Source organism: Heterodontus francisci, chromosome 39, assembly GCF_036365525.1.
Source record: "Heterodontus francisci isolate sHetFra1 chromosome 39, sHetFra1.hap1, whole genome shotgun sequence".
Classification (NCBI taxonomy): Eukaryota; Metazoa; Chordata; class Chondrichthyes; order Heterodontiformes; family Heterodontidae; genus Heterodontus; species Heterodontus francisci.
In genome coordinates this window covers 9,251,559-9,539,916 of record NC_090409.1, presented here as the reverse complement: position 1 = coordinate 9,539,916, position 288,358 = coordinate 9,251,559, and the positions used below count along the sequence as shown (strand labels likewise).

Below are 288,358 nucleotides of genomic sequence, written 5' to 3'. Positions count from 1 at the left end.
TGAGCACTTGAAATGCCATAGCAGACAAGGCTGCCGTCGAAGTACTAGAAAAGGGGATTAAAATAGGTAGGTGCTTGATGGCCAGTACAGACACGAAGGGCTGAAAGGCCTCTTTCTGTGATGTATATCTGTATGACTAAAACTGCTCTGTTCTGACCACCTCTTCTGCGTATTGGGGAAGCAACGACTGGATCTCTTTTGTTCCAACACTGCTCGTACTATGCAAATAGCCTTCCTGTCAGGGACTTGTAATTTTAAGTATTAATGCTCATGTGACGAAATCATGTGAGCCTCAGTCTTGGCAGGTAGGTGTTTGCCTGACAGGGAGGAACAGGGAGTGAGAGAAGGGGACTCGGTAGATGTACAGAGAGAAAGTGATAGAGAGAAAGAGGGGAGGAGACAGAGAAGGAGGTGGAAAAGTGATAAAAGAGCGAGTGGAGCAGACAGAGAAAGTGAGAGAGAGAGGGTGACAGAGAGAGAGAGAGAGAGTGGCGGATGGGTAGGGAGAGAGAGGTAAGGGGGAGAGAGGTGAGGAGGAGGGATGGGGAGAGAGAGTGTAACAGAGAGAGTGAAAAGGGAGGAGGGAGAGAAGGGGAGAGCGAACGGGGAGAAAAGAGGGAACAGAAAAAAGAGAGAGAGAGAGAGAGAGCACAGCACAGAGAGAGGGGGCAGAGAGAGAGGAAGGCAGAGAGAGAAAGAGGGGGACAGAGAGAGGGGACAGAGTGAAATACAGAGAGGCGGGAGAGAGAGGGTGAGAGAGGGGGAAGAGAGAGAGAGTGTGTGTGGCGACAGAGAAAAGAGAGGTACACAGAGAGCTAGGACGACACAAAGGGGAGGAGAACAACACAGAGAGGGGGAACAAGATAGAGAAGGGATACACAGAGATAGAGAGAGAGGGAAAGAGTGATCAAGATCATTCCTGACCTACCCTCCACCGTAGGTTCAGAAGTGGGGATGTTCACTAATGATTGCCAAATGCTCAGCACCATTTACTACTCCTCAGATACTGAAGCAGTCCGTGTCCAGATGCATCAGGGCATGGAGAACATTTATGCTTGGGCTGATATGTGGCAAGTGACATTTGCACCACACAAGTGCCAGACAATGACCATCCCCAAAAAGAGAGAATTCAAGCATCTCCCCTTGAAATTCATTGGCATTACCATTTCTGAAACCCCACGATCAGCATCCTGGGGGATACCATTGACCAGAAACTGAACTAGACCAGCCACATAAATGTCGTGGCTACAAAAGCAGCTCAGAGGCAAGGGATTCTGCAGCATGTAACTCATCGCATGTCTCCCCAATGCCTGTCCGCCATCTACAAGGAAAAATTCAGGGTTGTGATGAAATATTCTCCTCTTGCCCTGATGGGTTCAGGTCTCAAACACTCAAGAAGCTCGCCACCATCCAGGACAATGCACTTCTCTTGATCGGCAGCACATCCACAAACATTCACGCCCTCTACCACCAATGCCCAGTGGCAACAGTGTGTACCATATGCAAGATGCACTGCTGCAACGCACGAAGGCTCCTAAAACAGCACTTTCTAAACTCACGACCAGAAGACCATACAAGTTCGGAGCAGAAGGAGGCTATTCGTCCCATCAAGCCTGCTCCGCCATTCAATAAGATCATATGTGATCGATTTCTATCTCGAATTCCATGCTCCCATCTAGAGCCGATAATGGTTCATTCCCTTGTCTAACAAGAATCTATCTATGTCCGCTTTAAACATTTTTCATGACCACGCCTCCAACACTTTCTGAGGCATCGAATTGCAAATTCGCAAAACTCTGTGAGAGAAAAAAAAATCTCTTTGCCTCTGTCTTATAAGGGTGACCCCTAATTTTAAAACAGTGCACCCTTGTTCTGAGCTCACCCATAAGAGGAAATATCCGTTCCACATCTATCTTGTCACGACCGTTCAGGATCTTCCATACTTCAGTCAAGTCTCCCCTCACTCTTCTAATCTCCAGTGAAAGCAAGCTGAGTCTTTCCAACATTTCCTCATAAGAAAACCCGCTCATTCCCAGTATCAATCTCGTAAACCTCCTCTGAACCGACTCCAACACATTCACATCCTTCCTTAAATATGGAGACCAAAAGTGCACACAGTATTCGAGATGTGATCGCACCAATGCCCTGTATAACTGAATCATAGCATCCTTACCTTTATTTCAATTCCTCTCGTAATAAAGGACATCACTTCACTGGATTTCTTTATTACTTGCTGTACCCACAAGCTATCTTTCTGTGACTCATGCACTAAAAACCTGGACCCCTTTGCACCTCGGAATTCTGCAGTACTTCCCCGTTTAAGACACACTTTGTGTTTTGACCTTCCTGCCAAAGTGAACAACTTCACATTTTCCCACGTGTTACTCCATCTGCCAGAATTTTTGCCTACTCACTGAACATATCCATAATGTTCTGCAAGCTCTATATGCCCTCTTCACAACTTACTTTCCACCTATATTTATGTCATCTGCAAATTTAGTTACTATGCCATCGCTCCCCTCATCGAAGTGATTGATATAAATTGAAAAATGTTGAGGCCCAACGCAGACCCCTGCAGGACTCCACTCGTCACATCCAGCCAATCAGAAAATGACCCATTTATGCATGCTCTAGTATTTTTTGCCAGCCAGCCAATCTTCTATCCATGCTAATATATTACCCCCCTACACCGTGAGCTCCCACTTTGCGCAATAGCCTTTTATGTGGCACTTTTTCAAATGCCTTCTGCTAATCCAAGTGCAGTGCATCAGCGGGCTCCCCTTCATCCACATCGCATGTCATTCAGTCAAAGAACTGCAACAAATTGTTTAAACATGATTTCCCTTACACAAAACCATGCTGACTATTCACAAATACCTTGAGTTTTTCTAAGTGCCCAGCTAGAACCTCCTTAATAATCTATTCTAACAGCTTCCCCACGACAGACGTCAACCTAACGGGCCTATAGTTACCTGTTTTCTGCCTCCCCACCCTCTTGAATAGAGGGGTTATATTTGCTACTTGCCAATCTGATGCAACCTTTCCATCAACTGAATTTTGCAAAATTAACACCAAAACATCTACTACCTCTTTCACACCTCTTTTAAGACCCTCAGATGAAGTCCATCAGGACCTGGGCAGTTGCCAGCCCGCAGCTCCATCACTTTGCTCAGTACTGCTTTCCTGGTGATTGTAATTTTTGCAGTTCCTCTCTTCCTTCCACCTCCTGATTTTCAGCTATTACTGGAATGTTTTTGGTATCCTCTATAGTGAACGTAAAAGTAATATATTTGTTCATTTCATTCGCTATTTCCTCATTGTCTACTATTAACTTTTTTTTTAGCGAGGAGCAGCCTTGACAGAACGAGGTGCGGAGCGGACTTTCAGCTGAGCGGTCAATTTCAGTAAGTTGCAAGTTAATCCCCTTTTGTTTCGGAGGACCAGGGGACTGCTGGGTAGGGGAAAACTATTTATTCGGGCAGTTTTAAAATCTTTGTCTTTTGCGAGCAGCAGCCTTGACAGAACGAGGTGCGGAGCGGACTTTCAGCTGAGCGGTCAATTTCAGTAAGTTGCAAGTTAATCCCCTTTTGTTTCGGAGGACCAGGGGACTGCTGGGTAGGGGAAAACTATTTATTTGGGCAGTTTTAAAATCTTTGTCTTTTGCGAGGAGCAGCCTTGACAGAACGAGGTGCGGAGCGGACTTTCAGCTGAGCGGTCAATTTCAGTAAGTTGTAAGTTAATCCCCTTTTGTTTCGGAGGACCAGGGGACTGCTGGGTAGGGGAAAACTATTTATTTGGGCAGTGGCAGTACCCGATACACTACACGTGTAGTGTCTCCCACCCACCCTCCTCCTCTAACCAAAAAAAAAGGACTCTGGTGTGTTGATAAGGTAAGCTTTTTATTTAAAAAGTTCAGTCCGTCGGATTGCTAAGCGAACAAGTTTTGACTTTTTCTTTCGTTTGGTTTTCAGTAGATTTATTGGGAATCTAGAATAGTGGGAATGGAGGTAAAGGCAGTTGTATGTTCCTCCTGCAGAATGTGGGAGGTAGGGGTCGCCAAGAGTGTCCCTGCTGACTGCATCTGCGGGAAGTGCACCCAACTCCAGCTCCTCGCAGACCGCGTTAGGGAACTGGAGCTGGAGCTGGATGAACTTCGGATCATTCGGGAGGCGGAGGGGATTATTGACAGGAGTTATAGGGAGGCAGTCACACCTCAGGTAAAAGAAGTAGGTAGATGGGTTACCGTCAGGGGAAGGAAAGGGAACCAGCAGGCAGTGCAGGGATCCCCTGTGGCCATTTCCCTCAACAACAGGTATACCGTTTTGGATACTGTTGGGGGGGACGACTTACCAGTGGTAAGCAATGGGGTGCAGGTCTCTGGCACAGAGTCTGTCCCTGTTGCTCAGAAGGGAAAAGGGAAGAGGAGCAGAGCATTAGTCATTGGGGACTCCATAGTTAGGGGAACAGATAGGAGGTTCTGTGGGAACGAGAGAGACTCACGGTTGGTGTGTTGCCTCCCAGGTGCCAGGGTACGTGATGTCTCCGATCGTGTTTTTGGGATCCTTAAGGGGGAGGGGGAGCACCCCCAAGTCGTGGTCCACATAGGCACCAACGACATAGGTAGGAAGAGAGATGGGAATTTAAGGCAGAAATTCAGGGAGCGAGGGTGGAAGCTTAGAGCGAGAACAACCAGAGTTGTTATCTCTGGGTTGTTGCCCATGCCACGTGCTAGCGAAGAGAGGAATAGGGAGAGAGAGGAGTTGAACACGTGGCTGCAGGGATGGTGTAGGAGGGAGGGTTTTGGTTTCCTGGATAATTGGGGCTCTTTCTGGGGTAGGTGGGACCTCTACAAACAGGATGGTCTTCACCTGAACCAGAGGGGTACCAATATCCTGGGGGGGGAGATTTGTTAGTGCTCTTCGGGGGAGTTTAAACTAAATCAGCAGGGGAATGGGAACCTAAATTGTAGTTCCAGTGTACAGGCTGTTGAGAGTAGTGAGGTAGGGGATAAGGTTACAGGGACGCAAGAGGGCACTGGCAAGCAAGAACTTGGTTTAAAGTGTGTCTACTTCAACGCCAGGAGCATCCGGAATAAGGTGGGTGAGCTTGCAGCATGGGTTGGTACCTGGGATCCTGATGTTGTGGCTATTTCAGAGACATGGGTAGAGCAGGGGCAGGAATGGATGTTGCAGGTTCCGGGATTTAGATGTTTCAGTAAGAACAGAGAAGAGGGTAAAAGAGGGGGGGGGGGGTGTGGCATTGTTAATCAAGGAAAGTATTACAGCGGCAGAAAGGACGTTTGAGGACTCGTCTACTGAGGTAGTATGGGCCGAGGTTAGAAACAGGAGAGGAGAGGTCACCCTGTTGGGAGTTTTCTATAGACCTCCGAATAGTTCCAGAGATGGAGAGGAAAGGATAGCGAAGATGATTCTCGACAGGAGCGAGAGTAACAGGGTAGTGGTTATGGGGGACTTTAACTTTCCAAATATTGACTGGAAATACTATAGTTCGAGTACTTTAGATGGGTCTGTTTTTGTCCAGTGTGTGCAGGAGGGTTTTCTGACACAGTATGTGGACAGGCCAACCAGGGGCGATGCCACATTGGATTTGGTACTGGGTAATGAACCCGGCCAGGTGTTCGATTTAGATGTAGGTGAGCACTTTGGCGATAGTGATCACAATTCGGTTATGTTTACCTTAGCGATGGGCAGGGACAGGTATATACCGCAGGGCAAGAATTATAGCTGGGGGAAAGGAAATTATGACGCGATTAGGCAAGATTTTGGATGTGTAGGATGGGGAAGGAAACTGCAGGGGATGGGCACAAACGAAATGTGGAGCTTATTCAAGGAGCAGCTAATGCGTGTCCTTGATAAGTATGTACCTGTCAGGCAGGGAGGAAGTTGTCGAGCGAGGGAGCCGTGGTTTACTCAAGAAGTTGAAGCGCTTGTCAAGAGGAAGAGGGCGGCTTATGTTAGGATGAGACGTGAAGGCTCAGTTAGGGCGCTTGAGAGTTACAAGCTAGCCAGGAAGGATCTAAAGGGAGGGCTAAGAAGAGCAAGGAGAGGACACGAGAAGTCATTGGCGGATAGGATCAAAGAAAACCCTAAGGCTTTCTATAGGTATATCAGGAATAAACGAATGATAAGAGTTAGAACAGGGCCAATCAAGGATAGTAGTGGGAAGTTGTGTGCGGAATCAGAGGAGATAGGGGAAGCGTTAAACGAATATTTTTCGTCAGTATTTACAGTAGAAAAAGAAAATGTTGCCGAGGAGATTACTGAGATACAGCCTACTAGGCTAGATGGGATTGAGATTCACAAGGAGGGGGTATTAGCAATTTTGGAAAGAGTGAAAATAGATAAGTCCCCTGGGCCAGATGGGATTTATCCTAGGATTCTCTGGGAAGCCAGGGAGGAGATTGCAGAGCCGTTGTTGTTGATCTTTATGTCGTCATTGTCGACAGGAGTAGTGCCGCAAGACTGGAGGATAGCAAATGTTGTCCCCTTGTTCAAGAAGGGGAGTAGAGACAGCCCTGGTAATTATAGACCTGTGAGCCTTACTTCGGTTGTGGGTAAAATGTTGGAAAAGGTTATAAGAGACAGGATTTATAATCATCTTGAAAAGAATAAGTTCATTTGCGATAGTCAGCACGGTTTTATGAAAGGTAGGTCGTGCCTCACAAACCTTATTGAGTTTTTCGAGAAGGTGACCAAACAGGTGGATGAGGGTAAAGCCGTGGATGTGGTGTATATGGATTTCAGTAAGGCGTTTGATAAGGTTCCCCACGGTAGGCTATTGCAGAAAATACGGAAGTATGGGGTTGAAGGTGATTTAGAGCTTTGGATCAGAAATTGGCTAGCTGAAAGAAGACAGAGGGTGGTGGTTGATGGCAAATGTTCATCCTGGAGTTTAGTTACTAGTGGTGTACCGCAAGGTTCTGTTTTGGGGCCACTGCTGTTTGTCATTTTTATAAACGACATGGATGAGGGTGTAGAAGGGTGGGTTAGTAAATTTGCGGATGACACGAAGGTCGGTGGAGTTGTGGATAGTGTCGAAGGGTGTTGTAGGGTACAGAGGGACATAGATAGGCTGCAGAGCTGGGCTGAGAGATGGCAAATGGAGTTTAATGCGGAGAAGTCTGAGGTGATTCACTTTGGAAGGAGTAACAGCAATGCAGAGTACTGGGCTAATGGGAAGATTCTTGGTCGTGTAGATGAGCAGAGAGATCTTGGTATCCAGGTACATAAATCCCTGAAAGTTGCTACCCATGTTAATAGGGCTGTTAAGAAGGCATATGGTGTGTTAGCCTTTATTAGTAGGGGGATCGAGTTTCGGAGCCACGAGGTCATGATGCAGCTGTACAAAACTCTGGTGAGGCCGCACCTTGAGTATTGCGTGCAGTTCTGGTCACCGCATTATAGGAAGGATGTGGAAGCTTTGGAAAGGGTGCAGAGGAGATTTACTAGGATGTTGCCTGGTATGGAAGGAAGGTCTTACGAGGAAAGGCTGAGGGACTTGGGGTTGTTTTCGTTAGAGAGAAGGAGGAGGAGAGGTGACTTAATAGAGACATACAAGATAATCAGAGGGTTAGATAGGGTGGATAGTGAGAGTCTTTTTCCTCGGACGAGGATGGCAAACACGAGGGTACATAGCTTTAAGTTGAGGGGTGAAAGATATAGGACAGATGTCAGAGGTAGTTTCTTTACGCAGAGAGTAGTAGGGGCGTGGAACGCCCTGCCTGCAACAGTAGTAGACTCGCCAACTTTAAGGGCATTTAAGTGGTCATTGGATAGACATATGGATGTAAATGGAATAGTGTAGGTCAGATGATCGGCGCAACATCGAGGGCCGAAGGGCCTGTACTGCGCTGTAATATTCTAATTCTAATTCTAATTCTAAATCTAACTCTCAATTCTCACTCCCTAGAGCAACAACACTCACTTTACTTACTCTTTTCCTTTAAAAATACCTGTAGAAACTCTTGGTATTCGTTTCTACATTTCCAGCTAGCTATTCTCTGCCATTCTAGATATTTTGAACAGCCACTCATCTTTGCACACTTATAAGCTTTTACATTAAGTTTGATGGTTTCCTTAACTTACTCAGTTAAACACGGATCGTGGGTCCTCCCCTTAGAATCTTTCTTGACAGTAGGCATACACATTTTCTGAGTATTCTGAAATATCGCCTTAAATGTCTGCCACTGCTTCTCTATTGATCTGTCAGCTAGCCTCGTAGCCTAGTTCATTCAGCCAGTTCAGATTTCATGCAAACATATTTGTCCTTCATTAAGTTTAAAATACTGGTCTTAGACCAACCGCTGTCGCTTTCAAACTGGATGCAAAATTGAATCATATTGTAGTCACTGCTAGCTCGATGTGCCTTTACTCTGGGTCATTAATTAATCATGTCACATTGCACAATGTCAAGTCCAATATAACCGGCTCTCTGGTTGGTTCCAGAAAGGTAGATAGATAGACAGATAGGCAGAAAGATAGTCAGACAGGTAGATAGATAGAGAGATAGATAGATAGATAGATAGATAGATAGATAGATCGATAGATAGATAGATAGATAGATAGATAGATAGATAGATAGATAGATAGATAGATAGATTGATAGACAGACAGATACAGACAGATAGCAAGATAGATAGATAGATTGATAGATAGATGGATAATAAAAACAAAACACTGAAGTGTCTCTGCCAGTCATGGATGAGCTGGACGTACAGCCAACAAAATCGGAACTCAGTGATGCCATTCATTCTCTAGCCAGCAGAAAAGCACCTGGGAAGCACAGCATTACCCTGAAATAATCAAGAGTACCAAGCCTGCTATACTTCCAACACTCTACGAACTGCTTTGCCTGTGCTGGGACGAGGGAGCAGCACCACAGGACATGCGCGATGGCAATATCATCACCCTCTATAAGAACAAGGGTGACCGCGGTGACTGCAAAAATTACCGTGGAATCTGCCTGTTCAGGATAGTGGGGAAAGTCTTCACTCGAGTCGCTTTAAACAGGCTCCAGAAGCTGGCTGAACTTGTCTACCCTGAGGCACAGTGTAGCTTTCGAGCAGAGAGATCCAACATTGACATGCTGTTCTCCCTTTACCAGCTACAGGAGAAATGCCGTGAACAACGTTGCTTTCATAGATCTCACCAAAGCCTTTGACCTCGTCAGCAGACATGGTCTCTTCAGACTACTAGAAAAGATTGGATGTCCACCAAAGCTACTAAGTATCATCACCTCATTCCATGGCAATATGAAAGGCACAATTTAGCATAACAGCACCTCATCAGACCCCTTTCCTACCCTGAGTGGCATGAAACAGGGCTGTGTTCTCGCACCTACATTGTTTGGGATCTTCTTCACGCTGCTGCTCTCACATACATTCAACCCTTCAGAAGAAGGAATTTTCCTCTACACAAGATCAGGTGGCAGGTTGCCCGTCTAAGAGCGATGACCAAAGTACGGAAAGTCCTCATCAGGGAACTCCTCTTTGCTGACGATGCTGTTTTAACATCTCACACTGAAGAGTGGCTGCAGAGTCTCATCGACAGGACTGCGGCTGCCTGCAACGAATATGGCTTAACCATAAGCCTCAAGAAAAAGAACATCATGGGACAGGACGTCAGAAATGCTCCATCCATCAATATCGGCGACCACGCTCTGGAAGTGGTTCAAGAGTTCACCTACCTAGGCTCAACTATTACCAGTAACCTGTCTCTCGATGCAGAAATCAACAAGTGCATGTGAAAGGCTGCCACTGCTATGTGCAGACTGGCCAAGACAGTGTGGGAAAATGGCGCACTGACACGGAACACAAAAGTCCAAATGTATCAAGCCTGTGAACTCAATAACTTGCTCTCCGGCAGCGAGGCCTGGACAACGTATGTCAGCCAAGAGCGACGTCTCAATCCATTCCCTCTTCGCAGCCTCCGGAGAATCCTTGGCATCAGGTGGCAGGACCGTATCTTCAACACATCCCCAGCATATACACCCTACTGAGCCAGTGGCACTTGAGATAGCTTGGCCATGTGAGCCACATGGAAGATGGCAGGATCCCCAAAGACACATTGTACAGCGAGCTCATCACTTGTATCAGACCCACCGGCCGTCCATGTCTCCGCTGAAAAGACGTCTGCAAACGCGATATGAAGTCCTGTGACATTGATCACAAGTCGTCGGAGTCAGTTGCCAGTGATCGCCAGAGCTGGCGGGCAGCCATAAAGGTGGCGCTAAAGTGTGGCGAGTCGAAGAGACTTCGCAGTTGGCAGGAAAAAAGACAGAAGCGCAAGGGGAGAGCCAACTGTGTAACAGCCCTGACAACCAATTTTATCTGCAGCACCTGTGGAAGAGTCTATCACTCTAGAATTGGCCTTTATAGCCACTCCAGGCGCTGCTTCACAAACCACTGACCACCTCCAGGTGCTTACCCATTGTCTCTCGAGACAAGGAGGCCAAAGAAGAAGAAGATTCTTACACCTCTCTGAGATTTGCCTACATATTTTCTTCCTGTCTGTTTAGAGGCCTGTACTACACTCCCAGCCAAGTGATTGTCCCCTTTTTGTTTTTAAGTTCTACCCATATGGCCTCATTTGAGGAATTTCTAAGATATCATCCTTCCTTACTGCAGTAATTGACTCCTTGATCAACAGTGCAATGCCACCTCCTCTTTTACCCCCTCACCTGTCTTGCCTGTAGATTCTGTACCCTGGAATACTGAGCTGCCCGTCCAGCCCATCCCTCAACCATGTCTGTGATAGGAATAAGATCATAATCCCATGTGCTAATCATCGCCCTCAATTCATCTGCCTTATTAGTAAGACTCCTTGCATTAAAATAGATGCAATCCAGCCTTGCATTTTTCACTTGTGCCGTAACAGGTCTATATTTGCTCTGCCTTCCAGACTGACTCAGTTTCTCTTTTAAATTTGACTGTGTTTAACCCCCTACTGTACCTCCACTCTGTATCCGACCCCCCTGCCAAATTAGATTAAACCCCCCCTACCCACCAAAATACCACCAGCAAACCTCTCAGCAAGTATGTTGGTCCCGTTCCAGTTCAGGTGCAACCCGTCCAACTTGTACAGGTAGGTCCCACCTTTGCCAGAAACAGACCCAGTGTTCGAGGAAACTAAGGCCCTCCCTCATGCACAATATCCTCAGCCATGCATTCATCTGCTCTACCCTCTTATTGCTATAGTTATTAGCATGTGGCATTGGGAGTAATCCAGAGATTACAACCTTTGAGGTCCTGCTTTTTAATCTGCTATCTAGCTCCCTAAATTCTGGTTGCAGGACCTCATCCCTCTTTCTACCTATGTCATTGGTGCCAATGTGTACCATGACCTCTGACTGTTCACCCTCCCCCTTGCCCTGCAGCCACTCTGTGACATCCTTGACCCTCGCACCAGGTAGGCAACACATCATCCTGGAGTCACGTTTGCAGCCACAGAAATGCCTATCTGTACCTCTTACGATAGAATCCCCTATCACTATAGCTCTTCTACTCCTTTTCCTCCCCTCCTGTGCAGCTGATCCACCTGTGGTGCCACAGACTTGGTTCTTGCTGCATTCCCCTGAGAAGCTATTTCCCCCAACTGTATTCAAAGTAGAAAATCTGTTAGAAAGCGAGATGGATCCAGGGGACTCCTTCAGTACCTGCCTAGTTCTTCTACTCTGCCTGGTGGTCACCCATTCCCTTTCTACCTGAGCAGTCTTTACCTGCGGTGTGACCACCTCCCTATATGTGCTATCCACGATGATCTCAGCCTCGCGGATGCTCCACAGTATCTCCAGCCGCCGCTCCAGATCCGAAATGTGGATTTCGAGTAGCTGCAGCTGGAGACACTTCCTGCACACGTGTTCGCCCTGGACACTGTAAGTGTCCCTGACTTCCCACATTGCACAGGAGGATCACTCCACATTGCTGAGCTGCCCTGCCATGACTTACCCTTAATTTATCCCCTTAAATTACCCAAAAATTAAATTATTTACACTAGGGACCTTGATTCTCCCCCAAAAAACAATACCTCCTTTATTGAAAAAACTGTAGACCTTTCCCTTTACTTTTAGTTACTGACCCAGCTATTTAGAGTAACTCCCTAACAGCAGATACTCACCAACCAATCACCTTGCTGCCTTCCTATGACATCACTGCTCGCTTTGTTTTCAAACTCCGGCGTGCCTGGACTGCTCTCCACTCCTCTCCCGGAAGGTGAGTGACTGGGCCGCAATCCTCGGGCTCAATTTATTGGCTCCACTCTTGGTGTTCTCCCCACAGGTCTGCTCCTCTCCCGGAAGGTGAGTGACTGGGCCACGATCCTCGGGCTCAATTTATCGGCTCCGCTCTCGGTGTTCTCCCCTCAGGTCCAGTCCTCTCCCGGAAGGTGAGTGACTGGGCCGCGATCCTTGTGCTCAATTTATGGGCTCCACTCTCGGTGTTCTCCCCACAGGTCTGCTCCTCTCCCGGAAGGTGAGTGACTGGGCCACGATCCTCGGGCTCAATTTATCGGCTCCGCTCTCGGTGTTCTCCCCACAGGCCCAGTCCTCTCCCGGAAGGTGAGCGACTGGGCCGCGATCCTTGTGCTCAATTTATTGATTCTGCTCTCGGCGTTCTCCCCACAGGTCCACTCCTCTCTGCTCCACTCCCAGAAGGAAAGTAAGTCTGGTATCTGTGACGGACAATGAGGAGAAACACAATATCAGGAGAGAGTGAAATACATTTTACCCTTTAGACGATATTATTTATTATATTTCAGCTGTTTCTTGCTTCACAAATATTTTGGCGGGCTTTTCAAATTTGAGAATGGGTTTCAGCTCTGACAATTTGCCACTGTCAATCTCCGTCCCATTTTCTCATTGCCCTTTGATGATCGGCGAATTAGCAGCTACCTGATTGGTGACATGAACCAGCCAATGAGATTCAGCAGCCAGTAACCAATCAGAAGTAGCCGGACTGTATTCCTCCAGAAGTTAAAGCAGGGAAGTGCAGGAGGAATTCCTCACTCTTTGTGAAAGTATTTGTGAGATTGTGGAAATGTCTTTAAGAGGAGCAGGAGAGAGACCATGAACCTGTCTCAGGTAAGTTTTTGAGTAAAATGGATATAACCAATTCTGTAACTTCAGGCCAGGGAGTGTGTAACACCGTTCGGGTGGTGGTGAAGGATAATGATGGAGATATACCGGTTGATCGTACCTTCTTCATTAAGAAAATCCTTATTGATTGCTGTGGATTCCAAGCTGCGAACATCTTCTGCCTGCAGGACTTCCCCAACTGTGGATAATTTGACGTGACGTTCAAGTACGTGGCTGATGCATCAAGTTCCCGAAGGTGTTCAAATAGAAGGGAAACCAGACGCCGCTGTCGATCCTCACAATGGAGCCGCTCTTCACACTGCCATCGCAACGTGACCGGGTGGTGAGAATCCACCTCTACAACCCCCATGTTCCAGTCGTGGATGAACTCACCTTACTCACCAGGTATGTTGAGGTGGCCGGCGGCAGCACTGATGTCAAGGACCCATTTGGGAATTGGACCAGTTAGCGGCAGGTCAAGGTGACCTTGAAGGTCGATGCCAACGGAGCCATCATCCATCCTCCCTCCAGCTTCACTTTCGGGGGAAGTCGAGGCTTCATGTTCGATGCGGAGCAGCCCAGAGTTTGTCGGACCTGCGGCAAATCTGGTCACGTGGCAGCGAACTGCAGCACAGTCGTCTGCAAGAACTGCAAGAAGGAAGGCCATCAGACCAAGGACTGTAAACATTGTAAGTACTGCAACCTGTGAGGTGGGGCAGGCCACCTCTACAAAAGCTGTCCCAAACACTGCCTCAGTTATGCTCAGGCAGCAAGGACCAAGGAAAGGAGAAGGAACGGTGAACATGTCTGGTGCTGGGAGGGAAGCAAGCAATCCTCCCCACAGCGATGAAAGTCTATCTGAGAAAGAGAAGAAAGAGGAGGCAGCTGCAACCAGCGACCCAACACCTACTCCGTGCCTGGAAACTCCTCCTCCACAGACATAATTAATGGAGGAGGATGCAGCAGATGGACAAAAAGGTCAGTGGCAGGTGATACAAAGGAAGCCCACAAAGAAAAAACCTCCAAAAATAGAACAGGTCACCACCCAAACCAGTGGCAAGAGGAGGCTACCGTCTGAGACAGACCACAGCAGTTCCTCCTCACTGGACGATGAAGGGCCAGAACGATGGCACCTCCAAAAGAAGCAGCAGAACTCAAAGGAGCTGGAAGATAAAGCCCCCCAGCTCCGGGGCACTGGAAGCTGTGACGAGCCTAGTGCACCCCAAACCCAAAGCGCGGAACCCAGTGAGATGCTCAGTACACCCCAGCTCCGGGAGACCGAGAGCAGCGAAGTGTCCAGCGCACTCCAGCTCCAGCTCCGGGAAGTCAGGAACAGTGATGTCTTCGAGGAGGGACCGAGGGGAAAGACACCAACAGCAGAGGACAACCCAAGCCTTGCTGCCTGCAAGACCCGCCCCCCTCCCGCCGATGTCACCCCAGTGGAACAAAACCCTCATGAATAACCATGAGGGGTTTCTGGGCTCAACGAATGTGAAACAGCTTGCGTACACTATGGGTATGCAGGAACATACTCAAGGACTGGGACTAGCAAGGACACCTGGTAAGCAACACCCAACTTTATAGTGGATATAAAGATTGCTTCGATTGACATGCATTGTGTGAAATCCACCACGTGATGCGTTTCCACCTTGGATGACTTCGAAAAGGTCAAAGCCGGCATACTGTTTCATCAGGAGTGTGGAATCCTGCACCGCAGCACTTACAGGCAATGGTCACGATGGTGATCCCATGGGACATCGATCTGGTCCAGGGGAAATGATTCCTGTTGCTCCGGCCTGGGGATTCTGCTGCGGGATGGCAACTTAACCATCTCTGAAGTTAAGATGCTGGTGGGCGATCGCCCTCTCGTAGCAGATGTAATGTACAACAATGCTCCGCTCCATTTAAGCAACGTATATACCCCGGTCCAATACAGTGAGCGGCTGACCATCCTCCAGCAACTCCCACTGCTGCTGGCGACATCCAGGCCGGTCATTCTTGGAGGTGACTTCAACTGCATCATTGATGCAGCTGGGCGATCTGGCAGTGACGACAGAAAACTGGACGCTACGCCCAGATTCTTAAAGGAAACAGTATAAAATGCCAAACTGCACAATGTCTTCAGCAATCCTGCAGACAGAGAGCAGCGTAGATATACCTGTTCAAGATCGGACGGGTCTGCCCGTTCCAGGATTGACTTCCTGTATGAGTCCCCTGCTTTCACGGTCAGATCCACCGACATCAAGCCGGTGTTCTTCTCCGACCACTGCCTCTTACTGGTTGACTGTCACTTACAGGATGACCAGCGGGTTGGCAGGGGGACATGGAAGCTCAATGCTACACTGCTAACCACAGAGAACATTGTGGAACTCAAAAGAGATTGATAAAGTTGGAGAACAGTGAGACCCTCTTTGAGTATCCGGTGAACAGGTGGGAAGTGATCAAGGAGAACATCAAGAGGTTCTTTATCTCCAAAGGTGTTCAGAGGGTGAGAGAGACAGAGGGAAATGTCCCAACTCCAGAAAAGAATGCAAAATCTGCTCTGGCTGCAGTCGATGGGGGTCGAGGTCAAGGAGGATCGCCAAGAGGTGAAGAGCCAGCAGGCCTCGCTCTTTGCCACGGAGGCCTCCAAGATCATCTTCCGGTCCAGAGTCCGCTCCATTGAGCAGGATGAGACGTGCTCGCGTTTCTTCTTCCAAAATGTACAGAGAGAGCTCTGTGATCAGCAGCCTGAAGGAAGAGGATGGCTTTTGAGACGAAGAAAACTTCCGGAAGCGACGGCTTACCAGTTGAGTTGCATTCGGCCCTGTGGTACTGGGTCAGCCCAGACCTGTTGGAAGTATACGAGAGTATGCTCCTGGACGGCAGCATGTCAGAATCCATGAGGAACGGCATCATCACCCTCATCTACAAGCAGAAGGGGGAGAGGGCAGAAATCAGAAATTGGCGGCCCATCTCACTGCTTAATGTAGACTACAAGGTTCTGTCCAAAGTCATCGCCAGTCGAGTCAATCTGCTCTGGAGTTGGTGATTCACCCTGACCAGACCTGTACTGTACCCAGCAGGAAGATCTCTGATCGTGTCGTGCTACTCAGGGATACGATCGCCTATGTATGGGTCAGGAGGGTGGACACATGCCTCATCAGCCTGGACCAGGAGAAGGCTTTTGACAGGATATCGCACACATGCATGATGGACGTGTTTTCCAAAATGGGGTTTGGGGAGGGAATCTGCAATTGGATCAAACTGTTCTACACAAACATTAGTAGTGCAGTCCAAACAATTGGGTGTGAATCAGAAAGTTTCCAATCAAATCTGGAGTCAGACAGGGCTGTCATCTTTCCCCTGCCTTGTGTGTTTGCTGTATCGAACCCTTTGCTGAGTCTATTAGGAAGGATGCGGGCATAAGAGGGGTGACAATCCCAGGCAGTGGAGTCACTCAGGTCAAAGCCTCCCTGTACATGGATGATGTTGCTGTATTCTGATCGGATCCGCTGTCCTTTCCAGACTGATGAGCATCTGCGACCAGTTCAAACTGGATTCGGGAGCCAATGTTAACCATGGCAAGAGCGAGGCCATTCTCCTTGGAAACTGGGCTGACCGATCCTTTGTCCCCTTCACCGTCAGGTCAGACTACCTGAAGGTGCTGGGGATATGGTTTGTAAGGGCCGGGACGTGCACCAAAACCTGGGAGGAGCGAGTCGCCAGGGTACAACATAAACTGAGCAAGTGGGAGCAGCGATCTCTCTCTATTATGGGTAAGAACCTGGTCATCAGGTGCAAGGTGCTCATCAAACCTCTGGATAAAGGCGAAAAAATGTACTCAACGTCGCCCTCAACCTGATGGCCACCTTAGTATGTGGCTGCATCAAGCTGTGCGGGGAGCCCCAGTATGCAAACACCAAGTGTCACTACGTGCTGAGGTTCTATCTGACCCCGGTGTTGCGAAGGATGGATCTGGTCACATTGCCACGGCACGCTCCATCCAGTTGCACTGTGCGTTCGTGGAAATATTTGTGTGGAAAAACACCTTTTACCACCAATCCATCAGGCAGTTGTCTGCACGGAATGTCCTCAAGTACATTTTTGGAAAAGAAAAGTCTGGAAGAGGAAAGACCGGCGGGAAAGCTCGGTCCAAGGCCAAGTCTCACTCCTCCCGGGCTGGACTGCAGTTCCCGGTGGGCCGTGTTCACAGGCTCCTGAGAAAGGGTAACTATGCTGAGCGTGTGGTTGCCGCAGCCCGGTCTATCTGGCTGCTGTGCTCGAGTATCTGACCGCTGAAATCCTCGAGCTGTCTGGCAACGTGGCCCAGGACAACAAGAAGACCCGCAACATCCTCAGACACCTTCAGCTGGCCGTCCAGAATGACGAGGAGCTCACCAAGCTGCTGGCAGGGGTGACCATCACTCAGGGCTGGGTGCTGCCTAATATCTAGGCCATGCTGCTGCCCAAGAAAACCAGCGCTCCGGGCAACAAAAACAAGGCAATCTGCCAGGATTTTATCAAATACCCAAAGGTTCTTTTCAGAGCCACCCACAGTTTCATTCTTGAAAATCTTCTCTGTACTCTCTCCACAGCAATTATGTCCTTTCTGTAATGTGATGACCAGAAAAAACACACGCAGACACAGGGAGAACTTGCATACTCCACACAGGCAGTACCCAGAATTGAACCCGAGTCGCTGGAGCTGTGAGGCTGCGGTGCTAACCGCTGCACCAGTGTGCCGCCCGTGTGGTAATGTACACCGCAAACAGCAAGAGACCCAACACTGAGCCCTGTGGAATGCCACTGAAAACTGCTTTCCATTCGCTAAAACATCCGTTGACTACTATCCTTTGTTTCCTGCCACTGAGTCAATTTTGGATCCAACCTGCCACATTCCCCTGTATGCCATGGGCTTTCATTTTACTGACCAGTCTGCCATGTGGGATCTTATCAAATGCCTTACTAAAATCTATGTCAACCACATCCACCGAACTATCCTCATCAATGTTCCTTGTTACTTCCTCAAAAAACTCAATCAAGTTAGTCAGACATGACCTTCCCTTAACAAATCCATGCTGACTAACCCTGATTAATCCATGCCTTTCTAAGTGGCAGTTTATCCTGTCCCTCAGAATTGATTCTAATAATTTACCCACCACCGAGGTCAGACTGACCGGTCTATAATTATTTGGCCTATCCCTCACATCCTTTTAAAATAATAGTACAACGTTCGCAGACCTCCAATCCTCTGGCACCTCCCCCAAATCCAGTGAGGATTTGAAGATGATCCTCAGCTACTTCCTCCCTGGCTTCCTTTAACAACCTCAGATGCAAACCATCCGGCCCTGGTGATTTATTCATTTTCAAGGATGTCAGACTCTCTAGTACTTCCACTCTCATTATGCTTATCGGATCTAATATTTCACACTCCTCTTCTTTTACTACAATGTCTGCATCATCCCTCTCCTTTGTGAAGGCAGAGACAAAAAACTCATGAAGAACCCAGCTCACATCTTCTGGATCCACACAGAAGTTCCCTTGTACATCTCTGATAGGCCGTACCCTGTCCTTAGTTATCCTCTTGCTCTTAATGGACTGATAAAACATCTTTGGATTTCCTTCAAGTAGTTGTATCCAGTCCACATCCACCAAATCACCTCTCAGTTTTGTAAAATTTGACTTCCCCCAATTTCGAACTTTTACTTTTAGAGCTGCCCTGCCATTACTTAGCTTTACAAACTCATTATTGATCGTGTAATAAGTAGAATAATTTACCAGTCACTCACCGATCAGCTTCTTCCCCTGTATCGTGGAGGCTGAAAAGGCAGAAAAGAAGAGAGACCAAAGAGCACCTCCTTCCCCTAGTCAGTGAAGTCCCTCACACATCAACTCACAGCTTTACACTCTGTCCAAACAGCACTTTCTAATTAGTAATTATTCATAAATTACACAAACTAAAACATTAGTAACCTGACCGATTACAAGGTAGCTATTTGAGGTTTTTTTTAACAAAGAGCTTTTTCCCTATCCCAAAGGCTCTTTTCAGATCCACCCACAGTATCTGAAAGGGCTGATTACTGTCTGAAGTCTGCTGTACCCACACCTCTGTCTATCCCTCTTCATCGAGAACAACAAGCGTCATCTTCCATTCCTTTCACCATCATGTGTTTAACTCGCTTCTCCTTATAGACAGTCAGATATCAATGTATTAATGAAATGATCTGTGTCAGTGCTGGCCATTTCCCTGTCCTGATTTCAGACCCCACTCTGGACAATTGTTTCCCATTCCAGGACCTTCTTGTATTAATATTCAGCACCACCTGTCAGTCAGAAACTTGTCTCAATGAACCGATCCTTTTACTGAACTTCCAACTGCTGCTGTCTATTTCTCGAGGGAAAGAGCAGCTCACTGTGTAAGGATGTGAGGCGAATGTAACCCGGCTGCTGGTGAGAAGGTCCCGTCTTCTCAATCAAAAGCCTTTTATTTTACTACAGTGATTCCCAGATTCCCAGCTGGTCTGTTGAGGATTTTGTTTTCACAGAAATAACTTGTTAAAAAGAAATCTGATTCCAACATGTCAGTAACAGGACAGAATGGGAACCTTTTGAAAGGATGAAGCAACTATTTCAGTGGCTTCTCACTGTCCCCCTGAAGCCTGTGTGAAGGGGAATTACCAATAGTCTGTAATTTATTACTTCCACACCGAGTTTGAGTTATTTGTCGTGTGAAAGATTGCTGAACGGAGTCTTTTACTGTCAGTTACGGATGAGAAGTTGACCAAAATTGGCAAAATAAAGCTGTTCATAAAATAGCACCAGCAATTTGAGTCGGTAAAAGCAAAACTGTGTTTCAAAAGTTTATTTAAACCGCTACGGGAAAATAGATTTTTATGTACTTTTCCAGTCGATCACTTCTTTTCCACAGTGAAATTGGCGGCTTTCACAAATTCAAATATTGTGCCTGGTTGACAGGTTCAACCAATGATTTTTTGGATTTTGTGCTTCGAGGTTCTCTGATTGAATTGTTCATGTGAGCTAATGGCTGTGTGGCCTAATAGATAAGGCATTTAACTTCAGTATATTCTATGATGCTTATCAGAAAATTGCAGATTCGAGTCCTGTCACGGTCATTTTGACCCGCAGGGATTTGGGGATCGAGTCGGGGACTGAACAGATTGGAAACCCTACATGGATTTAATGGGGCGGATGGCCTCCTCATGTGCTGTCACGGACTTTATGAGAAGAGGGTGACCAATCAGAAGTGGGCTGGGGTGACAGCGGGCTCAAACTGCAGGAATTCCAGGTCCCTGAATGGCTGAGCTGAAACTGATCTGTTTCACTGTAGGAAACACCCTCTCGGGGGAAATAACATCACAAATAATTCCATTTGACTAATTATTCAATTGTAAAACAATGGGCAGGTGTGAAGGTGCGATGTTACTTTTCACTGTGAGGGGAGAATCCGCCATTTGGGAAAATCAGCAACTTTATAACATCGTCTGCACGTTTGGAAAAGAAACGATGAAAACTCTCCCCATAACCCTGGTGGAAAGGCTCAATTCAGAGATTGGAATGTAACGAGAGCACAACATAAATCATTAACTGATATTTCCGGCATAAAATAAACACCACAGCTCCCGTTCCCATGTCACTGCTGTCCCTGTGAGGCGGTGGGTGACTCTGAAAAGAGACTTTGTTTTGTGTTTCTGCAGGAAAACCACAAAGATCCTCCCAGGCAGTGAAACTCATCTTCCCAGAATCTCCATACCAGATTGAAACAGAAAACACAAAGACAGTGGGAAAGTTCCAGAGAGTTACTGAGCAGTAAAACCAATTAAATAAACCAATTCTAGAGAGATGTTGGTGCAGCTTTTTCAGAGAGATTGTGGGTGGCTCTTCAAAGAGCCGTTGTGTTGCGAGTGTTTTCACAACATGGTGGAGTTTTACTTGGAGTTGATGTACTTGGTCACTCACTTTGTCCCTTCTCACATTCCGAGCGCTTTGTTGGGTGGAAATATTTATTCAGGCAGTTTCAACAGCTCAGAGCCGACATTGAGTCAGAAACCAGAAATGGGAGTACGGGACACAGACAAGGAATTGAGGCTGAACCTTTATAAATCTCACTGGTAATAGGCCTCAGCTAGAGCATTGTTTCTAATTCCATGCTCCACACTTTAGCAAGAATGTCAAGGCCTTAGAGAGGGTGCAGAGGAGATTTACTGGAATGGTATCAGAGATGCAGGAATTCAGCTAATGTGGAAAGAATAGGGGTCGGGTGTGTGTGAAGCTGGGGTCCTTCTTCTTAGAGCAGAGGTGTTAATGGGGCAGTTAATAGTTGTGTTCAACATTGTGAAGAGTTTTTATAAGAATAAAGAAGTTTGACTGCAATTAGACAGAACCTTGGTGAGATCACACCTGGAGCACTGTGTACAGTTTTGGTCCCCTTATCTAAGGAAGCATATACTTGCCTTAAAGGAAGTGTATCAAAGTGTCACTCGATTGCTTCCTGGGATGAGGGGATTGTCCTATGAGAAGAGATTGAGTAGACGAGGCCGATATTCCTCAGAATTTAGAAGAGTGAGAGGTAATCTTACTGGCACCTAAAAATCTTAAGGGATTTAACAGGGTAAATGCTGGGAGGATGTTTCCTCTGGCTGGGGAATCTAGAACTAGGGATCACAGTCTCAGTATAAATGGCTCAATCATTTCGGACTGAGAAGAGGAGAATTTTTTTTCACTCGAAGTATTGTGAATCTTTGGAATTCTCTACGCACAGTGGTTAGCACCGCAGCCTCACAGCTCCTGTGACCTCGGTTCCGTTCAGGGTATTGCCTGTGCGGAGTTTGCAAGTTCTCTCTGTGACCACGTGGGTTTCCGCCGGGTGCTCCAGTTTCCTCCCACAGCCAAAGACATGCAGGTTGATAGGTAAATTGACCATTGTAAATTGCCCCTAGTGTAGATAGGTGGTAGGAGAATGGTGGGAACGTGGTAGGGAATATGGGATGAATGTGGGATTAGTATAAATAGGTGGTTGTTGGGTGGCACAGACTCGGTGGGCCGAAGGGCCTTTTTCAGTGCTGTATCTCTCTGTGACTGTAGAGATGTGGATGCTCAATCATTGGATATATCCAAGAGAGAGATCGATAGGTTTTTGGATACTAAGGGAATCAAGGGATCTGTGCTTGTGTGGTAAGATGGAGTTGATGTAGGAGATCAGCTGTGATCTTATTGAATGGCAGAGCTATTTCGATGGGCCGAAAGGCCTACTCCTATTTTTATGTAAAGTTCCATTCCTCCCTGGGAATATTTTATTTTCAAAAAGAGAAATACTGCACACACTGGAAATCTGAATAATAACAGAAGATTCTGGAAACACTCAGCAGTTCCAGCAGTATCTGTGGAGAGGGGAAGGTGGGAGCAATGTTTCAGGTCTATAGAAGGGTCACAGAACTGGACCATTAACCCGAGCTTCTCTTCTCCACGGTTGTTTCCGGACTTTCTGAGTGTTTTCAGTATTTTAGGCTTTTTCTTTCTGTATTTCATCCTTTTCCCATTTGACTATTTGCTGTGAAACTTTCAGCGTTGTGCTCAATTCTTTGTGTCGTTGTGTTTTCTTTATTTGAAGTAATGTAATTAGTATCCTGAAATGAATTTGCCAAATGGTTGGGCAAATTGTTACAACCAGTTTTTGAGCAAGTTCTCCACGTACACAGTGAAGGATTCCTTCACATTTGTGAAGACCATACAGGACTTGCATATCGATAGCAATGCCGTGTCCATGTGTTCATTTGACATTGCTAGCCTATTCACCAATGTACCACTTCAGGAAGCCATAGATATTTGCACTGCAGCGCTATATCATGGTGATCTAGACCCGTCACCATTGTGTAAATCCGTATTCATTGAACTTATGAACTCGGCAACTTGCACAGTTGAGTTCAGTTTTATTGACACCATGTATCGCTGGTGTTGCCATGGGATCCCCTCTCGGCCCAGCTCTCACAAACATCTTTGTTGGATCCCATCACAAACCCGTTTTTAAGGGAATGACACCTAACCTCCTACCTCTTGCATATTTTCAATATGTAGATGACACGTTTGCTATATTTGAATCCGCAGCTGCATGAAATAATTTCCTTGCATGTCTTCATGGGCTCCATCCTACACTCAAATTCACCTTTGGAGTGGAGCAGTCAAATGAGCTCCCTTTCCTTGATGTACTAGTTGAGAAATCTGCTAAGGGGTTTTCTGCCACGGTCTGCCGCAAACCTACCTTTACTGGTCAATATACGCGTTGGGATTCTTACAGTTCCACGCGCTATAAGATTGGTCTTATCGAAAACCTCATAAATAGGGCTGAGCCATTTGCTCACCATGCAAGCTTGATGCTGAAATAGGGCGAATCAAAGACATCCTGCATTACAATGGCTACACTGATCAGACCATTTCTATCTGCATATCACACAAACTTATAAACGGGCTGAAGGGCGTCATTTTGAGCCCTGAAAAGTGCCCAGACTCCCTCAAATTACCCTGGAAGGGTAATATATCCCCAGTATTTGAGTAACAGGTGAAGCGAGCTGTTTCCTGCTGTTACTATGCAGGAGCAACAAGTGTGGTGTTCACCACTAACAGGATGCTGCTGTCAAGCAAAAGAGACGTCCTGCCTATCACACAAATAAGTAACGTGATATATGAATTTCAATACCAGTGTGATGCTAGGTTTCTAGACCGTACATCCCAAAACTGGTGGATTGTATCAAATAACATGTCCCTTCCGCTGTTCGCAATGGGCCCTACACAACCAACCCGTGCTTGCAAAACTCAAAACACAGTATCCAACATGAGATGTGATTCAACAATAGGACAACATTTGCTAAATAATTCTCAGTGTGCTAAGAATTACACTGACAACCAATTTAAGACTGTCAGTAGGGATCACAGTGAAATGCACTGGTGTGTACTATAAGCTACATATATTAATACACAGGGCCCTGTTCTTTGCAGACAGAAAGAACACACACACACATGTTGTGCCAGTTTCAGCTAAACAAAATAAGTGACAGCCATTCACTGGCTCATTCCACAGGGCAATGCCTTGACCAATCAGTGTCAAGCTGCCTGGTTTAAATTTCAAACAAAGCTGGGCAGTTATCTGTCAGTTACCATAAACTGATGCATTCTGAATGGCAACGCCTCGACCAATCAGAGTTCACTTGCCAACCAATCAGCACTCTCTTCTCACACAGAAGAAAGTTGTTGTTTTCCCTTAAATTGGTATTCTTGTGGATTGCCCTGCTGAGTGCAAGACGAAAACAACTGGCTACCAAAGTATGGACAACATGTCACTATTTTCACGAAATGATTACTTTTATTTTCAATATAAAAATATAAAGCAATATGAGTGTAACATTTACAGACAAATTCTATTGCCTCACATTGCCTGATTCTTTCACACTGACAGACTATGTGAACTCCTGACCCGATTTTGCAGTTCTCACTTCCAGTTAGCAAATGTCAGCAATCTGTGATACAGTGCAGTTTACAGACCAGACCGTCAATCACAACATGCAATAATTGTTCAGCTTATGTTGGACTGGTGGGATTTAGAAATACTAGGAATTGAGATGATCTGTTATTGCATTTAATTATTTGTTTCATGGGATGTGGACGTCGCCAACCCTAATTGCCCATGAGAAGGTGGTGGTGAGCTTCCTTCTTGAACCACTGCAGTCCATGTGGGGTAGGCACACCCACAGTGCTATTAGGAAGGGAGTTCCAGGATTTTTACCCAGCGACAGTGAAGGAATGGCGATATAGTTCCAAGTCAGGATGATGTGTAGCTTGGAGCAGAACTTTCAGGTGGTGGTATTCCCATGCATCTGCTGCCCTTGTCCTTCTAGGCAGTTGAGGATGCAGGTTTGGAAGGTGCTGCCTGAGTAGCCTTGGTGCATTGTTGCAGTGCATCTTGTAGATGGTACACACTGCTGCCACTGTACGTCAGTGGTGAAGGGAGTGAATGTTGTGGACGGAGTGCCAATCAAGCGTGTTGCTTTGTCCTGGATGGTGTCGAGCTTCTTGAATGTTGTTGGAGCTGCACCCATCCGGGCACGTGGATAGTATTCCATCACACTCCAGACTTGTGCCTTGTAAATGGTGGACAGGCTTGGGGAGTCAGGAGATGAGTTACTCACCGCATGCTTCCTACCCTCTGACCAGCTCATGCAGTCACACTATTTATAAGGCTACTCCAGTTCAGTTTCTGGTCAATGGGAACCCCCAGGAAGTTGATAGTGGGGGATTCAGCGATCGTACTGCCGTTGAATGTCAATGGGAGATCGTTAGATTCTCTCTTGTTCGAGATGGTCATTGCCTGGCACTTGTGTGGCGCGAATGTTACTTGCCACTTATCAGCCCAAGCCTGGATATTGTCCAGGTCTTGCTGGATTTCTACATGGACCTCTTCAGTATCTGGGGAGTCGCGAATGGTGCTAAATTTTGCAATCATCAGTGAACATCCCCACTTCTGACCTTATGATTGAAGGAAGGTCACTGATGAAGTAGTGAAGAAGGTTGGGCCGAGGATACTACCCTGAGGAACTCAAGCAGTAATGTCCTGAAGCTGAGATGATTTACCTCCAACAATCACAACCATTTTCCTTTGTGCTAGGTACGATTCCAACCAGTGGAGAGTTTTCCTCTTGATTCCCATTGACTCCAGTTTTGCTCTGGCTCCCTGATGCCATACTCAGTCAAATGCTACCTTGATATCAAGGGCAGACACTCTGACCTCACCTCTTGAGTTCAGATTTTTTTGTCCTTGTTTGAACCAAGGCAGTAATGAGGTCAGGAGCTGAATGGCACTGGCGGAACCCAACTGAGCGTCACTGAACAGGTTATTGCAAAGCAAGTGCCCCATCGGTGACATTTTCCATCACTATACTGATGATTGAGAGTAGACTGATGAGGCAGTAATTGGCTGGGTTGGAAGTGTCCTGCTATTTGTGTACAGGACATGCCTGGGCAATTTTCCACATTGCCGGATAGATGCCAGTATTGTAGCTGTACTGGTACAGCTTGGCTAGGGGCGCGGCAAGTTCTGGAGCACAGGTCTTCAGTACTATTGCCGGAATATTGTCAGGGCCTGTAGCCTTTGCTGTATCCAGAGCCTTCAGTCGTTTCTTGATATCACGTTGAGTGAATCGAATTGGCTGAAGACTGGCATCTGTGATGCTGGTGACTTCAGGAGGAGGCCGAGATGGATCATCAGCCCGGCACTGCTGGCTGAAGACTGTTTCAAATTGTTCATCCTTGTCTTTTGCACTGATGTGCTGGCTCCCCCATCATTGAGGTTGGGGATATTTGTGGAGCCACCTCCTCCTGTTGGTTGTTTAATTGTCCACCACCATTCATCATTGGATGTGGCAGGGTGTAGATCTGATCCGTTGGTTGTGGGATCACTTAGCCCTGTCTATTACATTGTGCTTCTGCTGTTTGGCATAAAAGTAGTCCTGGGCTGTAGCTTCATCAGGCTGACGCCTCATTTCAAGGTAAGCCTGGTGCTGCTCCTGGCATGCCCTCCTGCACTCTTCATTGAATTAGGGTTGGTCTCCAGCTTGTTGGTAATGTTAGAGTGGGGGAATATGCTGGGCCATGAGGTTATAGAATGTGGTTGACTACAATTCTGCTGCTGCTCATGGTCCACAGCACCTCATGGATGCCCAGTTATACATTGCTAGATCTGTTCAAAATCTATCCCATTTAGCACAGTGGTAGTGACACACAGCACGATAGAGGGTATCCTCAGTGTGAAGACGGGACATCATCTCCACAAGGACTGTGCAGTGGTCAATCCTACCAATACTGTCATGGACTGATGCATCTGCGGCAGGCAGATTGGTGAGGATGAGGTGAAGTATGTATTTCCCTCTTGTTAGTTCCCTCACCACCTACTGCAGACCCAATCGAGCAGCTGTGTCCATTGGGACTCGGCCAGCATGGTCAGTAGTGGTGCTACCGAGCCACTCACGGTGATGGACATTGAAATCCCCCAGCCAGACTACATTCTGTGCCGTTGCCACCCTCAGTGCTCCCTCCAAGTGGTGTTCATCAGTCTCTCGCTGTCTCTTGCTGGTTTGCTCAGTACCTTTCTCTGTCTGTTCCTTTTTGGATCCTGATAATCTCTCCCTGGTTTTCTGTGTGTCTTTCTCTGTCTGTTCCTTTTTGGATCCTGATAATCTCTTCCTGGTTTTCTGTGTGTCTTTCTCTGTCTGTTCCTTTTTGGATCCAGATAATATCTTCCTGGTTTTCTGTGTGTCTTTCTCTGTCTGTTCCTTTCTGAGTCCTGATAATATCTTCCTGGTTTTCTGTGTCTTTCTCTGTCTGTTCGTTTTTGGATCCTGATAATATCTTCCTGGTTTTCTGTGTGTCTTTCTCTGTCTGTTCCTTTCTGAGTCCTGATAATATCTTCCTGGTTTTCTGTGTGTCTTTCTCTGTCTGCCTCATTGTCAGTGCTGTTCCTCAGTGTCCTTGTGTCATTGTGGGTGAGTCCATCAGCACGTGTGTTGCTGAGTCCGAGATTCTTGAGAAATCCGACTACAATCCTATTTTTATAAAAAACAGTGGGGAAATGAACATATTCACTAACGGGCAGCTAAAATTTAAAAGAGTAGTTAGCAGAGTGGCGCAGCGGAAGTGTGCTGGGCCCTTAAACCAGAGGTCGATAGATCGAAACCATTCTCTGCTATTTATGCTTAGTAATAATGCAAACAGTTCACTTTCAAAACATGAAGTATTTATCCATAAAAGTATGATGCTTCCAAAGGCACTCTATTGCAATCAGCTTCTTCCTTCCAGTGAACACATCAATCAGCAACAAATCACTTTTACTCACACGAACACAAGCTGCAAACAAGGACCAGCTGAGTCTCTCCCACTTTGTCAACCCCTTCCTGCAGAGCCTCCTCTCCACCACCAGATGGTGATGTTGGCCACAATAAAACCAGGACAAATGGTCACAGTGAGGAGACGGTCAGTAACAGAAAATAAAACAATAACAGGGAAAACCTTTACAGAACAACAGGGTACATCTTTACACAACAGAAAACATATTTACACAACAGGAAATACCTTTAGACAACAGGGAGAATACAATCATACAAATGCCTTGTTTCTCCATCTCAGTTTCCTTGTCTGTCTCTCTCTCTCCGTCCCTCACTTTTATTTCCTCACAGTCTATTAGTTTTCTGTGTGTGTTTCTCTCTGTCCCGTTGTCGATGGTGTTACTCAGCGTCCTTGTAACATTGCGTAGCCAGGCTGAGCCTACCAACACCTGTGTTATAGAACATAGAACATAGAACAGTACAGCACAGTACAGGCCCTTCGGCCCACGATGTTGTGCCGAACCTTTAACCTACTCTATGATCAAAACGACCTACATACCCTTCATTCTGCTATCATCCATGTACCTATCCAAGAGACGCTTAAATGTCCCTAATGTATCTGCTTCTACTACCACCGCTGGCAGTGCATTCCACGCACCCACCAATCTCTGTGTAAAGAACCTACCTCTGACATCTCCCTGAAACGTTCTTCCATCAGCTTAAAATTATGCCCCCTGGTGATAGCCCTTTCCACCCTTGGAAAAAGTCTCTGGCTATCTACTCTATCTATGCCTCTCATCATCTTGTACCCCTCCATCAAGTCACCTCTCATCCATCTTCGTTCCAATGAGAAAAGCCCTAGCACCCTCAACCTTTCTTCGTAAGACATGCCCTCCAGTCCAGGCAGCATCCTGATAAATCTCCTCTGCATCCTCTCTAAAGCTTCCACATCCTTCCTATAATGAGACGACCAGAACTGAACACAATATTCCAAGTGTGGTCTAACCAGGGCTTTATAGAGCTGCAGCATAACCTCGCGGCTCTTAAACTCAATCCCCCTGTTAATGAAAGCCAACACACCATACGCCTTCTTAGCAACCCTATCAACTTGGGTGGCAACTTTGAGCGATCTATGGACATGGGCCCCAAGATCCCTCTGTTCCTCCACACTACCAAGAATCCTGTCTTTTAGCCTGTATTCTGCATTCAAATTCGACCTTCCAAAATGAATCACTTCACACTTTTCCAGGTTGAACTCCATCTGCCACTTCTCAGCCCAGCTCTGCATCCTGTCAATGTCCCGTTGCAACCTACAACAGCCTTCCACACTATCCACAACTCCAGCAACCTTCGTGTCATCGGCAAACTTGCTAACCCAGACTTCCACTTCCTCATCCAAGTCATTTATAAAAATCACAAAGAGCAGAGGTCCCAGAACAGATCCCTGTGGAACACCACTGGTCACCGAGCTCCAGGCTGAATACTTTCCATCTACTACCACACTCTGTCTTCTATGGGCCAGCCAATTCTGTATCCAGACAGCCAACTTTCCCTGTATCCCATGCCTCCTTACTTTCTGAATGAGCCTACCATGGGGAACCTTATCAAACGCCTTGCTGAAATCCATATACACCACATCCACTGCTCTTCCTTCATCAATGTGTTTTGTCACATCTTCAAAGAATTCAATAAGGCTTGTGAGGCATGACCTGCCCCTCACAAAGCCATGCTGACTGTCACTAATCAAACTATACTTTTCCAACTAATCATAAATCCTGTCTCTCAGAATCCTCTCCAATAATATGCCCACTACCTACTTAAGACTGACTGGTCTATAATTCCCAGGGTTCTCCTTATTACCTTTCTTGAACAAGGGAATAACATTTGCCACCCTCCAATCATCTGGTACTACTCCAGTGGACAGTGAGGACGCAAAGATCATCGCCAAAGGCGCGGCAATCTCTTCTCTCGCTTCCCGTAATATCCTTGGGTATATCCCGTCTGGCCCCAGGGACTTATCTGTCTCATGTCTTTCAAAATTTCCAGCACATCCTCCCTCTTAACATCAACCTGTTCGAGCATATCAGCCTGTTCCACGCTGTCCTCACAAACGACCAGGTCCCTCTCACTAGTGAATATTGAAGCAAAGTATTCATTTAGGACCTCCCCTACCTCCTCCGACTCCAGGCACAAGTTCCCTCCACTATCCCTGATCGGCCCTACACTCACTCTGGCCATCCTCTTGTTCCTCACATTAGTGTAGAACGCATTGGGATTTTCCTTAATCCTACCCGCCAAGACTTTTTCATGTCCCCTTCTAGGTCTCCTAAGTCCATTCTTCAGTTCCTTCCTGGCTACCTTGTAACACTCTAGAGCCCTGTCTGATCCTTGCCTCCTCAACCTTAAGTAAGCTTCCTTCTTCCTCTTGACTAGCTGTTCCACATTTCTTGTCATCCAAGGTTCCTTCACCCTACCATCCCTTCCTTGCCTCATCGGGACAAACCTATCCAGCAGTCGCAGCTAGTGCTCCCTAAACAACCTCCACATTTCTGTTGTGGATTTCCCTGAGAACATCTGTTCCCAATTTATGCACCCCAGTTCCTGCCTAATAGCATTGTAATTCCCCCTCCCCCAATTAAATATTTTCCCATCCCGTCCGCTCCTGTCCCTCTCCATGACGATAGTAAAGGTCAGGGAGTTGTGATCACTATCACCGAAATGCTCTCCCACCGAGAGATCTGCCACCTGGCCTGGTTCGTTGCCAAGCACCAAATCCAACATAGCCTCCCCTCTAGTCGGCTTATCTACATATTGAGTCAGGAAACCTTCCTGGACACACCTGACAAAAACTGCTCCATCCAAACTATTTGCACTAAGGAGGTTCCAATCAATATATGGGCGGCACAGTGGCGCAGTGGTTAGCACCGCAGCCTCACAGCTCCAGCGACCCGGGCTCAATTCTGGGTGCTGCCTGTGTGGAGTTTGCAAGTTCTCCCTGTGTCTGTGTGGGTTTTCGCCGGGTGCTCCGGTTTCTTCCCACAGCCAAAGACTTGCAGGTTTATAGGTAAATTGGCCATTATAAATTGCCCCTAGTATAAGTAGGTGGTAGGGGAATATAGGGACAGGTGGGGATGTGGTAGGAATATGGGGTTAGTGTAGGATTGGTATAAATGGGTGGTTGATGGTTGGCACAGACTCAGTGGGCCGAAGGGCCTGTTTCAGTGCTGTATCTCTAAATAAATATAAATATAAGTTGAAGTCACCCATGACAACAACCCTGTTACTTCTGCACATTTCCAAAATCTGCCTCCCAATCTGTTCCTCCGTGTTGCTATTGGTGGGGGGGGGTCTATAGAAAACTCCCAATAAAGTGACTGCTCCTTTCCTGTTTCTGACTTCCACCCGTAATGACTCAGTAGACAAACCCTCCTCGATGACCTCCCTTTCTGCAGCTGTGATACTATCCCTGATTAATAATGCCACTCCCTCCCTATTCCTTTTGAAACATCTAAACCCCGGAACATCCAATATCCATTCCTGCCCCTGTGATATCCAAGTGTCCGTAATGGCCACAACGTCGTAGCTCGAAGTACTGATCCATGCTCTATGTTCATCACCCTTATTCCTGACACTTCTTGCATTAAAATAGACACACTTCAACCCATCATACTGGCTGAAACGTTGCCCTGTCAACTGTCTAACCTTCCTCACAGACTCTCTACACTCTGTATCTGCCTATTCAACAGCTACTCCATCCACTGATCCATAGCTCCGGTTCCCATCCCCCTGCCAAACTAGTTTAAACCCTCCCGTAGAGCTCTAGCAAACCTCCCGCCCAGGATATTGGTGCCCCTCCAGTTCAGATGCAACCCGTCCTTCTTGTAAAGGTCCCACCTTCCCCAGAAGGTATCCCAATGATCCACATAACTGAAGCCCTCCCTCCTACACCAGCTCTGTAGCCACGTGTTCAGCTGCACTCGCTCTCTGTTTCTCGCCTGACTAGCACGTGGCACCGGTATCAATCCTGAGATTACTACTCTGCTGGTCCTGCCTTTTAGCTTCCAACCTAACTCCTATATTCACTTGTCAGGTCCTCATCCCTTTTCCTAGCTATGTCATTGGTACCGATATGTACCACGACTTCTGGCTGCTCCCCCTCCCCCTTAAGAATCCTGTAGACTCGATCCGAGACATCCCTGACCCTGGCACCCAGGAGGCAACATATCATCCGGGAGTCTCGTTCGCGACCACAGAATCTCCTGTCTGTTCCTCTAACCATTGAATCTCCTATCACTATCGCTCTCCTATTCTCCACCCTTCCCTTCTGAGGCCTGGCCGCTGTGGCTTTCCCCTGGTAGGTCCCCCCCCCCCCACAACAGTATCCAAAACGGTATACTTATTATTGAGGGGAACGGCCACAGGGGATCCCTGCACTGTGCGCCTATTCCCTTTCCTTCCCCTGACGGTCACCCAGCTACCTTTATCCTGTGACTTAGGTGTCAGTACTTCCCTATAACTGCTCTCTATCATCCCCTCTGCCTCCCGCATGATCCGAAGTTCATCCAGCTCCAGCTCCAGTTCCTTAACGCGGTCTGCGAGGAGCTGGAGTTGGGTGCACTTCTCACAGGTGAAGTCAGCAGGGACACAAGTGGTGACCCTTACCTCCCACATCCTGCAAGAGGAGCATGCAACTGCCCTAGCTTCCATCCCCTCTGCTCGAAATTGACAACAGAGAATAAAAAATATCAAGGAAAACCTTACCTTACCAAACCCTCCACACAAGAGTCCTTTTTTTTGGTTGGAGGAGAAGGATGGGTGGGAGACACTACACGTGTAGTGTTTTGGGTTTAGTCACTGCCCGAATATATAAGTTCACTTACCCAGCAGTCCCCGTGTCCGCGTCCGCCGAATCGCCAGGTAAGTACTTTATCGTGAAACTTACCTTCCCGGCTGCCCCCTGGCTCGCACTATCACCGCTACTGCTGATCAAAGGTGTTGCTATTATAAAAACAGAAAATGCTGGAAATGCTCAGTAGGTCTGGCAGCATCTGCGCAGAGAGAAACAGTTAACAGTTCAGGTCTGTTTCCTTAGCTCACATCAACTTTGTTTCTTTCTCCACAGATGGCACCAGACCTGCTGATTATTTCACGCATTTTCTGTTTATGTTTCAGATTTCCAGCATCCGCAGTATTTTGCTTTTGTACGTGTGTTGCTGTGTCTGGGACTGTTTGAGTGCAATGCTATTGCTTTATAAACAGCGTTGAAACAAACATTTAACTAGTTAACACAGAGTACTAATACACAGCTGGATTTCAACAGCAGCCTGCAGCAGAGGGTGCAGTGGAAGTTTATTAACACAAATAATTCACCAACACTATATTTACTGCTGCCCAGAATCACACCATGCTTCATCTTAACACGCTTTATTCTTCATTGACATCAACTTCTTGCTTCCAATAAATACTTCAATTTGGAACACATCTTCCAAATCACCTTTATTCACAGACCCGAACGCAAACTGCAAATGCTGGAAACACACACCAGCCCAGACTTTCCCCTTTCTGTCAACCCATTCCTGCATCACTGCCTCTCCACCAACAGTTGTTGCAAGAATCATACAATCATAGAATGGCTAAAGCACAGAAGGAGGCCATTCGGCCTGTCGAACCCGTGCTCTCCGTTGAAGCAACTCACCTCGTCTCACTCCCCAGTCAGTTCAATTTTGGTGGTGGGAAAACTTCTCGAAAGAATAATTCGGGACAAAATTAATGGTCCCATGGACAAATGTGGGTTAATTCAAGAAAGACAGCATGGATTTCTTAAGGGAAAGTCATGCTAAACTGTCCTGCTGGAGTTTTTTGATGAGGTAACAGAGAGGGATGATGAGGGCAATGCTGTTGATGTGGTGCACATGGACTTTCAAAAGGTGTGGAAGCATCTGAATGGTCACTGACCTGAAACATTAACTCTGTTTCTCTCTCCACAGATGCTGCCAGACCTGCTGAGTATTTCCAGCACTTTTTGTTTATATTTCAGATTTCTAGCATCTGCAATATTTTGTTTTTATTGACTTTCAAAAGGAGTTTGATACAATGCAACACAACAGACTTGTGAGCAAAGTTATAACTCATGGAATAAAAGGGACAGTAGTAACATGGACATGAAATTGGCTGAGTGACAGGAAACAAAGAGTAGTGATTAATGGATGTTCTTCAGGCTAGAAGAAGGTTTGTAGTGGAGTTCCCCAGGAGTTAGTGTTGGGACCCTTGCCTTTCCTGCTATATATTAATGACCTAGACCTTGGTGTACAGGGCAGAATTTCAAAGTTTATGGATGATACGAAAATTGGAAGCATTGTGAACTGTAAGGATGATAGTGTAGAACTTCAAAAGGACATAGACAAGTTGGTGGAATGGGAGGACAGATGACAGGTGAAGTTCAATGCAGAGAAATGTGAATTGATTCATTTTGGTAGGAAAAACATGGAGCGACAATATAGAATAAAGGGGACAATTCTAAAGGGGGTGCAGGAGCAGAGGGACCTGGGGTATAAGTCATTGGTTGAGAGAGCGGTTCATAAAGCATACAGTATACTCGGCTTCAGTAATAGAGGCATAGAGTACAAGAACAAGGAGGTCATGTTGAACTTGTATAAGACACGAGCCTCAGCTGAAGATTTCATAGTGGTATTTAAAATGATGAGGGGTGTGGACAGAGTGGATAGGGAAAAACTGTTCCCACTTATGAAAGGATCGAGAACGAGAGGGCACAGATTTAAAGTAATTGGTAAAAGAAGCCAAAGCGACATGAGGAAAAGCTTTTTCACACATCGAGTCGTTAAAGTATGAACTGCCTGAGAATGTGATGGAGGCAGGTTCAATTGAAGCATTCAAAGGGGAATTAGACTGTTATCTGAAAAGGAAGAATGTGCAGGATTATGGGGAGAAGACGGGGAAGTGACATGAGGTGAATTGCTCATTTGGAGAGTTAGTGCAGATACGATGGGCCAAATGGCCTCCTTCTGGGCAGTAACAATTCTGTGATTCTGTGATTCCAATATTCAAGTCATTTATATATATGGTGGTCCTGATACTGACCCTTGTGGACATCACTATTCACCATCTTCCATTCTGAAAAAAACCAAATTCCACAACTCGCTTTTCTTGATATTTCATCCATTTTTTAATCGAAGCAGATACTGACCCTCCTATTCCAGGAGCCTCAGTTTTGTTACCCAGCCTTTTATGTGGTAGTTTGTCAAACGCTTTCATAAAATCCATATAGAAAACATCCATTGCTTTCCCTTCATCGACCTTTTCTGTTACTTCACCAAAAAATCAGTTATTTATTAATAGATGCAGCACTGAAACAGGCCCTTCGGCCCATCAAATCTGTGACAACCGCCAACCACCCATTTATACTAATCCGACATTAATCCCATCTTCCCTATCACATCCCCACCATTCTTCTGCCACCAACCGAAACGAGGGGCAATTTACAATGGCCAATTTACCTATCAATCTGCAAGTCTTTGGCTGTGGGAGGAAACTGGAGCACCCGGCGGAAACCCACGCAGTCACAGGGAGAAATCAAACTGCGCACAGACATTACCCAGAACTGAACACGGGTCGCTGAAGCTGTGAGGCTGCGATGTTAACCACTGATCGCCCTAAATGACCGTAGCAGGACTCAAACCTACAATCTTCTAATAACCTGGTTAAATACACCGAAGTCAGACGCCTTATCCATTAGGCCACACAGGCAGTAGCGAAGAAGTGGAAAGGTGCTGAACCTCTCAGTTTTCGGTCTACCCAAACCAAGTTCAAGGCCTGAATAATGAACCGATTGCCTCATTAGTTCTGTGAATAATACAATGATTTAATAGACAAAGTTTTGAAACATTCCTGCCCATAAATCTTGATAACAGAGAGTGTGTGGATCTCCTGACTCAGAATGTTTAATGGATACAGTCCTCAGATCCGACAAGGAACCCCTGAACATCCACAGTAAAGACAGTGTGGATGAGGAAATGTAAGAGCCGGGAGCTGAAACTCAGGGACGGCCGAGCTCTCCTGTCATTGAGCTTGTGTGTCTGCTCTGCTCGCCGCACTTCCGGCTCTACTTTGTTTCCAATGAAAAGATGAAAAGGGCCGTTCGGTTTTCCTCTCACTGAGAGGGTGTTTCACTCGGGTTAATATAACCCGGGACTTTTGCTGCTGAAATGAATTCTGCAAGGTCCCAGCAAACACACCGGCTCCCTCCTTTCTCCCCTCTTTCTATCGGATTGTTTTACGAGGAGGGGCTCAATAGTAACAAACCCCCTGCAGGGAATGACCGCAAATTGAGCATCTAAATGGGGCAAGTGGGCAGCTTTCTGGGTTCTAGGTTCCCCCTACCCCGCCTCTCCCTCCCTCCAGTCCAAGCCCCTCTTCACTTTCTTTGGGACTTTGATGAGGGTGAAATGGGGAAAGTTCCCATTGATGTTTGAATGCTAAATTGCTGCAAGGATCTGCGCACGCGCGACGTTGCACCGCCCCCAGTGGGACGTCACAATGAGGAGTGGAGCGCATGCACAGTCTTTCCCCAACCCAGTCTGTGAGGCCATTCACTCAATCAGGGGAAGATGCTTTAAATCAGCTGCGAATGGAGACTTCCCGGGCCCGGGGCAAGGGAACAAACAGCATCTGCTTCCAGCAGCCACTGCTTTGGGAGCGTGTCCGCAGATGTGCTCAGAGATTAGCATTGAGTGGCGGGAAGTTGAGGGGGAGTCGGGGAGTGTTTGTAACAGATACTGTGGAGCAGGAGCTGCTCCCGGAACATGGAGTGAGCCAGGGACACGGGGAAGGGAGAGTTCATTCTCGGACAGTGTCTGTACAGGCTCAGGGAGACACAATGGGAAGAAATCACTATTGAAAATCACTGACAATTTCACCACCCAAAGGAGAGGGAATTTTCCTGCTTTAGTTCCAGTCTCTCACTGTTTGTTGGATCGTGAACAGTGCGGGGAAAATAGCCGCACAATAACGATGTGGACATTTAGACAAAGAGCATTTATTGCAGACACCAGGTGAGAAGTGTGAAAGGCACATTTTAAACAGTGGCTGCTTGTTTTCTGTTGAAATAGAAATGTGACTGTGTAATGGTCACTGCTCTATCGGACAGTCCCAGTCATTGAGCAGTGCAGGGCTTGTGTTGTTTCTGAATGTCACAAACTTGTTGTAAAACCACTGCAAACACCTGGTAAGCAGAAGCTGAATACTGCAGTACTGCAGTGGAGTCAGACACTGACACTGTTTGTGTTCCTGGTTTTCATTTTGTGATTGTTCATAATGATTATTATTGGGACGATTACATTGATCGCTTTTGTATCTTCTACCTCACCAGTTCTTTCATTCCTGCAGGAAAATACACGAAGGAACCTGAATGGATGTGGTGATTCTTGGACACAAGGAAAAATGCAGTGATCTCGTTCCAACACACAGTCGGTACAGGATCACTCCCAAAGCACAGAGATACTGCCAGCTCATCAGTTCCACCGGAACAAACAAAATAAGTAGCCAGACACTGATCCCAAAGTCAAGAGAGACATTTTCAATCCAACAGTCAAACAACAGCAGAAGAGACAGAAGTTGTTTCTATTTCACTCCAATTCAGTACAGCTGACAGGTTGATACATCAATCACAGTCCAAAAACAAACTCACCATCAGATCTAAATAAACTCTGTCACCATGGTCACATTTAAAATATAAAATCTGAAATAGAACAGACAAAAGTTACAGAATGGAAAGGTACAGAATGGGTGGGTGGCACAGTGGTGCAGCGGTTAGCACCGCAGCCTCACAGCTCCATGGACCCGGGTTCGATTCTGGGTACTGCCTGTGTGGAGTTTGTAAGTTCTCCCTGTGACCGCATGGGTTTTCGCCGGGTGCTCTGGTTTTCTCCCACTGCCAAAGACTTGCAGGTGATAGGTAAATTGGCCATTGTAAATTGCCCCTAGTGCGGGTAGGGAATATGGGATTACTGTCGGGTTAGTATAAATGGGTGGTTGTTGGTCAGCACAGTCTTGGTGGGCCGAAGGGCCTGTTTCAGTGCTGTATCTCTAAATAAAAAAATAAATAGAATGCATGGAGGCTTTCAGGGCATTTGGACAGATTAAATGAATGGGCAAGAATATGGCAGATGGAATATAATGTAAATAAGTGTGAAGTTCTCCACTTTGGCAGAATAAACAGAAAGACAGAGTATTTCTTAAATGGGGAGAGGCTGGGAAGTGTCGATGTCCCAAGGCACCTGGGTGTCCTTGTTCATGAGACACTAAAAGCTAGTATGCAGGTGCAGCAAGCAATTAGGAAGGCAAATGGTATGTTGTCTTCATTGAAAGCGTATTTGAGTACATGAGTAAAGATCTATGAAGTCTAGATGAGACAGCACCTGGAGTATTCTGTACAATTTTGGTTTCCTTATCTAAGGAAGGATAGACTTGTCATAGAGAGAGTGCAACAGAGATTCACCGGTCTCATCCCCTAGGATGGTGGGATTGTCTTCTGATGAGAGACTGCAAAAACTGGGCTTAAATTATCTAGAGTTTTGAAGAATGAGAGGTGATCTCATTGAAACAGACAAAGTTCTTACAGGGTGTCACAGGGAAGATATGGATAGGATGTTTCCTCTGTCTAGTGAGTCTAGAACAAGGGGACACAGTCTCAGAATAAGGACAGGCCATTTGAGACTGAGATGAGCAGGAATTTCTTTACTCAGAGGGTGAGAAATCTGTGGAATTCTTTATCCCCGAGGGTTATGGAAGATCAATCATTGAACATATTCAAGACAGAAATCGATAGATTTCTAAATACTAACAAGATCAAGGCATATGGAGATAGCAGGGAAAAATGGCGTCGAGGTAGATGATCAGTCACGATCTGTTTGAATGGCGGAGCAGGCTCGATGGGCTGAATGGCCTAATGCCCCTATTTCCTATGATCCTATCAATCCCAATAATGTACATCAGACGTTAGACCAAGTTATGCATTACATACCAGTTCAAAAATCCCACAGAGATTAAGACTGAAAAATACAGTATCAATTCCATTACTACAAAATGAAGGACTTGGAGCTTGCAGACTAGCCCATGTATAAGATTGAAAGTTATATTTTCATTTATATTTATATTTTCACAGAACTGAATATTGAATACCAATCCACAACTTGTCCAGGACTACCAAATAAAAATAACAACTGTAAAATACAGTTAATCCATATTTTAAATTAAACACAAGGCAAACAAATATTGATACATGAAGAGAGCTGGAAACAGTGAGAGCAGAGTGGAGCATAAAGAGCCCAGGAGAGAGAGGGAGCAAGAGTTCACTCGGAGAGCAGGGAACAGCGAGAGCAGGCCTCAAAAAAGGCAAAGGAAGACACAATTAATGGGAGAACACTGAATGGTGTAGAGGAAGTGAGGGACGTTGGAGTGAATGTCCACAGATCCCTGAAGTAGCAGTACAGGTCAATAAGGTGGTTCAGCAGGTATATGGAATCCTTTCCTTTATTAACTGAGGTATAGAGTATAAGGGTGACCTGGTATCCATGTCAATAAGTCACTGACAGCTAACATGCAGGTGCAGCAAGCAATTAGGAAGGCTAATAGTATGTTAGCCTTTATCGCAAGAGGATTTGAGTACAGGAGTAGTGAATTCTTGCTTCAATTGTATAGAACCCTGGTTAGACTGCACTTGGAGTACTGTGTGCAGTTTTGGTTCCCTCCCCTAAGGAAGGATATTATTGCCATAGATGGAGTGCAAAGAAGGTTCATCAGACTTGTTCCTGGGATGGTGGGACTGTCCTATGAAGAGAGATTGGGGAAACTGGGGCTGTATTCTCTAGAGTTTTGAAGAATGAGAGGTGATCTCATTGAAACCTACAAAATATTTAAAGGACAGTCAGGGTAGATGCAGCTAACATGTTTCCCCTGGTTGGGGGGTCGAGAACCAAAGGACGCAATTTCAAAATAAGGGGCAAGCCACTTAGGACAAAGATGAGGAGAAATGTTGTTCCTCAGAAGGTTGTGAATCTTTGGAATTCTGTAACCCAGAGGGCTGTGGAAGCTCAGTCATTGAGTATGTTTAAAGCAGAGATTGATAGATTTCTAAATACAAATGACATAAGGGAATATGAGGAAAGTGTGGGGAAAAGGGCATTGAAGTGGATGATCAGCCATGATCATATTGAATGGTGGGGCAGGCTCGATGGGCTGAATGGCCGACTCCTGCTCCTATGTTTCTATGTTCCTAACTCCACATTATCGATGAGACACAGCCTCAGGCCGACTTGTCGGGTGTTGCAAACAGATAACACTGCTTCTGATCTTCATCAGAACAGAGTGAGATGTAAAATTGATCATCAAACAGACTGTGAGAGAATACAACAGAATAAAACACGTGGAGAGACACTGTGGAATAACAAATAGATTTGATTGGAATGTTGAATATTGATTGGAATGGATAAAACAGCAGAAACAGCAGATTATATTGGGACAAAAAAGAGAAACTGATGGGAAGAAGGAAGAAATGAAAGGATGGATCTGTTCACTTTTTTCAGTTTTTTCACTGGTCCATCAAAGCTGGATTAAAAAAAGACGCAAAAAACAGAGAATTTCACCAAAAAGGGAGATTAAATGCTGCCGAAACCTTGGATCGAAGGATGCCCCAACAGATCACCTGTTTAACTGTCTCCTCAATGGGGTATTTCAATCAATGAGGAATATTATTCTCTACTTTTTTTTGTTAAATGAAACCACTACGGTCACTTGGAGTTAATATCCGTGTGTTCCAACTCCTGAATAATGGGATTGTGAGTTTTGCGATATTTTCTGGACACACTTCCTGCTGAAAGAACTAAAAACTCTTTTCTAATTTACACAATACAATATACACACTCATCAAGCCTCCGAAACTAGCATCCTTGGTGCTGCTCTCTCTTCTCCCAAACCTCATCTCATGTGACTGTTACATCATCACTCTGATTGTGGGAGGGGTTAATCCCACTGTCTTCAGCATTAACCCTTTACATCCTCATACTGCACTGTCTGTCCAAAAAAATCGGTGGCGGGAACTTAAATTATCAAAAATGCAACAGCTGCCAGTTGAAAATCAACTCAACCCATCAGAGAGAGACTGTCAGAGAACCTCCTGCATCCAGTCCTGACCCTGTCACATTAAGCAGCTGCTCACCCAGACCCCACTCTCATCAACACTGAACATTTTTACTGAGACCCTTCAAATACTGTTGAGAAAAGGCCGCAAAGATCAAAGTTCACACAGTTGTATTAAATACAACAAAGTTTAATATCTTCTCACCGTTTCTCGGTAACCACATGAGACATAGGTTTTCTTATTTGGTTCCTTTGATTTTTCTTGTTCCTGACTGACAAATATTCCAAACTTCAGATAAACCCTCCCACTTGCGTCATGTCCCAGTCTCGGTTAAAAGCAACACGTAATGACACAAACACTCTCCTTCAGTGAGATTAATATCAAGCTGTTTTCCAGGTTTGAATGTAACTGTGAACAAATTTATGTCAAAGAAGTTACCTTTGATGTATCAGCACTGAAATTCTGTACAAGGAGGAACAGCCATTCAAAACTCATATCCTTCACAAAGGCTGTTTTTTGATGTGATCGAAATTCATCATGTACTTTGAATAAAAGTTCACAAGACACAGATATCAATGTTGATAATGAAACTTTTCAAGCATGTTGCTATTGTGAAATAAGGCTCTGCTGGAAGTTGAACCCAGGATTTCCTATTTACTCGACAGGTGCTTTAACCAACTAAGCTACAGAGCCAGATGGCAAATGCATTTACAATTGAAATCAGAGGAAGGCCTTGTAGATAGTGGGCAGGCTTTGGCGAGTCAAGAGCTGAGTTCGTCACGGCAGAGTTCCCAGCCTCTGACTCGCTCTTGTAGTTGTAGCTGCAGTTGTAATTGTAATAGGCAACCGTCCGTCTCGGAAGACGATGGGCTACACCCGGGGTGTACGTCACTTCTGTATGAAACATCGTTTGTTGTGGCTGCAGAGTATGATTCGTGAGTGACAATCCCTTCCGCAGCTGGTACAGATGAATATCATTGGCCCGAGGTCGACTGATAACTTTTCCTTCCTCTGAGCTCTCTTTCCCACCATCTGGTCATTTCTTTTGTCCTCTGCTTTTCCCATGGTCTTCCTGAATGCCTTTCTCCAGGAATTCCAGTCAGCAGGAAGGACTTCCCATGCATCGACTCCAATCCCAGTCAGCTTGAGATCTCGCTTTGAAGATGTCCTTGTATCACAGACGTGGGTGACCTGTTGGTCTCGTGCTGATAGCAAGCTCACCAAAGAGCATGTCTTTGGCAAAGCGACCGTCATCCATTCAGCACACATGACCCAGTCAACAGAGTCACTGCTGACTCAAGAGGGCAAACATGCTGCAGATCCCTGCACGCTGGTGTACTTTTGCATTCGGCTCTCTGTCCTGCCAGGAGATGCCCAATATCCATCTGAGACAGCGGAGGTGGAAGCTGTTCAGCTGCTTTTCTTGGCTTGCATAAGTTGTTGATGCTTCTCTACTATAAAGGAGAACACAAGCCTGGTACATGAGCAGCTTTGTATTTTCGATCAGTTTGCTGTCGGTTCACACTCGTCTTCTCAACTTTGACATGACAGCTGCAGCATTGACAATCCTGGTGCTGATTTCAGTATCAAGGGACAGATTGCTGGTGATTGTTGATCCAAGGTATGTGAAGCTGTTGACAACCTCCAAAGTGAGGCTGTCGATGTTGATGGAAGGTGGAGTCTCTACATCCTGGCCCATAACTTTGATCTTCCTGATGCTGATCGTCAGTCCAAACTCCTTGCAGGTCAGGGAGAACAGATATACAAGCTGCTGTTAATGAACTTCATTATGGGATGTCAGCACAGCGTCATCAGCAAACAGCAACTCACAGACCAAGAACTGACTCATTTTGGTCTTGGTGCGCAGTCTTGCCAAGATGAACAGCTTGTCATCAGCTCTGGTATGCAGGTGGACACCCCCATCTGAGTCACTGAAAGTTTAAAATCGCAGCTTGGAGAAGAATAGGCCAATTGTAAAGGATGTGAGCTGTGAGGAGGTTACAAGGAGGCTTCCAGGGGACTTGGACAGGATAAGTGAATGAAATGACAGATGGAATATAATGTGAATAAGTGTGAAGTTATCCACTTTGGTAGAATAAACAGAAAGACAGAATATTTCTTAAATGGTGAGAGGTTGGGAAGTGTTGATGTCCATAGGGACCTGGGTGTCCTTGTTCATGAGACACTAAAAGCTCGCATGCAGGTGCAGCAATCAACTAGGACGGCAAATGGTATGTTGGCCTTAACACGAGGGGTCATGAGTACAGGAATAAAGATGTCTTGCTGCAATTGTATAGAGCCTTGGTGAGATCGTGCTGTAGTATTGTGTACAGTTTTGGTTTCCTTATCTAAGGAAGGATATACTTGCCACAGAGGGAGTGCAACGGAGGGTCACCAGACTAATCCCTGGGATGGTGGGATTGTCTTATGAGGAAACTGGGCTTGTATTCCTTAAAGTTTCATTTAAAAGGCCATTTAAAACTGAGATAGGGTGGAATTTCCTCACTCAGAGGGTGGTGAATCTTTGGAATTCTCTACCTCAGGGGTTTGTGAAAGTTCAATCATTGAGCATGTTCAGGACAGAAATTGATAGAAATCTTGATACTCATGACATCAAGGGATATGGGGAGAGTGCGGGAAAGCAGTGTTGAGGTAGATGATCATCAAGGATGTAATTGAATGACAGAACAGGCTCGACAGGTTAAACTGCCTCCTCCTACGTTCCGAAGAGAGTTGTCACCAGGACACAGCCCTGTTTTACCCCACTGCTGATCGTGAAAGTGTCTGATGTTGCTCCATTGTAACTGACGGAACTGTGCATGTTCTCGTGGAAAGAAGAGATGACGCCCAAGAGTTTAGGATTGCAGCCTATTTTCCACAGCAGTTTGAAGAGTCTGTCTCTGCTAACAAGATCGAAGGCCTTGGTGATGTCTATAAAGACAATGTAGAGTGGTCTGCACTGTTCACAGTACTTCTCCTGTAACTGCCGAAGTGAGTTTGTAGAGGTTGCGGGTATGAAAGGTGCTGTCTAAGGAACCTTGGTGTGTTGAATTCCTTCATATGTCCCTCTAGCATCCCCCAGATTCAGCGGCAGATTGTATGCTGTTGCAGAGTTTTAACCAGTATTGATTGGTGCAGTGCCGAGCAGTCTGCAGAGACTTGTTTCTGCTAGCTCTGAGAGCATCTAGAGTTTGTTTGCTGGGGACTTGTTTGTAGTTCATAAGTGTTCTCTTCTTAGTTGCAGTAACTGACTCCATTTCAGTCCAATAAGTATCAAACCAGTCAGCATTCCTCCCATCTCTTTTCCCATACACAGCGAGTGCAGAGTAAAAGATGGTGGCGTGCAGATGATTCCACTTTGATACCACACCGAGGCCTTGGGCGTTTTCTGAAAGAGCCTGATCTAGGATGCTGAGGAACTCCTGGGTCCTTTCTGGATCAGTGGTTCGGCTAGTGTTGATCCGAGAACGACCTTTCTTCTTGGATGGGTGAAGCTTCCTTGGCTGAAGCCTGACCTTGCTACACACCAGGGAGTGATCAGTGTCACAGTCAGCGCTGTGATAGCTGCGTGTGATGAGGACACTGCTGAGGGTGGTACGTCTGGTGATGATAAGGTCTAGCTGGTGCCAGTGGCATGATCTCGGACGTCTCCAGGACACCTTGTGGCACAGCTTCACCTGGAAATAGCTGTTCGTCACACAGAGTCCATGGTGACAGCATAGCTCCAGCAACCTCTGTCCATTTTTGTTCATCTTGCTGATCCCCTGGTGCCCTATGCTCATTGTCCAAGCTGTAGTCAGTACCCAAGCTTGTGTTGAAATCCCCTAGAAGATACAGTCCCTCGGTGCTGGGAATTCTACTGATGGCAGTGTCAAGTGTCACATAGAATTGATCCTTGACATCTGGGGTGGAGGTGAGTGTCGGGACATAGATGCACATGAGATTAACTGGGCCCGCGCTTGTTGACAAGTGAAGAGTAAGAAGTCTCTCTGAGCCAACTGTGGGGGGTTCACTCATTGCAAGTAGCGTGTTTTTTACTGTGAAACCCACTCCATGCTCACGAGTTGTCTCTTGGGCTTTCCCCTGCCAGAAGAAGGTGCAGTGTTTCTCTTTGAGGGATCCACTTTGAATGAGTCTAGTTTCTTGCAGCACAGCAATGTCCACATTGAGCCTTGTGAGTTCCTTGTCCATCACAGCTGTCTTGTGTGTGCTATCAACCTGCAGAAGGTTGTCAGTAAGGCCAGGACACATGGTCCTTACATTCCAGCTTGTGATGCGAAGCACTGGTGTCTTCTTTGTTGAGTTAGTCTTGCCTGGTGCATAGATTATCGATCCGCCAGTTGAGAGATATCTCTCTAAGCTGCAAGCACCCATTGAAGCAAGTAGGTCGTGGCAGGACAGCACCTAACTGACTGGGGGCTGCACAGCTTGGAGTAGGTGGTAGTTATCCATTGAGACGCGATGATCTCTCCCACTGTCAAAAGTAACCCCTGGTGCTCATACTCTGCACCAATTGAGTGAGAGCGTATAATCGGTAACTGTTTCTTCCCATGTCTTGCTAATGTTTAACCAGGAAGCTGGAGTGTCCTCTCCAGGGCACAGGCCTGGGCAAATAGTATGGAGACACTGAGCATCAGGACCCCCTCTCAGCATTGCTGATATTGCCCAAAGGAAAGGAAAAAAAACAGTACATTTTTGTTGCCAGCTCTGCTGTAGGAGTTGCTGGAAAACTACCTGATAAGTAACAGGTAACCGCCTACGGGTCTCCACTCCGGATTTACTGTCCAGGTTTACTCCCTAAGACTTCTTCTCTCTCAAGACACCCACAGGGAAGTGAGACTTTTTGCCCATAGATGGGGCTTTGTTTCTTGGCATCAGGATGGAACCACACGCCAGTGGGCCTGCATGACATGCACAAGGATATCACACACTGCCCCATCCCAGGGACAGCTCAGAGAGATACCCTGATGATAATACACCCCACAGGAACATCACAAACAGCCCCATCCCTAGGACAGCTCAGGGTCAGACACTGCACACACTGCAACAACAGTGACATTACTGTATTAGTCCCTCCATTCTGAAAAACATGCATTCACCCTACTTTATGCTTTCCGTCTCTCAGCCAATTTTGTATCCACGCTGCCACTGCCTCTTTAATCCCATCTGCTCAAATTTTGTTAACAAGTCTATTTTATGGTATTTTTTCAAACACAATTTTGAAGTGCAGACACACACCATCAACCTCACCACCCTGGTCAACTCTCTGTGAAACTTCATCAAAGAAATTAATTCATGAATTAATTCATACACAATCTTCTGTTAACCAATCTGTACTGGCTGTCATTTATTAGCCCATGTTCTACCAAGTGCCAGTTAATTTTCTCCTGGATAATTGTCTCCAAATGTTTCCCCACCACTGACATTAGACGAACTGGTCTGTAGTTCCTGGGTTTATCTCTCTTTTTAAACTGGGCTCTAAAATTAGCAATCATTGCAGACTTATCTTTCAGTTCTGGAAAGTCTATTGTGGACAATGTCTTTGGGCATGACTTTAACCAATTAAAGCAACAGGATACTTGATTAATAAGTCCAGAACTTTTATTGAGAGTAAAATAGTACTTAATAATTGGAAGTAAAATTATCTTAAACAAACTTGGGGAATATAACTTTACAGCTCTAGCAGGTGTGTGGACTGGTCGAGCTTGGTCTCAGAGCGTCACGGTCCTCTTTGTCCAGTCTAGATCCCTCATCAGGTGGAGAACTTGGTTGATGATCTGAGCCTTTACCCCTGAGGTCTTCTAATGTTCCTGCACACTGAAACCTTACAAGATCCCTACTTTTAACCCCTGGATGGCCATCACACCACCATGTAAAATAATAATTGGTCTGAGCTGTTGCTTGGTACATTTAATTAATGATGTCTTCCACTAACAGCCAACTGTCCTCAGAATCTCAGACATGAGTACAATGGAGTGGTTTCACACTGTCTCCCAATCTGATCTGAAACAAGTTTCATATTCATTAAATCTAGACTCTTGAAAATGCTGGAAATACTCAGCAGGTCTGACAGCATCTGTGGAGAGAGAAACAGAGTTAACGTTTCTGATCTGTGATCTTTCATGAGAACTGGGCTGAAATTGTCTGAGGGACTGAGATTGTGGAATCAATTTCAGGGTCAAAAACATTGTACTATGCAAGGATGGGAAGATGGTGATTATTAAGTATAGTGCAAGAATATAGATGCTTTTACATTATTTGAATCAACATTGATTTAAACTTTGTGCTCACGAAACCTATATTTTGATCAAAATGACACTGATAACAATGGAAAAAGCAACACATGCATTTCACGACCACAGGACTTTGTAAAGCCTTTTACAGCCAATGAAGGACTTTCCAAGTGGAGTCACTGTACAGTACAATACAATACCCTACAATAAGGATATTTCACATTCGGTCACGCAAGTCCCAGGCAATGACCTTCTGAAACAAGAGAGAATCTAACCCTCTCCCCTTGACATTCAACAGCATTACGATTGCTGAATCCCCCACTATCAACATCCTGGGGGTTACCATTGACCAGAAACTGAACTGCAGTAGCCAAACAAATATCATGGCTACAAGAGCAGGTCAGACACGAGGAATCCTGCGGCAAGTAACTCACCTCCTGACTCCCCAAAGCCTGTCCCCTATCTACAAGGCACAAGTCAGGAGTGTGATGCAATACTCTCCATTGCCTGGATAGGTGCAGCTCCAACAACACTTAAGAAGCTCAACGTCATCCAGGACAAAGCAGCACACTTGATTGGTGCCACATTCACTATATTCACTCTCTCCATCACCAACGCACAGTGGTAGCAGTGTGTACCATCCACAAGATGCACTGCAGCAACGCAGCAAGCCTCCTTCCACAGCACCATCCAAACCCGTGACTTCTATCACCTAGAAGGACAAGGGCAGCAGATGCATGGGAACACCACCACCTGCAAGTTCCCCTCTGAGCCTCACACCATCCTGGAATTGGAACTATATCACCGTTCCTTCACTGTGGCTGGGTCAAAATCCTGGAACTCCCTTCCTAACAGCACCACATCGACTGCAGTGGTTCAAGAAGGCAGCTCACCACCACCTTCTCGAGGGAATTAGGGATGGGCAATAAATGCAATAAATAAAAATAAAATCAATAAAAAAATGACAATATCCTGTAATCCCCAAAAGTAGAAAATACATATGAAAATGAAAATATAATAAAACACAGTCAGAATGGATTTTACAAAGAAAGTCTTGATTAACCTTAACTTTGAAGAATCAACAGCAAGAGTAATATAGCAGATGTAGAAGAGTTTAAGTTAATAAAGCCTCATACTTTTAAGTGCTTGAAACAACAAATTGTGGGTTAACAAACAAGCACACTAACTGACAGAGCTGGGTGTTGTGCTTTCTAGATTACCCTAAAGCAGGGTGTCAATGAGTTAAGTCGTCAGGTTGCTGCAACCAGAATAGCCATTGTCCACTATCAGTTTTACTGTTACAAATAAAGGGTGGAACGTTCATTGTGAATCGATAGAAACAGTCTGGTCCTGCAAACTGCAGACACATCCACGTCGTCACCAACCAGCTCTCCTATAATTGATGCAGTTATTTGACTTTTCCCCATTAGCTCCATGGAATTAATTTTGAAAGATTTTAAATTCCAAGAAGTTTTGTTAATATTCAGCCCTTGAGAAGAAATCATTCCCTGGCCACAGTGGAGACAGGATTGAATATAAAACAGTAGACTACCAGGTAACACAGAGAAAGCTGAACAGATAATCTATAATTACTTACTTTTCTTACTTTTGCTCTTGCTATTCGGACTTTCATCATTTTCAGCTCCTGACTGTGGATATTATTGTGATTAAATGTGAAAAGATGCACTGTGTCGCAGCCACGGTATATTGGCTCTTTCTCTGTACAGTGCGGTACACACTCAGATACTGACAGTGTCTCTCCCTCCCTCAACTTTCCAGCCCTGACGGTGCAGAAAGCGCTGCTCAAAGTTACACATTCTGACTGTTTGCAGTTGATTAGTGAGAGATTATTAACGTATCCTTCTGCAGCGCTGCCTCGGTTAATAACAGCAGATCTAAGTCACATTTCAGATACAGAAACAGACGCATCAATTATTCACTCTTTCCCAGAGCGAGTGAGGCCGAGACAAGAAGCAACATTCCAGCCCCACACTCTGCAATTACCCAGCATCAGCGGAAAGCAGTGAATACAGATTCAATCAGTGGGTTAATGGCCATTACCGGGATGCAAGATTCCACGGCCCAGGATAAACATCCCCATACACCGAGAACAAGCTCAGGAAAACTCGGGGGAGTTAATATCCCAATCACTGAGCATTCCAGTAACATTGAACAAGTTCCAGAACTGAGTGAACCTTTCAAATTACAGAAGTGATGACGAGGTCAAAAAGGTCTGAACAGTTGAGATGACTGAGCGGTTTCAGCTTCTCTGTTCAGGTTGCAGCTTTCACTGGAGGCATGTGTTTAAATCCCACTTCTGATATCTTGATTTTCAGTTACTTTACAGAGTTTCCTTGAAGGTTTGAGGTAGAGTAAATACTGAGGAACTGTTTCTCACTGCTGAACGGTCAATAACCGAAGGTTACAGATTTAAAGTGACTCACAAAACCAGAAAGAACATGAGGAAAAATTCCTTTCTGCAACATGTGGTTAGGATTTCAGTTATGTGGATAGATTGGAGAAGCTGGGGTTGTTCTCCTTAGAGAGGAGATTTGATAGAGGTGTTCACAATCATGAGGGGTCGTGACAGACCCGATAGAGAGAAACTGTTGGATGAAGGATTGAGACTCAGGTAAAAGCTGTGGCTCAGTTGGTCACACTCACCTCGAAATCACAAGCTTCTGGGTTCAGATTTCACAGCTGACACTCCAGTACAGCACTGAGGGTGTTGAAGGTGCTGCCTTTCAGGTGTGATGTTAAACCAAGACCTGGTCTGCATGTTTGGGTGAATTTAAAAGATCCCATGCTGCAATTTCAAACAAGTGAAGAGCAATTCTCCCTGGTGTTGTGATCAATATTTGCCCCTCAATCAGATCAGTTGGTCATTATCACATTGCTGTTTGTGGGTATTAGCTGCTGCATATCTGACATTACAACAGTGATTACACTTCAAAAGTATTTCATTGTCGACAAAGTGCTTTGATATCTCCAGTGGTCAGGAAAGATGCTATATAAATGCAAGACTTTTCTTTCTTTATCACAACACATTGCTGTGTAAAAAATGGTTCTTCATGTCACCTCTGGTTCTTCTGCCAATCACCTGATATCTGTGTACTCTGCTTTACTGACCCTTTTACCACTGGAAACAGTTTCTCCTTATTTAAACTATTGAAAACCTCCATGATTTTGAACAAATGTGTCAAATCTCTTCTGAATTTTCTCTGCTGCAAGGAGAACAACCCCAGCTTCTCCAATCTCTCCACATAACTGAAATCCCTCACCCTGCTACAATTGAGGCACATCTCTTTTTTATTCTTTCCTGGGATGTGGGCACTGCTGACACAATGTGATTCCTGTCAACGGAGCGGCCCGCTGACATCATCAGAGAGCACCAAGCTGCGCATAGGCACAGCTACATCTTGCCATGGTTAAGTGACACATGCACAGGATGATGTCATGGCTCAGAGCCAACATCATCGCATATCAGCCCATGGTCCATCTTCGCACATTCACGCTAAAGCGTCATTGGGTATCCAGCCTCTCACTCAGCTGGAGGAAGCGGCTGAATGGGAGACTTTGAGGTTGAAGCTCTCCCCCCTCAGCCTTGACGCTTCTTCTCCTCAGCTGCTCGCTCTCCACCTCGCTGCTCCCCTGGACGATTGTTCCCCGCTCGCGTCACCCAGCTCTCCTGCCACTCGCTCCCGGCCCCCCAACCCCCACTCCAGCCATTAAAACGAGGCCGTGCCACTTCCCTCCTCTTGGCCACTCGTTCTTCACTCCTACGTCACTCTTTTTGAGAGGCATAGATAGTGTAGATAGCCAGAGTCTGTTTCCCATGGTAGGGGTGACTAAAACTAGAGGGCATAGATTTAAGCAAAGAGGGAGGAGGTTTAAAGGGAGTCAAAGGGGTAAATTTTTCACAGAAAGAATAGTGGGTATCTGGAATGAGCTGCCTGGTGGAGGCAGGAACAGTAGTCACATTTAAGAGGCATCTGGACAGGTACTTGAATGAGCAAGGCATGGAGGGATATGGAATTAATGCAGGCAGGTCGGATTAGTATAGATAGGCATTATGGTCGGCATGGACGCGGTGGGCCGAAGGTCCTGGTTCTATGCTGTACGACTCTATGACCCTCTGTGACTCCTGTTAATTGTTTAATTATCCACCACCATTCAGGACTGGATGTGGCAGGACTGCAGAGCTTTGATCTGATCTGTTGATTGTGAGATTGCTTAGCTCTGTCTATTGCATGCTGCTTCCGCAATATTACATGCAAGTAATCCTGTGTTGTAGCTTCACCAGGATGACACCTCATTTTTAGGTCTGTTTGGTGCTGCTCCTGACATGCCCTCCTGCACACTTCATTGAACCACTATTGCTCCCTTGGCTTGATGGTAATGGTAGAGTGAGGGATATGCCAGGCCATGAGGTAACATATTGTGTTTAAATACAATTCTGCTGCTGCTGATCACCCACAGTGCCTCATGGCTGCCCAGTTTTGAGCTGCCAGATCTGTTTATTTCTTCCCTCAGATATAATTGAAAAAAAATTCTGAAGAAATGCATGAACTAAATATAAAGGAGAGAGAAATAAATACTGACAAAATAGATGGCAGCATTTGGAAGGTAAAAAGATTTCAGTTTTATTAATGATGAGTGAGAGGAATTTCTCACACTTTGGGGCTTCTGTAAGTGGATTTACTGTATCAGAGTAGAAGTACTGTATCAGGCCTTGTTAGCTCAGTTGGTAAAGTATGAGACTTTTAATCTCAGGGTCTTGGATTTGAGACCCTTGTTGTGTGGTTGTTCTTCCCTTTTTCAGTCTTCATCGGCAGAGAGTTCAAGGAGTGTTTGAAATTAAATTCAACAACATCACCAGATTTCAACCACCCCCACCCCCTTGCCCCCATCCCAGTGTAGTTGACAGGACCCTCAACCTCTGCCTTCCCCCTTCCGCTCCCTCCCAGAACTGCGACAGGATCCCCTTGTCCTCACTTTCCACCCCACCTGCCTCCACATCCAAAGGATCATCCTCCACCATTTCCACTACCTCCAGCGTGATGCCACTACCAAACGCATCTTCCCCTCCCCTGTCAGCATTCCGAAGGGATCGTTCCCTCCGCGACACCCTGGTCCACTCCTCCATTATCCCTGACACCTCATCCCCTTCCCAAGGCACATTCTCATGCAATCGCAGGAGATATAATACCTGCCCTTTTCCCTCCTCTCTGCTCATTATTTAAAGCCCAAACACTCCTTTCAGGTGAAGCAGCGATTTACTTCTACTTCTTTCAATTATGTATACTGTATTCACTGCTCACAATGCGGACTCCTCTAAACTGGGGAGACCAAGCGCAGATTATGTCGAACACCTCTGCTCAGTCCGAAAGCATGACCCCGAGCTTCTGGTTGCTTGCCATTTCAACACTCCCCCCTGCTCTCATGTCAACATTTCTGTCTTGGGCCTGTTCCAGTGTTCCTGTGAACATCTCCGTGGAAAGATCAATCTTACACGCTAGCTCAAATGTTGGATTTTGTATGTTTAGTATCTTTTCTCATCCAAAGATTACACTATCAGTCATTCACCACTCTGTCTTCTCCTGAATTTCGAGTTCAAATTTGTTTGTGAAGTTGAGTGACACGTTAAGACAGCACAGTCTTTGTCTTTGTGAAGGAAGTGATTTTGGAATGGCTGTTTGAAACTGCCCCTCCTTGCACAGAAATTCAGTGCAAATACTCAAATCACCCACAATTTCTTCGTGAGAAATTTGTTCACAATTGCATTCGACATGGAAACCGCCTCAACATTAATCTCACTGAAGGAAAGTGTGACTGTGTTGTTTGTTTCAGAGTGTTGGTGCCGTTATTTGTCGCTCTTAACCAAGACTGGGACACAACGCAAGGTTGATCCAAGGTTGGCATATATTATCATTCAGGAGCATGAAAAATCAAAAGGAACCTAACAAGAAAACCCAGTCTCCAGATGTGAGAATCTGTAGATCCGCTTTGGGAAAGTGAATCAGAGCAGAATGAAGGGTGAACTGTCCGACTGCCCAGAAGAGATGAAGACACAGCTCAGTCAGCACGTTCCCCTGGTTTATGATGCTGGAACATTCCTCACACAGAAATTATTCAACCCGATGACAAACGTGCTTACAGCCGATAATTTATTAAGATAATTTTTTTTGAGCTATAACACAAACAGCTACTCGACAATGTGGAAAATTGCCCAGGTGTGTCCTGTCCATAAAAAAAAAGCAGGACAAATCCAATCTGACCAATTACCGCCCCATCAGTCTACTATCGATCATCAGCAAAGTGATGGAAGATGTCATTAACAGTGCTATCAATCACCACGCATTTAGCAATAATCTGCTCATCGATGCTCAGTTTAGATTCCGCCAGGGCCTCTCGGATCCAGGAAAACATTTGGAAGCTGGAGTATAATGTGGGAAAATGTGAGGTTATTCACTTTGGTAGTAAGAACAGATAAATTAAATATTATTTAAATTGCGAGAGACTACAGAATGCTGCGGTATAGAATAATCTGGGTGTCTTCGGACATGAAGCACAAAAAGTTAGCATGCAGGTAGAGCAAATAATTAGGAAGGCAAATGGAATGTTACCCTTTATTACAAGGGGAATGGAGTATAAAAGGAGAGACGTCTTGCTACAAATGTACAGGGTGTTGGTGAAACCACACCTGGAGTACTGTGTACAGTTTTGGTCTCCTTATTTAAGGAGGGATATACTTGCATTGGAGGCAATTCAGAGAAAGAGGTGGGCAACTGTCTCTTCCCCACCACAGCCACCTCGAGGGCATTGTGCGGAGGGGGTGAGACATTGGGCGTGGAGGAAGGATCTGATGGGGAGGGTTCTTCTCACCACCAGCCAAGTTACATCTTGGTGCTTGTTTGAAAGTTATGGTGATGAGGCATTCCGCCAAATGACTTTGGAAGTTTGCTCGGGGAACCATCCGACTGGATCCACCATCTCCTTTTCCTGTAGGGCCTTGAGGACATTCCGTGCAGACCACTACCTGAAGGATTGGTGGTCAAAGATGTTTTTCCACAGAAACTTTCCCACGAAGGATAGGTGGTACGGCACGGTCCAACTGGATGGAGCATTCCGCGGCAATGTGACCAGGCCCATCCTTCACAACGCTGGGGACAGATAGAACCTCAGCACGTAGTGACACTTGGAGATTGTGTCCTGGGGATCTGCGCACAGCTTGATGCAGCCGCACACGAAGGTAGTCATCAGGATGAGGGTGACGTTGGGTACATTTTTCCCGCCCTTATCCAGGGGTTTGAACATCGTGCCCCTCCAGACCTGGTCCATTTTGGAACCCCATATGAAGCGGAAAATGGCTCGGGTGATCGCCACAGCGCAGGAATGGCGTATGGGCCAGACCTGCACCACGTACAGCAACGTGCGCGCCTCACACCTGATCACCAGGTTCTTACCCACAATGGAGAGAGATCGCTGCTCCCACATGCTCAGCTTATGGTGTATCCTGGCTGCTCGCTACTTCCAGGTTTTGGTGCACGCCCCGGCCCTTCCGAACCATATCCCCAGCACCTTCAGGTAGTCTGACCTGATGGTGAAGGGGACAAAGGATCGGTCCGCCCAGTTCCCAAAGAACATGGACTCGCACTTGCCATGGTTAACTTTGGCTCCCGAGGCGCGTTCGAACTGGTCGCAGATGCTGATCAGTCTGCGAACGGACAGTGGATCCGAGAAAAAGACGGCGATCTATTCCAGGTACAGGGAAGTTTTAACCTGAGTGACTCCACTGCCTCGGATTGTAACCCCCCACTTATGCTTGCATCCTTCCTAATAGAGTCAGCAAAGGGTTCAATGCAACAAACAAACAAGACAGAGGAGAGAGGACTGCCCTGTCTGTCTTTGCAAAGCAGGTGTAGAAAAAGATGCAGTGGTTTTTATCGCGGTTCATCCCAAGCAGCTGTGGAACACAGGAGTCTGTGCTCTGCAGGCTGTTCTCAGCGATGCACACCGAGATAAACATCAACTGCTGCTGAAGGACTATCAATTCGGTGAAAGACGCACTTTGGTCTGCCCGAAACATGCTGGTCGTCCAGCGCAAAGAGTTATCCACGACCTAATGTTGCAGACTGGCACATTCCAAGGTCCAAGACTACGTGCTGAGGGACGCACTACAGCTTGGGGCAGCCGCTGCAAAGGTTCACTGGGGAAGACCACTGTGTAAGGTACCCCCACCAAGGTAACGTGAGGGACTGGATCCATGGAAATCCCCTCGGGCTGTATCCAGAAAATATTTCTCCGCCTCCAGTTTCACTTCTTTGACCAGGAGTCCTCCTCCCGACCAGCAGACCCATTCACCCACCTCCAGCATTCTCCCTCTACCTGGACCCCCCCCCCCCACCCTGGCCACTTACCCACTCTTGATCTCTTCATTGAAAACTGTCGGCGAGACATTTGTTATCTCAATTTCTCTGCCCCCCTCACTCACTCTAACCTGTCCCCCTCTGAACTTGAGGCATTCCGTTCTCTCAGGTCTAACCCCGACATGGTCATCAAACCTGCAGACAAGGGTGGTGCTGTTGTTGTATGGCGTACCGACCTCTACCTTGCAGAGGCTCAGCGCCAACTCACAGACACTTCTTCCTACCTCCCTCTGGACCATGACCCCATCGCCGAAAATCAAGCCACCGTCCAAAGGACTGTCACTGACCTCATCTCCTCTGGAGAACTTCCCTCTACAGCTTCCAACCTCATAGTCCCGCAACCCCGAACAGCGCGCTTCTACCTCCTTCCCAAAATCCACAAACGGGAATGTCCCGGCAGACCCATTGTGTCGGCCTGCTCCTGCCCCACTGAACTTATTTCTTCCTATCTTGACTCTATCTTTTCTCCGCTGGTCCAGTCTCTTCCCACCTACATCCGTGACTCTTCTGACGCCCTCCGTCATTTTGACAATTTCAAGTTTCCTGGTCCCAACCGCCTCCTCTTTACTATGGACGTCCAATCACTCTGCACCTCCATCCCCCGCCAGGATGGTTTGAGGGCTCTCCGCTTCTTCCTGGAACAGAGGCCCAACCAGTCCCCATCCACCACCACCCTCCTCCGCCTGGCTGAACTTGTTCTCACATTGAACAACTTCTCCTTCAACTCCGCGCACTTCCTTCAAGTCAAAGGTGTCGCTATGGGTACCCGCATGGGTCCTAGTTATGCCTGTCTTTTTGTGGGATATGTCGAGCATTCTTTGTTCCAGTCGTATTCAGGCCCCCTCCCCCAACACTTTTTCCGGTACATTGATGACTGTATCGGTGCCGTTTCCTGCTCCCGCCCCGAACTGGAAAACTTTCTCAACTTTGCTTCCAATTTCCACTCTTCTCTCACCCTTACATGGTCCATCTCTGACACTTCCCTTCCCTTCCTCAACTTCTCTGTCTCCATCTCTGGGGATAGGTTGTCTACTAATATCCATTATAAGCCCACCGACTCCCACAGCTACCTCGACTACACTTCTTCACACCCTACCTCCTGTAAGGACTCCATTCCATTCTCCCAATTTCTCCGTCTTCGACGCATCTGCTCTGATGATGCTACCTTCCATGACGGTGCTTCTGGTATGACCTCCTTTTTCCTCAACCGAGGAATCCCCCCCACTGTTGTTGACAGGGCCCTCAACCGTGTCCGGCCCATTTCCCGTACCTCTGCCCTCAACCCTTCCCCTCCCTCCCAGAACCGTGACAGGGTTCCCCTTGTCCGCACTTTCTACTCCATTAGCCTCCATATCCAAAGGATCATCCTCTGCCATTTCCACCACCTCCAGCGTGATGCCACTACCAAACACATCTTCCCCTCCCTTCCCCTGTCAGTATTCCGAAGGGATCGTTCCCTCCGCGTCACCCTGGTCCACTCCTCCATTACCCCCACCACCTCGTCCCCATCCCATGGCACCTTCCCCTGCAATCGCAGGAGGTGTAATACCTGCCCATTTACCTCCTCTCTCCTCATTATCCCAGGCCCCAAATACTCCTTTCAGGTGAACCAGCGATTTACTTGTACTTCTTTCGATGTAGTATACTGTATTCGCTGCTCACAATGTGGTCTCCTCTATATTGGGGAGACCAAGCGCAGACTGGGTGACCGTTTTGCGGAACACCTCCGCTCGGTCCGCAAGCAGAACCCTGAGCTTCCGGTTTCTTGCCATTTCAACACTCCCCCCTGCTCTCATGCTCACATCTCTGTCCTGGGATTGCTGCAGTGTTCCAGTGAACATCACTGCAAGCTCGAGGAACAGCGTCTCATCTACCGATTAGGCACACGACAGCCTGCCGGAATGAACATTGAGTTCAATAATTTCAGAGCATGACAGCCCCCCATTTTACTTTCATTTTTAGTTGTTTTTTCTTTTTTCTTCTTTTTTGCTTTTTTACATTTTTTACAACCTTTTATATTGCATTTATTTCATTTCATCTTAGTTTATTCAGTTTGCTTACCCACTGTTTTTTTTCAGGTTTGCACTTGCTGCTGTTCAATATTCTGTCCGTTAACACCTATTCTGTACTAATGCTTTGACTTTCAACACACCATTAACATATTGTTTGCCTTTGCTCCATGACCTTTAGGTCAGCTATGTGGCCTTGTCCAACCTGCACCTTCTCCTTTGTTATCTCTTGCCCCACCCACACCTCACTTGCTTATAAACTGTGACATTTTTAATATTTGTCAGTTCCGAAGAAGGGTCAGCGACCCGAAACGTTAACTCTGCTTCTCTTTCCACAGATGCTGCCAGACCGGCTGAGTGGTTCCAGTATTTCTTGTTTTTATTCCAGAAAATATTTGTTTGCTGCAAAAAGTACATGGCAGGTAAAATGAAATGGAAGGGTTGTGAGGCAATTCACTCCTGTACTGAAGGAAACTGATCTCCTTTGCAATCTTAGTATTGTTGACTTGGTGCTGTTTTTGAACTGTTTTGTAATGTATCTTTTTATAGTTTATTTAACGAATAAAGTACATTTTGGAAATAAAAGAAAAAGTTCAGAGAAGGTTCACTGGATTTATTCCTGTGATGAAGGGGTTGTCTTCTGAGGAGGATTGAGCAGGTTGGACCTATACTGATTGGAGTTTAGAAACATGAGAGGTGATCGTATTGAGACATATAAGATTCTGAAGGGTCTTGACAGGGTAGATGCTGAGAGGATGTTTCCCATCATGGTGGAATCTGGAACTCGGGGACACAGTTTCAGAATTAGGGATTTTCCATTTAAGAAGGAAATGAGCAGGAATTTCTTCTCTCAGACAGTCGTTCATCTTTGGATTTTTATCTACAAGGAAGTCAAGGGTTATGGGGGGCAGGCAAGAAAGTTGGGTTGATGCCATGATCAGATCAGCCATGATCCTATTGAATGGCGGAGAAGGCTCGAGGGGGCTAAATGGCCTCCTCCTTCTACTATTTCTGTTCTTATGATCTCATTGCAGCTTGTTCCAAATGGAGACAAAAGAGTGGAATTGCAGAGGAGAGGTGAGAGTAATTACCCTTGAGTGAGTGTGGCATCAAGGATCCCTAGCAAAATTGACATCAATGGGAATCAGGGGAAAATTGTCCACTTGTTAGAGTCATACCTAGCACAAAGCAAGATGATTATGGTTGGTGTAGGCCGATCATCTCAATCCAGAACATTGCCTCAGGAGTTGCTCAGGGTAGTGTCCTAGGCTCAACCATCCTCAGCTCTTTCATTAATGAGTTTCCCCTCAACTTAAGTCAGAAGTGGGAATGTTAGGTGATGATTCACAACTCCTCAGATACTGACGCAGTCCGTGTCCGCAAGCAGCGAGACCTGAACAACATTCAGGCTTGAGCTGATAAGTGACAAGCGACTTGGTTGCCACAAAAGTGCCACGCAGTGAACATCTAGAATGAGAGACAATCAAACCATCTACCTTTTAATACTCAGCAGCATTATCATCACTGAATCCCTCACCAGCAACATCTTGGGGGTTACCATTGACCAGAAACTAAACTGGACCAGTCACATCTATGCTACGGCTTTTAGTGTAGGTCAGAAATTGGGAATTCTGCAGCAAGTATCTCACCTCCTGACAGGCCAAAGCCTGTCCATTGTCTACAAGGCACAAGTCAGGAATGTGATGGAATACTCTCCACTTTTCTGGATAGCTGCAGCTCCAACAACACATAAAAAGCTCAATACCACCCAGGACAAAGCAATCCTCTTCATCGGTACCTCACCCACCACCTTAAACATTCACTCCCTCCACCAGCAGAGCACAGTGGCAGCAGTGTGTACCACCTACAAGATGTACTGCAGTAACTCGCTAAGTAACGTTCAACAGCACTATCCAAACCCGTGATCACTACCACCTCGAAGGATAAGGGCAGCAGATGCATGGGAACACCACCACCTGCAGGTTCACCTCCAAGTCACTCAACATCATGACTTGGAACTATATCACCATTTCTTCACTGTTGCTGGGTCAAAATCCTGGAACGCCCTCCGCAATAGCACTGTGGGTGTTCCTGCACCACATTGACTGCAGCAGTTCAAGAAGGGAACTCCCCACCACATTCTCAAGGGCAATTAGGGATGGACAATAAATGCCAGCCTTGCCAGCGATACTCACACCCAAGAATGAATAAAAAACAAATCATTCTCCACAGATACCCCACAATCCAGGCTTGGACATTTACTTCAGGAGCACAGAGCTTTATATAACTACAACATGAGTTCCAATCTTCAGATTCCATTCGCCTTTCACATTATTTTCTACCAGTCCACTAGCTTTTAGTGATTCAGCACTCGAGTCTCTGCTTCTCCAGTTTCTAACATCTCACCACTTATAAAAAGATCTATCTTTCGTCGGTACTAGATGACCCCTCATTTTAAACTCCATCTGCCAAAGCATTGCTCACTCACTTAATCTATCAAGAAGATTAGAAAATAAATTTATTGCCAAAGGATAATGTCCTGCTTCTGCTCCCTCGCAATTTGCTTTTCCCGTTAGTCTTTCATTTGGTGTAAATCCAGAGAAAGTAAAGATGGAAGGCAGGAGGGAGGGAAAAATCTTGCTCCTTTTCGTGATCCCTATTTGATCTTCATTCCAGTCCAATTTGGGTGAAGAATTCCGATTGTCTGTCTCAATTTTAATAAAGTATAAACAATTCTGGAATCACCAGCGAGATATTGACAAGAACATGTTTCCAGGCTAACTTTCCACAAAATCTCCCCCACAACAATGTTTTGGACACTTCATAAACTAACGACAAAATTGGGATCCGAACCCACACATGCAAAGCAAAATGCATTAGCACGCCCCCGTCTTAACCTCTCGACCACCTTGTCAGCTGTTTGGACAGTACAGATCCTGGCTGTGCAGCCAGATGTGCAATGATGGAAATGCAGCTTCTGTAAGTAAATGAAGTTTCCATCACATCAGGTCATGACCTGTTGGGAATGGAGCAGTGTGAAACATTTCCAGACCATGTCCAACACATTTCTACTCAGTGTGAAAATCCACCACGGAAAGACTGGAACATACAATCATATCATCACATCATGATTAACATCACTCACTCACCTGAACCATTAGGTCACTGACGAAGTTATGATGACCGAATTTCTCATGAAATGACAACTGAACTAACTGACTGGAAGAATTGCTTTAATTCCACATGATCAGAGAGGCACAGCCTCAGACCGACTTGGCAGATGAATATTGATTGAATAATTTCTGTGTGAGGAATGTTCCAGCATCATAAACCAGGGGAACGTGCTGACTGAGCTGTGTCTTCATCTCTTCTGGGCAGTCGGACAGTTCACCCTTCATTCTGCTCTGATTCACTTTCCCAAAGCGGATCTACAGATTCTCAAATCTGGGGACTGGGTTTTCTTATTTTGTTCCTTTTCATTTTTCTTGCTCCTGACTGACAAATATATTCTAAATCTCGGATCAACCCTCCCCTTTGCGTCGTGTTACAGCCTTGGTTAAAAAAGACACAAAACGGCACAAACACTCTTAAACATACAACACGGTCACACTTTCCTTCAGTGAGATTAATGTTGAGCTGTTTTCCAGGTTAAATGCAACTGCAAACACATTGCTCTCAAAGAAATTGTGGGGGATTGAGTTGCCGTTGAAATATTAGCACTGAACATTTGTACAAGGAGGAACAGCCATTCCAAACTCACATCCTTCACAAAGGCAACCACTGAGTTATTTTCTTGTGTGAATAAAATTCATAAGAAAAGTTAAAGATCACAAGAAAACAGATGTAAACGATTGATAGCTAAACTTTTGAAGCAAGGATATGAATCCAAGATTTTCTGATTATTAGACAAACACTCGAGCCAACGAAGCTACAGAGACAGATCACAAATGCTGTGACAACTTCTCATCCTACTTCTCCACAGGTCACAACATCTATTTTAACTTTTCCCACTTACTGAAACAGTCAATCATATACTCTATTTTTCCCAGAATAGAAGACACTGACCAGGTTTCTTTAATGGACAACAAAATGATTCATTTATTGTCGAACAAGTTTTAACTAGTCATGAAGAAAAGCATAAACACACAGGTGGAAATTTTAAAAGTTCCCTTTTAACCTTTACTTTTAAAGTCCTTTTTTTAAATCTTCGAGCCACATGCGCACACACACATACACCGGTTAACTGAAAAGATAAAAGGGATTTAAAAAAAAAAATTTTTACATTTTGTTACAAACACAAAAAAAAACTCTTGGGCTGTTTACTTGCTCATTTTTGAAGAAAACATCAGATGAGATACGTTGCTCCAAAATTGGAATACAGTCTAACTTCTGAGTATACGTAGTCAGGTCACGAGGGTATTTTAGAACAGTTCTTTTCAGAAGGCATTGAGAATTAATTTCAGCAGGCCTTCTTCAAAGAAATGTAACAAGATGAATTAACACACTGGACTTCTCAGGATCTTTTAAAGATTTTCTGGAAAACAAGCTGGGTTGTGGTCTTCTCTCCTTCCTTGACACTTCTTCAGGCTAACTTTATCAGCTGCTCACTCCAGCAGGTCAAACACACTGACTCTACAACCAAAAGCTTGTGAGTTTTCTGCTGTCTTAGGTGTACGCTGCTGCTGCCGAGCTTGTCCAATCAAGGGGCGTGAATGACTTCACTAACCACATCTCCCTGTTACCAGGGTTTCTGTTCTATATTTAACTTGAATTATGTGACAAACAGTAAACATAATTGCCAAATTGGCTCTTTTGGTGCTCTCTTGAAAAAGAACTGGCCCTACATTTAGTCAGTTTGATTATGACTTCTTTATAAAATATTTTAACAGAAGAAACAGAATCACTTCCAAAACAGCATGTACTTTCCCTGAGCAGGTTATTGCAAGACTCTTTGGCTGTGTTTATTTTAGGTGATTTTGTACTCAGGTTCTTTCTGAATCCATGTGTTTGCAGATCTTTGTGAGTGAGAGATGTGGAGATATGCTTAAAAAATTTCCCTTTAAATTATTCATACCTCCGTCTTTCCCAGAACTTTGTGCAAACACATTAATGAGAGAATCACACACATCAAGCCGTCAAACCTGTCCGCTAAACATTGAAAGGTGACAGTGTTTATTGTAACGGGGTTCCGTTTATTCAGACACACCTTGATGATTCACACATGTAATGTATTTTTATATTATATTCATGACATAATGATGTAAATAAACACTTCCTTGCACTTGCCATCCTTGGTGAACATTTTCTGTTGATGCCCCCTGAATATATTAGAGAACATGGTGACGAGGTTGAGATAAAAGTCTGTAAATATAGGCAGCAAACAGCAGCAGGGACTGCAGTGAACAAGATTTACGTGACATATTTGTGCTTCTATTGGTGGGTGAAATAAGATACTAAACATACAAAATCCTACATTTGAGCTCGCGTAAAAGATTGCTCTGTCTATGGAGATAGCATCAAAGAATGCTCAGGAATTTTGTGCTATGCCAGTGATAGTAACACACTTCAGGGGAACTTAAAAAAAATGGTAAAATGGGATTTCACATAACAGATGAAATTTTACACAGAGAAATGTGAAGTGATACAATTTGGAAGGAAGAATGCCTGATAAGTGAAACGTTACAATTCTAAACTGGGTGCAGTAGCAGAGAGACAATGTACACCAATGTTAGAAGGATTGAAAAGGTAGCTAAGAGCAAACAGGACAGTTGGCTTTATTAATAGAGGCATAGATTAAAAACTTATAAGTTATGCTAAACCTTTATAGAATACTGGGAATGAATGGCCTCTTCCTGTACCTCCTCAGAAAGCTTCCATTCCAGGTTTACACACACTCATCAGGATCACTCTCCACAGATCCCGCCACTCCAGGCTCGGACACCCACTTCAGGATCACTCTCCACAGATCCCGCCATTCCAGGTTCGGACACACACTTCAGGATCACTCTCCATAGATCCCAGCACTACGGGCTCGGAGACCCTCTTCAGAGATCCTAAATCTCCAGACACGGACATCCTTTGAGGACCACACTCCACAGATTCTTCCCTCCAGGCTCAGACACCCCCTTCAGAATCACTCTCCATACATCCCGCCGCTCCACACACGGATATCTCCCTCAGGATCAGATCAAAGAATGTTGCTTGTCACTTATCAGCTCAAGACTGAATGTTGTTCAGGTCTTGCTGCTTGAAAGCCCAGACTGCTTCAGTATCTGAGGAGATGTGAATCATCAGCGAACATTCCCACTTCTGACTTATGTTGAAGAGAAAGCCATCAATGAAACAGCTGAGGATGGTTGGGACTAGGACACTGCCCTGAGAAACTAAGTATCAAGTCATGAAAGGTGGTGGACAATTAAATAACGAACCAGATGAGGAGGGTCCAAAAATATTCCTATCCTCAATGTTGGTGGAGCCGAGCACGTCAGTGCAAAAGGTGAAGCTGGAGCATTTGAAACCATCTTCAGTCAGAAATTGCTCAGTGGATGATTCATCTCGGCCTCTTGAGTTCCCCAGCATCACAGTTTCCAGTTTTCAGCCAATTTGCTTCACTCCACATAATGGCAAGAAACAGCTGAAGGCACTCGATACAGCAAAGACTATGGGCCCCAGCAACATTCCGGCTCTAGTACTGAAGACTTGTGCTCCAGAACTAGCTGCGCTCTCAGCCAAGCTGTTCCGGTAGAGCTACAAAACAGGCGTCTACTCAACAATGTGGAAAATTGCCCAGGTGTGCCCTGTCCGTAAAAAAGCAGGACAAATACAATCTGACAAATTACCGCCCCATCAGTCTACTATTAATCATCAGCAAGTGATGGAAGATGTCAGCAACAGTGCTATCAAGCACCACACACTTAGCAATAATTTGATCATCGATGCTCAGTTTAGGTTCTGCCAGGGTCTCTCAGCTCCAGGAAATAATTTGGCAGATAGTGTATAATGTGGGAAAATGTGAGGTTATCCACTTTGGTAGGAAGAATAGAACAGGAAAATATTATTTAAATTGTGAGAGATTACAGAATGCTGCAGTGTAGAAGGATCTGGGTGTCCTGGGACATGAATCACAAAAAGTTACCATGCAGGTACAGCAAATAATTAGGAAGGCAAATGGAATGTTACCCTTTATTGCAAGGGGGATGGAGTATAAAAGTAGAGAAGTCTTGCTACAAATGTACATGGTGCTGGTGAAACCACACCCAGAGTACTGTGAACAATTTTGGTTTCCTTATTTAAGGAGGGATATACTTGCATTGGAGGCAGTTCAGAGAAGGTTCACTAGATTTATTCCAGTGATGAAGGGGTTGTCGTATGAGGAACGTTGAGCAGGTTGGACCGATACTCATTGGAGCTGAGAAAAATGAGAGGTGAATGTCTTGAGACATATAAGATTCTGAGGGGATTTGACAGGGTAGATGCTGAGAGGATGTTTCCCCTCGTGGTGGAATTTAGAACTAGGGGACACAGTTTCAGATTTAGGGGTTTTTCATTTAAGAAGGAATTTCTTCTCTCAGAGCGTCATTGATCTTTGGAATTCTCTACCACAGAGAGCAGTGGAGGCATGGTCATTGAATGTCTTCAAGATTTTTATCTACAAGAGAGCCAAGGGTTATGTGGGGAGGCAAGAAAGTGGGGTTGAGGTTATGATCAGGTCAGCCATGATCCTATTGAATGGCGGAGCAAGCTCGAGGGGCCAAATGGCCTACTCCTGCTACTAGTTCTTCTGATCTTCTGTTCTTATCACTCATTGCAGCTTGGTCCAAACAGAGATGAAAGAGTGGAATTCCAGACGAGAGGTGAGAGTGATTACCCTTGAGTGAGTGTGGCATCAAGGATCCCAAGCAAAATTGAAGTCAATGGGAATCAGGGGGAAAACTCTCCACTTGCTGGAGTTGTACCTCGCACAAAACAAGATGTTGTGGTTTGTGGAGGCCAATCATCTCAGCCCAGGACATTGCTTCAGTAGTTTCTCAGGGTAGTGTCGTAAACCCAAACATCCTCAGCTGTTTCATTGACGACTTTCCCTTCAACATAAGTCAGAAGTGGGAATGTTAGGTGATGATTCACAACTCCTCAGTTGAAGCAGTCTGTGCCTACAAGCAGCAAGACCTGAACAATATTCAGGCTTAAGCTGATAAGTGACAAGCAACCTTCTGGCCACACAAGTGCCAAGCAGTGAACATCTCCAATGAGAGAGAGAAAAAAATCTACCTTTTGATATTCAGAAGCATTATCATTGCTGAATCCCCCACCATCAATATGTTGGGGGTTACCATTGACCAGAAACTTAACGGGACCAGTCACATCTATGCTGCGGCTATAAGTGCAGGTCAGAGATTAGGAATTCTGCAGCAAGTATCTCACCTCCTGATACGCCAAAACCTGTCCACCATCTACAAGGCACAAGTCAGGAGTGTGATGGAATACAGCCCACTCAACAACACTCAAGAAGCTCAATTCCATCCAGGACAAAGCAGCCCACTTGTTCGCCACCTAACCCACCACCTTAAATATTCACTCTCTCCACCACCAGTACACAGTAGCTGCAGTGTGTACCATCTCTATATGCACTGCAGTAACTCGCCAAGTATCCTTCAAAAGCACCTTTCAAACCTGTGACCTCTACCACCTCGAAGGACAAGGGCAGCAAATGCATGGGAACTCGCCATCTGCAGGTTCTTCTCCAAGTCACTCACCATCCTGACTTGGAGCTATATCGCCATTTCTTCACTGTTGTTGGGTCACAATCCTGGAACTCCCTACCCAGTAGCACTGTGGGTGTTCCTACACCATATGGACTGCAGCAGTTCAAGACGACAGCTCACCACTGCATTCTCAAAGGCAATTAGGAATGGGTGATAAATGCTAGCCTTATCAGCGATACTCACATCCAAGAATGAATAAAAAACAAATCACTCTCCACAGATTCCCCACAATCTGGGCTTGGACATTCGCTTCAGGAGCACAGAGCTTTATACAACTGCAACATGAGTTCCAAACTTCATATTCCGTTCGCTTTTCACATTATTTTTCTGCCAGTCCACTAGTTTTTAGTAATTCTGTATTCGGGTCTCGGCTCCTCCACAGTTTCTAACATCTCACCTCTTACAAAAAACACTCTGATCTATCTTTCGTAGGTCCTAGATGACCCCACATTTTAAACTCCATCTGTCAAAGCATTGCTCACTCACTTAATCTATCAAGAAGATTTGAAAATAAATTTCTTGCCAAAGGATCATGTTCTGCTTCTGCTCCCTCTCCGTTTGCTTTTACCGTCAGTCTTTCATTTGGTAGAGATCCAGAGAATTTCAAGATGGAAGGAAGGGAGGGAGGCAAAATCTTGCTCCGTTTCGTGATCCCAATTTGATCTTCATTCCAGTCCAATTTGGGTGAAGAATTCCAATTGTCTTTTTCAATTTTAATAAAGTATAAACAATTCTGGAATCACCATCTGGGAATTGACAAGAACAGGTTTCCAGGCTGACTTTACGCAAAAGTGCCCCATTTTAAACAATGCACTACACAGCTCACAAACTAACAATAAGAATGGGATTCAAACCCATACATGAAGAACAAATAGATCAGCAGTCCATTGCCTTAACCTCACAGCCACCTTAACAGTTACACAAGCGTAGCTGTCACCTTCAGCACAACTCCTGGCTGTGCAGCCAGCTGCAGTGACCTAATGATTCAGACATCTGAGTGATGTTAATCATGATGTGATCAAATGATTGTATGTTCCACTCTTTCCGTGGTGGGTTTTCACACTGAGTGGAAACGTGTTGGACATGGTCTGGAAATGTTTCACACCGCTCCATTCCCTATTTCATTTACTTACAGAAGGTATATTTCCATCATTACACAACCCATAAGATGAACTTTTTCCAAAAGACTTCAGTGTATTTAACTCTGTGTCCAGCACTGTGAGGCAGCTTTCTGTGTTTATAAAGAGTGTAATTTATTGACTGGTCTCTTGGATCTTTGATCAAACAGGGTGACAGACAGAGGTCTGTGTGCAGAGGGTTTGGAGGTGAGCTCTGATTCCTAACCCTTTCTGGATTGTGAGGAATAAAGAATGAATGAGAGAGAGAGAATGTGGGAGAAGGGATGATGGAAGAATTTGTCCGTGAACGTGATTAAAAGTGGCTCAAACGCAAGATAATATTAAGATATCAAGAGCAGAACATTAACATAATCTGAGTTCCACAATCTGGTCGGGTCCCATTCCCCTGAAGTGAGGAATGAAGGGGTGCGAAATTCCGCCTGGAGTTATATTTGTCTCCAATGAAGATGAGTTCACAGTGAGGATGGAATAGCTCAGTTGGGAGAACACTAGATTGAAGAACCAGGATACAATCACTGGTTTCATCAGGTTTAATTTGGTGTCTCCATCATTTTAAGTAGAGAGAATCAGAGGGGAGATTTTCCACTCTTGACCCCATGGGCTGAATTTTAAACTAACGGTGCGGCTCTTGGCAGAGGCACCGGAAGTTGGTGTCGTCACCAAACGAGTGAAATGTGGCCGACCGACCCCGATCACGGAGCAGCCGACCAATTAGTGAAGGGGAGACGTGGGGCCCATGTAAACAAGGACCAGAGGTAGGGAATGAGGCGCTGATGGCACCGACATCTGACACAACGGCAGGTGCTGGCACCATATTTAAAGGGTTGCCAGCCCTGCATTCACTGCTGCCTGGTTTAAAGGAGTGGCTTCCTGAGAGCCCTCTGCTGTCCCAGGACCCGTTCTGCTGCCTCTGATGCCCCAGGACCGTTCTGCTGCCTCTGCTGCCTGATGGGTAAGGAGCTGAATGCGAGCCTGCAGTGACCATGGTCCCACGGTTTAGCGATGCCTCCCTGCCAGTTCTCCTCCAGGTGGCAAGAGAAAGGTGGAAGATCCTCTTCCCCAGGGATGGGAGGTGGAGACCTGTCCACCTGACCAAGCAAAGCTGGCTGAAGATAGTAGGTGAGGTCAGCAGCCGTGGGTTCACCCCCAGGCCATGGATCCAGTACAGGAAGTGGGTCAATGACCTGATCCAGGCTGCTCAAGTGAGAACTCCAAACACTTTGGACCCTTTGGACATTGCGTGTGGCAGAGTGAGAGGGAGTGTTTGGTGGAAAGGGAGTGACCACCCAGTCATGTGTATTGCGGAAGGGCAGCAGGACATGCTGCCTGAGGCTTGGCTGCATCTCGGTGAGAGGTGCATGTCAGTCATTGTATAACCTCACACAGTCCCTCGAGAGGGGCCGCATGCAGGAGTAATACGTGTATCCCCATCATGGACTGCTGGACTATCACCATCAGAGATCTTGTCCCCGCTGGGAGACTAACTTTGTTCATCATTGTGTCTGCAGGAGAAGCCATCCCACAATTGGAAAGAGCCAATCAAGACCGACGGTGGAGTGCCTTATCTCCATGTCCTCATCCCGATGGAGGAGGAGGCCATGGAACTGGCCGGGCAGCAAAGCAGCTGCTCCATAGCTGATGGAGAGACAGGGGCACCTACCCAAGAGAGTGAGTGAACATCTCCTGGGGCACAAGGGAGCATCTGCTGCAAAGGAGCCACACTGCTCATCTGTTCACCACTGCATCAATGGAGCTGCACAGTAGGGGTGGTTGGAATGTCACGATGGGAAGACCCTAACCCTTCAATGTCCCTGCTTTCTCATGAAGGCCCGGATGAATGACATGAGCGAAGAGCTGGAGAGACTGGGAGACAGCTGGACTCATCTGAGGAGCAGGAGGGAGCCTCAGAGGGTGCACCGTCACATCATTCCCCCGCATCCTGCACCAGAACAGAAACTCTCACGTTGGTGGGTATCCGTTCGCTGTTAGATTTGGGCACACAAACTGATGAGCACATCACAGACAGGCCCGGGCAGCTGACGGAGGCTGTGACAGCTGAGGCCACTGGCACTTGGCGGTCTGTGGGAGGCCAGGCCCACGCTGAGCCCCAGGCTGATGACATGCCTCTGGTGTTACTAGCAACACGTGAAATGCTGCAGCTGCAGTGAGAGGTCAGGCAACATCTGGCAGAGTTGCCAGACGCTATGTGTACCCAAGCATGGACAATGGAGGAGTCCATCCAGGCCTTGGACGCTGCACTGTCTCTGATGGGGGTGTGTCTGGCTTCCTCCATTGAGAGATTGGTGACTCTCATGGAGAGGCAGATCCAGCCGACCAATCAGTGGCTGCCGGAGATGTGCGCAGACCTGCACTCCATCACTTTGTCCTTGAGCTCCATCCAGCGGTGACAAGGTGAGAGGGGGGACGAGGCACCTGAACTCTCCACCAGGTCCACGTCCCTCTCAGGTCAGCAGGGAGGTACAAGTGTGTCTGATAAGGGGGAGGAGCAGCTGGCTGCTACATCTGGGGTCTCCTCTCAGGGGGCTCCTGGTGTGGACAGTAGCTCTGAAGCCCCTCTGCCAGTAACAGCAGTGATGCCAGCACCTCCATCATCCTCACTGACAGAGGGGGTCCCTGTACGTGTGCAGGAGGTCCTCAGTGTGCCAGGGCCCTCCAGGCCTCAGGCAGTGAGAGGACGGCCGCCAATGTCATCCCAAGCCATGGGGCAGCAAGGTCAGCAGCCTGTCTTCACCTCAGCTGACAGAGCAGGGGGAGTAGCAGGTAGGAACACCCGGAAAATATTTAAGAAGAGCACCTAGATTCACTGAGGGGTTCACGGGTGAATGTACATTCCAGATGGATAGGGTTGCGTTTGGTGTCGCACAGAATAAAGAAATGATGTTCTCTCACTATGTCTCCTTCCAATTGTTGATGCCCTTTGGGACTTCATTTCAACCCTTCCTCCCAAGGGGCTGGAAGTGAGGGACCAAGCCCTGAGTTCACAAAGCTTCGGCCTTGTCACTGTGCGATGTGTACCTGGGCGCTGTAGTGTAGAAGGAAAGAGGTGACAACAGGGCTGCTTAAAGCTAAGGCTTTATTGCTGTGGTTCCAGAAGGTGGTAAGGCTCAAAGGAAACTTGAATGTATAAGGGTGTCTCGTGTCTCCCTTGTGTGTATCTCATGGTGGCTTTCCTGCTGTGCCTGAGGTTCTTCATCTGGCACTGCTTGGGCAGCATCCTCCTCCACATCCTCATCATCAGAGGAGGCATCACACTCCATGATATCCTCACTAGTCAACACCTCACCCCTCTGTAATGCCAGATTGTGCAGAGCACAGCAAACCACCATGATATGCGAGACCCTCACCAGGACATACTGAAGGGCTCCACAGGAACAATCTAAGTGCCTGAATCTCATCTTCAGGAGACCAATGGCCTCTTTGATGGTCGCTCGGGTTGACCTGCAGCAGGTATTGTACCTCTCCTCTGCATCTTGTGTGGGTTCCTCACAGGCGTCAGTACTCATGTCCTCAGTGGGTAGCCCTTGTCTCTAAGGATCCATCTCAGAAAGCGCATGGGGCCACGGAAAAGTTCTGACACCTGCGACTGCCTTGGTATGCAGGTGCTGTGGCTGCTTCCCGGGATTTGTGCACACACCTGTAGGATCTATTTGTGATGGTCACAGACCAGTTACACACTGAGCAAGTGGAAGCCCTTCCTGTTGAAGACTGCTGGCTGGTCTGCAGGAGCCTTGATGGTCACATGGGTGCAGTCAATGACACCCTACACCTGGGGGAATCCAGCGATGGCCCCGAATCCTATAGCCCTCTCAGCTTGACTGTTTGGATCAATGTGCACATAGTCACCGGCCCTCCTGAACAGGACATTGGTGACCTCCTTGATGCACTGATTCACCACAGACTGTGAGATTCCACACATATCTCCAGTGGATCCCCGCAATGATCTGCTGGTGTAGAAGTTCAGTGGCACGGTGACCTTCAGTGACACTGGCACCAGGTGCCCACCAAGTCCCATGGGGCACAGCTGCATCATGGCAGAAACGACCTCCGTGGAGAGGTGCAGTCTGTGGAGACACTGTCACTCGAACATCTGCAGGTAGTTGAACCTCGGCTGATGTGTTTCTCTGCCTCCTTCTCCAGCCTCCTGTTCGAGGCTGGCCATCCTGTGGGCCCCCAAGCAGCTGTGGTGCCCCTGCTGGTGCCTGCGCTCCCTCTCTACTACTGCTCTTCTTCAATGGGAGCCTCAAGTCCAGGGTGAATGAGGCTGATGACAGGTTGCCCTCCCTTAGTGCAAGGCCTTCACAGTAAACAACACCCAGCCACAGTTCCCTCACTTGTCATCCTCAATGAGGTGGCACTGCCCCAATGGCACCCTGGTGTTGATCCCCCTGCAGAGCTGGCACATTGGCCCCCACTCCTGACGGTGTTTCCCGATTCCCTGTCCCCCTCCACCCTTGCTGCCAAGTTTTGCTGCCTCACCGGATAGCTTCCCAGTGAAGCCAACACTCAGCTCCCACCTCCCAGTCACCTCCTTTAACCAGGCGAGGCTCTGAAGCCCCGTGGTTCCAATGTGCCATTAGTTCAATTGGACCCAGTGAATAAAATTGCTGACAATTGGATTCATAAATACTTTAAATGCCTTCTTGCCGTGTGGATGTGCGAAGTCTGCCCTCCATGTTAGCCGCCGACAGAAAAATCTGGTCCGACGTCTTCCATCCCTATTTTATACACCACCCTCCCCCTCCCCAGCCTCCATTCCCGTCTCCAACGGTCCCTTAAAGTTCTGGCCCATGTTTCTAAGACTAATGGGAGTGAAACTACATCTGCTCCTTAGACTGAACAGGGAGAGCTGCTCTCTCTGTGTTTAAAGTGAATGAATCTGATCTTTACCTTGTCTTACTGGAACGTTCACTGTCTGGAAATGTCTGTTTGAAAATGTTTTCCTGGTATATTAATGGAGCAGAGGAGCAGATGTGAGGTACTGTTGAACAGAGAGGTTTGGAAGTGGGTGAAGGGGTGGAGTGACGGTGGGAGTGAGAGGCGCAGTGAATTGGCCATTCTCAATAGAGTGTCAGGAATGAAGGTCAGAGGAACAGACCAGGCTGGAAACACAGAAAGAGCGAGGAGAAGCTGGTGTGAAAAACAGAGATTAAACAACAGGCTTGTTCAGTTGGTTTGGGTCTGGTCTTTAGAATACTCGGAATCTGGGTTCACTTCCCTTCCAACTCAGGCAATTGTACCAACATTATGTTCATAAAACCATAGACTGATACCCAAAGAAGGAGACCATTTGGTCCATTGTGTCAGTGCTGTCTCTTTGGTTGTGCTATCCAATTAGTCCTGGTGTTCAGCTTTTTCCTGTAATCTGTACATTTTCCTTCCAGTATTTATCCCAATTGCTTTTCAAAGTTACGACTGAATCTGCTTTCAAGTCTTGATCAGGCAGTGCATTCCAGATCACAACACATCACTGTATAAAAAATCATTCCTCATTTCGCCTCTGGTCTTTTCTCAATCACCTGATAAATACATCCTCTGGTTACTGACCCTTTTGCCACTGGAAACAATTTCTCCTTATTTAAAACATATTGAAAAACTTCTTGATGATGTCACATACTAGACTGCCAGTAAAACTGAAGCCCATGGAATAAAAGGGACAATGACAGCATACATATGAAGTTTGCAGGCTCATTGGAACATAGAAACATAGGAGCAGGAGTAGGCCATTCAGCCCATCGAGCCCACCCCTCCATTCAATATGATGATGACTGATCATCCACATCAATGCCTTTTTCCCACACTAACACCATATCCCCTATATCATTCGTATTTAGAAATCTGTCAATCTCTGCTTTAAACATACTCAATAACTGAGCTTCCACAGCCCTCTGGGTAGACAATTCCAAAGATTCACAACCCACTGAGTAAAGAAATTTCTCCTCATCTCTGTCCTAAATGGCTTTCCCCTTACGTTGAAATTGTGTCCCCTGGTTCTAGATTCCTCACCCGGAGGAAACAGCTTCATCTACCCTGTCTATCCCTTTAAATATTTTGTAAGTTTCAATGACATCACCTCTCATTCTTCAAAACTCTGGAGAGTACAGGCCCAGTTTCCCCAATCTCTCTTCATATGACAGTCCCGCCATCCCGGGAACAAGTCTGGTGAACCTTCGTTGCACTCCCTCTATGGCAATGGTATCCTTCCTAAGGTAAGGGGAACAAAACTGCACACAGTATTCCAAACTGCAGACCAACCAAGGTTATATACAATTGAAGCAAGATTTCACTACTCCTGTGCTCAAATCCTCTTGCGATAGAGTCTAACATGTCATTCGCCTTCCTAATTGCTTGCTGCACCTGCATGTTAGTTTTCAGTCACTTATTGACAAGGACACCCAGGCCCCTTTGCACATTTACACTTTCTAATCTCTTACCATTCAAGAAATAATCTGCACATCTCTTCCTCCTACAAAAATGGATAACCTCACATTTTTACACATGATATTCCATGTGCCATTTTCTTGTTCACTCACTAAGTCTGTCCAAGTTTTGTGTCATCCACGAACTTCGAAATACTACATTTGGTCCCCACATCCGAATCATTGATATATATTGTGAAAAGCTGGGTCACAGTGTTTTGGTGAACAGTTGCATTTCTGTCTGGAGGAAGGTTTACAGTGGGTTCCCCATGGTTCCTCATAACTTCAGTTATGTGCAGAGACTGGAAAAGCTGGGGTTGTTCTCCTTGGAGCAGAGCAAGTTCAGAACAACTTTAACAGAGTTAGAATCAAGGAATCAAATGGTTACAGTACAGAAGGAGACCATTCAATCCATCATGTCCATGACAGCTCTTTGCAAGAGCAAATCAGCTAATTCCACTCCTCTGCCCTTTCATTGTAGCCCTGCAAATTTTCTCTATTCAGGTGTTTATCCAATTCCCTTTTGAAAGCCACGATTGAATCTGCCTCCAGCACACTCTCAGGCAGTGTATACCAGATCCGAACCACTCGCTCTGTCCCACACCCCTGGTATCATTGCAGAAAATCTCTTCTGTTCATTTCATCCCTCATAAATAATTGAAATGTAATGTTCATTAGGAAATGCACAACAAGAAAAGGAGAGAGAAATAAATGCTGAGCAAAATAGAAGTCAATGTTTGGAAGGTAAAAAGAGCAAAATATGTAACTTTTATTCTGGACGAGTGAGAGTAATATATCACACTTTGGGGATTTTGTAAGAGGATTTATTGATAAACCTGGGATTTGAGAGGAAGCTGGTTCATGGTTTACAGAACAAATTCAGCCCCTGGGGTGGAGCCAACAGCTGCACTGTCCAATAACAGACAGGACGCGGACACTGTCTCAGGCCTGGTGAGCTCAGTCGATGAAAGCATGAAACTCTGAATCTCAAGTTTTTGAGTTTGAGCCCCACGGTGGGTGTTTTTTATTTCCTTTTTAGGCTGATTTTACAGGCGTTCTCCAGCTCTTAATTCCTCGGCAGAGAGTTCAAGGAGTGTTTGAAATGAGATTCAACAGCAGTATGAGAAAGTCTCTCCTTGATTCAAGACTCTTACCTCTCCGCAGCAACTCCCTGCTGAAGATTGAACTTTATCTCATTTCATTCTCAGCTCAGGGTCAGTGTGGATCACTGGGACTTCTGGCTGTCTCCCACCTCACAATCCATCAGTGCTGAGAAAGCAATGGGGAATATTACTCACATGTTGTAATGTTTTATACATACTTGAATGTATTTCACACTGTGTCTAACAGTGTGAATCTCCCCTGGTATATCAGCTCACCAATACTTCAACAGAACAGTCACATAATGTGAGCTCTGAGATCTGTTCAGATCCCATTCCCAAGACCTGGAAAGTGGGATTGGGCTGGGTCGCTCTTTTTCAACTGGCACAGACACAATTGCTAAATGGTCTCATTCTGTGCCATAACTTTTCTCCATTTTCTATGTTCTATGAAGTGAGGTGTGATTGGGAGAGGCAATTCCACCAGGGTTATATTTTCGACCAAAACAATGACACAAGGGATACTTCACTTTTTTATTCATTCATTCATGGGATGTGGGCATCGCTGGCTAGGCCAGCATTTATTAGCCATCCCTAATTGCCCTTGAGAAGGTGGTGGGTTGGGCTGCCTTCTTGAACCACCGCAGTCCATGTAGGGTAGGTACATCCACAGTGCTGTGAGGAAGGGAGTTCCAGGATTTTGATACAGCGACAGTGAAGGAACGGCGATATAGTTCCAAGTCAGGATGGTGTGTGGCTTGGAGGGAAACTTGCAGGTGGTGGTATCCCCTGCATTTGCTGCCCTTGCCCTTCTAGGTGGTAGAGGTTGCTGGGTTTGGAAGGTGCTGTCGAAGGAGTCTTGGTGCATTGCTGCAGTGCATCTTGGAGACAGTACACACTGCTGCCACTGTGCGTCGATGGTGGAGGGAGTGAATGTTTGTAGATGGGGTGCCAATCAAGCGGGCTGCTTTGTCCTGGATGGTGTTGAGATTCTTGAGTTGGAATTGCACGCATCCAGGCAAGTGGAGAGTATTCCATCACACTCTTGACTTGTGCTTTGTAGATGGTGGACAGGCTTTGGGGAGTCAGGAGTCATCGATGAGTGAGAGGAATATATCACACTTTGGGGCTTTTGTAAGAGGATTTATTGATAAACCTGGGATTTGAGAGAAGCTGCTTCATGGTTTACAGAACAAATTCAGCCCCAGGGGTGGAGCCAACAGCTGCACTGTAATTACTCACCTCAGGATTCCAAGCCTCTGACCTGCTCTTGTAGCCACGTTATTTGTATGGCTACCCATTGTAACCCCCATGATGTTGATAGTGGGGGATTCAGTGATTGTAATGCTATTGAATGTCAAGGGGAGATAGTTAGATTCTCTCTTGTTGGAGATATTCATTGCCTGGCACTTGTGTGGTGCGAATGTTACTTGCCACTTATCATGCCAAGCCTGTGAGACTGAAATAGCTCATTTGGGAGTGTGTTAGACTGAAGATCCCTGGTTCAATCTGAGGTTTTGGCAGTTCTCCTTTATTCTGCATCGCCATTTGGTTTTGACTCTCGAATTGCACAATTTACACTGAAATGTTTTACCCTACTCTGAAGGTTGGATCGGAATAGAGTGATATCAAGGATGGGAAATATTTACATTGTCTGCTTTAGCTTATTCTCTATCTTCTTGTGTCCTTTTCCCCAGTTTTTGACTCTCTTGGGGCCGGGTGAATATTTGATTTGCTGCATTTTTCCCAAACTGAAGCCTTTTCCACATCTCTGGGCGGTCAGCCTCGCTCTGTCTGTTTTTGCTGCTCGTTACCATTAACGAGAACACGCCACGAGTTCAATGTTTATCAGCAAACGGAAGATAATTGGAAAGAATTCTGTGTTACTCCAGCCCAGTGACAAAGATGCAATGGATGTGATTCAAAATAAGTTCCCTCTGACATTTTATGTAAACTTGTTTGTATCTAAAAGTTGGATTTTAAGTGTTACAAAAATGTGTCAAATTAATGACTGACCATGTGACAGCGCACATGGGGATCAAATCCACAGCCTTGTTGTTATCAACACTGCGTCCTAACCAACTGAACTAAGCGGCCTATAGACAGAGCCAGGTATGGGTTTGAGCCGCACGCTGGGCGGTTTGTGTTTTATTTCTCACACTGGGTGACAGAGCGATTGTACAAACAATGGACACATCACATCCTGGAAACATTGTTCTGATATAAAACAGTGTGAAATAAGAACTGAGAATGGAAATGGAACGGAACCAGAAATCAGGACTTTAATCTATTGAAGTTGATCTTGAAATTCAACCATTCACTGAACATTCCAATAGATCGAACTCTCTTCTGATATAAAATCCAGGAACTTGAGCTGCTGTAAAACATCACTGAGCCTGACGTGAGTTAAACACACAACCTTCTAAAGTGGAAGCAGATGCGCTACTGTTGCGCCACAAGCTCACAAATAAAGCAACGTGTTCCATTACTGACAGATTTACTTCTTGTTTAGCTTCAGTGATTGAAATTAATTCAATCCTCATCTGAACTCCGCTCTGTAAAGGCCTGCTAATCGACCTGAACCCGACGGGACCCGACGACCTGTGTCGGGTCTGGGTCGTGTTGTGTCGCTCTTCCGGGTCTGGCTTTCGGGCTCGGGTCGGGTCAGGCCAGGTTCGGGTCAGGCTGGGTCCAGGTCGGGCTGAGTCCGTGTCGGACACACACAGTAAGTATTACATTTAACTCTGCTGGGAAGTTGAGTTTAATAAGTGTCAAAAGTTGAAAAGCCAACCAAAGCTGGGAGTCCGGGACATTAAGGAGGGAAACTCTGAGTCTGCGCAGTGAGCAAGTGAGCATTTCGATGATGTCATTGCGCTCATGCTGCAGCTTCCTGTCGATTCGGAATCGGGAGGTAGGTAAAGTGAACATTCCGGTGGTCGGGTAAGGCTCGGGTCGGTTCGGGCGTGGGAATAAATGGAGATACTCGGGCCGTGTCGGGCTCGGGTCCAAAGTGGTTCTGTGTGGTTCGGGTCGTGTTTTTTTTCCTGACCTGAGCAGGCCTTTACCGCTCTGTCAGTTCAGTGCCTTATTGAAACTATTACTTGGAGTTCTGTTTTACAGGGTCTCGGCTGTTTAAGTGTTTCCCAGACCCACTACTCTGATTAATCAGACATTTTGCTGCTAACTGCTGCTGCTACAATTAAAATGTAAAAAAGAATTTCCACTGACCTGCAACCAATGGACAAATACATTTCAGAAAGATAAAGCTCATTCACCAATCCACAAATGTGTCTTTCTGCTTATATTTATAAACAACTCCTTCTCTCCACAATGAGAACTATACAATCACTACAGTTATTTGAAAGTTAGTATAAGATGTTCCAGTTCATCAATTTTAAAACTGCAGCAGGTTTTCCAGAAAACTTCTCTGTTGGAACCTCAGTCCCATTTAGATTGAAAGTGGACAATTAATGTGTTCACTTGTTCATTGTGGACAGGTGTCTGACTTAGAATAAATCTCATTAACTTTCAATGAGGTAGCAGTATTTCTGTGCTCCCATTTTACACAGTCTGTCCTGTTCATGCACCATGTTTTTATTCTCCTCTCCCATTCTCCACAGGGTACAGATTACAAGCATCATCAATCTAGCTGTTGAAAAGCATTGGAAGAATCTGGTCACACAGGTATTGAAACATTCATTATCTTCCATTTTACAAGTTGGTTGCTTTAAACACAGTACGATGTGCAATCATCTTGAAAAGAGATTCTCTTCAATATCCAACACAAATTGAATTGCAAACCTGACAGACAAACACAGGAGAACAAGTGACTAGTGAACACAAAGCTCATGGTGCTCATTTTCAGATTTATTGCAGTCATCTTACAAAACAAGTGAAAGAATAATACAGTGAAATGATTTGGAAAGTATGTGTGACTTTTGTTGGTGCCTTTCTTTGCTCTGTTGATGAAACTTTCTTGCACCTGAGTCCTGTTCATGTCTCTGTTTCCTCTATTTAATGAGGAAGGAGGTATTTGATCAGAAATCAACTGGATTGTGTCCCTTTGAGTGGGGATTTCTGCACCGTCAGGGCTGGAAACAGGAGTGAGTGAAAGACAATGCGTGGAGTTTGATTTTGTACAGAGGGAGAGCAAATCTAACAGGGCTGTGAGATATTGGCCTGGATTTTGCAGCCCAATAGTGGTGAACTCTGAGACTTTCACTGCTATTGAGGGTCTGAACACCACTGCAACTGCGAGTACATGCACACACTAACACCAGCATCTGGAAGTTGTGGTGGTGAGAAATGTGCTTAGAAGGAGCCTCTGATCATAATCGCACCAGCCCACTCTTTAAAGTGACAGGGACCTGTAGTTCAGCAATTTGGGCTCGTTGCCCACAATGTATCCTGATTTTTACCTTGGTTGGATTAGAGCCGGTACCAACAGGCTCAGGGCTGCTCGGGAAGGACTTTTCTGTTGACACAACAGCTCCAATATCCCAGGAAGACACCGGCAGCAGCAGGGGTCAACTTTCAGAGGGAGTTCAGACATATTAAATGTTGTATTTTGTTTCTTAATTGGATGTAAGTTTTTAGCATGGCCTGATCAGAGTTCTTAAATTTACATCTGACTTTTTATTAACAAGATTGAAGTGCTTTTAAAAGATCTCTAAATATATATGACTTTTTATCAAAATTTACCTGGCTTCTTTGTAAAGACTCGAGTAAGATTGAAATGACTTTTAAAAACTACATCTTATCCTTTAAAATTTGGCTTACATGTTTTTAGTTTTGGTGACTGCAGCTTGGATAGCAACGGAGGTGCGTGAACGGGCTTACAGCTGTGAAGTCAATTTCAGCTTTCGGTGACTGCAGCTTGGATAGCAACGGAGGTGCGTGAACGGGCTTACAGCTGTGAAGTCAATTTCAGCTTTCGGTGACTGCAGCTTGGATAGCAACGGAGGTGCGTGAACGGGCTTACAGCTGTGAAGTCAATTTCAGCGTAAGTTTAAAAGTGAATTCCCTTTTGTTTTCGGAGGACTAGGGGACTGCTGGGTAAGGGAAAAGGTATATATTTGTGTGGTTTAGAATCTCTTTCTTTTACTTTCGGTGACTGCAGCTTGGATAGCAACGGAGGTGCGTGAACGGGCTTACAGCTGTGAAGTCAATTTCAGCTTAAGTTTAAAAGTGAATTCCCTTTTGTTTTCGGAGGACCAGGGGACTGCTGGGTAAGGGAAAAGGTATATATTTGTGTGGTTTAGAATCTCTTTCTTTTTAGTTTCGGTGACTGCAGCGTTGATAGCAACGGAGGTGCGTGAACGGGCTTACAGCTGTGAAGTCAATTTCAGCGTAAGTTTAAAAGTGAATTCCCTTTTGTTTTCGGAGGACCAGGGGACTGCTGGGGAAGGGAAAAGGTATATATTTGTGTGGTGGCTGTACCCGAGACACTACACGTGTAGTGTCTCCCACCCACCCTCCTCCTCTAACCAAAAAAAAAGGACTCTGGTGTGTTGATAAGGTAAGCTTTTTATTTAGGAAGTTCAGTCCGTTGGATTGCTAACCTAACAAGTTTTGACTTTTTGTTTTTTTTGGTTTTTCAGTAGATTTGTTGGGAATTTGGAATAGTGGGAATGGAGGTTAACGCAGTTGTATGTTCCTCCTGCAGAATGTGGGAGGTAAGGGTCGCCAAGAGTGTCCCTGCTGATTGCATCTGTGGGAAGTGCACCCAACTCCAGCTCCTCGAGAACCGCGTTAGGGAACTGGAGCTGGAGCTGGATGAACTTCGGATCATTCGGGAGGCAGAGGAGGATATTGAGAGGAGTTATGGGGAGTTAGTCACACCTCAGGTAAAAGAAGTAGGTAGATGGGTTACCGTCAGGGGAAGGAGAGGGAACCAGCAGGCAGTGCAGGGATCCCCTGTGGCCGTTTCCCTCAACAACAGGTATACCGTTTTGGATACTGTTGCGGGGGCGACTTACCAGGGGTAAGCAATGGGGTACGGATATCTGGCACAGAGTCTGTCCCTGTTGCTCAGAAGGGAAGGGGGAAGAGGAGCAGAACATTAGTCATTGGGGACTCCATAGTTAGGGGAACAGATAGGAGGTTCTGTGGGAACGAGAGAGACTCACGGTTGGTATGTTGCCTCCCAGGTGCCAGGGTACGTGATGTCTCGGATCGTGTTTTTGGGATCCTTAATGGGGAGGGGGAGCAGCCCCAAGTCGTGGTCCACATAGGCACCAACGACATAGGTAGGAAGAGAGATGGGGATTTAAGACAGAAATTTGGGGAGCTAGGGTGGAAGCTTAGAGTGAGAACAAACAGAGTTGTTATCTCTGGGTTGTTGCCCGTGCCACGTGATAGCGAAGCGAGGAATAGGGAGAGAGAGGAGTTGAACACGTGGCTGCAGGGATGGTGCAGGAGGGAGGGTTTTGGTTTCCTGGATAATTGGGGCTCTTTCTGGGGTAGGTGGGACCTCTACAAACAGGATGGTCTTCACCTGAACCAGAGGGGTACCAATAGCCTGGGGGGGAGGTTTGCTAGTGCTCTTCGGGGGGGTTTAAGCTAATTCAGCAGGGGAATGGGAACCTAAATTGTAGTGCTAGTGGACAGGATGTTGAGAGTAGTGAGGTCAGGGATATGGTTACAAGGACGCAAGAGGGCACTGGCAAGCAAGAACCTGGTTTAAAGTGTGTCTATTTCAACGCCAGGAGCATCCGGAATAAGGTGGGTGAGCTTGCAGCATGGGTTGGTACCTGGGATCTCGATCTAGTGGCCATTTCGGAGACATGGGTAGAGCAGGGGCAGGAATGGATGTTGCAGATTCCGGGATTTAGATGTTTCAGTAAGAACAGAGAAGATGGTAAAAGAGGGGGGGGGGGGGTGTGGCATTGTTAATCAAGGAGAGTATTACAGCGACAGAAAGGACGTTGGAGGACTCGTCTACTGAGGTAGTATGGGCTGAGGTTAGAAACAGGAGAGGTGAGGTTACGCTGTTGGGAGTCTTTTATAGACCTCCGAATAGTTCCAGAGATGTAGAGGAAAGGATAGCGAAGATGATTCTCGACAGGGGTGAGAGTAACAGGGTAGTTGTTATGGGGGACTTTAACTTTCCAAATATCGACTGGAAATACTATAGTTCGAGTACTTTAGATGGGTCAGTTTTTGTCCAGTGTGTGCAGGAGGGTTTTCTGACACAGTATGTAGACAGGCCAACCAGGGGCGATGCCACATTGGATTTGGTACTGGGAAATGAACCCGGCCAGGTGTTAGATTTAGATGTAGGTGAGCACTTTGGTGATAGTGATCACAATTCGGTTAGGTTTACCTTAGCGATGGGCAGGGACAGGTATATACCGCAGGGCAAGAATTATAACTGGGGGAAAGGAAATTATGATGCGATTAGGCAAGATTTAGGATGCGAAGGATGGGGAAGGAAACTGCAGGGGATGGGAACAATCGAAATGTGGAGCTTATTCAAGGATCAGCTACTGCGTGTCCTTGATAAGTATGTACCTGTGAGGCAGGGAGGAAGTTGTCGTGCGAGGGAGCCGTGGTTTACTAAAGAAGTTGAAGCGCTTGTCAAGAGGAAGAGGAAGGCTTATGTTGGGATGAGACGTGAAGGCTCAGTTAGGAGGCTTGAGAGCTACAAGCTAGCCAGGGAGGATCTAAAGGGAGAGCTAAGAAGAGCAAGGATAGGACACGAGAAGTCATTGGTGGATCGGATCAGGGAAAACCCTAAGGCTTTCTATAGGTATATCAGGAATAAAAGAATGACTAGAGTTAGATTAGGGCCAATCGAGGATCGTAGTGGGAAGTTGTGTGTGGAATCAGAGGAGATAGGGGAAGTGTTAAATGAATATTTTGCGTCAGTATTTACAGTAGAGAAAGAAAATGTTGTTGAGAATACTGAGATTCAGGCTACGAGGCTAGATGGGATTGAGGTTCACAAGGAGGAGGTGTTAGCAATTTTGGAAAGTGTGAAAATAGATAAGTCCCCTGGGCCAGATGGGATTTATCCTAGGATTCTCTGGGAAGCTAGGGAGGAGATTGCAGAGCCTTTGTCCTTGATCTTTATGTCGTCATTGTCGACAGGAATAGTGCCGGAATACTGGAGGATTGCAAATGTTGTCCCCTTGTTCAAGAAGGGGAGTAGAGACAGCCCTGGTAATTATAGACCTGTGAGCCTTACTTCGGTTGTGGGTAAAATGTTGGAAAAGGTTATAAGAGACAGGATTTATAATCACCTTGAAAAGAATAAGTACATTAGAGATAGTCAGCACGGTTTTGTGACGGGTAGGTCGTGCCACACAAACCTTATTGAGTTTTTCGAGAAGGTGACCAAACAGGTGGATGAGGGTAAAGCAGTGGATGTGGTGTATATGGATTTCAGTAAGGCGTTTGATAAGGTTCCCCACGGTAGGCTATTGCAGAAAATACGGAAGTATGGGGTTGAAGGTGATTTAGAGCTTTGGATCAGAAATTGGCTAGCTGAAAGAAGACAGAGGGTGCTGGTTGATGGCAAATGTTCATCCTGGAGTTTAGTTACTAGTGGTGTACCGCAAGGATCTGTTTTGGGGCCACTGCTGTTTGTCATTTTTATAAATGACCTGGAAGAGGGCGTAGAAGGGTGGGTTAGTAAATTTTCAGATGACACTAAGGTCGGTGGAGTTGTGGATAGTGCCGAAGGATGTTGTCGGGTACAGAGAGACATAGATAGGCTACAGAACTGGGCTGAGAGATGGCAAATGGAGTTTAATGCGGAAAAGTGTGAGGTGATTCACTTTGGAAGGAGTAACAGGAATGCAGAGTACTGGGCTAATGGGAAGATTCTTGGTAGTGTAGATGAAAAGAGAGATCTTGGTGTCCAGGTGCATGAATCCCTGAAGGTTGCTAACCAGGTTAATAGGGCTGTTAAGAAGGCATATGGTGTGTTAGCTTTTATTAGTAGGGGGGTCGAGTTTCGGAGCCACGAGGTCATGCTGCAGCTGTACAAAACTCTGGTGAGACCGCACCTGGAGTATTGCGTGCAGTTCTGGTCACCGCATTATAGGAAGGATGTGGAAGCTATGGAAAGGGTGCAGAGGAGATTTACTAGGATGTTGCCTGGTATGGAGGTCTTACGAGGAAAGGCTGAGGGACTTGAGGTTGTTTTCGTTGGAGAGAAGGAGGAGGAGAGGTGACTTAATAGAGACATATAAGATAATCAGAGGGTTAGATAGGGTGGATAGTGAGCGTCTTTTTCCTCGGATGGTGATGGCAAACACGAGGGGACATAGCTTCAAGTTGAGGGGTGATAGATATAGGACAGATGTGAGAGGTAGTTTCTTTACTCAGAGAGTAGTAAGGGCGTGGAACGCCCTGCCTGCAGCAGTAGTAGATTCGCCAACTTTAAGGGCATTTAAGTGGACATTGGATAGACACATGGATGAAAATGGAATAGTGTAGGTCAGATGGTTTCACAGGTCGGCGCAACATCGAGGGCCGAAGGGCCTGTACTGCGCTGTAATGTTCTAATTCTAATTCTAATTCTAATGTAGATGACATTGGAAGATGGCTTCAGAATAACTTAGACTATCTTTCTAAAAGGTACTACAACAGCTTAAGTCCTACTTTCTGCAAAAGCTGGTGAATTACAAAGAAACAATGTATTGAACATTTTATAAACTGTTGCTGCAGATGGGATTCAAACTCATACATGTAAAACAGAATGAATTAATAAACCATCACCTTAACCTCTCAGACACCTCATCACCCAACTTTGTGCCAGCAACCCATCACATGTCTTTATTGCCTCTATGAAAATTTGGGCAGGATGGTCACCTTCAGCTCAGATCCTGACTGTGCATCCAGATGTGCAATGATGGAAATGTAGCTTCCGTAAGTAAATGACATTTCCATCACATCAGGTCATGGCCTGTTGGGAATGGAGCGGTGTGAAACATTTCCAGACCATGTCCAACACGTTTCTAATCAGTGTGAAAACCCACCACTGAAAGACTGGAACATACAATCATTTCATCACATCATGATTAACATCACTCAGACACCTGAACCATTAGGTCACTGACGAAGTCATGATGACTTCGAATTTCTCATGAAATGACAACTGAACTAACTGACTGGAAGAATTGCTTTAACTCCACGTGATCAGAGAGGCACAGCCTCAGACCGACTTGGCAGATGAATATTGATTGAATAATTTCTGTGTGAGGAATGTTCCAGCATCATAAACCAGGGAAACGTGCTGACTGAGTTGTGTCTTCATCTCTTCTGGGCAGTCGGACAGTTCACCCTTCATTCTGCTCTGATTCACGTTCCCAAAGCGGATCTACAGATTCTCAAATCTGGAGACTCGTTTTCTTATTTTGTTCCTTTTGATTTTTCTTGCTCCTGAATGATAATATATTCTAAACCTCGGATCAAACCTCCCGTTTGCGTCGTGTTATAGTCTTGGTTAAAAGAGACACGAAACGGCACAAACACTCTGAAACATACAACACCGTCACACTTTCCTTCAGTGAGATTAATGTTGAGCTGTTTTCCAGGTTAAATGCAACTGCAAACACATTGCTCTCAAAGAAATTGTAGGGGATTGAGTTGCCGTTGAAATATTAGCACTGAACATCTGTACGAGCAGGAACAGCCATTTCAAACTCACATTCTTCACAAAGGCAACAACTGAGCTGTTTTCTTTTGTGAATGAAATTCATAAGAAAAGTTAAAGTTCACAAGAAAATGGATGTAAATGATTGATAGCTTAACTTTTGAAGCAAGGATATGAATCCAAGATTTTCTGATTATTGGACAAACACTCAAACCAATTAAGCTACTGAGCCAGATCACAAGTGCTGTGACAGCTAAGGGCAGAGGAGGGCACTCTTTGTTCTCATCCCACTTCTCCACAGGTCACAACATCTATGTGAACCTTTCCCACTTACTGATACAGTCAATCATATACTCTATTTTTCCCAGAATGGAAGACACTGACCAGGCTTCTTTAATGAACAACAAAATTATCCATTTATTGTCGAACAAGTTTTAACTAGTCATGAAGTAAAGCATAAACACACAGGTGGAAATTTTAAAAGTTCCTTTTTCACCTTTACCAACTTTTAAAGTCCTTTTTTTTTATCTTCGAGCCACATGCACACACACACACACCGGATAGCTGAAAAAATAAAAGGGATTTTTTTTAAAAATTCAGCGCTCTGTTACAGACAAAAACAACCTCTTGGGCTGTTTATTTGCTGATTTTTGAAGAAATCATCAGATGAGATATGTTGCTCCAAAACTGGAATACAGTCTAACTTCCGAGTATACGTGGACAGGTCACTAGGGTATTTTAGAACAGTTCTTTTCAGAAGGCATTGAGAATTAATTTTAGCAGGCCTTCTTCAAAGACATGCGACAAAATGAATTAACTCAGTGGACTTCTCAGGGTCTTTTAAAGATTTTCTGGAAAACAAGCTGGGTTGTGGTCTTCTCTCCTTCATTGACGATTCTTCAGGCTAACTTTATGAGCTGCTCACTCCAGCAGGTAAAACACACTGACTGCTACAACCAAAAGCTTGTGAGTTTTCTGCCGTCTTAGGTTTGCGCTGCTGCTGCCAAGCTTGTCCAATCAAGGGGCATGACTGACTTCTCTGTCCACATTTCTCCCTGTTACCAGGGTTTCTGTTCTATATTTAACTTGAATCATGTGACAACCAGTAAATATCATTGCCAAATTGGTTCTTTTGGTGCCCTCTTGAAAAAGAACTGGTCCTACATTTATTCAGTTTGATTATGACTTCTTCAAAAAATATTTTAACAAAAGAAACAGAATCCCTTCCATAACATCATGTACTTTCCCTGAGCTACAGGTTATTGCAAGTCTCTCTGGCTGTGTTTATTTTAGGTGATTTTGTACTCAGGTTCTTTTGGAATCCATGTGTTTGCAGATCTTTGTGAGTGAGAGATGTGGTAATATGTTTAAAAGATTTCCCTATAAATTATTCATATCTCCATCTTTCCCCGAACTTTGCACAAACACATTAATATGGGAATCACACACATCAGGCCGTCAAACATGTCTGCTAAACATTGAAAGGTGACAGTGTTAATTGTGACGGGGTTCCATTTATGAGGACACATCTTGATGATTCACACATGTAAAAATTTGTATATTATGTTCATGACATAATGACATAAATAAGCATTTCCTTGCATTTGCCACGCTTGGTGAAGATTTTCTCTGCTGATGCCCCCTGAATATATTAGAGAACATGGTGACGAGGTTGAGATAAAAGTCTGTAAATATAGGCAGCAAACAGCAGCAGGGACTGCAGTGAACAAGATTTACGTGACATATTTGTGCTTCTATTGGTGGGTGAAATAAGATACTAAACACACAAAATCCTACATTTGAGCTCGCGTAAAAGATTGCTCTGTCTATGGAGATAGCATCAAAGAATGCTCAGGAATTTTGTCCTATGCCAGTTTTTTTTTTAGATTAGAGATACAGCACTGAAACAGGCCCTTCGACCCACCGAGTCTGTGCCGAACATCAACCACCCATTTATACTAATCCTACAATAATCCCATATTCCTACCAAACATCCACACCTGTCCCTATATTTCCCTACCACCTACCTATACTAGTGACAATTTATAATGGCCAATTTACCTATCAACCTGCAAGTCTTTTGGCTTGTGGGAGGAAACCGGAGCACCCGGAGAAAGCCCACGCAGACACAGGGAGAACTTGCAAACTCCACACAGGCAGTACCCGGAATCGAACCCGGGTCCCTGGAGCTGTGAGGCTGCGGTGCTAACCACTGCGCACTGTGCCGCCCTGATCGGAACACACTTCAGGGGAACTTAAAAAAAAAATGATAAAATGGGCTTTCACATAACAGATGAAATTTTACACAGAGAAGTGTGAAGTGATACAATTTGGAAGGAAGAATGCCATATAAATGAAACGTTACAATTCTAAACTGGGTGCAGGAGCAGAGAGACAATGTACACCAATGTTAGAAGGATTGAGAAGGTAGCTAAGAGCAAACAGGACAGTTGGCTTTATTAATAGAGGCATAGAGTAAAAGCATATAAATTATGCTAAACCTTTATAAAATACTGGGAATGAATGGCCTCTTCCTGTACCTCCACAGAAAGCTTCCATTCCAGGTTTACACACACTCATCAGGATCACTCTCCATAGATCCTGCCACTCCAGGCTCGGACACCCACTTCAGGATCACTCTCCATACATCCCACCACTATGGGCTCGGAGACCCTCTTCAGAATTCCTAAATCTCCAGTCATGGACATCCTTTGAGGACCACTCTCCACAGATTCTGCCCTCCAGGTTCAGACACCCTCTTCAGAATCACTCTCCATACATCCCGCCACTCCACGCACGGATAACTCCCTCAGGTTCAGATCAAAGAATGTTGCTTGTCACATATCAGCTCAAGCCTGAATGTTGTTCAGGTCTTGCTGCCTGCAGGTACAGATTGCTTCAGTATCTGATGAGTTGTGAATCATCAGCGAACATTCCCACTTCTGACTTATGTTGAGGAGAAAGCCATCAATGAAACAGCTGAGGATGGTTGGGCCTAGGACACTGCCCTGAGAAACTCAGTAACCAGTCATGAATGGTGGTGGACAATTAAATAACGAACCAGATGAGGAGGGTCCAAAAACATCCCTATCCTCAATGTTGGTGGAGCCGAGCTCGTCAGTGCAAAAGGTGAAGCTGGAGCATTTGAAACCATCTTCAGTCAGAAATTGCTCAGTGGATGATTCATCTCGGCCTCTTGAGGTCCCCAGCATCACAGCTTCCAGTTTTCAGCCAATTCGCTTCACTCCACATAATGGCAAGAAGCAGCTGAAGACACTCGATACAGCAAAGACTATGGGCCCGAACAACATTCCGGCTCTAGTCCTGAAGACTTGTGCTCCAGAACTAGCTGCGCCCTCAGCCAAGCTGTTCCAGTAGAGCTACAACACGGGCATCTGCTTGACAATGTGGAAAATTGCCCAAGTGTGCCCTCTCCATAAAAAAAATGCAGGACAAATCCAATCTGACCAATTGCCGCCCCATCAGTCTACTATCAGTCATCATGAAAGTGATGGAAGATGTCACCAACAGTGCTATCAAGCACCACACACTTAGCAATAATCTGATCATCGATGCTCAATTTAGGTTCTGCCAGGGTCTCTCAGCTCCAGGAAATAATTTGGCAGATAGGGTAGAATGTGGGAAAATGTGAGGTTATCGACTTTGGTAGGAAGAATAGAAAAGGAAAATATTATTTAAATTGTGAGAGATCACAGAATGCTGCGGTGTAGAAGGATCTGGGTGTCCTTGTACATGAATCACAAAAAGTTACCATGCAGGTACAGCAAATAATTAGGAAGGCAAGTGGAATGTTACCCTTTATTGCAAGGGGGATGGAGTATAAAAGTAGAGAAGTCTTGCTACAAATGTACAAGGTGCTGGTGAAACCTCACCTCGAGTACTGTGTGCAGTTTTGGTCTCCTTATTTAAGGAGGGATATACTTGCATAGGAGGCAGTTGAGAGAAGGTTCATTGGATTCCTGTGATAAAGGTGTTGTCTTATGAGGAAAGTTGAGCAGGTTGGACCGATACTCATTGGAGTTGAGAAAAATGAAAGGTGAACGTATTGAGACATATAAGATTCTGAGGGAGCTTGACAGGGTAGATGCTGAGAGGCTGTTTCCTCTCGTGGTGGAATCTAAAACTAGGGGACACAGTTTCAGATTTAGGGGTTTTTCATTTAAGAACGAATTTCTTCTCTCAGAGGGTCATTAATCTTTGGAATTCTCTACTTCAGAGAGTAGTGGAGGTTGGGTCATTGAATATCTTCAAGATTTTTATCTACAAGAGAGCCAAGGGTTATGTGGGCAGGCAAGAAAGTGGGTTTGAGGTCATGATCAGGTCAGCCATGATCCTATTGAATGGTGGAGCAAGCTCGAGGGGCCAAATGGCCTACTCCTGCTACTAGTTCTTCTGATCTTATGTTTGTATGATCTCATTGCAGCTTGGTCCAAACAGAGACAAAAGAGTGGAATTTCAGAGGAGAGGTGAGAGTGATTGCCCTTGAGTGAGTGTGGCATCAAGGATCCCTAGCAAAATTGTAGTCACTGGGAATCACGGGGAAAACTCTCCACTTGCTGGAGTTGTACCTCGCACAAAACAAGATGGTTGTGGTTCGTGGAGGCCAATCATCTCAGTCCAGGACACTGCCTCAGGAATTTCTCAGGGTAGTGTCCTAGACCCAAACATCCCAGCTGTATCATTGACGACTTTCTCTTCAACAGAAGTCAGAAGTGGGAATGTTAGATGATGACTCACAACTCTTCAGATACTGAAGCAGTCTGTGCCTGCAAGCAGCAAGACCTGAACAACATTCAGGCTTGAGCTGATAAGTGCCAAGCAACCTTCTGGCCACACAAGTGCCAAGCAGTGAACATCTCCAATGAGAGAGAAAAAAAATCTACCTTTTGATATTCAGAAGCATTATCATCGTTAAATCCCCCACCATCAACATCTTGACCAGAAACGTAACTGGACCAGTCACATCTTCGCTGTGGCTATAAGCGCAGGTCAGAGATTACGAATTCTGCAGCAAGTATCTCACCTCCTGACACCCCAAATCCTGTCCACCATCTACAAGGTACAAGTCAGGAGTGTGATGGAATACATCCCACTCAACAACACTCAAGAAGCTGAACACCATCCAGGACAAAGCAGCGCACTTGATCGGCACCTAACCCACCACCTTAAACATTCAATCCCTCCACAACCAGTAAACAGTGGCTGCAGTGTGTACCATCTCCACATGCACTGCAGCAACTCGCCAAATATCCTTCAACAGCACCTTCCAAACTCGTGACCACTACCACCTCGAAGGACAAGGGCAGCAGATGCATGGGAACTCACTACCTGCAGGTGCCCCTCCAAGACACTCACCATCATGACTTGGAACGATATCGCCATTTCTTCACTGTTGTTGGGTCACAATCCTGGAACTCCCTCCCCAATAGCACTGTGGGTGTTCCTACACCATATGGACTGCATCAGTTCAAGAAGGCAGCTCTCCACCACCTTCTCAACGGCAATAGGAATGGGTAATAAATGCTAGCCTTATCAGCGATACTCACACCCAAGAATGTATAACAACCAAATCACTCTCCACAGATTCCCCACAATCTTGGGTTGGACATTTACTTCAGGAGCACAGAGCTTTTTATCACTGCAACATGAGTTCCAATCTTCATATTCTGTTCACTTTTCACATTATTCTCTCCGAGTCCACTAGCTTTTATTAATTCAGTATTCGGGTCTCTGCTCCTCCGCCGTTTCTAACATCTCACCTCTGACAAAACAACACTCTGATCTATCGTAGGTAGTAGATGACCCCTCATTTTAAACTCCATCTGCCAAAGCATTGCTCACTCACTTAATCTATCAAGAAGATTTGAAAATAAATTTCTTGCCAAAGGATAATTTTCTGCATCTGCTCCCTCGCCATTTGCTTTTCCCATTTGTCTTTCACTTGGTGTAAATCGAGAGAAAGTAAAGATGGAAGGAAGGACGGGAGGAAAAATCCTGCTCCGTTTCGTGATCCCTATTTGATCTTCATTCCAGTGCAGTTTGGGTGAAGAATTCCAATTGTCTGTCTCAATTTTAATAAAGTATAACCAATTCTGGAATCACTGTCTGGACATTGACAAGAACAGGTTTCGAGGCTGACTGCACGCATCAACTCCCCCAACATAGTTCATAAACTAGCGACAAGGAGGGGATTCGAACCCACGTGTGCAGAGCACAGTAGATTAACAGTTCATCACCTTAACCTCTCAGCCACCTTGCCAGTTGCAGCAGCCTAGCTGTCACCTTCAGCACAGTTTCTGGCTGTGCAGCCAGCTAAGCAATGATGGAAATATGTCTTCTGTCAGTAAATGAAGTTGGGAATGGAGCGGTGTGAAACATTTCCAGACCATGTCCAACATGTTTCTACTCAATGTGAAAAGCCACCACGGAAAGACTGGAACATACAATCATTTCAACACATCATGATTAACATCACTCAGACACCTGAACCATTAGGTCACTGACGAAGTCATGATGACCGAATTTCTCATGAAATGACAACTGAACCAACTGACTGGAAGAATTGCTTAAACTACACATGATCAGCGAGGCACAGCCTCAGGCCGACTTGTCGGGTGGTGTAAACAGATATCACTGCTTCTGATCTTCACCAGAACAGAGAGTGAGATGTAACATTGATCATCAAACAGACTGTGAGAGAATACAACAGAATAAAACACATGAAGAGACACTGTGGAATAACAAATAGATTTGATTGGAATGTTGAAATTTTGATTGGAATGGATAAAACACCAGAAACAGCAGATTAAGGTGTGATTCTCATCATTATATTGATCTGGGACAGAAAAGAGAAACTGATGGAAAGAAGAGAAGAAGGAAGAAAGGAAAGGATGGAACTGTTCAATTTTTTCAGTTTTTTCACTCGCCCATCAAAGCTGATAAAAAAAGTTGCAAATAACAGAGAATTTCACCAAAAAGGGAGATTAAATATTGCTGAAACCTTGGATCGAAGGATGCCCCAACAGATCACCTGTTTAACTGTCTCCTCACTTGGGGATTTCAATCAGTGAGTCATATTATTCTCTACTTTTTTTGTTAATTGGTCCCAGAACTGTCACTTGGAATTAATATCTGTGTTCCGACTCCTGAATAATAAAATTGTGAGTTTCTCGATATTTTCTGGACACAGTTCCTGCTGAAAGAACTAAGAACTATTTTCTAATTTGCACAATACTCAACACACTCATCAAGCCTGCTAAGCTAGCATCCTTGGTGCTGCTCTCTCTTCTCCCAAACTTCATCTAATGTGACTGTTCCATCATCACTCTGACAGTGGGAGGGGTTGATCCCACTATCTTCAGCATTAACCCTTTACATCCTTATACCACACTGACTGTCCAAAAAAAATGGGTGGAGGGAACTTCCTTCATTTATCAAAACACCAACAGCAGCACAGTGGCGCAATAGTTAGCACCGCAGCCTCACAGCTCCAGCGACCAGGATTAATTTCTGGGTACTGCCTGTGTGGAGTTTGCAAGTTCTCCCTGTGTCTGTGTGGGTTTCCGCCGGGTGCTCTGGTTTCCTCCCACCTCCAAAAGACTTGCAGGTTGATAGGTAAATTGGCCATTGTAAATTGTCTTTAGTGTAGGTACGTGGTTGGAGAATGGTGGGGATGTGGTAGAGAATATGGGATTAATGTAGGATTAGTATAAATGGGTGGTTGCTGGTTGGCACAGACTCGGTGGGCCGAAGGGGCTGTATCTCTAAATAAGAAAAGTAAAATAAAAGCTACCAGTCGTAAATCAACTCAAACCCATTAGAGAGATAGAGGGAGACTGTCAGAGAACTTCCTGCATCCAGTCCTGACCCTGTCACACTCAGCAGCTTCTCACCCAGACCCCACTCTCATCAACACTGAACATTGTTACCGAGACCCTTCAAATACTGTTTATAAAAGGTAGAAAAATTCAAACTTCATCACAGCTAGATTGAATCGAACAAAGTTTAATATCTTCTCGTCGTCACTCGGTAACCACATGAGACAGTCCTTAAATCAGTAGCATAAATTATCAGCTGTAAGAATGTTTGTCATTGGGTTGAATCATTTCTGTGTGAGGAATGTTCCAGCATCATCAACCAGGGGAACGTGTTGACTGAGCTGTGTCTTCATCTCTTCTGGACAGTTCACCCTTCATTCTGCTCTGATTCACTTTCCCAAAGCGGATCTACAGATTCTCAAATCTGGAGACTGGGTTTTCTTATTTTGTTCCTTTTGATTTTTCTTGCTCCTGAATGATAATATATTCCAACCTCATATCAAACTTGCCCTGTGTCCCAGTCTCGGTTAAAAGCGACAAATAACGGCACCAGCATTCTGAAACATACAACACGGTCACATTCTGCTTCAGTGAGATTAATGCTGAGGCAGTTTCCGTGTCGAATGCGATTGTGAACAGATTTCTCTCAAGGAACTTGTGAGTGATCAAGTATTTGCACTGAATTTCTGTGCAAGAAGGGACAGTTTCAAACAGCCATTCCCAAATCACTTCCTTCACAAAGACAAAGATTGTGCTGCCTTAACGTGTGAATCAACTTCACAAACAAATTTGAACTCGAAGTTCAGGAGAAGACAGAGATGTGAATGATTGACAGTGTAATCTTTAAATCATAATTTTCCGTTTCTTCGTTGAAGTGAGGCTCAACCCTAAGCCACGAGAGATCGCGGAAAGCTACAAACTTGGATCCAGAAATCAGAAAAGTAGTGAAACAGTTGGTGAGTACATTGTGACACTGAAGAATTTATCACCACATTGCAACATTGGCACATTCTTAGACCGTACATTATGAGACAGATTTGTCCTTATATTGGTGGATGAGGAAAGATACTAAACACACAAAATCCCAATTTGAGCTAGTGTGTAAGATTGCTCTTTCCACGGAGATAGCATCAAAGAATGCTCGTGAATTTCGTCCTATGCCAGTGACAGTAACACACTTCAGAGGAACTTAAACACACTGGTAAAATGGGCTTTCACACAACAGATAAAATTTTACACAGAGAATTGTGAAGTGATACAGTTTGGGAGGAAGAATGAGACAATGTAGACCAATCTTTTTTGATCAAGGTTTGAAAAGGTTGCTAAGAGCAAACAGGACACTTGGCTTTATTAATAGAGGCATAGAGTAAAAGCAAATAAGTTATGCTAAACCTTTATAAAACAGTGGGGCTTAATGGCCTACTCCTGCACCTCCACGGAAAGCTTCCATTCCTGGCTCAGACACCCTCTTCAGGATCACTCTCCATACATCCCGCCACTCCACACTCGGATATCTCCCTCAGGATCAGATCACAGCTCCACAGTCCTGCCACATCCAGTCGTGAATGGTGGTGGATAATTAAATAACTAACAAGATGAGGAGGCTCCAAAAACATTCACATCCTCAATGATGGTGGTGCTGAGCACGTCAGTGCAAAAGATGAAGCTGAAGCATTTGCAACCATCTTCAGTCAGAAATATTAAGTGGATTTGATCTGTGCTAATTTCAGCTCCTCATGCTCGCTAGTGCCTTGGCTCTCTGGTGCTAATTTCAGAGTAAATCATGCAGCTTGACAGTTGGAGCCAAAGAAAAAGACACAGGAGAGGTTGAAAGTGCCAAAACCTGGGATTGAATCAAGAACTGTTTAACTGTTAGTACAGCACGAACTCAACAAAGCTATTTCAACAACACACTAAAGCCACCATTCTGTCACTGCTTTGGAAGACAATAAAGTGTTTGTAAAAAGTTACACAACACAACATGTGAGTAATATTCCCCATTGTTTTCTCAGTACTGATGGACTGTGAAGTGGGAGACAGCCAGAAGTCCCACTGTGCCACACTGACCCTGAGCTGTGAGTGAAACGAGATAAAGTTCAATCTTTAGCAGAGAGATTCTGGAGAGAGGTAAGAGTCCTGAATCAAGGAAAGACTTTCTGTCACAATAAAAGCAAAATACTGCAGATGCTGGAAATCTGAAATAAAAACAAAAAGTGCTGGAAATACTCAATAGCTCTGGCAGCATCTGTGGTGAGAGAAACAGAGTTAACGTTTCTGGTCTGTGACCTTTCATCAGAACTGACACAGGTTACAAAATAATTAGGTTTTAAACAAGTGAAGGGGAGTGGCACGTGGGAGAGAACAAAGGGGAAGGTGTTTGATAGGGCAGAGGGCAGGAGAGATTAAATAACAAAGCTGTCCTGGGACAAAGGCAAAGAGTGTGTTAATGCTTGTGGTTGCCTGACACCAGTCATGCTCTGATGTTATTGAACACAATGTTCAATCCACAAGGCTGTAGAGTGCCGAATCAAAAGGTCAGGTGCTGCACCTCGAGCTTGGGTTGATTTTCACTGGAACACTGGAACAGGCCAAAGACAGAAATGTTGACATGAGAGCAGGGGGGAGTGTTGAAATGGCAAGCAACCAGAAGCTCAGGATCATGCTTTCGGCCTGAGCAGTGGTGTTCCATATAATCTGCGTTTGGTCTCCCCAGTTTAGAGGAGACCGCATTGTGAGCAGTGAATACAGTATACATAATTGAAAGAAGTACAAGTAAATCGCTGCTTCACCTAAAAGGAGTGTCTGGGGCTTTAGATAATGAGCAGAGAGGAGGGAAAAGGGCAGGTATTATATCTCCTGCGATTGCATGGGAAGGTGCCTTGGGAAGGGGACGAGGTATTGGGGGTAATGGAGGAGTGGACCAGGGTGTCGCGCAGGGAACAATCCCTTCGGAATGCTGACAGGGGAGGGGAGAATGCGTTTGGTGGTGGCATCACGCTGGAGGTGGCGGAAATGGTGGAGGATGATCCTTTGGATGTGGAGGCAGGTGGGGTGGAAAGTGAGGACAAGGGGACCCCTGTCGCATCTCTGGGAGGGAGGGGAAGGGGGAAGGCAGAGGTTGAGAGTCCTGTCAACTACACTGGGAGGGGGCGGGGTGGGAGTTGTTGAAATCTGGTGATGCTGTTGAATTTAATTTCAAATACTCCTTGAACTCACTGCTGATGAAGACTGAAAAAGGGAAGAACAACCACACAACAAGGGTCTCAAATCCAAGACCCTGAGATTAAAAGTCTCGTGCTCTACCAACTGAGTTAACAAGGCCTGATACAGTACTTCTACTCTGTCTGTTATTGGACGGATGCAGCTGTTCGCTCCACCCCAAGGGCGGGAATTTGTCCCACCAACTATGAAGCAGTTTCCTATCAATTCCCCAGATTATCAGTAAATCCACTTCCAGAAGCCGCAAAGTGTGATATATTCCTCTCACTCATCAATAATAAAACTGAAATCTTTTTACCTTCCAAATGCTGCCATCCATTTTGTCAGTATTTATTTCTCTCTCCTTTTTATTTAGTTCATGCATTTCTTCAGAATTTTTCTTTCAATTATATCTGAGGGAAGAAATGAACAGATCTGGCAGCTCAAAACTGGGCATCTATGAGGCACTGTGGGCCATCAGCAGCAGCAGAATTGTATTTAAACACAATATGTTACCTCATGGCCTGACATATCCCTCACTCTACCATTACCATCAAGCCAAGGGAGCAATAGTGGTTCAATGAAGTGTGCAGGAGGGCATGTCAGGAGCAGCACCAAGCAGACCTAAAAATGAGTGAAGCTACAACACAGGATTACTTGCATGTCATATAGCGGAAGCAGCATGCAATAGACAAAGCTGAGTGATCTCACAACCAACAGATCAGATCAAAGCTCTGCAGTCCTGCCACATCCAGTCCTGAATGGTGGTGGATAATTAAACAATTAACAGGAGGACGAGGCTCCACAAATATCCCCATCCTTAATGATAAGGGAGACCAGTATATCAGTGCAAAATACAAGGTTGAATCATTTGCAACCATCTTCAGCCAGAAGTGCCAAGTAGATGATCAATCTCGGCCTCCTCCTGAAGTCCCCAGCATCACAGGTGCCAATCTTCAGCTAAATCCACTTCACTCCACATGATATCAAGAAATGGCTGAAGGCTCTGGATACTGACAACATCCTGGCTGCAGTGCTGAAGACTTGTGCTCCAGAACTAGCCACGCCGCCCGCCAAGCTACAACACTGGCATTTACCCAGCAATGTGGAAAATTGCCCAGGTATGTTCTGTATACAAAAGGCAGGACAAATCCAACCCGGTCAATTCCTGCCCGATCAGCCTCCTCTTGATCATCAGTAAAGTGATGAAAAGTGTCGTCGACAGTGCTATCAAGCAGCACTAACACAGCCATAACCTACACACCAATGCTCATTTTGGGTTCCACCAGGGCCACTTAGTTCCTGACCTCATTATGGCCTTGGCCCAAATATGGACAGAAGAGCTGAATTCCGGAGGTGAGGTGAGGTGACAGTGACTGCTCTCGCCAAGGGCATCAAGGAGCCCTTGCAAAATTGAAGTCAATGGCAATCAAGGAGAAAAATCTCCACTGGTTGGAGTCATACCTTGCGCAAAGGAATATGGTGCTGGTTGTTGGTGGCCAATCATCTCAGTACCAGACATCGCTCAGGGTAGTGTCCTAGGCCCCAACCGTCTTCAGTTGCTTCATCAATAAACTTCCTTCCATCATAAGGTCAGAAGCGGAAATGTTCACTGATGATTGCAAAATGTTCAGTTGCATTAGTAACTCTTCAGATACTGAAGCAGTCCGTGTCCACATGTAGAGAGACCTGGGCAAGATTGGGCTTGGACTGATAAGTGGCAAGTAACATGCACGCCACAAAAATGCCAGGCAATGACCATTTCCAACAAGAGTGAATCTAACCATCTCCCCTTGACAGTCAATGACATTACCATTGCTAAATCCTTCACAATCAACATCCGGGGGGTTACCAATGAGCAGAAACTGAATTGGATCAGTCATATAAATACCGTAGCGACAAGAGCAGGTCAGAGCCTGGGAATTCTGCTGCAAGTAACTCACCTCCTGTCCATCATCGACAAGGCACAAGTCAGGAGTGTGATGTAATACTCCCCACTTGCCTGGATGAGGGGAGCTCCAACAACACCAAAGAAACTGAACACCATCCAGGACAAAGCAGATCACTTGATCAGCACTCCATCCACTACTTTAAATATTCACTTCCTGCACCACCAGTGAACAGTGGCAGCAGTGTGTACCATCTACAAGATGCACTGCAGCAACTCACCAAGCCTCCTTCGACAGCACCTTCCAAACCCCCAACCTCGACCACCTAGAAGGACATTGGATGAATGGGAACACCACCATCTGCAAGCTCCCCTCCAAGTTACACACTGTCCATACTGGGAACTATATCACCATTCCTTCACTGTCACTGGATCAAAATCTTGGAACTCCCTTCCTAACAGCACTGTGGGTTTACGTACAACACATGGACTGCAGCAGCTCCAAAAAGGCAGCTCACCACCACCTTCTCAAGGGCAATTAAGGATGGACAATAAAGGCTGCGTTTGCTGACAACGCAAGAACTAGGTGGCACAACTCGCTTTCTCCCCCTGCTTTGCACCGGCCGCTTCCACACTCCACAGTCGCTCGCTCCAGACCACGCTGCTCCCCCCCTACTTCCCTGGCCGATTGTCTCCCGATCATGTCACCCCATTCTCCAGTCGTTCGCTCACTCCCCACCCCACATCCCCTCCAACCGCTAGCTCTAGGCTGCGCTGCTTCCCTTCTCTCGGCCACTTGCTCCCACGTTTTTCCAGTCTCCAGGCGCCGCCCGAAGAAGCAAGGTGGGCTGCAAAGTGTGACGTAGGAGTGAGTAGTGAGTGGCCTAGAGGAGGGATGTGGCACGGCCTAGAGCTAGCGGCTGGAGCGGGGGTTGGGGGGCAGAGAGCAAGCGGCCACAGAGCTGGATGACGCGAGTGGGGAACAATTGTCCAGGGGAGCAACGAGGTGTAGTACGAGCGGCTGAGGGGAGGAAGCGTCGAGGCCTGGAGCGAGTTGCCGAGGGGGGAGAGCTCCAGCCTCAAAGTTCCCTATTCAGCCGCTATCTGCAGCTGAGTGAGGGGCTGGATACCCGATGACGCTTTAGCGCACATGTGCAAAGATGGACCAGGCGCGGATATGCGATGATGTTGGCGCTGCGCAATGACATCATCCTACGCATGTGCCACTTAATCCTGGCAAGATGTAGCTGTGCCTATGCACAGCTTGGCACAGTCCGATGATGTCAGCGGGCCGCTGCGTTGACAGGAATCACATTGCGTCAGCAGTGCCCACATCCCATGAAAGAATAAAAAAGAGATTTACCACAATGGTAGCAGGGTGAGGGATTTCAGTTAGTTGGATAGATTGGAGAAGCTGGGGTTGTTCTCCTTGCAGCAGAGAAAATTCAGAAGAGATTTGACACATTTGTTCAAAATCCTGGAGGTTTTCAATAGTTTAAATAAGGAGAAACTGTTTCCAGTGGTAAAAGGGTCAGTAAGCAGAGGACACAGATATCAGGTGATTGGCAGAAGAACCAGAGGTGACATGAAGATCTATTTTTAACACAGCAATGTGTTGTGATAAAGAAAGAAAAGACTTGCATTTATATAGCACCTTTCAAGACCACTGGACATATCAAAGCACTTTGTAGACAATGAAATACTTTTGAAGTGTAATCACTGTTGTAATGTCAGAAATGCAGCAGCTAATACCCACAAACAGCAATGTGATAATGTCTAACTGATCTGATTGAGGGGCAAATATTGATCACAACATCAGGGAGAATTGCTCTTCACTTGTTTGAAATTGCAGCATGGGATATTTTACATTCACCCAAACATGCAGACCAGGTCTTGGTTTAACATCACACCTGAAAGGCAGCACCTTCAACACCCTCAGTGCTGCACTGGAGTGTCAGCTGTGAAATGTGAACCCAGAAGCTTGTGATTTCGAGGTGAGTGTGACCAACTGAGCCACAGCTTTTACCTGAGTCTCAATCCTTCTACCAACAATTTCTATCGGATCTGTCACGACCCCTCATGATTGTGAACACCTCTGTCAAATCTCCTCTCTAAAGAGAACAACCCCAGCTTCTCCCATCTATCCACATAACTGAAATCCTAACCACATGTTGCAGAAAGGAATTTTTCCTCAAGTTCCTTCTGGTTTTGTGAGTCACCTTAAATCTATAACCTTCGGTTATTGACCGTTCAGCAGTTAGAAACAGTTCCTCAGTATTTACTCTACCTCAAACCTTCAAGGAAGCTCTGCAAAGTAACTGAAAATCAAGTTGTCAGAAGTGGGATTTAAACACATGCCTCCAGTGAAAGCTGCAACCTGAACAGAGAAGCTGAAACCGCTCAGTCACCTCAACTGTTCAGACCTTTTTGACCTCGTCCTCACTTCTGTACTTTGAAAGGTTCACTGAGTTCTGGAACTTGTTCAATGTTACTGGAATGCTCAGTGACTGGGATATTAACTCCCCCGGGTTTTCCTGAGCTTGTTCTCGGTGTATGGGGATGTTTGTCCTGGGCTGTGGAATCTTGCATCCCTGTAATGGACATTAACCCACTGATTGAATCTGTATTCACTGCTTTCTGCTGGTGCTGGGTAATTGCAGAGTGTGGGGCTGGAATGTTGCTGCGTGTCCCGGCCTCACTCACTCTGGGAAAGAGTGAATAATTGATGCGTCTGTTTCTGTATCTGAAATGTGACTTCGATCTGCTGTTATTAACCGAGGCAGCGCTGCAGAAGGATACGTTAATAATCTCTCACTAATCAACTGCAAACAGTCAGAATGTGTAACTTTGAACAGCACTTTCTTCACCGTCAGGGCTGGAAAGTTGAGTGAGGGAGAGACACTGTCAGTATCTGAGTGTATACAGCACTGTACAGAGAAAGAGCCAATATACCGGGGCTGAGACACAGTGCATCTTTTCACATTTAATCACAATAATATTCACAGTCAGGAGCTGAAAATGATGAAAAACCGAATAACAAGAGCAAAAGTAAGAAAAGTAAGTAATTATAGATTAGCTGATCAGCTTTCACTGTGTTACCTGGTAGTCTACTGTTTTATATTCAATGCTCTCTCCACTGTAGCCAGGGAATGATTTCTTCTCAAACGCTGAACATTAACAAAACTGCTTGTAATTTAAAATCTTTTAAAAGTAATTCCATGGAGCTAATGGGGAAAAGTCAAATAACTGCACCAATTATAGGAGAGCTGGTTGGTGATGACGTGGATGTGTCTGCAGTGTGCAGGACCAGACTGTTTCTATGGATTCACAATGAATGTTCCACCCATTATTTATAACAGTAAAACTGATAGTGGACAATGGCTATTCTGGTTGCAGCAACCTGAAGCTTTAACTCATTAACACCCTGCTTTAGGGTAACTTAGAAAGCACAACATGCAGCTCTGTCAGTTAGTGTGCTTGTTTGTTCACCGACAATTTGATGGTTCAAGCACATAAATGGATGAGGATTTATTAACTTAAACTCTTCAACATCTGCTATATTACTCTTGCTGTTGATTTTTCAAAGATAAAGTTAATCAAGTCTTTCTTTGTGAAATCCATGCTGACTGTGTTTTATTATTTTTTTTTCCATCTGTATTTTCTACTTTGGAGGATTACAGGATATTATCATTTTTTAAATTCATTCATGGGAGGTGGGTGTCGCTGGCTAGGCCAGCATTTATTATCCATCCCTAATTGCCTTGAGAAGGTGGTGCTGAGCTGCCTTCTTGAACCACTGCAGTCCATGTGCTGCTGTTATGAAGAGAGTTCCAGAATTCTGACCCAGCAACAGTGAAGGAACGGTGATACAGTTACAATTCAGGATGGTGTGTGGCTTGGAGGGGAACTTGCAGGTTGTGGTGTTCCCATGCATCTGCTGCCCTTGTCCTGCTAGGTGATAAAGGTCGCAGGTTTGGAAGGTGCTGTCACAGGAGCCTTGGCGCATTGCTGCAGTGCATCTTGTGGATGGTGCACACTGCTGCCACTGTGTGCCAGTGATGGAGGGCATGAATGTTGTAAATGGGGTGCCAATCAAGCGGGCTGCTTTGTCCTGTTGAGTTTCTTGAGTATTGTTGGAGCTGCACCCAGCCAGACAAGTGGGGAGTATTCCATCATATCCCTGACTAATGTACAGGCTTTGGGGAGTCAGGAGGTGAGTTACCTGCCGCAGGATTCCTAGTCTCTGACCTGCTCTTGTAGCCATAACATTCATATGGCTACTGCAGTTCAGTTTCTGCTCAATGGTAACCCCCAGGTTGTTGAGAGTGGGGGATTCAGCGATGGTAATGGCATTGAATGTCAAAGGGGGATTGTTAGATTCTCTCTTGTTTGGGATGGTCATTGTCTGGCAGTTGTGTGGTGAGAATCTTATACATCTTTATTGTAGAGTACTCTATTGTACTGTTGAGTGACTACACTTGAAAAGACCTTCCTTCATTGGCGGAAAAGGCTTTGCAATGTCCTGTGGTCGTGAAATGCAAGTCTTGCTTTTTCCATTGTTATCAGTGTCATTGTGATCAAAAGATAGGATTCATGAGCACAAAGTTTAAATCAATTTTGATTAAAATAATGTAAAAGCATCTATATTTTTGCACTATACTTAATAATCTCCATCTTCCTATCCTTACCAAGTACAATGTCTTTGACCCTGAAATTGATTGCACAATCGCTGTCCCTCAGACAATTTCAGCTCAGTTCTGATGAAAGGTCACAGATCTGAAACGTTAACTCTGTTTCTCTCTCCATAGATGCTGCCAGACCTGCTGAGTATTTCCAGCATTTTCTGTTTTTATTTCAGATTTCCAGTATCAGCAGTATTTTGCTTCTGTGTTACTTTGAAAGTTAAAACTGACCCACCTGTCTACAATTCACACTGGGCTCTCCCATGAAATGATTCTGTATAATGTTGATGTAATGAATACAGACTCCGAGCACAGAGCTTCCTGTGGGGAATTGGGGATCTGAAAACCAGCAGACTCTGCAGGAATTTCCACTGGGAGCACAAATTTACAAAATCTACCTTTTATATATCGATTCATTTTGATTGTCCTTCTGGAAAATTATTTTGAAACAATTTAAACATCAACCCACAGCTCCATGACTGGGTCAATTATGAGGTCATCCTCTGACAGGTCATGTGACAGCTGGAGCCACAAGACATCAGAACCAGATTTGTGACTGGATTAAAACCCGGAATCCTGTCATAATGGCTTTTCAGATAAAGCTGTTGCTGTTTGAAAACACAGCAGTTAAACTTTCTGCCTGACCATGAGGGGAGCTAGGGAGAAATTTACAAAACTAAATCCTTTTCCAAAATAGTTCAAAAACCATTCACTGAGAAATCATGTGAGGACTCATATGCAGTAGAGAAACAAGCAGAATACAGAAAGTACAGAGGAGAGCTGAAAAAGGCAATGAGATCAGCAAGAGAATGTATGAGAAAAGATTAGCAGGTCACATAACTGGGAACACTGAAGTCTTTTACCAACATATGGACAGTCAATGAAAGGGTGGGTCAATTAGGAGATCCTGTGGAGGCAGAGGGTGTGGCTGAGGTACTAATTAAGTACATTTCATCTGTCATCACAAAACAAACGGGTGCTGCAAATGTCACAGTAAAGGAGGAGGAAGTGGAGAATTTGGAGGGGATGAAAATAGATAAAGAGGAGACAATTACAAGGTTAGCAGTGCTCACAGTAGAAAGGTCACCCGGTCTGGATGGGCTGCATCCTGGGTTGCTGAGGGAAGTCAGGGTGGAAATAGCAGAGACTCGAACCACAATCTTTCAATCCTCCTTGAATATGGGAATGATGCCAGAGGACTGGAGGATGGAGGTAAGCTTGGGTAGTTCGATCTCAGTTTAACTTGACCATTTTTATCATGTATCCATTGTCATAACTAACAACGTTAAGAAAGCCATTTTATAATGAACACATGACCAAAGGAACCATTTTGTGTTCAGTAGTAACGTTTATATCCTGTATAATTAATGAGTAGCTACCCATCATGAAACAGATGATTGTAAAAGTAATGAACCTTGATTGATTTATAATCAATGAATCAATCAACATTTTAGAGAGAATGGGTTTTCATTTAAAGTTAGTTCAATCTAATTACTGTGAGTTTCTGTGTCTGTGTGGGAAAGGACAGTTTCAGCTAAATGTATTCAAACAATGGATCTTTCTCGGACCCCTGATAAAACCCATGGTATGGTACATCGTGACCTTCAAGAGTCTAGATTTAATGAACAGGAAACTTGTTTCAGATCAGATTGGGAGACAGTGTGAAACCACTCCATTGGACTCATGTCTGAGATTCTGAGGACAGGTGACTGTTAGTGGAAGACATTATTAAGAACTAATTAAATGTACCTAGCAACAGCTAGGACCAATTATTATTTTACAAGGTGGTGTGATGGCCATACAGGGGTTAAAAGTAGGGAGCTTGTAAGGTTTCAGTGTGCAGGAACACCAGAAGGCCTCAGGGGTAAAGGCTCAGATCATCAACCAAGTTCTCCACCTGATGAGGGATCTAGACTGGACAAAGAGGACCGTGACGCTCTGAGACCAAGCTCGACCAGTCCCCAGAGCTGTAAAGTTATATTCCCCAAGTTTGTTAAGTATAATTTTACTTTCAATTATTAAGTACTATTTTACTCTCAATAAAAGTTCTGGACTTATTAATCAAGTATCCTGTTGCTTTAATTGGTTAAAGTCATGCCCAAAGTGATTGTCTGCAATAGACTTCCCAGAATTAAAAGATAAGTCGGCAAGGGTTGCGAATATTACAGCCCTGTTTAAAAAGAGAGATAAACCCAGGAACTACAGACCAATTCGTCTAATGTCGGTGGTGGGGAAACTTTGAGAGACAATTATCCAGGAGGAAATTAACTGTCACTTGGTAGAACATGGGCTAATAAACGACAGCCAGTACAGATTGGTAAACAGAAGATTGTGTCTGAAATAATTAATGAATTAATTTCTTTGATGAAGTTTCACAGAGAGTTGACCAGGGTGGTGAGGTTGATGGTACGTGTCTGGACATCAAAATTGTGTTTGAAAATGTACCATAAACTCGACTTGGGGCAGCACAATGGCACAGTGGTTGGCACTGCAACCTCAGAGCTCTCGCAACCCAGGTTCAGTTCTGGGTACTGCCTGTGCAGAGTTTGCTAGTTCTCCCTGTGACTGGGTGTGTTTCTGCTGGGTGCTCCGGTTTCCTCCCACAAGCAAAGACTGCAGGTTGATATGTAAATTGGCTGTTGCAAATTGCCCCTAGTGTAGGTAAGAGAATGGTGTGGATGTGGTAGGGAATATGGGATTGGTGTAGGATTGCTATAAATGGGTGGTGGTTGGTCAGCACAGACTCAGTGGGCCGGATGGCCTGTTTCAGTTTTGCATCTCTCTATGACTTGCTAACAAAATTCAAGCAGATGGGGTCAAAGGGGCAGTGGCAGTGTGGATCCAAAATTGGCTGCGGGGTAAAAAGTAGGGAGAATGCTTGTTTTTCAGAATGGAGGGAGTTATACAGTAATGTCCTTGTTGTTGCAATATGTTCAATGTCAGACCCCGAGCTGTCCCAGGGATGGGGCAATTTGTGATGTTCCTGTGGTTGCAATATTTGCAGTGTCTGACCTTGATCTGTCACAGGGACGTGGCATTTATGAGGTCCCTGTGGGGTGCTGTTTGTTTGGTGTATCACACTGACCTGTCCCAGAGAGCGGGAAGGTTGTGATGTCCTTGTGGGTTGCAATCTGTTCAGTGTCTGACTCTGAGCTGTCCCAGGGATGGGGCAGTGTGTGATATCCTTGTGCATGTCATACAGGCCCACTGGTGTGTGGTTCCATCCTGATGCCAAGAAACAGAGCCCCATCTCTGGGCAAAAAGTCTCACTTCTCGATGGGTGTCTGGAGAAGACACAGTGGCGCAGTGGTTAGCACCGCAGCCTCACACCTCCAGTGACCCGCGTTCGATTCTGGGTACTGCCTGTGCAGAGTTTATAAGTTCTCCCTGTGACCACGTGGGTTTCTGCCGGGTGCTCCGGTTTCCTCCCACAGCCAAAGACTTGCAGGTTGATAGGTAAATTGGCCATTGTAAATTGCCCCTAGTGTAGGTAGGTTGTAGGGGAATTGAGGGGATGTGGTAGGAATATGGGATTAATGTAGGATTAGTATAAATGGGTGGTTGATGGTCGGTACAGACTCGGTGGGCTGGAAGGGCCTGTTTCAGTACTGTATCCCTAAATAAATAAATAAGAAGGCTGAGGGAGTAAACCTGGACAGTAAATCCGGAGTGGAGTCCTGGAGGCGGTTACCTGTTTCTCATCAGGCAGTTTTCCAGCAACTCCAACAGCAGAGCTGGTAACAAACAGTGCAGGTTTTTCCTTTCCTTTGGACAATACGAGCAATGCTGAGAGGGGGTCCTGATGCTCCGGGTCTCCATAATGTTTGCCCAGGCCTGTGCCCTGGAGAGGACACTCCAGCTTCGTGGTTAAACATTAGCACAACCCGGGAATAAACAGTTACTGATTATAAGCTCTCTTTGAATTGGTGTAGAGTATGAGCGCCAGGGGTTACTTCGGACAGTGGGAGAGCTCTTAGTGTCTCATTGGATAGCTACCATTCACTCCAAGCTGGGCAGCCCCCAGTCAGTTAGGTGCTGTGAAGCCACGACCTGCTTGCTTCAATGGGTGCTTGGAGCTTGGAGAGTCATCTCTCAACAGGCGGATTGATAATCTATGCACCAAGAAAAACAAGCTCAACAAAGAAGACACCAGTCCTTCGCATCACAAGCTGGAATATAAGGACCATGTGTCCTGGCCTTACCGACAACCTTCTGCAGGTTGATGGCACACACAAGACAGCTGTGATCGACAAGGAACTCACAAGACTCAATGTGGACATTGCTGTGCTACAAGAAACTAGATTCGTTCAAAGTGGATCCCTCAAAGAGAAGCACTACACCTTCTTCTGGCAGGGGAAAGCCCAAGAGGCAACTCGTGAGCATGGAGTGCCTTTCACAGTAAAATACACGCGACTTGAGATGAGTGAACCACCCACAGTAGGCTCAGAGAGACTTCTTACTTTTCACTTGTCAACAAGCGTGGGACCAGTTAATCTCATGTGCATCTATGTCCCGACACTCACCTCCACCCCAGATGTCAAGGATCAATTCTATGTGACACTTGACACTGCCATCAGTAGAATTCCCAGCACTGAGGGACTGTACCTTCTAGGAGACTTTAACACAAGCTTGGGTACTGACTACACAGCTTTGACAATGTGCATAGAGCACCAGGGGATTGGCAAGATGAACGAAAATGTACAGACGTTGCTGGAGCTATGCTGTCACCATGGATTCTGTGTGATGAACAGCTACTTCCAGGTCAAGCTGTGCCACAAGGTGTCCTGGAGACATCCGACATCACGCCACTGGCACCAGCTAGACCTTATCATCACCAGACATACCACCCTCAGCAGTGTCCTCATCACTCGCAGCTATCACAGCGCTGACTGTGACACTGACCACTCCCTGGTGTGTAACAAGGTCAGGCTTCAGACAAGGAAGCTTCACCCATCCATGAAGAAAGGTCGTCCTCTGATCAACACTTGCCAAACCACTGGCCCGGAAAGGACCCAGGAGTTCCTCAACATCCCCAATCAGGCTCTTTCAGACAACAATGCTCAAGGCCTCAGTGCCGTGTCAAAGTGGAATCATCTGCACACCACCATCTCTAACTCTGCACTCACTGTGTATGGGAAAAGAGATGGGAGGAATTCTGACTGGTTTGAGGCTTATTGGACTGAAATGGAGTCAGTTACTGTAACTAAGAGGAGAGCCCACATGAACTACAACAAGTCTCCGGCAAACAGCATCTAGATGCTCTCAGAGCTGCCAGAAACAAGTCTCTGCAGACTGCTCAGCACTGCACCAATCAATACTGGTTAAAACTCTGCTGCTGAATCCGGGGATGCTAGAGGGATGTATGAAGGAATTAAGAAAGCAATGGGCCCATTAGTAACTAAATCAGCACCTTTTGAAGACAAATACAGGGGTGATCATCACTGAACCTAACAAGCAGATGGAAAGGTGAGTGGAGCATTACCTTGAACTCTACATAACGGAGAACATTGTCATTGAAGTAGCTCTCAGTGCCATTCCAGACTTCCCTATCATGGAGGAACTGGACAGTGAGCCCACCATAGTCGAGCTCAACAAGGGCTCAAAACATGCGTGATGCAAACATTGTCACCTTGTACAAAATTAAGGGGGATCGCAGTGACTGCAGCAATTATCGGAGCCAGCTACTCAGTTCCACTCACCTGCTCGATCCCTTTCCTCCTGCAAGTTCCTTTGCTTCAAGTATCCATCCAATTTCCTTTTCAAATCTTTGATTGTCTCTACTTCCACCACACTCGTGGGTCAGGACATTACCACTCACAGCATAAAAAAATTCCACCTCACCCAAGGATGGGAAATATTTATATCTTCTATATTTAGCTTATTCTCTATCTCTACGAGAATAGAATGGCAGTCAACATGAAAGGGAACCCAAAAATCTTTGAGCAGTATATAAATAATAAGCAGGTAGTAAGCGGTGGAGTGGGCCCCATTAGGGACCAAGAGGGTAATATATATTTAGAGCTGCAGGGCAATGTTAATCTAGTTAATGAGTACCTTGTATCAATGATCACTAAGGAAGTGGAATTTGACAAAATATCAGTAGAAGTGGAGAGTGTAGAGGCAATGGAGAGGGTACAAATTGAGAGAGGGAGGTACTGAAAAGGCTGGTTATGCTTCAGGAAGATAAATTACCTGGTCCGGATGGCTTTCATCCCAGATTGCGAAAGGAAATGTGGATGCAGATAACAGAAAGGCTTGCTATAATCTTCCAATCTTCCCTGAATACGGGGGAGGTGTCAGAGGATTAAACAGTTGCAAATGTGACACCCTTATTCAAGAAAGGGTGTAAGGACAGTCCGGCTAACTACAGGCGAGTTAGATTAACAGCAGTGGTGGGTAAGGTTTTAGAAAGAACAATCAGGGAAAAAATGAACAGTCACTTGTAGAGGTTTGAGTTAATTGAGGAGAGTGAGCATGGATTTATACATCGGAGTTCATGCTTGACTAATCTAACTGCATGTTTTGATGAAATAACAGAGAAGGTTTATGAAGGGCATGCAGTGGATGTTGTTTATGTGGATTTTAAGAAACGACACATAAAAGGGTGATTGAGGTTCATGGAATAGGAGGGTCAGTGTCCAATTGGATAGAAAATTGGCTTAAGGACAGAAAACAGCAAGTCGTAATAAATGGTTCATTCTCAGACTGGAAGGTTGTCGACAGTGCTGTTCCCCAAGGGTCACTGCTGGAACCACTGCTTTTTATTTGCTACAGATAAATGACTTGGATCTTGGAATATGGAGTAGAATCTCAAAATATGCCGATAACACCAAACTTGGAGAAGTGGCAAACAGTGAGGATGAAATGAACCACCTGCAACAAGACAGTGATCGGCTAGCAGAAGGGGCAGACAGGTGCAGATGGATTTTAATAGTGACTAGTGTGAGGTGATGCATTTTAGCAGAAGGAATAGCGAGAAGCAATATATACTTAATGGCACAGTTCTAAAGAGTGTGCAGGAATAGAGGGACCTGCTCACTGTCACGTGAACTTCTTGTTGTATGGCTCTCAGATTTGTAATCTTCACTGTACTGGAGTGAGGTGACATCTACTGGCAGGAAGCAAGAACTGCAATCAAGCAGCATAAACTCCATAGTCTGTCAGGGTGAAAGAAACATTGCAATGTGAGGAAATAGTGAATGGGTTTGATTGGGTTGATGGAGACATGATTCCACTTGTGGTGGAGTCCAAAGCAAAGGCCAGAAATATAAAATTGTCATTATTAAAAGGTATGAGGAATTCATGATAAATGTATTTAGGTAGTGAGTGGGTGGAATCGGGATAGAATAGAAAGTGAGATTGGGTGGACAGAAGCAGTGTGAAAGGATGGCTCAAACAAAAGGTTAACTCTGTTTCTCTCTCCACAGATGCTGCCAGAGTTTCTGAACATTTCCAACACCTTCTGTTTTTATTTCAGAATTTGCAGGATGTTGCTTTGCTCTGAAAAAAAAATGGATGATCGGCTTTGGCTGCCAGTGAAATTCCACAGGAGCTAAAAGGAAGTTCTGATATCAGTGGCATGTTGATCTAGGGGTATGATTCTTGCTTAGGGTGAGTGATTAATTAATGTGTGAGAGATCCTGGGTTAAAATCCTGGACAAGCGCTTCTTCTTTGGTATTTTTAGTTTAAGGTCATTGATTGGTTTCAGCCTTGCAGAAGGCGGACTTGATTTCCATATGGAGCCTGCTTGAGGACCAGAGAGCTGGATTCAAAGAGCTTGATTAACTAAATGTGCAGATACCCAAGTGGGAATATAAAGTTGTTGCTGTAATTGTGACCTGACTCCAAAAACAACAGGACTGGGTTCTGGACTGCAATGGAATGGAATTCTTCAGTGTTTCTGTTGTTTGGCTTGCATTGACTCATCGATGTTCTCGTTTTTCACTTTGTCGATGCCTTTGAATAATTGTGGATCCTTCTTCAGAGTGTCTTCTTTCACCAGGTAGTTCTGACCTCTGATGATGATGATCGTAATGAGCTTCAGCTCACTGATAGTTTTGGAACTGAGCAGATTTCCTTGGCCTGAGTCTACAACATGGAACTCAGTCTGACATGTGGACCCATGGGACGATTTGAATGCCACCCCTGCGTTGAAGAATACAGTTGCATCCATCCAATAAGAGACCGAGTAGAAGTGACAGTTCAGTCAGTCAAACATTAAACTTTTAATTACAGGGTGGTGAGTTTGAGTGCCATTTTGTGTTTCCCTTTTTTAAGGCTTCATTAGCAGAGAGTACAAGGAGTGTTTGAAATGAAATTCAGCAAAAATATGAGAAAGTCTCACTTTGATTCGGGACTCTTATCTCTCTGCAGCATCTCGCTGTGAACGATTGAACTTCATCTCATTTCATTCCCAGCTCGGGGTCAGTGCGGCTCAGTGGGACTTCTGGCTGTCTCCTGCTTCACAATCCATCAGTGCTGAGAAAGCAATGGGGAATATTATTCACGGCTCTGTAACCAGAGGACACCGATTTAAGGTGAATGGCAAAAGAACCAAAGGCAACATGAGGAAAAACTTCTTTTGCACAGCGAGTGGTTAAGATCTGATATGCACTGCTTGAAAGTGTGATGGAGGCTGATTCAACCATGGCTTTCAAAATGGTATAAGATAATTATCTGAAGTGAAAAAAATTGCATGTTTTCATGGAATACATGAGTCTGTGGCATGAGCTGAGTTGCTCGTGCAGAGAAGCAGCACAAGCACAATGAGCTGAATGGCTTCCTTTTGTTCTGTAACTATTCTATGATCTATGATTCTTTTCAGAGTGAAATCAACACTCACATACAAGAAACTGACAGGTACAATGTAAACCCCACACTAACATACCAGCGAATGCTAGGGACAGAGTAAAACCACTCAGTCCTAGACTAGAAACTGACAGGTACTTTGTAAACTTCGCATTACCAGACAAGAAATTGACAGATACAGTGTGAAACCCACAGTCACTTAGCAGCAGTTGGCAGGTAACGTGTAAAAATCTTTCTTTCATATCCCAGCTACAAGGTACAAAGGAAATTAGGTACAAACCCAGGCTCACACTTCAAAGACTGAGAGATACAGAGCAAAACACATACTCACCTATAAGTACAGAGAATAAGACACACTCGGAGGAGGTGCAGATTAAAGACACATGCATGTAACAGAAACTGATAGGGATAGAATCAAACCCTTTCTCGCTTCTCAGAAACTGATAGATCTAGACAAAAGCTGATGCTCACATACAAGTTGTTGAAAGATATGTGGTGAAACTCACAAAGCAATAGCAGAAACAAACAGGTACTGAATAATACCCACAGTCACAGACCAAAAACTGAAATATACTGAGTTAAACACCACTTTCTCACACCAGAAACTCATGGCCACAAAGTGAAGCTGACTCTATCCTCCCAGGCATTGACAGGTGCAAAAGAAAACACTCACGACGATTCCAGGTCATGAAATGTATGCAATAAAACCTATCAGCTGAAAGAATAGCATTAATGACAGGTGTGGTACCCAGAATGCTCAGCGGCCTAGAATCCGCCCTATCTGTGACAGGAGCGGGGTGCGCAGGCGCAGTAGAGACTGCTCTGTCAGCAGCTGGAGCTGCGGGTTCGGAGTTGGAGCGAGATATTCACAAAGTGCGAGAAGACTTTGTGGGCTCACACAGCTGTAGCAGGGCCTCAGGGCCACAATAACATGGAACAATCCCATCTGTATCCCTGCGGATGGCGGTGGTGAAGCTTTTCCCGGTGAGGCTTCCCGAAACCACGTCAAAAATGGATAAGAATTGGGGACTGGGCAGGGAGCGTCTGGAGATGGATAAGAATTGGGGACTGGGCAGGGAGTGTCTATAATTGAATAAGAATTGGAGACTGGGCAGGGAGCGTTTCTAAATGAATAAGATTTGGGGACTGGGCAGGGAGCGTCGATAAATGCTTAAGAATTGGGGACTGGTTAGGGAGCGTTTTTTTATTCGTTCGTGGGATGTGGGCGTCGCTAGCTCGATCTCAGCTCAAGTAATGTGTCCAGTTCTGGGCACCAGGCTTTAGAAAGGACATCAAATCTTCTGAGACAGTTCAGAGGAGATTTACTGGAATGATACCAGAGATGAGGGGTTTCAGTTCTCTGGACAGGCTGGTGAAGCTGGGATTGTTCTCTCCAAAGTAGAGAAGGTTAAGGGAAGATTTAATAGAGGTGTTCAGAATCATGAAGGATTTTCATAGGGTAGAGAGGAAGAAACTGTTTCCACTGTCCTGGGGGTCAGTAACCAGAGGACACAGATTTAAAATAATTGGGCAAAAATGTCAAGGGGAGGTGACGAAAGATCTTTTTACCCAGTAACTGATTCGGATTTGGAATGAATTGTCTGACAGGGTGGTGGAAACAGGTTCAATTATAACTTTTATATAGGAATTGGACAAATATTTCAAAGTGAAATTCTCCAGGATTATGGGGAAATAGACAGGGGGTTGGACTAATTGCATCTTTTGTCAGAGAGTCAGCAGAGGCACAATGGGGCCGAATGGCCTCCTTCTGTGCTGTATGATTCTATGAACATACGAACGAGGAGCCGGAGTCGGCAAGTCATCCCCTCGAGCCTGCTCTGCCATTCAGTACAATCATGGCTGATCTCATCACGGCAGTTCTTGTTTCTTGCCAGTAGATGTCACTTCACTCCAATACAGTGAAGTTTACAAATCTGAGAGAGACACAACAGGAAAGAATTGTTCACATTATAGTGAATGTGTGGGAATTAGAAATATTAGGAGTGGAGACGAGTTATTACTTGTCTGCTCGATCCCCATTGCCCTGTAAAATTATTTCCTTCAAGTGCCCATTCAAATTCCTTATGTAATCCTCGATTGTCTCCAATTCCACCGCCCTCATGGGCAGCGAGTTACAGATCATCACCAATCAGTGTAAAAAGGTTCTTCCGCACATTCCCCCTGTATCTCCTGTCCAAAACCTTCAATCTGTGTCCCGTAGTCCTTGTACCAATAGTTAACGGGAACAATGTTTCCTTGCCAACTTATTTAAAACTGTCATAGCCGAAAACACATCTATCAATTCTCCCCTCACTCTCCTTTGATACAGGCAGAACAACCCTAGATTTTCCAACCTAACCTTGTAACCAAAATCCTCCATCCCTGGATCCATTCTGGTGAATTTCCTCTGCATCCTCTCAAGGACCCTCACATGCTTTCTAAAGTCTGCTGAGCAGAACTGAAAGCAACACTCCAATTGGGGCCTAACCAGAGTTTTATAATGGTTCAGCATAACTTCCCTGCTTTTGTACTCAATGCCTCTTTTTATAAAGCCCAAGATCCCATATGCTTTGCGAACCACTCTCGCAATATGTCTTGCCACCTTCAAAAATTGATGCACATGAACCCCAAGTCCCTCTGAACCAGCACACTCTTTAGAACTGTGCCATTAAGTATATATTGCCTCTCCCTATTTCTTATGCCAAAATACATCACCTCACACTTGTCACTATTAAATTCCATCTGCCACCTGTCTGCCCATTCTGCTAGCCTATCACTGTCCTGTTGCAGGCAGTTCATATCATCCTCACTGTTTGCCGCTCCTCCAAGTTTGGTGTCATCGGGATATTTTGAGATTCTACTCAATATTGCAAGATCCAAGTCATTTATCTTTAGCAAAAAAAGCAGTGGTTCTAGCACTGACCCTTGGGGAACACCACTGTCGACTATCCTCCAGTCTGACATAGAACAATTTCATAAGACTCGCTGTTTTCTGTCCTTAAACCAATTTTCTATCCAATTGGACACTGACCCTCCTATACCACGAACCTCAATTTTGTTAACCGCCCTTTTATGTGGTACCTTGTCAAACGCTTCCTTAAAATCCATATAAACAACATCCACTGCATTCCCTTCATCAACCTGCTCTGTTAGTTCATCAAAAAATGCAGTTAGATTAGTCAAGCGTGAACTCCCATTTATAAATCCATGCTCACTCTCCTTAATTAACTCAAACCTCTCCAAGTGATTGTTGATTTTTTTACCCTGATTATTCTTTCTAAAACCTTACCCACCGCTGCTGTTAATCTAACCAGCCTGTCGTTACCCAGACTTTCCTTACACCCTTTCTTGAATAAGTGTGTCGCACTTGCCACTGTTTAATCCTCTGCTACCTCCCCCGTATCCAGGGAAGATTGGAAGATTATAGCAAGCCCTTCCGATATCTGCATCCGCATTTCCTTTCGCAACCTGGGATGTGAGCCATCCGGACCAGGTGATTTATCTACCCTAAGCACAGCCAGCCTTTTTAGTACCTCCCTCTCCTAATTTGTTCCTCTCTCCATTGCCTCTGCTCTCTTCACTTCTGCTGATATTTTGTCAAATTCCACTTCCTTAGTGATCACTGATACAAAGTACTCATTAAGTAGATTAACATTGCCCTGCACCTCTAAGCTTATATTATCCTTTTTGTCCCTAATAGGCCCTACTAAACTTCTTACTACCCACTTATCATTTACATGCTGCTCAAAGATTTTTGGGTTCCCTTTCATGTTGACTGCCAGTCTATTCTCATAGAAATAGAGAATATGCAAATATAGAAGATATAAGTATTTCCCATCCTTGATGAGGTGGAACTTTTTTATAAAAAGCAAAATACCGCGGATGCTGGAAATCTGAAATAAAAACAAGAAATGCTGGAATCACTCAGCAGGTCTGGCAGCATCTGTGGAAAGAGAAGCAGAGTTAACGTTTCGGGTCAGTGACCCTTCTTCGGAACATTTTTATGTTGTGGGTGGTAATGACTTGGCCCACGAGTGTGGTGGAGCAGAGACAATCAATGATTTGAAAAGGAAATTAGATGTATACTTGAAGGAAAGAAACTTGCAGGAGGAAAGGGATCGAGCTGGTGAGTGGAACAGACTAGATTGCTCCGGGGAGAGCCAGCATGGACGTGATAGGCCAAACGACCACCCTCTGTGCTGTAAATGACTCTGTGTTGTTTCTCAAATTCAATCCACTGGTGCTTGGTAAATAATCTCAAAGTAAATTGTGCAACTGGAAAATCAGAACCAAGGCAAAGGACGCATAAGGAAGCAAAACTGCTGAAACCCAGGATTGAACCAGGGACTTTTAGATCTTTAGTCGAACACTCTCCTAACTGAACTATTTCAGCCCTACATTAACAGTGGTTTGGTGTCCTTGTTTTGGAAGAAAATACATACATTCAAGTTTTCCAAAAAATTAAAGAACACAACATGTGAGTTATATTCCCCATTGCTTTCTCAGTACTGATGGATTGTGAAGCGGGAGACAGCCAGAAGTGCCGCTGAGCCGCACAGACCCCGAGCTGAGAATGAAATGAGATCAAATTCAATCTTCCATAGTGAGATGCTGCAGAGAGGTAAGAGTCCTGAATCAAAGCGAGACTTGCTCATTTCAAACACTCCCTGTACTCTCTGCTCATGAAGCCTTAAAAAAGGGAAAAACAGAATGGCACTCAAACTCACAACCCTGCCATTAAACGTTTCATGTTCGACTGACAGAACTGTCACTTCTACTCGCTCTCTTATTGGATGGATGCAACTCCAACGCAGGGATGGCATTCAAATCCTCCCATGGGTCCACATGTCAGACTGAGTTCCATGTTGTAGACTCAAGCAAAGGAAATCTGCTCACTTCCAAAACTATCAGCGAATTGAAGCTGATTACAATCAACATCATCAGAGGTCAGAACTACCTGGTGAAAGAAGACACTCTGAAGAAGGATCCATAATTATTCAAAGGCATCGACAAAGTGAAAAACAAGAAAATCGACGAGTCAATGCAAGCCAAACACCAGAAAAACTGAAGAATTCCATTCCATTCCAGAACCCAGTCCTGTTGTTTTTGGAGTCAGGTCTCAATTACTGAGACAACTTTATATTCTCACTTGGCTATGTGTACATTTTGTAAATTTCAATTTTGTCGACAAGCTCTTTGAATCCAGTTCTCTGATCCTGAAGCCAGCTCCGTAAGGCTGACACCAATCAGTAACATTAAACTAAAAATGCCAAGAGCTCATTGGTGATTTGAACCTGGGGTCGCTCACACGTTCATTAATCACACTCCTTAAACAAGAATTACACCCGTTGACCAAGGAACCACTGACTGCAAGGTGTTGTATTAGCTCCTGTGGAATTTCACGGGCACCCACAGTGGATCATCCAACCCATAATCCTGAGATTAAAAGTGTCCTGTTCCACTGACTGAACTGTCACTTCTACTCTGTCTCTTATTGGACGGATGCAGTTGTAGGCTCCACCCCCGGGTTGGCAGTTTTTTCTCCATGAACCAGCTTCTTCTCAATTCCCAAATTTATCAGTAAATCCACTGACAAAATCTCCAAAGTGTGATATATTCCTCTCACTCCTCGATAATAAAATTTCGATCTCTTTGCTCTTTTTACCTTCCAAACATTGATATCCATTTTGCTCAGCATTTATTTCTCTCTCCTTTTTATTTATTTCATGCATTTTCTTAGAAACATTTCATTTCAATTATTTCTGGGGCAAGAAATGAACAGAAGAGATTTGCTGCAATGATACCAGGGGTGAATGATTTCAGTTATGTGGAGAGATTGGAGAAGCTGAGGTTGTTCTTCTTGGAGCAGAGAAAGTTCAGAAGAGATTTGTCCAAGGTGTTCAAAATCATGATGGTTCTCAACACTTTAAATCAGGAGAAACTGTTTCCTGTGGCAAAAGGGTCAGTAAGCAGAGGACACAGATATCAGGTGATTGGCAAAAGAACCAGAGGTGACACGAAGAACCATTTGTTACACAGTAATGTGTTGTGATCTGGAATGCACTGCCTGATTGGGAGATGAAAGCAGATTCAATCGTAACTTTCAAAAGGGATATGGATAAATGCTGGAAGGGAAAATGTACAGGATTGCAGGAAAAAGCCAAGCAGCAGGTCTAATTGTAATTTGTCTCTACCAAAGAGACAACACTGGCATGATGGACCAAATGGTCTCTTTGTTCGTCATTCTGTGATTCCATAGACATCATGTTACTAGAATTCCCTCTGACCTGGAAGAGAATCAAACCGAGATTCGAGGTATTGTAAACACCACCCATGCCATGTTGTTTATTCTCTGTTTTTCACATTGGCTGCTCCTCGTTCTTTATGTGTTTCCAGCCTGGTCTGCTCCTCTGACCTTCATTCCTGACACTCTATCGACCGTGGCTGACTCATTGTTTGCAATGTTGTGTAATGGTGACTTCACCTTTAAGAAACTGTACCTTTTAAGAGACCAAGCCACTGATGCAACAGATGACATCATCATACATATATAAGGAGACACCATTTTGAGAGACACATTCTACACATGGCTTGTAGAGAGCACACACACACCAATGTGAAAAAGACCTGGGACCTGTGATCATGCCATGTAGATAAGAAAGACAATAAATACTGTTTGTATTGAATCTGAATATAAAGCCTGGGGTCATCATTTAATGTAGATGTAAGAACACAGCACAACACTATATTTTTCTGACATTGAGGATTAAAAAGAAGTAATCACACAGACAACCAGGGACATACAGAAGACTTACATTGACAATTCCAGACTTAAATAAATAACAATCATCATGTGCGCACAACAACAGCCAGTCTTTCCAGCCTTTACAGAGACAGACAGCAACCCAGGGCCACACTGGAGCAAATGGTTCACAAGACTTGAACTCCTAATGATGGCACTCGCTAGCAATACACCCCGAAGAAAGAAAGCGTTACTCCTACACTCTGCTGGACCAAAAGTTGACAATACCTTCAATATACTCAGAGACACTGGAACCGATAATGATTATGATGTAGTGAAGCATTGTTCTAACAAGATATTTTCAAGCAAGGGCAAGTCCTCACGTTGAAATTTATGTTTCAGACAAGCCAAACAATATGGTGCGAGTCTGTTGACCACTACATGATGAGACTCAGAAGTCTGAGAAAGAGGCAAATAACGTGACGACGAGATTCCCCTGAGAAACACACAAAACACAAGGACACAGAGGAAACCCAGAGCAAGGTCTGAGGCACGTCAAGGAAGACCAAGACAGAAATCACAATCACATTCAAACATCCAATCATTGCAGTGGTGAGGATCCTTATTACAAAACTTGTCCTTCGAGAGGGAAGAAGTATAAAGTCTGCAGAAAAATGGGACATTTCACTACAGTATGCTGATCGAAGCCTGCAGGAAACATTCATAGATTTAAATGCCAGAAGAAAGATTACATATTTGCAGCACGAGAGAAGATTTTTGTTGCTCACGACCACAAGTCCCGACACGCGCCCATGTGTGATGTGTTCATAGGTAATTCGACAATATCTGCAGTAATTGACTCGGAGCAATGATCAACATAATGGATACTCCGACATTCCACAAGTAACAGAGAAAACAGAAACTGCAATTGAACAAGCTGATATCTAAAATCTTCTCCCATGGATCAGATACTCCTCCACCAGTCCTAGGGATCATCCAAGTTACTTTTAAATCCTCCCAGGGGTCCACATGTCAGACTGAGTTCCATGTTGGAGAATCAAGCAAAGAAAATCTGCTCAGTTCCAAAACTATCAGCAAGTTGAAGCTGATTACGATCAACATCACCAGAGGTCAGAACTACATTGTGAAAGAAGACACTCTGAAGAAGGATCCACAATATAGACAAAGACATCGGCAAAGTAAAAAAGAAAACTTTATTTTAGTTTGTTCAGTTTGTTTCTACTGTGCCTACCCACTGTTTTTTTTTCATGTTTGTGATTGTGGCTGTTTTGTTTTCAGTCCATTAACACCCTATCTGCACTAATGCTTTGTCTTTCAGCACACCATTAACATATTGTTTGCCTTTTTTGGTCAACTATTCTGTGGCCTTGTCCTATCTACACCTTCTCCTTTGTCATCTCTTGCCCCACCCCCGCTTTACTTGCTTATAATCTTTTACATTTCTAATATTTGCCAGTTCTGAAGAAGGGTCACTGACCTGAAACGTTAACTCTGCTTCTCTCTCCACAGATGCTGCCAGACCTGCTGAGTCTTGTCAGCACTTTCGGTTTTTATTTCAGATTTCCAGCATCCGCAGTATTTTGCTTTTAAGAAATTCGATGAATCAGATTCCTTATTTATTTCTGACAAATGATAGATTTGAGTTAGGTAAGGTACCAAGGGTTACAGAAACAAGCAGGCAAATGGTGTTAATATACAGATCAGCAAATATCTAATTGAATGGTGGAAAAGACTCGAAAGGTTGAATGTCCTCGTCAAGTTCCTATGTTTCTCTTCATTGCCCAAACCCCAACAGTAAACGTCTTTGTTCTCTCCATAGACGTTGAATGAGCCATCGTGTGTTTCCAGTGTTTTGACTTGTTTAAAGGTCGGTTTTTGGGATGAGCCGATGGAATTTAAAACTGATATCCGGCTTCAAACTGCTATTAACCGAGGCCACGCCATTGTCGGATCATTTAATGATCACTCAAAATTCACCTCAGACCAGTGTTAGTGTGCAGCTATGAGAGGGGATTTATGTACAGTCAGGGCATGGAACAGCAGTGAGACCAGTGTTAATGTGCAGCTCTGAGAGGGGATTTCTGTACAGTCAGAGCAGGGAACAGCAGTGAGACCAGTGTTAGTGTCCAGCTATGAGAGGGGATTTCTGTACAGTCAGGGAATGGAACAGCAGTGAGACCAGTTTTAATGTGCAGCTATGAGAGGGGATTTCTGTACAGTCAGAGCAGGGAACAGCAGTGAGACCAGCGTTAATGTGCAGCTATGAGAGGGGATTTCTGTACCGTCAGGGCAGGGAACAGCAGTGAGACCAGTGTTAATGTGCAGCTATGAGAGGGGACTTTTGTACAGTCAGGGCAGGGAACAGCAATGAGAACAGTGTTAATGTGCAGCTATGAGAGGGTATTTCTGTACAGTCAGGGAATGGAACAGCAGTGAGACCAGTGTAAATGTGCAGCTATGAGAGGGGACTTTTGTACAGTCAGAGCAGGGAACAGCAGTGAGACCAGTGTTAATGTGCAGCTATGAGAGGGGACTTTTGTACAGTCAGGGCAGGGAACAGCAATTAGACCAGTGTTAATGTGCAGCTATGAGAGGGGATTTCTGTACAGTCAGGGCAGGGAACAGCAGTGAGACCAGTGTTAGTGTGCAGCTATGAAAGGGGACTTTTGTACAGTCAGGGCAGGGAACAGCAGTGAGACCAGTGTTAATGTGCAGCTATGAGAGGGGACTTTTGTACAGTCAGGGCAGGGAACAGCAGTGAGACCAGTGTTAATGTCCAGCTATGAGAGGGGATTGTTGTGCAGTCAGGGCAGGGAACAGCAGTGAGACCAGTGTTAATGTGCAGCTATGAGAGGGTATTTCTGTACAGTCAGAGCAGGGAACAGCAGTGAGACCAGTGTTAATGTGCAGCTATGAGAGGGGACTTTTGTACAGTCAGGGCAGGGAACAGCAGTGAGACCAGTGTTAATGTCCAGCTATGAGAGGGGATTTCTGCACCATCAGGGCAGGGAAAAGCAGTGAGACCAGTGTGAATGTGCAGCTATGAGAGGGGATTTCTGTACAGTCAGGGAATGGAACAGCAGTGAGACCAGTGTTAATGTGCAGCTATGAGAGGGGATTTCTGTACAGTCAGGGAATGGAACAGCAGTGAGACCTGTGTTAATGTGCAGCTTTGAGAGGGGATTTCTGTACAGTCAGGGCGGGGAACAGCAGTGAGGGAGAGAAGCTGTCGGTATCTGGGCAGGGTCTGAGTTTATCGAATAGTATCAAGAAAGAGCAATTATATTGGGACTGGGTTGTGTTCTCTCTCACACACAGACAGTTACTCTCCCTCCCTCTGTCTTGCTCTCTCTCACAGACACATACCCATTTTTTTTCTCTCTCTTGCGAACTCTGTCTCATACTCTTTCTCTCTGCCCATTTTCCAGTAGAAATAGAAAGCCTTCTACTATTTTGGAAAATCTGGAGTTGTTCTTCTTTGGGAAGAGAAGGTTGAGATGAGATTTGATAAAGGTGTTCAAAATCATGAAGGGTTTGGATAGAGTAGATCGGGAGCAACTATTCCCATTGGCAGAAGTGTCAAGAACCAGAGGGCACAGATTTATGGTGAAAGGCCAAAGAACCAGAGGCAACATGAGGAAAAACTTTTTTATGCAGCGACTGGTTAGGATCTGGATTGCACTGCCTGACAGTGTGGTGGAGGCAGATTCAATCATGACTTTTGAAAGAGAATTTAATAATTATCTGAAGAAAAGAAAATGCAGGGTTACAGGCAAAGGCGGGGGAGTGTGACTAGCTGGCTTGTTCTTGCAGAGAGCTGGCATGGACACAAAGGGCTGAATGGCCTCCTTCTGTGCTGTAACCTGTCTATGATTCTATGACTCTAAGCCGAGAGATTACCAGTGCCTGTGAGTGCCTCAAATGTCTGCAGGCGGTGAACCAGCCCACAAACCAAGGAATGAAACAGTAATTAAAGTTCAGAAATCCTAAGGTATCAGGATGTGGGAGGGACTATTGCTCTCAGCTTAAAGTATTGATTTCATTAATTGAATATCCTTAGTGTCCCAGCTCAGTGTAATCCTGAGCAATAATTGCCAGCAGGTTTTTGAAGTGACAATTAAATGAGGCCCTGTTGGTGAATGTTAAAGATCCTCCAGCGCTATTGAAAGAATCACAGGGAATTCTCGCACTGTCCTGACCAACATTCCTGACTCAGTAACATCACCTGAAACAGCTGAACACAAAGAACTAACTGAAGGGTCAAAGTGTAAAGGAGAAAAACCAAACCCGTGTCAACTTCACACAGGAACCCATCGACCATCAGAAAACACACTTCATGAGCTGCAATGTCTGATCATTGAGTCACAGGTATCTCCTCCTGCCTGGCTTCGTTCCGTGTGGGAATGGGAATTAGAATGTTTCAGCAACTCATGAAGGTATCCCCGGAGCAGTTGAAACAGCATTCCCCGTGTTTCAATAAGAAATTCTGATCTGAAATGAAGAAAAAACAGAAAATGCTGGTAATATTCAGCAGATCTGTCCATCGCAGGACTGATACAAGCTCAATTCTCAATCCAAACAGTGAGCGATCCAAACACTGAGACAGAATAAGAACAGAGAGAGAAAAAACAGGTTAACTGTGCTATGAGAGTAAAAGCAGGAAATGCTGGAAATACTCAGCAGGTCTGGCAGCATCTGTGTATAGAGAGAAGCAGAGTTAACATTTCAAGTCAGTTACCCTTCATCACAGCTGACAAATATTATAAATGAAAAGGTTTTAAGCAAGTAAAGCTGGGGGTGGGGCAAGAGATAACAAAAGAGGTGTTGATTGGACAAGGTCACAGAGAATAACTGACCAGAAGGGCATGGAACAAAGGCGAACAGTGCTGAACAGTGCTCAATGGTGTGCTGAAAGACAAAGCGTTAGTACAGAGAAGGTGTGAATTGACTGCAATGCACAAAGCACTCCGAACACAAACATTAAACATTTTTTTAAAAACAGAAACGATGGGTAGACACAGTAGAAACAAACTAACCAAACAAAAAAAAAACTGAAATAAAATAACCAAAGAAAAAAGAAAAAAAACTAAACATAAAAAAGTGTGTTGGAAGGGTGTGGGGGGTGGGATCCGTCATGCTCTGAAATGATTGAATTTAATGTTCAGTCCGGCAGGTTGTAGCGTGCCTAATCACTGACCTGAAACGTTAACTCTGTTTCTCTCTCCACAGATGCTGCCAGACCTGCTGAGTACTTCCAGCATTTTTTGTTTTTGTTTCAGATTTCCAGCATCTGCAGTATTTTGCTTTTATGTTATGAGAGTACTTCTACTGTTTTTGTAAACATGTTTTAAATATGTAAAGTTGACTTATGGACACTGATTCATGTGGAATCTTGAGGAGATTCCTCCAGTCCCATATTCAAGGAGGATTGAAAGATTGTGGTTCGAGTCTCCGCTATTTCCAACCTTACCTCCCTCAGCAACCCAGGATGCAGCCCATTCAAACTGGGTGACTTTTCTACGGTGAGAGCTGCCAACCTTGTAATTGTCTCCTCTTTATCTATTTTCATTCCGTCCAATTTTCTCACTTCCTCCTTCTTTACTGTGACATTTGCAGCATCCGCTCATTTTGTGATGACAGATGAAATGTACTTAATTAGTACCTCAGCCACACCCTCTGCCTCCACAGGATCTCCTAATTGACCCACCCTTTCATTGACTGTCCATATGTTGGGAAAAGACTTCAGTGTTCCCAGTTATGTGACCAGCTAATCTTTTCTCATACATTCTCTTGCTGATCTCATTTCCTTTTTCAGCTCTCCTCTGTACTTTCTGTATTCTGCTTGTTTCTCTACTGCATATGAATCCTCACATGATTTCGATATTAATGATTTTTGAACTATTTTGTTGAAGGATTTAGTTTTGTAAATTTCTCCCTAGCTCCCCTCATGGTCAGGCAGAAAGTTTAACTGCTGTGTTTTCAAACAGCAACAGCTTTATTTGAAAAGCTATTGGGACAGGATTCCGGGTTTAATTCCAGTCACAAATCTGGTTCGGATGTCTTGTGGCTCCAGCTGTCACATGACCTGTCAGAGGATGACCTCATAATTGACCCAGTCATGGAGCTGTGGGTTGATGTTTAAATTGCTTCAAAATAATTTTCCAGAAGGACAATTGAAATGAATCGATATATAAAAGGTAGATTTTGTGAATTTGTGCTCCCAGTGGAAATTCCTGCAGTCTGCTGGTTTTCAGATCCCCAATTCCCCACAGGAAGCTCTGTGCTCGGAGTCTACATTCATTCTAACAACATTACACAGAATCATTTCATGGGAGACCCCAGTGTGAATTGTAGACAGGTGGGTCAGTTTTAACTTTCAAAGTAACACAGAAGCAAAATACTGCAGACACTGGAAATCTGAAATAAAAACAGAAAATGCTGGAAATACTCAGCAGGTCTGGGAGCATCTGTGGAGAGAGGAACAGAGTTAACGTTTCAGATCTGTGATCTTTCATCAGAACTGGGCTGAAATTGTTTGTGGAACAGACACGATGGGTCAAGTGGCCTCTTTCTGTGCCTTAAACTTTCTCTGACTCTGTGATTCAATTAGATTGTGGAATCAATTTCAGGGTCGATGACATTGCACTCTGTAAGGATAGGAAGATGGAGATTATTAAGTGCAGTGCAATAATATAGATGCTTTTACATTATTTTAATCGAAATTGATTTAAATTTTGTGCTCACGAATCCTATCTTTTGATCACAATGACACTGATAACAATGGAAAAAGCAAGACTTGCATTTCACGACCACAGGACGTTGCAAAGCCTTTTACAGCCAATGAAGGACTTTCCAAGTGCAGTCACTGTAGTCATGTAGGAAACATGGTGGCCAATGTGCGCACAGCAAGCTCCCAGAAACAGCAATGTGATAAAAACGAGATAATCTGTTTTTCAGTGACGTTGATTCAGGGTTAAACAATGACCAGCACCCCAGAAATAATTCCCCTTCTGTTCTCTGAAATAGTGCCATGGTACCTTTAACATCCACCTGAGAGGCCAGAGGGATCCTCAGTTTTCTGTCTCATCTGAAAAACAGCATTTCTGATAGTGCAGCACTGCCTTAGTACTGTACTGGAGTGTCAGCCATTTTTAAAGGGCTGTTAGTCGTACTGTAAAATATTTAAAGGAAGATTAAATGAAATGAAATAAATACATTGCTTTTGCCTCTCTCCCATCCCCCCAATAACAGTTAAATTAATTATTTGCCCTTCCCTCCCAAAACCTACCTTTACCATCTGACCTTCCGCCCAAAACTGCATAAACTGTAAGCTATAACCCTTCCCACCATCCCCTACACCCATGACATTAATTTGACTCCGTCCCCCCTCCCCCACACTGAGAAACTTACCTTCTCCCCCCTCCCCACCAGTGTTGCACCTCATTTGCCCGGATGGGGCTCCGAAGGCACGGCAGTGCCGGCCACTGGGCTGAAGATCGCAGCAGGATATCAGGAAGTGATGGGATAATAATTAATGCAGGTTTGTGGTCCCGTTGCCGAGCGGTGGGGGTCCCCCACAAGGCCTCGCCGTCGCCGGCAATATCGAGCCAGGCCCTGCCGGCGTTGATGTCCGTGGCGGGCCTCATCCGGGGCCATCCTCAGGTGGCTCCCACCCCACCCCCACCACAGATCTCGATGTCGAGGGCTCTATAGAATGCAGCCCATTGTTTCTGTCAATCTCAACTTCACAAGGATTTGCCTGTTAATTGCAGAAAAATTAAAGCTCTATAACCTTTTGATAAAAGGGGGTTCAAATCCATTTCCAAACAAATGATAGTTCTCATTGTATCTAGAACATGTTTTCTTACATACAAACATACCAATTAGAAACAGGAGTAGACCACTCGGCCCCTCGAGCCTGCTCCACCATTCAATAGTATCATGGCTGATCTGATTGTAACCTCAACTCCACATTCCCACCTGCCCCCGATAACCTTTCACCCCCTTGTTTATCAAGAATCTATCTACCTCTATCTTAAAATATTTCAGAATTTCTGCCGTCCAGCAACTCTCACTTTATTTCCTGGATTTCACCTAAAAAATGTATTTCCACACTTTGGATATCCTGTACTTCATTAATGTTTTTGCTCTCTGGGGATTTCCCTTTAATTATATTCAGTGCTGGTATTTTACTGCGACACACTGACTGAAACTGTCCTATCTTTCTGCAGGAAAAACACTCAGCTTCTTTGACGAGGCAGTTTTCCCACTTGTGTCTCTCTCGACCACACCTACTGCAATTGGTTGCAGCTACCACTAGATGCTCTTCCCGTCTTTCTTGTCTTTTACCGCTAATTTTTCCTTTTGTTTTCTTAACAAATTCAATTGAGTCTGCAACTCTCGAGATCAGACACTCCCTGTCCCCTCGAACAACGGATTGGTTAAACTTTCTAACCTCTGCTTGTCTGCTCAATTGAAACTCTTTCGTTAATGTGAGACCAGCCCTGGACTGTAGATGATCTGAAAGGGTGTTGTCTAATACTCCGAACACAATCCTGTCTCCATTCAGCTCTTCCCTTAAGTTGCCATATTTACAAACCTCCGTGAGTTTGTACAAGTCATTGATAAATGAATGAATACTCTCCCCTTTCTGTTTTGGATGCAAATTAAATTCAAAGTGATTCCTGAAAATGCAGCGGCCAGCCGACGTCATCAGAGCGCTCCAAGCTGCGCACATGCACAAACAGTCTCCTGCGCTCTGAGATGCTGTGCATCCTCAGCCTACGTCTTCCAGGACGAAGTGGCGCATGCGCGGGAAAACTCTCTACCCCCTCTCAGCCACTCACTCCAGGCCGCTCACTGCCCACTCCTCGCTACCCCGCTCCCCCGCCCTCCAGCCGCTTGCGACCCCACCACCCTCGCACTGCCCTCTCTCCGTCCACTCACGCCCCGCTTCCCCCCCACGTCCCTCCAGACACTAGCTCAAAGCCATGCTTCTTCCCTCCTCTAGGCCTCTCGCTCCTACATTCGATCATTCTTCACCGCACCACCCGATAAAGCAAGGCGAGCCTCGAGGGGTGATGGGGCAATGTTGGAGCGAGTGGCCGAGAGGAGGGAAGCGGCAGAGCCCATGGCCTGGAGTGTGAGCGGCCAGAGAGCAGGATGGGGATGGTGGTGGGCGAAGCGGGGAGTGAGCAGTCAGAGAGTAGGATGGGGGGAAGCGGGGAATGATCGTCCGGAGAATGGGATGGCACTGTTTAGAGGGGATTTGAGGAAAAAATGTTTCACCTCGAGGGTGGTTGGAATCTGGAACACATTGCCTGAAGGAGTGGTAGAGGCAGGAACCCTCACAACATTTAAGAAGTATCTAGATGAGCACTCAAAACGCCACAGAATACAAGGCTACGGCCATGTGCTGGAAAATGGAATTAGAATAGATAGGTACTTGATGGCCGGCACGGACATGATGGCCGAAGGGCCTGTTTCTGAGCTGCATAACTCTATGACTCTATGAAACCTCACTGAATTACAGAGGGTGTGCAGCACTGTCAGAGGTGCTGTCCTTCTGATGAGACTTCAAACAGCGCAACGTTCTCCGAGTATCAACCAAAACATGTCCATTGTGTAGATATGTGCCATATTTGCTTATGAAATGACAGTCACTGCTCCGAAAGTAATTCACTTTAGGTGAATTAAGATGACTTGGTACTATATAACTGGCGAATGCGCAAGAGGGAGCGGGGGACTGTTGGGGGTGGGACGGAGGCGGCGATGGCAATCTTTGAGGGGATTTTTGGGTCGAAGTTGTTTTCTGTGATAAATTGAGTAGCTACATCTTTAATACTGGCAGCTGCCTGAATGTCACAGACAGTGACGTTTCAGTGGAAGAGGCTGCATTTGCGCATGTGCTCGTACAGCGTCACCTGGTGGTTGCGTTGTCAGCAAATGCAGCGTTTTAACTTTGGCTCCACGATGACATATTTTTCCTCAATTAAAATAGGTCTTGAGTGCCTTAATAACTTCTTCACACGAAGCCTACAAACTCCCTCCATGGCAGACAATAATGTACTGACCTGCTCCATGTCTCGCTTCTGCACGAGACCCGATGCAGTACGATACCTTGCAAACCTCTGGAACCATCTCGGCCACTCCTCGGCTTGGTTCAGTCCAGTGACCTTTTCAAAGGTACAGGCAAAGATTTTACCATCATTGCTTTGGTTTACTGTGGCCCCCATATAATATTCTGATATCTGTCAAGGCAATTTATAAGAATCTGACGGTTAAAATAACCTGCGTTTACTCTACACATCTTGCATTGAAGGTTTCATCTACAACTCTCCATGAGGTGCCGTACAGATTATATTACATCACTTCCTGTGATGATGCACATAGTCTATTTATATAATCTGCCCAGTAACAACCCAATGCCCACTCTTATATTATTGTACAGATGTGAGAAAAGCTGAGGATGGGAATGGAACGTCTGAATGAAGATTTCATGATGCTGATGATGGAAATGAGGCTGATCTGTTACCCATTCCACAATCCCTCTTTATTTCTGTGCATGTTTCTCGATGCTGTTTCAACCAAATTGAAAAAGAATCACAAATCCTCCTCTGGAGCCTCAGGTGTCCATTAAGAAAAGGCATGGTGGCCAAGTGGTAAGGCGTCAGGCTCGTAAACAGAAGATCACGGGTTCAATCCCCGTCTGTGCCTTATGATTAGTTTCTCACTTCAAATGTGATGTTTCCAGAAGAGATGTCTGTTGCATTTGTTTCGGCCATCTGGAAATCAGTGTCATGCCACACTTTATCCTGGACACTGGGAAGAACATGAGGAGTAGCCACATGGTCCCTTGAGCCTTCTCTGCCATTGATGGAGTGAAAATAACTGATGTCCAAGCACTGAACCTTATTACTGTGCATTTTCTGGATATTTAACAGAGCTATTCTATTAATCCCACATCCCGCACTCCTGTCCTTTCCCCCATTGCCCTGTTATATTTTCCATGTCAGGTATATATACAATTCCATTTAGAGTTAACATTGAATCTGCTTCCACTGACCTTTCAGGATTGCATTCCAGACCAGAACAACACACTGCTGAAAAAACAATCTCCTCATCACAACTCGAATTCTTTTGTCAATTACTTTAAATGTGTTTCCTCTGGTTACTGACCCTTCTGTCACTGGCAACACTTTCTCCTTCTTCACTCTATCAAAACTCTTCAGGATTTGCATTTCCTGCTGCCTTTGCTGATATAACAAGGCTGAGCACACATCACCAAAAGGAATATGATTGGCTCTGAATCACATTTATCCTTCCTGTCAATCTCATGTGGACCTTGTATTTTCCTGGAACCAAACAACCTGAGCAACAAGTGTGGGTTTCAGTGATTCCCACCGCTCTGAGAGAGAGAGGATGTGATAATGAGCCAGATAGAAGAAAGGAGTGAGATAGAGAGTAAAATAGCCCTGGTCTGTTTCTACTAACCCCCGGCTCCCTACTTAAAATGGCATCATTTTCTCCTGCCTCTCCACATTCTAATCCATTGATAAATGCAATCCTTTCATCTGGAACATAGAACATAGAACAGTACAGCACAGTACAGGCCCGTCGGCCCACGATGTTGTGCCGAATCTTTAACCTACTCTAAGATCAAACTACCTACATACCCTTCATTCTACTATCATCCATGTACCTATCCAAGAGTCGCTTAAATGTCCCTAATGTATCTGCTTCTACTACCACCGCTGTCAGTGCATTCCACGCACCCACCAATCTCTGTGTAAAGAACCTACCTCTGACATCTCCCCGAAACCTTCCTCCATCACCTTAAAATTATGCCCCCTGGTGATAGCCCTTTCCGCCCTGGGAAAAAGTCTCTGGCTATCCACTCTATCTATGCCTCTCATCATCTTATACCCCTCTATCAAGTCACCTCTCATCCTTCTTCGTTCCAATGAGAAAAGCCCTAGCACCCTCAACATTTCTTCGTAAAACATACCCTCCAGTCCAGGCAGCATCCTGGTAAATCTCCTCTGCACCCTCTCTAAAGCTTCCACATCCTTCCTATAATGAGGCGACCAGAACTGAACACAATATTCCAAGTGTGGTCTAACCAGGGCTTTATAGAGCTGCAGCATAACCTCGTGGCTCATAAACGCAATCCCCCTGTTAATGAAAGCCAACACACCATACGCCTTCTTAACAACCCTATCAACTTGGGTGGCAACTTTGAGCGATCTGTGGACATGGACCCCAAGATCCCTCTGTTCCTCCACACTACCAAGCATCCTGTCTTTAAGCCTGTATTCTGCATTCAAATTCGACCTTCCAAAATGAATCACTTCACACTTTTCCAGGTTGAACTCCATCTGTCCCTTTAATTCCTGTTTCCTAATCCATTGATGTTTCACAAAGTACTGAACTGTCCCAATCCATTGATATAACTCAGTCTATAGAATTTCCCAAACCACTGATATTTTCCAGTCCATTGACTTTCCCAATCCATTAATGGTTCCTGACCATTGACATTCCCAATCCATTTATATTGCCTGTGATTTCAAAGCAACTGTGGAATACAAATCGTATCAGTATTATCAGATACATCGAGCCGAGGTGCAATAGCCAAGCGGACAGATGTTGGGTTTAGAAAGAAAAAAGCACTGGCTCGATATTTGTCCAGTCGATCACTGGATCTGAACTCTCAACCTACTGTTTTTCTGTGTGTCTGCTGACTTGTATATGTGAAGAACCATTGGATGTTTCTCAATCCTCTGACTTTTCTCATTCTTGTGCCATATTTGTTCCTTTGGGTTTCTCCAGTGAAGAAAATTATTCCCTATTACATTTGGTGAAGACTTTAATAACCTCACATCCTTGTGTCTCACCATCTCAGGTCAAACTCCCTCCATAAACTTTAAACATTTAACTATTCTGCTGGAAACATTTTCAAGGGCGCAGCCATTCCTTCATTACGCTTCCTTCTTTGACATGTGATTGACAAATATGTGTGTAATGGAGAGAGAGAGAGTGAAAAAAAAGAGAGAGTGCGATAGAAAGTTAGAGGACCAGCTAAAGGCAGATGGAGAGAGAGAGGCAGAGAGAGGTAAAGCGATAGACAGAGAGAGAGAGAAGGAGATAGAGTCATTGAGTCATGGAGTCACTACAGTACAGGAAGTCATTTTGCCCATCAAGCACATGTAAATCAATCCATTCAGTCCCATTCCCCCGCTCTATCCCCATCGCCCTGTAAGTTATCTAAACCTGTCATATTTATTATAATCTTGTACATGTCTATCAAATCTCCCCTCAATCTCCTTTGCTGCAAGGAGAACCACCCCAGCTTCTCCAACCTAACCTTACAGCTAAAATCCCTCATGTCTGGAACCATTCTGTTAAATCTCCTCCACCCTCTCAAGGACACTCACATCCCTCCAAAAGTGTGTTGACTAGAACTGAATGCAATTCTATGGTTGTGGCAAAACTAGAAATTTATACAGGTTCAGCATAACTTCCCTACTTTTGTACTCAGTACCTCTATTTATGAAGCCCAAGATCCCATATGCTTTGCTAACTACTTTCTCAATGTGTCCTGCCACCTTCAAAGAACTATGCATATGAATCCCCAGGTTTTTATTCCTAAAAATATGCTTTATTCATATAAATCTGTAAAATATGCATTATACAACAGTTCAAAACAGCACCAAGTTGACATTCCAAAAAGTGCAAAGGAAATCAGTTTTCTTCAATACAGGAGTGAGTTGCCTCACAACCCTTCCACTCCATTTTCCCTGACATGGACATTTTACAGCAAACCCATATCTTGTGTATACAGCACGAGGGGTTTCCAATGGGTCCAGCTGCTCAGTTCACTAGGGCGTGGGGACCTTACACAGTGGTCTTTCCCCATTGAGCCTTTGCAGTGGCTACCCCAAGCTTTAGTGCGTCCCTCAGCACGTAGTCCTGGTCCTTGGAATGTGCCAGTCTGCAAAACTCGGTCATGGACAACTTTTTGCGCTACAAGACCAGCAGGTTTCGGGCAGACCAAAGAGTGTCTATCACCAAATTGATGGTCCTCCAGCAGCTGTTAATGTTTATCTCGGTGTGCATCCCTGGGAACATCCCGCAGAGCACAGACTCGTGTGTTACAGAGCTGCTTGGGATGAACCTCGACAAAAACCACTGCATCTCTTTCCACACCTGCTTTGCAAAGACACATTCCAGAAGGAGGTGGGCAACTGCCTCTTCCCCACCGCAGCCACCTCGAGGGCCGCGTGTGGAGGGGGTGAGACTTCGGGCATGCAGGAAGGATCTGACAGGAAGGGCTCTTCTTGCCACCAGCCAAGCTACATCTTGATGCTTGTTTGAAAGTTCTGGTGATGAGGCATTCTGCCAAATGACTTTGGCAGTCTGCTCGGGGAACCATCCGACCGGATCCACCATCTCCTTTTCCCGTAGGGCCTTGAGGACATTCCGTGCAGACCACTGCCTGATGGATTGGTGGTCAAAGGTGTTTTCCCACAGAAACATTCCCACGAAGGATAGCTGGTACGGCACAGTCCAACTGGATGAAGCGATCCGCGGCAATGTGACCAGACCCATCCTTCGCAACACCGGGGACAGATAAAACCTCAGCACATAGTGAAACTTGGTGTTTGTGTACTGCGGCTCTACCCACAGCTTGGTGCAGCTGCACACGAAGGTGGTCATCAGGATGAGGGCGACGTTGAGTACATTTTTCCCGCCCTTGTCCAGAGGTTTGAACATCGTGTCCCTCCCGCCCTGGTCCATTTTAGATCTCCAGATAAAGCGGAAAATGGCTCGGGTGACAGCCACAGTGGAGGATTGAGGTATGGGCCAGACCTGCGTCACGTACAGCAACAACGAGAGTGCCTCGCACCTGATGACCATTTTCTTACCCACAATGGAGAGAGATCGCTGCTCGCACACACTCAGTTTATTGTGCACCCTGGCCACTCGCTCCTTCCAGGTTTTGGAGCAGGCCCCGGCCCTTCCGAACCGTATCCCCAGCACCTTCAGGTAGTCTAACCTGATGGTGAAGGGGACAAAGGATCGTTCGGCCCGGTTCCCAAAGAACATGGCCTCACACTTGCCATAGTTGACTTTGGTTCGAACTGGTCGCAGATGCTCATCTGTCTTCGAGGGAATGGTGGATCCGAGCAGAAGGCAGCGACATTGTCCATGTACAGGGAGGCTTTTACCTGAGTGCGTCCACTGACTGGGATTGTCACCCCTCTTATGCCTGCATCCTTCCTAATGGACTCTGCAAAAGGTTCGATACAGCAATCAGACAAGACAGGGGAGAGAGGACAGCCCTGTCTGACTCCAGATTGGATCAGGAAACTTTATGATTCCCACCCATTGATTGAGACTGCACTACTGATGTTTGTGTAAAGCAGTTTGCACAAATTGCAGATTCCCTCCCCAAACCCCATTTTGGAGAGCACGTCCATCATGAATGTGTGCAATATCCCGTCAAAAATCTTCTCCTGGTCCAAGCTGATGAGGCAGATGTCCATATCCCTGAGTAGTGTGAGACTATCAGAGATCTTCCTGCTGAGTACAGTGCAGGTCTGATCAGGGTGAATCACCAACTGCAGAGCAGACTTGACTCGACTGGCGATGACTTTGGACAGAATCTTGTAACCTACATTAAGCAGTGAGATGGGCCGCCAATTTCTGATTTCCGCCCTCACCCCCTTCCGCTTGCAGATGAGGGTGATGATGCCTTTCCTCATGGATTCTGACATGCTGCCGGCCAGGAGCATACTCTCGTATACTTCCAGCAGGTCTGGGCCGACCCAGTCCCACAGGGTCGAATACAACTCAACCGGTAAGCCGTCCCTTCCGGGAGATGTACTCGTTTCGATGGACCTGATGGCCTTTGTCAGCTCGTCCAGAGTTAGCGGCTTGTCCAGTCTCTCCCTCATGCTGTCTTCCAAGACCTCTGTGATAGATGACAGGAAGAACTGGGAAGCCGTGCTGTCTGTGGGCTTTGTGTCTTACAGCCCAGCATAAAAGGATATGCTGATCCTTAATTTTTTTTTTACAGATACAGCACTGAAACAGGCCCTTCGGCCCACCGAGTCTGTGCCGACCATCAACCACCCATTTATACTAATCCCATATTCCTACCATATCCTCACCTGTTCCTATATTTTCCTACCACCTACCTATACTGGGGGCAATTTAGAATGGCCAATTTATCTACCAACCTGCAAGTCTTTTGGCTTGTGGGAGGAAACCGGAGCACCCAGAGAAAACCCACGCAGACACAGGGAGAACTTGCAAACTCCACACAGGCAGTCTCCAGAATTGAACCCGGGTCACTGGAGCTGTGAGGCTGAGGTGCTAACCACTGTGCCGCTGTGTTGGATTGCGAAGACGTTACTGAGCCATCCTGTGTCTTCAAGCTGCTGATAACAGAGCTCTCTCTGTGAACATTTTGGAAGAAGAAACGTGAGCACGTCTCATCCTGCTCAATGGAGAGGACTCTGGACCGGAATATGATCTTGGAGGCCTCCGTGGCAAAGAGCGAGGCCTGCTGGTTCTTCGCCTCTTGGAAGTCCTCCTTGACCTCGACTCCCATCGACTGCAGCCAGAGCAGATTTTGCATTCTTTTCTGGAGTCGGGACATTTCCCTCTGTCTCTCTCTCGCCCTCTGAACACCTTTGAAGAGAAAGAACCTTTATCTTAATAACCTTAATAAAAATGTGCAGCCTGCATGGGAGCTTTCATGGTCTGATAGATTGGAGGGAATATTGACCGTGATCTCTTTAGTCCCCTTGTAGTCCATTGTGAAGTCAGGTTCAGTTCTCAAACTGCTTCATTCTGCTTAGACCAGGGGTTTGCAACCCTCAGCTCCGGAACTGAATGTGGTTCTTCACCATCTCATTGTGGTCGCCAACCTAAAAATCGTTAAGTCTAGAAAATAAGAGCCATGTTTTTATTGTGGGGATAAAGGGCTGCACTTCACGGTTTCAAAAATTTATTCGAATGAAAAACATCATTCTGCTACAAATAAACCTTTCACGTGGTTATAGGTACACCCTGGTTACACATAAAATAAAAGCAAAATATTGCAGATGCTGGAAATCTGAAATAAAAACAAGAAATGCTGGAAATACTCAGCAGGTCTGGCAGCATCTGTGGAGAGAGAAGCAGAGTTAACGTTTCAGGTCAGTGTCCCTTCTTCAGAACTGGCAATTATTAGAAATGTAAAAGATTATAAGCAAGTAAAGCGTGGTGTGGGGCAAGAGATAACAAAGGAGTTGTAAATAGGACAAGGTCACAGAATAGCTGACCAGAAGGTCATGGAGTGAAGGCAAACAATATGTTAACGGTGTGTTGAAAGACAAAGCATCAGTACAGATAGGGTGTTAACGGACTGAAAATTGAACAGCAGCAAGTATAAACATGAAAAAAAACAGTGGGTCAGCAAACTGAACAAACTGAGATTCTCTACGTGGCGCAGGTCTGGCCCATACCCCACTCCTGCGCCGTGGCAGTCACCCGAGCCATTTTCCGCTTCGTCTGGGGATCTAAAATGGACCGGGTCCGGAGGGACACGATGTTCAAATCTCTGGACAAGGGAGGGAAAAATGTTCCCAACGCGGCCCTCATCCTGATGACCACCTTCGTGTGCGGCTGCATCAAGCTGTGTGTAGATCCCCAATATGCAAGCTCCAAGTGTCACTACGTGCTGAGGTTCTATTTGTCCCCGGTGTTGCGAAGGATGGGCCTGGTCACATTGCCGCGGAACGCTCCATGCAGTTGGGCGGTGCCGTACCACCTATCCTTCGTGGAGCAGTTTCTGCAGGAAAACACTTTTGACCACCGGTCCATCAGGCAGTGGGCTGCACGGAATGTCCTCAAGGCCCTTCGGGAAAAGGAAACGGTGGATCATGTCGGATGGTTCCCCGAGCAGACCGTCAAAGTCATTTGGCGGAATGCCTCATCACCAGAACTTTCAAACAAGCACCAAGACGTAGCTTGGCTGGTGGTGAGAAGGGCCCTCCCCGTCAGATCCTTCATGCACACCCAATGTCTCGCCCCCTCCGCACAATGCCCCCGCGTTGGCTGTGGTGGGGAAGAGACGGTCGCCCACCTCCTCCTGGAATGTGCCTTCGCAAAGCAGGTGTGGAAAGAGATGCAGTGGTTTTTCTCAAGGTTCATCCCAAGCAGCTCTGTAACACAGGAGTCTGTGCTCTCCGGGCTGTTCCCAGGGACGCACACCGGGACAAACATCAACTGCTGCTGGAGGACTATCAATTCGGTGAAAGACGCCCTTTGGTCTGCCTGAAACTTGCTGGTCTTCCAGCGCAAAGAGTTGTCCACCACTGAATGTTGCAGACTGGCACATTCCAAGGTCCAGGACTACGTGCTGAGGGATGCACTAAAGCTTGGGGCAGCCGCAGCAAAGGCACAATGGGGAAAGACCACAGTGTAAGTTCCCCCCACCAAGCTGAACTGAGGGGCTGGATCCATGGGTAACCCCTCGAATTGTATCGGGAAAATTTCTGTAAAAATGTATCTGGCAGGACAAATGTGAAATGGAAGGGTTGTGAGGCAACTCATAATTGTATAGAAGGAAACTGATCACCTTTGCACTGTTTGTATTTTTTGACGATGCTGTTTTAAACTGTTTGGGAATGTAATTTTTACAGATTTTTATGAATAAAGTATATTTTGGGGGAAAAAAGTATGGTTGGATGGTTCCCTGAGCAGACTGTCAAAGTCTTTTGGTGGAATGCCTCTTCACCAGAACTTTCAAACAATCACCAAGCTGTAGCTTGGCTGGTGGTGAGAAGGGCCCTCCCCGTCAGATCCTTCATGCACACCCAAAGTCTCGCCCCCTTGGCACAGGGCCCCTGTGTTGGCTGTGGTGGGGAAGAGACGGTTGCCCACCTCCTCCTGGAATGTGCCTTTGCAAAGCAGGTGTGGAAAGAGATGCAGTGGTTTTTGTCAAGGTTCATCCCAAGCAGCTCTGTAACACTGTGCTCTCCGGGCTGTTCCCAGGGACGCACACCGAGACAAACATCAACTGCTGCTGGAGGACTATCAATTCGGTGAAAGACGCCCTTTGGTCTGCCCGAAGCTTGCTGGTCTTCCAGCGCAAAGAGTTGTCCACCACCGAATGTTGCAGACTGGCACATTCCAAGGTCCAGGACGACGTGCTGAGGGACGCACTAAAGCTTGGGGCAGCCGCAGCAAAGGCTCAATGGGGAAAGACCACAGTGTAAGGTTCCCCCACCAAGCTGGACTGAGGGGCTGGATCCATGGGAAACCCTTCGAACTGTATCGTTAATATTCTCAATTGCTGTAAATGTAAAATGACAATGAAATTGAAGAGTTGTGAGGCAACTCATGATTTTATGGAAGGAAACTGATCACCTTTGCACTGTTTGTATTTTTTGACTTGATGCTGTTTTAAACTGTTTGGGAATGTAATTTTTACAGATTTTTATGAATAAAGTATATTTTGGAAATAAAGAAAATGTTCTCCCAGGATGAGGCTAACCTATTGTACTGTGGGTTTGCTGATGCCTGCGATGTCTTCAAATGTGGGATACTCAACTGCTCAACAAGAATTTGTGATAGTTGGGGGTCTGCTTTTGCGCTCACCCCTGATTATATGAATCAAAAATAGAATTTACTAGCTGTTGCTGGACAGTGTTTCTGCTCCCAAATATTTTTTACTATAAACACTGGTGCTCGTTTCTTCGCAGCTCCAAGTACGCACTTCTCCACCTGAATGCGTGGACTTAGCTGGCAAGGGAGAGACCGTGATCAGTGGCGTTTGATAATGCAGGTGCTGTTTTTGTGTTTTTTTTGGGGGGGTGGGAGGTGGTTTCAGCACCGTATTTAGGGCATTCCGCCCTTTGGGATTGGAGATCTACCGTGGTGGTGGTTTCCCTGTCAGTTGAGGATTTAGTACTTTTCCCAGGAAAACGTCAAGTAAAAATGGCTGCAACCAACACCAGAGCTCCAGGCCAGGGGGTGTGTAACACCGTTAGGGTGGCGGTGAAAGATAGTGAAGGGGGTGCACCCATGGACTGCGCCTACTTAATTAAGAATTTTGTTTTTCCAAAATATACTTTATTCATAAAAATCTGGAAAAAAACACTGCAGCCTCACAGCTCCAGCGACCCGGGTTCGGTTCTGGGTACTGCCTGTGTGGAGTTTGCAAGTTCTCCCTGTGACCACGTGGGTTTCCGCCGGGTGCTCTGGTTTCCTCCCACAGCCAAAGACTTGCCGGTTGATAGGTAAATTGGCCATTGTAAATTGCCCCGAGTGTAGGTAGGTGGTAGGAGAATCGAGGGAAGGTGGGGATGTGGCAGGGAATATGGGATTAATGTATGATTACTGTAAATGGGTGGTTGGTGGTCAGCACAGACTCGGTGGGCCGAAGGGCCTGTTTTAGTGCTGTATCTCTCCATGACTCTATGACATTCCAAAAAGTGTGAAAGAAATCAGTTTTCTTTAATAGAGGAGTGAGTTGCCTCACAACCCTTCCATTCCATTTTACCTGCCATGTACATTTTGCAGCAAAACCATATTTGGTGTATACAGCCCAAGGGGTTTCCCATGGATCCAGTTCCTTAGTTCACTATGCCGGGAGGACCTTACACAATGGTATTTCCCCATTGAGCCTTTGCAGCGGCTACCCCAAACTTTAGTGTGTCCCTCAGCACGTAGTCCTGGACCTTGGAATGTGCCAGTCTGCAACACTCGGTCGTGGACAACTTTTTGCGCTTGAAGACCAGCAGATTTAGGGCAGACCAAAGAGTGTCTTTCACCGAATTGATGGTCGTCCAACAGCAGTTGATGTTTATCTCGGTGTGCATCCCTGGGAACAGCCCGTAGAGCACAGACTCCTGTGATGCAGAGCTGCTTGGAATGAACCTCGACAAAAACCACTGCATCTCTTTCCACACCTGCTCTGCAAAGGCACATTCCAGAAGGAGGTGGGCAACTGTCTCTTCCCCACCTACTCAGCAGAGATGACATCTGTTATTGATGCAAAAAGCAGAACCGACAAGATGCACAACATGAAACCAGCAGCCAGAACATTATATGACTTGAAATTAGCCAAGGCAGTTGTGCAAAAGACAGTGAGACACTGTGCAAATAAACACTGGACAAAATCACAAATGTAACAATGCTTTCAAAAGCAAATCTCCCGAGTATGCTCACACTCTTCAAGCAGAGGTGACTTTGCTGGCTCAGGCACGTTCGTAGGATGGAAGATGACACATTCCCAAGGGTATTCAGTTTGGGGAGGGAGCCGGAGACGGAAGACCAGTTAGATGCCCAAAGCCCCACTTCAAGTATGCCTGCAAGCAGGACATGAAGGCCCGAAACATCGATTTTCACACATGGGAGACACTGGCCAACAACAGAGGGAAATGGTGATATTACCCCTGGACTGGTGTGTGCGTCACCATGACGATCAGTGACTACAGCAGCTTGACAGCAGGTGCCAACATGGATAACAGCGACACCTGATAATCCCACCTCATGTGTGGCACTTGTGGAAGAACCTGCCTCTCACAGATTGACCTCTTCAGCTATCAGACAAAGTGCACCATGGGAAACTGTCCCATCACCAATGGATTTGCTGCAAGTCCATCATCTCACGCAGAAGGAAGGATGACGACGACGACATCTACAAACAGAGCGGCCCATTGTGCCTGTGGCAGCTCTTTCATTTCCTTTCAACTATTTATCAAAATTCCCTTTTCAACCTTATGATTGAGTCTCCTTCCACCATTCTCTCAGGCAATATATTGCAGACCAAAAACAACAACAACTTGTGTGTAAATTTATAGAGCATCTTTAACGTAATACAGCGGTCCATGGCACTTCACAGGAGTGTCGGAAAGCAAAATTGGACCCCAAGCCACACAAGACCGTATTAGAGCAGATGGCCAAAAGCTTGGTCACAGAAGTAGGCTTCCATGAGTGTTTTAAAGGAGGGAAGAGAGGTCGAGAGGCAGAGAGTTCAGGGAGGGAAATCTCGGGCTTCGGGCATGGACAGCTGATGGCACAGCCGCCAGCGGTGGAGCGATAAAAATCAGCGATGCTCAAAAGACCAGAATTGGCGCAGGGCCGGAATCTCGGGGGGAGTGAACCAAATAAAATCCGGCCCTTTGTATCCCCCTCACAGCTTACATTCCCACCGAGCTTTTTATTATCAATCAATTTCCCTCTTGAAGTTCTATTTCACACCAAGAGATGTCAGTCTCATGCCATTTCACAGCAAGCTGCATACAAGCTTACTTTACTGCCAGTCTAATACTGTGTTGAGTGGACTAGGATGTGTGTGGTGTGCAGTGTGTGGCATGCAGCAAGGTTAGACTCAAATCAAAGAAGCTGCATCACTCCAAGCAGAAGGGCCGCCCGCGCATCAACACGAGCATAATTTCTTACCCACAGCTGTTATGTAAGTTTCTAAATTCACTTGATAAAGTCCTTCAAAACACTCCGACAGGGGATGCAGAGACCAAGTGGGCCCACATCAGAGATGCCATCTATGACTCAGCTATGATCGCCTATGGCAAACGTGTGAAGCAGAATGCAGACTTGTTTCAATCACACTTTGAAGAGCTGGAACCTGTCATAGCCGCTAAGCGCATTGCACTGTTGAACTACAAGAAAGCCCCCAGCGAGTTAACATCCGTAGCTCTTAAAGCAGCCAGAAGCGCTGCACAAAGAACAGCCAGGCACTGTGCAAATGACTACTGGCAACACCTATGCAGTCATATTCAGCTGGCCTCTGACACCGGAAACATCCGAGGAATGTATGATGGCATTAAGAGAGCTTTTGGGCCAAACATCAAGAAGATCGCCCCCTCAAATCTAAATCAGGGGACACAATCACTGACCAACGGAAGTAAATGGACTGCTGGGTGGAGCACTACCTAGAACTGTACTCCAGGGAAAATGTTGTCACTGAGACCGCCCTCAATGCAGCCCAGTCTCTGCCAGTCATGGATGAGCTGGACGTACAGCCAACAAAATCGGAACTCAGTGATGCCATTCATTCTCTAGCCAGCAGAAAAGCACCTGGGAAGCACAGCACTACCCTGAAATAATCATGAGTACCAAGCCTGCTATACTTCCAGCACTCTGCGGACTGCTTTGCCTGTGCTGGGACGAGGGAGCAGTACCACAGGACATGCGCGATGGCAATATCATCACCCTCTATAAGAACAAGGGTGACCGTGGTGACTGCAACAATTACCGTGGAATCTCCCTGTTCAGGATAGTGGGGAAAGTCTTCACTCGACTCGCTTTAAACGGGCTCCAGAAGCTGGCTGAGCGTGTCTACCCTGAGGCACAGTGTAGCTTTCGAGCAGAGAGATCCAACATTGACATGCTGTTCTCCCTTTACCAGCTACAGGAGAAATGCCGTGAACAGATGCCCCTCTACGTTGCTTTCATAGATCACACCAAAGCCTTTGACCTCGTCAGCAGACGTGATCTCTTCAGACTACTAGAAAAGATTGGATGTCCACCAAAGCTACTGAGTATCATCACCTCATTCCATGACTATATGAAAGGCACAATTTAGCATAACGGCACCTCATCAGACCCCTTTCCTATCCTGAGTGGCATGAAACAGGGCTGTGTTCTCGCACCTACATTGTTTGGGATCTTCTTCTCCCTGCTGCTCTCACATGCGTTCAACCCTTCAGAAGAAGGAATTTTCCTCCACACAAGATCAGGTGGCAGGTTGCCCGTCTAAGAGCGAAGACCAAAGTACGGAATGTCCTCATCAGGGAACTCCTCTTTGCTGACGATGCTGCATTAATATCTCACACTGAAGAGTGGCTGCAGAGTCTCATCGACAGGTTTGCGGCTGCCTGCAACGAATATGGCCCAACCATCAGCCTCAAGAAAAAGAACATCATGGGACAAGACGTCAGAAATGCTCCATCCATCAATATCGGCGACCACGCTCTGGAAGTGGTTCAAGAGTTCACCTACCTAGGCTCAACTATCACCAGTAACCTGTCTCTCGATGCAGAAATCAACAAGTGCATGGGAAAGGCTTCCACTGCTATGTCCAGACTGGCCAAGAGAGTGTGGGAAAAAGGCGCACTGACACGGAACACAAAAGTCCAAGTGTATCAAGCCTGTGTCCTCAGTAACTTGATCTACGGCAGCGCGGGCTGGACAACGTATGTCAGCCAAGAGCGACGTCTCAATCCATTCCATCTTCGCAGCCTCCGGAGAATCCTTGGCATCAGGTGGCAGGACCGTATCTCCAACACATCCCCAGCATATACACCCTACTGAGCCAGTGGCACTTGAGATGGCTTGGCAATGTGAGCCACATGGAAGATGGCAGGATCCCCAAGGACACATTGTACAGCGAGCTCATCACTGGTGTCAGACCCACCAGCCGTCCATGTCTCCGCTTAAAAGACGTCTGCAAACGCGATATGAAGTCCTGTGACATTGATCACAAATCGTGGGAGTCAGTTGCCAGTGATCGCCAGAGCTGGCGGGCAGCCATAAAGGTGGGGCTAAAATGTGGCGAGCCTTAGAGACTTCGCAGTTGGCAGGAAAAAGGACAGAAGCGCAAGAGGAGAGCCAACTGTGTAACAGCCCTGACAACCAATTTTATCAGCAGCACCTGTGGAAGAGTCTATCACTCTAGAATTGGCCTTTATAGCCTCTCCAGGTGCTGCTTCACAATCCACTGACCACCTCCAGGTGCTTACCCATTGTCTCTCGAGCCAAGGAGGCCAAAGAAGAAGATTCTTGCAACTCTCTGAGATTTGCCTACATATTTTCTCCTCTATCTCTTCCTGTCTGTTTAGAGGCCTGTACTACACTCCCAGCCAAGTGATTGTCCCCTTTTTGTTTTTAAGTTCTACCCATATAGCTTCATTTGAGGAATTTCTGAGATATCATCCTTCCTTACTGCAGTAATTGACTCCTTGATCAACAGTGCAATGCTACCTCCTCTTTTACCCCCTCACCTGTCTTGCCTGTAGATTCTGTACCCTGGAATACTGAGCTGCCAGTCCAGCCCCTCCCTCAACCATGTCTCTGTGATAGGAATAAGATCATAATCCCATGTGCTAATCATCGCCCTCAATTCATCTGCCTTATTAGTAAGACTCCTTGCATTAAAATAGATGCAATCCAGCCTTGCATTTTTCACTTGTGCCGTATCAGGTCTATATTTGCTCTGCCTTCCAGACTGACTCAGTTTCTCTTTTAAATTTGACTGTGTTTAACCCCCTACTGTACCTCCACTCTGTATCCGACCCCGCTGCCAAATTAGTTTAAACCCCCCCTACCCCCCAAAACAGCACTAGCAAACCTCCCAGCAAGTATGTTGGTCCCGTTCCAGTTCAGGTGCAACCCGTCCAACTTTTACAGGTAGGTCCCACCTTTTTCAGAAACAGACCCAGTGGTCGAGGAAATTAAGGCCCTCCCTCCTGCACCATATCCTCAGCCATACATTCATCTGCTCTACCCTCTTATTCCTATACTCATTAGCATGTGGCATTGGGAGTAATCCAGAGATTACAACCTTTGAGGTCCTGCTTTTTAATCTGCTAGCTAGCTCCCTAAATTCTGGTTGAAGGACCTCATTCCTCTTTCTACCTATTTCATTGGTGCCAATGTGTACCATGACCTCTGACTGTTCACCCTCCCCCTTGTCCTGCAGCCACTCTGTGACATCCTTGACCCGAGCACCAGGGAGGCAACATACCATCTTGGAGTCACGTTTGCAGCCACAGAAATGCCTATCTGTACCTCTTACGATAGAATCCCCTATCACTATAGCTCTTCTACTCCTTTTCCTCCCCTCTTGTGCAGCTGATCCACCTGTGGTGCCACAGACTTGGTTCTTGCTGCATTCCCCTGAAAAGCTATCTCCCCCAACTGTATTCAAAGTGGAAAATCTGATAGAAAGGGAGATGGATCCAGGGGACTCCTTCACTACCTGCCTAGTTCTTCTACTCTGCCTGGTGGTGACCCATTCCCTTTCTACCTGAGCAGTCTTTGCCTGCGATGTGACCACCTCCCTATACGTGCTATCCATGATGATCTCAGCCTTTCGGATGCTCCACAGTATCTCCAGCCGCCGCTCCAGATCCGAAACGTGGATTACGAGTAGCTGCAGCTGGAGACACTTCCTGCACACGTGTTCGCCCTGGATACTTGAAGTGTCCCTGACTTCCCACATTGCACAGGAGGATCACTCCACATTGCTGAACTGCCCTGCCATGACTTACCCTTAATTTATCCCCTTAAATTACCCAAAAATTAAATTATTTACACTAGGGACCATGATTCTCCCCCAAAAAACACGACCTCCTTTATTGAAAAAACTGTAGAACTTTCCCTTTACTTTTAGTTGCTTACCCAGCTATTTAGAGTAACTCCCTAACAGCAGATACTCACCAACCAATCACCTTGCAGCCTTCCTGTGACATCACTGCTCCTTTGTTTTCAAACTCCGGTGCGCCTGGACTGCTCTCCACTCCTCTCCCGGAAGGTGAGTGACTGGGCCGCAATCCTCAGGCTCAATTTATCGGCTCCACTCTCGGTGTTCACCCCATAGGTCCGCTTCTCACCCGGAAGGTGAGTGACTGGGCCGCAATCCTCGGGCTCAATTTATCGGCCCCACTCTCGGTGTTCTCCCCACACGTCTGCTCCTCTCCCGGAAGGTGAGTGACTGGGCCGCGATACTTGGGCTCAATTTATTGGTTCTGCTCTCGGTGTTCTCCCCACAGGTCCACTCCTCTCTGCTCCACCCCCGGAAGGAAAGTAAGTCTGGTATCTGTGACGGACAATGAGGAGAAACACAATATAAGGAAGAGTGAAATACATTTTACTCTTTAGACGATATTATTTATTATATTTCAGCTGTTCCTTGTTTCATAAATATCTTGGTGGGCTTTTCAAATTTGTCAATGGGTTTCAGCTCTGACAATTTGCCACTGTCAATCTCCCCCCAATTTTCTCATTGCTCTTTGATGATCGGCGAAATAGCAGCTACCTGATTGGTGACATGAACCAGCCAATGAGATTCAGCAGACAGTAACCAATCAAAAGTAGCCGGACTGCATTCCTCGAGAAGGTAAAGCAGGGAAGTGCCGGAGGAATTCCTCACTCTTAGTGAAAGTATTTGTGAGACTGTGTAAATGTCTGGAAGAGGAGCAGGGGAGAGACCATGATCCTGTCTCAGGTAAGTTTTTGAGTAAAATGGCTGTAACCAATTCTGTAACTTCAGGCCAGGGAGTGTGTAACATCGTTCGGGTGGTAGTGAAGGATAAGGAAGGAGATGCACCGGTTGATCGTACCTTCTTTATTAAGAAAGTCCTTATTGATTGCTGTGGATTCCAAGCTGTAAACATCTTCTGCCTGCAGGACTTCCCCAGCAGTGGATATTTTGACGTGACGTCCAAGAACATGGCCGATGCATCAAGTTCCTGAAGGTGTTCAAGGAGAAGGGAAACCAGGCGCCGCTGTCAATCCTCACAGTGGAGCCGCTCTTCACACTGCCATCGCAACGTGACCGGGTGGTGAGAAGCCACCTCTACAACCCCCATGTTCCTGTCGTGGATGTACTCACCTTCCTCACCAGGTTTGTTGAGGTGGCCGGCGGCAGCACTGATGTCAAGGACCCATTTGGTTTTGGACCAGCTAGCGGCAGGTCAAGGTGACCTTGAAGGTCGATGCCAACGGAGCCATCATCCATCCTCCCTCCAGCTTCGCTTTCGGGGGAAGTCGAGGCTTCATGGTCTGTGCGGAGCAGCCCAGAGTTTGTCGTACCTGCGGCAAATCTGGTCACGTGGCAGCTAACTGCAGCACAGTCGTCTGCAAGAACTGCAAGAAGGAAGGCCATCAGACCAAGGACTGTAAACATTGTAAGTACTGCAACCTGTGAGGTGGGGCAGGCCACCTCTACAAAACCTGCCCAAACGCTGCCTCAGTTATGCTCAGGCAGCAAGGAACAAGGAAAGACCGGGTTAAGGAACGGTGAACATGTCTGGTGCTGGGAGGGAAACAAGCAATCCTCTCCACAGCGATGAAAGTCTATCTGAGAAAGAGATGAAAGAGGAGGCAACTGCAACCAGTGACCCAACACCTACTCCGTGCCTGGAAACTCCTCCTCCACTGACAGAATTAATGGAGGAGGAGGCAGCAGATGGACAAACAGGTCAGTGGCAGGTGGTACAAAGGAAGACCACAAAGAAAAAAGCTCCAAAAAAAGAACAGGTCACCACCCAAACCAGTGGCAAGAGGAGGCTGCCGTCTGAGACAGACCACGGCAGCTCCTCCTCACTGGACGAGGAAGGCCAGAACGATGGCACCTCCAAAAGAATCAGCAGAACTCAAAGGAGCTGGAAGATAAAGCCCACCAGCTCCGGGGCACTGGAAGCTGTGACACGCCCAGCGCACCCCAAGGAGATGCTCAGTGCACCCCAGCTCCGGGAGACCGAGAGCAGCGAAGTGTCCTGCGCACTCCAGCTCCAGCTCCGGGAAGTCAGGAACAGTGATGTCTTCGAGGAGGGACAGAGGGGAAACACACCAACAGCAGAGGACAACCCAAGCCTTGCTGCCTACAAGACCCGCCCCCGCACCCGCCGATGTCACCGCAGTGGAACAAAACCCTCATGAATAACCATGAGGGGTTTCTGGGCTCAACGAATGTGAAACAACTTGCGTACACTATGGGTATGCAGGAACATACTCAAGGACTGGGACCAGCAAGGACACCTGGTGTGGTAAGCAACACCCACCTTTATAGTGGATATAAAGATTGCTTCGATTAACATGCATTGTGTTAAATCCACCACGTGATGTGTTTCAACCTTGGATGACTTCGCAAAGGTCAAAGCCGGCGTACTGTTTCATCAGGAGTGTGGAATCCTGCACCGCAGCACTTACAGGCAATGGTCACGATGGTGATCCCATGGGACATCGATCTGGTCCAGGGGAAATGATTCCTGTTGCTCCGGCCTGGGGATTCTGCTGCGGGAAGGCAACTTAACCATCTCTGAAGTTAAGATGCTTGTGGGCGGTCGCATTCTCGTAGCAGATGTAATGGACAACAATGCTCCGCTCCATTTAAGCAACGTGGATGCCCCGGTCCAATGCAGCGAGTGGCTGACCATCCTCCAGAAGCTCCCACTGCTGCTGGCGACATCCAGGCCGGTCATTCTTGGAGGTGACTTCAACTGCATCATTGATGCAGCTGGACGATCTGGCAGTGACGACAGAAAACTGGACGCTACGCCCAGATTCTTAAAGGAAAGAGTATAAAATGCCAAACTGCACAATGTCTTCAGCAAACCTGCAGACAGAGAGCAGCGGAGAAACAGCTGGTCAAGATCGGACGGGTCTGCCTGTTCCAGGATTGACTTCCTGTATGAGTCCCCTGCTTTCACGGTCACATCAACCGACGTCTAGCCGGTGTTCTTCTCTGGCCACTGCCTCATACTGGTTGACTGTCACTTACAGGATGACCAGCGGGTTGGCAGGGAGACGTGGAAGCTCAATGCGACAGTGCTAACCCCAGAGAACATTGAGGAACTCAAAAGAGATTGAAAAAGTTGGAGAACAGTGAGACCCTCTTTGAGTATCCGGTGAACTGGTGGGAAGTGATCAAGGAGAACATCAAGAGGTTCTTTATCTCCAAAGGTGTTCAGAGGGTGAGAGAGACAGAGGGAAATGTCCCAACTTTAGAAAAGAATGCAAAATCTGCTCTGGCTGCAGTCGATGGGGGTCGAGGTCAAGGAGGACTTCCAAGAGGTGAAGAGCCAGCAGGACTCGCTCTTTGCCACGGAGGCCTCCAAGATAACCTATGTACGGGTCAGGAGGGTGGACACCTGCCTCATCAGCCTGGACCAGGAGAAGGCTTTTGACAGGATATCGCACACATACATGATGGACGTGCTTTCCAAAGTGGTGTTTGGGGAGGGAATCTGCAATTGGATCAAACTGCTCTACACAAACATCGGTAGTACAGTCCAAAAAACTGGGTGGGAATCAGAAAGTTTCCAATCAAATCTGGAGTCAGACAGGGCTGTCCTCTTTCTCCTGCCTTGTGTGTTTGCTGTATCGAACTCTTTGCTGAGTCTATTAGGAAGGATGCGAGCAGAAGAGGGGTGACAATCCCAGGCAGTGGAGTCACTCAGGTCAAAGCCTCCCTGTCCATGGATGATGTTGCTGTATTCTGATCTGATCCGCTGTCCATTCACAGACTGATGAGCATCTGCGACCAGTTCGAACTGGATTCGGGAGCCAATGTTAACCATGGCAAGAGCGAGGCCATGTTCCTTGGAAACTGGGCTGACCGATCCTTTGACCCCTTCACCGTCAGGTCAGACTCCCTGAAGGTGCTGGGGATATGGTTTGTAAGGGCTGGGACGTGCACCAAAACCTGGGAGGAGCGAGCAGCCAAGGTACAACATAAACTGAGCATGTGGGAGCAGCGATCGCTCTCTATTTTGGGTAAGAACAAGGTCATCAGGTGCAAGGTGCTCACGTTGTTGCTGTAAGTGGCACAGGTCTGGCCCATACCCCACTCCTGCGCTGTGGCGATCACCCGAGCCATTTCCCGCTTTATCTGAAGACGCAAAATGGACCGGGTCTGGAGGGACACGATGTTCAAACCTCTGGATAAAGGCGAAAACATGTACTCAACGTCGCCCTCAACCTGATGGCCACCTTAGTATGTGGCTGCATCAAGCTGTGCGTAGAGCCTCAGTATGCAAACACCAAGTGTCACTACGTGCTGAGGTTCTATCTGACCCCGGTGTTGCGAAGGATGGATCTGGTCACATTGCCACGGTACGCTCCATCCATTTGGACTGTGCCTTCGTGGAACTGTTTGTGTGGAAAAACACCTTTGACCACCAATCCATCAGGCAGTGGTATGCACGGAATCTCCTCAAGTATATTTTTGGAAAAGAAAAGTCTGGAAGAGGAAAGACCGGCGGGAAAGCTCGGTCCAAGGCCAAGTCTCGCTCCTCCCGGGCTGGACTGCAGTTCCCGGTGGGCCGTGCTCACAGGCTCCTGAGAAAGGGCAACTATGCTGAGCGTGTGGGTGCCGGAGCCCGAGTCTATCTAGCTGCTGTGCTCGAGTATCTGACCGCTGAAATCCTCGAGCTGGCTGGCAACGCGTCCCAGGACAACACGAAGAACCGCAACATCCTCAGACACCTGCAGCTGGCCGTCCAGAATGACGAGGAGCTCACCAAGCTGCTGGGAGGGGTGACCATCACTCAGGGCTGGGTGCTGCCTAATATCTAGGCCATGCTGCTGCCCAAGAAAACCAGCGCTCCGGGCACCAAAACCAAGGCAATCTGCCAGGATTTTATCAAATACCCAAAGGTTCTTTTCAGAGCCACCCACAGTATCATTCTTGTAAATCTCCTCTGTACTCTCTCCACAGCAATTATGTCCTTTCTGTAATGTGATGACCAGAACTGTACGCAATACTCCAGCTGTGGCCAAACCACCATTTTAAACTGTTCTCGCATTACATCCCTGCTTTTTGCGACCAATAAAGGAACGCATTCCATATGCCTTCTTCACCACTCTATCTACCTGTCCTGTCACTTGCAGGGACCTGTGGACATGCACTCCAGAGTCTCTCACTTCTTCTACCCCTCTCAATATCTTCCCGTTTATTGTGTATTCCCTTGCTTTGTTTGCCCTCCCCAAATGCATTACCTCACACTTCTCCAGATTAAATTCCATTTGCCATTTTTCCGCCCACTCAACTAATCCATTCATATCATTCTGAAGTCTACAGCTATCCTCCTCACTATCAATTACACGGCCAATTTTTGTGTCATCAGCAAATTTCCCAATCATACCTCCCACATTTAATTCCAAATAATTAATATATACCACAAACAGCAAGGGACCCAACACTGAGCCCTGTGGAACGCCACTAAAAACCGCTATCCATTCGCAAAAGCATCCGTCGATAACTATCCTTTGTTTCCTGCCACTGAGTCAATTTTGGATCCAACCTGCCACATTCCCCTGTATCCCATGGGCTTTCATTTTACTGACCAGTCTGCCATGTGGGACCTTATCAAATGCCTTACTAAAATCCATGTAATCCACATCCACCGCACTATCCTCATCAATGTTCCTTGTTACTTCCTCAAAAAACTCAATGAAGTTAGTGAGACATGACCTTCCCTGAACAAATCCATGCTGACTTTCCCTGATTAATCCATGCCTTTCTAAGTGGCAGTTTATCCTGTCCCTCAGAATTGATTCTAATAATTTACCCACCACCGAGGTCAGACTGACCGGCCTATAATTATTTGGCCTATCCCTCACATCCTTTTTAAATAATAGTACAACGGTCGCAGACCTCCAATCCTCCGGCCCCTCCCCCAAATCCAGTGATGTTTTGAAGATGATCCTCAGCGCATCCACTATTTCCTCCCTTGCTTCCTTTAACAACCTCAGATGCAAACCATCCGGCCCTGGTGATTTATTCATTTTCAAGGATTTCAGACCCTCTAATACTTCCACTGTCATTATGCTTATCGTATCTAATATTTCACACTCCTCTTCTTTTACTACAATGTCTGCATCATCCCTCTCCTTTGTGAAGGCAGAGACAAAAACTCATTAAGAACCCCACCCACATCTTCTGGATCCACACAGAAGTTCTCTTGTACATCTCTGATCGGCCATACCCTTTCCTTAGTTATCCTCTTGCTCTTAATGGACTGATAAAACATCTTGGGGTTTCCTTCAAGTAGTTGTATCCAGTCCACATCCACCAAATCACCTCTCAGTTTTGTAAAATTTGCCTTCCCCAATTTCGAACTTTTACTTTTAGAGCTGCCCTGCCATTACTTAGCTTTACAAACTCATTATTGCTCGTGTAATAAGTGTAATAAGTAGAATAATTTACCAGTTATTCACCGATCAGCTTCTTCCCCTGTATCATGAAGGCTGAAAAGGCAGAAAAGAAAAGAGACCAAAGAGCACCTCCTTCCCCTAGTCAGTGAAGTCCCTCACACATCAACTCACAGCTTTACACTCTGTCCAAACAGCACTTTCTAATGAGTAATTATTAATAAATTACACGAACTAAGACATTAGTAACCTGACCAATTACACGGTAGCTATTTGAGGGTGTTTAAACAAAGAGCTTTTTTCCCTGTCCTGATTTCAGGCCCCACTCTGGACACTTGCTTTTGATTCCAGGACACTGAGGACAGGGTGCTGCCGAATATCCAGGCCGTGCTGCTGCCCAAGAAAACCAGCGCTCCGGGCACCAAAACCAAGTCAATCTGCCAGGATTTTATCAAATACCCAAAGGCTCTTTTCAGATCCACCCACAGTATCTGAAAGGGCTGATTACTGTCTGAAGTCTGCTGTACCCACACCTCTGTCTATCCCTCTTCATCTGGAACAACCAGCGTCATCTTCCATTTCTTTCACCATCATGTGTTTAACTCGCTTCTCCTTATAGACAGTCAGATATCAATGTAATAATGAAATGATCTGTGTCAGTGCTGGCCATTTCCCTGTCCTGATTTCAGACCCCACTCTGGACACTTGTTTCCCATTCCAGGACCTACTTGTATTAATATTCAGCACCACCTGTCAGTCAGAAACTTGTTGTAATGAACCGATCCTTTTACTGAACTTCCAACTGCTGCTGTCTATTTCTCGAAGGAAAGAGCAGCGCACTGTGTAAGGATGTGAGGGGAATGTAACCCGGCTGCTGGTGAGAAGGTCCCGTCTTCTCAATCAAAAGCCTTTTATTTTACTACAGTGATTCCCAGATTCCCAGCTGGTCTTTTGAGGATTTTGTTTTCACAGAAATATCTTGTTAAAGACAAATCTGATTCCAAAATGTCAGTAACAGGACAGAATGGGAATCTTTTAAAAGGATGAAGCAACTATTTCAGTGGCTTCTCACTGTCCAACTGAAGCCTGTGTGAAGGGGAATTACCAATAGTCTGTAATTTATTACTTCCACACCGAGTTTGAGTTATTTGCCGTGTGAAAGTTTGCTGAACGGAGTCTTCTCCTGTCAGTTACGGATAAGAAGTTGACAAAAATTCGCAAAATAAAGCTGTTCATAAAATAGCACCAGCAATTTGAGTCGGTAAAAGCAAAATTGTGTTTTGAGAGTTTATTTAAACCGCTACGGGAAAATAGATTTGTATGTACTATTCCAGTCGATCACTTCTTTTCCATAGTGAAATTGGCGGCTTTCACAAATTCAAATATTGTGCCAGGTTGACAGGTTCAGCCAATGATTTTTTGTATTTTGTGCTTCGAGGTTCTCTAATTGAATCATTTATGTGAGCTAATGGCCGTGTGGCCTAATAGATAAGGCATCTGACTTCAGTATATTCCATGATGTTATCAGAAGATTGCAGGTTCGAGTCCTGCCGTGGTCATTTTGACCCAAAGGGATTATGCAGGGCTTTGGGGATCGAGTCGGGGACTGAACAGATTGAAAACCCGCTGTGGATTTATTGGGGCGAATGGCCTCCTCATGTGCTGTCACTGACTTCATGAGAAGTGGGTGACCAATCCGAAGTGGGCTGGGGTGACAGCGGGCTCAAACTGCAGGAATTCCAGGTCCCTGAATGACTGAGCTGAAACTGATCACTTTCACAAACCCTGTCAGTTTCACTGCAGGAAACACCGTCTCAGGGCAAGTAACTTAACAAATAATTCCATTTGACTAATTATTCAATTATAAAACAATGGGCAGATGTGAAGGTGCGATGTTACTTTTCACTGTGAGGGGAGAATCCGCCATCTGGGTAAATCAGCAACTTTATAACATCGTCTGTACGTTTGGAAAAGAAACGATGAAAACTCTCCCCATAACCCTGGTGTGATGGAAAGGCTCAATTCAGAGATTGGAATATAACGAGAGCACAACATAAATCATTAACTGATATTTCCGGCATAAAACACACCACAGCTCCCGTTCCCATGTCACTGCTGTCCCTGTGATGTGGTGGGTGACTCTGAAAAGAGACTTTGTTTTGTGTTTCTGCAGGAAAACCACAAAGATCCTCCCAGGCAGTGAAATTCATCTTCCCAGAATCTCCATACAAGATTGAAACAGAAAACACAAAGACAGTGGGAAAGTTCCAGAGAGTTACTGAGCAGTAAAACCAATTAAATAAACCAATTCTAGAGAGATGTTGGTGCAGCTTTTTCAGAGAGATTGTGGGTGGCTCTTAAAAGAGCCGTTGTGTTTCGAGTGTTTTCACTACATGGTGGAGTTTTACTTGGAGTTGATGTACTTGGTCACTCACTTTGTCCCTTCTCACATTCCGAGCGCTTTGTTGGGTGGAAATATTTATTCAGGCAGTTTCAACAGCTCAGAGCCGACATTGAGTTAGAAACCAGAAATGGGAGTACGGGACACAGACAAGGAATTGAGGCTGAACCTTTATAAATCTCACTGGTTATAGGCCTCAGCTAGAGCATTGTGTCTAATTCCATGCTCCACGCTTTAGCAGGAATGTCAAGGCCTTAGAGAGGGTGCAGAGGAGATTTACTAGAATGTATCAGAGATGCAGGAATTCAGCTAATGTGGAAAGAATAGGGGTCTGGGGTGTGTGAAGCTGGGGTCCTTCTTCCTCGAGCAGAGGTGTTAATGGGGCAGTTAATAGTTGTGTTCAACATTGTGAAGAGTTTTTATAAGAATAAAGAAGTTTGACTGCAATTAGACAGAGCCTTGGTGAGATCACACCTGGAGCACTGTGTACAGTTTTGGTCCCCTTATCTAAGGAAGGATACACTTGCCTTAAAGGAAGTGTATCAAAGTGTCACTCGATTGCTTCCTGGGATGAGGGGATTGTCCTATGAGAAGAGATTGAGTAGACGAGGCCTATATTCCTCAGAATTTAGAAGAGTGAGAGGTAATATAACTGGCACGTAAAAATCTTAAGGGATTTAACAGGGTAAATGCTGGGAGGATGTTTCCTCTGGCTGGGGAATCTAGAACTAGGGATCACAGTCTCAGTATAAATGGCTCAATCATTTAGGACTGAGAAGAGGAGAATTTTTTTTCACTCAAAGCATTGTGAATCTTTGGAATTCTCCACGCACAGTGGTTAGCACCGCAGCCTCACAGCTCCAGTGACCTCGGTTCCGTTCAGGGTATTGCCTGTGCGGAGTTTGCAAGTTCTCTCTGTGATCACGTGGGTTTCCGCCGGTTGCTCCAGTTTCCTCCCACAGCCAAAGACTTGCAGGTTGATAGGTAAATTGACCATTGTAAATTGCCCCTAGTGTAGATAGGTGGTAGGAGAATGGTGGGAATGTGGTAGGGAATATGGGATGAATGTGGGATTAGTATAAATGGGTGGTTGTTGGTCGGCACAGACTCGGTGGGCCGAAGGGCCTTTTTCAGTGCTGTATCTCTCCGTGACTGTAGAGATCTGGATGCTCAATCATTGGGTATGTCCAAGAGAGAGATCGATAGGTTTTTGGATACGAAGGGAATCAAGGGATCTGTGCCAGTGTGGTAAGATGGAGTTGATGTAGGAGATCAGCTGTGATCTTATTGAATGGCAGAGCTATTTCGATGGGCCGAAAGGCCTGCTCCTATTTTTTATGTAAAGTTCCATTCCTGTCAGGGAATATTTTGTTTTCAAAAAGAGAAATACTGCACACACTGTAAATCTGAATAATAACAGAAGATTCTGGAAACACTCAGCAGTTCCAGCAGTATCTGTGGAGAGAGGAAGGCAGGAGCAATGTTTCAGGTCTATAGAAGGGTCACAGAACTGGACCATTAACCCGAGCTTCTCTTCTCCACACTTGTTTCCGGACTGGCTGAGTGTCTTCAGTATTTTAGGCTTTTTCTTTCTGTATTTCATCCTTTTCCAATTTGACTATTTGCTGTGAAACTTGCAGAGTGGTGCTCAATTCTTTGTGTCGTTGTGTTTTCTTTATTTGAAGTAATGTAAATAGTATCCTGAAATGAATTTGCCAAATGATTGGGCAAATTGTTACAACCAGTTTTTGAGCAAGTTCTCCACGTACACAGTGAAGGATTCCTTCACATTTGTGAAGACCATACAGGACTTGCATATCGATAGCATACCCGTGTCCATGTGTTCATTTGACATTGCTAGCCTATTCACCAATGTACCACTTCAGGAAGCCATAGATATTTGCACTGCAGCGCTATATCATGGTGATCTCGACCCGTCACCATTGTGTGAATCCATATTCATTGAACTTATGAACTCGGCAACTTGCACAGTTGAGTTCAGTTTTATTGACACCATGTATCGCTGGTGTTGCCATGGGATCCCCTCCAGGCCCAGCTCTCACAAACATCTTTGTTGGATTCCATAACAAACCTGTTTTAAGGGAATGACACCTAACCTCCTACCTCTTGCATATTTCCAATATGTAGATGATACGTTTGCTATATTTGAATCCACAGCTGCATGAAATAATTTCCTTGCACGTCTTCATTGGCTCCATCCTGCACTCAAATTCACCTTTGGAATGGAGCTGTCAAATGAGCTCCCTTTCCTTGATGTACTAGTTGAGAAATCTGCTAAGGGGTTTTCTGCCACGGTCGACCGCAAACCTACCTTCACTGGTCAATACACGCGTTGGGATTATTACAGTTCCACGCGCTTTCAGATTGGTCTTATCGACAACCTCATAAATAGTGCTGAGCCATTTGCTCACCATGCAAGCTTGATGCTGAAATAGGGCGAATCAAAGACATCCTGCATTACAATGGCTACACTGATCAGATCATTTCTATCTGTATATCACACAAACTTAGAAATGAGCTGAAGGCCGTCATTTTGAGCCCTGAAAAGTGCCCAGTCTCCCTCAAATTACCCTGGAAAGGTAATATATCCCCAGTATTTGAGTAACAGGTGATGCTCGCTGTTTCCTGCTGTTACTATGCAGGAGCAACAAGTGTGGTGTTCGCCACTAACAGGATGCTGCTGTCAAGCAAAAGAGACGTCCTGCCTATCACACAAATAAGTAACGTGATAAATGAATTTCAATACCAGTGTGATGCTAGGTTTCTAGACCGTACATCCCAAAACTGGCGGATTGTATCAAATAACATGTGAATTCTGCTGTTCGCAATGGACCCTACCCAACCAACCCGTGCTTGCAAAACTCAAAACACAGTATCCAACATGAGAAGTGATTCAACAATAGGACAACATTTGCTAAATAATTCTCAGTATGCTAAGAATTACACTGACAACCGATTTAAGACTGTCAGTAGGGCTCGCAGTGTGGTGCATTGGTGTGTACTGTAAGATACATATATTAATACACAGGGCCCTGTACTTTGCAGACAGAAAGAACATGCACACACATTGTGCCTGTTTCAGCTAAACAAAATAAGTGACAGCCATTCACTGGCTCATTCCACAGGGCAATGCCTTGACCAATCAGAGTCAAGCTGCCTGGTTTAAATTTCAAACAAAGCTGGGCAGTTATCTGTCAGTTACCATAAACTGATGCATTCTGAATGGCAATGCCTCGACCAATCAGAGTTCACTTGCCAACCAATCAGCACTCTCTTCTCATACAGAAGAAAGTTGTTGTTTTCCCTTAAATTGGTATTCTTGCGGATTGCCCTGCTGAGTTCAAGACGAAAACAACTGGCTACCAAAGTTTGGACAACATGTCACTATTTTCACGAAATGATTACTTTTATTTTCAATATAAAAATATAAAGCAATATGAGTGTAACATTTACAGACAAATTCTATTACCTCACATTGCCTGATTCTTTCACACTGACAGACTATGTGAACTACTGTCCCGATTTTGCAGTTCTCACTTCCAGTTAGCAAATGTCAGCAATCTGTGATACAGTGCAGTTTACAGACCAGACCGTCAATCACAACATGCAATAATTGTTCAGCTTATGTTGGACTGGTGGGATTTAGAAATACTAGGAATTGAGATGAGCTGTTATTGTATTTAATTATTTGTTTCATGGGATGTGGACGTCGCCAGCCAGGCGAGCATTTATTGCCCATCCCTAATTGCCCATGAGAAGGTGGTGGTGAGCTTCCTTCTTGAACCACTGCAGTCCATGTGGGGTAGGTACACCCACAGTGCTATTAGGAAGGGAGTTCCAGGATTTTTACCCAGCGACAGTGAAGGAATGGCGAGAGAGTTCCAAGTCAGGATGATGTGTAACTTGGAGGAGAACTTTCAGGTGGTGGTATTCCCATGCATCTGCTGCCCTTGTCCTTCTAGGCGGTAGAGGATGCAGGTTTGGAAGGTGCTGCCTGAGTAGCCTTGGTGCATTGTTGCAGTGCATCTTGTAGATGGTGCACACTGCTGCCACTGTACGTCAGTGGTGAAGAGAGTGAATGTTGTGGATGGCGTGCCAATCAAGCGTGTTGCTTTCTCCTGGATGGTGTCGAGCTTCTTGAATGTTGTTGGAGCTGCACCCATCCAGGCAAGTGGATAGTATTCCATCACAGTCCAGACTTGTGCCTTGTAAATGGTGGACAGGCTTGGGGAGTCAGGAGGTGCGTTACTCTCCGCATGCTTCCTACCCTCTGACCAGCTCATGTAGTCACACTATTTATAAGGCTACTCCAGTTCAGTTTCTGGTCAATGGGAACCCCCAGGAAGTTGATAGTGGGGGATTCAGCGATCGTAATGCCGTTGAATGTCAATGGGAGATCGTTAGATTCTCTCTTGTTCGAGATGGTCATTGCCTGACACTTGTGTGGCGCGAATGTTACTTGCCACTTATCAGCCCAAGCCTGGATATTGTCCAGGTCTTGCTGCATTTCTACATGGACTGCTTCAGTATCTGAGGAGCCGTGAATGGTGCTAAATTTTGCAATCATCAGTGAACATCCCCACTTCTGACCTTATGATTGAAGGAAGGTCACTGATGAAGTAGTGAAGAAGGTTGGGCCGAGGATACTACCCTGAGGAACTCCAGCAGTGATGTCCTGGAGCTCAGATGATTGACCTCCAACAATCACAACCATCTTCCTTTGTGCTCGGTACGATTCCAACCAGTGGAGAGTTTTCCTCTTGATTCCCATTGACTCCAGTTTTGCTCTGGCTCCTTGATGCCATACTCAGTCAAATGCTACCTTGATGTCAAGGGCAGACACTCTCACCTCACCTCTTGAGTTCAGCTCTTTTGTCCTTGTTTGAACCAAGGCTGTAATGAGTCAGGAGCTGAATGGCCCTGGCGGAACCCAACTGAGCGTCACTGAACAGGTTATTGGAAAGCAAGTGCCCCGTCGATGACACCTTCCATCACTATACTGATGATTGAGAGTAGACTGATGCGGCAGCAATTGGCTGGGTTGCAATTGTCCTGCTATTTGTGTACAGGACATACCTGGGCAATTTTCCACATTGCCGGGTAGATGGCAATATTGTAGCTGTACTGGAACAGCTTGGCTAGGGGCGCGGCAAGTTCTGGAGCACAGGTCTTCAGTACCATTGCCGGAATATTGTCAGGGCCTGTAGCCTTTGCTGTATCCAGTGCCTTCAGTCGTTTCTTGATATCACGTTGAGTGAATCGAATTTGCTGAAGACTGGCATCTGTGATGCTGGGGACTTCAGGAGGAGGCCGAGATGGATCAACAACCCGGCACTACTGGCTGCAGATTGTTTCAAATTCTTCATCCTTGTCTTTTGCACTGATGTCCTGGGCTTCCCCATCAATGAGGTTGGGGATATTTGTGGAGCCACCTCCTCCTGTTGGTTGTTTAATTGTCCACCACCATTCATCATTGGATGTGTCAGGGTGTAGATCTGATCCGTTGGTTGTGGGATCACTTAGCCCTGTCTATTACATTGTGCTTCTGCTGTTTGGCATGAAAGTAGTCCTGGGCTGTAGCTTCATCAGGCTGACGCCTCATTTCAAGGTATGCCTGGTGCTGCTCCTGGCATGCCCTCCTGCACTCTTCATTGAATTAGGGTTGGTCTCCAGCTTGTTGGTAATGTTAGAGTGGGGGAATATGCTGGGCCATGAGGTTATAGAATGTGGTTGACTACAATTCTGCTGCTGCTCATGGTCCACAGCACCTCATGGATGCCCAGTTATACATTGCTAGATCTGTTCAAAATCCATCCCATTTAGCACAGTGGTTGTGGCACCCAACACGATAGAGGGTATCCTGAATGTGAAGACGGGACATCATCTCCACAAGGACTGGGCAGTGGTCAATCCTACCAATACTGTCATGGACTGATGCATCTGCGGCAGGCAGATTGGTGAGGATGAGGTGAAGTATGTATTTCCCTCTTGTTAGTTCCCTCACCACCGACTGCAGACCCAATCGAGCAGCTATGTCCGTTGGGACTCGGCCAGCATGGTCAGTAGTGGTGCTACCGAGCCACTCACAGTGATGGACATTGAAATCCCCCAGCCAGACTACATTCTGTGCCCTTGCCACCCTCAGTGCTCCCTCCAAGTGGTGTTCATCAGTTTCTCACTGTCTCTTGCTGTTTTGCTCAGTCCCTTTCTATGTCTGTTCATTTCTGTGTCCTGATAATCTCTCCTGGTTTTCTGTGTCTCTTTCTCTGTCTGTTCCTTTCTGAGTCCTGATAATATCTTCCTGGTTTTCTGTGTGTCATTCTCTGTCTGTTCCTTTCTGAGTCCTGGTAATATCTTCCTGGTTTTCTGTGTGTCTTTCTCTGTCTGTTCCTTTCTGGGTCCTGATAATCTCTTCCTGGTTTTCTGTGTGTCTTTCTCTGCCTGCCTCATTGTCGGTGCTGTTACTCAGTGTCCTTGTGTCATTGTGCAGTGAGGGTGAGTCCGTTAGCGCGTGTGTTGCTGAGTCCGGGATTCTTGAGAAATCCGACTGCAATCCTATTTTTAGAAAAACATTGGGGAAATGAACATATTTCACTAACGGGCAGCTAAAATTTAAAGCAGCAGTTAGCAGAGTGGCGCAACGGAAGCGTGCTGGGCCCATAACCCGGAAGTTGATGGATCGAAACCATTCTCTGCTATTTATGCTTAGTAATAATGCAAGCAGTTCACTTTCAAAACATCAAGTATTTACCCTTAATAACAAGATGCTTCCAAAGGCACTCTATTGCAATCAGCTTCTTCTTTCTCGTGAACACATCAATCAGCAACAAATCACTTTTGCTCACACGAACACAAGCTGCAAACACGGACCAGCCGAGTCTCTCCCACTTTGTCAACCCCTTCCTGCAGAGCCTCCTCTTCACCACCAGATGGTGATGTTGGCCACAATAAAACCAGGACAAATGGTCACAGTGAGGAGACGGTCAGTATCAGAAAATAAAACAATAACAGGGAAAACCTTTACACAACAACAGGGGACATCTTTGCACAACAGAAAACATATTTACACAACAGGAAATACCTTTAGACAACAGGGAGAATACAATCAGACAAATGCCTTGTTTCTCCATCTCAGTCTCGTCTCTCTCTCTGTCCCTCACTTTTGCTTCCTCACAGTCTATTAGTTTTCTGTGTGTTTTTCTCTCTGTCCCGTTGTCGATGGTGTTACTCAGCGTCCTTGTAACATTGTGTAGCCAGGATGAGCCTCCCAACACCTGTGTTGCTGTAATAAAAACAGAAAATGCTGGAAATGCTCAGTCGGTCTGGCAGCATCTGTGCAGAGAGAAACAGTTAACAGTTCAGATCTGTTTCCTTAGCTCGCATTAACTTTGTTTCTTTCTCCACAGATGCTGCCAGACCTGCTGACTATTTCAAGCAATTTCTGTTTATATTTCAGATTTCCAGCATCCGCAGTATTTTGCTTTTGTACGTGTGTTGCTATGTCTGGGACTGTTTGAGTGCAATGCTATTGCTTTATAAACAGCGTTGAAACAAACATTTATCTCGCGAACACACAGCACTAATACACAGCTGGATATAAACAGCAGCCTGCAGCAGAGGGCGCAGTGGAAGTTTATTAACACAAATAATTCTCCAACACTATATATATTGCTATCCCCAATCACACCACGCTTCATTTTAACACGTTTTACTCTTTATTTACATCAACTTCTTACTTCCAATAATAATTTCAATTTGGAACACAGCTTCCAAATCACCTTTATTCACAAACCCGAACACACACCAGCCCAGACTTTCCCCTGTCAACCCATTCCTGCATCACTGCCTCTCCACCAACAGTTGTTGCTAGAATCATACAATCATAGAATGGCTACAGCACAGAAGAAGGCCATCCGGCCTGTCGAACCCGTGCTGGCTCTCCGTTGGAGCAACTCACCTCATTTCACTCCCCAGTCAGTTCAATTTTGGAGGTGGGAAAACTTCTCGAAAGAATAATTCGGGACAGAATTAATAGTCCCACGGACAAATGTGAGTTAATGCAAGAAAGCCAGCATGGATTTCTTAAGGGAAAATCATGTTTAACTGTCCTTCTGGAGATTTTTGATGAGGTAACAGAGAGGGTTGATGAGGGCAATGCTGTTGATGTGGTGTACATGGACTTTCAAAAGGTCTGGCAGCATCTGAATGGTCACTGACCTGAAACGTTAACTTTGCTTCTCTCTGTACAGATGCTGCCTGACCTGCTGAGTATTTCCAGCATTTCTTGTTTTCATTATGGCACAGAGTTCCCTTTTCAAACTGACAGAATTAACCACAATAATGTACTCTGAGATTCAAGTTAAATATCAGCCCAATATTTACACACATTATGAGTTTATAAGTTTCAGTATTAATTCCCATAGTGCATCCTGACATATACATTAGATATAACATAACATAAGAACAGAAGAAATAGGAGCATGAGTAGGCAATTCGGCCCATCAAGCCTGCCCTGCCATTCAGTAAGATCATGGCTGATCTGCCCCAGACCTCAACTCCTCTTTCATGCCAGCTCTTCATAGCCCTCAACTCTCCAATATTTCAAAAATCTATTTACATCCTCTTTAAATACATTCAGTGATATCGCCTCCAATACTGTCTGGGGTAGAGAATTCCAGACATTCACTATCCTCTGAGAGAAGAAATTCCTTTGCATCTCAATTTTAAATGAGTGTCCCCTTGTGAGAAACGTAGCCCACTTAATAATAATTTACACCATGTCAAACTCTGAAGAAGTACGTTTATTTAACGTTCTTGCAAGATCGGGTGTCCTACAAGCAGGCACCCCGATCAACATATTCAGTTCATGTTTATACAATACCAATCCATTTGTCCACGCCTTTATTTTACATTATTGGTTATAACGTATTATGACACTAACCTATCCTATAGTTGCTACAGTCTCCTCCTCTGTTTACTTCTCCCCCTACTCTAACTTTCTAGCCCCTAACTCTTGTTTTTGTTTTACCTTATTTGGCTCTGCATTATGTGTTTTAACTTGCAGCTGTCAGCCTTTATCTTAGTGGGGCAGTTTCTTATTCACTACATCCTTTGTTCTAACTCTTGCTGTTTCTCTGTTATCTGCCTAAGCACAATTTTTAAGTGATGTACTGTCCCAAGGTCTTCTACTTACATACCCTTATCAATTCTCTTTTTCAGTGATGTACTGTCTTAAGGTCTCCACATACCCTTATCAGTTCTCTTTGTCAGTGATGTACTGTCTTAAGGTCTCCACTGACATACCCTTATCAGTTCTCTTTTTCAGTGATTTCATTATGTTGTGCACAAATGACTTCTTGGTAACTTTCCACAAGCTGCAGAAACAACATTTCAGTATTTCTTATTCTTACAATTCCCCCTTTTCTTTTACTTAATCCTTGTTGTTTTCTACATACTGCGGAGGGTTCTCATATGTCTTCTCAAATCCTCTGAGCATTATTTCAGCCGCCTTTTCAATGTCTGTATTTCCGTTGATACTATCCACTTTGTCATTACCTAACAGGTACATTCTCTCTTCCTGGCCTCTTTGTATTGACATCTGCTTCGTCAAAGCTGTCTCAATCAATCGCTGTGTCATCCCTCTTACACAAGGAATAATACAACACCCGATGGCTATTAGTATTCCGACAACCATGATCAGGGAGGTAAAAACCGAGATTATCATGCCTTTCCATTTTCCAGACCAGGATTCAAGCCACCCCGTCAGGGAAGTGTCTGCTCCTGAATTTTCGGCCATCTCCTCTGCTAAATTTGTTAACCCTTGCAGTGCTCGGGTGATTGAACCATCGGGTGCTGTGTTATTTGGGATAAGTGTGCAACATTTCCCTCCTAACATTATACACCCGCCTCCTTTTTCTGCTAAGATCATATCTCGAGCCAGTCGATTTTCCCAAGCCATTCTACTAGTGGCATCTAATTGTTCAGCTATACCTTTTACGGCATCTCTAGTATAATTTATAAATCTTTGTTGGTTGTAATAAATATAATTTATCCAATCTACATTTTTGTTAATAGTGACCCACCAAAACAAAGACTTGAAACCGGCGGTTATTTCTTTTCGGGCCTTGAATTCATCAGGTACCCCTCTTGGGACCCCTATGGAATCCAAGTACACCTGGTCGTCAAAAGAGTTCGCTATCGCTTCCCTTTTACCCCTTTCCCTCGTTATTATCTTTTGTTTCTCAAATGCCAAGGTGAATGGTATTGCCAATTGAACAATTGCGCACGTCCCCTTCCACTGGGAGGGTGGGGTATGTCTCAGGATTTTTCCTCCGCAATACCACCATAAATCCGCTCTGGGGACATTCAATGATGATTAGTTCCCTCCCCTGACTCTTCCAGTTACGTCCTCAGTCTCTATGCATGACTTCAACTCTCCCATATTTCTGGTTAGCTCCGCACCGTGTCGACAGACGCATGATGTGTGATTCACACTGGTGGCTAAAAATGAAGGGGGAGTCCTTGAATCCTTTTTCTCTCGGGGAGGGAACATTATTGACAAGGATATGCAAGTTTGAATACCCCAAGCCGTCTTATCCTGATATCGGGCTAACATGCCTTCCATGCCCTTTCGGTCACGCTCCCACCCCAGCGGGAAAGGTACTACTTGAGCTATCGGTCTACCAGATGCACAAGCATAGCAATTGTTTTTGTTCAAACTTTTTACAGGTAATTTTAGCCATTCTACCCAGGCATTTGTGTCCCCGTAACCGGTTTCTATCTCAATTGTCTTTCTCAGGTCCTTTACCTCTATTATTTTGACTATGTTAGGATCGTTATGAGAGGTCCCTTTTAGTTTGTTAGATGGTTTACCAATCTTATCTATTGTTACCTGAAAACAACATTTTAATTCACCTTTCTTTTTCCCTTCTCTAACTGTTACTCCAAACACCTTGTTGTCTAATTGGAAGTGGGTAATACAAAAACATCCAACCCATTTTATTTCCTGGCTACTTTTGAAAAGAAAGAGAGAAGGCACACAATATTACAGAAAGTATTTCCGCGCTCGCGCCGTTATATTAAAAAAACAGTTCGTTACTCATAGTCTTTTTAGCTTTATTTTCAATGGTTCTTCTGTTAATTCGGTTGTCCAAGTTCCTTCCTCGGCCGGGGTTTGTACCGGCCCCTTGATTCTTGTGTAGTGGGTCCAACCTCTTTCTGCCGTTCTTATGGCTGTTTCAGTGGTTTGGAGAGTCTGGTATGGTCTTTCCCAGTTCAGTTGTAGTTTAGTCTCTTTCCATGATTTCACCAGAACCCAATCTCCTGGTTGGATCTTGTGCACTGCAAATTCGAGAGGTGGTGTCTGTGCTAACAGGCCTTGCTTCCTGAGGAATGACAATGAGGAAGACAACGCCAGTATATAGTTCTTTAGAAACGAATCTTTAGTTTCTAAGGTTGGCATCTCGCCCCTGGTTCCCATATAGGGTACTCCGAATAGCATTTCATAGGGGGACAGTCCCACATCTTTTCTAGGGGCTGTCCGAATTCTGAGTATCGCTATAGGTAAACATTTTGTCCAGGGTAACCTTGTTTCAATTATCAGTTTGGACAGGTGTTTCTTTAAGGTCTGATTCATTCTTTGCACCCGCCCTGAAGAGGGAGGGTGCCAAGGGGTATGGAAGTCCCATTGGATTCCCAATCCCCTAACTATTTCTTGTAATAGCTTCGAGGTAGAATGACTTCCTTGGTCTGAAGTGCTGTGGCTGCCACACCTTGCACTCACTCTGGCCATCCCTTTTAGCTATTTCATTGTGGTTTCTGCCACTTAAAATCAAAGCTCAGCAAAGCTACTATTCTTAACTTGGCTATATTTCCCATTAAGCATAGTGCCATGCCTTTCTGCTCACTTCCACAGTCCCCCCTTTTATCATTCTATGATAACCTTCTCTCTCTACTGATCAACTTATATATGATTATATATATATTCACTAGGATTATGTGGATCCATTTACTCAAATAACATTTAAACAGTATAATATAAAAGCAAATATAAAAAACTCAGCAACTGCTGAATCAGAAGGGTAGGCTGAGCCATCCTCTAACAAGGGGGTGTGTATTAGCCTGGTCGGTATGTTTTTCATTCTAACTTTGTCATGTCTGGGTGATAAGAAGAGTGCTGTTGAAGTATAATGTCTCGCTCTCTCTCTCTCTCTCTCTCGCTGTACCAGCTGCAAGGCCAAGTTGCCTCAGCAGCCCTGAAGTTATGAAGTGATTTCTGATAAGCTGTCCCTCCCTACAGCACTGAAACTAGCTTGTTAGCAGTACATGACTGATTAATTGTTTCAGGGTAGGCTGAGCCACCCTCTAACAAGGGGGCGTGTATTAGCCTGGTCGGTATGTTTTTCATTCTAACTTTTCCCTAGGATTGTCATGTCTGGGTGATAAGAAGAGTGCTGTTGAAGTACAATGTCTCTCTCTCTCTCTCTCGCTGTACCAGCTGCAAGGCCAAGCTGCCTCTGCAGCCCTGAAGTTATGAAGTCAGCTAGCTTGGTAGCAATACATGACTGATTAATTGTTTCATCTTAAATGTTCCCATGTAATTCTGTTCTTAAAAATTCTAAAATCTAAATTCTGTTCTCACAGTCCCCCCTTTGATTCTTCAAAACATTTTTAAGAATCAATCCCTTGATCCCACCTAGGTGCCTTTAATGGTCTCTATTTGTCTAGAAACAGCCTTCAACACCCAGAGGGGTCGCACTCAATACGTCGCCTGCTTGTGCCATAAGAGGGGCCTGCGGTAACTCTGTAAAGGCATAAGTTTTGCAGGGGCTTCAACTACTTGTTTACAACAATGCCTTTTACTATCAGATTTCTAAGGTCTTTCATCTGGCCCCTATGGCCGATATTATTGTTCTGCCACTGCGGGTCTTGATTAGGGTATTTTTGTTCAGCTGGTTCGTTTCCCCCACCCCGGGAGGGTTTTCTCTTTCCCAAATTTTCAGGGGTCTTCTACGAGGACTTTCATTTCCTTTTTAAACACTCTTACCTCTCCTGACGTTAATGGTGCACTAACAAATCCAATTTCATTATTTCCTATTGGTACCTCTCTCAAGGGCATCATTGTCTGAGGAGACTCTCTGTCTCTATCGTCGTCGTTATCGTCGGGTTTAGGGGTGGTCCTTCTTGCTGTCCTTAGATCATATTTGGGTCTTTTTCTCCTTGGTTTTTGACTCTAAATCCCAATACTCCAACATCCGTCCCAATGGACTTTCTGGAGGGATGTTGCCGGCAGACTTTCCTTGTCTCCCATCGTCTTCCTTTTTAGACGATTTATTTCCCATGGTTAACTGAAGGGTCTTGTACCCTACAGTATTCACCTCCTAGCTGAAGGGTCTTATACCTTACGGTATTCACCTCCTAACTGAAGGGTCTTATACCCGGCAGTATTCACCTCCTAACTGAAGGGTCTTGTACCCTACGGTATTCACCTCCTAGCTGAAGGGTCTTATACCTTGCGGTATTCACCTCCTAACTGAAGGGTCTTATACCCAGCAGTATTCACCTCCTAACTGAACGGTCTTGTACCCTACGGTATTCACCTCCTAGCTGAAGGGTCTTATACCTTACGGTATTCACCTCCTAACTGAAGGGTCTTATACCATACAGTACTCACCTCCTAGCTGAAGGGTCTTACACTGCCCCACAGTATTCACCTCCTAACTGAAGGGTCTTGTACCCTACGGTATTCACCTCCTAGCTGAAGGGTCTTATACCTTACGGTATTCACCTCCTAACTGAAGGGTCTTATACCCTACGGTACTCACCTCCTAGCTGAAGGGTCTTATACTGCCCCACAGTATTCACCTCCTAACTGAAGGGTCTTGTACCCTGCGGTACTCACCTCCTAGCTGAAGGGTCTTATACTGCAGTACTTAGAAGGTCTTATCCCACAGTTAACCAGTATTCACCTCCTAACTGAAGGGTCGTTTACCTTACGGTATTCAGCTCCTAGCTGAAGGGTCTTATACTGCCCCACAGTATTCACCTCCTAACTGAAGGGTCTTGTGCCATACAGTACTCACCTCCTAGCTGAAGGGTCTTATACTGCCCCACAGTATTCACCTCCTAACTGAAGGGTCTTGTACCCTACGGTATTCACCTCCTAGCTGAAGGGTCTTATACCTTACGGTATTCACCTCCTAACTGAAGGGTCTTATACCATACAGTACTCACCTCCTAGCTGAAGGGTTTTATACTGCAGGACTGTAAAATTCACTCCTCAAGGACTTTTGGTACTTAGAAGGTCTTATCCTACAGTTAAATTACCTTGGTCCGTGCACGAAGTTGCCTGACTTCACGTGTGTACCTGCCGCACTAAATACTCGTTCAGAGTGACTTCCCTAGGATCATTTTCAGTCGATTACTCGGGTCCGCTACCAACGAGAGAAACGAGACCGTTTTTAAATTAACGGGACGCGTCTTCTCGTCTGTCGTCGGCCGCGGTCCCGGCAATGAGGAAGAGATCCCGGACGAGCCCCCAATTGTGAGAAACGTAGTCCACTTAATAATAATTTACACCAAGTCAAACTCTGAAGAAGTAAGTTTATTTAACGTTCTTGCAAGATCGGGTGTCCTACAAGCAGGCACCCCGATCAACATATTCAGTTCATGTTTATACAATACAAATCCATTTGTCCACGCCTTTATTTTACATTATTGGTTATAACGTATTATGACACTAACCTATCCTATAGTTGCTACAGTCTCCTCCTCTGTTTACTTCTCCCCCTACTCTAACTTTCTAGCCCCTAACTCTTGTTTTTGTTTTACCTTATTTGGCTCTCCATTATGTGTTTTAACTTGCAGCTGTCAGCCTTTATCTTAGTGGGGCAGTTTCTTATTCACTACATCCTTTGTTCTAACTCTTGCTGTTTCTCTGTTATCTGCCTAAGCACAATTTTTAAGTGATGTACTGTCCCAAGGTCTGTACTTACATACCCTTATCAATTCTCTTTTTCAGTGATGTACTGTCTTAAGGTCCCCACATACCCTTATCAGTTCTCTTTGTCAGTGATGTACTGTCTTAAGGTCTCCACTGACATACCCTTATCAGTTCTCTTTTTCAGTGATTTCATTATGTTGTGCACAAATGACTTCTTGGTAACTTTCCACAAGCTGTAGAAACAACATTTCAGTATTTTTTATTCTCACACCCTTATTCTGTAACTATGACGCCCAGTTTGAGATTCCCCCACTCGTGGAAACATCTTCTCAACATCGACCCTGTTAATAAAAACAAGAAATGCTGGAAATACTCAGCAGGTCTGGCAGCATCTGTGAAGAGAGAAGCAGAGTTCATGTTTCAGGTCAGAGACCCTTCTTCACCCTGTTAAGCCCCCTCAGAATCTTGTACGTTTCAAAAAGATCACCCCACATTCTTCTAAACATGAATGAATAACCTGTTTTGCCGTTCTTCGTCCCAGGAATCAGCTGAGTGAATCGCTTTTGAACTCCTCCAATGCCAGTACATCCTTTCTTAAGTCTAAATCTCAAGTGCGATATCAGATTGAGAGAAGGTGAAAGATAGTATAACCTGAGATACAAACTGAGAATTCAGTTTAAAACTCCCCCGGATTGTGAAACTAAAATATACAATAGCAATTCAATTTGTATAGACTGTGCTTTGGATCATATTCCAGCCCTCAAACAGTATCAGACTGGACGATACTGTAGCAATTCCATTAGTGCAGACTCAGCCCTACATTACAGAGCAGGGAACATAATTAAACAACCGGGAACACTTTTACACAAGACGGATCATATTTACACAACTGAGAAGATATTTACCCAACAGGGAACCATTTCGCACAAGAACAGAGAATATCTTTATACAACAGCGAATATAGTTACACAACAGAGAACATATTACACAGCAGGAAAAATATTTTAAAGAACACAGGGAACATCTTTACACAACAGAGAACACGATTACATAAATCATCGGTCTCTCGCTGACTCTTGCTAGTTTGCTCAGTACCTTTCTCTGTCTGTTCCCTTCTGGGTCCTGATAATCTCTCCCTGGTTTTCTGTGTGTCTTTCTCTGTCTGTTCCTTTCTGGGTCCTGATAATCTCTTCCTGGTTTTCTGTGTGTCTTTCTCTGCCTGCCTCATTGTCGTTGCTGTTACTCTGCGTCCTTGTGTCATTGTGCAGTGAGGGTGAGTCCGTCAGCACGTGTGTTGCTGAGTCCTGGATTCTTGAGAAATCCGACTGCAATCCTATTTTTATAAAAACATTGGGGAAATGAACATATTTCACTAACAGGCAGCTAAAAATTAAACCAACAGTTAGCAGAGTGGCGCAGCGGAAGCGTGCTGGGCCCATAACCCAGAGATCGATGGATTGAAACCATTCTCTGCTATTTATGTTTGGTAATAACACAAACAGTTCACTTTCAAAACATCAAGTGTTTCCCCATAATAACAAGATGCGCTCGATTGCAATCAGCTTTTTCCTTCGAGTGAACACATCAATCAGCAACAAATCACTTTTGCTCACACGAACACAAGCTGCACAAACTGCAAACACGGACCAGCCGAGTCTCTCCCACTTTGTCAACCCCTTCCTGCAGAGCCTCCTCTTCACCACCAGATGGTGATGTTGGCCACAATAAAACCAGGACAACTGGTCACAGTGAGGAGACGGTCAGTAACAGAAAATAAAACAATAACAGGGAAAACCTTTACACAACAACAGCGGACATCTTTACACAACAGAAAACATATTTTCACAACAGGAAATACCTTTAGACAACAGAGAGAACACAATCATACAAATGCCTTGTTTCTCCATCTCAGTTTTGTTGTCTGTCTCTCTCCGTTCCTCACTTTTGCTTCCTCACAGTCTATTAGTTTTCTGTATGTTTTTCTCTCTGTCCTGTTGCCGATGGTGTCACTCAGCGTCCTTGTAACATTGTGTAGCCAGGCTGAGCCTCCCAACACCTGTGTTATAGAACATAGAACATAGAACAGTACAGCACAGTATAGGCCCTTCGGCCCACGATGTTGTGCCGAACCTTTAACCGACTCGAAGATCAAAACTACCTACATACCCTTCATTCTTCTATCATCCATGTACCTATCCAAGAGACGCTTAAATGTCCTTAATGTATCTGCTTCTACTACCACCGCTGGCAGTGCATTCCACGCACCCACCACTCTCTGTGTAAAGAACCTACCTCTGACATCTCCCCGAAACCTTCCTCCATCACCTTAAAATTATGCCCCCTGGTGATAGCCCTTTCCGCCCTGGGAAAAAGTCTCTGGTTATCCACTCTATCTATGCCTCTCATCATCTTGTACCCCTCTATCAAGTCACCTCTCATCCTTCTTTGTTCCAATGAGAAGAGCCCCAGCTCCCTCAATCTTTCTTCGTAAGACATGCCCTCCAGTCCAGGCAGCATCCTGATAAATCTCCTGTGCACCCTCTCTAAAGCTTCCACATCCTTCCTATAATGAGACGACCAGAACTGAACACAATATTCCAAGTGTGGTCGAACCAGGGCTTTATAGAGCTGCAGCATAACCTCGCGGCTCTTAAACTCAATCCCCTGTTAATGAAAGCCAACACACCATACGCCTTCTTAAAAACCCTATCAACTTGGTTGGCAACTTTGAGCGATCTTTGGACATGGGCCCCAAGATCCCTCTGTTCCTCCACACTCCCAAGAATCCTGTCTTTTAGCCTGTATTCTGCATTCAAATTCGACCTTCCAAAATGAATCACTTCACACATTTCCAGGTTGAACTCCATCTGCCACTTCTCAGCCCAGCTCTGCATCCTGTCAATGTCCCGTTGCAACCTACAACAGCCTTCCACACTATCCACAACTCTATCATCCTTCGTGTCATCGGCAAACTTGCTAACCGAGACTTCCACTTCCTCATCCAAGTCATTTATAAAAATCACAAAGAGCAAAGGTCCCAGAACAGATCCATGTGGAACACCACTGGTCACCGAGCTCCAGGCTGAATACTTTCCATCTACTACCACCCTCTGTCTTCTATGGGCCAGCCAATTCTGTATCCAGACAGCCAACTTTCCCTGTATCCCATGCCTCCTCACTTTCTGAATGAGCCTACCATGGGGAACCTTATCAAACGCCTTGCTGAAATCCATATACACCACATCCACTGCTCTTCCTTCATCAATGTGTTTTGTCACATCTTCAGAGAATTCAATAAGGCTTATGAGGCATGACCTGCCCCTCACAAAGCCATGCTGACTGTCTCTAATCAAACTATGCTTTTCCAACTAATCAAAGATCCTGTCTCTCAGAATCCTCTCCAATAATTTTCCCACTACCAACGTAAGACTGACTGGTCTGTAATTCCCAGGGTTATCCCTATTCCCTTTCTTGAACAAGGGAATAACATTTGCCACCCTCCAATCATGTGGGACTACTCCAGTGGACAGTGAGGACGCAAAGATCATCGCCAAAGGTGCGGCAATCTCTTCCCTCGCTTCCCGCAATATCCTTGGGTGTATCCCGTCTGGCCCCAGGGACTTATCTGTCCTCATGTCTTTCAAAATTTCCAGCACATCCTCCCTCTTCACATCAACATGTTCGAGCATATCAGCCTGTTTCACGCTGTCCTCACAAACGACAAGGTCCCGCTCACTAGTGAATACTGAAGCAAAGTATTCATTTAGGGCCTCCCCTCCTTCCTCCGACTCCAGGCACAAGTTCCCTCCACTATCCCTGATCGGCCCTACCCTCACTCTGGCCATCCTCTTGTTCCTCACATAAGTGTAGAACGCATTGGGATTTTCCTTAATCCTACCCGCCAAGACTTCTTCATGTCCCCTTCTAGCTCTCCTAAGTCCATTCTTCAGTTCCTTCCTGGCTACCTTGTAACCCTCAAGAGCCCTGTATGATCCTTGCTTCCTCAACCTTAAGTAAGCTTCCTTCTTCCTCTTGACTAGCTGTTCCACATTTCTTGTCATCCAAGGTTCCTTCACCCTACCATCCCTTCCTTGCCTCATCGGGACAAACCTATCCAGCAAGTGCTCCCGAAACAACCTCCACATTTCTGTCGTGCATTTCCCTGAGAACATCTGTTCCCAATTTATGCACCCCAGTTCCTGCCTAATAGCATTGTAATTCCCCCTCCCCCAATTAAATATTTTCCCATCCCGTCCGCTCCTGTCCCTCTCCATGACGATAGTAAAGGTCAGGGTGTTGTGATCACTATCACCGAAATGCTCTCCCACCGAGAGATCTGCCACCTGGCCTGGTTCGTTGCCAAGCACCAAATCCAACATAGCCTCCCCTCTAGTCTTCTTATCTACATATTGAGTCGGGAAACCTTCCTGGACACACCTGACAAAAACTGCTCCATCCAAACTATTTGCACTAAGGAGGTTCCAATCAATATTAGGGAAGTTGAAGTCACCCATGACAACAACCCTGTTACTTCTGCACCTTTCCAAAATCTGCCTCCCAATCTGTTCCTCCGTGTCTCTGTTGCTATTGGGGGGGGGGGGGGGTCTATAGAAAACTCCCAATAAAGTGACTGCTCCTTTCCTGTTTCTGACTTCCACCCATAATGACTCAGTAGACAAACCCTCCTCGATGACCTACCTTTCTGCAGCTGTGATACTATCCCTGATTAACAAAGCCACTCCCCCACTTCTTTTACCTCCCTCCCTATTCCTTTTGAAACATCGAAACCCCGGAACATCCAACATCCATTCCTGTCCCTGTGATCTCCAAGTGTCCGTAATGGCCACAACATCGTAGCTCGAAGTACTGATCCATGCTCTATGTTCATCACCCTTATTCCTGACACTTCTTGCATTAAAATAGACACACTTCAACCCATCATACTGGCTGCAACTTTGCCCTGTCAACTGTCTAACCTTCCTCACAGACTCTCTGCACTCGGTATCTGCCTGTTCAACAGCTACCCCATCCACTGATCCATAGCTCCGGTTCCCATCCCCCTGCCAAACTAGTTTAAAACCTCCCGAAGAGCTCTAGCAAACCTCCCGCCAAGGATATTGGTGCCCCTCCAGTTCAGATGCAACCCGTCCTTCTTGTACAGGTCCCACCTTCCCCAGAAGGTATCCCAGTGATCCACATAACTGAAGCCCTCCCTCCTACACCAGCTCTGTAGCCACGTGTTCAGCTGCACTCGCTCTCTGTTTCCAGCCTCACTAGCACGTGGCACCGGTATCAATCCTGAGATTACTACTCTGCTCGTCCTGCCTTTTAGCTTCCAACCTAACTCCTATATTCGCTTTTCAGGTCCTCATCCCTTTTCCTAGCTATGTCATTGGTACCGATATCTACCACGACTTCTGGCTGCTCCCCCTCCCCCTTAAGAATCCTGTAGACTCGATCTGAGACATCCCTGACCCTGGCACCCAGGAGGCAACATACCATCCGGGAGTCTCGTTCGCGACCACAGAATCTCCTGCCTGTTCCTCTAACCATTGAATCTCCTATCACTATCGCTCTCCTATTCTCCACCCTTCCCTTCTGAGCCGCAGAGCCAGGCTCAGTGCCAGAGACCTGGCTGCTGTGGCTTTCCCCACGTAGGTCCCCCCCCCACAACCGTATCCAAAACGGTATACTTATTATTGAGGGGAACGGCCACAGGGGATCCCTGCACTGTGCGCCTATTCCCTTTCCCTCCCCTGACGGTCACCCAGCTACCTTTATCCTGTGACGTAGGTGTCAGTACTTCCCTATAACTGCTCTCTATCATCCCCTCTGCCTCCCGCATGATCCAAAGTTCATCCAGCTCCAGCTCCAGTTCCCTAACGCGGTCTGTGAGGAGCTGGAGTTGGGTGCACTTCTCACAGGTGAAGTCAGCAGGGACACCCTTACCTCCCACATCCAGCAAGAGGAGCATGCAACTGCCCTAGCTTCCATCCCCTCTGCTCTAAATTGACAACAGAGAATAAAAAAAATAAAGGAAAACCTTTCCTTACCAAATCCTCCACACAAGAGTCCTTTTTTTTGTTTGGAGGAGGAGGATGGGTGGGAGACACTACACGTGTAGTGTTTCGGGTTTAGCCACTGCCCGAATATATAAGTTCACTTACCCAGCAGTCCCCGTGTCCGCGTCCGCCGAATCGCCAGTTAAGTACTTTATGGTGAAACTTACCTTCCGGCTGCCTCGCACTATCACCGCTACTGCTGATCAAAGGTGTTGCTGTAATAAAAACAGAAAAAGCTGGAAATGCTCAGTAGGTCTGGCAACATCTGTGCAGAGAGAAACAGTTAACAGTTCAGGTCTGTTTCGTTAGCTCACATTAACTTTGTTCTCTCTCCACAGATGCTGCCAGACCTGCTGACTATTTCAAGCTTTTTCTGTTTATGTTTCAGATTTCCAGCATCTGCAGTATTTTGCTTTTGTACGTGTGTTGCTATGTCTGGGACTGGTTGAGTGCAATGCTATTGCTTTATAAACAGCGTTGAAACAAACATTTATCTCGCGAACACACAGCACTAATACACAGCTGGATATAAACAGCAGCCTGCAGCAGAGGGCGCAGTGAAAGTTTATTCACACAAATAATTCACCAACACTATATTTACTGCTATCCACAATCACACCACGCTTCATCTTAACACGTTTTATTCTTCATTGACATCAGCTTCTTGCTTCCAATAAAAACTTCAATTTGGAACACAGCTTCCAAATCACCTTTATTCACAAAGCCGAACACAAGCTGCAAATGCTGCAAACACACACCAGCCCAGACCTTCACCTTCCTGTCAACCCATTCCTGCATCACTGCCTCTCCACCAACAGTTGCTGCTAGAATCATACAATCATAGAATGGCTAAAGCACAGAAGGAGGCCATTCGGCCTGACGAACCCATGTTGACTCTCTGCTAAAGCAACTCACCTCGTCTCACTCCCCAGTCAGTTCAATTTCGGTGGTGGGAAAACTTCTCGAAAGAATAATTCGGGACAAAATTAATAGTCCCATGGACAAATGTGGGTTAATTCAGGAAAGACAGCATGGATTTCTTCAGGGAAATTCATGTTTAACCGTCCTGCTGGAGTTTTTTGATGAGGTAAAAGAGAGGGATGATGAGGGCAATGCTGTTGATGTGGTGTACATGGACTTTCAAAAGGTCTGGCAGCATCTGAATGGTCACTGACCTGAAACATTAACTATGTTTCTCTCTCCACAGATGCTGCCAGACCTGCTGAGTATTTCCAGCACTTTTTGTTTACATTTCAGATTTCTAGCATCTGCAGTATTTTGTTTTTATTGACTTTCAAAAGGAGTTTGAGACAATGCAACACAACAGACTTGTGAGCAAAGTTATAACTCATGGAATAAAAGGGACAGTAGTAACATGGATATGGAATTGGCTGAGTGACAGTAAACAAAGAGTAGTGAGCCATGGATGTTCGTCGGGCCAGAGGAAGGTTTGTAGTGGAGTTCCCCAGGAGTCAGTGTTGGGACCCTTGCCTTTCCTGATATACATTAATGACCTAGACCTTGGTGTACAGGGCAGAATTTCAAAGTTTATGGATGATACGAAAATTGGAAGCATTGTGAACTGTAAGGATGATAGTGTAGAACTTCAAAAGGACATAGACAAGTTGGTGGAATGGGAGGACAGATGACAGGTGAAGTTCAATGCAGAGAAATGTGAATTGATTCATTTTGGTAGGAAGAACATGGAGTGACAATATAGAATAAAGGGTACAATTCTAAAGGGGGTGCAGGAGCAGTGGGAACTGGGGGTATATGTCATTGGTTGAGAGAGTGGTTAATAAAGCATACAGTATACTCGGCTTTAGTGATAGAGGCATAGAGTACAAGAACAAGGAGGTCATGTTGAACTTGTATAAGACACTAGACTCAGCTGAAGTACTGAGTCCAGTTCTGGGTGCCACACTTTAGGAAAGATGTGAAGGCATTGGAGAGATTATGGAAAAGATTCATGAGAATGGTTCCAGGGATGAGGAACTTAAGTTATGAAGATAGATTGGAGAAGTTAGGACTGTTTTCCTTGGAGAAAAGAAGGCTAAGAGGAGATTTCATAGTGGTATTCAAAATGATGAGGGGTGCGGACAGAGTGGATAGGGAGAAACTGTTCCCACTTGTGAAAGGATCGAGAATGAGAGGGCACAGTTTTAAAGTAATTGGTAAAAGAAGCAAAAGCGACATGAGGAAAAACTGTTTCACACAGCGAGTGGTTAACGTATGAACTGCCTGAGAATGTGATGGAGGCAGGTTCAATTGAAGCATTCAAAGGGGAATTAGACTGTTATCTGAAAAGGAAGAATGTGCAGGATTATGGGGAGAAGACGGGGAAGTGACATGAAGTGAATTGCTCATTTGGAGAGTCAGTGCAGACACGATGGGCCAAATGGCCTCCTTCTGGGCTGTAACAATTCTGTGATTCTGTGATTCCAATATTCAAGTCATTTCTATATATGGTGGTCCTGACACTGACCCTTGTGGACATCACTGTTAACCATCTTCCATTCTGAAAAACAACCAAATACCACAACTCGCTTTTCTTGATATTTCATCCATTTTTTAATCCAAGCAGATACTGACCCTCCTATTCCAGGAACCTCAGTTTTGTTACCCAGCCTTTTATGTGGTAGTCTGTCAAACGCTTTCTTAAAATCCAGATAGACAACATCCATTGCTTTCCCTTCAACTACCTTTTCTGTTACTTCATCAAAAAAATCTGTTATATTAGTGAAGAAGAGGAAAGCTGCTGAACCTCTCAGTTTTCGGTCTACCCAAACCAAGTTCAATGCCTGAATAATGAACCGATTGCCACATTAGTTCTGTGAATAATACAATGATTTAATAGACAAAGTTTTGAAACATTCCTGCTCATAAATCTTGATAACAGAGAGTGTGTGGATCTCCTGGCTCAGAATGGTTAATGGATACAGTCCTCAGATCCGACAAGGAACCCCTGAGCATCCACAGTAAAGACAGTGTGGATGAGGAAATGTAAGAGCCTGGAGCTGAAACTCAGGGACGGCCGAGCTCTCCTGTCATTGAGCTTGTGTGCCTGCTCTGCTCGCCGCACTTCCGGCTCTACTTTGTTTCCAATGAAAAGATGAAAAGGGCCATTCGGTTTTCTTCTCACTGAGAGCGTGCTTCACTCGGGTTAATATAACCCAGGACTTTTGCTGCTGAAATGAATTCTGCAAGGTCCCAGCAAACACACCGGCTCCCTCCTTTCTCCCCTCTTTCTATAGGATTGTTTTACCAGGAGGGGCTAAATAATAACAACAAAGTAATTCATGACAACGCTACTTCATCGGACACGTCATCAGGATGCGCCGCGGTGCGCACATGCGCAGACGGTCTCATGCCCCCTGCGCATGCGCTGCGGTCCAGCTTACCAGGACCGCTTTGTGCGTGCGCAGATGACGCAGTACGCGCATGTGCACACAGTCTCCTCATCACTGCGCATGCGCTGCGGTCCGACCTGCCAGGACCGTTGTGCGCATGCGCAGGTAACCGCGTTATTTCGTCTTCCTCGCCGACGCGCCTGTTCGGCCTCTGCGCATGCGTCAAAGCTTCGGCGCGACTTTTTGAAAGTGGAAGGAGGGGAGGTTTCGCTGGGCATTTTCTCGCATTTTATCTCAATTATTTATTCGTTTTGGAGACTTGCTTCATTTTTATTTGACACAGGAGATTGTTCCAAGGTAAGTTGCTCTGCCTTTGTAAGTTGCTCTGAAAACATTTCCATTGCCTGGGCCACCGCATCTTCTCCAGTCCCTGTTGTGAGTTGCTCTGAAAACAATTCCATTGTCTGGGCCACCACATGTAGCAGGATGAAGGCACAATGACTGTGATTTATGGCGCCAAACAGTACACACTGCAGATCCATGATGGTCAGGCTCCCTGCAGCTGCATCTTCTCCATTCAGACTTTGTTGCCCTACAAATATGCTGTTGTTGTGCAGAGGCATCTGGGTCTGCCTTTGGACAGGCAAGCCCCCAATTGTCGCTGGCGTGCATCTCAGACACCAACGACGACAGGCATGGCTGCTGCCATTGTGATTACAGAGGAACAGCCAAGGCCCCTCAGCCACAATGAAAAATACCGCTTGCTTTCAGATCAATTGTACCAGCTACAACAGGCCGTTCTGCAGAGTAGAACGGCAGCATTCATGAGGAGACTGGACTGGCTGCGGCAATAGACTCTCCGCTGGCAGCAAGGACTGGCTGATGAGATGGAGCCATTTACTATGCCCAACAATTGCCCGGAAGCACCTTCGGATGGAGGTGGCCGCGCGCTGGACATCAGTCACGTGTCACAAACCCTGGATCCTGAGCGTCTCACCCCCTGGCCTAATGATCTGATGGACCATACATATGCTTGCCTGTTCAAATCTCCACTTCCCCTACCTGCGGTACCCTCTCCTTGCTGCTCAGTTACACAGTCACCTGCTCCTGCACCCATCAGGGCAGTGCACATGGACACACAGTTACCTGCTCCTACACCCATCAGGGCAGTGCTCATGGGGACACAGTTACCTGCTCCTACACCCATCAGGGCAGTGCTCATGGACACACAGCCACTTGTTTCCCCATCCGACGTTGAAACAACCATGCAGAGCCTTGTGAGACTCCGCAATTGCCAGTTGCTGCCTGTCAAGCAGAGAGGGCGTCCAAAAAGGTCAAGCACTTGGGGAACATTCAGCAAGAAGAGACTCAGCACTAAAAGAAACAAGCATGCCGTGTCCAGTGGTAGCAGAAATGTGAATGCTCTTGCTGTGAACACAACTGGTGATAGTAGTAGGCAGGATTAAATGGGAATGGATGGAAAGACGCACGAGTAACATAACCACTGGCAGGGAACTGTTGGGCGAGATGGCCAGCTTTATGTTCATAGCCCAAAAGAACTGTGCTTCTTTTCCAGCACCCTCACATCATTCATGTTTTCCCTGAGAGCAGCATTGAACCATCACGAGATAGGGGCAGTGACATCATCCTGCCTCCGACAGCTGAGGTGGGTACTAAGTGATTCATTGGCGGTGTTATCAGTACATGCCTTTACCGCAGAACACAAAGCATGCTCAACAGTAATTTCATTGGAGGGAGGGAAGCTCTGACGCTGATGCTCTTTCCTTATTTTCTTTCACGTAAAACGTGCCCTTGAGAAAACAATCCTTGACACTTAAGGACGGCATTCAAGCAAAGGAGGCAGCGCGGGAGAGGACGCAAGGATGTGCTGATTCCTGCATCTGACGTGGGGAATAAGTGCTTCATTGGCGACGTTATCAATTGGTGCCTTCACGGCAGAACTTAAAAAGGTGTGCACAACAGTAATTTCAGTGGATGGAGGGAGGCAAGCTCTGACTCTGATTTGCTTTATTTCTTTTCATGTAAAACATGCCGTCGAGAAAACAATCCTTGAGACTTAAGGTCAGCATTCAAGCAACGAAGGCAACTAGACCATGCTGCGGAGCTCATCACGATGTGGAAAGGAACATTGCATTTATGGATGAATTGGGAATGCACATTGGGATGCGCTTGGGGAAAATTCACCAAGAATAGACTGAGCTCAGACTCTTGTGACTTTGCCTTCTTCACATGGAGAATACAGTAGTGGAAGAGAGCGCCAAGCGTTCATTCACCAGAAGGCTCTCCAGGAACAATCTCTTTAGCTGTGCATAGCAGAGACTCGGCCTGTCTGTCCAACGGGAATGCTGGACACAACACTCATGTATCCATGCACAGCAGTTCCTCGGATACTTAATGAACTTAATAAAACTTTTCAATAATTAAACCCAGAATTGTTGAGGTTTTGTTTTGCATGCTATTTCCCCGACTTTGCAACTGCACTTCACATATTCAACTATGGTGGGGGGTAGAGGGAGGGGTGGGTGAAGAGGGGGAGGGGTGGGGAGTGCGGGGAGTGGTGGGGAGAGGGAGCATGCAAAATGCAGGGACCAAACAGTTGCAATGCCTGAAGTACTGAGGAGAAGTAGAGAAAGCAACTGGGTAGGGGAGAAAGCAACTGGATTGGGCATCTGCAGCTGGAGGGAACGGCTGAATGGAGAGGGCCGGAAGCGAGAGGCCGTAGAGAGCCGCGGGGAGCGAGCGTGCGAAGACCTTGGTGTCACCGGGTCCAGGGACTGGCCAGTAAGTCTTTTGCTGTTGTGTTTATGGCTCATGCACAGAAAAAGGCACTCCTCTTCCGTTCTCGTCCATCCCCCCACTCTCTCCCCTTCCTCCCTCTCCCCCTCCCCCCTTCCTTACACCTCCCTCTCCCTCTTTCACCCCCCTCCCCCTTTCTCTCCCTCTTTCTCCCCCTCTCCCTCTTTCTCCCCTCTCCCTCTTTCTCCCCCTCCCTCTTTCAACCCCTCCCTCTTTCTTCCCCTCCCTATTTCTCCCCCCTCCCTCTTTCTCCCCCTCCCCCTTTCTCTCCCTCTTTCTCCCCGCTCCCTCTTTCTCCCCCCTCCCTCTCCCTCTTTGTCCCTCTTTCTCGCCCCACCCTCTCCCACTTTCACCCCCTCCCCCTTTCTCCCCTCTCACTCTTTCTCTCCCCTTCCCTCTCCCTCTTTCTCACCCTCCCCCCTTCCTTACCCCTCCCTCTTTCTCCCACTCCCCTACCTCTTTCTCCCCCTCCCCTCCCTCTTTCTCCCCCTCCCCTCCCTATTTCTCCCCCTCCCTCTTTCTCTCCCTCTCTCTCTTTCTCCTCCCCTCCCTCTTTCTCCACCCCTCCCTCTTTCTCCCTCCTCCCTCTCCCTCTTTCTTCCCCCCCCCCCTCCCCGGCACCGCTACCGCTGGTCTCCCCGCGCTGCTCTCTCCGGCCCCCGCGCTGCTCTCCCGGGCCCCCGCGCTGATCTCCCCGGCCCCTGCGCTGCTGTCCCCGGCCCCCGCGCTGATCACCCCGCCCCCCGCGATGCTCTATCCGGCCCGCTCCACTCTCTCACTCCGGCCATTGTATTCTGCCACGTGTTTGTTAGGTTTCATCTCTGTGATTTTTTGTGCAGCGCCATTTTTAGTCCTGGCAACTGCAACAGTCGCAGGCTGTGACGTTTTCGTGGCACATGCTGTATCTGCGCATGTGCCAAAACAGCGCCCCCTACCAATCGCGTTGTCAACAATTGCGGTCTTTAATAATTGGACAGTGATTGTTCTGTAGGTGATTTACGGTCAGTCCTTTAATAATTGGACAGTGATTGTTCTGTAGGTGATTTATGGTCAGTCCTTTAATAATTGGACAGTAATTGTTCTGTAGGTGATTTACGGTCAGTCCTTTAATAATTGGACAGTGATTGTTCTATAGGTGATTTACAGTCAGTCCTTTAATAATTGGACAGTGATTGTTCTGTATGTGATTTCCGGTCAGTCCTTTAATAATTGGGCAGTGATTGTTCTGTAGGTGATTTACGGTCAGTCCTTTATTGTTTGGATTGACATTTCTCTGATGAAGAATTGTGAACAGTCCCTTATCATTTAAATGCATGAATAATTCTCCCTTGGAAGTTTTTTGCTTAAGTGAGGATTTTCCTAATGTTGCTTTATAGACAATTTTTCATAACCTGTGATGGAAAATTCTCTTGAGCTTCTTTATGGACAGTCCCTTATTTGTGGTGACGTGATTTCCATTTCTGTGATTTGTGGAATCTCTTTGAGCCACAGGTACACAGATGTAAATCTATGTCTGTATCTGTGTGTCCATTATTCAACTTAATAATGAATGAGTTTGGAATAAGTTCTCATTTTGTGATACGTTATCTATATAAAACAGGTCTTTTTTGAGAAGCAGGAACTTGTCTCCCACTGCAGTGAATTGAATTTTCATTATTGACCATGACCCATGCAGTTAATCGGGTCAGTTTACCTGTGTCAGTGTCACCTCTTAGGGTTGTCCAAACAGACAGTTTGATGTTTGAAGTGACAGGGATTGCATTATTTGTTTGTTCTGTGTGTCCCTCCTTCATATTTCTATTTTAATATACCGTGTTCTATTGATACTGCTGTGTTTATCTGACTCTCAGTAATATGATGTTGTAAGGTGAGAGTCTCAGAGCAGGAATCCTTTGTTTGCAAATCAGGTGTCCAATGAACCGATCAGTGACTGCTCCACGACAACCAAATAAACATCATTTTGAACGCAAAATGTGGTCAGACTTTATAGTTATATGGATTGAAAATGAATTCTACCTTATTAATGTCATAGCGTGATGGAGTTATTCCGCTCAGAAACAGGCCTTTCAACCCATTGTGTCTGTGCCGGCAATCAAGCACCTATCTATTCTAATCCCATATTCCAGCACTTGGCCCGTAGCCCTGTTTACGATGGCATTTCAAGTGCTCTTCTAAATGCTTCTTAAATGTTGAGTGTTCCTGCCTCGACCACCTCTTCAGGCAGGGTGTTCCAGATTCCAACCACCCACTGGGTGAAAACATTTTGCCTCAAATCTCCTCTGTATCTCCTGCCCCTAACCATATATCGATATCCCCTGGTTGACACCTTATTGACACTTCCACAATGGGAAAATGTTTCTTCCAATCTATCCTATCAAAGCCCCTCATAATTTTGTATACCTCAATCATGTCCCACCTCAGACTTCTCTGCTGGAAGGAAAACAACCCTCGCCTCTTCAGTCTCTCTTCATAGCTGAAAAGCTCCAGCCCAGACAACATTCTGGTGAATCTCCTCTGCACCTTCTGTTGTGCAATCACATCATTCCTATAGTGTGGTGACCAGAACCGTACACAGTATTCCAGCTGTGGCTTACCCAGAGTGTTATGCAGCTTCATTATAGCATCCCTGCTCTAATATTTTATGTCTCAGATAATAAAGGGAAGTATCCCAGAAGCCTTCCTAACCATCGTATCTACCTGTGCTGTTGCCTTCAGTAATATATGGACAAGTACACCCAACTCCCTCTGACCCTCTGTACTTTCTAGGGTCCTACCATCCATTGTATATTCCCTTGCCTTATTAGTCCTCCCAAAATGCATCACCTCACACTTCTCAGGATTAAATTCAATTTGCCACTGCTCTGCCCATCTTACCAGCCCATCTATATCGTCCTGTAATGTAAGGATTTCCTCCTCACTATTTACAACACCATCATTCTTTGTGTCATCTGAGAACTTACTGATCATACCACCTATATTCAGGTCTAAATCATTAATGTACACTACAAACAGCAAGGGTCCCAGCATCGATCCCTGTGGTACACCACTGGTCACAGACTTCCATTCGCAAAATCAACCCTCGACCATCACCCTCTGCCTCCTGCCACTAAGCCAATTTTGGATCCAATTTGAAATTCTAGTAAACAAGTGAGTGAATGTTTCTGAACAGTCTACAACTGTGTAAATATTTATTGCATGTTATCACTGTTTCTCTCTGGCTGCCTGAGCATTCAGCTGCTTTGTTCTGAGCTCTTAACCTCAGTCAGTTTGTCTGTGTTGGGTTAGGTGCTCGTTCAGCACCGGTCAGGAATGGAGACTGAGATCTTCCTCTGTGCGGTACGCAGTACCATACTCTGTGAGATCCGTTGACTCTGCACAGACTGGGATCTTCCTGTGCTCTGTGTATGCATCTCAGCACCTGACTGGGTGAGATCAGTTCACTCTGCAAAGGCCAGGAATGGAGCCTGGGACCTTTCTGTGCTCTGTATGGAACTCAGTACCAGACTGGGTACATATCTTTAATTATATCTATCCAATTCCCGCCTCTCTCCCCTGCAGCTTGTCTGGGTGTACCTGAGTGAGCAGATTGATCTTCCCCATTCCGATATCTCACACACTGGGGGAACAGACAGGCGTTTCTGTGGCCGCAAATGAGACTCCAGGATTGTATGTTGCCTCCCTGGTGCTAGGGTCAAGGATTTCTCAGAGCGGCTGCTGGACATTCTGAAGGGAAAGGGTGAATAGTCAGAGATCGTGGTACACATTGGTACCAACGACATAGGTAGAAATAGGGATGAGGTCCTGCAACAAGAATTTAGGGTGCGAGGAAGCAGATTAAAAAGGAGGACCTCTAAGGTTGCAATCTCTGGGTTCCTCCCGGTGCCACGTGCTAATGACTTTAGAAATAGGAGGATAGAGCAGATGAATGTGTGGCTGAGGAGATTGTGCAGGAGGAAGGGCTTCAGTTTCCTGGATCACTGGGTATATTTTTGGCAAAGGTGGGACTTGTCCCAGTTGGACAGGTTGCACCTGAACTGGAACGGGACAAGCATCCTTGTTTAGAGGTTTGTTCGTTCTTTATTGGGGGGTTGGGGGTAGGGGGTTAAACTAATCGGCAGGGGGTTGGGATACAGAGTGGAGCTACAGTAGAGGGTAATGTGGAACAGAACGTGAGTCTGCTGGAAGGCAGAGCAAATATATACCTGGTAAGGCAGAAGAGAAAATTGCAAGGTTGGATTGTAACTATTTCAAAGACAGGAGTCTCACTAGGAAGGTAGATGAATTGAGGTTGTTGATTAGCACAAGGCATTATGATACTGCTATCACAGAGACATGGTTGTGGGCGGGGCAGGACTGGCAGCTCAATATTCCAGGGTATAGAATCTTCAATTGTGACAGTGGAGGGGGTAAAAGAGGAGGTGCCATTGCACTGTTGATAAATGAGTCATTTACTGCAGTAAGAAGGGATGATATCTTAGAAGGTTCCTTAAATGAGGCCATATGGGTGGAACTTAAAAACAGAAAGGGGGCAATCACCTGGCTGGGAGTGGACTACAGGCTGCCAAACAGTCAGGGAGAGATAGAGGAGCAGATATATAGGCAAATCTCAGAGGTGTAAAAATAATAGGGTGGATCAGAAATTGGATAGCTGAAAGAAGTGGTTGTTGATGGCAAATGTTCATCCTGGAGTTTAGTTACTAGTGGTGTACCGCAAGGTTCTGTTTTGGGGCCACTGCTGTTTGTCATTTTTATAAATGACCTGGATGAGGGTGTAGAAGGGTGGGTGGAGTTGTGGATAGTGTCGAAGGGTGTTGTAGGGTACAGAGGGACATAGATAGGCTGCAGAGCTGGCAAATGGAGTTTAATGCGGAGAAGTGTGAGGTGATTCACTTTGGAAGGAGTAACAGCAATGCAGAGTACTGGGCTAATGGGAAGATTCTTGGTAGTGTAGATGAGCAGAGAGATCTTGGTGTCCAGGTACATAAATCCCTGAAAGTTGCTCCCCAGGTTAATAGGGCTGTTAAGAAGGCATATGGTGTGTTAGCTTTTATTAGTAGGGGGATCGAGTTTCGGAGCCACGAGGTCATGATGCAGCTGTACAAAACTCTGGTGAGGCCGCACCTTGAGTATTGCGCGCAGTTCTGGTCACCGCATTATAGGAAGGATGTGGAAGCTTTGGAAAGGGTGCAGAGGAGATTTACTAGGATGTTGCCTGGTATGGAAGGAAGGTCTTACGAGGAAAGGCTGAGGGACTTGGGGTTGTTTTCGTTAGAGAGAAGGAGGAGGAGAGGTGACTTAATAGAGACATACAAGATAATCACAGGGTTAGATCGAGTGGATATTGAGAGTCTTTTTCCTCGGATGATGATGGCAAACACGAGGGGACATAGCTTTAAGTTGAGGGGTGAAAGATATAGGACAGATGTCAGAGGTAGTTTCTTTACGCAGAAAATAGTAGGGGCGTGGAACCCCCTGCCTGCAACAGTAGCAGACTCGCCAACTTTAAAGGCATTTAAGTGGTCATTGGATAGAGATATGGATGAAAATGGAATAGTGTAGGTCAGATGGTCGGCGCAACATCGAGGGCCAAAGGGCCTGTACTGCGCTGTAATGTTCTAATTCTAATTCTAATTAGTCGGGGATTTCAACTTCCCCGATATCAACTGGGATAGTCTTAGTGCAAAAGGCTTAAAGGGGAATGAATTCTTAAAATGCATACAGGAGAGCTTTTTGAGCCAGTACGTCAGACGTCCTACAAGAGAAAGGGCAGTACTGGACCTAAAACTAGGGAATGAAACTGGAAAAGTGGTAGAAGTGTCAGTGAGGGAGCATTTCGGGGATAGTGACCATAACTCTAAGATTTAAGGTAGTTATGGATAAGGAAAAGACAGACAAAAACTAAAGGGACTGAATTGGGGGAAGGCCGATTTTAAGATGATAAAACAGGATGGGGCCAAAGTGGACTGGGAGCGGCTACTTGTAGGAAAGTCCATATCAGATCAATGGGCGTCATTCAAAGAGAAAATAGTGATAGTTCAGAGCCAACATGCACCCCTTAATGTGATGGGGAGGACTAACAGGCCCAGGGAACACTAGATGTCAAGAGATACAGAGGATTACATCAGGAAAAAAAGGAAACTTATTGCAGATTCAGAGTGCTGACAAACAGCGGAGGCACTAGAGGAGTATAGAAAGTGCAGGGGGGAACTAACAAAAAGTAATTAGGAGAGCGAAGAGGGGACATGAAAAAATACTGCAGGCAAGAGAAAGGAAAATCCTAAAGCAATTTATCAGTACGTCAAGGGCAAGAAGAAAACCAGGGAAAGATTAGGGACCATTAGGCACCAAAGTGGCAACCTGTGTGTGGAGCCGGAGAGCATAGGTGAGGTTTTAAATGATTTCTTTTCATCTGTGTTCACTATGCAGAAGGATGATGTAGGTGTAGAGATCAGGGAGGGGGATTGTGATATACTTGAACATGTTAGCATTGAAAGGGAGGAAGTATGAGCTGTTTTAGTGGGCTTGAAAGTAGATAAATCCCCAGGCTCAGATGAAATGTATCCCTGGCTGTTATGTGAGGCAAGAGAGGCGATTGCAGGGGCTTTGTCACAAGTTTTCAAATCCTCATTATCCAGAGGAAAGGTACCAGAGAAATGGAGGATAGTGAATGTGGTACCATTATTTAAAAAGGGTAGCAGGGATAAGCTAGGTATTGACAGGTCAGTGAGTCTAACATCAGTGGTAGGGAAGCTATTGGAAAAAGATGCGAGGGACAGGATTAATCTTCACTTGGAGAGGCAGGGATTAATCAGGGATAGTCAGAATGGCTTTTTCAGGGGGAGATCGTGTCTGACTACCTTGATTGAATTTTTCGAGGAGATGACCAGATGTGTAGATGAAGGGATAGCAGTCGATGTAGTCTACATGGACTTCAGTTGGGTTTTGATAAGGTCCCACATGGGAGATTGGTTGAGAAGGTAAGAGCCCATGGGATCTCGGGCAATTTGGCACATTGGATCCAAAAGTGGCTTTGTGGCAGGAGGCAGAGGGGAATAGGCGAGGGCTGTTTTGGCGATTGGCAGCCTGTGACCAGTGGTGTACCACAGGGATCGGTGCAGGGACAATTGCTGTGTGTAGTGTACATTAATGATTTAGATGTGAATATAGGAGGTATGATCAGTAAGCTCACAGATGATACGAAAATTACAGTGCACAATATTATGGCTAATTGTTAAATTAGATGTTATCCCAAATACACAGGGGATTTTATTCCAGTTAATTTTTAAATTAGATGTCATCAGTAATACACAGGGGATAATATTCCAGTTATTTGTTAAATTAGATGTCATCACTAATACACAGGTGATAAAATTCCAGTTAATTGTTAAATCAGATGTCATCACTAATACACAGGGGATAATATTCCAGTTAATTGTTAAATTAGATGTCATCACTAATACACAGGGGATAATATTCCAGTTAATTGTTAAATTAGATGTCATCACTAATGCACAGGTGATAATATTCCAGTTAATTTTTAAATTAGATGTCATCACTAATACACAGGTGATAATATTCCAGTTAATTGTTAAATTAGATGGCATCACTAATACATAGGGGATAATACTCCAGTTAATTGTTAAATTAGATGTCATCACTAAGACGCAGGTGATAATATTCCGGTTAATTGTCAAATTAGATGTCATCACTAATACACAGGTGATAATATTCCGGTTAATTGTTAAATTAGATGTCATCACGGAGACGCAGGTGACAATCATCCGGTTAATTGTTAAATTAGATGTCATCACTAATATACAGGTGATAATATTTCAGTTAATTGTTCAATTAGATGTGATCACTAATACACAGGTGATAATATTCCAGTTAATTGTTCAATTAGATGTCATCACTAATACACAGGGGATAATATTCCAGTTAATTGTTAAATTAGGTGTCATCACTAATACACAGGGGATAATATTCCAGTTAATTGTTAAATTAGATGTCATCACTAACACACAGGTGATAATATTCCAGACAATAGATAAATTAGATGTCATCATTAATACACAGGTGATAATATTCCGGTTAATTGTTAAATTAGATGTCATCACTAATACACAGGTGATAATATTCCGGTTAATTGTTACATTACATGTCATCACTAATGCACAGGTTATAATATTCCGTTTAATTGTTAAATTAGATGTCATCACTAAGACACAGGTGATAATATTCCGGTTAATTGTTAAATTAGATGTCATCACTAATACACAGGTGATAATATTCCGGTTAATTGTTAAATTAGATGTCATCACTGATGCACAGGTGATACAATTCCGGTTTATTGTTAAATTAGATGTCATCACGAATGCACAGGTGATAATATTCCGGTTAATTGTTAAATTAGATGTCATCACTCAGACACAGGTGATAGTATTCCGGTTAATTGCTAAATTTGATGTCATCACTAATACACAGGTGATAATATTCCGGTTAATTGTTAAATTAGCTGTCATCACTAAGACACAGGTGATAATATTCCGGCTAATTGTTAAATTAGATGTCATCACCAAGACACAGGTGATAATACTCCGGTTAATTGTGAAATTAGATGTCATCACTAATACACAGGTGATAATATTCTAGTTAATTGTTAAATTAGATTTCATCACTAATACACAGGGGATAATATTCCAGTTAATTGTTAAATTAGATGTCATCACTAATACACAGGTGATAATATTACTGTTCATTGTTAAATTAGATGACATCACAAATACACAGGTGATAATATTCCAGTTAATTGTCGAATTAGATGTCATTAATAATAAACAGGGGATAATATTCCAGTTATTTGTTAAATTAGATGTCATCACTAATACACAGGGGATAATATTCCAGTTAATTGTTAAATCAGATGTCATCACTAATACGCAGGTGATAATATTCCGGTTAATTGTTAAATTAGATGTCATCACTAATACACAGGGGATAATATTCCAGTTAATTGTTAAATTAGATATCATCACCAGTACACAGGGGATAATAGTCCAGTTTATTGTTAAATTAGATGCCATCACTAATACACAGGGTTTATTATTCCAGTTAATTGTTAAATTAGATGTCATCACTAATACACAGGTGATAATATTCCAGTTAATTGTTAAATTAGATGTCATCACTATTACACAGGGGATAATACTTAAGTTAATTGTCAAATTAGATGTCATCACGAATACACAGGTGATAATATTCCAGTTAATTGTTAAATTAGATATCATCACGAGTACACAGGGGATAATATTCCAGTTTATTGTTAAATTAGATGTCATCACTAATACACAGGTGATAATATTCCGGTTAATTGTTAAATTAGATGTCATCACTAATACACAGGGGATAATATTCCAGTTAATTGTTAAATTAGATGTCATCACTAATACACAGGTGATAATATTCCAGTTAATTGTTAAATTAGATGCCATCACTAATACACAGGGTTTATTATTCCAGTTAATTGTTAAATTAGATGTCATCACTAATACACAGGTGATAATATTCCAGTTAATTGTTAAATTAGATGTCATCACTATTACACAGGGGATAATACTTAAGTTAATTGTCAAATTAGATGTCATCACGAATACACAGGTGATAATATTCCAGTTAATTGTTAAATTAGATATCATCACGAGTACACAGGGGATAATATTCCAGTTTATTGTTAAATTAGATGTCATCACTAATACACAGGTGATAATATTCCGGTTAATTGTTAAATTAGATGTCATTAATAATAAACAGGGGATAATATTCCAGTTATTTGTTAAATTAGATGTCATCACTAATACACAGGGGATAATATTCCAGTTAATTGTTAAATTAGATGTCATCACTAATACACAGGTGATAATATTCCGGTTAATTGTTAAATTAGATGTCATTAATAATAAACAGGGGATAATATTCCAGTTATTTGTTAAATTAGATGTCATCACTAATACACAGGGGATAATATTCCAGTTAATTGTTAAATTAGATGTCATCACTAATACACAGGGGAAAATATTCCAGTTAATTGTTAAATTAGATATCATCACCAGTACACAGGGGATAATATTCCAGTTTATTGTTAAATTAGATGCCATCACTAATACACAGGGTTTATTATTCCAGTTAATTGTTAAATTAGATGTCATCACTAATACACAGGTGATAATATTCCAGTTAATTGTTAAATTAGATGTCATCACTATTACACAGCGGATAATACTTAAGTTAATTGTCAAATTAGATGTCATCACGAATACACAGGTGATAATATTCCAGTTAATTGTTAAATTAGATATCATCACGAGTACACAGGGGATAATATTCCAGTTTATTGTTAAATTAGATGTCATCACTAATACACATGGGTTATTATTCAAGTTAATTGTTAAATTATTTGTCATCACGAATACACAGGGGATAATATTACAGTTAATTGTTAAATTAGATGTCATCACCAATGCACAGGTGATAATATTCCAGTTAATTGTTAAATTAGATGTCATCACGAATACACAGGGGATAATATTCCAGTTAATTGTTAAATCAGATGTCATCACTAATACACAGGTGATAATATTCCAGTTAATTGTTAAATTAGATGTCATCACTAATGCACAGGTGATAATATTCCAGTTAATTGTTAAATTAGATGTCATCACTAATACACAGGTGATAATATTCCAGTTAATTGTTAAATTAGATGTCATCACTAGCACACAGGGGATAATATTCCTGTTTATTGTTAAATTAGATGTCATCACTAATACACAGGGGTTATTATTCCAGTTAATTGTTAAATTAGATGTCATCACGAATACACAGGGGATAATATTCCAGTTAATTGTTAAATTTGATGTCATCACTAATACACAGGGGATAATATTCCAGATAATTGTTAAATTAGATGTCATCACTAATACACAGGTGATAATATTCCAGTTAATTGTTAAATTAGATGTCATCACGAATACACAGGGGATAATATTCCAGTTAATTGTTAAATTAGATGCAATCACTAATACACAGGTGATAATATTCCAGTTAATTGTTAAATTAGATGTCATCACTAATGCACAGGTGATAATATTCCAGTTAATTGTTAAATTAGATGTCATCACTAATACACAGGTGATAATATTCCAGTTAATTGTTAAATTAGATGTCATCACTAGCACACAGGGGATGATATTCCTGTTTATTGATAAATTAGATGTCATCACTAATACACAGGGGTTATTATTCCAGTTAATTGTTAAATTAGATGTCATCACTAGCACACAGGGGATGATATTCCTGTTTATTGTTAAATTAGATGTCATCACTATTACACAGGGGATAATACTTAAGTTAATTGTTAAATTAGATGTCATCACGAATACACAGGTGATAATATTCCAGTTAATTGTTAAATTAGATATCATCACGAGTACACAGGGGATAATATTCCAGTTTATTGTTAAATTAGATGTCATCACTAATACACAGTGGTTATTATTCAAGTTAATTGTTAAATTATTTGTCATCACGAATACACAGGGGATAATATTCCAGTTAATTGTTAAATTAGATGTCATCACTAATACACAGGTGATAATATTCCAGTTAATTGTTAAATTAGATGTCATCACGAATACACAGGGGATAATATTCCAGTTAATTGTTAAATTAGATGTCATCACTAATACACAGGTGATAATATTCCAGTTAATTGTTAAATTAGATGTCATCACTAATGCACAGGTGATAATATTCCAGTTAATAGTTAAATTAGATGTCATCACTAATACACAGGTGATAATATTCCAGTTAATTGTTAAATTAGATGTCATCACTGGCACACAGGGGATAATATTCCTGTTTATTGTTAAATTAGGTGTCATCACTAATACACAGGGGTTATTATTCCAGTTAATTGTTAAATTAGATGTCATCACAAATACACAGGGGATAATATTCCAGTTAATTGTTAAATTTGATGTCATCACTAATACACAGGGGATAATATTCCAGTTAATTGTTAAATTAGATGTCATCACTAATGCACAGGTGATAATATTCCAGTTAATTGTTAAATTAGATGTCATCACTAATACACAGGTGATAATATTCCAGTTAATTGTTAAGTTAGATGTCATCACTAGCACACAGGGGATAATATTCCTGTTTATTGTTAAATTAGATGTCATCACTAATACACAGGGGTTATTATTCCAGTTAATTGTTAAATTAGATGTCATCGCTAATACACAGGGGATAATGTTCCAGTTAATTGTTAAATTTGATGTCATCACTAATACACAGGGGATAATATTCCAGTTAATTGTTAAATTAGATGTCATCACTAATGCACAGGTGATAATATTCCAGTTAATTGTTAAATTAGATGTCATCACTAATACACAGGGTATAATACTCCAGTTAATTGTTAAATTAGATGTCATCACCAATACACAGGGGATAATACACCCGTTAATTGTTAAATTAGATGTCATCACGAATGCTCAGGTGATAATATTCTGGTTAATTGTTAAATTAGATGTCATCACGAAGACACAGGTGATAGTATTCCGGTTAATTGTTAAATTAGATGTCATCACTAATACACAGGTGATAATATTCCGGTTAATTGTTAAATTAGATGTCATCACTAAGATAGAGGTGATAATATTCCGGTTAATTGTTACATTAGATGTCATCACCCAGACGCAGCTGATAATACTCCGGTTAATTGTTAAATTAGATGTCATCACTGATACACAGGGTATAATATTCCGGTTAATTGTTAAATTAGATGTCATCACTAATACACAGGGTATAATATCCCAGTTAATTGTTAAATTAGATGTCATCACGAATGCTCAGGTGATAATATTCTGGTTAATTGTTAAATTAGATGTCATCACGAAGACACAGGTGATAGTATTCCGGTTAATTGTTAAATTAGATGTCATCACTAATACACAGGTGATAATATTCCGGTTAATTGTTAAATTAGATGTCATCACTAAGATACAGGTGATAATATTCCGGTTAATTGTTAAATTAGATGTCATCACCCAGACGCAGGTGATAATACTCCGGTTAATTGTTAAATTAGATGTCATCACTGATACACAGGTGATAATATTCCGGTTAATTGTTAAATTAGATGTCATCACTAAGATACAGGTGATAATATTCCGGTTAATTGTTAAATTAGATGTCATCACCCAGACGCAGTTGACAATCATCCGGATAATTGTTAAATTAGATGTCATCAGTAATACACAGGTGATAATATTCCAGTTAATTGTTCAATTAGATGTCATCACTAATACACAGGGGATAATATTGCAGTTAATTGTTAAATAAGATGTCATCACTAACACACAGGTGATAATATTCCAGATAATTGATAAATTAGATGTCATCACTAATGCACAGGTGATAATATTCCAGTTAATTGTTAATTTAGATGTCATCGTTAATACACAGGTGATAATATTCCGGTTAATTGTTAAATTAGATGTCTTCACTGATGCACAGGTGATACAATTCCGGTTTATTGTTAAATTAGATGTCATCACGAATGCACAGGTGGTTATATTCTGGTTAATTGTTAAATTAGATGTCATCACTCAGACACAGGTGATAGTATTCCGGTTAATTGCTAAATTAGATGTCATCACTAATACACAGGGGATAATATTCCGGTTAATTGTTAAATTAGCTGTCATCACTCAGACACAGGTGATAATATTCCGGTTAATTGTTAAATTAGATGTCATCACTAATACACAGGGTATAATATTCCGGTTAATTGTTAAATTAGATGTCATCACTAAGACACAGGGTATAATATTCCAGTTAATTGTTAAATTAGATGTCATCACTAATACACAGGGGATAATATTCCAGTTAATTGTTAAATTAGATGTCATCACTAATACACAGGTGATAATATTCCGGTTAATTGTTAAATTAGATGTCATCACTAATGCACAGGTGATAATATTACTGTTCATTGTTAAATTAGATGTCATCACAAATACACAGGGGATAATATTCCAGTTAATTTTCGAATTAGATGTCATTACTAATAAACAGGGCATAATATTCCAGTTATTTGTTAAATTAGATGTCATCACTAATACACAGGGGATAATATTCCAGTTAATTGTTAAATCAGATGTCATCACTAATACACAGGGGATAATATTCCAGTTAATTGTTAAATTAGTTGTCATCACTAATGCACAGGTGATAATATTCCAGTTAATTGTTAAATTAGATGTCATCAGGAAGACACAGGTGATAGTATTCCGGTTAATTGTTAAATTAGATGTCATCACTAATACACAGGTGATAATATTCCGGTTAATTGTTAAATTAGATGTCATCACTAATACACAGGTGATAATATTCCAGTTAATTGTTAAATTATTTGTCATCACGAATAAACAGGGGACAATATTCCAGTTAATTGTTAAATTAGATGTCATCACTAATACACAGGTGATAATATTCCAGTTAATTGTTAAATTAGATGTCATCACGAATACACAGGGGATAATATTCCAGTTAATTGTTGAATTAGATGTCATCACTAATACACAGGTGATAATATTCCAGTTAATTGTGAAATTAGATGTCATCACTAATGCACAGGTGATAATATTCCAGTTAATTGTTAAATTAGATGTCATCACTAATACACAGGTGATAATATTCCAGTTAATTGTTCAATTAGATGTCATCACTAATGCACAGGTGATAATATTCCAGTTAATTGTTAAATTAGATGTCATCAGGAAGACACAGGTGATAGTATTCCGGTTAATTGTTAAATTAGATGTCATCACTAAGATACAGGTGATAATATTCCGGTTAATTGTTAAATTAGATGTCATCAGCCAGACGCAGGTGATAATACGCCGGTTAATTGTTAAATTAGATGCCATCACTGATACACAGGGTATAATATTCCGGTTAATTGTTAAATTAGATGTCATCACTAATACACAGGGTATAATATTCCGGTTAATATTAAAATTAGATGTCATCACTAATACACAGGGGATAATATTCCAGTTAATTGTTAAATTAGATGTCATCACTAACACACAGGGGATAATATTCCAGTTAATTGTTAAATTAGATGTCATCGCTCATACACAGGTGATAATATTCCGGTTATTTGTTAAATTAGATGTCATCACTAATGCACAGGTATTAATATTACTGTTCATTGTTAAATTAGTTGTCATCACTAATACACAGGTGATAATATTCCAGTTAATTGTTAAATTATTTGTCATCACGAATAAACAGGGGACAATATTCCAGTTAATTGTTAAATTAGATGTCATCACTAATACACAGGTGATAATATTCCAGTTAATTGTTAAATTAGATGTCATCACGAATACACAGGGGATAATATTCCAGTTAATTGTTGAATTAGATGTCATCACTAATACACAGGTGATAATATTCCAGTTAATTGTGAAATTAGATGTCATCACTAATGCACAGGTGATAATATTCCAGTTAATTGTTAAATTAGATGTCATCACTAATACACAGGTGATAATATTCCAGTTAGTTGTTCAATTAGATGTCATCACTAATGCACAGGTGATAATATTCCAGTTAATTGTTAAATTAGATGTCATCAGGAAGACACAGGTGATAGTCTTCCGGTTAATTGTTAAATTAGATGTCATCACTAATACACAGGTGATAATACTCCGGTTAATTGTTAAATTAGATGTCATCACCAATACACAGGTGATAATATTCCAGTTAGTTGTTAAATTATTTGTCATCACGAATAAACAGGGGACAATATTCCAGTTAATTGCTAAATTAGATGTCATCACTAATACACAGGTGATAATATTCCAGTTAATTGTTAAATTAGATGTCATCACGAATACACAGGGGATAATATTCCAGTTAATTGTTGAATTAGATGTCATCACTAATACACAGGTGATAATATTCCAGTTAATTGTGAAATTAGATGTCATCACTAATGCACAGGTGATAATATTCCAGTTAATTGTTAAATTAGATGTCATCACTAATACACAGGTGATAATATTCCAGTTAATTGTTCAATTAGATGTCATCACTAATGCACAGGTGATAATATTCCAGTTAATTGTTAAATTAGATGTCATCAGGAAGACACAGGTGATAGTATTCCGGTTAATTGTTAAATTAGATGTCATCACTAATACACAGGTGATAATATTCCGGTTACTTGTTAAATTAGATGTCATCACTAAGATACAGGTGATAATATTCCGGTTAATTGTTAAATTAGATGTCATCACCCAGACGCAGGTGATAATACGCCGGTTAATTGTTAAATTAGATGCCATCACTGATACACAGGGTATAATATTCCGGTTAATTGTTAAATTAGATGTCATCACTAATACACAGGGTATAATATTCCGGTTAATAGTAAAATTAGATGTCATCACTAATACACAGGGGATAATATTCCAGTTAATTGTTAAATTAGATGTCATCACTAACACACAGGGGATAATATTCCAGTTAATTGTTAAATTAGATGTCATCGCTCATACACAGGTGATAATATTCCGGTTATTTGTTAAATTAGATGTCATCACTAATGCACAGGTATTAATATTACTGTTCATTGTTAAATTGGATGTCATCACAAATACACAGGGGATAATACTCCAGTTAATTTTCGAATTAGATGTCATTAATAATGAGCAGGGAATAATATTCCAGTTATTTGTTAAATCAGATGTCATCTCTATTACACAGGGGATAATATTCCAGTTAATTGTTAAATCAGATGTCATCACTAATGCACAGGTGATAATATTCCAGTTATTTGTTAAATTAGATGTCATCACTATTACACAGGGGATAATATTCCAGTTAATTGTTAAATCAGATGTCATCACTAATACACAGGTGATAATATTCCAGTTAATTGTTAAATTAGATGTCATCACTAATACACAGGGGATAATACTCCAGTTAATTGTTAAATTAGATGTCATCACGAATACACAGGGGATAATATTCCAGTTAATTGTTAAATTAGATGTCATCACTAATACACAGGTGATAATATTCCAGTTAATTGTTAAATTAGATGTCATCACTAATACACAGGTGATAATATTCCAGTTAATTGTTAAATTAGATGTCATCATTAATACACAGGTGATAATATTCCGGTTAATTGTTAAATTAGATGTCATCACTGATGCACTGAGTATAATATTTCGGTTAATTGTTATATTTGATGGCATCACTAATACACAGGTTATAATATTCCGGTTAACTGTCCAATTAGATGTCATCACTAAGAAGCAGGTGATAGTATTCCGGTTAATTGTTAAATTAGATGTCATCACTAATACACAGGTGATAATATTCCGGTTAATTGTTAAATTAGATGTCATCACTAAGACGCAGGTGACAATCATCCGGATAATTGTTAAATTAGATGTCATCAGTAATACACAAGTGATAATATACCAGTTAATTGTTCAATTAGATGTCATCACTAATACACAGGGGATAATATTGCAGTTAATTGTTAAATTAAATGTCATCACTAACACACAGGTGATAATATTCCAGATAATTGATAAATTAGATGTCATCACTAATGCACAGGTGATAATATTCCAGTTAATTGTTAAATTAGATGTCATCACGAAGACACAGGTGATAGTATTCCGGTTAATTGTTAAATTAGATGTCATCACTCAGACACAGGTGATAGTATTCCGGTTAATTGCTAAATTAGATGTCATCACTAATACACAGGTGATAATATTCCGGTTAATTGTTAAATTAGATGTCATCACTAATACACAGGGTATAATATTCCGGTTAATTGTTAAATTAGATGTCATCACTAAGACACAGGGTATAATATTCCAGTTAATTGTTAAATTAGATGTCATCACTAATACACAGGGGATAATATTCCAGTTAATTGTTAAATTAGATGTCATCACTAATACACAGGTGATAATATTCCGGTTAATTGTTAAATTAGATGTCATCACTAATGCACAGGTGATAATATTACTGTTCATTGTTAAATTAGATGTCATCACAAATACACAGGGGATAATATTCCAGTTAATTGTTAAATCAGATGTCATCACTAATACACAGGGGATAATATTCCAGTTAATTGTTAAATTAGTTGTCATCACTAATACACAGGTGATAATATTCCAGTTAATTGTTAAATTAGATATCATCACCAGTACACAGGGGATAATATTCCAGTTTATTGTTAAATTAGATGTCATCACTAATACACAGGGGTTATTATTCCAGTTAATTGTTAAATTAGATGTCATCACTAATACACAGGGGATAATATTCCAGTTAATTGTTAAATTTGATGTCATCACTAATACACAGGGGATAATATTCCAGTTAATTGTTAAATTAGATGTCATCACTAATACACAGGTGATAATATTCCAGTTAATTGTTAAATTATTTGTCATCACGAATAAACAGGGGACAATATTCCAGTTAATTGTTAAATTAGATGTCATCACTAATACACAGGTGATAATATTCCAGTTAATTGTTAAATTAGATGTCATCACGAATACACAGGGGATAATATTACAGTTAATTGTTGAATTAGATGTCATCACTAATACACAGGTGATAATATTCCAGTTAATTGTGAAATTAGATGTCATCACTAATGCACTGGTGATAATATTCCAGTTAATTGTTAAATTAGATGTCATCACTAATACACAGGTGATAATATTCCAGTTAATTGTTCAATTAGATGTCATCACTAATGCACAGGTGAAATATTCCAGTTAATTGTTAAATTAGATGTCATCACGAAGACACAGGTGATAGTATTCCGGTTAATTGTTAAATTAGATGTCATCACTAATACACAGGTGATAATATTCCGGTTAATTGTTAAATTAGATGTCATCACTAAGATACAGGTGATAATATTCCGGTTACTTGTTAAATTAGATGTCATCACCCAGACGCAGGTGATAATACTCCGGTTAATTGTTAAATTAGATGTCATCACTGATACACAGGGTATAATATTCCGGTTAATTGTTAAATTAGATGTCATCACTAATACACAGGGTATAATATTCCGGTTAATAGTAAAATTAGATGTCATCACTAATACACAGGGGATAATATTCCAGTTAATTGTTAAATTAGATGTCATCACTAACACACAGGTGATAATATTCCAGTTAATTGTTAAATTAGATGTCATCGCTCATACACAGGTGATAATATTCCGGTTATTTGTTAAATTAGATGTCATCACTAATGCACAGGTATTAATATTACTGTTCATTGTTAAATTAGATGTCATCACAAATACACAGGGGATAATACTCCAGTTAATTGTTGAATTAGATGTCATTAATAATGAGCAGGGAATAATATTCCAGTTATTTGTTAAATTAGATGTCATCTCTATTACACAGGGGATAATATTCCAGTTAATTGTTAAATCAGATGTCATCACTAATGCACAGGTGATAATATTCCAGTTATTTGTTAAATTAGATGTCATCACTATTACACAGGGGATAATATTCCAGTTAATTGTTAAATCAGATGTCATCACTAATACACAGGTGATAATATTCCAGTTAATTGTTAAATTAGATGTCATCACTAATACACAGGGGATAATATTCCAGTTAATTGTTAAATTAGATGTCATCACTAATACACAGGTGATTATATTCCAGTTAATTGTTAAATTAGATGTCATCACTAATACACAGGTGATAATACTCCAGTTAATTGTTAAATTAGATGTCATCACGAATACACAGGGGATAATATTCCAGTTAATTGTTAAATTAGATGTCATCACTAATACACAGGTGATAATATTCCAGTTAATTGTTAAATTAGATGTCATCACTAATACACAGGTGATAATATTCCAGTTAATTGTTAAATTAGATGTCATCATTAATACACAGGTGATAATATTCCGGTTAATTGTTAAATTAGATGTCATCACTGATGCACTGAGTATAATATTTCGGTTAATTGTTATATTTGATGGCATCACTAATACACAGGTTATAATATTCCGGTTAATTGTCCAATTAGATGTCATCACTAAGACGCAGGTGATAATATTCCGGTTAATTGTTAAATTAGATGTCATCACGAATACACAGGTGATAATATTCCGGTTAATTGTTAAATTAGATGTCATCACTAAGACGCAGGTGACAATCATCCGGATAATTGTTAAATTAGACGTCATCAGTAATACACAGGTGATAATATTCCAGTTAATTGCTCAATTAGATGTCATCACTAATAGACAGGGGATAATATTGCAGTTAATTGTTAAATTAGATGTCATTACTAACACACAGGTGATAATATTCCAGATAATTGATAAATTAGATGTCATCACTAATGCACAGGTGATAATATTCCAGTTAATTGTTAAATTAGATGTCATCACCAAGACGCAGGTGATAATACCCCGGTTAATTGTTAAATTCGATGTCATCACTGATACACAGGGTATAATATTCCGGTTAATTGTTAAATTAGATGTCATCACTAATACACAGGGTATAATATTCCGGTTAATTGTAAAATTAGATGTCATCACTAATACACAGGGGATAATATTCCAGTTAATTGTTAAATTAGATGTCATCACTAATACACAGGTGATAATATTCCAGTTAATTGTTAAATTAGATGTCATCACTAATACACAGGTGATAATATTCCAGTTAATTGTTAAATTAGATGTCATCACTAATACACAGGGGATAATATTCCAGTTAATTGTTAAATTAGATGTCATCGCTAATACACAGGTGATAATATTCCGGTTAATTGTTAAATTAGATGTCATCACTAATGCACAGGTATTAATATTACTGTTCATTGTTAAATTTGATGTCATCACAAATACACAGGGGATAATACTCCAGTTAATTGTTGAATTAGATGTCATTAATAATGAACAGGGGATAATATTCCAGTTATTGTTAAATTAGATGTCATCACTAATACACAGGGGATAATATTCCAGTTAATTGTTAAATCAGATGTCATCACTAATACACAGGTGATAATATTCCAGTTAATTGTTAAATTAGATGTCATTAATAATGAACAGGGGATAATATTCCATTTATTTGTTAAATTAGATGTCATCACTAATGCACAGGTGATAATATTCCAGTTAATTGTTAAATTAGATGTCATCACTAATACACAGGTGATAATATTCCAGTTAATTGTTAAATTAGATGTCATCACTAATACACAGGGCATAATATTCCAGTTAATTGTTAAATTAGATGTCATCACTAATACACAGGTGATAATATTCTAGTTAATTGTTAAATTAGATGTCATCACTAATACACAGGTGATAATATTCCAGTTAATTGTTAAATTAGATGTCATCATTAATACACAGGTGATAATATTCCGGTTAATTGTTAAATTAGATGTCATCACTGATGCACTGTGTATAATATTTCGGTTAATTGTTATATTTGATGTCATCACTAATACACAGGTTATAATATTCCAGTTAATTGTTAAATTCGATGTCATCACTAAGACGCAGGTGATAATATTCCGGTTAATTGTTAAATTAGATGTCATCACTAATGCACAGGTGATAATATTCCGGTTAACTGTTAAATTAGATGTCATCACTAAGACGCAGGTGACAATCATCCGGATAATTGTTAAATTAGATGTCATCACTAATACACAGGTGATAATATTCCAGTTAATTGTTCAATTAGATGTCATCACTAATACACAGGGTATAATATTCCGGTTAATTGTTAAATTAGATGTCATCATTAATACACAGGGTATAATATTCCGGTTAATTGTAAAATTATATGTCATCACTAATACACAGGGGATAATATTCCAGTTAATTGTTAAAGTAGATGTCATCACTAATACACAGGGGATAACATTCCAGTTAATTGTTAAATTAGATGTCATCACTAATACACAGGGGCTAATATTCCAGTTAATTGTTAAATTAGATGTCAACACTAACACACAGGTGATAATATTCCAGATAAGTGTTAATTTAGATGTCATCACTAATGCACAGGTGATAATATTACTGTTCATTGTTAAATTAGATGTCATCACAAAAACACAGGGGATAATATTCCAGTTAATTGTCGAATTAGATGTCATTAATAATAAACAGGGGATAATATTCCAGTTATTTGTTAAATTAGATGTCATCACTAATACACAGGGGATAATATTCCAGTTAATTGTTAAATCAGATGTCATCACTAATACACAGGGGATAATATTCCAGTTAATTGTTAAATTAGTTGTAATCACTAATACACAGGTGATAATATTCCAGTTAATTGTTAAATTAGATATCATCACCAGTACACAGGGGATAATATTCCAGTTTATTGTTAAATTAGATGTCATCACTAATACACAGGGGTTATTATTCCAGTTAATTGTTAAATTAGATGTCATCACTAATACACAGGGGATAATATTCCTGTTAATTGTTAAATTTGATGTCATCACTAATACACAGGGGATAATATTACAGTTAATTGTTAAATTAGATGTCATCACTAATACACAGGTGATAATATTCCAGTTAATTGTTAAATTAGATGTCATCACGAATACACAGGGGATAATATTCCAGTTAATTGTTAAATTAGATGTCATCACTAATACACAGGTGATAATATTCCAGTTAATTGTTAAATTAGATGTCATCACTAATGCACAGGTGATAATATTCCTGTTTATTGTTAAATTAGATGTCATCACTAATACACAGGGGTTATTATTCAAGTTAATTGTTAAATTATTTGTCGTCACGAATACACAGGGGATAATATTCCAGTTAATTGTTAAATTAGATGTCATCACTAATACACAGGTGATAATATTCCAATTAATTGTTAAATTAGATGTCATCACGAATACACAGGGGATAATATTCCATTTAATTGTTAAATTAGATGTCATCACTAATACACAGGTGATAATATTCCAGTTAATTGTTAAATTAGATGTCATCACTAATGCACAGGTGATAATATTCCAGTTAATTGTTAAATTAGATGTCATCACTAATACACAGGTGATAATATTCCAGTTAATTGTTAAATTAGATGTCATCACTAGCACACAGGGGATAATATTCCTGTTTATTGTTAAATTAGATGTCATCACTGATGCACAGGTGATAATATTACTGTTCATTGTTAAATTAGATGTCATCACAAATACACAGGGGATAATATTCCAGTTAATTGTCGAATTAGATGTCATTAATAATAAACAGGGGATAATATTCCAGTCATTTGTTAAATTAGATGTCATGACTAATACACAGGGGTTATTATTCCAGTTAATTGTTAAAGTTTCATCCGGATCAATTTCATTGAGAAAACAAAGAGCAGGTGTGGCTGGGGGAGGGCAGTGGGCCCAGGTAACATACACTAAACTAACTGTTAACTTTTAGATAGGGCTAAAATGAACTGATTTAAAGAGCCAGTGGAATTTAAACAGTTTAAGAGGGCAGATTGGGGGAGAAAACGTTAGGGATGGGAGCAGCTGGCCATGGATAGAGTTGAACAGCAAGGGAGCTTCCTAGGGAGCTTCCAGCCCAGGAGCCATCTTGAAAGATCAATCTCCGATCCTGCTGTCTTCACAGTCCAGAGTGTCTGCAGCCACGGCATGCGGTAAGTCCATTGAGGTGAAGAAGGAGCTGCGGGACCCGAGAGAAGTCCTGTGAAAAGGTGCCCCGAACACCCAAAACATCCACGAACGGCCCCCCCGGCCGCAACTTCAAAGCGCCCGCGGGAGATGGCTCGGAGAGCATCTGCAGCGCACTGTTGGCAATGCTGCATGCCTTTATTTAAACCACTGCAAAAAAAACCCTTAGAAAATGTAATCACCTCTAAGTCTGCCAAAAGATGCTTCACCTCCCGAAGGACGTGGATGAGCTTTCCGGACGTCGATGGTGGGCACTGAGGAAATGGCTTATTACCTGCACCAGATTCCACCCCCCCCTCCCCCCCTTTACCCCACTTCCACCCCCCCACCGCCGTCCCCTTCCCTGCTCCACCCTCTCAGCTCACCCCCTCACAACCCCGTCCCAGCCCGCCCCCCCGCACCATCTTCACCCCGCACCCCCTTCCGCTGCACCCCCCCCACCCCCTCCCTCGACCCCTCCCCCTTGCATCCCCTCCTCCCACCGGCACCATCCTACACCTGTGTAGGGGCCCCAACAACCCCACTGCCTTGTGGGCGTCTCGGGAGAGACCAAGGCTAAGGGAGTAAACCCTAACAGAAAATCCGGAGCGGAACCCCGTAGGCGGTCATGTGTCACCTTTGGCATGTTTCCGGCAGTTCCTGCAGCCATACTGGTGCCAAACGTCGTGTCCTGCACTCCTTTGGACCCCACCAGAAAGGCCGAGAGGGGGGTTTTGACGACTGGGCAACTCTCAACCTCCATAAATTTGCCCAGGCATGCGCCATGGAGAGGTCACTCCATAGTTGCCTCACAGCGACTGAAACAACACGGAAGGCAGCAGTTACGGGTTATAAGTCCAGATAAATTGGCGTAGAAACTGGGCGCCACGGGTTGCCTTTGTCGGTGGGAGAGGTCATTGCACCTCACTGGACAGCTACCGCCCGCCTCAAACCGGGCAGCCCCCGGTCAATAAGGTTCTGTCCCGCCGCAGTCTGCCTGCTTCAATGGGTGCTTGGAGCTCAGGGTCATTGCCCGAAAGGTGGACTGATCCACCGCACCAAACAACATGAAAAAAGGAAAGAAGGTACCAGCCCTTCGCTTTGCAAGCTGGAACGTCAGAACTATGTGTCCTGGCCTGTCGGAAGACCTTACACAAATCAACGATTCTCGGAAGACCGCCATCATTAACAACGAGCTCAGTAGACTCAATGTGGACATTGCAGCACTTCAGGAGACTCGCCTCCCCGCGAGTGGCTCTCTAGCAGAGCAAGACTACACCTTCTTCTGGCAGGGCAGGGATCCTGAAGAACCAAGACAGCATGGAGTGGGCTTCGCCATCAGAAACTCCTTGCTCAGCATGATAGAGCCTCCCTCAAATGGCTCGGAACGCATACTGTCCATCCGACTGCTCACCACCTCTGGTCCAGTACACCTACTCAGCATCTATGCTCCAACACTCTGTTCCGCAAATGAAGCTAAAGACCAGTTCTATGAACAACTCCATAACATCATTAGCAGCATCCCCAACACCGAACACCTATTCCTGCTGGGGGACTTTAATGCCAGGGTTGGGGCCGACCATGACTCATGGCCCTCCTGCCTTGGGCGCTATGGCGTTGGAAGGATGAATGAGAACGGGCAGAGACTGCTTGAGTTGTGTACCTATCATAACCTCTGCATCACCAACTCGTTCTTTCACACTAAACCCTGTCACCAGGTTTCATGGAGGCACCCAAGATCACGTCGTTGGCACCAGCTAGACCTCATTGTCACAAGGCGAGCCGCCTTAAACAGTGTTCAAATCACACGCAGCTTCCACAGTGCGGACTGCGACACCGACCACTCCCTGGTGTGCAGCAAGGTTAGACTCAGACCAAAGAAGTTGCATCATTCCAAGCAGAAGGGCCACCCGCGCATCAACACGAGCAGAATTTCTCACCCACAGCTGTTACAAAAATTTCTAAATTCACTTGTAACAGCCCTTCAAAACACTCCCACAGGGGATGCTGAGACCAAGTGGGCCCACATCAGAGACGCCATCTATGAGTCAGCTTTGACCACCTACGGCAAAAGTGCGAAGAGAAATGCAGACTGGTTTCAATCTCATAATGAAGAGCTGGAACCTGTCATAGCCGCTAAGCGCATTGCACTTTTGAACTACAAGAAAGCCCCCAGCGATTTAACATCCGCAGCACTTAAAGCAGCCAGAAGTACTGCACAAAGAACAGCTAGGCGTTGCGCAAACGACTACTGGCAACACCTATGCAGTCATATTCAGCTGGCCTCAGACACCGGAAACATCAGAGGAATGTATGATGGCATGAGGAGAGCTCTTGGGCCAACCATCAAGAAGATCACCCCCCTCAAATCTAAATCGGGGGACATAATCACTGACCAACGCAAACAGATGGACCGCTGGGTTGAGCACTACCTAGAACTGTACTCCAGGGAGAATGCTGTCACTGAGACTGCCCTCAATGCAGCCCAGCCTCTACCAGTCATGGATGAGCTGGACATACAGCCAACCAAATCGGAACTCAGTGATGCCATTGATTCCCTAGCCAGCGGAAAAGCCCCTGGGAAGGACAGCATTACCCCTGAAATAATCAAGAGTGCCAAGCCTGCTATACTCTCAGCACTACATGAACTGCTATGCCTGTGCTGGGACGAGGGAGCAGTACCCCAGGACATGCACGATGCCAACATCATCACCCTCTATAAAAACAAAGGTGACCGCGGTGACTGCAACAACTACCGTGGAATCTCCCTGCTCAGCATAGTGGGGAAAGTCTTTGCTCGAGTCGCTCTGAACAGGCTCCAGAAGCTGGCCGAGCGCGTCTACCCTGAGGCACAGTGTGACTTTCGTGCAGAGAGATCGACTATTGACATGCTGTTCTCCCTTCGTCAGATACAGGAGAAATGCCGTGAACAACAGATGCCCCTCTACATTGCTTTCATTGATCTCACCAAAGCCTTTGACCTCGTCAGCAGACGTGGTCTCTTCAGACTACTAGAAAAGATCGGATGTCCACCAAAGCTACTAAGTATCATCACCTCATTCCATGACAATATGAAAGGCACAATTCAACATGGTGGCTCCTCATCAGAGCCCTTTCCTATCCTGAGTGGTGTGAAACAGGGCTGTGTTCTCGCACCCACACTTTTTGGGATTTTCTTCTCCCTGCTGCTTTCACATGCGTTCAAATCCTCTGAAGAAGGAATTTTCCTCCACACAAGATCAGGGGGCAGGTTGTTCAACCTTGCCCGTCTAAGAGCGAAGTCCAAAGTACGGAAAGTCCTCATCAGAGAACTCCTCTTTGCTGACGATGCTGCTTTAACATCTCACACTGAAGAACGCCTGCAGAGTCTCATCGACAGGTTTGCGTCTGCCTGCAATGAATTTGGCCTAACCATCAGCCTCAAGAAAACGAACATCATGGGGCAGGATGTCAGAAATGCTCCATCCATCAATATTGGCGACCACGCTCTGGAAGTGGTTCAAGAGTTCACCTACCTAGGCTCAACTATCACCAGTAACCTGTCTCTAGATGCAGAAATCAACAAGCGCATGGGTAAGGCTTCCACTGCTATGTTCAGACTGGCCAAGAGAGTGTGGGAAAATGGCGCACTGACACGGAACACAAAAGTCCGAGTGTATCAGGCCTGTGTCCTCAGTACCTTGCTCTACGGCAGCGAGGCCTGGACAACGTATGCCAGCCAAGAGCGACGTCTCAATTCATTCCATCTTCGCTGCCTTCGGAGAATACTTGGCATCAGGTGGCAGGACTATATCTCCAACACAGAAGTCCTTGAAGCGGCCAATACCCCCAGCTTATACACACTACTGAGTCAGCGGCGCTTGAGATGGCTTGGCCATGTGAGCCGCATGGAAGATGGCAGGATCCCCAAAGACACATTGTACAGCGAGCTCGCCACTGGTATCAGACCCACCGGCCGTCCATGTCTCCGTTATAAAGACGTCTGCAAACGCGACATGAAATCGTGTGACATTGATCACAAGTCGTGGGAGTCAGTTGCCAGTATTCGCCAGAGCTGGCGGGCAGCCATAAAGACAGGGCTAAATTGTGGCGAGTCGAAGAGACTTAGTAGTTGGCAGGAAAAAAAGACAGAGGCGCAAGGGGAGAGCCAACTGTGCAACAGCCCCAACAAACAAATTTCTCTGCAGCACCTGTGGAAGAGCCTGTCACTCCAGAATTGGCCTTTATAGCCACTCCAGGCGCTGCTTCACAAACCACTGACCACCTCCAGGCGCGTATCCATTGTCTCTCGAGATAAGGAGGCCCAAAAGAATTGTTAAATTAGATGTCATCACTAATACACTGGGGATAATATTCCAGTTAATTGTTAAATTTGATGTCATCACTAATACACAGGGGATAATATTCCAGTTAATTGTTAAATTAGATGTCATCACTAATACACAGGTGATAATATTCCAGTTAATTGTTAAATTAGATGTCATCACTAATACACAGGGGATATTATTCCAGTTAATTGTTAAATTAGATGTCATCACTAATACACAGGTGATAATACTCCAGTTAATTGTTAAATTAGATGTAATCACGAATACACAGGGGATAATATTCCAGTTAATTGCAAAATTAGATGTCATCACTAATACACAGGTGATAATATTCCAGTTAATTGTTAAATTAGATGTCATCACTAATACACAGGGGATAATACACCAGTTAATTGTTAAATTAGATGTCATCACGAATGCTCAGGTGATAATATTCTGGTTAATTGTTAAATTAGATGTCATCACTAAGACACAGGTGATAGTATTCCGGTTAATTGTTAAATTAGATGTCATCACTAATACACAGGTGATAATATTCCGGTTAATTGTTAAATTGGATGTCATCACCAAGATGCAGGTGATAATACTCCGGTTAATTGTTAAATTAGATGTCATCACTGATACACAGGGTATAATATTCCGGTTAATTGTTAAATTAGATGTCATCACTAATACACAGGGTATAATATTCCGGTTATTGTAAAATTAGATGTCATCACTAATACACAGGGGATAATATTCCAGTTAATTGTTAAATTAGATGTCATCACTAATACACAGGTGATAATATTCCAGTTAATTGTTAAATTAGATGTCATCACTAATACACAGGGGATAATATTCCAGTTAATTGTTAAATTAGATGTCATCGCTAATACACAGGTGATAATATTACTGTTCATTGTTAAATTAGATGTCATCACAAATACACAGGGGATAATACTCCTGTTAATTGTTGAATTAGATGTCATTAATAATGAACAGGGGATAATATTCCAGTTAATTGTTAAATTAGATGTCATCACTAATACACAGGTGATAATATTCCAGTTAATTGTTAAATTAGATGTCATCACTAATGCACAGGTGATAATATTCCAGTTAATTGTTAAATTAGATGTCATCACTAGCACACAGGGGATAATATTCCTGTTTATTGTTAAATTAGATGTCATCACTAATACACAGGGGTTATTATTCCAGTTAATTGTTAAATTAGATGTCATCGCTAATACGCAGGTGATAATATTACTGTTCATTGTTAAATTAGATGTCATCACAAATTCTTTCTTTTGGGCCTCCTTATCTCGAGAGACAATGGATACGCGCCTGGAGGTGGTCATTGGTTTGTGAAGCAGCGCCTGGAGTGGCTATAAAGGCCAATTCTGGAGTGACAGGCTCTTCCACAGGTGCTGCAGAGAAATTTGTTTGTTGGGGCTGTTGCACAGTTGGCTCTCCCCTTGCGCCTCTGTCTTTCATCCTGCCAACTACTAAGTCTCTTCGACTCGCCACAATTTAGTCCAGTCTCATCACTAATACACAGGGGATAATATTCCAGTTAATTGTTAAAGTAGATGTCATCACTAATACACAGGGGATAACATTCCAGTTAATTGTTAAATTAGATGTCATCACTAATACACAGGGGCTAATATTCCAGTTAATTGTTGAATTCGATGTCAACACTAACACACAGGTGATAATATTCCAGATAAGTGTTAAATTAGATGTCATCACTAATGCACAGGTGATAATATTACTGTTCATTGTTAAATTAGATGTCATCACAAATACACAGGGGATAATATTCCAGTTAATTGTCGAATTAGATGTCATTAATAATAAACAGGGGATAATATTCCAGTTATTTGTTAAGTCAGATGTCATCACTAATACACAGGGGATAATATTCCAGTTAATTGTTAAGTCAGATGTCATCACTAATACACAGGGGATAATATTCCAGTTAATTGTTAAATTAGTTGTCATCACTAATACACAGGTGATAATATTCCAGTTAATTGTTAAATTAGATATCATCACCAGTACACAGGGGATAATATTCCAGTTTATTGTTAAATTAGATGTCATCACTAATACACAGGGGTTATTATTCCAGTTAATTGTTAAATTAGATGTCATCACTAATACACAGGGGATAATATTCCTGTTAATTGTTAAATTTGATGTCATCACTAATACACAGGGGATAATATTCCAGTTAATTGTTAAATTAGATGTCATCACTAATACACAGGTGATAATATTCCAGTTAATTGTTAAATTAGATGTCGTCACTATTACACACGGGGTAATACTTAAGTTAATTGTTAAATTAGATGTCATCACGAATACACAGGGGATAATATTCCAGTTAATTGTTAAATTAGATGTCATCACTAATACACAGGTGATAATATTCCAGTTAATTGTTAAATTAGATGTCATCACTAATGCACAGGTGATAATATTCCTGTTTATTGTTAAATTAGATGTCATCACTAATACACAGGGGTTATTATTCAAGTTAATTGTTAAATTATTTGTCATCACGAATACACAGGGGATAATATTCCAGTTAATTGTTAAATTAGATGTCATCACTAATACACAGGTGATAATATTCCAGTTAATTGTTAAATTAGATGTCATCACGAATACACAGGGGATAATATTCCAGTTAATTGTTAAATTAGATGTCATCACTAATACACAGGTGATAATATTCCAGTTAATTGTTAAATTAGATGTCATCACTAATGCACAGGTGATAATATTCCAGTTAATTGTTAAATTAGATGTCATCACTAATACACAGGTGACAATATTCCAGTTAATTGTTAAATTAGATGTCATCACTAGCACACAGGGGATAATATTCCTGTTTATTGTTAAATTAGATGTCATCACTAACACACAGGTGATAATATTCCAGTTAATTGTTAAATTAGATGTCATCACCAAGACGCAGGTGATAATACTCCGGTTAATTGTTAAATTAGATGTCATCACTGATACACAGGGTATAATATTCCGGTTCATTGTTAAATTAGATGTCATCACTAATACACAGGGTATAATATTCCGGTTATTGTAAAATTAGATGTCATCACTAATACACAGGGGATAATATTCCAGTTAATTGTTAAATTAGATGTCATCACTAATACACAGGTGATAATAGTCCAGTTAATTGTTAAATTAGATGTCAACACTAATACACAGGGGATAATATTACAGTTAATTGTTAAATTAGATGTCATCGCTAATACACAGGTGATAATATTACTGTTCATTGTTGAATTAGATGTCATCACAAATACACAGGGGATAATACTCCAGTTAATTGTAGAATTAGATGTCATTAATAATGAACAGGGGATAATATTCCAGTTAATTGTTAAATTAGATGTCATCACTAATGCACAGGTGATAATATTCCAGTTAATTGTTAAATTAGATGTCATCACTAATACACAGGTGATAATATTCCAGTTAATTGTTAAGTTAGATGTCATCACTCGCACACAGGGGATAATATTCCTGTTTATTGTTAAATTAGATGTCATCACTAATACACAGGGGCTATTATTTCAGTTAATTGTTAAATTAGATGTCATCGCTAATACGCAGGTGATAATATTACTGTTCATTGTTAAATTAGATGTCATCAGAAATACACAGGGGATAATATTCCAGTTAATTGTTAAAGTAGATGTCATCACTAATACACAGGGGATAACATTCCAGTTAATTGTTAAATTAGATGTCATCACTAATACACAGGGGCTAATATTCCAGTTAATTGTTAAATTAGATGTCAACACTAACACACCGGTGATAATATTCCAGATAAGTGTTAAATTAGATGTCATCACTAATGCACAGGTGATAATATTACTGTTCATTGTTAAATTAGATGTCATCACAAATACACAGGGGATAATATTCCAGTTAATTTTCGAATTAGATGTCATTAATAATAAACAGGGGATAATATTCCAGTTATTTGTTAAATTAGATGTCATTACTAATACACAGGGGATAATATTCCAGTTAATTGTTAAATCAGATGTCATCACTAACACACAGGGGATAATATTCCAGTTAATTGTTAAATTAGATGTCATCACTAATACACAGGTGATAATATTCCAGTTAATTGTTAAATTAGATGTCATCACTAATGCACAGGTGATAATATTCCAGTTAATTGTTAAATTAGATGTCATCACTAATACACAGGTGACAATATTCCAGTTAATTGTTAAATTAGATGTCATCACTAGCACACAGGGGATAATATTCCTGTTTATTGTTAAATTAGATGTCATCACTAACACACAGGTGATAATATTCCAGTTAATTGTTAAATTAGATGTCATCACCAAGACGCAGGTGATAATACTCCGGTTAATTGTTAAATTAGATGTCATCACTGATACACAGGGTATAATATTCCGGTTCATTGTTAAATTAGATGTCATCACTAATACACAGGGTATAATATTCCGGTTATTGTAAAATTAGATGTCATCACTAATACACAGGGGATAATATTCCAGTTAATTGTTAAATTAGATGTCATCACTAATACACAGGTGATAATAGTCCAGTTAATTGTTAAATTAGATGTCAACACTAATACACAGGGGATAATATTACAGTTAATTGTTAAATTAGATGTCATCGCTAATACACAGGTGATAATATTACTGTTCATTGTTGAATTAGATGTCATCACAAATACACAGGGGATAATACTCCAGTTAATTGTAGAATTAGATGTCATTAATAATGAACAGGGGATAATATTCCAGTTAATTGTTAAATTAGATGTCATCACTAATGCACAGGTGATAATATTCCAGTTAATTGTTAAATTAGATGTCATCACTAATACACAGGTGATAATATTCCAGTTAATTGTTAAGTTAGATGTCATCACTCGCACACAGGGGATAATATTCCTGTTTATTGTTAAATTAGATGTCATCACTAATACACAGGGGCTATTATTTCAGTTAATTGTTAAATTAGATGTCATCGCTAATACGCAGGTGATAATATTACTGTTCATTGTTAAATTAGATGTCATCAGAAATACACAGGGGATAATATTCCAGTTAATTGTTAAAGTAGATGTCATCACTAATACACAGGGGATAACATTCCAGTTAATTGTTAAATTAGATGTCATCACTAATACACAGGGGCTAATATTCCAGTTAATTGTTAAATTAGATGTCAACACTAACACACCGGTGATAATATTCCAGATAAGTGTTAAATTAGATGTCATCACTAATGCACAGGTGATAATATTACTGTTCATTGTTAAATTAGATGTCATCACAAATACACAGGGGATAATATTCCAGTTAATTTTCGAATTAGATGTCATTAATAATAAACAGGGGATAATATTCCAGTTATTTGTTAAATTAGATGTCATTACTAATACACAGGGGATAATATTCCAGTTAATTGTTAAATCAGATGTCATCACTAACACACAGGGGATAATATTCCAGTTAATTGTTAAATTAGTTGTCATCACTAATACACAGGTGATAATGTTCCAGGTAATTGTTAAATTAGATATCATCACCAGTACACAGGGGATAATATTCCAGTTTATTGTTAAATTTGATGTCATCACTAATACACAGGGGTTATTATTCCAGTTAATTGTTAAATTAGATGTCATCACTAATACACAGGGGATAATATTCCTGTTAATTGTTAAATTTGATGACATCACTAATACACAGGGGATAATATTCCAGTTAATTGTTAAATTAGATGTCATCACTAAGACGCAGGTGATAATATTCCAGTTAATTGTTAAATTAGATGTCATCACTATTACACAGGGGGTAATACTTAAGTTAATTGTTAAATTAGATGTCATCACGAATACACAGGGGATGATATTCCAGTTAATTGTTAAATTAGATGTCATCACTAATACACAGGTGATAATATTCCAGTTAATTGTTAAATTAGATGTCATCACTAATGCACAGGTGATAATATTCCTGTTTATTGTTAAATTAGATGTCATCACTAATACACAGGGGTTATTATTCAAGTTAATTGTTAAATTATTTGTCATCACGAATACACAGGGGATAATATTCCAGTTAATTGTTAAATTAGATGTCATCACTAATACACAGGTGATAATATTCCAGTTAATTGTTAAATTAGATGTCATCACTAATGCACAGGTGATAATATTCCAGTTAATTGTTAAATTAGATGTCATCACTAATACACAGGTGATAATATTCCAGTTAATTGTTAAATTAGATGTCATCACTAATACACAGGGGATAATATTCCTGTTTATTGTTAAATTAGATGTCATCACTAATACACAGGGGTTATTATTCCAGTTAATTGTTAAATTAGATGTCATCACTAATACACAGGGGATAATATTCCAGTTAATTGTTAAATTTGATGTCATCATTAATACACAGGGGATAATATTCCAGTTAATTGTTAAATTAGATGTCATCACTGATACACAGGGGATAATACTCCAGTTAATTGTTAAATTAGATGTAATCACGAATACACAGGGGATAATATTCCAGTTAATTGCAAAATTAGATGTCATCACTAATACACAGGTGATAATATTCCAGTTAATTGTTAAATTAGATGTCATCACGAATACACAGGGGATAATACACCAGTTAATTGTTAAATTAGATGTCATCACGAATGCTCCGGTGATAATATTCTGCTTAATTGTTAAATTAGATGTCATCACTAAGACACAGGTGATAGTATTCCGGTTAATTGTTAAATTAGATGTCATCACTAATACACAGGTGATAATATTCCGGTTAATTGTTAAATTAGATGTCATCACTAAGACACAGGTGATAATATTCCGGCTAATTGTTAAATTAGATGTCATCACCAAGACGCAGGTGATAATACTCCGGGTAATTGTTAAATTAGATGTCTTCACTGATACGCAGGGTATAATATTCCGGTTAATTGTTAGATTAGATGTCATCACTAATACACAGGGTATAATATTCCGGTTATTGTAAAATTAGATGTCATCACGAATACACAGGGGATAATATTCCAGTTAATTGTTAAATTAGATGTCATCACTAATACACAGGTGATAATATTCCAGTTAATTGTTAAATTAGATGTCATCACTAATACACAGGGGATAATATTCCAGTTAATTGTTAAATTAGATGTCATCGCTAATACACAGGTGATAATATTACTGTTCATTGTTAAATTAGATGTCATCACAAATACACAGGGGATAATACTCCAGTTAATTGTTGAATTAGATGTCATTAACAATGAACAGGGGATAATATTCCAGTTAATTGTTAAATTAGATGTCATCACTAATGCACAGGTGATAATATTCCAGTTAATTGTTAAATTAGATGTCATCACTAATGCACAGGTGATAATATTCCAGTTAATTGTTAAATTAGATGTCATCACTAATACACAGGTGATAACATTCCAGTTAATTGTTAAGTTAGATGTCATCACTAGCACACAGGGGATAATATTCCTGTTTATTGTTAAATTAGATGTCATCACTAATACACAGGGGTTATTATTCCAGTTAATTGTTAAATTAGATGTCATCGCTAATACACAGGGGATAATATTCCAGTTATTTGCAAAATTAGATGTCATCACGAATACACAGGCGATAATACACCAGTTAATTGTTAAATTAGATGTCATCACGAATGCTCAGGTGATAATATTCTGGTTAATTGTTAAATTAGATGTCATCACTGATACACAGGGGATAATATTCCTGTTAATTGTTAAATTAGATGTCATCACTAAGACACAGGTGATAGTATTCCGGTTAATTGTTAAATTAGATGTCATCACTAATACACAGGTGATAATATTCCGGTTAATTGTTAAATTAGATGTCATTACTAAGACACAGGGGATAATATTCCGGCTAATTGTTAAATTAGATGTCATCACCAAGACGCAGGTGATAATACTCCGGGTAATTGTTAAATTAGATGTCATCACTGATACGCAGGGTATAGTATTCCGGTTAATTGTTAAATTAGATGTCATCACTAATGCACAGGGTATAATATTCCGGTTATTGTAAAATTAGATGTCATCACGAATACACAGGGGATAATATTCCAGTTAATTGTTAAATTAGATGTCATCACTAATGCACAGGTGATAATATTCCAGTTAATTGTTAAATTAGATGTCATCACTAATACACAGGGGATAATATTCCAGTTAATTGTTAAATTAGATGTCATCGCTAATACACAGGTGATAATATTACTGTTCATTGTTAAATTAGATGTCATCACAAATACACAGGGGATAATACTCCAGTTAATTGTTGAATTAGATGTCATTAATAATGAACAGGGGATAATATTCCAGTTAATTGTTAAATTAGATGTCATCACTAATACACAGGTGATAATATTCCAGTTAATTGTTAAATTAGATGTCATCACTAATGCACAGGTGATAATATTCCAGTTAATTGTTAAATTAGATGTCATCACTAATACACAGGTGATAATATTCCAGTTAATTGTTAAATTAGATGTCATCACTAATACACAGGGGATAATATTCCAGTTAATTGTTAAATTAGATGTCATCACTAATACACAGGGGATAATATTCCAGTTAATTGTTAAGTTAGATGTCATCACTAGCACACAGGGGATAATATTCCTGTTTATTGTTAAATTAGATGTCATCACTAATACACAGGGTTTATTATTCCAGTTAATTGTTAAATTAGATGTCATCGCTACTACACAGGTGATAATATTACTGTTCATTGTTAAATTAGATGTCATCACAAATACACAGGTGATAATATTCCAGTTAATTGTTAAAGTAGATGTCATCACTAATACACAGGGGATAACATTCCAGTTAATTGTTAAATTAGATGTCATCACTAATACACAGTGGCTAATATTCCAGTTAATTGTTAAATTAGATGTCGACACTAACACACAGGTGATAATATTCCAGTTAAGTGTTAAATTAGATGTCATCACTAATGCACAGGTGATAATATTACTGTTCATTGTTAAATTAGATGTCATCACAAATACACAGGGGATAATATTCCAGTTAATTGTCGAATTAGTTGTCATCACTAATACACAGGGGATAATATTCCTGTTAATTGTTAAATTTGATGTCATCACTAATACACAGGGGATAATATTCCAGTTAATTGTTGAATTAGATGTCATCACTAATACACAGGTGATAATATTCCAGTTAATTGTTAAATTAGATGTCATCACTATTACACAGGGGATAATACTTAAGTTAATTGTTAAATTAGATGTCATCACGAATACACAAGGGATAATATTCCAGTTAATTGTTAAATTAGATGTCATCACTAATACCCAGATGATAATATTCCAGTTAATTGTTAAACTAGATGTCATCACTAATGCACAGGTGATAATATTCCTGTTTATTGTTAAATTAGATGTCATCACTAATACACAGGGGTTATTATTCAAGTTAATTGTTAAATTATTTGTCATCACGAATACACAGGGGATAATATTCCAGTTAATTGTTAAATTAGATGTCATCACTAATACACAGGTGATAATATTCCAGTTAATTGTTAAATTAGATGTCATCACGAATACACAGGGGATAATATTCCAGTTAATTGTTAAATTAGATGTCATCACGAATACACAGGGGATAATATTCCAGTTAAGTGTTAAATTAGATGTCATCACTAATGCACAGGTGATAATATTACTGTTCATTGTTAAATTAGATGTCATCACAAATACACAGGGGATAATATTCCAGTTAATTGTCGAATTAGTTGTCATCACTAATACACAGGGGATAATATTCCTGTTAATTGTTAAATTTGATGTCATCACTAATACACAGGGGATAATATTCCAGTTAATTGTTGAATTAGATGTCATCACTAATACACAGGTGATAATATTCCAGTTAATTGTTAAATTAGATGTCATCACCAAGACGCAGGTGATAATACTCCGGGTAATTGTTAAATTAGATGTCATCACTGATACGCAGGGTATAATATTCCGGTTAATTGTTAGATTAGATGTCATCACTAATACACAGGGTATAATATTCCGGTTATTGTAAAATTAGATGTCATCACGAATACACAGGGGATAATATTCCAGTTAATTGTTAAATTAGATGTCATCACTAATACACAGGTGATAATATTCCAGTTAATTGTTAAATTAGATGTCATCACTAATACACAGGGGATAATATTCCAGTTAATTGTTAAATTAGATGTCATCGCTAATACACAGGTGATAATATTACTGTTCATTGTTAAATTAGATGTCATCACAAATACACAGGGGATAATACTCCAGTTAATTGTTGAATTAGATGTCATTAACAATGAACAGGGGATAATATTCCAGTTAATTGTTAAATTAGATGTCATCACTAATGCACAGGTGATAATATTCCAGTTAATTGTTAAATTAGATGTCATCACTAATGCACAGGTGATAATATTCCAGTTAATTGTTAAATTAGATGTCATCACTAATACACAGGTGATAACATTCCAGTTAATTGTTAAGTTAGATGTCATCACTAGCACACAGGGGATAATATTCCTGTTTATTGTTAAATTAGATGTCATCACTAATACACAGGGGTTATTATTCCAGTTAATTGTTAAATTAGATGTCATCGCTAATACACAGGGGATAATATTCCAGTTATTTGCAAAATTAGATGTCATCACTAATACACAGGTGATAATATTCCAGTTAATTGTTAAATTAGATGTCATCACGAATACACAGGCGATAATACACCAGTTAATTGTTAAATTAGATGTCATCACGAATGCTCAGGTGATAATATTCTGGTTAATTGTTAAATTAGATGTCATCACTGATACACAGGGGATAATATTCCTGTTAATTGTTAAATTAGATGTCATCACTAAGACACAGGTGATAGTATTCCGGTTAATTGTTAAATTAGATGTCATCACTAATACACAGGTGATAATATTCCGGTTAATTGTTAAATTAGATGTCATTACTAAGACACAGGGGATAATATTCCGGCTAATTGTTAAATTAGATGTCATCACCAAGACGCAGGTGATAATACTCCGGGTAATTGTTAAATTAGATGTCATCACTGATACGCAGGGTATAGTATTCCGGTTAATTGTTAAATTAGATGTCATCACTAATGCACAGGGTATAATATTCCGGTTATTGTAAAATTAGATGTCATCACGAATACACAGGGGATAATATTCCAGTTAATTGTTAAATTAGATGTCATCACTAATGCACAGGTGATAATATTCCAGTTAATTGTTAAATTAGATGTCATCACTAATACACAGGGGATAATATTCCAGTTAATTGTTAAATTAGATGTCATCGCTAATACACAGGTGATAATATTACTGTTCATTGTTAAATTAGATGTCATCACAAATACACAGGGGATAATACTCCAGTTAATTGTTGAATTAGATGTCATTAATAATGAACAGGGGATAATATTCCAGTTAATTGTTAAATTAGATGTCATCACTAATACACAGGTGATAATATTCCAGTTAATTGTTAAATTAGATGTCATCACTAATGCACAGGTGATAATATTCCAGTTAATTGTTAAATTAGATGTCATCACTAATACACAGGTGATAATATTCCAGTTAATTGTTAAATTAGATGTCATCACTAATACACAGGGGATAATATTCCAGTTAATTGTTAAATTAGATGTCATCACTAATACACAGGGGATAATATTCCAGTTAATTGTTAAGTTAGATGTCATCACTAGCACACAGGGGATAATATTCCTGTTTATTGTTAAATTAGATGTCATCACTAATACACAGGGTTTATTATTCCAGTTAATTGTTAAATTAGATGTCATCGCTACTACACAGGTGATAATATTACTGTTCATTGTTAAATTAGATGTCATCACAAATACACAGGTGATAATATTCCAGTTAATTGTTAAAGTAGATGTCATCACTAATACACAGGGGATAACATTCCAGTTAATTGTTAAATTAGATGTCATCACTAATACACAGTGGCTAATATTCCAGTTAATTGTTAAATTAGATGTCGACACTAACACACAGGTGATAATATTCCAGTTAAGTGTTAAATTAGATGTCATCACTAATGCACAGGTGATAATATTACTGTTCATTGTTAAATTAGATGTCATCACAAATACACAGGGGATAATATTCCAGTTAATTGTCGAATTAGTTGTCATCACTAATACACAGGGGATAATATTCCTGTTAATTGTTAAATTTGATGTCATCACTAATACACAGGGGATAATATTCCAGTTAATTGTTGAATTAGATGTCATCACTAATACACAGGTGATAATATTCCAGTTAATTGTTAAATTAGATGTCATCACTATTACACAGGGGATAATACTTAAGTTAATTGTTAAATTAGATGTCATCACGAATACACAAGGGATAATATTCCAGTTAATTGTTAAATTAGATGTCATCACTAATACCCAGATGATAATATTCCAGTTAATTGTTAAACTAGATGTCATCACTAATGCACAGGTGATAATATTCCTGTTTATTGTTAAATTAGATGTCATCACTAATACACAGGGGTTATTATTCAAGTTAATTGTTAAATTATTTGTCATCACGAATACACAGGGGATAATATTCCAGTTAATTGTTAAATTAGATGTCATCACTAATACACAGGTGATAATATTCCAGTTAATTGTTAAATTAGATGTCATCACGAATACACAGGGGATAATATTCCAGTTAATTGTTAAATTAGATGTCATCACGAATACACAGGGGATAATATTCCAGTTAAGTGTTAAATTAGATGTCATCACTAATGCACAGGTGATAATATTACTGTTCATTGTTAAATTAGATGTCATCACAAATACACAGGGGATAATATTCCAGTTAATTGTCGAATTAGTTGTCATCACTAATACACAGGGGATAATATTCCTGTTAATTGTTAAATTTGATGTCATCACTAATACACAGGGGATAATATTCCAGTTAATTGTTGAATTAGATGTCATCACTAATACACAGGTGATAATATTCCAGTTAATTGTTAAATTAGATGTCATCACTATTACACAGGGGATAATACTTAAGTTAATTGTTAAATTAGATGTCATCACGAATACACAAGGGATAATATTCCAGTTAATTGTTAAATTAGATGTCATCACTAATACCCAGATGATAATATTCCAGTTAATTGTTAAACTAGATGTCATCACTAATGCACAGGTGATAATATTCCTGTTTATTGTTAAATTAGATGTCATCACTAATACACAGGGGTTATTATTCAAGTTAATTGTTAAATTATTTGTCATCACGAATACACAGGGGATAATATTCCAGTTAATTGTTAAATTAGATGTCATCACTAATACACAGGTGATAATATTCCAGTTAATTGTTAAATTAGATGTCATCACGAATACACAGGGGATAATATTCCAGTTAATTGTTAAATTAGATGCCATCACTAATACACAGGTGATAATATTCCAGTTAATTGTTAAATTAGATGTCATCACTAATGCACAGGTGATAATATTCCAGTTAATTGTTAAATTAGATGTCATCACTAATACACAGGTGATAATATTCCAGTTAATTGTTAAATTAGATGTCATCACTAGCACACAGGGCATAATATTCCTGTTTATTGTTAAATTAGATGTCATCACTAATACACAGGGGTTATTATTCCAGTTAATTGTTAAATTAGATGTCATTACTAATACACAGTGGATAATATTCCAGTTAATTGTTAAATTTGATGTCATCACTAATACACAGGGGATAATATTCCAGTTAATTGTTAAATTAGATGTCATCACTAATACACAGGTGATAATATTCCAGTTAATTGTTAAATTAGATGTCATCACTGATACATAGGGGATAATACTCCAGTTAATTGTTAAATTAGATGTAATCACGAATACACAGGGGATAATATTCCAGTTAATTGTTAAATTAGATGTCATCACTAATACACAGGTGATAATATTCCATTTAATTGTTAAATTAGATGTCATCACTAATACACAGGTGATAATATTCCAGTTAATTGTTAAATTAGATGTCATCACTGATACATAGGGGATAATACTCCAGTTAATTGTTAAATTAGATGTAATCACGATTACACAGGGGATAATATTCCAGTTAATTGCAAAATTAGATGTCATCACTAATACACAGGTGATAATATTCCATTTAATGGTTAAATTAGATGTCATCACGAATACACAGGGGATAATACACCCGTTAATTGTTAAATTAGATGTCATCACGAATGCTCAGGTGATATTATTCTGGTTAATTGTTAAATTAGATGTCATCACGAAGACACAGGTGATAGTATTCCGGTTAATTGTTAAATTAGATGTCATCACTAATACACAGGTGATAATATTCCGGTTAATTGTTAAATTAGATGTCATCACTAAGACACATGTGATAATATTCCGGTTAATTGTTAAATTAGATGTCATCACCAAGACGCAGGTGATAATACTCCGGTTAATTGTTAAATTAGATGTCATCACTGATACACAGGGTATAATATTCCGGTTAATTGTTAAATTAGATGTCATCACTAATACACAGGGTATAATATTCCGGTTATTGTAAAATTAGATGTCATCACTAATACACAGGGGATAATATTCCAGTTAATTGTTAAATTAGATGTCATCACTAATACACAGGTGATAATATTCCAGTTAATTGTTAAATTAGATGTCATCACTAATACACAGGGGATAATATTCCAGTTAATTGTTAAATTAGATGTCATCGCTAATACACAGGTGATAATATTAATGTTCATTGTTAAATTAGATGTCATCACAAATACACAGGGGATAATACTCCAGTTAATAGTTGAATTAGATGTCATTAATAATGAAAAGGGGATAATATTCCAGTTATTTGTTAAATTAGATGTCATCAAAAATACACAGATGATAATATTCCAGTTAATTGTTAAATTAGATGTCATCACTAATACACAGCTGATAATATTCCAGTTAATTGTTAAATTCGATGTCATCACTAATACACAGGGATAATATTCCAGTTAATTGTTAAATTAGATGTCATCACTAATGCACAGGTGGTAATATTCCAGTTAATTGTTAAACTAGATGTCATCACTAATACACAGGTGATAATATTCCAGTTAATTGTTAAGTTAGATGTCATCACTAGCACACAGGGGATAATATTCCTGTTTATTGTTAAATTAGATGTCATCACTAATACACAGGGGTTATTATTCCAGTTAATTGTTAAATTAGATGTCATCACTCATACACAGAGGATAATATTCCAGTTAATTGTTAAATTTGATGTCATCACTAATACACATGGGATAATATTCCAGTTAATTGTTAAATTAGATGACATCACTAATACACAGGTGATAATATTCCAGTTAATTGTTAAATTAGATGTCATCACTAATACACAGGGGATAATACTCCAGTTAATTGTTAAATTAGATGTAATCACGAATACACAGGGGATAAAATTCCAGTTAATTGCAAAATTAGATGTCATCACGAATACACAGGTGATAATATTCCAGTTAATTGTTAAATTAGATGTCATCACTAATACACAGGGGATAATACACCAGTTAATTGTTAAATTAGATGTCATCACGAATGCTCAGGTGATAATATTCTGGTTAATTGTTAAATTAGATGTCATCACTAAGACTCAGGTGATAGTATTCCGGTTAATTGTTAAATTAGATGTCATCACTAATACACAGGTGATAATATTCCGGTTAATTGTTAAATTAGATGTCATCACTAAGACACAGGTGATAATATTGCGGTTAATTGTTAAATTAGATTTCATCACTGATACACAGGCTATAATATTCCGGTTAATTGTTAAATTAGATGTCATCACTAATACACAGGGTATAATATTCCGGTTAATTGTAAAATTAGATGTCATCACTAATACACAGGGGATAATATTCCAGTTAATTGTTAAATTAGATGCCATCACTAATACACAGGTGATAATATTCCAGTTAATTGTTAAATTAGATGTCATCACTAACACAGGGGATAATATTCCAGTTAATTGTTAAATTAGATGTCTTCGCTAATACACAGGTGATAATATTCCGGTTAATTGTTAAATTAGATGTCATCACTCATGCACAGGTATTAATATTACTGTTCATTGTTAAATTAGATGTCATCACTAATACACAGGGGATAATACTCCAGTAAATTGTTGAATTAGATGTCATTAATAATGAACAGGGGATAATATTCCAGTTATTTGTTAAATTAGATGTCATCAAAAATACACAGGGGATAATATTCCAGTTAATTGTTAAATCAGATGTCATCAGTAATGCACAGGTGATAATATTCCAGTTAATTGTTAAATTAGATGTCATCACAAATACACAGGGGATAATATTCCAGTTAATTGTTAAAGTCGATGTCATCACTAATACACAGGGGAAAACATTCCAGTTAATTGTTAAATTAGATGTCATCACTAATACACAGGGGCTAATATTCCAGTTAATTGTTAAATTAGATGTCAACACTAACACACAGGTGATAATATTCCAGTTAAGTGTTAAATTAGATGTCGTCACTAATGCACAGGTGATAATATTACTGTTCATTGTTAAATTAGATGTCATCACAAATACACAGGGGATAATATTCCAGTTAATTGTCGAATTAGATGTCATTAATAATAAACAGGGGATAATATTCCAGTTATTTGTTAAATTAGATGTCATCACTAATCCACAGGGGATAATATTCCAGTTAATTGTTAAATCAGATGTCATCACTAATACACAGGGGATAATATTCCAGTTAATTGTTAAATTAGTTGTCATCACTAATACACAGGTGATAATATTCCAGTTAATTGTTAAATTAGATATCATCACCAGTACACAGGGGATAATATTCCAGTTTATTGTTAAATTAGATGTCATCACTAATACACAGGGTTTATTATTCCAGTTAATTGTTAAATTAGATGTCATCACTAATACACAGGGGATAATATTCCTGTTAATTGTTAAATTTGATGTCATCACTAATACACAGGGGATAATATTCCAGTTAATTGTTAAATTAGATGTCATCACTAATACACAGGTGATAATATTCCAGTTAATTGTTAAATTAGATGTCATCACTATTACACAGGGGATAATACTTAAGTTAATTGTTAAATTAGATGTCATCACGAATACACAGGGGATAATATTCCGGTTAATTGTTAAATTAGATGTCATCACTAATACACAGGTGATAATATTCCTGTTAATTGTTAAATTAGATGTCATCACTAATACACAGGTGATAATATTCCTGTTAATTGTTAAATTAGATGTCATCACGAATACACAGGGGATAATATTCCAGTTAATTGTTAAATTAGATGTCATCACTAATACACAGGTGATAATATTCCTGTTAATTGTTAAATTAGATGTCATCACGAATACACAGGGGATAATATTCCAGTTAATTGTTAAATTAGATGTCATCACTAATACACAGGTGATAATATTCCAGTTAATTGTTAAATTAGATGTCATCACTAATGCACAGGTGATAATATTACAGTTAATTGTTAAATTAGATGTCATCACTAATACACAGGTGATAATATTCCAGTTAATTGTTAAATTAGATGTCATCACTAGCACACAGGGGATAATATTCCTGTTTATTGTTAAATTAGATGTCATCACTAATACACAGGGGTTATTACTCCAGTTAATTGTTAAATTAGATGTCATTACTAATACACAGGGGATAATATTCCAGTTAATTGTTAAATTTGATGTCATCACGAATACACAGGGGATAATATTCCAGTTAATTGCAAAATTAGATGTCATCACTAATACACAGGTGATAATATTCCAGTTAATTGTTAAATTAGATGTCATCACGAATACACAGGGGATAATACACCCGTTAATTGTTAAATTAGATGTCATCACGAATGCTCAGGTGATAATATTCTGGTTAATTGTTAAATTAGATGTCATCACGAAGACACAGGTGATAGTATTCCGGTTAATTGTTAAATTAGATGTCATCACTAATACACAGGTGATAATATTCCGGTTAATTCTTAAATTAGATGTCATCACTAAGACACAGGTGATAATTTTCCGGTTAATTGTTAAATTAGATGTCATCACCAAGACGCAGGTGATAATACTCCGGTTAATTGTTAAATTAGATGTCATCACTGATACACAGGGTATAATATTCCGGTTAATTGTTAAATTAGATGTCATCACTAATACACAGGGTATAATATTCCGGTTATTGTAAAATTAGATGTCATCACTAATACACAGGGGATAATATTCCGGTTAATTGTTAAATTAGATGTCATCACTAATACACAGGTGATAATATTCCAGTTAATTGTTAAATTAGATGTCATCACTAATACACAGGGGATAATATTCCAGTTAATTGTTAAATTAGATGTCATCGCTAATACACAGGTGATAATATTACTGTTCATTGTTAAATTAGATGTCATCACAAATACACAGGGGATAATACTCCAGTTAATTGTTGAATTAGATGTCATTACTAATGAACAGGGGATAATATTCCAGTTATTTGTTAATTTAGATGTCGTCAAAAATACACAGGGGATAATATTCCAGTTAATTGATAAATCAGATGTCATCACTAATGCACAGGTGATAATATTCCAGTTAATTGTTAAGTTAGATGTCATCACTAATACACAGGGTTTATTATTCCAGTTAATTGTTAAATTAGATGTCATCACTAATACACAGGGGATAATATTCCAGTTAATTGTTAAATTTGATGTCATCACTAATACACATGGGATAATATTCCAGTTAATTGTTAAATTAGATGACATCACTAATACACAGGTGATAATATTCCAGTTAATTGTTAAATTAGATGTCATCACTGATACACAGGGGATAATACTCCAGTTAATTGTTAAATTAGATGTAATCACGAATACACAGGGGAGAATATTCCAGTTAATTGCAAAATTAGATGTCATCACTAATACACAGGTGATAATATTCCAGTTAATTGTTAAATTAGATGTCATCACTAATACACAGGGGTGATTATTCCAGTTAATTGTTAAATTAGATGTCATTACTAATACACAGGGGATAATATTCCAGTTAATTGTTAAATTTGATGTCATCACTAATACACAGGCGATAATATTCCAGTTAATTGTTAAATTAGATGTCATCACTAATACACAGGTGATAATATTCCAGTTAATTGTTAAATTCGATGTCATCACTGATACAAAGGGGATAATACTCCAGTTAATTGTTAAATTAGATGTAATCACGAATACACAGGGGATCGTATTCCAGTTAATTGCAAAATTAGATGTCATCACTAATACACAGGTGATAATATTCCAGTTAATTGTTAAATTAGATGTCATCACGAATACACAGGAGATAATACACCCGTTAATTGTTAAATTAGATGTCATCACGAAGACACAGGTGATAGTATTCCGGTTAATTGTTAAATTAGATGTCATCACTAATACACAGGTGATAATATTCCGGTTAATTGTTAAATTAGATGTCATCACTAAGACACAGGTGATAATATTCCAGTTAATTGTTAAATTAGATGTCATCACCAAGACGCAGGTGATAATACTCCGGTTAATTGTTAAATTAGATGTCATCACTGATACACAGGGTATAATATTCCGGTTATTGTAAAATTAGATGTCATCACTAATACACAGGTGATAATATTCAAGTTTATTGTTAAATTAGATGTCATCGCTAATACACAGGTGAGAATATTCCAGTTAATTGTTAAATTAGATGTCATCGCTAATACACAGGTGAGAATATTCCAGTTAATTGTTAAATTAGATGTCATCACTAATACACAGGTGATAATATTCAAGTTTATTGTTAAATTAGATGTCATCGCTAATACACAGGTGAGAATATTCCAGTTAATTGTAAAATTTGATGTCATCACTAATACACAGGTGATAATATTCAAGTTTATTGTTAAATTAGATGTCATCGCTAATACACAGGTGATAAGATTCCAGTTAATTGTTAAATTAGATATCATCACAAATACACAGGGGATAATACTCCAGTTAATTGTTGAATTAGATGTCATTAATAATGAACAGGGGATAATATTCCAGTTATTTGTTAATTTAGATGTCATCAAAAATACACAGGGGATAATATTCCAGTTAATTGATAAATCAGATGTCATCACTAATGCACAGGTGATAATGTTCCAGTTAATTGTTAAATTAGATGTCATCACTAATACACAGCTGATAATATTCCAGTTAATTGTTAAATTAGATGTCATCACTAATACACAGGGGATAATATTCCAGTTAATTGTTAAACTAGATGTCATCACTAATGCACAGGTGATAATATTCCAGTTAATAGTTAAATTAGATGTCATCACTAATACACAGGTGATAATATTCCAGTTAATTGTTAAGTTAGATGTCATCACTAGCACACAGGGGATAATATTCCTGTTTATTGTTAAATTAGATGTCATCACTAATACACAGGGGTTATTATTCCAGTTAATTGTTAAATTAGATGTCATCACTAATACACAGGGGATAATATTCCAGTTAATTGTTAAATTTGATGTCATCACTAATACACATGGGATAATATTCCAGTTAATTGTTAAATTAGATGACATCACTAATACACAGGTGATAATATTCCAGTTAATTGTTAAATTAGATGTCATCACTAATACACAGGGGATAATACACCAGTTAATTGTTAAATTAGATGTCATCACGAATGCTCAGGTGATAATATTCTGGTTAATTGTTAAATTAGATGTCATCACTAAGACACAGGTGATAGTATTCAGGTTAATTGTTAAATTAGATGTCATCACTAATACACAGGTGATAATATTCCGGTTAATTGTTAAATTAGATGTCATCACTAAGACACAGGTGATAATATTCCGGTTAATTGTTAAATTAGATGTCATCACCGAGACGCAGGTGATAATACTCCGGTTAATTGTTAAATTAGATTTCTGCACTGATACACAGGCTATAATATTCCAGTTAATTGTTAAATTAGATGACATCACTAATACACAGGTGATAATATTCCAGTTAATTGTTAAATTAGATGTCATCACTGATACACAATGGATAATACTCCAGTTAATTGTTAAATTAGATGTAATCACGAATACACAGGGGATAATATTCCAGTTAATTGCAAAATTAGATGTCATCACTAATACACAGGGGATAATACACCAGTTAATTGTTAAATTAGATGTCATCACGAATGCTCAGGTGATAATATTCTGGTTAATTGTTAAATTAGATGTCATCACTAAGGCACAGGTGATAGTATTCCGGTTAATTGTTAAATTAGATGTCATCACTAATACACAGGTGATAATATTCCGGTTAATTGTTAAATTAGATGTCATCACTAAGACACAGGTGATAATATTCCGGTTAATTGTTAAATTAGATGTCATCACCGAGACGCAGGTGATAATACTCCGGTTAATTGTTAAATTAGATTTCATCACTGATACACAGGCTATAATATTCCGGTTAATTGTTAAATTAGATGTCATCACTAATACACAGGGTATAATATTCCGGTTAATTGTAAAATTAGATGTCATCACTAATACACAGGGGATAATATTCCAGTTAATTGTTAAATTAGATGTCATCTCTAATACACAGGTGATAATATTCCAGTTAATTGTTAAATTAGATGTCATCACTAATACACAGGGGATAATATTCCAGTTAATTGTTAAATTAGATGTCTTCGCTAATACACAGGTGATAATATTCCGGTTAATTGTTAAATTAGATGTCATCACTCATGCACAGGTATTAATATTACTGTTCATTGTTAAATTAGATGTCATCACAAATACACAGGGGATAATACTCCAGTTAATTGTTGAATTAGATGTCATTAATAATGAACAGGGGATAATATTCCAGTTATTTGTTAAATTAGATGTCATCAAAAATACACAGGGGATAATATTCCAGTTAATTGTTAAATCAGATGTCATCAGTAATGCACAGGTGATAATATTCCAGTTAATTGTTAAATTAGATGTCATCACTAATACACAGGTGATAATATTCCAGTTAATTGTTAAATTAGATGTCATCACTAATACACTGGGGATAATACTCCAGTTAATTGTTAAATTAGATGTCATCACGAATACAGAGGGGATAATATTCCAGTTAATTGATAAATCAGATGTCATCACTAATGCACAGGTGATAATATTCCAGTTAATTGTTAAATTAGATGTCATCACTAATACACAGCTGATAATATTCCAGTTAATTGTTAAATTAGATGTCATCACTAATACACAGGGGATAATATTCCAGTTAATTGTTAAATTAGATGTCATCACTAATGCACAGGTGATAATATTCCAGTTAATATTTAAATTAGATGTCATCACTAATACACAGGTGATAATATTCCAGTTAATTGTTAGGTTAGATGTCATCACTAGCACACAGGGGATAATATTCCTGTTTATTGTTAAATTAGATGTCATCACTAATACACAGGGGTTATTATTCCAGTTAATTGTTAAATTAGATGTCATCACTAATACACAGGGGATAATATTCCAGTTAATTGTTAAATTTGATGTCATCACTAATACACATGGGATAATATTCCAGTTAATTGTTAAATTAGATGACATCACTCATACACAGGTGATAATATTCCAGTTAATTGTTAAATTAGATGTCATCACTAATACACAGGGGATAATACACCAGTTAATTGTTAAATTAGATGTCATCACGAATGCTCAGGTGATAATATTCTGGTTAATTGTTAAATTAGATGTCATCAATAAGACACAGGTGATAGTATTCCGGTTAATTGTTAAATTAGATGTCATCACTAATACACAGGTGATAATATTCCGGTTAATTGTTAAATTAGATGTCATCACTAAGACACAGGTGATAATATTCCGGTTAATTGTTAAATTAGATGTCATCACCGAGACGCAGGTGATAATACTCCGGTTAATTGTTAAATTAGATTTCAGCACTGATACACAGGCTATAATATTCCAGTTAATTGTTAAATTAGATGACATCACTAATACACAGGTGATAATATTCCAGTTAATTGTTAAATTAGATGTCATCACTGATACACAATGGATAATACTCCAGTTAATTGTTAAATTAGATGTAATCATGAATACACAGGGGATAATATTCCAGTTAATTGCAAAATTAGATGTCATCACTAATACACAGGGATAATACACCAGTTAATTGTTAAATTAGATGTCATCACGAATGCTCAGGTGATAATATTCTGGTTAATTGTTAAATTAGATGTCATCACTAAGACACAGGTGATAGTATTCCGGTTAATTGTTAAATTAGATGTCATCACTAATACACAGGTGATAATATTCCGGTTAATTGTTAAATTAGATGTCATCACTAAGACACAGGTGATAATATTCCGGTTAATTGTTAAATTAGATGTCATCACCGAGACGCAGGTGATAATACTCCGGTTAATTGTTAAATTAGATTTCATCACTGATACACAGGCTATAATATTCCGGTTAATTGTAAAATTAGATGTCATCACTAATACACAGGGGATAATATTCCAGTTAATTGTTAAATTAGATGTCATCTCTAATACACAGGTGATAATATTCCAGTTAATTGTTAAATTAGATGTCATCACTAATACACAGGGGATAATATTCCAGTTAATTGTTAAATTAGATGTCTTCGCTAATACACAGGTGATAATATTCCGGTTAATTGTTAAATTAGATGTCATCACTCATGCACAGGTATTAATATTACTGTTCATTGTTAAATTAGATGTCATCACAAATACACAGGGGATAATACTCCAGTTAATTGTTGAATTAGATGTCATTAATAATGAACAGGGGATAATATTCCAGTTATTTGTTAAATTAGATGTCATCAAAAATACACAGGGGATAATATTCCAGTTAATTGTTAAATCAGATGTCATCAGTAATGCACAGGTGATAATATTCCAGTTAATTGTTAAATTAGATGTCATCACTAATACACAGGTGATAATATTCCAGTTAATTGTTAAATTAGATGTCATCACTAATACACTGGGGATAATACTCCAGTTAATTGTTAAATTAGATGTCATCACGAATACAGAGGGGATAATATTCCAGTTAATTGATAAATCAGATGTCATCACTAATGCACAGGTGATAATATTCCAGTTAATTGTTAAATTAGATGTCATCACTAATACACAGCTGATAATATTCCAGTTAATTGTTAAATTAGATGTCATCACTAATACACAGGGGATAATATTCCAGTTAATTGTTAAATTAGATGTCATCACTAATGCACAGGTGATAATATTCCAGTTAATATTTAAATTAGATGTCATCACTAATACACAGGTGATAATATTCCAGTTAATTGTTAGGTTAGATGTCATCACTAGCACACAGGGGATAATATTCCTGTTTATTGTTAAATTAGATGTCATCACTAATACACAGGGGTTATTATTCCAGTTAATTGTTAAATTAGATGTCATCACTAATACACAGGGGATAATATTCCAGTTAATTGTTAAATTTGATGTCATCACTAATACACATGGGATAATATTCCAGTTAATTGTTAAATTAGATGACATCACTCATACACAGGTGATAATATTCCAGTTAATTGTTAAATTAGATGTCATCACTAATACACAGGGGATAATACACCAGTTAATTGTTAAATTAGATGTCATCACGAATGCTCAGGTGATAATATTCTGGTTAATTGTTAAATTAGATGTCATCAATAAGACACAGGTGATAGTATTCCGGTTAATTGTTAAATTAGATGTCATCACTAATACACAGGTGATAATATTCCGGTTAATTGTTAAATTAGATGTCATCACTAAGACACAGGTGATAATATTCCGGTTAATTGTTAAATTAGATGTCATCACCGAGACGCAGGTGATAATACTCCGGTTAATTGTTAAATTAGATTTCAGCACTGATACACAGGCTATAATATTCCAGTTAATTGTTAAATTAGATGACATCACTAATACACAGGTGATAATATTCCAGTTAATTGTTAAATTAGATGTCATCACTGATACACAATGGATAATACTCCAGTTAATTGTTAAATTAGATGTAATCATGAATACACAGGGGATAATATTCCAGTTAATTGCAAAATTAGATGTCATCACTAATACACAGGGATAATACACCAGTTAATTGTTAAATTAGATGTCATCACGAATGCTCAGGTGATAATATTCTGGTTAATTGTTAAATTAGATGTCATCACTAAGACACAGGTGATAGTATTCCGGTTAATTGTTAAATTAGATGTCATCACTAATACACAGGTGATAATATTCCGGTTAATTGTTAAATTAGATGTCATCACTAAGACACAGGTGATAATATTCCGGTTAATTGTTAAATTAGATGTCATCACCGAGACGCAGGTGATAATACTCCGGTTAATTGTTAAATTAGATTTCATCACTGATACACAGGCTATAATATTCCGGTTAATTGTTAAATTAGATGTCATCACTAATACACAGGGTATAATATTCCGGTTAATTGTAAAATTAGATGTCATCACTAATACACAGGGGATAATATTCCAGTTAATTGTTAAATTAGATGTCATCTCTAATACACAGGTGATAATATTCCAGTTAATTGTTAAATTAGATGTCATCACTAATACACAGGGAATAATATTCCAGTTAATTGTTAAATTAGATGTCTTCGCTAATACACAGGTGATAATATTCCGGTTAATTGTTAAATTAGATGTCATCACTCATGCACAGGTATTAATATTACTGTTCATTGTTAAATTAGATGTCATCACAAATACACAGGGGATAATACTCCAGTTAATTGTTGAATTAGATGTCATTAATAATGAACAGGGGATAATATTCCAGTTATTTGTTAAATTCTTCTTTTCTTTCTTTTGGGCCTCCTTATCTCGAGAGACAATGGATATGCGCCTGGAGGTGGTCAGTGGTTTGTGAAGCAGCGCCTGGAGTGGCTATAAAGGCCAATTCTGGAGTGACAGGCTCTTCCACAGGTGCTGCAGAGAAATTTGTTTGTTGGGGCTGTTGCACAGTTGGCTCTCCCCTTGCGCCTCTGTCTTTTTTCCTGCCAACTACTAAGTCTCTTCGACTCGCCACAATTTAGCCCTGTCTTTATGGCTGCCCGCCAGCTCTGGCGAATGCTGGCAACTGACTCCCACGACTTGTGATCAATGTCACACGATTTCATGTCGCGTTTGCAGACGTCTTTATAACGGAGACATGGACGGCCGGTGGGTCTGATACCAGTGGCGAGCTCGCTGTACAATGTGTCTTTGGGGATCCTGCCATCTTCCATGCGGCTCACATGGCCAAGCCATGTTTAAATTATTTGTTAAATTAGATGTCATCAAAAATACACAGGGGATAATATTCCAGTTAATTGTTAAATCAGATGTCATCAGTAATGCACAGGTGATAATATTCCAGTTAATTGTTAAATTAGATGTCATCACTAATACACAGGTGATAATATTCCAGTTAATTGTTAAATTAGATGTCATCACTAATACACTGGGGATAATACTCCAGTTAATTGTTAAATTAGATGTCATCACGAATACACAGGGGATAATATTCCAGTTAATTGTTAAATTAGATGTCATCACTAATACACAGGTGATAATATTCCAGTTAATTGTTAAATTAGATGTCATCACTAATACACAGGTGATAATATTCCAGTTAATTGTTAAATTAGATGTCATCATTAATACACAGGTGATAATATTCCGGTTAATTGTTAAATTAGATGTCATCAATGATGCACTGTGTATAATATTTCGGTTAATTGTTATATTTGATGGCATCACTAATACACAGGTTATAATATTCCGGTTAATTGTTAAATTAGATGTCATCACTAAGACGCAGGTGATAATATTCCAGTTAATTGTTAAATTAGATGTCATCGCTAAAACACAGGTGATAATATTCCGGTTAATTGTTAAATTAGATGTCAACACTAAGACGCAGGTGACAATCATCCGGATAATTGTTAAATTTGATGTCATCACTACTACACAGGTGATAATATTCCAGTTAATTGTTAAAGTAGATGTCATCACTAACACACGGGGGATAATATTCCACTTAATTGTTAAATTAGATGACATCACTAATCCACAGGGGCTAATATTCCAGTTAATTGTTAAATTAGATGTCATCACTAACACACAGGTGATAATATTCCAGATAATTGTTAAATTAGATGTCATCACTAATGCACAGGTGATAATATTCCAAATAATTGTTAAATTAGATGTCATCATTAATACACAGGTGATAATATTACGGTTAATTTTTAAATTAGATGTCATCACGAATACACACGTTTTAATATTCCGGTTAATTGTTAAATTAGATGTCATCACTAACACACAGGTGATAATATTCCAGTTAATTGTTAAATTGGATGTCATCACTAGCACACAGGGGATAATATTCCTGTTTATTGTTAAATTTGATGTCATCACTAATACACAGGGGTTATTATTCCAGTTAATTGTTAAATTTGATGTCATCACTATTACACAGGGGATAATATTCCAGTTAATTGTTAAATTTGATGTCATCACTAATACACAGGGGATAATATACCAGTTAATTGTTAAATTGGATGTCATCACTAATACACAGGTGATAATATTCCAGTTAATTGTTAAATTAGATGTCATCACTAATACACAGGTGATAATACTCCAGTTAATTTTTAAATTAGATGCAATCACGAATACACAGGGGATAATATTCCAGTTAATTGCAAAATTAGATGTCATCACTAATACACAGGTGATAATATTCCAGTTAATTGTTAAATTAGATATCATCACTAATACACAGGGGATAATACTCCAGTTAATTGTTAAATTATTTGTCATCACGAATACACAGGTGATAATATTCCAGTTAATTGTTAAATTAGATGTCATCACTGATACACAGGTGATAATATTCCTGTTAATTGTTAAATTAGCTGTCATCACGAATACACAGGGGTTATTACTCCAGTTAATTGTTAAATTAGATGTCATTACTAATACACAGGGGATAATATTCCGGTTAATTGTTAAATTTGATGTCATCACGAATACACAGGGGATAATATTCCAGTTAATTGCAAAATTAGATGTCATCACTAATACACAGGTGATAATATTCCAGTTAATTGTTAAATTAGATGTCATCACGAATACACAGGTGATAATACACCCGTTAATTGTTAAATTAGATGTCATCACGAATGCTCAGGTGATAATATTCTGGTTAATTGTTAAATTAGATGTCATCACTGATACACAGGGGATAATATTCCTGTTAATTGTTAAATTAGATGTCATCACTAATACACAGGTGATAATATTCCAGTTAATTGTTAAATTCGATGTCATCACTGATACACAGGGGATAATACTCCAGTTAATTGTTAAATTAGATGTAATCACGAATACACAGGGGATCGTATTCCAGTTAATTGCAAAATTAGATGTCATCACTAATACACAGGTGATAATATTCCAGTTAATTGTTAAATTAGATGTCATCACGAATACACAGGAGATAATACACCCGTTAATTGTTAAATTAGATGTCATCACTAAGACACAGGTGGTAATATTCCGGTTAATTGTTAAATTAGATGTCATCACCAAGACGCAGGTGATAATACTCCGGTTAATTGTTAAATTAGATGTCATCACTGATACACAGGGGATAATATTCCGGTTATTGTAAATTTAGATGTCATCACTAATACACAGGTGATAATATTCAAGTTAATTGTTAAATTAGATGTCATCGCTAATACACAGGTGATAATATTCCAGTTAATTGTTAAATTAGATGTCATCGCTAATACACAGGTGATAATATTACTGTTCATTGTTAAATTAGATATCATCACAAATACACAGGGGATAATACTCCAGTTAATTGTTGAATTAGATGTCATTAATAATGAACAGGGGATAATATTCCAGTTATTTGTTAATTTAGATGTCATCAAAAATACACAGGGGATAATATTCCAGTTAATTGATAAATTAGATGTCATCACTAATGCACAGGTGATAATATTCCAGTTAATTGTTAAATTAGATGTCATCACTAATACACAGCTGATAATATTCCAGTTAATTGTTAAATTAGATGTCATCACTAAGACACAGGTGATAATATTCCGGTTAATTGTTAAATTAGATGTCATCACCGAGACGCAGGTGATAATACTCCGGTTAATTGTTAAATTAGATTTCATCACTGATACACAGGCTATAATATTCCGGTTAATTGTTAAATTAGATGTCATCACTAATACACAGGGTATAATATTCCGGTTAATTGTAAAATTAGATGTCATCACTAATACACAGGGGATAATATTCCAGTTTATTGTTAAATTAGATGTCATCTCTAATACACAGGTGATAATATTCCAGTTAATTGTTAAATTAGATGTCATCACTAATACACAGGGGATAATATTCCAGTTAATTGTTAAATTAGATGTCTTCGCTAATACACAGGTGATAATATTCCGGTTAATTGTTAAATTAGATGTCATCACTCATGCACAGGTATTAATATTACTGTTCATTGTTAAATTAGATGTCATCACAAATACACAGGGGATAATACTCCAGTTAATTGTTGAATTAGATGTCATTAATAATGAACAGGGGATAATATTCCAGTTATTTGTTAAATTAGATGTCATCAAAAATACACAGGGGATAATATTCCAGTTAATTGTTAAATCAGATGTCATCAGTAATGCACAGGTGATAATATTCCAGTTAATTGTTAAATTAGATGTCATCACTAATACACAGGTGATAATATTCCAGTTAATTGTTAAATTAGATGTCATCACTAATACACTGGGGATAATACTCCAGTTAATTGTTAAATTAGATGTCATCACGAATACACAGGGGATAATATTCCAGTTAATTGTTAAATTAGATGTCATCACTAATACACAGGTGATAATATTCCAGTTAATTGTTAAATTAGATGTCATCACTAATACACAGGTGATAATATTCCAGTTAATTGTTAAATTAGATGTCATCATTAATACACAGGTGATAATATTCCGGTTAATTGTTAAATTAGATGTCATCAATGATGCACTGTGTATAATATTTCGGTTAATTGTTATATTTGATGGCATCACTAATACACAGGTTATAATATTCCGGTTAATTGTTAAATTAGATGTCAACACTAAGACGCAGGTGACAATCATCCGGATAATTGTTAAATTTGATGTCATCACTAATACACAGGTGATAATATTCCAGTTAATTGTTAAAGTAGATGTCATCACTAACACACGGGGGATAATATTCCACTTAATTGTTAAATTAGATGTCATCACTAATACACAGGGGCTAATATTCCAGTTAATTGTTAAATTAGATGTCATCACTAACAGACAGGTGATAATATTCCAGATAATTGTTAAATTAGATGTCATCACTAATGCACAGGTGATAATATTCCAGTTAATTGTTAAATTAGATGTCATCATTAATACACAGGTGATAATATTACGGTTAATTTTTAAATTAGATGTCATCACGAATACACACGTTTTAATATTCCGGTTAATTGTTAAATTAGATGTCATCACTAACACACAGGTGATAATATTCCAGTTAATTGTTAAATTGGATGTCATCACTAGCACACAGGGGATAATATTCCTGTTTATTGTTAAATTTGATGTCATCACTAATACACAGGGGTTATTATTCCAGTTAATTGTTAAATTTGATGTCATCACTATTACACAGGGGATAATATTCCAGTTAATTGTTAAATTAGATGTCATCACTAATACACAGGGGATAATATTCCAGTTAATTGTTAAATTGGATGTCATCACTAATACACAGGTGATAATATTCCAGTTAATTGTTAAATTAGATGTCATCACTAATACACAGGTGATAATACTCCAGTTAATTGTTAAATTAGATGTAATCACCAAGACGCAGGTGATAATACTCCGGTTAATTGTTAAAGTAGATGTCATCACTAATACACAGGGGATAATATTCCAGTTAATTGTTAAATTAGATGTCATCACTAATACACAGGGGCTAATATTCCAGTTAATTGTTAAATTAGATGTCATCACTAACACACAGGTGATAATATTCCAGATAATTGTTAAATTAGATGTCATCACTAATGCACAGGTGATAATATTCCAGTTAATTGTTAAATTAGATATCATCATTAATACACAGGTGATAATATTCCGGTTAATTTTTAAATTAGATGTCATCACGAATACACAGGTGATAATATTCCGGTTAATTGTTAAATTAGATGTCATCACTAAAACACAGGTGATAATATTCCGGTTAATTGTTAAATTAGATGTCAACACTAAGACGCAGGTGACAATCATCCGGATAATTGTTAAATTTGATGTCATCACTAATACACAGGTGATAATATTCCAGTTAATTGTTAAAGTAGATGTCATCACTAACACACGGGGGATAATATTCCACTTAATTGTTAAATTAGATGTCATCACTAATACACAGGGGCTAATATTCCAGTTAATTGTTAAATTAGATGTCATCACTAACACACAGGTGATAATATTCCAGATAATTGTTAAATTAGATGTCATCACTAATGCACAGGTGATAATATTCCAGTTAATTGTTAAATTAGATGTCATCATTAATACACAGGTGATAATATTCCAGATAATTGTTAAATTAGATGTCATCACTAATGCACAGGTGATAATATTCCAGTTAATTTTTAAATTAGATGTCATCACGAATACACACGTTTTAATATTCCGGTTAATTGTTAAATTAGATGTCATCACTAACACACAGGTGATAATATTCCAGTTAATTGTTAAATTAGATGTCATCACTCGCACACAGGGGATAATATTCCTGTTTATTGTTAAATTTGATGTCATCACTAATACACAGGGGTTATTATTCCAGTTAATTGTTAAATTTGATGTCATCACTATTACACAGGGGATAATATTCCAGTTAATTGTTAAATTTGATGTCATCACTAATACACAGGGGATAATATTCCAGTTAATTGTTAAATTGGATGTCATCACTAATACACAGGTGATAATATTCCAGTTAATTGTTAAATTAGATGTCATCACTAATACACAGGTGATAATACTCCAGTTTATTGTTAAATTAGATGTAATCACGAATACACAGGGGATAATATTCCAGTTAATTGCAAAATTAGATGTCATCACTAATACACAGGTGATAATATTCCAGTTAATTGTTAAATTAGATATCATCACTAATACACAGGGGATAATACTCCAGTTAATTGTTAAATTAGATGTCATCACGAATGCACAGGTGATAATATTTCGGTTATTTGTTAAATTAGATGTCATCACCAAGACGCAGGTGATAATACTCCGGTTAATTGTTAAAGTAGATGTCATCACTAATACACAGGGGATAATATTCCAGTTAATTGTTAAATTAGATGTCATCACTAATACACAGGGGCTAATATTCCAGTTAATTGTTAAATTAGATGTCATCACTAACACACAGGTGATAATATTCCAGATAATTGTTAAATTAGATGTCATCACTAATGCACAGGTGATAATATTCCAGTTAATTGTTAAATTAGATGTCATCATTAATACACAGGTGATAATATTCCGGTTAATTTTTAAATTAGATGTCATCACGAATACACAGGTGATAATATTCCGGTTAATTGTTAAATTAGATGTCATCACGAACACACAGGTGACAATATTCCAGTTAATTGTTAAATTAGATGTCATCACTAGCACACAGGGGATAATATTCCTGTTTATTGTTAAATTAGATGTCATCAGTGATGCACTGTGTATAATATTTCAGTTAATTGTTAAATTAGATGTCATCACTAAGACGCAGGTGATAATATTCCGGTTAATTGTTAAATTAGATGTCATCACTAAGACGCAGGTGATAATATTCCGGTTAATTGTTAAATTAGATGTCATCACTAAAACACAGGTGATAATATTCCGGTTAATTGTTAAATTAGATGTCATCACTAAGACGCAGGTGACAATCATCCGGATAATTGTTAAATTTGGTGTCATCACTAATACACAGGTGATAATATTCCAGTTAATTGTTAAAGTAGATGTCATCACTAATACACAGGGGCTAATATTCCAGTTAATTGTTAAATTAGATGTCATCACTAACACACAGGTGATAATATTCCAGATAATTGTTAAATTAGATGTCATCACTAATGCACAGGTGATAATATTCCAGTTAATTGTTTAATTAGATGTCATCATTAATACACAGGTGATAATATTCCGGTTAATTTTTAAATTGGATGTCATCACGAATACACAGGTGATAATATTCCGGTTAATTGTTAAATTAGATGTCATCACTAACACACAGGTGATAATATTCCAGCTAATTGTTAAATTAGATGTCATCACTAGCACACAGGGGATAATATTCCTGTGTATTGTTAAATTTGATGTCATCACTAATACACAGGTTTTATTATTCCAGTTAATTGTTAAATTAGATGTCATCACTATTACACAGGGGATAATATTCCAGTTAATTGTTAAATTTGATGTCATCACTAATACACAGGGGATAATATTCCAGTTAATTGTTAAATTGGATGTCATCACTAATACACAGGTGATAATATTCCAGTTAATTGTTAAATTAGATGTCATCACTAATACACAGGTGATAATACTCCAGTTAATTGTTAAATTAGATGTAATCACGAATACACAGGGGATAATATTCCAGTTAATTGCAAAATTAGATGTCATCACTAATACACAGGTGATAATATTCCAGTTAATTGTTAAATTAGATGTCATCACTAATACACAGGGGATAATACTCCAGTTAATTGTTAAATTAGATGTCATCACGAATGCACAGGTGATAATATTCTGGTTATTTGTTAAATTAGATGTCATCACCAAGACGCAGGTGATAATACTCCGGTTAATTGTTAAAGTAGATGTCATCACTAATACACAGGGGATAATATTCCAGTTAATTGTTAAATTAGATGTCATCACTAATACACAGGGGCTAATATTCCAGTTAATTGTTAAATTAGATGTCATCATTAACACACAGGTGATAATATTCCAGATAATTGTTAAATTAGATGTCATCACTAATGCACAGGTGATAATATTCCAGTTAATTGTTAAAGTAGATGTCATCATTAATACGCAGGTGATAATATTCCGGTTAATTGTTAAATTAGATGTCATCACTAATACACAGGGGATAATACTCCAGTTAATTGTTAAATTAGATGTCATCACGAATGCACAGGTGATAATATTCTGGTTAATTGTTAAATTAGATGTCATCACTAAGACACAGGTGATAGTATTCCGGTTAATTGTTAAATTAGAAGTCATCACTAATACACAGGTGATAATATTCCGGTTAATTGTTAAATTAGATGTCATCACTAAGACACAGGTGATAATATTCCGGTTAATTGTTAAATTAGATGTCATCACCAAGACGCAGGTGATAATACTCCGGTTAATTGTTAAATTAGATGTCATCACTAATACACAGGTGATAATACTCCAGTTAATTGTTAAATTAGATGTAATCACGAATACACAGGGGATAATATTCCAGTTAATTGCAAAATTAGATGTCATCACTAATACACAGGTGATAATATTCCAGTTAATTGTTAAATTAGATATCATCACTAATACACAGGGGATAACACTCCAGTTAATTGTTAAATTAGATGTCATCACGAATGCACAGGTGATAATATTTCGGTTATTTGTTAAATTAGATGTCATCACCAAGACGCAGGTGATAATACTCCGGTTAATTGTTAAAGTAGATGTCATCACTAATACACAGGGGATAATATTCCAGTTAATTGTTAAATTAGATGTCATCACTAATACACAGGGGCTAATATTCCAGTTAATTGTTAAATTAGATGTCATCACTAACACACAGGTGATAATATTCCAGATAATTGTTAAATTAGATGTCATCACTAATGCACAGGTGATAATATTCCAGTTAATTGTTAAATTAGATGTCATCATTAATACACAGGTGATAATATTCCGGTTAATTTTTAAATTAGATGTCATCACGAATACACAGGTGATAATATTCCGGTTAATTGTTAAATTAGATGTCATCACGAACACACAGGTGACAATATTCCAGTTAATTGTTAAATTAGATGTCATCACTAGCACACAGGGGATAATATTCCTGTTTATTGTTAAATTAGATGTCATCAATGATGCACTGTGTATAATATTTCGGTTAATTGTTAAATTAGATGTCATCACTAAGACGCAGGTGATAATATTCCGGTTAATTGTTAAATTAGATGTCATCACTAAGACGCAGGTGATAATATTCCGGTTAATTGTTAAATTAGATGTCATCACTAAAACACAGGTGATAATATTCCGGTTAATTGTTAAATTAGATGTCATCACTAAGACGCAGGTGACAATCATCCGGATAATTGTTAAATTTGGTGTCATCACTAATGCACAGGTGATAATATTCCAGTTAATTGTTTAATTAGATGTCATCATTAATACACAGGTGATAATATTCCGGTTAATTTTTAAATTGGATGTCATCACGAATACACAGGTGATAATATTCCGGTTAATTGTTAAATTAGATGTCATCACTAACACACAGGTGATAATATTCCAGTTAATTGTTAAATTAGATGTCATCAATAGCACACAGGGGATAATATTCCTGTGTATTGTTAAATTTGATGTCATCACTAATACACAGGTTTTATTATTCCAGTTAATTGTTAAATTAGATGTCATCACTATTACACAGGGGATAATATTCCAGTTAATTGTTAAATTAGATGTCATCACTAATACACAGGGGCTAATATTCCAGTTAATTGTTAAATTAGATGTCATCACTAACACACAGGTGATAATATTCCAGATAATTGTTAAATTAGATGTCATCACTAATGCACAGGTGATAATATTCCAGTTAATTGTTAAGGTAGATGTCATCATTAATACACAGGTGATAATATTCCGGTTAATTGTTAAATTAGATGTCATCACTAATACACAGGGGATAATACTCCAGTTAATTGTTAAATTAGATGTCATCACGAATGCACAGGTGATAATATTCTGGTTAATTGTTAAATTAGATGTCATCACTAAGACACAGGTGATAGTATTCCGGTTAATTGTTAAATTAGAAGTCATCACTAATACACAGGTGATAATATTCCGGTTAATTGTTAAATTAGATGTCATCACTAAGACACAGGTGATAATATTCCGGTTAATTGTTAAATTAGATGTCATCACCAAGACGCAGGTGATAATACTCCGGTTAATTGTTAAATTAGATATCATCACTAATACACAGGTGATAATATTCCGGTTAATTGTTAAATTAGATGTCATCACTAATGCACAGGTGATAATATTCCGGTTAATTGTTAAATTAGATGTCATCACTGATACACCGGGTATAATATTCCGGTTAATTGTTAAATTAGATGTCATCACTAATGCACAGGTGATAATATTCCAGTTAATTGTTAAATTAGATGTCATCATTAATACACAGGTGATAATATTCCGGTCAATTGTTAAATTAGATGTCATCACTAACACACAGGTGATAATATTCCAGTTAATTGTTAAATTAGATGTCATCACTAAGACGCAGGTGATAATCATCCGGATAATTGTTAAATTTGATGTCATCACTAATACACATGTGATAATATTCCAGTTAATTGTTCAATTAGATGTCATCACTAATACACAGGGGATAATATTCCAGTTAATTGTTAAAGTAGATGTCATCACTAATACACAGGGGATAATATTCCAGTTAATTGTTAAATTAGATGTCATCACTAATACACAGGGGCTAATATTCCAGTTAATTGTTAAATTAGATGTCATGACGAATGCACAGGTGATAATATTCCGGTTAATTGTTAAATTAGATGTCATCACCAAGACGCAGGTGATAATACTCCGGTTAATTGTTAAATTAGATGTCATCACTGATACACAGGGTATAATATTCCGGTTAATTGTTAAATTAGATGTCATCACTAATACACAGGGGATAATATTCCAGTTAATTGTTAAATTAGATGTCATCACTAATACACAGGGGCTAATATTCCAGTTAATTGTTAAATTAGATGTCATCACTAACACACAGGTGATAATATTCCAGATAATTGTTAAATTAGATGTCATCACTAATACACAGGGGCTAATATTCCAGTTAATTGTTAAATTAGATGGCATCACTAACACACAGGTGATAATATTCCAGATAATTGTTAAATTAGATGTCATCACTAATGCACAGGTGACAATATTCCAGTTAATTGTTAAATTAGATGTCATCATTAATACACAGGTGATAATATTCCGGTTAATTTTTAAATTAGATGTCATCACTAATACACAGGGGATAATATTCCAGTTAATTGTTAAATTAGATGTCATGACGAATGCACAGGTGATAATATTCCGGTTAATTGTTAAATTAGATGTCATCACCAAGACGCAGGTGATAATACTCCGGTTAATTGTTAAATTAGATGTCATCACTGATACACAGGGTATAATATTCCGGTTAATTGTTAAATTAGATGTCATCACTAATACACAGGGGATAATATTCCAGTTAATTGTTAAATTAGATGTCATCACTAATACACAGGGGCTAATATTCCAGTTAATTGTTAAATTAGATGTCATCACTAACACACAGGTGATAATATTCCAGATAATTGTTAAATTAGATGTCATCACTAATGCACAGGTGATAATATTCCAGTTAATTGTTAAATTAGATGTCATCATTAATACACAGGTGATAATATTCCGGTCAATTGTTAAATTAGATGTCATCACTAACACACAGGTGATAATATTCCAGTTAATTGTTAAATTAGATGTCATCACTAAGACGCAGGTGATAATCATCCGGATAATTGTTAAATTTGATGTCATCACTAATACACAGGTGATAATATTCCAGTTAATTGTTCAATTAGATGTCATCACTAATACACAGGGGATAATATTCCAGTTAATTGTTAAATTAGATGTCATGACGAATGCACAGGTGATAATATTCCGGTTAATTGTTAAATTAGATGTCATCACCAAGACGCAGGTGATAATACTCCGGTTAATTGTTAAATTAGATGTCATCACTGATACACAGGGTATAATATTCCGGTTAATTGTTAAATTAGATGTCATCACTAATACACAGGGGATAATATTGCAGTTAATTGTTAAATTAGATGTCATCACTAATACACAGGGGCTAATATTCCAGTTAATTGTTAAATTAGATGTCATCACTAACACACAGGTGATAATATTCCAGATAATTGTTAAATTAGATGTCATCACTAATACACAGGGGCTAATATTCCAGTTAATTGTTAAATTAGATGGCATCACTAACACACAGGTGATAATATTCCAGATAATTGTTAAATTAGATGTCATCACTAATGCACAGGTGACAATATTCCAGTTAATTGTTAAATTAGATGTCATCATTAATACACAGGTGATAATATTCCGGTTAATTTTTAAATTAGATGTCATCACGAATACACAGGTGATAATATTCCGGTTAATTGTTAAATTAGATTTCATCACTAACACACAGGTGATAATATTCCAGTTAACTGTTAAATTAGATGTCATCACTAGCACACAGGGGATAATATTCCTGTTTATTGTTAAATTTGATGTCATCACTAATACACAGGGGTTATTATTCCAGTTAATTGTTAAATTAGATGTCATCACTAATACACAGGGGATAATATTCCAGTTAATTGTTAAATTTGATGTCATCACTAATACACAGGGGATAATATTCCAGTTAATTGTTAAATTGGATGTCATCACTAATACACAGGTGATAATATTCCAGTTAATTGTTAAATTAGATGTCATCACTAATACACAGGTGATAATACTCCAGTTAATTGTTAAATTAGATGTAATCACGAATACACAGGGGATAATATTCCAGTTAATTGCAAAATTAGATGTCATCACTAATACACAGGTGATAATATTCCAGTTAATTGTTAAATTAGATGTCATCACGAATACACAGGGGCTAATATTCCAGTTAATTGTTAAATTAGATGGCATCACTAACACACAGGTGATAATATTCCAGATAATTGTTAAGTTAGATGTCATCACTAATGCACAGGTGATAATATTCCAGTTAACTGACCACCTCCAGGCGCGTATCCATTGTCTCTCGAGATAAGGAGGCCCAAAAGAAAAAGAAAGAATTGTTAAATTAGATGTCATCATTAATACACAGGTGATAATATTCCGGTTAATTTTTAAATTAGATGTCATCACGAATACACAGGGGATAATACTCCAGTTAATTGTTAAATTAGATGTCATCACGAATGCACAGGTGATAATATTCCGGTTAATTGTTAAATTAGATGTCATCACCAAGACGCAGGTGATAATACTCCGGTTAATTGTTAAATTAGATGTCATCACTGATACACAGGGTATAATATTCCGGTTAATTGTTAAATTAGATGTCATCACTAATACACAGGGGATAATATTCCAGTTAATTGTTAAATTAGATGTCATCACTAATACACAGGGGCTAATATTCCAGTTAATTGTTAAATTAGATGTCATCACTAACACACAGGTGATAATATTCCAGATAATTGTTAAATTAGATGTCATCACTAATACACAGGGGCTAATATTCCAGTTAATTGTTGAATTAGATGGCATCACTGACACACAGGTGATAATATTCCAGATAATTGTTAAATTAGATGTCATCACTAATACACAGGTGATAATATTCCAGTTAATTGTTAAATTAGATGTCATCATTAATACACAGGTGATAATATTCCGGTTAATTTTTAAATTAGATGTCATCACGAATACACAGGTGATAATATTCCGAATTAATTGTTAAATTAGATGTCATCACTAACACACAGGTGATAATCTTCCAGTTAATTTTTAAATTAGATGTCATCACTAGCACACAGGGGATAATATTCCTGTTTATTGTTAAATTTGATGTCATCACTAATACACAGGGGTTATTATTCCAGTTAATTGTTAAATTAGATGTCATCACTAATACACAGGGGATAATATTCCAGTTAATTGTTAAATTTGATGTCATCACTAATACACAGGGGATAATATTCCATTTAATTGTTAAATTGGATGTCATCACTAATACACAGGTGATAATATTCCAGTTAATTGTTAAATTAGATGTCATCACTAATACACAGGTGATAATACTCCAGTTAATTGTTAAATTAGATGTAATCACGAATACACAGGGGATAATATTCCAGTGAATTGCAAAATTAGATGTCATCACTAATACACAGGTGATAATATTCCAGTTAATTGTTAAATTAGATGTCATCACTAATACACAGGGGATAATACTCCAGTTAATTGTTAAATTAGATGTCATCACTTATACACAGGGTATAATATTCCGGTTAATTGTTAAATTAGATGTCATCACTAAGACACAGGTGATAGTATTCCAGCTAATTGTTAAATTAGATGTCATCACTAATACACAGGTGATAATATTCCGGTTAATTGTTAAATTAGATGTCATCACTAAGACACAGGTGATTATATTCCGGTTAATTGTTAAATTAGATGTCATCACCAAGACGCAGGTGATAATAATCCGGTTAATTGTTAAATTAGATGTCATCACTGATACACAGGGTATAATATTCCGGTTAATTGTTAAATCAGATGTCATCACTAATGCACAGGGTATAATATTCCGGTTAATTGTAAAATTAGATGTCATCACTAATACACAGGTGATAATATTCCGGTTAATTGTTAAATTAGATGTCATCACTAAGACGCATGTGACAATCATCCGGATAATTGTTAAATTTGATGTCATCACTAATACGCAGGTGATAATATTCCAGTTAATTGTTAAAGTAGATGTCATCACTAATACACAGGGGATAATATTCCAGTTAATTGTTAAATTAGATGTCATCACTAATACACAGGGGCTAATATTCCAGTTAATTGTTAAATTAGATGTCATCACTAACACACAGGTGATAATATTCCAGATAATTGTTAAATTAGATGTCATCACTAATGCACAGGTGATAATATTCCAGTTAATTGTTAAATTAGATGTCATCATTAATACACAGGTGATAATATTCAGGTTAATTTTTAAATTAGATGTCATCACGAATACACAGGTGATAATATTCTGGTTAATTGTTAAATTAGATGTCATCACGAAAGCACAGGTGATAATATTCCAGTTAATTGTTAAATTAGATGTCATCACTAGCACACAGGGGATAATATTCCTGTTTATTGTTAAATTTGATGTCATCACTATTACACAGGGGTTATTATTCCAGTTAATTGTTAAATTAAATGTCATCACTAATACACAGGGGATAATGTTCCAGTTAATTGTTAAATTTGATGCCATCACTAATACACAGGGGATAATATTCCAGTTAATTGTTAAATTGAATGTCATCACTAATACACAGGTGATAATATTCCAGTTAATTGTTAAATTAGATGTCATCACTAATACACAGGGGATAATATTCCGGTTAATTGTTAAATTAGATGTCATCACTAATACACAGGTGATAATATTCCGGTTAATTGTTAAATTAGATGTCATCACTAAGTCACAGGTGATAATATTCCGGTTAATTGTTAAATTAGATGTCATCACCAAGACGCAGGTGATAATACTCCGGTTAATTGTTAAATTAAATGTCATCACTGATGCACAGGGTATAATATTCCGGTTAATTGTAAAATTAGATGTCATCACTAATACACAGGTGATAATATTCCGGTTAATTGTTAAATTAGATGTCATCACTAAGACGCAGGTGACAATCATCCGGATAATTGTTCAATTAGATGTCATCACTAATACATAGGGGATAATATTCCAGTTAATTGTTAAATTAGATATCATCACTAATACACAGGGGATAATATTCCGATTAATTGTTAAATCAGATGTCATCACTAATGCACAGGGTATAATATTCCGGTTAATTGTAAAATTAGATGTCATCACTAATACACAGGTGATAATATTCCGGTTAATTGTTAAATTAGATGTCATCACTAAGACGCAGGTGACAATCATCCGGATAATTGTTCAATTAGATGTCATCACTAATACATAGGGGATAATATTCCAGTTAATTGTTAAAGTAGATGTCATCACTAATACACAGGGGATAATATTCCAGTTAATTGTTAAATTAGATGTCATCACTAATACACAGGGGCTAATATTCCAGTTAATTGTTAAATTAGATGTCATCACTAACACACAGGTGATAATATTCCAGATAATTGTTAAATTAGATGTCATCACTAATACACAGGTGATAATATTCCGGTTAATTTTTAAATTAGATGTCATCACGAATACACAGGTGATAATATTCTGGTTAATTGTTAAATTAGATGTCATCACTAACACACAGGTGATAATATTCCAGTTAATTGTTAAATTAGATGTCATCATTAATACACAGGTGATAATATTCCGGTTAATTTTTAAATTAGATGTCATCACGAATACACAGGTTATAATATTCTGGTTAATTGTTAAATTAGATGTCATCACTAACACACAGGTGATAATATTCCAGTTAATTGTTAAATTAGATGTCATCACTAGCACACAGGTGATAATATTCCTGTTTATTGTTAAATTTGATGTCATCACTATTACACAGGGGTTATTATTCCAGTTAATTGTTAAATTAAATGTCATCACTAATACACAGGGGATAATATTCCAGTTAATTGTTAAATTTGATGCCATCACTAATACACAGGTGATAATATTCCAGTTAATTGTTAAATTAGATGTCATCATTAATACACAGGTGACAATCATCCGGATAATTGTTCAATTAGATGTCATCACTAATACATAGGGGATAATATTCCAGTTAATTGTTAAATTAGATATCATCACTAATACACAGGGGATAATATTCCGATTAATTGTTAAATCAGATGTCATCACTAATGCACAGGGTATAATATTCCGGTTAATTGTAAAATTAGATGTCATCACTAATACACAGGTGATAATATTCCGGTTAATTGTTAAATTAGATGTCATCACTAAGACGCAGGTGACAATCATCCGGATAATTGTTCAATTAGATGTCATCACTAATACATAGGGGATAATATTCCAGTTAATTGTTAAAGTAGATGTCATCACTAATACACAGGGGATAATATTCCAGTTAATTGTTAAATTAGATGTCATCACTAATACACAGGGGCTAATATTCCAGTTAATTGTTAAATTAGATGTCATCACTAACACACAGGTGATAATATTCCAGATAATTGTTAAATTAGATGTCATCACTAATACACAGGTGATAATATTCCGGTTAATTTTTAAATTAGATGTCATCACGAATACACAGGTGATAATATTCTGGTTAATTGTTAAATTAGATGTCATCACTAACACACAGGTGATAATATTCCAGTTAATTGTTAAATTAGATGTCATCATTAATACACAGGTGATAATATTCCGGTTAATTTTTAAATTAGATGTCATCACGAATACACAGGTTATAATATTCTGGTTAATTGTTAAATTAGATGTCATCACTAACACACAGGTGATAATATTCCAGTTAATTGTTAAATTAGATGTCATCACTAGCACACAGGTGATAATATTCCTGTTTATTGTTAAATTTGATGTCATCACTATTACACAGGGGTTATTATTCCAGTTAATTGTTAAATTAAATGTCATCACTAATACACAGGGGATAATATTCCAGTTAATTGTTAAATTTGATGCCATCACTAATACACAGGTGATAATATTCCAGTTAATTGTTAAATTAGATGTCATCATTAATACACAGGTGATAATATTCCGGTTAATTTTTAAATTAGATGTCATCACGAATACACAGGTGATAATATTCCGAATTAATTGTTAAATTAGATGTCATCACTAACACACAGGTGATAATATTCCAGTTAATTGTTAAATTAGATGTCATCACTAGCACACAGGGGATAATATTCCTGTTTATTGTTAAATTTGATGTCATCACTAAATCACAGGGGTTATTATTCCAGTTAATTGTTAAATTAGATGTCATCACTAATACACAGGGGATAATATTCCAGTTAATTGTTAAATTTGATGTCATCACTAATACACAGGGGATAATATTCCATTTAATTGTTAAATTGGATGTCATCACTAATACACAGGTGATAATATTCCAGTTAATTGTTAAATTAGATGTCATCACTAATACACAGGTGATAATACTCCAGTTAATTGTTAAATTAGATGTAATCACGAATACACAGGGGATAATATTCCAGTGAATTGCAAAATTAGATGTCATCACTAATACACAGGTGATAATATTCCAGTTAATTGTTAAATTAGATGTCATCACTAATACACAGGGGATAATACTCCAGTTAATTGTTAAATTAGATGTCATCACTTATACACAGGGTATAATATTCCGGTTAATTGTTAAATTAGATGTCATCACTAAGACACAGGTGATAGTATTCCGGCTAATTGTTAAATTAGATGTCATCACTAATACACAGGTGATAATATTCCGGTTAATTGTTAAATTAGATGTCATCACTAAGACACAGGTGATTATATTCCGGTTAATTGTTAAATTAGATGTCATCACCAAGACGCAGGTGATAATACTCCGGTTAATTGTTAAATTAGATGTCATCACTGATACACAGGGTATAATATTCCGGTTAATTGTTAAATCAGATGTCATCACTAATGCACAGGGTATAATATTCCGGTTAATTGTAAAATTAGATGTCATCACTAATACACAGGTGATAATATTCCGGTTAATTGTTAAATTAGATGTCATCACTAAGACGCAGGTGACAATCATCCGGATAATTGTGAAATTTGATGTCATCACTAATACGCAGGTGATAATATTCCAGTTAATTGTTAAAGTAGATGTCATCACTAATACACAGGGGATAATATTCCAGTTAATTGTTAAATTAGATGTCATCACTAATACACAGGGGCTAATATTCCAGTTAATTGTTAAATTAGATGTCATCACTAACACACAGGTGATAATATTCCAGATAATTGTTAAATTAGATGTCATCACTAATGCACAGGTGATAATATTCCAGTTAATTGTTAAATTAGATGTCATCATTAATACACAGGTGATAATATTCAGGTTAATTTTTAAATTAGATGTCATCACGAATACACAGGTGATAATATTCTGGTTAATTGTTAAATTAGATGTCATCACGAAAGCACAGGTGATAATATTCCAGTTAATTGTTAAATTAGATGTCATCACTAGCACACAGGGGATAATATTCCTGTTTATTGTTAAATTTGATGTCATCACTATTACACAGGGGTTATTATTCCAGTTAATTGTTAAATTAAATGTCATCACTAATACACAGGGGATAATATTCCAGTTAATTGTTAAATTTGATGCCATCACTAATACACAGGGGATAATATTCCAGTTAATTGTTAAATTGAATGTCATCACTAATACACAGGTGATAATATTCCAGTTAATTGTTAAATTAGATGTCATCACTAATACACAGGGGATAATATTCCAGTTAATTGTTAAATTAGATGTCATCACTAATACACAGGTGATAATATTCCAGTTGATTGTTAAATTAGATGTCATCACTAATACACAGGGTATAATATTCCAGTTAATTGTTAAATTAGATGTCATCACTAAGACACAGGTGATAGTATTCCGGTTAATTGTTAAATTAGATGTCATCACTAATACACAGGTGATAATATTCCGGTTAATTGTTAAATTAGATGTCATCACTAAGACACAGGTGATAATATTCTGGTTAATTGTTAAATTAGATGTAATCACGAATACACAGGGGATAATATTCCAGTGAATTGCAAAATTAGATGTCATCACTAATACACAGGTGATAATATTCCAGTTAATTGTTAAATTAGATGTCATCACTAATACACAGTGGATAATACTCCAGTTAATTGTTAAATTAGATGTCATCACTTATACACAGGGTATAATATTCCGGTTAATTGTTAAATTAGATGTCATCACTAAGACACAGGTGATAGTATTCCGGCTAATTGTTAAATTAGATGTCATCACTAATACACAGGTGATAATATTCCGGTTAATTGTTAAATTAGATGTCATCACTAAGACACAGGTGATTATATTCCGGTTAATTGTTAAATTAGATGTCATCACCAAGACGCAGGTGATAATACTCCGGTTAATTGTTAAATTAGATGTCATCACTGATACACAGGGTATAATATTCCGGTTAATTGTTAAATCAGATGTCATCACTAATGCACAGGGTATAATATTCCGGTTAATTGTAAAATTAGATGTCATCACTAATACACAGGTGATAATATTCCGGTTAATTGTTAAATTAGATGTCATCACTAAGACGCAGGTGACAATCATCCGGATAATTGTGAAATTTGATGTCATCACTAATACGCAGGTGATAATATTCCAGTTAATTGTTAAAGTAGATGTCATCACTAATACACAGGGGATAATATTCCAGTTAATTGTTAAATTAGATGTCATCACTAATACACAGGGGCTAATATTCCAGTTAATTGTTAAATTAGATGTCATCACTAACACACAGGTGATAATATTCCAGATAATTGTTAAATTAGATGTCATCACTAATGCACAGGTGATAATATTCCAGTTAATTGTTAAATTAGATGTCATCATTAATACACAGGTGATAATATTCAGGTTAATTTTTAAATTAGATGTCATCACGAATACACAGGTGATAATATTCTGGTTAATTGTTAAATTAGATGTCATCACGAAAGCACAGGTGATAATATTCCAGTTAATTGTTAAATTAGATGTCATCACTAGCACACAGGGGATAATATTCCTGTTTATTGTTAAATTTGATGTCATCACTATTACACAGGGGTTATTATTCCAGTTAATTGTTAAATTAAATGTCATCACTAATACACAGGGGATAATATTCCAGTTAATTGTTAAATTTGATGCCATCACTAATACACAGGGGATAATATTCCAGTTAATTGTTAAATTGAATGTCATCACTAATACACAGGTGATAATATTCCAGTTAATTGTTAAATTAGATGTCATCACTAATACACAGGGGATAATATTCCAGTTAATTGTTAAATTAGATGTCATCACTAATACACAGGTGATAATATTCCAGTTGATTGTTAAATTAGATGTCATCACTAATACACAGGGTATAATATTCCAGTTAATTGTTAAATTAGATGTCATCACTAAGACACAGGTGATAGTATTCCGGTTAATTGTTAAATTAGATGTCATCACTAATACACAGGTGATAATATTCCGGTTAATTGTTAAATTAGATGTCATCACTAAGACACAGGTGATAATATTCTGGTTAATTGTTAAATTAGATGTCATCACCAAGACGCAGGTGATAATACTCCGGTTAATTGTTAAATTAAATGTCATCACTGATGCACAGGGTATAATATTCCGGTTAATTGTAAAATTAGATGTCATCACTAATACACAGGTGATAATATTCCGGTTAATTGTTAAATTAGATGTCATCACTAAGACGCAGGTGACAATCATCCGGATAATTGTTCAATTAGATGTCATCACTAATACATAGGGGATAATATTCCAGTTAATTGTTAACGTAGATGTCATCACTAATACACAGGGGATAATATTCCGATTAATTGTTAAATCAGATGTCATCACTAATGCACAGGGTATAATATTCCGGTTAATTGTAAAATTAGATGTCATCACTAATACACAGGTGATAATATTCCGGTTAATTGTTAAATTAGATGTCATCACTAAGACGCAGGTGACAATCATCCGGATAATTGTTCAATTAGATGTCATCACTAATACATAGGGGATAATATTCCAGTTAATTGTTAAAGTAGATGTCATCACTAATACACAGGGGATAATATTCCAGTTAATTGTTAAATTAGATGTCATCACTAATACACAGGGGCTAATATTCCAGTTAATTGTTAAATTAGATGTCATCACTAACACACAGGTGATAATATTCCAGATAATTGTTAAATTAGATGTCATCACTAATACACAGGTGATAATATTCCGGTTAATTTTTAAATTAGATGTCATCACGAATACACAGGTGATAATATTCTGGTTAATTGTTAAATTAGATGTCATCACTAACACACAGGTGATAATATTCCAGTTAATTGTTAAATTAGATGTCATCATTAATACACAGGTGATAATATTCCGGTTAATTTTTAAATTAGATGTCATCACGAATACTCAGGTTATAATATTCTGGTTAATTGTTAAATTAGATGTCATCACTAACACACAGGTGATAATATTCCAGTTAATTGTTAAATTAGATGTCATCACTAGCACACAGGTGATAATATTCCTGTTTATTGTTAAATTTGATGTCATCACTATTACACAGGGGTTATTATTCCAGTTAATTGTTAAATTAAATGTCATCACTAATACACAGGGGATAATATTCCAGTTAATTGTTAAATTTGATGCCATCACTAATACACAGGGGTTAATATTCCAGTTAATTGTTAAATTGAATGTCATCACTAATACACAGGTGATAATATTCCAGTTAATTGTTAAATTAGATGTCATCACTAATACACAGGTGATAATACTCCAGTTAATTGTTAAATTAGATGTAATCACGAATACACAGGGGATAATATTCCAGTTAATTGCAAAATTAGATGTCATCACTAATACACAGGAGATAATATTCCAGTTAATTGTTAAATTAGATGTCATCACTAATACACAGGGGATAATACTCCAGTTAATTGTTAAATTAGATGTCATCACGAATGCACAGGTGATAATATTCCGGTTAATTGTTAAATTAGATGTCATCACCAAGACACAGGTGATAATACTCCGGTTAATTGTTAAATTAGATGTCATCACTAATACACAGGTGATAATATTCTGGTTAATTGTTAAATTAGATGTCATCACTAAGACACAGGTGATAATATTCCGGTTAATTGTTAAATTAGATGTCATCACCAAGACGCAGGTGATAATACTCCGGTTAATTGTTAAATTAGATGTCATCACTGACACACAGGGTATAATATTCCGGTTAATTGTTAAATCAGATGTCATCACTAATGCACAGGGTATAATATTCCGGTTAATTGTAAAATTAGATGTCATCACTAATACACAGGGGATAATATTCCAGTTAATTGTTAAATTAGATGTCATCACTCATACACAGGCGATAATATTCCAGTTAATTGTTAAATTAGATGTCATCACTAATAGACAGGGGATAATATTCCAGTTAATTGTTAAATTAGATGTCATCGCTAATACACAGGTGATAATATTCCGTTTCATTGTTAAATTAGATGTCATCACTAACACACAGGTGATAATATTCCGGTTAATTGTTAAATTAGATGTCATCACGAGCACACAGGGGATAATATTCCTGTTTATTGTTTAATTTGATGTCATCACTAATACACAGGGGTTATTATTCCAGTTAATTGTTAAATTAGATGTCATCACTAATACACAGGGGATAATATTCCAGTTAATTGTTAAATTGGATGTCATCACTAATACACAGGTGATAATATTCCAGTTAATTGTTAAATTAGATGTCATCACTAATACACAGGGGATAATATTCCAGTTAATTGTTAAATTAGATGTCATCACGAATACACAGGTGATAATATTCCGGTTCATTGTTAAATTAGATGTCATCACAAATGCACAGGGGACAATATTCCAGTTAATTGTTGAATTAGATGTCATTAATAATGAACAGGGGATAATATTCCAGTTATTTGTTAAATTAGATGTCATCACTAATACACAGGGGATAATATTCCAGTTAATTGTTAAATCAGATGTCATCGCAAATGCACAGGTGATAATATTCCAGTTAATTGTTAAATTAGATGTCATCGCTAATACACAGGTGATAATATTCCAGTTAATTGTTAAATCAGATGTCATCACTAATACACAGGTGATAATATTCCGGTTAATTGTTAAATTAGATGTCATCACTAATACACAGCGGATAATATTCCAGTTAATTGTTAAATGAGATGTCATCGCTAATACACAGGTGATAATATTCCGGTTCATTGTTAAATTAGATGTCATCACAAATGCACAGGGGATAATATTCCAGTTAATGGTTGAATTAGATGTCATTAATAATGAACAGGGGATAATATTCCAGTTATTTGTTAAATTAGATGTCATCACTAATACACAGGGGATAATATTCCAGTTAATTGTTAAAGCAGATGTCATCACTAATGCACAGGTGATAATATTCCAGTTAATTGTTAAATTAGATGTCATCACGAATACACAGGGGATAATATTCCAGTTAATTGTTAAATTAGATGTCATCACTAATACACAGGTGATAATATTCCAGTTAATTGTTAAATTAGATGTCATCACTAATGCACAGGTGATAATATTCCAGTTAGTTGTGAAATTAGATGTCATCATTAATACACAGGTGATAATATTCCGGTTCATTGTTAAATTAGATGTCATCACTGATGCACTGTGTATAATATTTCGGTTAATTGTTATATTTGATGGCATCACTAATACAAAGGTTATAATATTCCGGTTAATTGTTAAATTAGATGTCATCACTAAGACGCAGGTGATAATATTCCGGTTAATTATTAAATTAGATGTCATCACTAATACACAGGCGATAATATTCCGCTTAATTGTTAAATGAGATGTCATCACTAAGACGCAGGTGACAATCATCAGGATAATTGTTAAATTAGATGTCATCACTAATACACAGGGGATAATATTCCAGTTAATTGTTAAATTAGATGTCATCACTAATACACAGGGGCTAATATTCCAGTTAATTGTTAAATTAGATGTCATCACGAACACACAGGTGATAATATTCCAGATAATTGTTTAATTAGATGTCATCACTAATGCACAGGTGATAATATTCCAGTTAATTGTTAAATTAGATGTCATCATTAATACACAGGTGATAATATTCCGGTTAATTGTTAAATTAGATGTCATCAGTAATACACAGGTGATAATATTCCGGTTAATTGTTACATTAGATGTCATCACTAATACACAGGTTATAATATTCCGGTTAATTGTTAAATTAGATGTCATTACAAAGAAACAGGTGATAATTTCCGGTTAATTGTTAAATTAGATGTCATCACTAATACACAGGTGATAATATTCCGGTTAATTGTTAAATTAGATGTCATCACTGATGCACAGGTGATAATATTCCGGTTTATTGTTAAATTAGATGTCAACACTAATACACAGGTGATAATATTCCAGTTAATTGTTAAATTAGATGTCATCACGAATACACAGGGGATAATATTCCAGTTCATTGTTAAATTAGATGTCATCACTAATACACAGGTGATAATATTCCAGTTAATTGTTAAATTAGATGTCATCACTAATACACAGGTGATAATATTCCAGTTAGTTGTGAAATTAAATGTCATCATTAATACACAGCTAATAATATTCCGGTTAATTGTTAAATTAGATGTCATCACTGATGCACAGGTGATAATATTCCGGGTTATTGTTAAATTAGATGTCAACACGAATGCACAGGTGATAATATTCCGGTTCATTGTTAAATTAGATGTCATCACTAAGACACAGGTGATAGTATTCCGGTTAATTGTTAAATTAGATGCCATCACGAATGCACAGGTGATAATATTCCAGTTAATTATTAAATTAGATGTCATCATTAATACACAGGTGATAATATTCCGGTTAATTGTTAAATTAGATGTCATCACTAGCACACAGGGGATAATATTCCTGTTTATTGTTAAATCAGATGTCATCACTAATGCACAGGTGATAATATTCCAGTAAATTGTTAAATTGGATGTCATCATTAATACACAGGTGATAATATTTCGGTTAATTGTTAAATTAGATGTCATCACTAAGACACAGGTGATAATATTCCGGTTAATTGTTCAATTTGATGTCATCACTAATACACAGGTGATAATATTCCGGTTAATTGTTAAATTAGATGTCATCGCGAATGCACAGCTGATAATATTCCGGTTAATTGTTAAATTTGATGTCATCACTAAGACACAGGTGATAGTATTCCGGTTAATTGTTAAATTAGATGTCATAACTAATGCACAGGTGATAATATTCCAGTAAATTGTTAAATCAGAAGTCATCACTAATGCACAGGTGATAATATTCCAGTAAATTGTTAAATTAGATGTCATCACTAAGACACAGGTGATAATATTCCAGTTAATTATTAAATTAGATGTCATCACTAATACACAGGTGATAATATTCCGGTTAATTGTTAAATTAGATGTCATCACTAAGACACAGGTGATAATATTCCGGTTAATTGTTAAATTAGATGTCATCACCAAGACACAGGTGATAATACTAAGGTTAATTGTTAAATTAGATCTCATCACTAATACACAGGGTATAATATTCCGGTTAATTGTTAAATTAGATGTCATCACTCATACACAGGGGATAATATTCCGGTTAATTGTAAAATTTGATGTCATCACTAATACACAGGGGATAATATTCCAGTTAATTATGAAATTAGATGTCATCACTAATACACAGGTGATAATATTCCAGTTAATTGTTAAATTAGATGTCATCACTAATACACAGGGGATAATATTCCAGTTAATTGTTAAATTAGATGTCATCACGAATACACAGGTGATAATATTCCGGTTAGTTGTTAAACTAGATGTCATCACTAATGCACAGGTGATAATATTACTGTTCATTGTTAAATTAGATGTCATCACAAATACACAGGGGGTAATATTCCAGTTAATTGTTAAATTAGATGTCATCACTAATAAACAGGTGATAATATTCCAGTTTTTTGTTAAATTAGATGTCATCACTAATACACAGGGGATAATATTCCAGTTAATTGTTAAATCAGATGTCATCACTAATACACAGGGGATAATATTCCAGTTAATTGTTAAATTAGATGTCATCACTAATACACAGGTGATAATATTCCAGTTAATTGTTAAATTAGATGTCATCACTAGTACACAGGGGATAATATTCCAGTTTACTGTTAAATAAGATGTCATCACTAATACACAGGGGTTATTATTCCAGTTAATTGTTAAATTAGATGTCATCACTCGTACACAGGGGATAATATTCCAGTTAATTGTTAAATTTCATGTCATCACAAATACACAGGGGATAATATTCCAGTTAATTGTTAAATTAGATGTCATCACTAATACACAGCTGATAATATTCCAGTTAATTGTTAAATTAGATGTCATCACTAATACACAGGGGATGATATTCCAGTTAATTGTTAAATTAGATGTCATCACTAATACACAGGTGATAATATTCCAGTTAATTGTTAAATCAGATGTCATCACTAATGCACAAGTGATAATATTCCAGTTAATTGTTAAATTAGATGTCATCACTAATATACAGGTGATAATATTCCGGTTAATTGTTAAATTAGATGTCATCACTAATGCACAGGTGATAATATTCCGGTTAATTGTTAAATTAGATGTCATCACTAAGACACAGGTGATAATATTCCGGTTAATTGTTAAATTAGATGTCATCACCAAGACACAGGTGATAATACTAAGGTTAATTGTTAAATTAGATCTCATCACTAATACACAGGGTATAATATTCCGGTTAATTGTTAAATTAGATGTCATCACTCATACACAGGGGATAATATTCCGGTTAATTGTAAAATTTGATGTCATCACTAATACACAGGGGATAATATTCCAGTTAATTATGAAATTAGATGTCATCACTAATACACAGGTGATAATATTCCAGTTAATTGTTAAATTAGATGTCATCACTAATACACAGGGGATAATATTCCAGTTAATTGTTAAATTAGATGTCATCACGAATACACAGGTGATAATATTCCGGTTAGTTGTTAAACTAGATGTCATCACTAATGCACAGGTGATAATATTACTGTTCATTGTTAAATTAGATGTCATCACAAATACACAGGGGGTAATATTCCAGTTAATTGTTAAATTAGATGTCATCACTAATAAACAGGTGATAATATTCCAGTTTTTTGTTAAATTAGATGTCATCACTAATACACAGGGGATAATATTCCAGTTAATTGTTAAATCAGATGTCATCACTAATACACAGGGGATAATATTCCAGTTAATTGTTAAATTAGATGTCATCACTAATACACAGGTGATAATATTCCAGTTAATTGTTAAATTAGATGTCATCACTAGTACACAGGGGATAATATTCCAGTTTACTGTTAAATTAGATGTCATCACTAATACACAGGGGTTATTATTCCAGTTAATTGTTAAATTAGATGTCATCACTCGTACACAGGGGATAATATTCCAGTTAATTGTTAAATTTCATGTCATCACAAATACACAGGGGATAATATTCCAGTTAATTGTTAAATTAGATGTCATCACTAATACACAGCTGATAATATTCCAGTTAATTGTTAAATTAGATGTCATCACTAATACACAGGGGATGATATTCCAGTTAATTGTTAAATTAGATGTCATCACTAATACACAGGTGATAATATTCCAGTTAATTGTTAAATCAGATGTCATCACTAATGCACAAGTGATAATATTCCAGTTAATTGTTAAATTAGATGTCATCACTAATATACAGGTGATAATATTCCAGTTAATTGTTAAATTAGATGTCATCACTAGTACACAGGGGATAATATTCCAGTTTACTGTTAAATTAGATGTCATCACTAATACACAGGGGTTATTATTCCAGTTAATTGTTAAATTAGATGTCATCACTCGTACACAGGGGATAATATTCCAGTTAATTGTTAAATTTCATGTCATCACAAATACACAGGGGATAATATTCCAGTTAATTGTTAAATTAGATGTCATCACTAATACACAGCTGATAATATTCCAGTTAATTGTTAAATTAGATGTCATCACTAATACACAGGGGATGATATTCCAGTTAATTGTTAAATTAGATGTCATCACTAATACACAGGTGATAATATTCCAGTTAATTGTTAAATCAGATGTCATCACTAATGCACAAGTGATAATATTCCAGTTAATTGTTAAATTAGATGTCATCACTAATATACAGGTGATAATATTCCGGTTAATTGTTAAATTAGATGTCATCACTAATGCACAGGTGATAATATTCCGGTTAATTGTTAAATTAGATGTCATCACTAAGACACAGGTGATAATATTCCGGTTAATTGTTAAATTAGATGTCATCACCAAGACACAGGTGATAATACTAAGGTTAATTGTTAAATTAGATCTCATCACTAATACACAGGGTATAATATTCCGGTTAATTGTTAAATTAGATGTCATCACTCATACACAGGGGATAATATTCCGGTTAATTGTAAAATTTGATGTCATCACTAATACACAGGGGATAATATTCCAGTTAATTATGAAATTAGATGTCATCACTAATACACAGGTGATAATATTCCAGTTAATTGTTAAATTAGATGTCATCACTAATACACAGGGGATAATATTCCAGTTAATTGTTAAATTAGATGTCATCACGAATACACAGGTGATAATATTCCGGTTAGTTGTTAAACTAGATGTCATCACTAATGCACAGGTGATAATATTACTGTTCATTGTTAAATTAGATGTCATCACAAATACACAGGGGGTAATATTCCAGTTAATTGTTAAATTAGATGTCATCACTAATAAACAGGTGATAATATTCCAGTTTTTTGTTAAATTAGATGTCATCACTAATACACAGGGGATAATATTCCAGTTAATTGTTAAATCAGATGTCATCACTAATACACAGGGGATAATATTCCAGTTAATTGTTAAATTAGATGTCATCACTAATACTCAGGTGATAATATTCCAGTTAATTGTTAATTTAGATGTCATCACTAGTACACAGGGGATAATATTCCAGTTTACTGTTAAATTAGATGTCATCACTAATACACAGGGGTTATTATTCCAGTTAATTGTTAAATTAGATGTCATCACTTGTACACAGGGGATAATATTCCAGTTAATTGTTAAATTTCATGTCATCACAAATACACAGGGGATAATATTCCAGTTAATTGTTAAATTAGATGTCATCACTAATACACAGCTGATAATATTCCAGTTAATTGTTAAATTAGATGTCATCACTAATACACAGGGGATGATATTCCAGTTAATTGTTAAATTAGATGTCATCACTAATACACAGGTGATAATATTCCAGTTAATTGTTAAATCAGATGTCATCACTAATGCACAAGTGATAATATTCCAGTTAATTGTTAAATTAGATGTCATCACTAATATACAGGTGATAATATTCCGGTTAATTGTTAAATTAGATGTCATCACTAATGCACAGGTGATAATATTACTGTTCATTGTTAAATTAGATGTCATCACAAATACACAGGGGATAATATTCCAGTTAATTGTTAAATTAGATGTCATCACTAATAAACAGGTGATAATATTCCAGTTATTTGTTAAATTAGATGTCATCACTAATACACAGGGGATAATATTCCAGTTAATTGTTAAATCAGATGTCATCACTAATACACAGGTGATAATATTCCAGTTAATTGTTAAATTAGATGTCATCACTAGTACACAGGGGATAATATTCCAGTTTACTGTTAAATTAGATGTCATCACTAATACACAGGGGTTATTATTCCAGTTAATTGTTAAATTAAATGTCATCACTAATACACAGGTGATAATATTCCAGTTAATTGTTAAATTTCATGTCATCACAAATACACAGGGGATAATATTCCAGTTAATTGTTAAATTAGATGTCATCACTAATACACAGCTGATAATATTCCAGTTAATTGTTAAATTAGATGTCATCACGAATACACAGGGGATAATATTCCAGTTAATTGTTAAATTTCATGTCATCACAAATACACAGGGGATAATATTCCAGTTAATTGTTAAATTAGATGTCATCACTAATACACAGGGGTTATTATTCCAGTTAATTGTTAAATTAAATGTCATCACTAATACACAGGTGATAATATTCCAGTTAATTGTTAAATTTCATGTCATCACAAATACACAGGGGATAATATTCCAGTTAATTGTTAAATTAGATGTCATCACTAATACACAGGGGTTATTATTCTAGTTAATTGTTAAATTAAATGTCATCACTAATACACAGGTGATAATATTCCAGTTAATTGTTAAATTTCATGTCATCACAAATACACAGGGGATAATATTCCAGTTAATTGTTAAATTTCATGTCATCACAAATACACAGGGGATAATATTCCAGTTAATTGTTAAATTAGATGTCATCACTAATACACAGCTGATAATATTCCAGTTAATTGTTAAATTAGATGTCATCACTAATACACAGGGGATAATATTCCAGTTAATTGTTAAATTTCATGTCATCACAAATACACAGGGGATAATATTCCAGTTAATTGTTAAATTAGATGTCATCACTAATACACAGGTGATAATATTCCAGTTAATTGTTAAATTAGATGTCATCACAGGCACACAGGGGATAATATTCTTGTTTATTGTTAAATTCGATGTCATCACTAATACACAGTGGTTGTTATACCAGTTAATTGTTAAATTAGATGTCATCACGAATACACAGGGGATAATATTCCAGCTAATTGTTAAATTAGATGTCATCACTAATACACAGGTGATAATATTCCAGTTAATTGTTAACTTAGATGTCATCGCGAATACGCAGGGGATAATATTCCAGTTAATTGTTTAATTAGATGTCATCACTAATACACAGGTGAGAATATTCCTGTTTATTGTTAAATTAGATGTCATCACTAATACACAGGTGATAATATTCCAGTTAATTGTTAAATTAGATGTCATCACTAATACACAGGTGATAATATTCCAGTTAATTGTTAAATTAGATATCATCACTAATGCACAGGTGATAATATTCCAGTTAATTGTTAAATTAGATGTCATCACTAATACACAGGGGATAATATTCCAGTTTATTGTTTAATTAGATGTCATCACTAATACACAGGTGATAATATTCCTGTTTATTGTTAAATTAGATGTCATCACTAATACACAGGGGATAATATTCCAGTTAATTGTTTAATTAGATGTCATCACTAATACACAGGTGATAATATTCCTGTTTATTGTTAAATTAGATGTCATCACTAATACACAGGTGATAATATTCCAGTTAATTGTTAAATTAGATGTCATCACTAATACACAGGTGATAATATTCCAGTTAATTGTTAAATTAGATGTCATCACTAATACACATGGGTTATTATTCCAGTTAATTGTTAAATTAGATGTCATCACTAATACACAGGGGATAATATTCCTGTTAATTGTTAAATTTGATGTCATTACTAATACACAGGGGATAATATTCCAGTTAATTGTTAAATTAGATGTCATCACTAATACACAGGTGATAATATTCCAGTTAATTGTTAAATTAGATGTCATCACTAATACACAGGGGATAATACTCCAGTTAATTGTTAAATTAGATGTCATCACAAATACACAGGTGATAATATTCCGGTTAGTTGTTAAATTAGATGTCATCACTCATACACAGGGTATAATATTCCTGTTTTTTGTTAAATTAGATGTCATCACTAATACACAGGGGTTATTATTCCAGTTAATTGCTAAATTAGATGTCATCACTAATACACAGGGGATAATATTCCTGTTAATTGTTAAATTTGATGTCATTACTAACACACAGGGGATAATATTCCAGTTAATTGTTAAATTAGATGTCATCACTAATACACAGGTGATAATATTCCAGTTAATTGTTAAATTAGATGTCATCACTAATACACAGGGGATAATACTCCAGTTAATTGTTAAATTAGATGTCATCACGAATACACAGGTGATAATATTCCGGTTAGTTGTTAAATTAGATGTCATCACTCATACACAGGGGATAATATTCCGGTTAATTGTAAAATTAGATGTCATCACTAATACACAGGGGATAATATTCCAGTTAATTGTTAAATTAGATGTCATCACGAATACACAGGTGATAATATTCCGGTTAGTTGTTAAACTAGATGTCATCACTAATGCACAGGTGATAATATTACTGTTCATTGTTAAATTAGATGTCATCACAAATACACAGGGGGTAATATTCCAGTTAATTGTTAAATTAGATGTCATCACTAATAAACAGGTGATAATATTCCAGTTTTTTGTTAAATTAGATGTCATCACTAATACACAGGGGATAATATTCCAGTTAATTGTTAAATCAGATGTCATCACTAATACACAGGGGATAATATTCCAGTTAATTGTTAAATTAGATGTCATCACTAATACACAGGTGATAATATTCCAGTTAATTGTTAAATTAGATGTCATCACTAGTACACAGGGGATAATATTCCAGTTTACTGTTAAATTAGATGTCATCACTAATACACAGGGGTTATTATTCCAGTTAATTGTTAAATTAGATGTCATCACTCGTACACAGGGGATAATATTCCAGTTAATTGTTAAATTTCATGTCATCACAAATACACAGGGGATAATATTCCAGTTAATTGTTAAATTAGATGTCATCACTAATACACAGCTGATAATATTCCAGTTAATTGTTAAATTAGATGTCATCACTAATACACAGGGGATGATATTCCAGTTAATTGTTAAATTAGATGTCATCACTAATACACAGGTGATAATATTCCAGTTAATTGTTAAATCAGATGTCATCACTAATGCACAAGTGATAATATTCCAGTTAATTGTTAAATTAGATGTCATCACTAATATACAGGTGATAATATTCCGGTTAATTGTTAAATTAGATGTCATCACTAATGCACAGGTGATAATATTACTGTTCATTGTTAAATTAGATGTCATCACAAATACACAGGGGATAATATTCCAGTTAATTGTTAAATTAGATGTCATCACTAATAAACAGGTGATAATATTCCAGTTATTTGTTAAATTAGATGTCATCACTAATACACAGGGGATAATATTCCAGTTAATTGTTAAATCAGATGTCATCACTAATACACAGGTGATAATATTCCAGTTAATTGTTAAATTAGATGTCATCACTAGTACACAGGGGATAATATTCCAGTTTACTGTTAAATTAGATGTCATCACTAATACACAGGGGTTATTAGAATTAGAATTAGAATATTACAGCGCAGTACAGGCCCTTCGGCCCTCGATGTTGCGCCGATCATCTGACCTACACTATTCCATTTACATCCATATGTCTATCCAATGACCACTTAAATGCCCTTAAAGTTGGCGAGTCTACTACTGTTGCAGGCAGGGCGTTCCACGCCCCTACTACTCTCTGCGTAAAGAAACTACCTCTGACATCTGTCCTATATCTTTCACCCCTCAACTTAAAGCTATGTCCCCTCGTGTTTGCCATCCTCATCCGAGGAAAAAGACTCTCACTATCCACCCTATCTAACCCTCTGATTATCTTGTATGTCTCTATTAAGTCACCTCTCCTCCTCCTTCTCTCTAACGAAAACAACCCCAAGTCCCTCAGCCTTTCCTCGTAAGACCTTCCTTCCATACCAGGCAACATCCTAGTAAATCTCCTCTGCACCCTTTCCAAAGCTTCGACATCCTTCCTATAATGCGGTGACCAGAACTGCACGCAATACTCCAGGTGCGGCCTCACCAGAGTTTTGTACAGCTGCATCATGACCCCGTGGCTCTGAAACTCGATCCCCCTACTAATAAAGGCTAACACACCATATGCCTTCTTAACAGCCCTATTAACCTGGGTAGCAACTTTCAGGGATTTATGTACCTGGATACCAAGATCTCTCTGCTCATCTACACTACCAAGAATCTTCCCATTAGCCCAGTACTCGGCATTGCTGTTACTCCTTCCAAAGTGAATCACCTCACACTTCTCCGCATTAAACTCCATTTGCCATCTCTCAGCCCAGCTCTGCAGCCTATCTATGTCCCTCTGTACCCTACAACACCCTTCGACACTATCCACAACTCCACCGACCTTCGTGTCATCCGCAAATTTACTAACCCACCCTTCTACACCCTCATCCAGGTCGTTTATAAAAATGACAAACAGCAGTGGTCCCAAAACAGAACCTTGCGGTACACCACTAGTAACTAAACTCCAGGATGAACATTTGCCATCAACCACCACCCTCTGTCTTCTTTCAGCTAGCCAATTTCTGATCCAAAGCTCTAAATCACCTTCAACCCCATACTTCCGTATTTTCTGCAATAGCCTACCGTGGGGAACCTTATCAAACGCCTTACTGAAATCCATATACACCACATCCACGGCTTTACCCTCATCCACCTGTTTGGTCACCTTCTCGAAAAACTCAATAAGGTTTGTGAGGCACGACCTACCTTTCACAAAACCGTGCTGACTATCGCAAATGAACTTATTCTTTTCAAGATGATTATAAATCCTGTCTCTTATAACCTTTTCCAACATTTTACCCACAACCGAAGTAAGGCTCACAGGTCTATAATTACCAGGGCTGTCTCTACTCCCCTTCTTGAACAAGGGGACAACATTTGCTATCCTCCAGTCCTCCGGCACTACTCCTGTCGACAATGACGACTTAAAGATCAACAACAACGGCTCTGCAATCTCCTCCCTGGCTTCCCAGAGAATCCTAGGATAAATCCCATCTGGCCCAGGGGACTTATCTATTTTCACTCTTTCCAAAATTGCTAACACCTCCTCCTTGTGAATCTCAATCCCATCTAGCCTAGTAGGCTGTATCTCAGTAATCTCCTCGGCAACATTTTCTTTCTCTACTGTAAATACTGACGAAAAATATTCATTTAACGCTTCCCCTATCTCCTCTGATTCCGCACACAACTTCCCACTACTATCCTTGATTGGCCCTGTTCTAACTCTTATCATTCGTTTATTCCTGATATACCTATAGAAAGCCTTAGGGTTTTCTTTGATCCTATCCGCCAATGACTTCTCGTGTCCTCTCCTTGCTCTTCTTAGCCCTCCCTTTAGATCCTTCCTGGCTAGCTTGTAACTCTCAAGCGCCCTAACTGAGCCTTCACGTCTCATCCTAACATAAGCCTTCTTCTTCCTCTTGACAAGCTCTTCAACTTCTTTAGTAAACCACGGCTCCCTTGCTCGACAACTTCCTCCCTGCCTGACAGGTACACACTTATCAAGGACACGCATTAGCTGCTCCTTGAATAAGCTCCACATTTCGTTTGTGCCCATCCCCTGCAGTTTCCTTCCCCATCCTACACATCCTAAATCTTGCCTAATCGCGTCATAATTTCCTTTCCCCCAGCTATAATTCTTGCCCTGCGGTATATACCTGTCCCTGCCCATCGCTAAGGTAAACCTAACCGAATTGTGATCACTATCGCCAAAGTGCTCACCTACATCTAAATCAAACACCTGGCCGGGTTCATTACCCAGTACCAAATCCAATGTGGCATCGCCCCTGGTTGGCCTGTCCACATACTGTGTCAGAAAACCCTCCTGCACACACTGGACAAAAACAGACCCATCTAAAGTACTCGAACTATAGTATTTCCAGTCAATATTTGGAAAGTTAAAGTCCCCCATAACCACTACCCTGTTACTCTCGCTCCTGTCGAGAATCATCTTCGCTATCCTTTCCTCTACATCTCTGGAACTATTCGGAGGTCTATAGAAAACTCCCAACAGGGTGACCTCTCCTCTCCTGTTTCTAACCTCGGCCCAGACTACCTCAGTAGACGAGTCCTCAAACGTCCTTTCTGCCGCTGTAATACTTTCCTTGATTAACAATGCCACACCCCCCCCTCTTTTACCCTCTTCTCTGTTCTTTCTGAAACATCTAAATCCCGGAACCTGCAACATCCATTCCTGCCCCTGCTCTACCCATGTCTCCGAAATGGCCACAACATCAGGATCCCAGGTACCAACCCATGCTGCAAGCTCACCCACCTTATTCCGGATGCTCCTGGCGTTGAAGTAGACACACTTTAAACCAAGTTCTTGCTTGCCAGTGCCCTCTTGCGTCCCTGTAACCTTATCCCCTACCTCACTACTCTCAACAGCCTGTACACTGGCACTGCAATTTAGGTTCCCATTCCCCTGCTGATTTAGTTTAAACCCCCCCGAAGAGCACTAAGAAATCTCCCCCCCAGGATATTGGTACCCCTCTGGTTCAGGTGAAGACCATCCTGTTTGTAGAGGTCCCACCTACCCCAGAAAGAGCCCCAATTATCCAGGAAACCAAAACCCTCCCTCCTACACCATTCCAGTTAATTGTTAAATTAAATGTCATCACTAATACACAGGTGATAAAATTCCAGTTAATTGTTAAATTTCATGTCATCACAAATACACAGGGGATAATATTCCAGTTAATTGTTAAATTAGATGTCATCACTAATACACATCTGATAATATTCCAGTTAATTGTTAAATTAGATGTCATCACGAATACACAGGGGATAATATTCCAGTTAATTGTTAAATTTCATGTCATCACAAATACACAGGGGATAATATTCCAGTTAATTGTTAAATTAGATGTCATCACTAATACACAGGGGTTATTATTCCAGTTAATTGTTAAATTAAATGTCATCACTAATACACAGGTGATAATATTCCAGTTAATTGTTAAATTTCATGTCATCACAAATACACAGGGGATAATATTCCAGTTAATTGTTAAATTAGATGTCATCACTAATACACAGGGGTTATTATTCCAGTTAATTGTTAAATTAAATGTCATCACTAATACACAGGTGATAATATTCCAGTTAATTGTTAAATTTCATGTCATCACAAATACACAGGGGATAATATTCCAGTTAATTGTTAAATTTCATGTCATCACAAATACACAGGGGATAATATTCCAGTTAATTGTTAAATTAGATGTCATCACTAATACACAGCTGATAATATTCCAGTTAATTGTTAAATTAGATGTCATCACTAATACACAGGGGATAATATTCCAGTTAATTGTTAAATTTCATGTCATCACAAATACACAGGGGATAATATTCCAGTTAATTGTTAAATTAGATGTCATCACTAATACACAGGTGATAATATTCCAGTTAATTGTTAAATTAGATGTCATCACAGGCACACAGGGGATAATATTCTTGTTTATTGTTAAATTCGATGTCATCACTAATACACAGTGGTTGTTATACCAGTTAATTGTTAAATTAGATGTCATCACGAATACACAGGGGATAATATTCCAGCTAATTGTTAAATTAGATGTCATCACTAATACACAGGTGATAATATTCCAGTTAATTGTTAACTTAGATGTCATCGCGAATACGCAGGGGATAATATTCCAGTTAATTGTTTAATTAGATGTCATCACTAATACACAGGTGAGAATATTCCTGTTTATTGTTAAATTAGATGTCATCACTAATACACAGGTGATAATATTCCAGTTAATTGTTAAATTAGATGTCATCACTAATACACAGGTGATAATATTCCAGTTAATTGTTAAATTAGATATCATCACTAATGCACAGGTGATAATATTCCAGTTAATCGTTAAATTAGATGTCATCACTAATACACAGGGGATAATATTCCAGTTTATTGTTTAATTAGATGTCATCACTAATACACAGGTGATAATATTCCTGTTTATTGTTAAATTAGATGTCATCACTAATACACAGGGGATAATATTCCAGTTAATTGTTTAATTAGATGTCATCACTAATACACAGGTGATAATATTCCTGTTTATTGTTAAATTAGATGTCATCACTAATACACAGGTGATAATATTCCAGTTAATTGTTAAATTAGATGTCATCACTAATACACAGGTGATAATATTCCAGTTAATTGTTAAATTAGATGTCATCACTAATACACATGGGTTATTATTCCAGTTAATTGTTAAATTAGATGTCATCACTAATACACAGGGGATAATATTCCTGTTAATTGTTAAATTTGATGTCATTACTAATACACAGGGGATAATATTCCAGTTAATTGTTAAATTAGATGTCATCACTAATACACAGGTGATAATATTCCAGTTAATTGTTAAATTAGATGTCATCACTAATACACAGGGGATAATACTCCAGTTAATTGTTAAATTAGATGTCATCACAAATACACAGGTGATAATATTCCGGTTAGTTGTTAAATTAGATGTCATCACTCATACACAGGGTATAATATTCCTGTTTATTGTTAAATTAGATGTCATCACTAATACACAGGGGTTATTATTCCAGTTAATTGCTAAATTAGATGTCATCACTAATACACAGGGGATAATATTCCTGTTAATTGTTAAATTTGATGTCATTACTAACACACAGGGGATAATATTCCAGTTAATTGTTAAATTAGATGTCATCACTAATACACAGGTGATAATATTCCAGTTAATTGTTAAATTAGATGTCATCACTAATACACAGGGGATAATATTCCTGTTAATTGTTAAATTTGATGTCATTACTAACACACAGGGGATAATATTCCAGTTAATTGTTAAATTAGATGTCATCACTAATACACAGGTGATAATATTCCAGTTAATTGTTAAATTAGATGTCATCACTAATACACAGGGGATAATACTCCAGTTAATTGTTAAATTAGATGTCATCACGAATACACAGGTGATAATATTCCGGTTAGTTGTTAAATTAGATGTCATCACTCATACACAGGGGATAATATTCCGGTTAATTGTAAAATTAGATGTCATCACTAATACACAGGGGATAATATTCCAGTTAATTATGAAATTAGATGTCATCACTAATACACAGGTAATAATATTCCAGTTAATTGTTAAATTAGATGTCATCACTAATACACAGGGGATAATATTCCAGTTAATTGTTAAATTAGATGTCATCACTAATACACAGGTGATAATATTCCGGTTAATTGTTAAATTAGATGTCATCACTAATGCACAGGTGATAATATTACTGTTCATTGTTAAATTAGATGTCATCACAAATACACAGGGGATAATATTCCAGTTAATTGTTGAATTAGATTTCATTAATAATAAACAGGTGATAATATTCTAGTTATTTGTTAAATTAGGTGTCATCACTAATACACAGGGGATAATATTCCAGTTAATTGTTAAATCAGATGTCATCACTAATACACAGGGGATAATATTCCAGCTAATTGTTAAATTAGATGTCATCACTAATACACAGGTGATAATATTCCAGTTAATTGTTAAATTAGATGTCATCACTAGTACACAGGGGATAATATTCCAGTTTATTGTTAAATTAGATGTCATCACTAGTACACAGGGGATAATATTCCAGTTAATTGTTAAATTTCATGTCATCACAAATACACAGGTGATAATATTCCAGTAAATTGTTAAATTAGATGTCATCACTAAGACACAGGTGATAATATTCCAGTTAATTATTAAATTAGATGTCATCACTAATACACAGGTGATAATATTCCGGTTAATTGTTAAATTAGATCTCATCACTAATACACAGGGTATAATATTCCGGTTAATTGTTAAATTAGATGTCATCACTCATACACAGGGGATAATATTCCGGTTAATTGTAAAATTAGATGTCATCACTAATACACAGGGGATAATATTGCAGTTAATTATGAAATTAGATGTCATCACTAATACACAGGTGATAATATTCCAGTTAATTGTTAAATTAGATGTCATCACTAATACACAGGGGATAATATTCCAGTTAATTGTTAAATTAGATGTCATCACGAATACACAGGTGATAATATTCCGGTTAGTTGTTAAATTAGATGTCATCACTAATGCACAGGTGATAATATTACTGTTCATTGTTAAATTAGATGTCATCACAAATACACAGGGGGTAATATTCCAGTTAATTGTTAAATTAGATGTAATCACTAATAAACGGGTGATAATATTCCAGTTTTTTGTTAAATTAGATGTCATCACTAATACACAGGGGATAATATTCCAGTTAATTGTTAAATCAGATGTCATCACTAATACACAGGGGATAATATTCCAGTTAATTGTTAAATTAGATGTCATCACTAATACACAGGTGATAATATTCCAGTTAATTGTTAAATTAGATGTCATCACTAGTACACAGGGGATAATATTCCAGTTTACTGTTAAATTAGATGTCATCACTAATACACAGGGGTTATTATTCAAGTTAATTGTTAAATTAGATGTCATCACTCGTACACAGGGGATAATATTCCAGTTAATTGTTAAATTTCATGTCATCACAAATACACAGGGGATAATATTCCAGTTAATTGTTAAATTAGTTGTCATCACTAATACACAGCTGATAATATTCCAGCTAATTGTTAAATTAGATGTCATCACTAATACACAGGGGATGCTATTCCAGTTAACTGTTAAATTAGATGTCATCACTAATACACAGGTGATAATATTCCAGTTAATTGTTAAATTAGATATCATCACTAATACACAGGTGATAATATTCCAGTTAATTGTTAAATTAGATGTCATCACTAATGCACAAGTGATAATATTCCAGTTAATTGTTAAATTAGATGTCATCACTAATACACAGGTGATAATATTCCGGTTAATTGTTAAATTAGATGTCATCACTAATGCACAGGTGATAATATTACTGTTCATTGTTAAATTAGATATCATCACAAATACACAGGGGATAATATTCCAGTTAATTGTTAAATTAGATGTCATCACTAATAAACAGGTGATAATATTCCAGTTATTTGTTAAATTAGATGTCATCACTAATACACAGGGGATAATATTCCAGTTAATTGTTAAATCAGATATCATCACTAATACACAGGGGATAATATTCCAGTTAATTGTTAAATTAGATGTCATCACTAATACACAGGTGATAATATTCCAGTTAATTGTTAAATTAGATGTCATCACTAGTACACAGGGGATAATATTCCAGTTTACTGTTAAATTAGATGTCATCACTAATACACAGGGGTTATTATTCCAGTTAATTGTTAAATTAAATGTCATCACTAGTACACAGGTGATAATATTCCAGTTAATTGTTAAATTAGATGTCATCACTAATACACAGCTGATAATATTCCAGTTAATTGTTAAATTAGATGTCATCACGAATACACAGGGGATGATATTCCAGTTAATTGTTAAATTAGATGTCATCACTAATACACAGGTGATAATATTCCAGTTAATTGTTAAATCAGATGTCATCACTAATGCACAAGTGATAAAATTCCAGTTAATTGTTAAATTAGATGTCATCACTAATACACAGGTGATAATATTCCAGTTAATTGTTAAATTAGATGTCATCACTGGCACACAGGGGATAATATTCCTGTTTATTGTTAAATTCGATGTCATCACTAATACACAGTGGTTATTATACCAGTTGATTGTTAAATTAGATGTCATCACGAATACACAGGGGATAATATTCCAGCTAATTGTTAAATTAGATGTCATCACTAAGACACAGGTGATAATATTCCAGTTAATTGTTAACTTAGATGTCATCGCGAATACGCAGGGGATAATATTCCAGTTAATTGTTTAATTAGATGTCATCACTAATACACAGGTGATAATATTCCTGTTTATTGTTAAATTAGATGTCATCACTAATACACAGGTGATAATATTCCAGTTAATTGTTAAATTAGATGTCATCACTAATACACAGGTGATAATATTCCAGTTAATTGTTAAATTAGATGTCATCACTAATACACAGCTGATAATATTCCAGTTAATTGTTAAATTAGATGTCATCACTAATACACAGTGGATAATACTCCAGTTAATTGTTAAATTAGATGTCATCACGAATACACAGGGGATGATATTCCAGTTAATTGTTAAATTAGATGTCATCACTAATACACAGGTGATAATATTCCAGTTAATTGTTAAATCAGATGTCATCACTAATCACAGGTGATAATAGTCCAGTTAATTATTAAATTAGATGTCATCACGAATACACAGGCGATAATATTCCAGTTAATTGTTAAATTAGATTTCATCAGTAATACACAGGGGATAATATTCCTGTTTATTGTTAAATTCGATGTCATCACTAATACACAGTGGTTATTATTCCAGTTAATTGTTAAATTAGATGTCATCACGAATACACAGGGGATAATATTCCAGCTAATTGTTAATTTAGATGTCATCACTAATACACAGGTGATAATATTACTGTTCATTGTTAAATTAGATGTCATCACAAATACACAGGGGATAATATTCCAGTTAATTGTTGAATTAGATGTCATTAATAATAAACAGGTGATAATATTCTAGTTATTTGTTAAATTAGATGTCATCACTAATACACAGGGGATAATATTCCAGTTAATTGTTAAATCAGATGTCATCACTAATACACAGGGGATAATATTCCAGTTAATTGTTAAATTAGATGTCATCACTAATACACAGGTGATAATATTCCAGTTAATTGTTAAATTAGATGTCATCACTAGTACACAGGGGATAATATTCCAGTTTATTGTTAAATTAGATGTCATCACTAATACACAGGGGTTATTATTCCAGTTGATTGTTAAATTAGATGTCATCACTAATACACAGGTGATAATATTCCAGTTAATTGTTAAATTAGATGTCATCACTAATACACAGGTGATAATATTCCAGTTAATTGTTAAATTCGATGTCATCACTAATACACAGGGGATAATATTCCAGTTAATTGTTAAATTAGATGTCATCACTAATACACAGGTGATAATATTCCAGTTAATTGTTAAATTAGATGTCATCACTAATACACAGGTGATAATATTCCAGTTAATTGTTAAATTAGATGTCATCACTAATACACAGGTGATAATATTCCAGTTAATTGTTAAATTCGATGTCATCACTAATACACAGGGGATAATATTCCTGTTTATTGTTAAATTCGATGTCATCACTAATACACAGGGGATAATATTCAAGTTAATTGTTAAATTAGATGTCATCACTAGTACACAGGGGATAATATTCCAGTTTATTGTTAAATTAGATGTCATCACTAATACACAGTGGTTATTATTCCAGTTAATTGTTAAATTAGATGTCATCACGAATACACAGGGGATAATATTCCAGCTAATTGTTAATTTAGATGTCATCACTAATACACAGGTGATAATATTCCAGTTAATTGTTAAATTAGATGTCATCGCGAATACGCAGGGGATAATATTCCAGTTAATTGTTTAATTAGATGTCATCACTAATACACAGATGATAATATTCCAGTTTATTGTTAAATTAGATGTCATCACTAATACACAGGTGATAATATTCCAGTTAATTGTTAAATTAGATGTCATCACTGATACACAGGGTATAATATTCCTGTTAATTGTTAAATTTGATGTCATCACTAATACACAGGGGATAATATTCCAGTTAATTGTTAAATTAGATGTCATCACTAATACACAGGTGATAATATTCCAGTTAATTGTTAAATTGGATGTCATCACTAATACACAGGTGATAATATTCCAGTTAATTGTTAAATTAGATGTCATCACTAATACACAGGGGATAATATTCCTGTTAATTGTTAAATTTGATGTCGTCACTAATACACAGGGGATAATATTCCAGTTAATTGTTTAATTAGATGTCATCATTAATACACAGGTGATAATATTCCTGTTTATTGTTAAATTAGATGTCATCACTAATACACAGGTGATAATATTCCAGTTAATTGTTAAATTAGATGTCATCACTAATACACAGGTGATAATATTCCAGTTAATTGTTAAATTAGATGTCATCACCAGCACACAGGTGATAATATTCCAGTTAATTGTTAAATTAGATGTCATCACTAATACACAGGGGATAATATTCCTGTTAATTGTTAAATTTGATGTCATCACTAATACACAGGGGATAACATTCCAGTTAATTGTTAAATTAGATGTCATCACTAATACACAGGTGATAATATTCCAGTTAATTGTTAAATTAGATGTCATCACTAATACACAGGTGATAATATTCCAGTTAATAGTTAAATTAGATGTCATCACTAATACACAGGTGATAATATTCCAGTTAATTGTTAAATTAGATATCATCACTCATACACAGGGGATAATATTCCGTTTAATTGTAAAATTAGATGTCATCACTAATACACAGGGGATAATATTCCAGTTAATTATGAAATTAGATGTCATCACTAATACACAGGTAATAATATTCCAGTTAATTGTTAAATTAGATGTCATCACTAATACACAGGGGATAATATTCCAGTTAATTGTTAAATTAGATGTCATCACTAATACACAGGTGATAATATTCCGGTTAATTGTTAAATTAGATGTCATCACCAATGCACAGGTGATAATATTACTGTTCATTGTTAAATTAAATGTCATCACAAATAAACAGGTGATAATATTCCAGTTAATTGTTGAATTAGATGTCATTAATAATAAACAGGTGATAATATTCTAGTTATTTGTTAAATTAGATGTCATCACTAATACACAGGGGATAATATTCCAGTTAATTGTTAAATCAGATGTCATCACTAATACACAGGGGATAATATTCCAGTTAATTGTTAAATTAGATGTCATCACTAATACACAGATGATAATATTCCAGTTTATTGTTAAATTAGATGTCATCACTAATACACAGGGGTTATTATTCCAGTTAATTGTTAAATTAGATGTCATCACTCGCACACAGGGGATAATATTCCAGTTAATTGTTAAATTTCATGTCATCACAAATACACAGGGGATAATATTCCAGTTAATTGTTAAATTAGATGTCATCACTAATACACAGCTGATAGTATTCCAGTTAATTGTTAAATTAGATGTCATCACTAATACACAGTGGATAATACTCCAGTTAATTGTGAAATTAGATGTCATCACGAATACACAGGGGATGATATTCCAGTTAATTGTTAAATTAGATGTCATCACTAATACACAGGGGATAATATTCCAGTTAATTGTTAAATCAGATGTCATCACTAATGCACAGGTGATAATATTCCAGTTAATTATTAATTTAGATGTCATCACTAATACACAGGTGATAATATTCCAGTTAATTGTTAAATTAGATGTCATCACTGGCACACAGGGGATAATATTCCTGTTTATTGTTAAATTCGATGTCATCACTAATACACAGTGGTTATTATTCCAGTTAATTGTTAAATTAGATGTCATCACGAATACACAGGGGATAATATTCCAGTTAATTGTTAAATTAGATGTCATCACTAATACACAGGGGATAATATTCCAGTTAATTGTTAAATTAGATGTCATCACTAATACACAGGTGATAATATTCCAGTTAATTGTTAAATTAGATGTCATCACTAATACACAGGGGATAATACTCCAGTTAATTGTTAAATTAGATGTCATCACGAATACACAGGTGATAATATTCCAGTTAATTGCTAAATTAGATGTCATCACTAATACACAGGTGATAATATTCCAGTTAATTGTTAAATTAGATGTCATCACGAATACACAGGTGATAATATTCCAGTTAATTGCTAAATTAGATGTCATCACTAATACACAGGTGATAATATTCCAGTTAATTGTTAAATTAGATGTCATCACTAATACACAGGGGATAATACCCCAATTAATTGTTAAATTAGATGTCATCACGAATGCACAGGGGATAATATTCCAGTTAATTGTTAAATTTGATGTCATCACTAATACACAGGGCATAATATTCCAGTTAATTGTTAAATTAGATGTCATCACTAATACACAGGTGATAATATTCCAGTTAATTGTTAAATTAGATGTCATCACTAGTACACAGGGGATAATATTCCAGTTTATTGTTAAATTAGATGTCATCACTAATACACAGGTGATAATATTCCAGTTAATTGTTAAATTTCATGTCATCACAAATACACAGGGGATAATATTCCAGTTAATTGTTAAATTAGATGTCATCACTAGTACACAGGGGATAATATTCCAGTTATTTGTTAAATTTCATGTCATCACAAATACACAGGGGATAATATTCCAGTTAATTGTTAAATTAGATGTCATCACTAATACACAGCTGATAATATTCCAGTTAATTGTTAAATTAGATGTCATCACTAATACACACCGGATAATACTCCAGTTAATTGTTAAATTAGATGTCATCACGAATACACAGGGGATGATATTCCAGTTAATTTTTAAATTAGATGTCATCACTAATACACAGGTGATAATATTCCAGTTAATTGTTAAATCAGATGTCATCACTAATACACAGGGGATAATATTTCTGTTTATTGTTAAATTCGATGTCATCACTAATACACAGGGGTTATTATTCCAGTTAATTGTTAAATTAGATGTCATCACTAATACACAGGTGATAATATTCCAGTTTATTGTTAAATTAGATGTCATCACTAATACACAGTGGTTATTATTCCAGTTAATTGTTAAATTAGATGTCATAACTAATACACAGGGGATAATATTCCTGTTAATTGTTAAATTTGATGTCATCACTAATACACAGGGGATAATATTCCAGTTAATTGTTAAATTAGATGTCATAACTAATACACTGGTGATAATATTCCAGTTAATTGTTAAATTAGATGTCATCACTAGCACACAGGGGATAATATTCCTGCTATTGTTAAATCAGATGTCATCACTAATGCACAGGTGATAATATTCCAGTAAATTGTTAATTTGGATGTCATCATTAATACACAGGTGATAATATTTCGGTTAATTGTTAAATTAGATGCCATCGCGAATGCACAGCTGATAATATTCCGGTTAATTGTTAAATTTGATGTCATCACTAAGACACAGGTGATAGTATTCCAGTAAATTGTTAAATTAGATGTCATCACTAAGACACAGGTGATAATATTCCGGTTAATTGTTAAATTAGATGTCATCACTAAGACACAGGTGATAATATTCCGGTTAATTTTTCAATTTGATGTCATCACTAATACACAGGTGATAATATTCTGGTTAATTGTTAAATTAGATGCCATCGCGAATGCACATCTGATAATATTCCGGTTAATTGTTAAATTTGATGTCATCACTAAGACACAGGTGATAGTATTCCAGTAAATTGTTAAATTAGATGTCATCACTAAGACACAGGTGATAATATTCCAGTTAATTATTAAATTAGATGTCATCACTAATACACAGGTGATAATATTCCGGTTAATTGTTAAATTAGATGTCATCACTAAGACACAGGTGATAATATTCCGGTTAATTGTTAAATTAGATGTCATCACCAAGACACAGGTGATAATACTAAGGTTAATTGTTAAATTAGATCTCATCACTAATACACAGGGTATAATATTCCGGTTAATTGTTAAATTAGATGTCATCACTCATCCACAGGGGATAATATTCCGGTTAATTGTAAAATTAGATGTCATCACTAATACACAGGGGATAATATTCCAGTTAATTATGAAATTAGATGTCATCACTAATACACAGGTGATAATATTCCAGTTAATTGTTAAATTAGATGTCATCACTAATACACAGGGGATAATATTCCAGTTAATTGTTAAATTAGATGTCATCACGAATACACAGGTGATAATATTCCGGTTAGTCGTTAAATTAGATGTCATCACTAATGCACAGGTGATAATATTACTGTTCATTGTTAAATTAGATGTCATCACTAATACACAGGGGGTAATATTTCAGTTAATTGTTAAATTAGATGTCATCACTAATAAACAGGTGATAATATTCCAGTTTTTTGTTAAATTAGATGTCATCACTAATACACAGGGGATAATATTCCAGTTAATTGTTAAATCAGATGTCATCACTAATACACAGGGGATAATATTCCAGTTTACTGTTAAATTAGATGTCATCACTAATACACAGGGGTTGTTATTCCAGTTAATTGTAAAATTAGATGTCATCACTCGTACACAGGGGATAATATTCCAATTAATTGTTAAATTTCATGTCATCACAAATACACAGGGGATAATATTCCAGTTAATTGTTAAATTAGATGTCATCACTAATACACAGCTGATAATATTCCGGTTAATTTTTCAATTTGATGTCATCACTAATACACAGGTGATAATATTCTGGTTAATTGTTAAATTAGATGCCATCGCGAATGCACAGCTGATAATATTCCGGTTAATTGTTAAATTTGATGTTATCACTAAGACACAGGTGATAGTATTCCAGTAAATTGTTAAATTAGATGTCATCACTAATACACAGGTGATAATATTCCGGTTAATTGTTAAATTAGATGTCATCACTAAGACACAGGTGATAATATTCCGGTTAATTGTTAAATTAGATGTCATCACTAAGACACAGGTGATAATATTCCAGTTAATTATTAAATTAGATGTCATCACTAATACACAGGTGATAATATTCCGGTTAATTGTTAAATTAGATGTCATCACTAAGACACAGGTGATAATATTCCGGTTAATTGTTAAATTAGATGTCATCACCAAGACACAGGTGATAATACTAAGGTTAATTGTTAAATTAGATCTCATCACTAATACACAGGGTATAATATTCCGGTTAATTGTTAAATTAGATGTCATCACTCATACACAGGGGATAATATTCCGGTTAATTGTAAAATTAGATGTCATCACTAATACACAGGGGATAATATTCCAGTTAATTATGAAATTAGATGTCATCACTAATACACAGGTGATAATATTCCAGTTAATTGTTAAATTAGATGTCATCACTAATACACAGGGGATAATATTCCAGTTAATTGTTAAATTAGATGTCATCACGAATACACAGGTGATAATATTCCGGTTAGTCGTTAAATTAGATGTCATCACTAATGCACAGGTGATAATATTACTGTTCATTGTTAAATTAGATGTCATCACTAATACACAGGGGGTAATATTTCAGTTAATTGTTAAATTAGATGTCATCACTAATAAACAGGTGATAATATTCCAGTTTTTTGTTAAATTAGATGTCATCACTAATACACAGGGGATAATATTCCAGTTAATTGTTAAATCAGATGTCATCACTAATACACAGGGGATAATATTCCAGTTTACTGTTAAATTAGATGTCATCACTAATACACAGGGGTTGTTATTCCTGTTAATTGTAAAATTAGATGTCATCACTCGTACACAGGGGATAATATTCCAATTAATTGTTAAATTTCATGTCATCACAAATACACAGGGGATAATATTCCAGTTAATTGTTAAATTAGATGTCATCACTAATACACAGCTGATAATATTCCAGTTAATTGTTAAATTAGATGTCATCACTAATACACAGGGGATGATATTCCAGTTAATTGTTAAATTAGATGTCATCACTAATACACAGGTGATAATATTCCAGTTAATTGTTAAATCAGATGTCATTACTAATGCACAGGTGATAATATTCCGGTTAATTGTTAAATTAGATGTCATCACTAATGCACAGGTGATAATACTACTGTTCATTGTTAAATTAGATGTCATCACAAATACACAGGGGATAATATTCCAGTTAATTGTTAAATTAGATGTCATCACTAATAAACAGGTGATAATATTCCAGTTATTTGTTAAATTAGATGTCATCACTAATACACAGGGGATAATATTCCAGTTAATTGTTAAATCAGATGTCATCACTAATACACAGGGGATAATATTCCAGTTAATTGTTAAATTAGATGTCATCACTAATACACAGGTGATAATATTCCAGTTAATTGTTAAATTAGATATCATCACTAACACACAGGTGATAATATTCCAGTTAATTGCAAAATTAGATGTCATCACTAATACACAGGTGATAATATTCCAGTTAATTGTTAAATTAGATGTCATCACTAATACACAGGGGTTATTATTCCAGTTAATTGTTAAATTAAATGTCATCACTAGTACACAGGGGATAATATTCCAGTTAATTGTTAAATTTCATGTCATCACAAATACACAGGGGATAATATTCCAGTTAATTGTTAAATTAGATGTCATCACTAATACACAGCTGATAATATTCCAGTTAATTGTTAAATTTCATGTCATCACAAATACACAGGGGATAATATTCCAGTTAATTGTTAAATTAGATGTCATCACTAATACACAGGGGATGATATTCCAGTTAATTGTTAAATTAGATGTCATCACTAATACACAGGTGATAATTTTCATGTTAATTGTTAAATCAGATGTCATCACTAATACACAGGGGATAATATTCCTGTTTATTGTTAAATTCGATGTCATCACTAATACACAGTGGTTATTATACCAGTTAATTGTTAAATTAGATGTCATCACGAATACACAGGGGATAATATTCCAGCTAATTGTTAAATTAGATGTCATCACTAATACACAGGTGATAATATTCCAGTTAATTGTTAAATTAGATGTCATCGCGAATACGCAGGGGATAATATTCCAGTTAATTGTTTAATTAGATGTCATCACTAATACACAGGTGATAATATTCCTGTTTATTGTTAAATTAGATGTCATCACTAATACACAGGTGATAATAATCCAGTTAATTGTTAAATTAGATGTCATCACTAATACACAGGGGATAATATTCCTGTTTATTGTTAAATTAGATGTCATCACTAATACACATGGGTTATTATTCCAGTTAATTGTTAGATTAGATGTCATCACTAATACACAGGGTATAATATTCCTGTTTATTGTTAAATTAGATGTCATCACTAATACACAGGGGTTATTATTCCAGTTAATTGTTAAATTAGATGTCAT

General features: G+C 40.9%; 1 non-coding gene across 1 annotated transcript; it reads left to right on the top strand.

The window, feature by feature from the left end:
- Nucleotides 1-129,643: 129,643 nt before the first annotated feature.
- trnat-cgu (transfer RNA threonine (anticodon CGU)) lies at nt 129,644-129,715 on the top strand. Its single transcript has one exon. It is a non-coding gene; the product is annotated as a tRNA-Thr (tRNA).
- The last annotated feature ends 158,643 nt before the right edge of the window (nt 129,716-288,358 follow it).